The 240,973-nt window shown below is 52.4% G+C and overlaps 3 protein-coding genes across 4 annotated transcripts; 2 read left to right on the forward strand and 1 right to left on the reverse strand.

The window, feature by feature from the left end:
* The first annotated feature begins 5,755 nt into the window (after nucleotides 1-5,755).
* Nucleotides 5,756-113,175, forward strand: NTN1 (netrin 1). Its single transcript, XM_009933505.2, has 6 exons — nucleotides 5,756-6,866; nucleotides 60,996-61,184; nucleotides 78,531-78,680; nucleotides 81,717-81,770; nucleotides 101,899-101,973; nucleotides 112,783-113,175. Exons 1-6 carry the CDS (start codon nucleotides 5,840-5,842, stop codon nucleotides 113,109-113,111), a joined length of 1,824 nt encoding a protein of 607 aa, XP_009931807.2. The 5' UTR covers nucleotides 5,756-5,839; the 3' UTR covers nucleotides 113,112-113,175.
* Nucleotides 113,176-121,323: 8,148 nt separating this feature from the next.
* On the reverse strand, nucleotides 121,324-227,780 carry STX8 (syntaxin 8). Of its 2 annotated transcripts, XM_075441186.1 has the most exons (8): nucleotides 227,725-227,780; nucleotides 227,194-227,293; nucleotides 223,694-223,788; nucleotides 221,854-221,964; nucleotides 213,538-213,662; nucleotides 211,957-212,049; nucleotides 161,577-161,678; nucleotides 121,324-122,338 (listed from the first exon to the last, which is right to left on the reverse strand). In XM_075441186.1, the coding sequence occupies exons 1-8, from the start codon at nucleotides 227,739-227,741 to the stop codon at nucleotides 122,271-122,273; spliced, it is 711 nt and encodes a 236-aa protein (XP_075297301.1). In that variant the 5' UTR covers nucleotides 227,742-227,780; the 3' UTR covers nucleotides 121,324-122,270. The 2 variants fall into 2 exon arrangements, with proteins under 2 accessions (XP_075297301.1, XP_075297302.1); XM_075441187.1 differs by lacking the exons at nucleotides 121,324-122,338; nucleotides 161,577-161,678 and adding an exon at nucleotides 211,801-211,877.
* A 2,342-nt stretch (nucleotides 227,781-230,122) lies between these two features.
* On the forward strand, nucleotides 230,123-239,355 carry LOC104328485 (TBC1 domain family member 24). Its single transcript, XM_009933509.2, has 7 exons — nucleotides 230,123-230,216; nucleotides 231,979-233,014; nucleotides 233,307-233,465; nucleotides 235,047-235,110; nucleotides 237,189-237,284; nucleotides 237,976-238,252; nucleotides 239,210-239,355. The coding sequence occupies exons 1-7, from the start codon at nucleotides 230,123-230,125 to the stop codon at nucleotides 239,353-239,355; spliced, it is 1,872 nt and encodes a 623-aa protein (XP_009931811.2).
* Nucleotides 239,356-240,973: the final 1,618 nt, after the last annotated feature.

Here is a 240,973-nt window from a genome sequence, read left to right on the forward strand (position 1 = left end):
TACGGCAGCATTTTCCAGGCTAAGCTGCATTATTTTTTGCTCTACCACACCTGCATCCATCCAAATTAAACCATTGCTTCTGCAGAGAAGCACACAAGTAAATCACAGGGTTTGTTAACATCAAGGAGTGCCTCTGTTTCCCCGGGTGTGTTTGGTACCCTGGCTGCTGCAGCTCCCTGCGATGGCCGAATCCACCTGCACGTCCCCAGGAGTGCGTGAGCCGTTTGGGTGCCTGTTTGCGACGGCCAGGAGGTCTCCGCGCTGCTGGGGGTCAGGCTGCTCTGCTGAAAATTAATCACATATTACACACCGAGCTTTCTAGTCTGCCTGCCCGAAAGAAAACATTTTGCAAGAGCAAATATAGTATTCCAGAGGCTTATCTCTCTTGGTGGCAATTCTGGGTGTATAATTGAAAACCGAGTTGATCATTAGAGGTTCACAGAGATGCTGAATAGCCCAGTGTTCAGTGGTCTCTGCCAGCCACGGCCAATTTACATTAAAGGCTTGATTCCTTCTAAAGCCCACTTCTCAGTCCCTGGGAAATCTCCTTGTTGCTTATTCCTCGTTTGCAAGGACTGTCTCGTGTAAGGAGAAGTCCTGCCTAGCTCTGCTCTCGCTGCTGCCAGCAGCTCGGCCCGTGGTTTCGGCCGGCTGAACCAGGGTGTCACCACCCATGTGCGATCGCTGCAGAAGATTCAGCATCAGCCACATGCTCAGCTCTCCCCACACCAAAAAATGATTGCCAGGCCCTATCTACCACTCCCTAAACGATATTTTGCATAATATTTGAGCAATTTTTTGCGTGAATGAGAGGGGACAGAGGTGTGCTTTCCCGGGAACTGAAGAGAAAACTGAATTACGGGCCAGAGATCTACAAAGTGATCAGGGGCGCAAATTACACTTGCGTGGGAGCAAAGCGTAAATATTACAGCAACAATAATAACAACAACTGCCTGCCGAGAGCCAAAGAGCTGTAGGGTGGGGGATTAAATGTCATGTGCGAATGTTGTGATCTGTGCTGGCAGAGAGAAATCAGCCCGGCGAGAGCCAGCGCAGCCTTCTTGCCCAATTCCCTTGGGAGATCTTGGAGGACCGGCCAGTCTTTCTCCCCTTTCTCCGCGGTGTTTTTTTAACCCTCCAGGCTGGGCAATGCGAACCATGCCGGGCACACCTGTGCACCGGGAAGCTGTGGAACAGCATCCCTGCCCACACAGGCTCCCTCTCCCTCCTGCTCCTCCTCCCTCGCAGCGCAAACACCACCGGCCCGCAAGAAGCCACCGGTTGATCGCTTTTTTTGCATCCCCGAGCCGGCCCTTTGGAGCTCAGGGAACGGTGAAACCCCCCCGGGCCCCCTCCGCGGCGGCCCCAAGCTGACGGCAAAGCCTTCCCCCCCCCCCCCTCGATGGGGGGAGCAGGGCTGCTCCCTGCTCCGTCCCGGCGACCGGCGGGAGGGCAGCCGCCCCCCCCGACGGGAGCTCCCGGCCGAGCATCCCAGCGAGGACCGGACGGGGGTGGAGGGGGGGGGGGGGCAGCGGCTCACCTCTGCCCGGAGACCGCGGGGACGGGCAGCCCCGGAGCCCCCCCCGGGAGGTGAGAGATGCGGCAGCCCTGGACCGGGAGGGGGGAACCGGAGGGGTCCCCTCTCTCTCTCCGCTGCCCCCCCCCAGCCCCCCCGCACCTGCGGAGAGAGGTGGGGGACCCCGGGCCTCACTCGGTGCTCTGGGATTTAAAAGCTCGCGGAGATATTTTCACACCTCAAACCGCCGCTCCCCCCCCACCCCCCCCCCCCACCCCTCCAGCCCCCATAGCCTTGATTTAGCCCTTGGTAATTAATTTGGCATTTCAGAATAGCCACTGGGCTGGATAATGGGCTCATTCATCTCCCCAGCCTAATCTGAACAGAATCTGGAAGAAAAGCTTTCAGAAAGACAGAAACTGCCATTCGGCAACTGCTCAAAAGAACTGTCACTCCGGGGGAATAAATCGCTCCTGATTATTTCAACCCGGGTCTTCTCTGCTGTTCCAGCCGCTCCCGGTCCCCGCCAGATATTTGAGGAGGGGAAGAGCTGGTTGGGTTCCCCCCCCCCCCCCCTCAAACCCGAGGCCGGGCGGTGGCAGGGGGGAGGTGGGCGAGCTTCGGGACCTGAAGAGATTTGACTTTGAAAACAGGCTCTGAGCGCCGGGGCCGCCTCTCCCGGCTGCCCTCGGTGGGGTTGAAATCCAGCCCCGCTCCTCGTCCCTTCGTCGGGGCTTCTCCCCGGCCAAACGCGCGGGGAAAGGACGGCTCCCGGTCCCGGTGCAGGCACCGGAGATACCGGAGGTGCTCCGCTCCCGCTGCAGGTACCGCAGATGCTCCGCTCCCGGTACCAGAGATGTTCCGCTCCCGCTGCTTTTACCGGCGATGCTCCGCTCCCGGTGCCGGTACCGGCGATGCTCTGCTCCCGGTGCCGCAGATGCTCTGCTCCCGGTGTAGGTACCGGCCGTGCTCCTCTCCCGGTGTAGGTACCGGCGATGCTCTGCTCCCGATGTAGATACCGGCCATGCTCCACACCGCTCCCGGTACCGGAGATGCTCTGCTCCCGGTGCCGGTACCGGCGATGCTCCGGCCCCGGTGGAGCGCAGCGGGGTCGCACCGGGGCTGGAGCCGGCAAGGATCCTTCCCCCCCCCCAGCCAGGGCAGCGCCGGGACTAGCGGGTGCTTAATTATAGGTAAATCAGAGCCCACCTGGGGGGCACGGCCTGGTGCCCCTAGCACACACACCCCCCACACCCCCCCCCCCGCTCCATCCTCCCGGGACAGCCCCAGGCCCCCCTGTCCCGGAGGTGGGGGGGGTAGACTCGGGCCCGGTCCCCGCGGAGCTGCTTACACGTATTTAATAGCTCGGGGGCGAGGTAATTAGAGGAAAGCCTCAGTAAATCACGTTAATGACCGCAAGAGCCAGCACAAACCCCGGGGGTTGTGAAACACCGAGTAAACCGGGCGAGGAGGGCTGGAGGGAGGCGAGAGCCGCAGCACGGTCCCCCCCCCCGCGCTCGGCAGCGCCGGCCGGTTGTTAAATTAACACCCTGCTAATGGGATTAAGCAGCACCTCGGGTTTGCGGGGGGAGTTTGGGGTGGCTCGGGTTTTCTTAGACACCCTACCCGTTTTTTGGGGACGGTAAGGGGTTGGAGGGTCAGGGGGGTGAGCTTTAAAAACCCTCCCGGATCTTTAAAGAAACGCCAAAATTTCAGCCCTGCCCCGCACCCGGCGAGAGGGTCGCGGGGGACCGGGCCCCGCCAGAGCCAAACCCGCATCTTCCCCCGGGGGAAACGCCGGACCCCGCAGCGGCACCTGCTCCGCTCCGAGCCGGGCCCTGAGTGTCCGTCCCCCCCTCCCCGGGCACCGGAGCCCCGCACACGGGCGCGGTGGAGACCCCCGCATGGCCCAGACACGGGTGGACGGAATCCCGCGGGGAAGGGCTGGTCTCGGACACGCGTGGCCGGGGGAGCAGCACCGGGCGGGCAGACACGGCGAGAGGGGGTGGTCTGAGCGGGCCCCCCGAGGGGGGTCGGGGGGGCGCCTCGCGGGTCCGGATTTGGGGTGCCTGGCTGGGCAAAGCCGACCTCGGGGGCCCGGGGTCAGGGTGGTGTCACTGGGGCTGGTTCGGGGGGAGGGGGCACAGCCCGGGTCGACCCCCACCCCGGGCCGACCCCCACCCCGGCCGTGCCGGCACAGCGGGGGCCGAGCCGGGGCGGAGGTGTCCCCGGGGGTCTCCCGCAGCCGGTCCGACGGCCCAGACCTGGACGGTATCACCGGGACACCCCCCCCCCCCCCCCCCCCAATCCTAGAAATCGGGCTGCAGTTCAAGAGCGGAGACAAAAATCCCTCCGGGGGTGGGATGCACCGGGACCGTGAGTGTGTGCCACCCGGGTGTAGCGGGCTGCAGCCCTCTAAAACACCCCCCCCGGGCGTCTCAGGTGGGACCAGCAGGACTGGGGACCCCTCCCCCGTACTGATACACCCCTCTTCCTCTGGCGAAGGAGCAGCGAGGGCGTCGGGGCTGTTTCCCGAGGAAGGGTTAACAAATCCGGGCAGCGGCGGGGCTGGGGGGGGGGTGGGGTCCGGGGGGAGCGGTGGGGGCAGGGAGGAGCCCCGCTGCCCTGCAGGGAAGGCGGTTGCATTGCCAAAGACGCCCCGCTGGGCTAGCAGGCCCGGGAGCAGATTAATCAGGCACTAATTCAATTTACAACAACCACTTTTATTCAGCTCGGTGGCAAAGAATTCAAAGCGGGGAGAGGGGCGGGCGGAGGGGAGGGGGCGGAGGCCGGCAAGGGGCTCGCCGCTTGCCCAGGCAGCCCCCGGCCCCTCGGGCCGCCCCGTCGGGGGTCGTCGGGGAGGGGACCGTGCCACCGTGCCAGGGCCCAGCCGGCGGAGTGACACGGCGTGGGCAAGCGCTCCGAGCGAGGGCACCTCCGTTGGGAAAATAGAAGTGCCCTTTGAATCGGGGAGGGAGGGAGGGAGGGAGGGAAGGGGGACGAGGAGGGCGGCCGGCAGCAGCGGGAGGGAAACCCCTCCGCTCCCTCCCGGGGATCCCAGGACCGTCCCCCGGGGCCGTCGGGTCGGGGCAGCGGGATCCCCCGGGGCCGGGGTCTGCGGAGGGAAGAGCCGGAGGGAGGCGGCCGTCGGGGGGCGGGGGGGAAAGGGAACCAGGGACCGTCCTCCGGGGCCGTCGGGTCGGAGCAGCGGGGTCCCCTGGGGCCGGGGTCTGCGGGGGGGGAAGAGCCGGAGGGAGGCGGCCGTCGGGGGGCGGGGGGGGGGGAAAGGGGACAGCGGGGCTGGGGCACAGCCCGGTGCGGGACAAGTGCCGCTCGTTAACCCCTTGAAGGGGAGCCCCGACGAGCTGCAGACCGAGAGGGAGCGGCGAGAGGCACCGCGCAGCCCCTCGACCCGGGCTGTCCCCCGGGGCCATGCCGGGGAAACCGCCCCTTCACCGGGATCAGCCCCCTAAAACACCCCGCCGGGGGTCGCCTGAGTTCCCGTATCGCGCCCAAGGGCTCCAGATTTCCCCCAGTTAGACTTTCCCGGCTTTCCTGGGTTTTCTTTCCCAGCGGCGAAATCTCCGGGCCGAGACCCGCCGGGAGCCCCCTCGGAGCGGACCGGTGCCCAGGCGGGGTCCGGGCTCCTGCCCCGGAGCCCCCTCCCAACCCAGCTGAGGGGGTCGGGCCCTATCTGGCCCGGTGGAGCAGGGCAGGCCGGCAGCGACCGGCTGGGAGAGGGCCCGATCCTGTCCGTCTCGGAGGGGGGGGGAGGGCGGCTCCCTCCCCGTCCCACGCCCGCGGAGCATCCCCGGCTTCCCCCACCCCCGTCGGGGACACGTCGGGGAGGGGGGACCCGAGAAGCAAAGTCCCTTCCCCGGCTCCTCGGGGCGGCTCGGGACCCCCGCGCCCATCGCCGCGGTGTCGGGGCGGGCTCCGTCCCCCTCCCATCCTCCCCCCCCATACCCCCCCTCCCCTCCCCGAGGCCCTGCTCGGCGTCTCCGTCTGAGCCGCCAGTGGATGTCGTTGTTCCGTTCCTCGAGCCGCGATGTCACTCCTTTTCGGCGTGACCTCAAACGCTGCGGGGGGGGGGGGGGGGGGGGGGGGGCTGGGACCGCCAGTCAATCCTCCGTGCGAGGGCCGGGGCGGGAGGCAGGCGGGGACCCAGCCGCACTTTTGTGGTGCCTCCTCCGCCTCCTCCTCCCCTCTCTCCGCGGGGCTGAGCTGCGGGGCGGGAGGTGCTCCGGGCCCCGCAGCACCGCGTCCGTGGGCCCCCCCCCCTCCCCCCCCCCCGCGCTCCGCTCGCTCCCGTCCCCACGCAGGATGGCGCGGAGGGGCGCGGAGGGGCCGCTGGCCCTGCTGCTGGCTGCGGCGTGGCTGGCTCAGCCCCTGCTCGGGGGGTACCACGGTGGGGGGATGTTCGCCGTGCAGACAGCTCAGCCCGACCCCTGCTACGACGAGCACGGGTCGCCCCGCCGCTGCATCCCCGATTTCGTCAACTCGGCCTTCGGGAAGGAGGTGAAGGTGTCGAGCACCTGCGGGAAGCCGCCGTCGAGGTACTGCGTGGTGACGGAGAAGGGCGAGGAGCGGGTCCGCTCCTGCCACCTCTGCAACGCCTCCGACCCCAAGCGCGCCCACCCTCCCTCCTTCCTCACCGACCTCAACAACCCGCACAACCTGACCTGCTGGCAGTCCGACAGCTACGTCCAGTACCCCCACAACGTCACCCTCACCCTCTCCCTGGGCAAGAAGTTCGAGGTGACCTACGTCAGCCTGCAGTTCTGCTCCCCGCGCCCCGAATCCATGGCCATCCACAAATCCATGGACTACGGCAAGACCTGGGTGCCCTTCCAGTTCTACTCCACGCAGTGCCGCAAGATGTACAACAAGCCCAGCCGGGCCGCCATCACCAAGCAGAACGAGCAGGAGGCGGTCTGCACCGACTCGCACACCGACGTGAGGCCCCTCTCCGGCGGCCTCATCGCCTTCAGCACCCTGGACGGCCGCCCCACCGCCCACGACTTCGACAACTCGCCGGTGCTGCAGGACTGGGTGACGGCCACCGACATCAGGGTGACCTTCAGCCGCCTCCACACCTTCGGGGAAGAAGAAGGCGAGGACGACTCCGAGCTGGCCCGAGACTCCTATTTCTACGCCGTCTCCGACTTGCAGGTCGGCGGGAGGTGCAAGTGCAACGGTCATGCGTCGCGATGCGTCCGAGATCGCGACGACAGCTTGGTGTGCGACTGCAAGCACAACACGGCCGGCCCCGAGTGCGACCGCTGCAAGCCCTTCCACTACGACCGGCCCTGGCAGAGAGCGACGGCCCGGGAGGCCAACGAGTGCGTGGGTGAGTCCCGCGCCGCGGGCACGGACACGGGGGGAAGGACGGGGAGGGGGGGGAGAGCGAGGGACCCGGCTGCGGACGGGAAATGAAAGGCTCGGGGACATCCAGGACCCGGCAAGGGACCGTCAGGGACCGAAAGACTCGGGGACATCCAGGGACGCGGCAAGGGACCTTCAGGGACGGGCAGTGAAAGGCTCGGGGACATCCAGGACCCGGTAAGGGACCGTCAGGGAGAGAAAGGCAAGGCGACATCCAGGACCCGGCAAGGGACCGTCAGGGAGAGAAAGGCAAGGGGACATCCAGGGCACACGGCAAGGGACGTGCAGGGACGGGGAGCAAAAGGCAAGGAGACATCCAGAGACACGGCAAGGGACCTTCAGGGAGGGGGAGCGAAAGGCTCGGGGACATCCAGGACCCGGCAAGGGACCTTCAGGGAGGGGGAGCGAAAGGCTCGGGGACATCCAGGACCCGGCAAGGGACCTTCAGGAATGGGGAACGAAAGGCTTGGGGACATCCAGGGACCCGACAAGGGACCTTCAGGGAGGGGGAGCGAAAGGCTCGGGGACATCAAGGACCCGGCAAGGGACCTCAGGGACCGAAAGGCTCGGGGACATCCACGGACCCAACAAGGGACCTTCAGGAATGGGGAACGAAAGGCTCGAGGACATCCAGGGACCCGGCAAGGGACCTTCAGGGACGGGGAGTGAAAGGCTCGGGGACATGCAGGGACACGGCGAGTAGCGCGGGGACATCCAGCGACACGGAGCGGGACGGGGACACGCAGGGAGAGCAGGACGTGGGGCGGGGGGGGGGAGGACTTGGAGTACCCGGGAGCGCAGGGCAAAGGAGGGGACAGTGAGGGACCCAGCAGCGCGGAGCAGGGGCTGGGAAGGCGCTGGGAAGCGCAGGCGATGGGGACACTGGGGCACCCGGGAGGTCACTGGTGGGGACACCGAGGGACCCGGAGGTGCAGAAGTAGGGGAGCACGGGGAAGTGGGGACCACCGGGGTGGGCACGGTGAGGCAGAGAAACCTGGGGATGCCGAGATGCCGGGGGGGGACACCGGAGGACCCGAGGGAGCTGGGCGAGTGACAGCGGGCGGCTCGGCTGCGCGGGGCAAGGGACATCAAATCGTCCAGAAGAGGGGAGAAGGGACACTGGGGAGACTGGGAAAACGCCGTCCGTGTCGGGGGCAGCGCCGGGGGGTCCCGGCTGGCTGGGAAGGGTCTCTCATCCCGGGCAGCTCCCGGCCGAGGGTCCCGCAGCCTCACGCAGCGGGATGCGGTCCGGGGATCCTGGAGCTCCCTTCCCCGGGCCAGCGGCTCGGAGCCCGGCCGTAAAACCTCCGGCTCTTCCGAGAGGCTCCGTGCCCGGGCTTCGGTCCTGCCCGCGGGGAGAAGGCGGCCGGGTTCTGGGGAGGGGTGCGGGGAGCGGCGGCGGGGACCCGAACGAGCCCCAAGGCCGAACGAGGACCGGGGAGCAGCCGGTTCGCTGCATTTCGGGAGAGAAACCCGCGCCGTCCTGGTGACAAGCGAGCCCCAGCCTCCGGGCTGTCCCCGGGGGGAGACGGGGCGGCCCTCGCCTCTGCCCGGGGGGGCCAAGGGCGGAGGGTTTGGGGTGCCTTTTCCCTTGGGTCCCCGCAGATCCCTCCCTTGGATCCCCGCACATCCCTCCCTTGGGACCCTGCATATCCCTCGAGTCCCCGCACCTCCCTTGAGTCCCCGCAGATCCCTCCCTTGTGTCCCCGCACATCCTTTGTGTCCCCATACATTCCTCGCTTGAGTCCCCGCACATCCCTCCGACGGCTGACCCCCCCCCCCATCTCCCATTCCCACTCCCCAGCGGGATCCCCGTGCGCGGCCGCTGCCCTCCCCGCCGCGGTTTCGGGGGCCGGTGCCAGCCCCCCCCCCCCCCCCGGGACCGGCCGTGTGCCGGTGGGTGGGAGTGACCCAGCCCGGGGTCTGGGCGCTCCCCGGGCTCGGCTCCCCGGCACCCGCCGCCGCCTTGTTTACACGGAAAACACGGCCCCGTCTTCCAAAATATTTGCAGCTCCGACGATAGGAAAAAAAATTAAAACTCGCCAAGCAGCCGGGGTTGGGCTTTTTTTTCTTTTTCTTTTTTTTTTTTTCTTTTTTTTCCCTTCTCCTCTTTTTTTTTCCCCCCAAATCACAATCAGATGTGTCCCTAGCAGGGAGCGCGGTTTCTTCACCGGCGTCTTCAACGCTGAGGCACGGCCGAGCCCGGGTTATATCTGGCAGGGAGTGTGTGTGGGGGGTCCCAGTCCCGCAGCCTGGTGGCACTGGGGCAGGCGCGGGGGTCCCGGCTGCGTTATGTCCCACCGCTGCCCCAGGGAGGGTCTCTCCCTCGGCAGCAGGTCCAGGGGAGCAGGGGGGACTCGGGTCCCCCCAGGCCTCCAACCCATCTCGCAGGCAGAGAGTTACAGCTAGCTATCAGCCATACCGTAAAATTCGGTGCGATCTCGGGGTGCTGTTGGACTCTTGGTCTGCGCTGCGGAGTCCTGAAGTGCTCCTGAAAATGCTTCTGTTCGGTTATTGCGCTGGCGCCGTGCGCTTACCATCCTTCTCGCTTCCAATTTACTTCCAATAAAACGGAAAGAAGTTCCCACTTTCCAGTAAAATGCGTGACTTCTGTGCCAGGCTTTGCATTTCAGGCTGTCCTAGCCGCGCCAGACTTCTGCGAACGAAAATCACTCATTTTTTTCCTTTTCCGCTGACTTTGCCGGGAAGCGAACGCTTTGCAAGGACGAAGCTACCGTGAAATAATTTCCCCCAGCCCGTTTCTGCTGCACGTTCCCTGGGGCCATACCTATCGCTCCGCAAAACCCAACGCGGCCAAACAACCGCCTTGCCCTGCCAAGCCCACACTGCCTGGAATAATCCTCCTAGATAAAGATCACAATAACCCTATTCAGCTCCCACCCGCTCGCTCATGACCGTCGGCCCACCCTGGTTTCTCTCCTAATTCCAGAAAGAAAGTCGGGCTTGGCGGTCACCCGAGGGCTGCGGACCCAGCCCTCGCCGGGCAGAGGCAGGGCACGAGCGGTGAGGTGATGCAGATGTTGCCAGCTGTGCGCCGGATGGATCTGCAGCCGCTTGAGTGGGAAGCAGCAGCGGTGAAGGGGTGGGGGAATCAGCCAAATTAGCTGAATTTGCCCCAGGTAGTGGTGTGGGAACTGATTACAACTTTTTTTCGATGAATTTCCTCCTTTTTCTCTTTTTTCCCCCCAAAAAAATTTGTTTTTTTTTCAACCAGGGAGAAAAATGATAGAATGTCTCTGCTTTGCTCAAAAATTTGGGTGTTTTCTTTGGTGAGCCCTTTCCCCCTGCCAAAACCGAATCTTTGTTCCTATTCATGCTTATTTGGGGCTGAAAAAGAAACGCGCTGGAGTTTCTGACAAAAAGTCAAAATTTCCCACGGGAACTTTTTTCGCCAGCCAGATCTAATTTTTCTTTATCGCTTCTCACTGCCTGCAAGAGCCCAGGCACCGCACGGGGAGAGGACAGGGCCTGGCCCAAGGAGATGCTCTCCAGGGACCTGCTCCTGCAGAAGGAGACCAGCCAGAAGAGCTTTTCATGGATTCAGGTTCCCATCAACTTTACCTGGCAAATAACTCCTCTATGCAGAGCTTGGCCTTGCAGTCTGGCTTTGGCCGGGCGCCTGGGAGCTAACATGCTCCGGGGAGGACACAGCTTGGAGACAAGCTTGGAGGTCTGTTCTCCATCCTCCCTCTCTCCAGTGCCGTCGGGCCAGCTCCATTCGCTCAGCGTTGGTCCAGCCCAAGCCCCGTGTCTCCAACCCGGTTTGTCCTGATGAGGCTTCCAGCTCCCCTGTGAGAGGAGCTTGCAGCTGGAAAAGCCCTGAACGAGAATGTTGTCAGAGCTCAACCGCTGGTGAGCCTGTGTGGACACGTGGAAACGCAGGCAGGGGCTTCGACCAGACTTAGTGACATCAATAAAATGCAGTCGACCCCATTCCACAATTTCTCACGAACCGCAGCATTATTTTGAGTGCTGGAAATGAACACGGACAAGAGCTGCTTTCGAATACTCCCTTTAGTTTGCGTAAAATACCTCTGCGCTTGCCTTGGCCGGGGAAAGCACTACTAGACAAACCCAGGCTGCAGCCCGCTGACAGGCGCTTCGGGAACGACGTCCAGACTCTGTTCCCAGTGCCGGCCCCGGTGCTCCGCAGCCCGTTCCCCGCGGGGCCGGGAGATGCACCCAGCGCCTGCACGTGTGCCTGACGTCAATGGCGGCTGCAGGTGCTGGGCGCGATTGCGGTGAGAGAAAGGAAACATCTTGTGTTTTCAGATACGGGATTTGGCACCGGCCGCGTGCGAAGCCTGGCGTTGGACAGGCTCTGCTCCGCGGTGTGCACTGCGGGAGGGTTCCCAGGCTGGGATGCGTCTGATGTCAGAGCAATTTGGGAGCAAATCTCTCCTCCAGCTAAAAGGAAACTTCATCTCAGACAAGGAGGGGACCAGGAACCACTAAAGAACAGTCTGCCAAACACTCCCAGTGAAAAAACTTCCTTCCAGACAAAGCTGGGGCTTTGTCATCTCAGCGGTGGTCCAGGCAGGTATTTGCAGGGCAGTGCTTACTAACACAGCCGTTGGGTTCCCGTCCGTCCTCATCACAACCAGGGAACTCAAATCCTTCCACAGCAGCGAGCTCTGCTCGCTCTGGTCCTGCAGACAGATGTGAAGACTGCGGGATTTCATCTCAAGGAGCTCCTGGTGTCCCTTATTAAATTTAGGCGATCCCTTTTCTTTAGCCTGCATTCATCATCTCCACTTAAAAAGCCTTTGTGGTTCTCACCCTGTCTGTAACTCTTTTCCCCGGGGTCGGCACAGTGGGGTGTTGGGCAGCCCTATGAGACAATTCCTTCCCACTCCCCTTGGCATCCCAATGGGACAAGGGGTTAAGTTGGTGGTGACTGATGGCTTCGAGTCCACCGGAGCATGTCTGCAGCCGTTGCTCAGCTGGGCGAGCAGCCCCCGGTGCCTGTCCGCAGGGTCGGGGCACCCCAGGAACACGCAGCGGAGCGGGGAGGCTGGACAAGTCCCAGGGCCATCGATGGGTGACAGTGGTTCACAGCGGCTGAGACCCACCAGACCAGGAAGGACTGGATGGGTGGAAGATGTCCTTTCTGTCTTCTGTCCTGTGGTGATTCAGGGCTTTGCAGACGGTCCATCTCCGGGGGACAGAGGAAGAGAAGCTCTGTCTGCAGCAGGGTGGGAGTGGGGTGTGGGTAGGACAGGGAGAGCTGGCAGGGACCTGGTCACGCGTGGACACATCTGTTGCACCCTCTTCCCTTTCGGTTCCGGGCACCGTGGTGGGATGGGCATCAGAGAGAGGACCTCAGTGGCTTTATAAATCCCTCTGTGAGCAGAAGGGGAGTCTGAGTGTCCCCAGCGTTTGCTTATGGTCACGTCTCTTCCAGAGGGACGGGGAAGGATGTAAGCATCCCTTCTCACCTTGTCAAGCAGCAGCATTTCTGATCTGAGCAAAGAGGCTCTGAGGAGGATTTCCGAGGTGTCCCTGTGGGATCCCTGGGGTGCCCATGCAGGATCCCCAGGGTGTAGCATCCTCTGCCCACCCAAGACGGATGCTGCTGCCTAGGGCTGGGCAGCACGGCACGACCATGTCTCTAGATTGAGCCAGCCAGGCAAGGCTGACGGGTGGATTTTGGAGCTGCTGTGTGCTGATATTGCCCATTACCTTCTACTGATGTTAGGGATACTCGTGATTTCTGATATCCAGGCTTGTCTCATGCCTCAGTTTCCCCATTTATAGAGAGTTAAAGGGGGGCTGTGTAAACTGCTTTGGACTTGGGGTAAGAAAGACATGAAGCAGTATTATAGCATCCTTGTGTCTAGTGAAATATTGCAAAGGGGCCAGCTTCACCAGTGGCACGGCACCAGCCAGCAACTGGAACAGACCCTGTGCGGGCTGGACCTCTCCATGTGCCGTCCACGGAGCCGCAGGTCCCTTGCACCCCAGCCCTGGTTCGGCTCCCGGAGGGTTGTTCTGCTCGGGGAGCTGCGCGAGCTGTGGGTAACGCTGTGTTGCTGAGCAGATGGGTGCTGTAGCCATAGAAATATGGGCCCGTAAACTGCCGAGACTCCCATTGTAGCCTCCCAAGCAGGCCTTGCATGGGCAGAGCTTTCTCACAGGCTTTTATTCTCAGGAAGCTTAAAGTTAAACTGATTTCCAACCGAAAGGTTTTTACACCAACAAACAAACAAACAAAAAAGCGCAGTTAAGGCTAAAACAAAACCAGGCTTGGCACTCTGGGTTGGACACTTGCCTTCCCTTGAGCTTGTCCACAGCTAATCTCTGCCCTCCTCTTTCTGGGCCAAAGCATGTCATCCTTATTCAGCCTACGCTGTCCTCGCTTCGGCAAACTCCCCGTGACCGCCCGGGGGGACACGTTGCCGCTCCGAGGACGGAGCGAGAGGCACAGAAGGGCTTTTGAATCTCCGCTGCCTGTAGGGATCCTGCTTGTAAAAACACTCCCGGGGTTCTGGTTTTCCTACCTGGTCGGTGAAGTGGGGGCAGCTGGGACACGTGAGCCTGTCTTTATATTCTTAATATATATCCCCTTCTTCCTCGGGGATGGGGGATGGACTTTGTGACCACGGAGGGTTGCTGTCTTCTTTGGCCCTACGTCTCTCCTGCCTCTCTTTTGGGATGCCCTGCTTTTCGGCACGGTGTTTTTGAAGGCTCTTGTGCTTATTATGGGCTGTTGCATGCCAGGCTTGGGCTGTGCAAGCAGAGTTTTTCTGGGGACCTTCCTGAAGATTTTGGGGTGCTGTGATGAGTTTCTTCCCCAGCCAGTTTTGCCCTGTGGAACATGCAGGATGAAGGAGATCTTGAGTCAGGAGGACTGGAACCAGCTAGTTACCTTCATAGCATTGCAGACGTCGTACACCATTTCGCCCCGTGTTGCTGTCAAACGGCAGAACTAAACCCAAACCAGCCCCAGCACCCACCAAACGCAACACCCAAAGCACTGACACAGCTGCCCTCAATACGCCGGGGGGGCTTCACAGCCCCCCGACTCAACCCCACCCGGATCATTGATTTGCAGCATGTTCATGATACCACCGAACAGGTCCCCCCCGATTTTTCAGGCAGCAGCAGGGGAGGTAGAAGTTTTGCCACCAGGATCAAACCTGCGCAGACGGTTTAGACCCGAGGAAAGGGTTCGGCAGCGGCAGAGCCCAGCGGTCACAGCTGCTTCATCCCCAGGGTATCTCCAGAGCGGTGGCTGCCGCTTGGCCTTTGCTGCTGTCATCAGCGGGGGACATTTCCTTTATGTGACCCGAGCTCCCCTCTCCGAGCATCCCTGCCAGATCCCTGCCGCTTCCCACAAGGCAGCCTGGCAGAGCCGGGGGAGCCCGGCATGGCTGTGGGGCTCATCCTGGTTCTGCAGCCCGGCGTTATGGGGGAGACCTGAGCGCGAACCACTGCACAGCTCGAAAAGGGACGGGTCAGATCCTCACCCGGTTCAAACCCAGCTCTGATCGGCGGCAGCATCTCAGCCCCGCTAACCACCCTCCGAAAAATCAATGCCCCGATGGCTGGGATGGGGCTGCCTGGCTGAAGTGACAGGCAGGCTTTTAAAAAGATATCTGTATAATAGCTTTCATTTATAGGGGGATTAGGATGCCCTGGGGACTGATAAGGAGGCAGGGAGGCTTTTCCTGCTCCGAGCCGGTGCAGCCAAGGAGGCTGTTGGGGGGAGAGGAGCAGGGGGCTCGGCTGCTCTCGCTCCATCCCAGGCGGGAGCAGCCCGTGTTTGCAGCAGAGATCAGCGGCACGAAGGGGCTCAGCCACACACTTGCTGGGAGTTTGCGTTAGGCTCACGAGAAGGCAGGGAATTAACTGGTGGGGAGGATAAAATCTTACCTTTTTCTTTGGTTGATACTAAAGAAGCAGGTTCTGAGCTGGGAGAGCACGCACACCCATGTCGGCAGTGGGTCGGGGATGGAGGAAGCATGCAGATCAGCTGGGAGCTTGATTTATGGATTTATTTTGAACAGCACTGTTTTTAGTGGAGACTGGAGTTTAAAAACTGATGGAGCGATATAGCCAGAGCAACTGCCTCGTCCCAGGGCTCAGCAGGGCTGGTGCTGGGAGCCCGAGGTCTCAGCTGGCTCTGGAGGGACGGCTGCATCGACAGCGCAAGAGCAGCTCGAAATTATTGCTGCTGCTCACGACACGCATCTCCTGTGCAAAGCGACCGCCGCATCGCCAGGGAGTGCAGCAGGCAAAGAAAGCGATAGGGAAGATGTCCCACACACAGCGGTGAAAGCAGGGAGGGTGTGGGCAGAAGCTTTCCTTTCAAACTTTTTCAAAGTGCCTTGTAAATGATGGAGGGTTGAAATTTGTATCTGCATCTCCCTCCTTGACAGCAGATTTGAATTTGGGGAAGGAAAAAACCTCTATTTCACACCCTCCTTGAAGTGCGGGGTTTTTCTGAATTATTTCATGAAGGGTTATGGGCTGGCAGGGACCGCTGGCTTTGCCCACTGGCCGTTGTCACCCAGGTTGTGGTACCACCTGGAGAGGGATCCCTGCTGCCCGATACAAAGGCAGGGAGCCCCGGGGTCCTGCGCGGGGAGCCGCAGCACCCAGCCCCCTCCCGTGATGTGCCCCCTGGTACGGCGGAGCTGGTAGAGGTAAAGGATGAGCCCAGGAGACCTTTGCCATATCTTCTGCCAAAAATGAGCAGCAAGAAAGGGCTCGTGTGGGTGGGTGAGCAGGAACGCCGGCACAGGTGGGGCGAGCAGCCTTGGGGGGGGTCACAGAGACAAATTTTTTCCCTGCCTGAGGGTCAAACCTGCTGCATCTCCCCTGTTTGGGGAGAGGAGGGGATGGAGAGCCAGGAGCCTGCACCCAGCAGCCCCAAATTCACCTGGAGAAGGGCAAAACCAACGTGAGGGGCTGGAGCAGGCAGGGCGCTGACGCAGGCTGTGAGCAGCCAGGCTCTGCGGGCTTGTTTTGCAGCTAATTTGTTCTTTTTGACCTGCTGCGGGGAGCTGCTGGGGTGGGAAACGCTTGCTGATTGTGGAGAAGCAGACACAGATTCCACGCTGACGCGTGGCCAGGGGGGAAGCGCTTTCCCCTGCTCCTCAGGGCGCTGGGGAGCGGGAGGATTTCTTTCCTCCGCCGTCCCAGGTGGGAAATAGAGAAGAAACGCAGGAGGAGAGCTGCTGGCTCGGTAGTCCCCGTTTTGCATGGCTCACTCTCCGGGCTGCTTGCCGTATCCGTGCCGGGTCTGCAAGCTCCCAGTTTGTGTGGGGTGAAGCCCAGCTGTGCTGTCCCCGATCACCATCTTTACACATGCCTCTGTACTCCAGGTTTGCAGTTTTGGGTGGGAAGGCAGATGAGGAGTCCATGTTATCTTCCCCATGGCATTTCGGAGCCGTCCATCACCCTGATCCCTCCCAGGCTGCACTCTGTGGTGCTGCGTGGATCGTTGCGATCCGTGCTTCGTTTTGACCCAGTATGACTATTCTCATGGCAGCTCCATGGGGTAAATGAACACCCCTTAATGTCAGCCATCCGGATATTTAGGGTCCCGTCTTTGGCAGTCAGATTACAGTGGATGCAGAGAGCAAGGACAATGTATCTGATTGGAAAAACAGAATTTTATTTTACACACTGGGGTTTGCCCAGTGCCCAGCAGCCCAGTGCAGCACCTCGGTTTGCCCTCCCAGCCCCAGAAGTACTTTTCTTCAGTGTCCAGTGTATTGCCTCTGGCTGGTCAGCGAAGGGCTGAGCCATGCATGCAGGAAGGTAAGGTGGGATGAGGGAGAGGGAGAGGCAGTGCAAGCAGGCAAGACCTGAATCTCCCTGTTCTCAGCCTCCTCTTCTTCATGCTAGACCCTCCCTAGACCCTGCAGGACCCACGCAGGGAGGCCCTGGCTCTTCCTGGACCACTGGCCACCACAGCATGTAGGAATGCATAACCAGAAGCAGCTTGTTCCGGAGCAAATCCAGTCCTGGGGGGATGTGATAGAGGTATCAGGACACTGTAAATAGAGCAGAGAAGGAGGAAGGTAAATGATGGGTAGAGCTACGGATAGGAGAAAAAGGTCTGGTTTTAAAAATCAGCCATCGTGGTGCACAAGATGAGCAGAGCAGCCCACAGAGCATCCTCGGGATGGCCGAAGCCGGCTGCTCCCTCCCGGCGCTGGCAAGAGGCCGTTGTTTTCCAGCCTCATCTGATAAGCGGCGCAGAACCCGCCAGGCAGCCGTCGTGCATTTTGCCTTCCCCCGGCGTTGCGGGCTGTCCCGAGCCAGGCTGTTTACTCGCTCGTCCGCCCACCCTTTTGCAATAGGGAGTCAGTTCTGGTTAATGTTGGAGATTGTAACGTGATTACCGAAAGTCTCATGAAATTAAATCACTTTGCTTCAAAGCGGCCGGGGAGGGGGAGCGTCTCTCTGGCAGCGGGGATGGCCGAGCGGATATTGAAAGCAGACTGGTAGCCAGTATTGCATCGCACACAATTGAGCTCTGACAGTGTGAAGGCAAATACAAACAGCAGCTTGTGTTTGCACACAAAGGCTCTGTGCACCAGCATCCCCGGCCCTGTACTTTACACCCTCGGCTCTTGGGCAAAAAGTCCTGGGAGGGTAGGAGGGAGGGAAACTCCACTGAATATTTAGAAATGAATTGAACTATGCAAACACGCCATTGGGAAGCTCTCAGTGTAACGCTTTGGATCAGCTACCCGCCGGGGCTGGAACACAACTGCTGGGCTTGAAAGGGCGACTTTCACGCTGAAGCAAAACTGGACAAAAGAAGATAAATGAAACGGGCTCCCGGCGGGGTTTGGTTTGTTTGTTTTTGTAACTCGGCTAATATTCCCGCATTGTTCAGCCCAGCGGCCCAGTGTCTGTCCTTCGCACGCTGCTCGTAAATCGGGGCTAAGCAGGCAGCGCAGGCAGCAGGCGGTGCGGGGTCCGGGGGGGTGAGCCCCTCCGGCTCGGGGCCCTGGGGACCCTGAGGTTGTCCTCTGCGGCGGTTGTGGGACAGGGAGTTGGATGCTCTGTCTCTACGGGGTCGCAGTCACACCGCGCCGCGCCGGGAAGGTCTGAGCCGGAGCGGTGATCCTCAGCCGTGTTGATTCCCAAGCGAACCCGCATTCAGCATCCTTGAGCACGGCACGGAGTCTGGGCTAGAGCGGGAAGATGAACGTGGTCTGTGGACCAGCGCGGCTTTGTGGTGGCTTGTTCTGCAGCTGAGCGTGGCACGTCCTAACAATTTTCATGGAGCTGGCAGCAAATCTGCTGAGATTTGCCCAAGCGGGGACCTCCTAGACGAACTGTGGGTACCAGCAGTGATGAGGCAACTGTCTCCGTCCCATGGCCCAGCAGTAGAGCAAGGAGCAGTGCTCATCCTCCCTGAGCTGGGTGCGTGCCCAGGGGAGCAGTGCTTGTCCTCGCTGCGCCGGGTGCGTGCCCAGGGACGTGTCACTGCCGAGCTCGGAGCCTGCTCGGGACTGCGGGGATGCTGCTTTCGTGGGATGGACCTTGTGCGCAGGATAAGGGCACTGCAGGGTCCCAAAACCGGTCCTGGTGGACACAGCCAGGCTGCTACAGGCACTCATTTGGTTTTAAGAAACCAAATTTTAAAAAACCAAATTTTTTTGGGGAAAAAGATCCCCAAATTAAAGCCTCTTAAAGATTCGCTCGCCCTCAGGATTTTAGGCAAAGAAGTAGCCGGGTCTAATACCACAATATTTCCCTAGTTACCACGGAGTGAGTAAAAGCTTAATAATCAGATGTATAATAGTTTTGATCGAATCAAACAGCAAAATTAGCAATGCCTTTAAAACATCAAATCATGTTTAATATGCTCCGTAGCATTCCCTTCTCACAAGCCTCTGCGAAACCAGCAAATGTTCACAAAAATTTGGCAAACCAGTTTCCCCAGGAATCCAGCCCCCCAAATGAGCTATTTGTGAGTCTCCACAAAGTTTCACCCAATCAAAAAAAAAAAAAACCACAAAAAAAATCCACGAAAAAAACAAAAACCCCAACAAACCCCCAGACGGCACATCACGTGCGTGGGGCAACCAAAGAAACCCCCGGGTTTGGGTGACCAATGAACGTCCCCAGCAATGAAAAGCGAACAATTTGTCGGCAGCCCATGCACTTGAAAACGAATGATCCAAATTATTCAGCAAGTCTCCCTGGATAGTGAATCCATTGAAAGGGGATCGAGACGGAGTCATAAATTATTCATCACCCACAAGAGAATGAAATGCATATAATCATAACAATAATAATAACAACAACAATCGCTACACTAAGAATAGTAACCAGAATTCAGCCAGCTCTGCTGGGAGAACCAGGGAGGCATGAAGACTCGCAGAATTTATCGTCCATTTATTTCAACCCCCCTTTAGAGCAGCTGTGTTAAATAAAGGGATGTAAAGTGAGTCAACATTTGGAATAAATGTATTTATCATCAATAATTTGGCTCGCTTGCCCTGATTAGGGGTGATGCAGTTTTTACTCTGGTCCTTGGCAGCGAGAAGGTCCATGAGCTCACACGCATCACTGTTAATTGCTGAATATAATGAATTTCTCAGAGTCCTGGACTACTTTTAAGGAGTCTGTGGAAGTGGTTGCAGAGGCGTGCACTGTACCACTGTCCCCAGAAAATTTATAGGTGTCCACGAACTGAAAGAGAAGTGGAAAGTGCTGGCCTAACACACATCCCCGGGATTCAACTCTTCCTGGCTTGAATGGGACCTTGATTGCGGAGTCACCCGGGACCCGCTGAGGCAGCGAGAGAGCTAAGGAGAGGCCACAACACTTGTCACACAGCCCGCGAGTTTCCTGTTGTCGCTGGCACGCATGTTTTTGGCTGAGAAAAATCCGCCGCAGATACGCCATGAGCCTGAATTCGGTGTGTTTCAGCTCTCCATCGTTTTGCCTCCCTTGGGATCTGAGCTTTCGTTTGGGCACCTTTTATTTGGGACCCTCTTCCACCGACACCCTCGGAGAGATTTTCTCCAAGGGGAGCGCACTGCTGGGCGATGGCTGGGTGATATTGAAGGTTCAAATACATTTATATGCTCGCACCGTGTTGTAAAGCACCCGACTACAACTTTGGCATGCAAATGAATTCCTGTTCGCGGCAAAGGGGCTCAGCCGTGGCACTCGGCCATCTCCCAACGGTTTCCCACAGGTTGCCCCGTGTTTGCAAGGGGGGGTCGGAAGGGCTCTAGGGTCCCTTTGCTCCCGTCGGGCTTCCTCAGAGCTTTCTCCACCTGCTGCTCTCAGCAAGGAGAGGGGAGGTGTCCTGCTGTTCCATGAACACAGGAATTAAAAAATGGAACTTTCAAGGCTAGGAAGCATCAGGTTGGGCCAGGAAGGAGAAAAGCTCTCAACCCATATGGCTCCATCGGCTTTTGGTGCTGCGGTCAGTGCTCAGCACCCCCATGGCTTGGGTTGAATGGGTCAGTGCTGCAGCAAAGTGGGGCAGGCTCGACACGATGGAGCCAGCCCGTGGGGGCTATTTTGGAGACCAATGTGCCAAAATACTTAGCCTTAGAGCCTGATTTTTACTTGCTTGCTGAAATAATCTGAAATTCAGGCTCAGCCGCACTCTGGTGGGGGAAGGCGCGAGAGGATGGGGGGGGAGGCAGAGGAGGGGCCGGGGCTGGCCGGGGGCTGGCAGGGGGCATGGTGGGGTGCTCATCCACCTACCCTGGTCCTAGCAAGCGTTGGGGTTTCGTGGCATGGTGGTGCCTCTCCCCACGGCCGTGGTAGGACAGCCAAGCTCGTAGATGCTCTGCTGACGGGCAGCTGTAACGCAAGAAGGAGAAGAAAGAGTTCCTGCTGGCATTTTTGTTGGAAGTCAACTGTGTATTAAGCGGAGCACGGTTTTCATTACCAGCTCCATTTTGGTACAATAAATCACAAACTAGAAAACACACTTTTGGCCTAGATCCTGCCCTCAGTTATGAGTGGCAGTAACCAGAGGCAAAATCCAGCTTCGGCTTCAGCGTTGCGGCCCATATGTTCACCTTTTGGAATTAATTTCTTCTGGTAATTTCTGCGTAATTATACAGCATTGAAGGCTGATTATACGCTTCCTCTCACGGGCAATTAATATTGCTGATCTAGTGCCAAGGGTGCACTTTGCAGTGTGCCAACCCAAGAAGAGAGGCGAGCTCAGCCTCCAGCGCCTGCAGCGAGGTGACGGTCTGGACCCTGTTACCTTCAGCGAGGGGACTCCGGACACCCCCTCACCCCCCCTCCAGAGTCCTCAGAGGAGATGGGGTCACCAGCTAGCAATTTAGCACAGATCAAGCACTTGCTGTTCGGCCCTAGAAAAAACACGGAGTGTTTTCCATGCTCCAGCTGCTGCTGAAATATTTGGGAGGTCATTTCTGCCGAGCGGGCTGGAAGAACCTGTAATTGCAACAGATGCTATCCGACGCCGGCAGCCCCGTGGGTGAGCAGAGCAGCTCATCTCCCCAGAGCAGCTCATCTCCCCAGAGCAATCATCTAATTTATATCTCATAAGACAGTTTTATTTTTGTGAATTACCAATGCCTTGTTCTGCCAGTGAACTGGCAGATCTGTGCACACTCCCCGGGGTTTCGGCCACAGCCCTTGCTCCTGCTTGAGACAGGGGGAGTGGAGAGTTGTAAAAGAAACTTCTCGCATCGGGTTATGGTGCCTATAAAATTAGCCCCGTTAGAAGCTAGCTGCCCATTAAAACAACCAATTTAAATAGATAACAAAGGCAGCCCCTCGCCCCCCTCACAGCTTCTGTAAAATAACTGACTTGAAGCGGACGGAAAGAAGAGGAGAACAGCAACGGGTTTGCTTGAGTCAGGCTTCTGCACGGCTCAGACGGATTTGTTTGCTGCTTTCTGTATGCAAACGGCTTCAGTTCGAATGAGAAGGAGAGAGAAAGCAAGTGGGAGGAGGGGAAATCATTTCTAGTTTCACCACTGGTTTCTGTGGGCTTTGGACGAAGCCCCGCTCACCCTCTGTGCAATTTGTTCTCCCCGTCTGGGTTTGGGCAGAAGGTCGGGCTTGGCTGCATGCGGGCTTTGCTCGCATTAATGAATTTGCTCCTCTTCTGCCAGATGCAACAACGGGAGAGTCTGAAACCCGATGGGGAAGGTGCTGCCTCTAGGAGCTTGGCTGTGCTGGGCCGGGGTGCGGGGCTGTCCTTGCAACCCCCCTTTGCAGCAGGGGGGCTCCTCCAAAGGCAGCCCGCAGCACGGGGACCTCACAGATGCCAGCGTCCCCACAGCTCCAGCCGCTTTCTCAGGGTCCTCGCATGGGAAAAGCAGCAATTTCACCTCCCTTGCCAATGCCCGGGGCCAGCTCTGCGTCCCAGGCTGCAGGGAGTCAAAATGCGCTTTGATAGCGGTGCCCTTTCTGCTCATGCCCAGGTATAGTCCCCCAGCTCTGAGATTCACTCTTAGGGGAAAATTAATAGCAAAAATGTGGAACAAGAGGGGAATTTTCCTGCATCTCCCATGCATCCAGCAAAGAGCAGCTCAGAGAGTCAGGTTCACTTGGTCAGGGGAGTGGAGCCTCGTCATATGCCCAGTTCCACCTCTGTGGGAAGCACTTGGTATGTCACCCAGTCACTTCTGCATTTGGGAGCTTAAAATAAATCCTCTGGCTCAGTCCCAGCTTGAGAGCTAACGCAGCAAACTGCTACCCAAGCCACAAGTCATCATTAGGTTTCAGAGTGAACACTCCCTCATAAAGGCAAGAGTAGCTTGTCACACCTGTTAGCTGCGACAGCATCATCCATTCCCAGACAGCGTTCACCCGCCTCCCCAAGCCCCATTTCCCAGGCTCACAGACTCACGTTTTCACAGAATCACAGAATGTTTTGTGTTGGAGGGGACCTTAAGGATCATCTTGTTTCAACCCCCTATCATGGGCAGGGGCACCTTCCGCTAGACCAGGGTGCTCAAAGCCCCATCCAACCTGGCCTTGAACTCTTCCAGGGATAGGGCATGCATTTCCCTCATCCTGTCCTCCCAAGGTGGCAGAGAGAAGCCAGGAAAAGCAGGAGCTGAAACCCATAAAAGACGAAGAGGAAAAACTGCCAAAACAGGAGAGAAAACTTTTCACAAGGGTGTGTAGTGATAGGACAAGGGGGAACGGCTCTAAACTAGAAGAGGGCAGATTTAGATTAGATATTGGGAAGAAATTTTTCCCCATGAGGGTGGTGAAAAACACTGGCCCAGGTTGCCCAGAGAAGCTGTGGCTGCCCGCTCCCTGGCAGGGTTCAAGGCCAGGTTGGATGGAGCTCTGAGCACCCTGGGCTGGTGGAAGATGTCCCTGCTGATGGCAGGGGGTTGGAACCAGATGAGCTTTAAGGTCCCTGCCAACCCTTACCAATCTATGGTTCTATGATGCTAAAACCAGCTGGTTTCACCCCGCACCAAGACCATGCAGCTGGGTGCTAAGGCTGTGCATGGATCTGAGCGCTTCTGGGGGACGAAGGGACAGTCCCAGCCCTGTCTCTGCCCCGGAGCAGATGCTGGGGAAGCAGCCGCAGCCGCTGAGCAGCTCTCCATGCTCCCAGCCTCGGAGGCAGCCTCCTGAGAGTTTAATTTTTGGGAAGCTTTAACATCCCCAGCTTACCAAGCACTGAAAGAAAGGTCAGCTAATCCTTTACAACCTCTGAATGAATTCAGGCGCAGAAGTGAGATTACTAAACAGGGGAGCGGGAGGCCGGGAGCGCTGCATGGATACGGGGACCCTTCCCATAGTCAGGCCCAGCTTTCTAAAGAAATGGACCTTTTATTTCTGTTCTCATCGCCTGGGAGGAGGGGAGGGGGGTGGGCAGACGTGGCCGAAGCACCCAGCTCCCCTCCCCCAGCAGCAGCCCTGCAAATGTCGGTCAGGGCTTGGTGGAGAGGAGGCCCGAAAGAGAGCTGAGCAAGGGTCCCCATCCACGGGATGGGCAGCTGGGGCAGCCGGGGTGTCCTGAGGAGACCAAGCAGCACCCACAGCCCGAGCATCCCCACTGGGTACCCTGCTCTGGGTCGCAGCTCAAGATTTTGGGAAGAACACCCCCAAAAGTAGCATCTCCATGTCCCTCCTGGATGCTTCGGTGGCTTTTGACCCATGCCTCTGAAGTCACCAAGATCCCTTTACCCAGACACCAGGCAGTCATATGCTCTCGTGCACGGGGTGATGCTGCCTGAACCCATGAATTTAAGGCAACTTGGCCATTTCTGTGCCCTCACCACTTGCTGCTGTGCTTCAGGTCCCCTCTGTGGGACACCCAGAGAGGCCACGCAGGGGGCCGAGCTGTGTCGGAGCCTGGCTGAGCAGGGTGAGGTGGGTGCCCAGCCAACCCTCGGCGCAGCACCCCTTCCCGGGGAGCAGAGCGGGCACCGTGCCCACAGGCAGCCGGTGCCAGGGACTGCGGGGCTGCACAGGTGCCCCCTTTCTGGGCTGCACCCACAGTCCCTGGTGACCCCCCGGGGAGATGACATGACAGGACCACTAAGGACTCGCTTTTCTTCTGCAAGTCATCTGTCCTTCTCAATGCTGGAAGAGCGGGAGCCCGTTGAATGCGGGCGAGAAGCAGCCCCCCGGGGTGTGGATGCACTGCGGATGAGCCATGGTAACCTGGCTACAAGTGTGACAACGCAGACACCCAGACCCCAAGCCTCCCTGCCAGGCTCCCGAGGCTCCCCAGATCGGGTATTCAGGCCACAGGGATTTCTCTATTGACCTCGAAACACTGTTCTGCATGGGAGAATTTTTTTTCTTTCTCTCTTGGTAACTGCAGAATCAAGGGACTGCAGTTGGAAACTTTCGCTACCACAACGGCGTGCTGGTAATTCAGCCAGGAGCCGCTTGGCCAGTGGTGGGCCTTCATTCGCATGGTCCAGGGGCAAGCTAGGAGAAATGGAGAGGATGCATATTTTCAGGCACTCTGTGATGACTCCAGCAAGGTGGGATGTTCCACCACCACGAGCAGAGCACCCAGTGCCATCACATCATGCAGGTCCTGCCCCAGTCCTCTGTCCTCCCGCAAAGCACTGAGTGTCCTTCCCCAGCTCGTTGAGGATGTCCCATGGAAAATGCCCATCCAGCCCACAGCGTTCCAGGTGAACAGCCCCAAGGTAAGACCTTCTCCATAGCTTGGTCTTTCTTGCAGGTGACCTGTAAGAGGCTGTAGCAGTGGCTGAAATGCCGTCTGGCCTTGTGACCCCATCTGCGCTGGGTGAGGTCCGTGGGTGCTGCAGGTCTGCAGGTCCCACAGAAAGCTCAGCGCTTCCCAGCTTCTCCAGGAAAAACGGCACTGGGAGGCTGATGGCTCAGCCTCATTCAGCACCCTCTGGGACTGCACGGTGCTCCCTCAGTCCTGGTAGATCCCTCCTGCTGGGAATAAACTCCTGGTTCTGGGGAATAAGGATTTGTGTGGTGAGATGTTTTAATAATAGCTATGGACGCAGCCATACGGATCTGTTCTAGATGCACCTGTGATGCTGTGAAATGCAATATTGAATCACAAGGCGACTCGAATTCTGAGACTCCTGGACAGCAAAAGGCCAAATTACGGCTAGGAAATACTTAAACTCAGCCCCAGAAGGTGGCATTCATGGCAGGATCATGGCAGGGGTGTGAAGGTGCCCTGCAGGGCTCTGGAGTCTGCTGGAGCTGCCTGCCAGGAGCAGCCTTCCCTCGGGCGTGATACCTGTCACAGGCAACAGAGACAGCCTGGTGCCACCAGAAGTATCTTTGAGGATGACCTGCTGGGATTGCATGAGCAGGCAGAAGTCAGGGGCTCACATGGAGGGAGAAAGTTGCAGGGCTGTCACGAGAGTAGGGTTAAAATCAGCCCCGTGTGTCTTTTCAGCAGATGGTTTTCACTCAGTTTGTGGGGAAGTTTCCAACTGCAGCCACGACTGAAAAGCAAACTGATGCTAGGGTATCTGAGCATGACATCTGATGTGACATCACGCTGCACATACAGTACCTGCCCTGGGGAAACTGAGGCGCAGGGCGTGGAACTGACCCATTAGCAATGCAACGGCAACCACAGAGGCTCCCTGGTCCTACTTCTGTCTTCTTTTCCCTGATCATGTAGTGATGTTTCTCGATTCCTTGGTTTACTGGAAGGGAAAAGAGAGGAGACTCATCCTCACTATGCTGGGGAGCATTAACGTGAAGCTTGAGGTGCGTGGCATTTCGGTGGGGTTCACGGTTAGCTCAGCCTGATCTCAGACTGGACTGGTTTCAGGCATATCTGAAAATTTCCACCCGCCTCTTGCTGTGCCTCAACAGCTGTAAACGTTAACCACGGGCGTCTATGGGAGTTGCACAGTGAGTCCCCTGTCCCGCGAGGAGGGCGAGAGGTGGGGAGGGGATTCCTAGGGGAAGAGCTGAAGATGACAGGTCTGTCTTTGGCATGACCAGCAGGTCCAGCCCCAGCCCATGCCCAGGGTAGGCATCCCGTCCTGTCCAAGCTCCGGCAGTGAGCTCATCTCAGCCTCCCCGTCAACCCTCTACGCAGCTACCGCGTCCTCCGCAGACGTTGCCCCCAGCTATTCAACCGCTCTCCGGATCATTAAACATATTGAGCAACACCAGTCCTGTGACTGGTTAATTAGTAAAGAGTTGACTAATTAGTTAATCATGTTTACCAAGTGCTTTGAAAGTGCTCAATGTTATTATTTTTAATTATGACTGCGCCCCAGGCACTGTTCACCTCCCTGCATGCCAAGCCTTGCAGGGTTCAAGCTCTTTGTCTCTGCTACCCGAGGCTGGTTTTAAGATGGGAATTGGCCTCTTATCCTCTGGTTACCAGGTTTCCTTTAACAGCCTCTTGTGTGGGATTTTAGAAAAGCCCCTCACAAAGTCTTCATATACCCTGGCACACTTAACTCACTCTTTCAAAGCCGTCTTATCCATTAAGGAGGCAGGATTGGCTCTCGCAAAGCCATACACAGTAGTGCCTTTGTGCACACCTCATCCCGCATCCCTCTCCTGACCTTAACAGAAGATCAGCCGATAGCCAGACTCAGTCTCCCACCCCAGCCTGGGAAGCTCCAATCTGCAGTGCCATGGACACCTCCGTTTTGGGAGCCTCCCATCCTGTGTGAGAGAAGCCAAAGTTTCTCACCAAAAGGAAAGCAAGGTTATTCCCACATCTGACTTCAGGCTGGTCAGAAGCAGATGACAATTTTGGTGGAGGGCAGGAAGAGAAAGTGTACTGCAAAGATTTCATCTACTGAGAAGAATGCGAACGGGGTTTGTTACTCAGAGAAGAGTCTTGGCGTCTCTGAAGAATCAACAAGTCTAATCGTCTTGGGACTTTCTTCATTCGTAAAAATGTCATCAGCTCATTAAACAATGTCATAAAGAGCCCCAGTCACCTCTTATCACTGTGCAATCTGCAGAGGAGTCTTCTAGCACCAGCTGCAGAAAGAAGACCCACCTCCACATAGCACTGAGAAAGAAGAAAATCTGACGCTCAAGCAGATAATAAGCTTTAAAAGTCACACAGGGCTGCCAGAGGAGCAGGATTTGGGAATAATTCTGTCCCAGTGAGTTGATCAGGGGGGCATACGGCCAGCCAGAGTACATTGTGTGGACACTGCTCCAGGGTGTGGCTGCTGACTACTGCTGGCTTCACCCAGGAACCTGCAATCTCCAGGTTGCAGATGGGACCTCTTAACTTACGCTCTTCTAGCTCACAGTGGTATGTTGTCAGGGATTGCCATCTCCAGGTAACACTCACTTAAATGACTGCTGCCATTCTTGGCATGTGCTTATGATGATGTGCTTGCAGAATCATGGACGTGTTGGTTGGAAATTGGAAACCCCCTTGCACTTCGAATTTCCTTCTTGGAAATCCTTCCTCCCTTCATGGTTGCTAACGAAGGCCAGAACAGCCAGGTGCGTAAAATGGGCATCAGTTAATATGCCAGTGATAAATGGGGATGAATCCCAGCCTCAGGCTCTGTAACTGGCCCTTACACTGGCCGTACTGATGAGAAGAAAGGACCTGTTGGTGCAGGATTCAGTTTCCAACCTGAGCAGCACCAGACTCCCTGGGTAGTGTTTGAGTATGGGGCAACCTTGTGGCAATAGCTGGCTCGTGTATTCCCTGTAAGTTAGGGGTTTCTGAATCAAAGATGGTATCCTTGTAATTAGTTTTAGTAGTGTTTTAGTAGCATATTAGGAGTAATAGTAGTTTAATGGCGTTTGCTTATATCGATCACACATCTGGGACATTTTCAAGTCCTTTATATGAATTAACTGGTATTGGGTAGGGGCTTACAAGTGTTTGGGACCATTTGGAGTCCAAAAACGTGATCCCTAGTTATGCTGCATTTTATCTACCCTGTCATACAGATCAGAAGGCTGTAAGGTCCCTTAGACTTCACTTCTGCTACGGCCCCAGCATGTCATCTCCCTTAAGAGCGACCACCCATAGGGCTGTGCAGTAGAGATGGGGTTAGTGGTTGTATGGAAGTGATGAAGGAAGGACTGAAGTGCTGGAGCTCAGTTTAGTGTTTTGCCACAAGATCAGCTTTCCACCTTGTCTGATCTTCTCGCCGCTATCCTCCTCTCACAACCCGTTTCTCTGCTCCGCAAAGCTCTTCGTGCAGTCAATGAGCACCAGCAGACCTTCCCCATCCTCCTCACAGCCTCAGCGCTGGGATAGGGAAAACTCATTTTCATCTGGAGTCCTCCTGGGGCAAGGCAAGACCTCCAGCCCCGCTCCTCAGCCTGGACAGCTGATGGTGTGGCTGGAGTGCCACAGCTAGCTGTCTTCCCCGGGTGTCAGAGCCGTCCCTCTGGCCCAGCCTGGCCATTGTCTCAACATTTCCATCCAGGAGGAGAGCCTGCTAAACCTCTTTCTCTTCAAAAATAATGAGAAGCCAAGGAAGTCTGGAAGGGAGGGGAGACAAACACATCTGCACCTGGGAAATGTCACGTTTGGTTTTTCAACTCGAAATGGGCAGTGACAGCAGCTCAGTGGGGGTGTAAGTAGGGGGAGCCGTGCAGATTTATAGCCGTGGGTCACGCTCGAGCCGAGCCAAGTATTCTGCCTAGCATCAGTTTTATGAACAAGATGAAGTGCAGAACCTCAAGTGCAGGCGCCCTCTTAGAGGGGAAACACTAGGAGAGCAGGAACAGGGAGTGCGCTGCGAGAGGCCATCCTGCCCTCTCCCTGCTCTGGTCTCAGTCTCTCCTTTCAAGGCTGGATTTGGGCAGGTTGGGGATTGCAATGACCAAGCATGACCAGGCCTCAGCAGGTTCCAGGTTTGGTGCCACAAGCCCATAGAAGTCATGTGCCGTAAGACGTGAGCAAAGCAGCTGGAGGCTGAAGAAAACAGGAGTCAAGAGCTCTTTCAAAACAAAATAAAATTCACAGCAATTCGCAGCCCTGCAGGAGGGAGTAATGATAGATAGAGAACTGAAACCTCTGAGACAACTCCAAATCCAGCACCCTGTTGGGCATTGAAATTACCAGTCCAAGGAGAAGCTGTGGAAATTGTCACACCACTGCAGAACATAAGGACCCAAATGATGCCAGGGTTTCCCTTTCTGGCCAGATACCCAGACTGAATCTCTTGTAAATTCAGAACCTCATATAAAAGATTAAGGAAAATTACCAGAAGCTCCCTGTTCTCACGGAGATAAATGTGGTGCAGACCTTCTTCATAGATGTGGGCGAGATTGTCGCTTCGTCACAGTCTCGTACTGAAAGCTGTGTTTCAGCTGGTATTTGACACACAATTGATGAATGATGCAATGGTGTATTGTGACTGTAATATCCCCAAATGGTTTTCTTTGGCAATGCCTTTTGATGTACCTTTTCAAAAAGTGCGGCAAATCCCACCCTTTCCCATATGAAGCGACGGCCAGGAAAGTCTTTGCAAATATGAAGAAAGTGCCTCTAGTTTTGAGGCTGATCGTCCTTCATCCTTTAGTCCTGAAACTGAGGCAGGTGATATTTTTTGACTCATACTTTTGCTGTGGCTCTGTTAGACCTCGGGGACTTGATGTAGGTGTTGTAGGGGGGGGACTCTGCTTTTTGATTTACTCCTAGAGTTCACTTTGGCGTTTAACAGTCTGTGAATCTATGCAAAAGGCCTCAACAGACAGAAGGGACGAGACTCAGCAAGGTTAGGCCAGCGTGGCACATCCTCTGATTCTGTAGGTTCAGAAGATTTGTCAGAAGAGCTGTATCTTGGTGCTACGACCAGTGACGGAGCTACAGCTCAAGCATTCACCCTTAAACAGCCACAGAAGAAATAAATATGTTTAAAATGGGAAAAATTCTTCATGCTTGAATATCTGTACAAAGCACAGGATATGTGGGGTTCTCGCAGAAAGCTGAAAGCACCCCTTAAATTGTCAACAGCCAAGGCATGGACACTTGTGTACCCCAGCACGGTGTGGTCAGAAAGCTGCCATTGGCGTTTGACAGCTCCCAATGACTTTTGGGGATGTTTGCTTCCTCCAGCCCCTGCTTGGGTGTCTGTTTCTCCACTGTGCTAGCTCTATCCATTCTTGGTTTGGGTTTGGTGAGATTGGTTTTACTGGCACAATTAATCTGTGAGAAATAATGAATGTTTCTATTGGAGTCAGAGGAAAGCGATGGTAGCAAGTGCAGGAGGAGGCAATCTCATCGGCATCATTGCGTTTCGGTCTGTAACAGGGTGACTTGGCTGTGGAATTTTCCCGCCCCTGCCTGGACAGGGCACACCCTTCCAAGGGAAGCAAAACCCAGCCCAGCTGAAAGCACCTCTCAGCGCAGCCTCTGTCAGCTCCATCCGTACTGTAGACGCGGGGCAGAGGCCGGGAGCGACTCTCGTTTGTTAGCTCCTTCCCTCCCGCCCTTCCTTTTGAGGGTCTTTGGTTCCCAGAGGTGTTTCCTCAGCCCTTCTCTTTACTCCTCTACATCTCTTTGTGTGACCTTGACCCAGCAGGACCCCACAGCCCCATATAGAGATATATATTCCTATAGACAGAGGCTTGCCCTATATCTTGGCCTTTCCGATTCCTCCCTATACCACTTCTCCACCTGGCCAGCCTTGGATCCAAGAACTGCCTGGGGCTGTGTCTCCTGAACACCTCAGCACGCAACAGGGGCCAAGCTGGGTGCTGAAGTTGCCTCAGAGAGAATTTTTCTACAGATACCCCATAACCCTCTGCCCTGAGCAGGGCTGATTCTGCCCTGCAAACGGTGGCTCATCACTGAAAGGACAAAGCTGGTCACCGCTCTGCGTGGTCTCATCGCAGGGGTCACCCACAGCTTCCCACGTGCAAAAGTGGTGTCTCACCATGTAAAGTTGTGGGAGGATCAATTTAGTTGTTTATCATGAAGTGCTCGATACCCACGCAAGAAGCTGGGCAAATGAAGGATCAGTTATTAATGAGTTAGAAATCCTACCAGCTTTGATGAAAAAGAGTATGAAAATGCCATTACTTATTTATGGGCTTCTAAGGGCTTGTTCCATGCTGACGGGAGAGCTGATGGCAGCCTTATCTCTGGAGTTAATTGAAGCATCCCCATTGATTGCAGTGGGAGAGGGGCAGAGCCCCGAAGGGAAAATGCCAGCGCTGGGTTACCTGTGCTGCTCCCACCATGCCAAGCACAAACAGAGCGACGCGTCTGAGCAGCGCCTGCTGTACAAACCGCAAAGGGCACAGCTCTCCAGGCGGCCCGTGGGGGTTTCCAACACAGCTGAGAGACTCCACAACATTGTTTTATTTTCCAGGGAAGCCTTAGTCAGAGCTCAGTTCTCTCCAGCTTCACTTTTAGCCTTTACTCTCCGTACTGCCGTGGCGCCTTGGCAGCACCACTGACCTTCTGGCTCGGTGAGGTCGGCAAGGACCTTCATTCAGAGCCTGCCAAGGTGCTCTGGAGCCGGCCAAGGAGGGTGGCAATACTTCGTCAGCCCAGCCATGGCGGGTGGTGGTGCTCCTCCTGCCCAGCCAGGAAGGACAGCAATGCTCCTTTGGCCAAGCCAAGGCGAGTGGCAATGCTCCTCCAGACTGACCAAGACAGGTGGTGATGCTCCAGCCTGACCAAGGCAGGTTGTGATGCTTCTCCAGCTCAAGCCAACACAGGTGATGTTCCTCCAGCTAGTCAAGGCAGGTGATGATGCTCTACCAGCCTGGCCAACACAGGTGGTGATGTTCATCCAATGGCTATGGCAGAGTCTCAGGAGCAGCCACTTGTCCTGCCTCTGTAGCAGGATTTGAATGTGTCTGTGGGTTGGAAGGTTTCACAGCCTGGCCTGTGCAGCAAGTGGGGCAGGCAGAGTCCGTGTGGCTGGGGAGCTCATTTCTGAGCCTTTGAGCCACGTTTCCTACCACCAACTGGAGTAGGACACCGGGATGGATGGATGCTGGTGGGGCACAATGCTCTGTGGGAACGTGCGGGACCCTGCAGGAGAGGACCTATGAAGCCCATGGATCTTGATCCAAGTCAGACAGAAGGAGATCGTCCCTCCAGCACTGTGGGCAAGCTGTGGAGCTCCTCATCCTTGGATGCAGTGTGTGGTAGAGGGGTTTGTGGCCTCAAGGGGAGACTGTGGGGATAAAGGGGTTGGTTTAGATGCTCTATTGACCTCTAAGGCTAGCTTGACTCTCTCATTGTATTTATGCTGTTAGGAGAAAAATTGAGCATTGTTCACACACCTTGGGGTTGGGGAAGGGGCTGGCCAGCTCAGCCTTGTTCCTTGGGAGCAAAACCCAAAGAGGACCATTAAGCACAGGAAAGCCATGTCAAAGGGGGGATATAATGGCAGATTACAGGGAGTTCCTGGGGTGGCATTGAGGTGAGCCCTGGTCAGCTCAGGCATTAGCATACATTGTACTGCCCTTTCGCCCAGCCTCTGCCTGGCAGGAAAACCTGAGCTATCCCTTCCCCATAACCCTGGCGTTTGTGCCGGCATGGAGTCATTGACAGGTTGCCCTTTTATTCACACGATCAGCTCCACAGGAGTCTTTCCATAGGCATTTTGATCCCACAGCATGTCAATGGTGGCCCGGAAAGGGATGGACCCTGCCCCGGGGTGCCCGAGGTCTGGAGGAGTTGAAGGTCTATTCAGCAGAAGAATACCCTGAGCCAGCAGGTGGGACACAGGAACCCTTAATCCCAAATCATTTTTCTTGCTGGTATCCTTTTTTTTTTTTTTTTGAATTATTATTATTACGGCCAGCAGCGAGGCGTGGGCTTGCTGCCTGGGAGAGCGATATTATTCACCTCCTTTTGTGCATGGTACCATGTTTGAATTGAGAAACAAAGCTGAGCAGCTTGTGCCTCCTGTTGGAAGCCTTCCTATCCCGCTGGGGATCCGGGACCTTTTCATCTCAGCCCATATACTCCATAGGCTTCTGCCTCTTCCCATCTTTAAGTCTTTAGTAAATATCATAAAAGAGAAAATAAAAGCAATCCCCAGGGCTCAGGAGTTTTACCTTCCCCACATTAAAAAGAGGAAAAAAAGAGAAAGCAGAGATTTAGCCTCATTTTATCATTCTTCATGCAGAGCTTGCGGAGTGTAAATAGTATTTAGCCCCATTTTGCAGGCTGGAGGCACTATGGAACAGGGTGCCTTTTAATCTCTGTGTATGTATGTACTCACATTTTGGGGGGATGCAGACCCTGAGCCAGGCTCCTGTGCCTGCAGCAGCGGTCATCAGATGCAGCCATGGGAAGCAAAGCAAAGCATTGCCAGGCAAAGAACAGCTTGGGTGCTCCTGACTCAGTGATGTCAAGGCCACAGGCAGGGTGGGCAGGGAAAAGGGGTGCTCAGTCCCTCTGGAAACCAGCTGGAAACAGTTCAGCTTCAAACAGCGTACCCTAAAACTAACCCACCCGTGAGTAGAATGACGGCAGGCGAAGCAGGGGAGGTTGCATCCCGATGCTGGTGGGAAGGAAGTTACACTGCTGCTAGTAAGGGAGCTGTTTCAACATTCAACTTCTTTTAATTTACTGTTTCAAATTGGATGTGAATGTTTGGAGGAAACTCTTCCCCTTCCATGAAGTTTTTAATTATCTGATGGAAGGCAATTTAAAACAGGACAGAAATATTTCCATTTTTTGTTTTAAGTCCAAACTTTTGGCTTGGCTTGGCTTGGCTTTCAAAACCCCAAATTAAACCATTTCAATCTGAAACAAACCCAGAAATGTTTCTACTACATTTAGATGTTTTTCATTGGAAAAATGAAAATGCTTCCTCTGAGAGCCTCCAGCAAAGGGGTCAGCCCTGTGATTTCTGTCTGAAGCACATCTACTGTGTAATCAGTTTTAGGTTTGACACCCAGGCAGGTTGGCAAAAGCCATAACTTCCCAGCTCTGGTCGTATGCTCTGACAACAACCGCAGTTGCACAATTCCTTGTTATTTCCTATGCAGAGGAACTTCATGGCAGTAGGTTCCTTGGCACAGCTTTTGGGGATGGCACTTCTTTGTAGGAATAATGATGTTCACATGTGGTTGTTGTTCATTCTTTCCTCTTCAATACTTCCTTTTCCTTCAAAGATATTTCCAGGCCACGTTTTCGGTTACGTTCATCTGAGATGGAGGAAGAGTCTGTCTGCAGAGCTGTCGTTGCCCCTGGTTCTGCTGTGCCTGGAGAGTGATGGAGGTGCTGGATACCTCTAAGGTGGCTCAAGGGACATTTTGAGGGTCCCTCACCCAAAATACCATGTTCCCTCTGCAGAGAGCTTCCACCTAAGAGATATTGATCTCCTCTCCAGCAACGTCAGCAAGGTGGGGACTGGTCCCCAGCTCAAGGACAGTCTTCTGCAGGAAGAATGGAGGAGGTTAGGGATGGGGTGATAGGCACAGACTGCACTGAGAGCTTCTCCTTCTGGCGTTGGGGCAGGTGAAGAGACACGGCAACTGACAGAGGTCACGGTCCCACACATCACCAATATCCAAGCCTTGAAGCAGGCACAGAAAGCACAACCCAGAAGCCAAAATTTGTCCATGCAAATAGTTGTATAATCAGGATCTCACAGAAAAATAGCCGATTACCAAGAAACCCCTGAGGAGCAGAAGGGCTTTGACTCCCATGACTCTCATTCTCAGATCCTTGTTCACCTGGCATGAGCCCAGGACTCCACTAGTGCAAACGCAACTGGAAAAGAAATGTTCGCTGCCCCTATTGCTTAGAAAAGTTGCAAAAAAAACATGTCCCGATCTGTAACAGCATGGGAGGAAATCAGTGCTCGCTCTCTCCTGTTGCCTGGCTCTTGCTACTGTGGGTGACGGGCACCGTCACCAGCACTGTCCTGCAGGAGATCTGCAATCTGCAGTATCACTAATTGCAGAAGAAGCTGCGGTTGCTTTAAATTAAAAAATTTGCCCGGTATCTTTGGGTTGATTTAAAGCTTTTTGCTCGGGGTGTGTGGGCGAGGTCTCGTGTGTGCGTGTTTACCAGTCTAGCAAGGAATGTAGTTTGAACGGCTTCTCTGAAGGTTTGGATACAGCTCACTAGAGCTCTGCAGGTTTCCCGAGGACTCTAATAATTGGTACATTTGGTTTGCTTTTCCTCATTATTTCTAAGTTTTCCAGCTCTAATGCCAAAGGAGCCTGTATTCTATGTAATTATTACTCAAAACTTTGAAAACATTAAGTAGGAAAAATAGGCCATTAAACAACTAAGAAACAAAGTAACAAGTGTGAATTATGGCTCTGCCCTGTGGTTTGACTGTGATGGGTTTGTTCCACCCGTGGAGAGATCTTGGAGAAGGGTAGGTTGAGTGGGTTGTTTTGCTTAATCTCTCTGCTGTCGGAGTTGCCGTCCCTGGAGAATGTAGATCTATAGAGAAATGTGCCTACCCTTTGAAACCCAGCACACATGCCCAGCTCCCAGCAAAGGACTTTTGTTCTGCTCTGATTTATACAGTTCTCTGGGGCAAAGAGAAGTGGCTGTCATGGTTGCGAGGATTACTCGCTACTGGAGGGAAGGGTGGACTATGCAAGAGTAATTTGTTCTCTTGACTGAGCACGGAAATCCCACTCTCCCTTTCTTGTCTCCATCCCCCTGCCCCCCCGTCCCTCACCCACAAGGGGATGCTGGCTTCCCAGGTCCTGCTCACTACAGCTCTGCCCCGAGGCTGGCCGGGTCCGGCTCCGCTCCTGGATGGCCAGGGGGTCGGGACATGTGTGACACAGGGTGATCCCCTTCTCCTCACACTGCCAGCCCCAGTGAATGATAACCAGAGGACACTCCTGCCCCTTACCCAGGGCTGAAAGAGGGATATGGAGTCCAAGCATCCCAACTCAGAACAGCTACTGCAGACAGCAGCTCATTGCACCCCCTTGGACACCTGCCCGAGGGTGAGGTGCACCTCCTCAGAGGTGGCTGCTGCTCCCTGGTGACTCTGAAAGGGAATTTGCTGTGCCTAGCTCAGACATTAGCCACATGGCTACCGAAACACAGCCTGTAAGGCATGTGGGCTTTCACCGCATCCACAGTTTGCTTCTTCACTTGGTGCACTTTGTGCACGCTCTCCATGATGAGCGTCTTCTAAAGTTACACATAGTGTCTAGCACAGTGTGTCCCAGCTTGGGCTGGGGCTTCTAAGTGCTGCTTCAGTCAGTGCCTGTGTGTCTGCTCCTGGTGTACGGGGATGTTCCGGGGGCTCCCGGAGGAGCTGAGCCCCTGTGGCCATGGTGGTGGACCCGTGCCCACCCACAGAGCAGAGAAGCCTCAGAGGGCTCTGTTTATTCATCCAAGGGTCACTTTCCAACAACGGCAACTCACTCGTTCCAGTGAAGGACGTGACTTCACTTATCTGCTCCCAGGATTTTTCTGCTTGTTTGTTTTGTTTTCATCCTCCGAGGAGGAGGAGGGTGGTGCCTCCACACGCACAAGGCCAGCCACCTCTGAACCCCTGCGCCAGAAGCCCTTTTCATGCTCTATAAATTTTATTGGAAAATCTGTTTCGCTTGGGGTTTTGTTTTTTTTTTTCTCCCCCTGTAATGCACCATGAAAAGGCTCATTAAAAAGTGAGCTCCTCGTTCTGATTAATCCTTCCAAGCAGGCAGAGGTGACACATGCTAATGACATTTGCAGCCGGGCTTGTCCCCCGAGACGCCTGCTGCTATTGCAGGCCGAAGGAGACAGCGTGTTGGACGTCAGAAAGGTTGCTCTTGGCTGCAGCATTCATTTGTAGTGGAGAAATGCCTGCGGGAGCCAGGCAATTGCTGTCTCTCCGGCAGGCCTAGGAGACATTGTTCTCCAGATGGATCTCACGGACTGTCCTCCTGTGGACATAGGCTGTTCCCGGCCTCCGGAAGGGCTTGGGAAGACAAGGAACGGACATCCCTGGCATCTGCACAGATCGCCGCAGCACGTACCGAGCTGCTGACTGAGGACTTCTCCAAGGCACCAGAGCGCCTGTCTACACCAAGTTGTTTTGTTAACCTCAGACTGCTGCTTGGCCCCTGCCAAAGCTCTGATGTTCTTGGAAAACGCCGGGCTAACGAGACGCCTTTCCAAAACAACAGCTGACTTAACAAACCAGCCATCCATTGGCTTAGAAGGCACTGATCCCCAGCAAATGGAAGCGAGTTGGATCTCCTTGGATCTCACGTCATTCCCTCTCCCCATCACTGCCTGGGTTTGGTGCTGGGGAGGTCTGCCTTTACCCCAAACCCTTCTCCACTTCTTTCTTTACAAGCCAAACCTGACTTCTTGTAAAGCTCCTGGGATGCAGGTCCAATTGAAGTGTTGTGAGAACCCAGAGTTGAGATCTTGTTGTGCCCCTTCCTGTTGGAAAACAACATCTCTGTCCAGCTGGAGAAAGGAAGAACCAGGGGTGTTCACAGACAGGGACAATTTCATGCCTGGGGCCACCCAAGGTGTTCTGGATGGAGGGCAGACCCTGCTCAGGAGATACCAAGCAGCCTGAGCTGTGATGACATTTCTCTGCTTGGACCCAGCTGCACAGTGACACAAGGCAGAAAACCATCAGAAGAAAGCTCTCACACCCTGCCAGCTTCCCCTGCCCTTAGCAAACATCCAGTCCTTCATGTGCAGAGTGTTTCATGTAAGCCTTGACATGTACCAGCAAGAGGTACCCAGCACTGACTTCTCAGAGGTTCTTGACCATTGTGGCCAAGAAACATAAGGGTTCTGTAACACTTTGTTGGGCCAGGAACAGAGTGAATTTGTTGAAAGAAGGTTACCATGTTATATAAGTAAGAAAAGGGGAATTTTATTTAAACTGGCACAGGACAGTTGTTTTCACTTAATCAGAGCTGTGCACAGAACACAGCTCATGGCTTCTTCGGTGAGGTCTTGTTCATTTTGGCCCACGCAGCTCCGGGTCAGGGAGGCAAAAGCTGAGGTCTGGGCAAGGAGAGAGATGCAAAGGGCAGGACAGAGCAGCCCACGTTGCTGGAGCCAGGAACTTGCCTGGCGTGAGGAGGCACAGCCCCTTGCTGGCTCCTGAGCCGCCAATGCAGGGTCCAGCCGGGACTGATGCAGGGCAGTCCCAGCCAGTGCTGCTGAGTACAGCAGATGCCCTAGTCTTCTCCCTCCCAATCCCAGTCACTCCTAGGTTGGTAGTTCAAAGGATTCCTTTCAGACAAGCCAAACTGGAGCATTCCCACCACTGTCCTGATATGAGTTTGAGCCGAGTTCAGGCTCCAGCACAAAAAGGATGCTCTGGAGCCAATTTTACTACATCAGGGCTTTCACCCATTGAAGGTGTTGGAAATGAGTAGGAGCTGGACATGGAGGTGGCAGAGCATCCCTGGCTTGGCTGCTCAGCACAGTGAGTCCTCGTAAGCACGGTTGGGTGAGCAAGCATGAGGGCTGCTGCCACAGGCCAGACCGCCCAGCATCGTGGGCAGCAAGAAGGGATTACCCCTAACACAGAGACACGCTAGAAAGGTGCATACAGCTCCTTTTTGGCTGCCGTTGAGGAGTTTCTATACAAGCAGAGCAGCTGAATGCAGCAGGAGCTGGGTTTGTTGGGTGGGTGGCCAACTCCATACTCAGTATCACCTTTCTACGAGGCAGTTGGCGCGCAGCTCTCAGAGCTGGGGCTCAGCTCTGCCTGTTCTGTCTCTGCACCCTCTGCCCACGTCGGGAGCAGTGCAGCCTCAGCCTCGGGGCAGCGGTCTCATCTGCCAAGAGGCCTTCGGTCATGTCGGGGGTCTTGGGAGGGTGTGGAGCCTCAGATCCACAAATGAGATCAACCAGCAAAGGATTATTAAGAGTTTGCTGTCTAAAATCTTTATAGAAAACCTGAACTGAAGAAACAAGGCATAAATGTGATGCTTGGCAAAGGGAATATATTGCACTCACTGCCGAGTGAACTATTTCAGAGGGCTCACCATTTACCTTGAAATTGCAGAGACACGCTGTCTCAACAGGTTGGTCAAGCTCAGAGCCATGCGCCGATGTATTTCAGATGAAGCCTACAAGGTGTCTCCCATTTATAGCCATGGAGATGCACCACTGTCCTAAAGGGAGCTTTTATAGTTGAATGGGGCATGTAACTGAGGAGAAAAAAAATCAGATTGAACTTTGCCAAAAAAAACAGTGAAAGGCACCAGTTCTTGGAAGGGATGGGACTGGAGACTTGTTTTCTTGATGTAGCTGAAAAACGGCGGCAAGCGCACTGGCAGCTTTGCAGACAAACCCCCCAGGGCCCTGACGGGGGTCTGCTGGACCTTTCTTACCTCCTCCTTTGGGGTCCCAGCACAGCGAGCTTGCCTGCTTTATCCTGGGTGGCTGAACCAGCCCGTGTTAAAAGGGGATGAACATAATACAATAGAGTTCGACTTTGTTTCTGTGCTGTGCAGTGCATTCAGAGGGATTACAGACCCTTTTCAGCCTGTTACCACCTGGAGAGGCAAACACAAGGGAGCGCTGGTTCGAATAGACTACCCACCGAGCAGCCTTAGTTCTGCCAGAGCCAAAGTTGCAGAAGGTTAAAAACGATCCGAGCAGGATCCAGGCCGAACAATCGCTCGGAGCAGGGGGACGTGTTGGGCGCGCGGGGATGCTGGCCGGCGCTGCCCGGGTTTGTTAGCAAAGGGTTTGAAGTCGTTGGCTGCAGACAGCCCAGGGAGCAGCTTGCTGGGACGAGACCCTGAGTGGGATGCAGGCATGAAACCAAGCTTAAGACCCCTCTAAAGGAAACCATCTCTTGCATTTTTTAAGGAAAAAAGAGTTGCATAAGGAACATGGTTGAAGGTTGATGGGGCTGAGTTAAGGACCTGTATGGTTGTGGGAAAATAACGCTCCGTCCCTGTTTGCTGATACGGGTATTATTATGGCTGAAGGCATAAATGCTGGAGAGCATTAGGGCATAGGGCCAAGTGTTAGGGACCATGTCTCTTCTAGATGCTGATGTGTCCCCAGCTGCAGTGTCTTTGTGTCCTACAAGGCAGGATGGAGTTGCCCCAAGTGCCTTGGGATAGGGGGAGCAGGAGGTGCTCCTCCATTCCCTGTGCTGCTAAAGCTGATGAAGAGCATCCCAAAGGGCCACCACAGGGTGGAAACTCGGAGCTCGCTCTCTCATGGATCAGCTGAGCATCCCAGACCCATTGTCATTCTTCTCTCCTCCAGCAATTCTGAAAGCAATGGGTTTTCCAACCAGGTGGAGTCCCTGAGTCAGTTTGAAGAATGTTTATTTAGGGCTGTTTTGCCTGAAAGAATAAGTTTTTTGGTTTATTAAAAATGTGAGCTGAGTGTCAGCCAATATAAAGGGTGCTTTTGAGGGTTTGTTGCTGATGAAGCCTCACTAGAATCATGCAGCCTATGTCCTTAGGGCGATATACTTGCAAAGTCCTTGCAGCTCTGCTGACAAGGGCAAACGAGACGGGAAGCAGGGCAAGCAACACCACTCACCTGCCGGGGCTGATGCTCCTTAGTCCTCAATCCTTTCAAAATGCTCCCAAAGAAAATGGCTTGTTTGGGGCAACGCCTATTGCGCGAGTCTCGTGTTGAGCGGGCGATGCGGGAGGGCAGCCATCTGCCCGCTCCGGAGGCAGGTTCGCCCTCCCCTCCCGAGCAGGGGCTGTGCAGGCTGCGGTTTCGCGGTCCCTGGGGCATTTCTCCTGCCCACACGGTGCCAGCCACTGCCACACAGTGAATGGATCCAGGACTGGAACCAGTGATAAATGATCCCCCCAAAATAGAAACCGAAATCATGTTTCTCAGCTGGCACACTCTCCATGCAGGTGTCCAAACAGAGAAAAAAGAACCTGCCTGTGTCCATGCTGCTGCTGAAAAAATACCTTCCAGTGACAGCCTCCAGCACCAAGGGACGAAGACCCCTCCCCATCACCCAGGAAGGCATCAGGGGCATGGACAGGACTTCTGCCCCACCTCAGGCATGCCATGGGGGTGCCCCATCCCCAGGACACTCAGGGTATTCCAGCCCCTCTGCCTACAGTGCTAGCACTGCGCTGCACCCACAGCGGTTTAGTCCTTCCGCAGGAGCAACTCTTGGGATGAGCTCTGTGGCTGGAGAGGTCTGCTGCCTGCCATCAATTTTAATCCTGACAAAATTGTGCCCCAGAGACCAGCAGTTTGGAATCCTGCCCAAGGAACAGCCAGCAGTGAGTAGCTGTTCTGCGGCACTCCCAGCCATCCACTGCTGGTCCCTGGGCAGAAACAGCTCCATCCCATCCTTGGGGAAGGGCTCTTAAGTTGTATTTGAAACATCATCTGAAAACCTCAATTTTTATGTCTCCCTCTTGACAGCAAACACAGCTCAGGACCTCGCGCATGCTGCCAGCTCCAGCGCTGCTCGCCTTGCTGTGCCAGCCCGAGGGAGGGGGGGAGCGTCCTGGGAAGGGCTGAATGGGGTGGAGAGGCTGAGATGTACCCAGAGCCCAGCTGATGGCACCAGTTCAGCTCTCACCCACAGATGTTTCACTACAAGGCTGCAGTAGATACTCCCATTTCAGATTACAAGTGTCAGTTTAGTTTAGCTTGTCAACAAAAGCAGCGAATAAATCCCTCTCACTAGCACTCCCCGAAATGGTGCAGCTGGAACGAATCTGCTTTGCTGCTTTCAAAGGGAGAAGAAGGGTTTTCTACTTCTGGGGGAACTTGCTTGGCCATAGGTGAAGAAGTCTTGAGCTCCTGGGAGTGACATCAGAGAGCGCTTTAGGCTGATTGTCCAAGCCTGGTTTTAAAAGAAGCATTGTTGTTCCTGGTGAAGATAAGTTTGTTTCTCTGCTTGTGATTGGAGGTTCCCAGGTCTTTCAGGTGAAAACACATCTGTCTTCCAAGCGGAGTCAGCAGCCATCCCACTGCAGACCGCCAGGACCTCAGTCCAACAGCCCTCGTGGCAGCCAGAAAATTCTAAGGGCCAAATTCAAGCCCACAAGAATTTAAAAGTGCTTCAACCACTAACTCAGGGCTGAGAGGCAGGTCCTCTTTGCATCTCAGCCTCTCCTTGCTGTACCACCCTTGCTAGGCTGCTATTTGCTCCTGATCTCTCCTGCTCCCATGGGTCTGACGGCAAGGTGGTACTTTGGTGGGTGTCATGGGTTCATTTTCCTCGTCTCAACCCTGGAATCCCTGGATTTGTGGTTACTGAAGACATTGTTTCCTAATGTAGGAACATCCCTTTAGGCCCTGAGCGTTCCCTGACATCAGTGCGAGCGCGGTGCAGCCCGTCGGTTTACAAACATCTGGGTTCCTAGGAAATGCCGCGTATTCCTGCCGGTACTCTGCTGTCTGTTAACGCTTATAAAATTATGTTTATTTCCTGCTTTGGGGATCAGGCTTCAGCTCAGGGTTATTTCCAGGGCTGCGGCAATCTCTGTGCCAGATATACAAACCGTGGCAAACAAGTACTTAAAAGCCTTGTGTTCAGCAATGGGCAAACCACAGACACTTCAGAGGTTTGGCTTGGGAACCGCTTGCCCAAAGGAAGGCAAGAGAACTGATGTGCACAGGAGTGCCCAGAGCTGCTCTAGGGCCGGCTGTGGGTGGGGATGGTCCTCCCACTCGGCTCTGAGGCTGTGGTCGGTGGGATGGTACCTGGGCCAGGCGGGACAGTGTCACCCGTCACCCCTGGGAACATTGTTGGACTTCCCAATGGAGAAGGCTGGTGGTCCGCATAGCAGCTGGCCCAGAAACTCAGCCAAAAATACTTCTGTGGGAGGGATTTTGCACATCAGCCCCTGTTGCAGTCAGGCTTTTTGGAGCTAATATGTGTCTGGGTTTCCCCAAGACCCCCAGGTTTGCTTTGGGGTGAGCAAAGGCAGAGGCAGGGGTTTGCTTCAGGCAGCTCTGGCTCATCTGGCTGCGGTGGGAAGGGTGGGTTTCAGGCAGTCATCTCTGGTCTGGAGGGATCTCCCATCCCAGGGCGTAGCTGCGGCCCTGCACGCCTGGGGAGGGGAACCAAGAGTGGGCGAGTGCCTGTTGCTCGGGCCAAGCTGCAAAAGCTTTTCTGTCCGGAGGTGGGCTTGAGCTCAAGCTTGTTTCCTATTTCTTGCCAAAGCATCTGCTGTCCTGCACACTTCCCTCCCCCCCTTCCCTCCAGGATTTCAGGCCATAGAAATGTTTTATCTGATCCCCCACCCCAAAACTCCCCTTGGTTTGACTGTCTGTGGCTTGATTCCCTCTTCTGGTTGCCTAGAGGTAATCTTGACTTTGCAGTGCCCTTTTGCAGCAGAAAACCAAAATGCTGCATTTCAAAAATGCCCAGATGGGTATTTCCAATGACCTAACAGGAAAATCAGTGTTTCTTTACAGCTCAGTCACCATGACTTTGTGAGCAGCTCCAGCTGGTCCCAAGCTGCTTTAATCAATCGATAATTTGTTTGGTTGGAAAATGCTCCCGGGGTTGGGTTAGGATCCTGCAGTTGGGGCCAGTGGGTCTGGGTCCTGTGACAACCTCTGGGGTCCAGCCGTGCAGGACTGCAAATTCGAAAATTGGGCTGTAAGAGCTGTGACTGCACGATGCTCGGTGAGGAACCTGTTAAGCCGGAGCGCTTGCAAGGCTGCTGGGGCTGAGCAAGTCTGGCTGCTGCAGGGATCTGGCAGTTTTTTTACCTAGCCAAGGGCAGGGCCAGATGTGCTACCGTGGGAGGCGGCTGTGAGATACAACATCTCACCCATCCCCAGCCAGTCGGTGCTGCGATGGCCACATCACAATTACACAGTGCTTTCTGTTGAAGTCAGGAATGGAAATGGAAAATGACCCCAAAATGCCCGCTTCCCAGGTAGTCCCCTTCTCTGGAGATATTCAAGACCCGCCTGGACGCGGTCCTGTGCAGCCTGCTTTGGGTGACCCTGCTTGGGCAGGGGGTTGGGCTCGATGACCCACAGAGGTCCCTTCCAACCCCGAACATTCTGTGATTCTGTGATTCTGTGACCTGGGTTTAAATGCCGGACTGCGTCTGGACTAGTGCATTAAACCTCTGTCATTGTGTAGCCTTGGGCTGTGGCTGGCATAGCTTGCTGCATGGTGGAGGACATGTCCATCCTCGGGGGTGGCATTGGAGGGCTTCGGGCTCCCCTTCTCTTTGTCGTCCCACCATAAACCCTCCTCGATCTGCATGGTTCATCAGCAAGACATCTGGGAGGTCTCTCCTCCTGCTCATGCCACGTACAGCTGGCTCAGACCACAGGGAGCCCATTGCCCACACCAGAAACACTCCAAACTGCAAACAGGGCCTTCGGGACAAAGGACAAACAGGGTCCTCATGGGTGGAGACTTTGGAGGAAAAAGGGGCAGCTGAATTCAGAAACACTGGAAAAATCACTGGCGCAGCAGCACCATGGCCCCAGCGCTGGGGGTCCGCTCCTGAGGTGCTCAGTATCCTCAGCCTCCAGCAAAGCCAAGGCGGTTCCCAACTGCTGGGATCAGGCCCTGCACTAACTGTGGATTGCGATGGAAAGCCTCCTGCCAGGCCCTGTGAAGTCACTCAGACTCATTTTGTGGCCATGCTGGAATGCACTAACCAGGAGTTGTTTTGAGGTCAGAAAGGAATAAGTCTTTTGCAGACAATTGATGTTGTTATTAAAAACATCCACGAGAGAGAGGAGAGGGGGGAGGGAGGTCCTCTTTCCTGTTTGGGAAATAGTTTCGCACTGCATCCATCAAGCAAAAGAATTCTGTATGAAAAATTAATTTAAAAAAAGTTTCTGGGGCACACGCGCCTGAAAATGAACCACAGCAGGATCAGAGGTTTGGCTCAGAGCAGCGTCCAAGACTCAAAAGCGGAGGCCAGACTAAAACACAGGGCTCCTCGCTCCCAGCCGGTTGCTGTAACTGGAGGAAACGGAGCTTCCTTAAGGGAAATGCAATCTCCTCTCTGCAACACTTGGGCAAAATTCATGAACTTCAGCTGAAGCCCGGAGCAGGTCTCCCACTGAGACAGACTCACTCTAAGCCTAGCGCAGCAGCTGGGACTGCAGGAACGTGGGGATCCCTTCAAAAATGGAAGAAAAAAAAAAACAACCCCAAGATAAAGGGATTAGGCCTGTCACCCTGCCCTCCACATCATTAATCTTCCAGCCCAGGCCAAGCGGCTTTTCCAACCCCATCCCGCAGCAGTAAGATGTCACCTGAGGTGCGACTCGAGAAGCAGCCACATCACGTGGCACTGTCACGCCGCGCCTCCCTCTTGCCATGAGAGCTAAGCCCAGCTCGCCGCATCATCAGCACGACGTGGTCCCTGGCACGGGGCTGGCCTGGACCAGCTTTCCCCAGGTTTCCAGCCACAATGCGGGGTCATGCATCCAGAGACACTTCCCACAGGCCACTTGTGATAGACACGAGGGAGGAGGAGGACAGTCTGGGCATGAGCTGAGACATGTCCCTGGCAGGTTAGATTTAAGCTATAGGTATAACTTCAGAGTATTTTGGGAGTATGTTCATGGCTGACTTCAGGATTTGTGGGGACGTGGCTCAATTCCTGCCCATGCCCAGGCTGTCCCAAGTCCTTGTAAGCACCCAGTCACACTCCCTCCTTGCTGTCACTGCACGGATGGTCATGGACCAGGCTCAGATCCAAGACAGAAGGAAGCCTTCTCTCGAGGTGGTGGGATGGGCAGTTTTAGGGCCAAAGTGGCCCATCCCTTGGCTTGAGCAGCACAAGCTCATCTCAGAGCATCCTCTTCTCCACTGCCAGCATTGCCACTCCGCCCTGAGGTTTCCCAGCAATGTCTACACGTCTGCAGCCCTCATTTTGAAACGATCCAGATCTGCAGACTGTGCCAGTGGCAGTCTGAGCCATGGTGCTAATTGCCTATGATAAGCTAATTAAAGGGTTCTGATAAAATCTGCCCGGCGGGAGCGTGTGGTGGCCATCTCCCTGAAGCCAAAGGAGAAGGCAGCTGCTGGGACACCCGGGGCTCCATTAGACCCCTGCACTGACCCCCCCTCCTCCTCCCTTGCCCTCAAGAGCTTGTCAACACCTTTGCTCAGGCCTGGGCTGTCTCACATTGATTGCTCAGCCCCTCCTCTGCCCCGGGGGTGTGTTTTGGCAGTGACCCTGGGGTTACAGATGTAAGCACTGGATGCTGGCTGGGGCTTCATAGCGACAGCCCAGTGGAGAACAGGGAATCTGGAAAGTACAGGTGATGTGGCAGTAGGAATGGGGGGACCCCAGTATCCTCCTCCCACCCCCAGTGAACCCACTGCCAAGCAGATCCATTCCTCAAGTTGTGGCTAAAATGAAAAGCAAAGAGTTTCCACAGCCAAAACCAGCCTTTGCCACCCTGAAGCAGATGTAGCTTTATTTGTTCAGTCTTTCACATCAGAGTGTACTCCAAAGACCTGCCCAATTGCCACGAATGCTGTCACATCTGGGGATTAACCATCCTCTTCAAACAGTTGAGGTCTTTTCTGGCGCCTCCGCCTTGGTGAAAGCAGAAGCAAGGGCCAGGCTGGCCAAATCAGTGTCCCGGGGCCATGACATGTGTTTCCTCAGCAGAAAAGCTGTGAAATCCCTGTGTTTGACTAGCTTTGATCTGGAGTAAATCCCTCAGAAAGAAACAGAGGAACAGTCCCAGGAAGTCTGGAGTTGTGGTGTTTGACTTGATCACAGTTTGCCCTAGGTGACCCTTAAAAGCACGCAGGTAGCCACAGGCTCTGGGCTGGGCAGTGAAGCTGCTGCATTTCCAAGTGCATCGTCCTTGCCCAAGGTGGGGCCGTAGGGGCAGATTTGGTGGCTTTGCTTCAGGTTTGAGTAGATGTCTGCCTGCATCATCCTCTGTGATGCTGGATTAGTGGGATGACTCCCAGTCCCACACCACTTCAGGGCTGTGCTGAGCTGGACAGAACCGGGAGCTGAGCATCCTTTGCGAGGTGTCCTCTGCTGCTGGCAGAGTGTGTCCATACCCACCTATTCCCCTTGTCCTGCACTACCGAGCATTTTTGTCATCCATGCCTTCAGGACTATGCTCAAGCACCGGCTTATGGTAGAGGAGACTTGGCTTGAAAACCCTGCCCTATGTTGCCCAATAGGTCCTATGACTCCAAAGATACTTGTATTTCCAGCTCATCAGTTCTTTCTATAAGGAGCCTAACCCTTCTACAATCCCACACTACAACCTTTCTGTGCCTTGGTTTCACCATTTATAAAAGTGAGTAGTAGCTGCTTGTGAGGATGAGCACATGCCATGAGGCCCCATGAGATGTTGGCATTCATAGATTCATAGAATCATAGCATGCTAAGGTTTGGAAGGGACCTTAAAGATCATCTGGTTCCAACCCCCCTGCCATCAGCAGGGACATCTTCCACCAGCCCAGGTTGCTCAGAGCTCCATCCAACCTGGCCTTGAGCACTGCCAGGGAGCGGGCAGCCACAGCTTCTCTGGGCAAAGGAGCACCAGGGCTGCGGAACTATCAGGTAATAGCCCATCACTTACAGCAGCCCAGACCCATCTCTGGGGTGAGCTTTCAGCCAACACAGGCCATCACCAGTCAGCTGCGAAGCAGGCGAAAGGAAAAATAGCATCTCCCATGGCAGTCGGAGGGAAAGTGAGAAGGTGAAATACCGAGTTCCAGACAGACGTGTGTGTGGGACACCAGAGCTGACAGCTGTTCCCTTGCGGAGGGTGGGATACAGCCTTTTAATGGTCACAGGTGCTGGAGTCTTGATGGTGAACGTTGCAGGACAGTGCATTTCGGTCCCATTCACACACAGGATCACAGTGCTGGCTTCCCCAGAGACCTCTGCAGCGGGCAGAGGATGCTGTGCTCATCTGCGCCAGCCGCCCACCCTCCCCGATCTACTGGAGCCCAGGCGGCAATCAACATTTTTGCCCAGAGCCTGTTACAGAAAACCATTAACAGTAGCACTTCTCTCCTGATAAGGCAGGATAAGCCTGTCAGCTTTTGATAAAACCCCAATCTCCAGGAAAACAAAATACACCAGCGCCTTGCGGAGGAGTCCCAGGACTGCCCAGAAAGGCCAGGGAGCACCGAGCAGAAAGCCACTGTCCCGCAGTGGTGGTGGGGGTAGCAGGGCAGACAAGCTTGTCCCAACACCTCTGTGAAATACTTTCGTGTCCGTGCCGATGATAGCGCTGATCGGCAGGTCAGCCACATAAGCTGGAGTTTTGCTTCTTTCTCAGATCCCCCGATAACATCCCGGCGATAAGATAGCTCTGTTTACCCGGGCTCAGCCACAAAGGAGAGCTCTGTCCTCAGCCCCGAAGGTGCGACTATCGCTGAGCAAACACAGGCTCTCTCAGCTCTTCGCACCTGCGTGGGGTTTCGAAAGCCAGCCCGGAGCCGGTACAGCATGAAGGTTAACGTGGGATGAGCGGTGGATGCTTGCCCCATCAACGGACCCTGTACTTGCAACGTTAGCTCAGGTTTTGAAAGGCTTGGAAGCAGAATTCAAATCCATCTCTGTTGAGCTTTCCCAGCTGGAGCTGAAATTTTGTAATGTATCTAGTATCTTTCTGCAGACCCACAGATAATTCTGGCTCCTGTTGCACAGAGCTCGCAGCCTTTCCTGAAACAAAACCTCTCAGGATCCCTGTGAGGCACATGTCTGCCCTCAGAAAGGGAAACTGAGGCACGGTGCTTTTAGGCAGCTTGGCCAGGACTACACTGGGATCAGTAGCAGAACCATGGTAGGACCTTCGCTGCATCTGGTGGAGTTTGTGAGTGTATCAGAGCACGGGAACAGGGATGGTGCGGCTGTGTTTGTCACCAGCCGTGGTGGCCCTGGGAAGTCTATGCCCACAGACCAGCAGAATGTGGCTTGGGAGAGGCAGTGGTGGGCAGGAGTGGGCTTGGCAGCGGGGAGAGCTGACCACTGTTGGTTGCCTTGGCATCAAGACAGCTACCAAATCTGTTGTGTTCGTAGAGCAGGAACAGGGGCAGAGCAGAGGGAACAAACACGTGTGTCAGTGATCGGCTTCCCACCTTCCTCCAGCTACGCATGGGGGGATGGATGGCACCTGTCTTCATAGTCACTGTCAGACTGATCGAATGGGGATTAATTTTCAGCAATCTAGAGCGTTTTATTAGCATAACAGGGAGGCGATGTGTTGGTGCCTAGCCCCAGGCTCCTGGAATGATGTTTCCCATGTACACACCTGCCTCAGCAGAGCACTTTGCAGATTTCCAGGGGCTCAGGTCCTTTTCGGGGTTGTTTGCTGGTGAACTGAACCAGCCCAAAGTGATTAGGGAACCTCATAGCCAGAAGAACAGAGAGGGACCACCATGCAGGAGGATCAAGGTTTATTTTGGACCAGGGGTGCCTGATCTCTGCTGTTGAAGACACCGGTTCTTCACTGCACAACAGCCAATGCAAGAATCTGGCCCTATGGAGCACTCTTCTATTTTGAAATTCATTAATTAATACAGGAGGCAAAAAGCACTTTTAAAAAAGAGGTGGCTCTCAATCTCAGCCCCGGTAGCTGAGGGTGCCTCAAGGCCTCTTATCTGGACCGACATGTCCTGTTTGGCATAGCGGGGGCTTTGCAGTTGGGGATGGTACAGGCAGAGATGAGTTTTTCTGCACGTCCTTGTCTGACCTCTGGGCTGGGAAGCAGCACCGTGCTGGGGAGCATCTCCTTGCCAGGGAAAGGGCCGCTGAGCAAGAGTGGCCGAGTGCGGGCTGTGTGGCACGGAAGGGGACAGCCCGCGCGGCCATCCTCTCTGCGGCAGCACAGACGCTCGGCTCCGCTTCGCCGGGTGGAAACGAATGCGCTGAGCTGCCAACTGCTCCCCTGAGCCAGCTCGGCCTCGGAGAGAAACCAAAACCCTTCCCAAGAGCCGTCATCTGTCAAGCTTGTGTTACTGTCTGGCACATCGAGCGGCCAAGCTGAGGTTTGTAATTCATGGGGAAGGGGAGGAGGCCATGGCGGGCGCTCCCGAAGCCATCCCATGCTCCATCTCCCAGCGCGAGGCAGGCGCTGGAGCAGCATCTGCAGCCACAGGCAGGACCATCTCCCAAACGGGCCCGCAATGTGGGGCAACACAGAGGGGACCCCCCCTCTCCCTGCGGTTTCTGTCCGTGCTGTGACACAGCAGCTCTGCGGTTCACTCATGAGAGCTGCCTACAGGGCAGCATCCTTTCCCGGCGGTGAGAAGGATGCTGTCTTCTGGGCAGGGGTCACCTTTTCCTTGCTGGCACAGGGGTATGGGGGTCTGAGGGGGTGTAAATAAACAGATTCAACCACTGGCACTGCCTGGGCTGACGAGGTGATGCGATCCTGGCAGGGAGGAGGGAAGGCAACATTGAACCAATGGCCGGGGAAGGGCAGAAGGGTCATTCAGAGGAGAAAGCGGTGCCAACTCTGGCTCCAAAGAGAAATCCTGCAAGAGCTGGTCTTCGGAGAGGGGTTTCTGCTACAGCTTCATGGGGGCCCGGACTCCGTGTCACCTCAGGGGGGGGGGCTGCTGCTGGGTTTGGGGGGAGGCGACTGGCCACGGGTTATGCACAGCTTCGTGACGGGCTCTGGCAGCAGCCCGTATCTCCCAGCCGCAGCGTCCCCTCAGTAGCGGGTCTGGCTGGGGCCGGTTTAACAATTCCCCTGGCCTCGCTCCAGACAAGATTGGGAAATGATCTAGAGTTAGAAAAACACAGTATGTTCCTGAACACACTTTGTTTTTAAACTTGAGCCCGGCACAGCCCGACCTCACAGGCGGTTGAATTAGCACAACCGGAGAGGCAGTGACTGGGCACACGAGTGGCATGATTTGAAGTTGGGTCTGCCCCGGAGGGATCACAGCCTGAGCTGGTTTCAGACAGCTTTGCATTGCTTTCACCCCTTGGCTGTCAGGGAACCATGGCCAAGTGTCCTGGCTCCTTGGGGCAGTGATGGAAGCAGAGCTAAGGCTGTTTGTATCCCTGGTCCTTTTAGGCTGAGTAGTTTTAATACAGATTTTAAAATGTTTTGACTCTTTGTTGAGTTGGTTACATTATCGGGCCTTTTGCATTTCAAGCAACCTCTGCTCTGAATGTGCAAATTCTTTCAATATCTATTTCTGCTGTGACATTAACCCTCAAGTGGCTGATATGCTCCTGCATCAGAAATGTAGGAAAACTTCCAGGAAAATGTCTTGGGCTGGGGCAGTGATGGCTTGTGCACTGGGTGTGCTGGCTCCTGCCCCTTGGCCTGGGCTGGAGCATCGCTTTGAGGTTTGCAGGTCTCGGGTCCCGGTCACCACATGCCCTCCTTTCGAGCTGTGGTGGCTCTGGTTTTGCAGAAACAGGACAGTATGGAGGAGACCAAGAACTTGGGGACTGGGATGCTGATTCTGGCACCTTGAAATGCATCCGCTCAACCTGCAGCTGTTCATAACTGAGTTTAGCAGACTAGACAGGTAGGAGGTAAGCGCCGTGGCATGGGGTAGAGAGCGGAGAAAGGTCCTCTTGCAAAGTACCGCAACCCCTGCAGCGGTCGGTCGGAGGAAAGCTGCCGCTGAGATCTGTACCAGATAAGAGGGAAACCACAAGACCAGAGCCTAAGTGGATAAATTGTTCCCAAGTGGATTCCCCTCTCTCTAAATAAACATCGACACTTAATGAGCACCTCGGAGCTCGGCTGGGGAGGGCAGAGCGGGGACTGGCGGCTGTGTGCTTTCTCTGATAACCCGTAGGCTGTCGGGTGAGCTCTCCCATTAACTCCTGCCTTCGGGTGGCATCTGGGTGAATTACGGGATGCAAACAGTTCTTTTCAATGTATTTACAACCTTAGGAGGCTGGATTTGGATAGTGCAATTAAACAAAGCAAGCTGATGACAGCCTGGTGTCGTCTCCCAGACAGAAATAGAGTTCACTTCTTGACTTTTCCTGTCTTGAACAAAGAAATTCATTAAGCTCTTTCCAGACTGAAGCTTATCTGCCAGCTTCCTGCATAATACATGATTTGCAGAGAAAATCTCCTGGTCAGATCCCACAGCTACTGAAGAAAAGGGAGCTCTCGCTAGAACACCTTGGCCGTGCTGTGACCTGAATGCGAGTGCAATGCGCTGGCAGTTTCAGAGCAGGACAGCAGAGCCTGGCGCACGCTCTGCCCACGTCCTTCCCAGCCACAGGTCATCCCTCGGGTGAGGTCCACCTGGAGCTCTCATTCCACTCCTCAGAGATGGTTCCTCCAGTCTTTGTAGAGGCTGACTCATGATGTAGACTACAAGGCTGAAACCCTCATTTCCAGACAGCTTTCAGAGGTGCTCCAGATGGAAAAAAACTCCACTCCAGTCTCTGAGGAAGAGCAGCTGATGTCCCCTCCCAGCACACTCACTGGAGGAAGCAAGGGCAATTTGCAGCCCATTTCCAGGCACTTTGAGTACAACCACGTGTGCTGCACCAGGGCTAGGCTTGCTTTGTGATTTGCATCCTGTATTGAGTAAGACTGCTTTTGTCTTGGGATAAAATGCCTTGGGTGAGAGACTGCCACAAATCTCAACCTTTCAATGCAACACAACAGGCCCACAGGTTTTTTGGCCATCCTCATCGCTTGTTGATAGACAGTCAGGTGCCTGGTGGCTTTGAAGGAGCCATGGCAGGTCGCTGGAGAAGTCCACAAGGCATCAAGGCAGGAATACACAACTTAGTGGGACCTCGCTGTCTGGGAGCAGCTGTTTGCCACGTGTGCCAGCTAGCAATGGGGAGATCTCCACTGCTCAGAGATTGATAAAATCTGGCTCATAATCTGAATGTCTCAGAGCTGTAAATCTCCCAGGAATAAGTCTTGCTCTTGCTCCTCTGATGCTTCCTGTGGGGCCAGAAATACCATGCGGACAGCCCGGAAATACCTAGTGAGATTTCGGTGCTCCAGTCCAGTCTGGAACTAATAAATGTGGAAGCAGTTATGAAAATCTCTCCCTCCTTGAAATGAATAAAAACATATATCAGACCACAGTCAGACAGGTTCCCATCTCAGGTTAAGTTGTGAGTAGTGTCTGTCGCTGTCGGAACCAGCTCCCATGGCACGGGGGGCTGGAGGGGTGGACAGGCAGACACCGTGCCTGGTTTGCAGCAGCTGCTGGGTGTTCTCCAAAGGGACCTTGTGCTGTTGGGAAGAGCTTTGGTCTTATAGCACTGGAGAAATGTTGGCAACTGTCAGTGTTGATAAAGCAACCCTCAGTAGCTGATCTGAGAGGACTTCTTCTTTCCTCTTTTGGGTTTGATCTATGAGCAGCTCTGGACTTTCTCCATGGACCTCTTCTCAAAGCCACATGCTAGAGACCACATATTGGTTGTTGGCTTAGCCAAGCTGTCTGCTGCACAGTTTTGATGGCCAGTATCTGAGTTGGCTACAGGTGCTGACGGACAACTGGTTTACCATGGACATGCCCGGTTTACCCCCACTGTCTGCTGGGGTGAAGGCAATCCCCAAAACTCATTCTTGGGCTGAATCAGTCAGTCTCTGTTGTTTAACATTTGTTTGTCCTGTCCACTCCCTAGCATCTCCTGAAAGCTCACCCTTCCTGCTGGTGGGCTTGCTGATGACCATCGTTGTTGGGGAGGTCTGATGTATGGAGGTGAATCTCGAACCCAAGGCAGGAGGGAGCAGCACAGGGTGGCACCACCACCCTCAACACCCAAGAGTCCACCGGCTGGACAAACATCTACTGCCCTGTCTCTGCAGGCTTGGTTCTGAGCTTGGTTTGGCCAGTGAAAATAAAGTCTTCAGGGAATTTAGCTGCAAAACTCTGTCAACTTAGACTGAACATGTTCCCCATTTTTCAGTGACTTCGAAACTCCACGAAGCTTGAGCAGTTCTTCTTAGAGACAGCAAAAGACACATCCTTACCAGGGAGCAATGTTTTTCTTTTTAAGCCTTGGCTTCAAATATAAGGGCAATAGATTTTCTTTAAGGAAAGAAATCCCCAAATTTGTTAGCATTGGCACAACACTGTATTTTTCACTAGCCTTCTTTCTCATTAGCAGCTGAATCATTTTAACAGCAACTTTTCCAGAAACATTCAGCCTGAGTCAGACCCGGTCTCAAATATTTCGGCCCAAACAGCGAGTTTGACATTTTTTGGCGTAAAAGAAAACAAAGGTTTTATCATTGGAAGTCTTAGGCAAGCATCAATGTTGCTGTTACCAACTTGAGCTTCAATATTGCAGAGCGTTACTATACTTTGCAGAACCAGCGTTGACAAGGGGCACATCTCCAGGGCCTCCTGGTCCCTGGGGCACGTAGGGGTTTGCGAACTGGTTGAAGTGGGAAGTGAATGGAACCTGGGGTGTGCAGTGTCCCCAGGGAGGTCCTGGGTCACTCTGATTCTGTCGTGCCTAGAACTTTTCCGCAAAATTACCATTCCTCAGGTTTTTCATGCATGGAAAAATCTTCTGTTCCACAACACCTTCTTGTGCCACCGGGAAGATTTTCTCAGCATGTTTCTCCCTAGGATCCCTCTCTCTTGCTTCATCTACATTTGCAGTTTGGCCTTTCCTTGCTCTCAGGGGTGTTTCTGATGTAGGCAAGAGGCATTTGGCTCCCCAAAAAGCCTTCTGCCCCAGCAGTGAGGGGTCTGTGGGACACGTCAGCAAGGATGGGGCTTCCCTTCCCCCACCAGCAGTGCATGCTTGCTTTTGCTGCAAGTCAGGTTTGTGGCTCCGGTTTCGTGGGTGATGCCAGCCATAGCTGCATATTTTGTGGTGCATCCACACACTTTCCTCTGTCTTTTTGCTCTGACTGTCAGGAAAACCTGGGGCGTGGCGCAGACCCTGCGTCTCTCCCTTGCAGCCACAACACCCCGGCGGATTTCCCCTTCGGTGAATTAGCTCCAGCAAACCAAACCGATTTCCGATCCTCCTCCTTACTCAAACTGAACAGCTCACGCAAATGAATTTTCCCAAGTGAACATTTCTGTTTAGTGTTGGCCAACTGGGTCTGCGGCGGGCGGCATCGAGCCACACGGCAGGGCACGGGGCTCCCTGCCCTGCAAGAAGAGCTGGATCCGGCCGCTCAGTCACAACGGCTCCAAGCTCCCAGGGCCACGTGTGGTGGCTGCACGGTGCAGGACTTCACTGCCGCCATGGCTGGTGTTCATCCACGCTTTGCCATTTTGCTGCAGCAAGCATGGACAGAAACACCCTCCTCAGTTCCAGCAGTGTCCACGTCCCCCAGGGGACATCTCCGCAGGGTCACACCACCCGGGATCACTCACCGGACACAGCCCCGGCAGCCCAACGCACCGCAGCTCGTGCGGGACCAGAGGGGCCTGGCAGCGTGCAGCGGTGCAGGAGCTCATCCAGCAGCTCCAGGTTCATGCCCAGCTCCTACAAATCCTCAAACCGGCCAGCAGCAGGCTTGAAGGGACACGGTGCTGTAGTGGACCAGGGACAATCTTGTGCTGTCTCCACAGGGGCTTTCTCTTTACCTCCCAGTCCAGCAAGCAGACAGGTCTCCACTGGCTCTCGCTGCTCCATCTCCGTTGTCCCCTCTCTTTGATTTAAGTGTGGCTGTTCCCTTGACTAATATGGCTCTCAAAAATAATATCCCTGAAGATATCTCCAGGGGTCCCCTGGGAGCAAAGTCCCTCCCCAGCTGGGCATGGGCAGGGTGCCCCTCTCAGCAGCCGGGACGATGCGCACAAGGCTTGCTCCTGCAGGAGAGATATAACGGCTCAGGCTGAACTAGCAATTTTCTGGCAAAAAATCTTCTTATCTGGGAAAAGGACAATTTCAAGGAGACTGAGACTATTCATAAATTTAAGTCAAATTTAGAGATTACTTTCAGGCCCTGGCTTCTTCCATCCTCCCCTTTCCCTTCCCCCCTCCCCTGAATTATTGTTTGCAAAAAATTAAAACAAAATGGTTTGGGGTTTTCGTTTGTTTAAAAAGCAATTTGTACTCTGAAAATTGCCAAAATATAAGTTTTGGAAGGGTGGGGTCTTTTGAAAGGGCAGCATTGTCATTGCTGAATGAAAACCGCGGGGAGGAATGTGTCCTGGGAGACACAGGGCGCTGGGATGCAGGGCCTGGGGGACACAGCGGCAGCACAAAAGACCAGAACCACAGCTCCCACCGCACAGCTCCAGCCCGCGCCTCCCATTCACGTATCTCCTTTCTTTCTCCCAAACAGAAAATCCTGCCCGCCTTGACATTCTTCAACAGATTCTTTTGACCAAGTCAGTGTTTTTAATACGGAGATGCTTCTGCTGTAGTTTTTTTCACTAGGCTCCAAACCACAGCTTTCTTCTTTTCCGCTCCGGCCTTCTCCAGGTTTCTGAACATCTGCATTTAAGTGATATCTGGTTATTCATATTGGAGCTTGGCAGCCCAGGTAGACACTCTTTGATGAAGGTCTGTACATCTGTGTGCAATAAAGTCAGCGAACAAAAGGCTTGTGAGGTCTTTGGCAAAATAAAAGAAAGAGGAGAGCAGGAGACAGCAGCACTGAGCTCAGTCAAGCAACTGGAGCCAGAACCTTTCATCAGAGAGGTCTCAGCACCTAGCCCATGTTTTGCCCAAAGCTGGGTTTGCACTGGGCCTGCAGACCATGCAGGGTTGTCTTCTCCACCAGGTGAAAGGTAAAGCGTAGGGAGCGTGGGTGATGCCAGTACTGGGAAGTGATTCTTATTACAGCCGGCGAAGGCGTTCATAGAAAGAAAAGATGAGTTGCTAAAGAGCCACTTACTGTGGCGGAGAAATTCAAACCAAGAAGCACTGGCTGGAAATTAAAGCCAGGCCAATTCATGTTAGGAACAAGGCAAAAGGCTTTAGCACAGCAGGGGATTAACCGTTGGGCCAAGGGAGAGGTTGGGCGGGAGCTGAGCTTCCTGAGCGCCTCCGTCCAGGAAAAATCTGGCCGGGCAAGCTGCATGCCTTGCCCGCGGCACCCAGAGACCAAGCACAGATTCAGAGCTGGGGTCCAAAAGCATCATAACCTGCTGCTGTGTCCCTATCGGTCCTACCAGCAATAGCGATGTGCCCAGGCACTGCCCACGCTCAGCGTCTCTGGGTCTCTACCACCGGTTTTCTCCGAGGCTGTGATGGATCCCATCATGACTTGTCCCAGCCTCATCCCCAGAAAGGACTTACTGATGCCTAGATGGGTCAATTATTGCATTGCTCTAATTCTTCTGTCCCTATGTGCTATTGTCAGGAAAAAATAGGATGGCCATTTTCCTTCAGTCAGACCAAGCCTCTCCCACTGGGCATCTGCAAACACATCAGGCTGCAAATGGAGCTGCCAGCTAGCCCTGGCTGGTGGCCAGCAGTGCACAGCAATGGCCACTCAGGACCCAGGCACTCAGGGTGTGCACAGGAGACAGTAAATTCAGTTAAATCTGCTCTCCTTGGCTTAGTTTGGCCCCTTCTGTCTGCTCAAACAGGTGGATTGGGAGGGAGTGGGTGAGGGAAAAGCATCCATGCGTATGGGGTTAGGAGGCAATAGGTGCCCAGTGGATGCCCTCAGTGCCCTGGGAGTGCAGGTGGAAGGAGGGAACAGAGCCAAGCCTGAGGTGATGGAGCCAAAAAAAGCTGAGACGTCATGGTGGAGGGGAGGCCGTCACTCCCTGGATACTTGTGGTGTTTGCAGGGGGGTTGCAGGGAGGTGAAGCGCAGGGATGCTGGGCACGGAGAAGGGCTCCACCAGCCCAAGCCTTCTCCCAGCTCGTTCACTCCCTCCCGAGAGAGTTTATACCCCGTCACACACAATCTTCAGGCCATTTGCTCTGGATGAGGACAGAGTTCCCCTTTTGGGGGAGCTCCTTGCAGCTTCTTGTGGGGTTCAGCTTCTTCCCTTCTCCAGACACTGGATTTTCCCATTCCTGGAAAATCAATGTAAAATTGATCCTGGCAGCAGGGCTGGAAGCAGCTCTGCACACTCCGCTTCTTCCTCCACATTCCCATGCAGCTGGTGGGACCAGCTGAAATATTTGCAAAGATCTTGAGAAAATCCCAGGAGTTCTGCTTTCCTGGCTTTGCAAAAACATTTCTGCTTATCAAGCAACCCAAAGAAATGCAAAGATTTTCACTCACTCTTCGGGTGGGCTCTGCTTTGAATTTTAAAAAGGGATTTGCCAATGCAATCTTGCAAAATGCTGGAGTATCAAATCCAGCTCTCCTAAGATAGAAGTTTTAGGAGGAGGTGAGCTTTCATGCTCATTGGAAGACATGCATTTGTGCTAGCTTCAAGGAAGAATGAGGTCTTCTGTGAGGCCGTGCCATGCCACCCCCTGGAGAAATGTCTCCTCATGTCAGTCAACAGGGACTAAATCCCGTGGTTTGTAGCACCAGAGGCAGAGCTGCTAGTGAGTCTCCAGGCTTTGATCGGTGGAGATGTGTCTGCACAGCCACAGGCTGCAGCAAGGAGGACAGACCCTCAGACTGAGGGACTTCAACCTTTTTTTTCTCTCCTTGAGCTGAGTCCTGAGGCCGTGCCATTGCTGGAGTTGTTGCCTTGGTGGTCAGCTACAGCCAAGAGGATGTCTTTCGTGTTGCAGACTGGTGTGCCTCTCAGACAGCCCGTGTCTGGGAGAAGGCTCTGCCCTGAGTGGAGGAACCAGCCCTCAGCCCTGTGCCTCCTGCACGCCCGCAAAGAGGGTTTGATCTCAGCATCTCGGCCACCTCTCTGTAAAACAAGGATTGGGACTTCAAAAAGGTCACATCCTTCCCGAAAGCTTAGCTGGTGCCTTCTGCAGGGCAAGAATCACCTCTAATCCCGTTTGTGGAGCCCTGGCTGCAGCAGGGCCACCGTGCTGGCAGGGGCTACTCGGCACGCCGCGAGCAAAGGAGCATCCCGTAGCCGAGCGGCTGCTGGGACGCTCCTGGGAAAGCACAAAGTGGTCTGCCCGAGATTCGGATGGAAGGGGAAGAACCTACGAGGAGGGACGCAGCAAGCGCCCGGTGCGTGCTCCCGCGCCTTTTAGATGCAAACAGGCTGTTAAAGCGCGTTTGCAGCATCAGCAAATCTGTCCGTGGGACCTGCCAGATCTAAAAAGCAGCGATTCCCTCTGCACGCAGGAGCGGTGTCTCCGGTCTCCTTGATGGTCGTCTCCTGTTTTGGGAAACAACAAATGCAGGCTGGTGGGCTGATCTAAGGAGAGGCAAACCGCAGTTCAAAGTCGTGGCCCCGCTCGGTGTCAGGAATCTCACTTCCTCACGGCTGGCAAACCGCTCTCGGGCCACTCTTCTCGCCGTTAGCACGTCGGTAGCTGCTTCTCCTGCTCTGCCAGCGTTTGGTGGGGACGTTAGGTTGGGCCTCACCACATCAGCGAGAGGAATTCAGATCTCCAAGCACGGAGAGAGCAGTCTCCATCCCGCTGGCTGGACGTGTCCGGAGGAGTTTGCTCTCCCCTTTGCTTTCGCGTTGCGAGTTAGCTGGGGATTGTTCCTGAGAAATAATCCGGAACTGCACTGTAATTTTCTGGGTTGAAATTTGATAATTAAGCAAATATAGCATGTCTTTGTCTTGGGCAAGCACCATAAGGTAAACAGGAAGGAATGAGGGATTAAGATGTCTCTGCTCTAAAGGAAGGTGACAAGCCCAGAGCCGTGACACCTCCGTGCCGAGCCGAGAGGCCCAGCTGTGGGTTGGCATTGCACAGATGCATTGTTCAGGGGCGAAGAGCAAATAAAAGCAAAGGGAAAAGAAAACAAGCTATAAAATTCTCAGCAAAGCACAGAGCCCCAGCAACTGCCTCTTGATGTTCCCATGACAGCTCTGGGGAGAGGCAGGCGAGGGGTCGAGCTTTTGAAGTCCTGAAGTTGTCCCTCGCGAAGGCCCCCTGGTAAAATAGTCCCCGTGTTGACATTAGGCTGCATATGGGGGAGAAATTGGACATCTCCCGGCAGGTTCGGCCATGGCACACGCAATCAAAGCAGAGGGGGACTTCTCGGCATTTGACGAACCGGGCGTCAGGCTGGCCCCGTCCCAGCAGCGGGATGAGAGATGCGGAGGCAGAACTGAGGTTTTATCGGCACGTTGAGGGCTGCAGACACGTAACAGAGCCTTGGGCCACAGGTACCAAGCACAGGAAGGAAAGCTGGGGAAGAAGCTACCTAGGCAGGTCTTGAAATTATATACAGAGCTCAAACACGCATGTGTCAGGACTGGTGAGAGTGGGAACACTGGGAAGGTCAGGCAGATGATGCTGGAAACCCCTTTCCCTCTGGAGTAGACAGAACAGGCTCCCAGGGTGGTGGGAAATGGGGGGTTTTGCAGCAGTTTGGAGGGGCTTTGTACGGAGCGGTAGCGCGATGCGAAGCACCGCAGTGCGAGAGCAGCTGAGGAGGGAGATGAGCAGTGCTCGCACGGGGAAAACGCTTGCGAGAAGGCTGGAGGACCGGCCGGCGGGTTGTGCGTTGTCATTTCCTAACCACGGATGGGCTCCCTGCCCTCACAGCCCTGCCTGCACTCAGCTTTTAACTCACATTAAGAGCACAGAGAGGCAAAAGGCATATTTGTTGCAAGTCACGATGGTGAAACGAGGTCTCGGTGACCTCAGCTTCCCCTCCAAAAAGCTGGACTCACCAAGTAGCACTGATCAAGGAGGGATGTGGGTTAGCAGTTGGCTTCCTATAGCCAGAGATGCCAACAGAGCATCCCCTTCTGTGACGCCCCTGGTGTGGGGGGTACCCCAGGCAGGACCTCGAGGGTGCCCAGCCCCATGCGCTGGGGGTCTCCTGGGGCTGGCACCTCCGTGGCTGGGCACAGATGCTGACGGTCTCCACTCTCTGCCTCTTGCAGCCTGCAACTGCAACCTCCACGCCCGGCGGTGCCGCTTCAACATGGAGCTCTACAAGCTGTCGGGACGCAAGAGCGGCGGTGTCTGCCTCAACTGCCGGCACAACACGGCCGGCCGGCACTGCCACTACTGCAAGGAGGGCTTCTACCGCGACCTCAGCAAGCCCATCTCCCACCGCAAGGCCTGCAAAGGTACCAGGTCATGGGTGGGAGGGCTGGGACCCCACGGCTCCTTCTTCTCCGACCCCTTCCTGCCACCCCTGCTTCCAGAGCTCTTGCTCTCACCAGCTTCCTACTCCTCCTCCCTCTCCCGAACCAAGCCCTTGAAATGACTTCTCTTGCTCCCACGTTCCTGGCCATCCCCTCTCCCTGGTCTCCTCAGACCCCTGGTGAGGACAAGGCCACCGAAATACAGAAAGTCCTCACTGCTGAGCATGACTTGAAATCATTTCAGGTTTTATCACTTATAAATCATGCTTCATCTGCTCTGATAGCCACAGCTAACGTGGTCATCACGTTGTAAGGGCAGAGTTGCACAAATCCCAGGCACAGAGTTAGATGTAGTGCCTGTAAAGCAGCCTCCTCCTAACGCCCGTCTCCTGCTCCCGCACCGCTGCGGTGCTGGGGCCACAGGCAGTGCTTAACCCACGCATGAAACGTCACCCATGCACGAAACCTTGCACTCCCCTGGACAAGGCGAGAGCAGCAGAATGGGAAACAGTATCAGTCTGAGCTCAGCAAACGGAGCTCTGGGAGGTTTCCTCTTCTCCTGCGGCAGACGTGAAGGCAAGCGGGGCTGCAGCTGGGACGGGAGCAGCAATCAGAGAAAATCCTGCAATTAAGTTTTTTTAACTCTCAGCTGTCTGCTGGAAGAGATAGAAATCCTGAACCCGAGACACAGCTAGAGGAATCAAGCAAACATTCAAAAGCCAGATTAGAAGATGCTGGGGTTCCCTGCAGAAAGCTTCAGCTCTTCTCACTCTAAAGACTCGTTTCAACAAGAAACAGAAAGTGTTTTGGCCCGACCTAGGAATTTTTGTCTGGAAAGCTTTGGGTCTTTAGCATTTTTGATTTTTTAGTGAAAACGCTTCTTCACGTTTGGGTAGTTTTTTCATCCACTGAAAGCTGACACTTTTTGCCAAAGCAGAAGAAGAAATTGCTTTTTTAGACGGCCCTACTCCCCCTTTTTTCACCTTGTAAAAACTCTTTCAATGAGACATTTTCGACCCACCCTGCGCTGAGGCTGCTAACAAGCTACAGCTTCAGCCCAAGCCCAGGCTGGTGGGACGTGAACCGAGCCCGTGGCTCTTGTGGGGAGAGGAGCTGCTGTTTCGGGGTCCGAGGAGCCATCAGGAAGGGGTGCAGGGGGGCTGACTCCCTTCCACGCCAGCCCCAACACCCGGCATCCCAGCCGGACCCCCGCTTCCGCAGCGAGCTGCCTGCCGCCGCCGCGCCTTGCCCCCCGGTCCCGAGCGGATATGTGTCGTAATAAAGTTCATATTTCTGCTTTTGCGGCCGGGTCGCAGCCGAAGTAACAGCGCGTTCGGTTGAGGCAAACAAAGAGAAATTGTGAACTCATGGGCTCTCCCGGAGCGGGGACAGGCAGCGATGCAGGCGGGCGTCCACCACCCCTGGGCAGCAGCGTCCTCGCAGAGGCATTTGCTGGTGTCCAGAGCCCGATTCTCATTTACCTTCCCGGTGTCCAGAAAGAGTTCTGGGATGCTGGCGTGATGGGGGGAATTTCCACCCCTCCCCAAGCACAGCTACCTCCTTCCTAGGGCTCTGGTTTATCCCGGCTGCCCCCCAGCATGGGGGCTCCTGGGGACACGGTGGGATTTGGGGGTGAGGAGTGCTCTTTCCCAGCCACGGTGTCACCGGACATCCTTAGGGATTCCAGTTCTCTTGGATCAGCACGGGGATCACGGAGCAGGGAGGGGATGCTCGTTGGAGGGTAGGGCACATCCCATCCCCTGTCCATCCCCAGCTTTTCTATCCTGGGAAAAGGCAGCCCCTGCCCTGCGTTGGCAGCGACGTGGAGGCTTGACCCCCTCTGTCTCGTTGACCCCGGCGTTTCCCAGGACCTTCCTCACTCCTGCTTTTCCCAGCTCTCCTCCCCGGGGCCAGGCAGCCTGCTCGCCCCTCCTGCCAATTTCTCCTCGCAGTCCCGCGGCCCCTCGCTCTTGCTGACCTCTCCGTGGCTGATCGCTTACTGTTCTCCCCCAAAAAGCACAGCCATGTGGCGGGTGGCACCTGTGGGTGGGAAACCACCGAGCTGTGCCTCAGTTTCCCCAAGCAAGCACGCAGGAAGCTGCGTGCTGGCCTTTGCGAAGCACTCTGCAGCGTTTTAAGGCTGAATTTCCCAGCCGCTGGGGCATTCACTCTATGAAATGCTCTTTGCAATTTGTCCTTTCCTCATCCCCCCCGCCTTCTCGAACCGCTCCCTGCTCTTGAAATTTGAGATCGCCAAATTTAAATACTTCTTCAGCCCCCCGCGGTTCATAACAAAAATGGGGCTATTGGAGCTAACAGATACAAAGGTATGTAATAAATATGCTGGTGCATGAACAGCTCCCCGACTCGCAGGCTATTAGCACAATTTCACAGTCGTCGGGATGGTTTATTGTTGGTGTAATCCATCGTCCTATACAAAAGCGGGCGAAATGAAGTTTCCTACAGCAAAGGCATTCCTTTGAAACCTCGTTTTCCTGAGCTCTGTTTATGACACAGGGGATTTTCTGTTCCCCCTCTTTTACTTCCCTGATTCAGGGACTGAAACAATTGTTGAAAACAGGCATTTTGATAAAACAAACCCCACCATCTAACAACTTTGGCCATTTCTCCATTGATAACAATATTAATTTACCATCTCACCAAGCCATCTGCTGACGGGCAAAGCTTTCCCAGAGTCTCATCTCAACCGAATGTGTTTAGAATTAAGGAATTAAGCATCCCGTAGCATCTGCCATCTCCCCCACAACTGCCTGGCGTCTCATCTCACCCAGCAGATTGTGTTTTCTCTGTAAGACCGGATTCTTTCAACCATCGCATTGCTCCCTTCACGTCCAACACCTCACGCATTTAAACAAATCCATAGAATAGAGCCCCGCTGCCTCGCCAGCCGGCAGAGAGCTGCCAAGGAGGCGTGCGGCACGCCGAGCCGCCCTGGCAAGCTCGCGCGAGCTCGGGCGAGCTCACGGCAAATGTTCCGTGAAAGAGCTGCTGAAGACATTTTTTGTATTAATCCAACTTCATTAATTCAGCCTAACCGACACACCCGGCTAACCCACCTTTCCTCTCGCTTGTGTTTCTCATCTCTCGCTCCATCCTACGCGCTAGGTTATGTCCTGCAATTCATCGTGCATCTAACGTCAGAAACATATAGACACATGAGCTGCACGATTTTAAATGGTTGGGTTTGGTATTTATGCAAAAATATCACATTGTAAAAAAGTTTGCACGCTCATACTTTTTTTTAACTTGGAGAAAAAGCAAATGCCTCAAACTTCCGCACCTGTTGCAGGGCAGGGTGAGTAGAAAGTGGGGCTGGGCAGTGCCCTCCTGCCCAGGAGGAGGGCTGGCTGATTTTCTCATAACCAAACCCATAATAATTTTTGATAAAAAGATTTTCTGAGGGATCTGAAGATGTCTTTGCGGCACAGGTGAAGACGTAAGAAGTTGGGCTTTCCGGATGACTTTCACCCCGATGGTTTCAAAGTGACACAGTCATGCCACGCTCCTTGCCTTCCAGTCATTTTCTTGCAAAAATGATCAAAGCAAAAAAGTTGTCAGCGATCAGAGTCGCCCTGTTGCAGAGCCACGCAACAGGCAGAGCATGGCACGCAGGCTGCAAACCACATGCGAAGGAATTGATGACAGATGGAGCAGGGATATTGCACGAAGTGGCAACGCTGGGTGCACACCAGAGCCTGCCAGGCTGGAGCTGGGAGCTGAAGGAGGGCTGAGGCTGCTGCGGGTGGGTGGTCAGGAGAACCTAGGGACACTCATTACTTGTAGAATGGTTTGGGTTGGAAGAGACCTTAAAGATCATCTGGTTCCAACCCCTCTGCCATGAGCAGGGACATCTTCCACCACACCAGGTTTCTCAGAACTCCATCCAACCTGGCCTTGAGCACTGCCAGGGAGGGGGCAGCCACAGCTTCTCTGGGCAACCTGGGCCAGTGTTTCACCACCCTCATGGGGAAGAATTTCTTCCTAATCTCTAATCTCAATCTGCCCTCTTTTAGTTTACAGCCGTTCCCCCTTGTCCTATCACTACACCCCCTTGGGAAAAGCCCCTCTCCATGCTTCCTGTTGGCCCGTCCAGGCACAGGCAGCTGCTCTGAGGTCACCCCGGAGCCTTCTCTTCTCCAGGCTGAACAGCCCCAACTCCCTCAGCCTGTCCTCGAAGGAGAGGTGCTCCAGCCCCTCGGATCATCTTCATGGCCCTCCTCTGGCCCTGCTCCAACACATCCCTGTCCTCCTGATGTTGGGGGCTCCAGCGCTGGACGCAGGACTCCAGGTGGGGTCTGACGAGAGCGGAGTAAAGGGGCAGAACCCCCTCCCTCGCCCTGCTGCCCACGCTGCTCTGGATGTAGCCCAGGGTATGGTTGGCTCTCTGGGCTGCCAGCGCACATTGCCAGCTCACGTTGAGCTGCTCATCCACCAGTACCCCCAAGTCCTTCTCCTCAGGGCTGCTCTCCAGCCACTCTGCCCAGCCTGTACTTGTGTTTGGGATTACCCCGAGCCACGTCAGACCACACAACTGATCTCTGCGTGGCCCCAGACAGGGACTCTGGGGCTGGAGGAGGCTGATGGTAGTAGTGGTCCTCTGCCAAGGGGGATGTATGGGCTCATCCCAACGGGCGCTGGAGTAGGATGCACTTTGCTCTGGCAGATGCCTCCAGACCCTGGTCCTGCACACACCCATTAGGTGTGTGGGCTGTCCCGAGAAACAACAAAAACCCAGGCATGAGAAATTTCACACGCTCGTCTTGTAAAACTCAAACCAAGGACAAATTGTGCCTCTTCCTCACCGATTTTTGTGAAAGCGTGAAGAGCTCCCCAAACGCTGAAGCCCTGCTTCCCATTCCTTCTGCTTTCCCTCTGCTCCAAATGATGTTGCAAGTGAAATTCCACATCTGGGTCCTGCAAACCTCCGTCCGCTCCGCCCTGTCATGGGCCGCTGTAAATCAGGGCCCCGGTGTTAGTTCTTTTGATTAAATTCACTCCTGATATTTGCCAGATTATTGGCACTAATGTAATTCTATTGGAACAGAGACTCTGCAGGATTTTATAGCCTGGCAGTGAACCAGCTCCGCGCTTCAGGGAAAGGATTTACACACTTTCTGATGAAAAGATGACAAATGATACAGGTTATGAATGCACTTGCGCTGAGGCTGCCAGCGTAAACCCCTTGTGCAGGGGCAGGACTTGGCACCTGGAGAGGTCACATTCGTTCGGACTCAGTGTTTTGGTAAAAAAATGGGATCACCTGCCTCCCCTGCGCTGTTGCAGCCCTGTGCCCGTGTCGAGCCTGGCAGAATTTCCATCTGCACTTACTGGCTTGGGCAAACAAAAAACCCACTCCCAGCCTGCCTGCCCGTCGCGGCTTGGACCCGCAAAGGCTCAAGATTTTGACATTTGCTTTTTGGAGACAGCTTGGGTTCAAGCAGAGGGTGAGCACACGTCCCCATGGGCTCAGTCTCCGCTCCTTGATTTCATGGGTGCAGAAGCAGGTTTCCTCCCCACCCAGCTGCAGGCACTGGGGCGACTGGGGAGGGGGTTGGCACAGCTGAACCCTTCGGCTCCTTGTGCTGCCTGGAGAGGAGAGCAGGGGCCCTGGTGACAGGGACAGTGGGACCAGTCCCCCGTCTCTCTCCACTGACTATAGAGGGAGCTGCATGACCAGCTTAGAGCATGGAGCTCATTTCCATCAGGCTGAAGCCAGGGGAGGTGAAGCCTCTTCCAGCTGCCTGGAGCCCCACCGAGAAGTTGGGGTGCAGGAGGCAGATGGGGTGAACCCCATGGTAGACAGTAGAGGCTAAGGACGGGCTGGCTGCCACCAGCATACTGGTGTCCCACGGGCCATGTCCCAGTCGTAGGACAGGAAGATCAGCCCATGGTGCATCTCTGCAGGTTCCAGTTGTGGTCAGCATCCCTCCAGCCTCAGAGATGTCCCCTGCCACCCCAGTTCCCCATCCATAGCGAAGTGGGGTCAGGCGAGCTCACAGCTAACACATCCCAAAGACCTAAGCAGGACCTGGCTGAAACCCCTTAAATCAGGGCTCCCTGGGGCAGGACAGCCACCAGTGGTGGCTCCTGGCAGGGCTCCTGTCCCCAGCCTTGCCTTGTCCATAGCGAGTATCCCACATGGTTGGGTCACACACCCTCCGTCCCATTTCTGCAGGCAGCCCATCACTGTAGAGCATCAGTGCAGGAGATCTACCCTTGGTGTCCACCTCAGGAGGAGGTGAAGTGCATCCTAAGAGAGATGTTCCTCTCCCAGAGCAACTTCACTTTGACGCCCATCACTAGTTCAGCTCATTTGTGGTTTCAGAAGTCAAAGTCCAAGGCAATGCTTTCTATGATATCCCCCCAGGGAGTTGCCCTTAATTATCAAGCCTCCATCCCTTCCTTTTCTCCTTTTCTTCCTCTTTGAAGACGAGCTGGAGCTACTGTTTAGTGAGAGATGAGCCAACTTGTGGTGCTGGCAGGGCTTGGATCGAGTTCTTGTAGCAAGGCTTGGTTACCTCTGAGAAATCACATCTCTCGAAAAAGTCCAGACTTTCAAGGCATTGATCCGCTAAACACAGACTTTATTTTCTCCTTAAGGGCATGCTCTTCCACTGCTGCAGGAACAATTTCCTAGCTGTATTTCTACACTGCATTTGTTAGTGGCTGTGCCTCAGTCACCCCTTTCCCTAAGGCCCATAATTCTTTGTATTGATATTATTCTAAGTGCTGAGCACTGATTTATGGTCTCTGCATCTAAAACTTGTCATCAGCAAGCCCCAGGCACACAAAAACCAGTCGGAGAACGTTTCTAGAAATGCAGCTTTAAGCTGTCCCATGCACACGGGTCGCTGCGGGGAAGTGTCCTGGGGCAGTGCAGGAGGCTGGAGTCCCACTGCCACCAAGTGTCACCACCTCCACAGCACCTCTGTGGCCCAGGGCAGAGCTGCACCGTTCACCTCCTTGGGCTGGAGGGCTCCCAAAGCAAAGAAGGGACTTGATTATTACAGAAACTCTTGAACCGTTTTGAGTTTGTAGTGTGAAAACGTGGAAAAGGAGTGATTTCTTTTTTAAAATGAAGACTTGAGCTCAACACAACACATCTACCTGGCCATGCCAGCTTTTAAACATCCATGATTTTAATGATATGTGAGCAGCGACGTCAAATTAAGCAGCCACTTCTGCACGAGCCGGTGCAGGAAGAGTTGGCTGCATCGCATCGGTGGAATATTCCTGTGGCAAACCCAGCGACGGGGACACTTTCTGATTGCTTCAAGCCAGATGGGGCTCCATGTGCCAGCCTTCGTCCTGCTCTCCTTTCCATGCATGCCTGCCAGTTCCAAAGACTTTCTAATTAAGTCTGATCTACATGAGCCATCAGCAAAGAACAAACCAAACATCGGAGCTATGCACAGCCCTTTGCCCCAGCCCAGGGCAGCTCCACCATCTCCACGTGGTGCACGGGGATGGTGCCACGCACTGGGGCACACATTTAGGGACCACAAACATCAGGTTCTAGTTAAATGCTTGTAGCCACCAGGGATCTGAAGTGGCTGTACTTCTTGCTCCTCTGCATATCTCCCTCCGAAAGTGCTCCAGCATTGGTGTTAGTTCTCCTTTGCAAAATAACTGGAATGAGGGTAAAATCCTGCTGTCTGGTCTTCTCAGAAACTCCCCAGTGACCTTCTTCTCTCTCTGACTTGGGATCAGAGCCACCTCCCAGCATACAGCAGCATTTAAACAGATATTTTCTTTCAGTGGAGTGTATTTTAGGCAGTCCGCAATTGAAACCTGGATGCCTGGAGCAAGCACAGGAGACTGGTAGGTGCCCCGGGCGCTGGCAGAGCACCAAGGGGCATCGTGGTGGGCAAGGAGGCTCTGCCTTCCGCATCCCAGATGAATTGCATATGCCGGGGGTCTCTGGTAGCTACAGTCTTCAGACATTGGCTTAGAAGGTCTCTAAAGAAGTAAAAAAAAAAAAAGAAAACAGAGGAAAAAAGCAGAGAGAGAGGTTTGTTTGTGCCTGATGATAAGATCGGAGCAAAGTCACCTCCATGCCAAAAATTTCCTTAAGATGCAGCTGTCTTCAAGCTGCAGGGAAGTCAATAATTTCACGTATCGCTCCCACCCAGGCGTGTTTTACTGCACGATTTGACTCCCCTGCAAGCCCGGACTCCTGGGGCCGCTGGGCTGGGCAGGCGCCGTGCACCCCAGCTCCACGGCAGTGCTGAGGGACGGGGGCTGCTTCTTAGCCTGGGCCCCCCATTCTCCTCCACGAAGGCATGCTGGCACTTCCAGAGCCCTTTTGGGCAAAGCTCCCGTCTCTTCTAGCAGCATCTTTTGGACTTTGCCGAATCCATAGGGGACTAACTTGCGCTTAAAGGGTGCACTCCCACAGATGCTTTCCAACAAAAGCCCTCACCGGTTGCTTCTTCCACCCAGATGAGTAAAACCAGGACCCAAATCACATCCTTTCTGGAGAAGGGTGGCACCAAGTGAGCTTGGTGTTTGCTAGAAATGCAACTCTGCTGCAATGGGACACCTTCATCATTTTTAACGTAGGAGGGAGGAACAGCCCCACAGAAGGATGAGCTGAAAAACCACACAAAGAGCCCCCAGAAAGGGTAAAAGCCATGACAGAAACTGCCAGCACGATGTGGGGCTCACAGAGGTCAGGGCGAGATGCTCTGCTGACTCCAGGGAGTGAAGAGGTGCCATGGAGGCGGCTCAACAAGGGAGCCTCTGAAGGACCTTGAGCTTTTCATTGCAGCCTGGAAACCTTCCTCTCAACACCTTCAGAGGGGAGATAAAGCTCACGGCAGAATCCCAAATCCATGTCAGATGTTGGATGATCTAGCTTATTAGGAAAATTTGATTCCCAGACGGAAGCTCTGCATTTGTGTAAAATCCCATCCTTGCAATGACGGTGCCCGAGAGGAGTTTTGCTGGCTACATTTGGGGCCGACAACCTTCAAAACTGTTTGGGTTTGTGTTTTCAGCAGAAATACATCCATAAGCAATCCCTAAAGTGCCGGTTTGGACCGTGGTTTTTCAGAAGCGTCAGGGTGCGGCACAGTAGAGGGGAATTTGCACCCTATTAAAAAAAAAGCAAACTAAAATCCAGCTCTCTGTCACAGGTCTCAGACTAAGAACAAAAGTTGCTGAATTCATTTGTGTAGCCAAATGTTCACATATCTCTGAGACAGAGGAAAGAAAAGGAATAATTCGCCTTTCCCGTAAATATTTGCACACTGTTGAGAAAATTTCCTGTTCCAGATCAGTTCTCAAGAGTGAAAAGTCCTCCAGGCTCTCAGGTCCTGAATCACAGAATCACAGAATCACAGAATAATGGGGGTTGGCAGGGACCTCTTCGGGTCACCCAGTCCAACCCCCTGCCCAAGCAGGGTCACCCAGAGCAGGCTGCACAGCACCGCGTCCAGGCGGGGCTGGAATATCTCCAGAGAAGGAGACTCCACAGCCTCCCTGGGCAGCCTGGGCCAGGGCTCCGTCACCCTCAGAGGGAAGAAGTTCTTCCTCGGGTTCAGCTGGAGCTTCCTCGGCTTCAGTTTGTGCCCGTTGCCCCTTGTCCTGTCGCTGGGCACCACTGGAAAGAGTCTGGCCCCGTCCTCCTGACCCCCACCCTGCAGATATTTAGAGGCATTTCTAAGGTCCCCTCTCAGCCTTCTCTTCTTCAGGCTGAACAAGCCCAGCTTCCTCAGCCTTTCCTCATAGGAGAGATGCTCCAATCCCCTCATCATCCTTGCAGCCCTCCGCTGGGCTCTCTCTGTATTAGAACACAGAATATCAGAACAAAATTCCGCCCATGTGCCCTGTTCTGATTTTAAGCACACTACAACGAAAAAACTTTTTTCTCAGAAAGACATTTTCCAGTTAGACGTACACTTCTCAGAGAATCACAAATCAGTGGCCTGGATTTGCGCCCTGGGAACTCTCAATTTTTAGGGGCACTTGGGATGTTAGGGGGGTTCTCTCCACTGTGGATGCTTTAGTGTCTGATAAGGGCTGTGCGCACCAAAGGGATGCCCCTCTGCTGAGTTTTTCTAAGGTTTCTATCTCATCCACCCAACTGCCTCATTTTGTGAGGCTTGTGGCAACCTCATTAGCTCTAAGACTTTTGCTCCTCTGCCAGATTTGATTGAAATATTATTAGTGGGAAAATAAACTTGCAGGAATCTCCTTTCCTCAGAGGCCAGGCTAAAAAATGCATCCCTGCGTATCTCAGCATCCCCATCACGCTCCCTGGAGCCTTCTCCGGCTCCACTGCAATCACCCCAAAGACGGAGGGCCAAAATGATGGGGGGATTTGTAACAATTTTTTAACGAGAGGATTTTCAAGCATTTTGGAAAGTGCTGCCATAATTGTCTTCTTGTCTGTGTCACTAATGCCTGCCCATAGCACGCCTGCCCAAAAAGTGGCTTTATTACCGTGGTTCAAAGCCACCTCCGGATTAGCGGCAACTCCTGCTCAGTGGAGGCATTGTGGGCCCCGTCTGTTACTCGTTGTGGAGAAGACAAAGACAAGGTCTAATCTGTGAAATTTGGCCCAAACCACAGGGCGTCAGAGCCCTTGGCTTCCCTGAGTGCCAGTTCAGGAGGAAGAAATGGGAGAGCCCTGAGAAACGGCGCAGAAGGAGGGACACTGTGAAACACCAAGAGATTATTTGGCTTTGCCTGATAAAAGAGGGAATTCATTTTCTGCTGGCAAGAAACCTTTAAATCTCCAGGAGAATGTGCTGAGGGACATTGTGTGTGAACATGATCCTTTGGAGAACTAAATCCAGTTCACAATATCACAGACAAGCTGACGATCTCATTGCAAAGCAGTTAACAGTTAATATTTAAAGCCATTATTAGTATTCAGAGTTAACACAGAGACATTTCAACCTCTGCTTCTGATTAGCAAACTAGCTAGGGCCAGACTGGGTGGTTACACATTGAATACCATAGTTTCTCTTCCCCGTGCTGTAAATCTGTGGGATTTGCAGGACAAGCCACCCATGGCGGAGACGCTCTGCCATCAAAAGCGGTCTCGCTCATCCCTGCGGGATCCTGTCCCCATAGCCAGCATAAACCTCTCTGCACCACTCAAGTGAACAGATATCAGGTCAGGACTCTCCTTGCCTACAGACAAATAACCAGAGTAGGTCTCCAAAGGAAGGAGCACCGCTTGTTTTGAATGGTTTCCCCAAACACAGGAGCCGAAAAAAACCTGTGGAAAAAAGCCTGCCCAGGTCAGGTCTTTGGGACGGCTTCAAGGCTGGGGTCACCACTGAGATGGATTGCAGCAACAGGGGGACAACTGGACCGACCCCAGGAGTTTCTCACACTTTACTTTCCCTGGGTAGACGTTTTCACTTCAATCGGGACTTTAGTAACCCAAGTTACTAAAGACAGTGGAGCAGGAAAAACATGACTCTGCAACTACAAAAGAGCTTGCTTAAATAATGGTATCCGAACTGTGACTCTAAATGCTAAAACACAAGACCATGTGAAATCTGGTTGTCGCAGCAGGATGACATGGGCTGCACTGCTGAAGCAACAGGCAAATTTACACTGTTTTGACATTTCTCTGTTGAAAGTATGGTTGGAATCGAAGCGTCCACACACAAAGCTGGAATTTGGTGATTTTTTTTTCCATAAGAAAACTTCTGTAGCTACATTTTTTACTCCAGTTGGAGTCTTGGGAGGAAAGAAGGAAAGCAACCAAAGGGAGGTAATTTTGGCCATGATTCTGGAAAAGCATTAAAAACATGGTTAAATATAAATGTGTAGCAAGCGCAGATTGGCTACTTGGGACTTGAATTCGTACCTCAAACCGAGCATTATTTCCTGGAGAAGGTTCTTTCTCAGAAACCTTCATCAATGACTATTACAAATGAAGGTGTTTTTTTCCAGTTTATCACATAACTGTTTTGCTGCTTAGTTGGACGGCGTAAGGTAAAGCCGTCACGCTTTGGGCTTTTAAATCTGGAAGCCCTGCGACGTGTGTTCTCACTGCAGATACAGTGTGACGAGAGGAAATCTGGGCACCCCATGAAATCAAGCCTTTTTCTGTTGTTCAGTCAACTGGCTTTTTCATCGTCCTGAAAACGTCCCAAGGAAACAGCTTCCCCGACAACAGGAAGATGTTAATTCTCAAAAAATGCAGGTCTTTTCAGGTGCCTGCTGAAAAGACGTCACACTTGAAGAGAGCTAAGCCTGGAGATTCATCCTTCTGTTTACCTTTCAGCACACACGTGTGGGGGAAGATTAGCAGCCGGGAATACCTCCGACTGAAATTCAGGGGTGGAAAAATATTTGCGTTTTTGTCATGCTATTTACCGACCTGCAGTGGGCCAGAGACATCCCAGCACGTTCAACCACTTTTCCAGGGCATTTTGAATCCTTTCATGCACAGTCCTAAGATTTGCTTTCAGGTGTTTTTCGTCCCAAACCAGCCCAATCTCAGCTGAAGCACAGAAATGCGTTGTTGCTTGTGCTCGAGCGGATGATGCTCTGCCTCAGCAGATTTGTGCATATAATAGTGGCTTGTCTTGGAAGCTTCAGACAGAGATATAAAACTCTACGACAGACAGTTTTGCAATAGCGTGCCCCCAGGGGAAATCTTTTCCTAACTACAGGCAGTTAGTAGCTGGCTTGGAGTGCTTATATCCGTATATATATTAATCCCAGCTAATGTAACTACAGATGTTCTCATTCATAGGCCCATCTAATCCTGTTGGGCCTTTGCCATGGTGTCTCGTAGCATGAGTTCTACGAGTTAATTACGTGCGGTGCAAAGAAGCATTTCCTTTTATCACTGAAAAAGGTTGCCTTTTAAATGCATTGAATGTCCCTTTGTTCCTGTATTTTAAGGACCAGTGAAGAGGAGCACCTGTCTGACCTTCTGGGCGCTGCGCATTACTTGGCAGCCCTCCACCGTCTCTTGGCAAGGCATTTCTAATCTTTTCCACCGCCCTCGGATGGGTGTCTCTCCATGCCTTTCACTCCGGTTTCCCAGCTGAGGACGTACTATTGATTTCTATAGTGTCATGATATTATATTCAGTGTTACTCTCTACCCCTTTCATAATACAACCCACTATCTTGTTGCTCTTCTGAGCTCCGTTGCAATCAGCCAGATGTTTCATTGACTCCTAGATCTTTTCCTGGAGTGGTTGCAGTTAATTGGGACCCTTCAGCATGTATGAGCCATCCTGTTCCCTCCTTCCAATTACGCCTCCTTCTGCGCACTGGTTTTTGCCTGCTATCCCCTCACCCATTCGGCCAGTTTGGGTCAGTCTTGCAGAAGACCTATGTTGTCTCCTCACGTCTGGACTAGTCAAGCTGAAGGTGGTCACTTAGAAATGCTGTTAGCTCCCTGCTTTCCAGGTCGTGGTTACTATACAAGAAAAAACGATTTTGTGGGCAGAGGCACCCCCGTTGCTTCCCTCATTCCCCATTACAACCTCACCATGTACTCCTGCTCTTTGTTTTCTCCTCCATGGCCAGGTTTCTAAGCACAAAAGAACTTCATTTTTCACCAGCAATTCCTGGTCATCTCTGCCAGATATTCATGAAAGATTTCTCTTAAAGACTTTCTGAAAGAATTAAATCGCAACAGTTATTTTCCTTCCTCCTGATGCTGCGGGAACTAACACAGACTACAGACACCATTTTCTTGCACCAAAGTCATTCCTGTTTGCCCCTCTCCCAGCCACACCATTGCATCCACCTCTATGGAGTGATTCTTTCAAGCAAGACGTGAAGATACAGAGGAGAAATCAGCTGTTCTCCCCTTTATTCTCTGCCGTGGTGGCCATGGCACCCTCCTTTCATGCTCAGTGAGGTTTTCTCAGCTCTGGTGCCTCGTGGTCTCCGCTCTGCTCAGCGCAGGGGACTGCTGGTGCTCTGCACCGTGCTGGGTGACGGACAAGCGCTTGCACCTGAGGAAATCTGGACGTGAAAACAGGTTTTGTGAATCAAACCGACCCTATCAACAAGGCAGTGAGGATGCCAAAGGGGTGTTCGCACCAGTCACACCCCCACTGCGATTCTCGTGCAATCTTTCCTCAGTTTGGGGTTACAACCCAAAGGAATTTGAACTGTACTGGGAAAATCAGCATTAACCGCCAGCAGCTCAGCTACTCTGTGGCTGGGGAAGGAGAAGGGCCTGTAATTGCTGGCTGCAAGTGCTTGCACTGGCCAGGGAACTGCAAATTGCCTTTAATTGCTCCTAATTGTTGGCACTAGTTCAGTTCCTCTGGGACAGGGACGGCAAATGTACATCTGCAGACGCTGCTTAGACCCCCTCCTGCCTCCCCACGCCAGGAGGGTTGAGCTGCTGCTGATTTGGAGAGTTTTCTGGAAGATAGAAAAGTCAAAATGGGGTCAGGTGTTCACGGAGTCGGAGTGCTGCTGCCCAAGGCAGTCGTCCTGGGTTCGCAGTGTCCTGTGCTGCAGGAAATCGTTGGGGACCAGTGGCAGAAAACACATCCCTACACCCAGCGAGGATTTATCCCGCGGCGTGTCGGAGGGAGCTATCAGCCATCAGCCAGGGGTTTATCCCGGTGATGCCCTGGACCAAGGGCTGGTGACTCCAAGCTCCTCCGACACTTGTCTACTCTGTAACCTTGGGCACATCACGCATGTCCATGGGGACACAGCTAACATCCGTGCTGCAGAGCCCTCGCAGCAGCCCGGCCTGGGGAGAGTAGACAACCCCAGACAGATACGGCTGTAAAAATAACCACGGCAGCTTTGGACAAGCTGTGCCGAGGCATTACCTCATGAGGGAAGGAAGCAGCAGCATCGCTATTTATTTATGTGGTGTCCAAAAGAGAGCTCTGTGCTCTGCAGCCCGCCCTCCAAGAGCCTGATTCTGTAAATCTTACTCATCATGAAGGCTTTTTTTCTCTTTTTTTCCCTCTTCTTTTTTTTCCCTCTCTCATCCAAGTGGTCCCACTGAAATCAGTGCAATCCATTCACATGGGGGAGGATTACTCACAGGATGGGGGTTTGCAGGCAATGCCTGAAACCAGCACAGAGCGGACGCCTGAAACATGAGGCATGTTCCTCCCCATCCTCCTGCCCTTTGCCTCTTCTTGTGTAACCCTTCGCTGAGTTGCTTATTTTTGTGTTAACTCCTGCCTCTCCGCTCTTCCTTAACTCTTTTCTGACCTGTTCCTTCTTCAGGCGCTTGCTCCATGTATTTTTATTTCCTCTCCCCCAGCAATATTGAAGCCATCCCCTGGGGCTGCCGTGTGCTGCTTTTCCTACCTAAATGTCGCTCTGGTCTCTGTGCCCATCACCATCCACACTGATTTATTGTTAAAACTTTTCCAATCAAAACAGGGTTTGACAGAAAAGCAGATTTTCCGCTACAGGCAGAGGTTTGCAAGTGGCTGGTTCCCAGAGAGAACTGGAGGCAGAGTAGGGGGCAAGAGCAGGACGTCTAACCAAAAACCTCGAATCAGAAGTGTTAGAGAAGGAGGAGAAAAGAAGGAAAAGCTTTGTTGTTGGGTTTTTTTTCCCCTCTCATGAAAAATCAGCAGGTTTTGGCAAGGTTCCGTCTCTTCCCATCCAGTGCTGGTGGAGCCAGGGGACAGCAGCAGTTTGCTCGTGCTCCAGGGTGGGCTGTGTGGGGATGGGATGCCCCGTGCTGGGAGAAGGGGACATTCCCAGTGCAGGGGGGCTCCAGGCACTGTCCAAACCCTACTGGGGAGGCGGACGAGCCCGGGAGCTGCTGCCCAGTAAAGGTCAAACTGGGGGCGGCTGGTGCAGGGAGCAGGAGCAGGATGGTGCTGGGGCGGGTTGGGGACAGGTTTCAGCCAAACACCAAAACTTGGACACCCAATACAAATCAACGCAAGAAGTGAGCTGCCACCCCCAAATGAGGCAGATTTAGAGTGTCTCAGAGCCAGGGGTTTGCAAGACAAACCAAGAAGCATTGTAGGGTCCATGGGAGCGATATACTAAATTTGGGGGATTTGGGGATATCTGAAAACCAAGCCCAGCCACTGGAGCCCATGGAAACACTTGCACTGGTCCTGACCCACAGACAAACCCCCTCCAGGTTTTGGGCCATGGGGCAGGTTTTGCCCCAAACCCCCTTTCTGGCAGGCAGCTCGCCCGAGGGGCACAAGGAGAGTGGGATCAGTGCTCCCCGGGGAGGGTTTTGGCTGGCTGCTTCCCGAGGATGCTGCACAAGAAAAGGAAAGCGTTCCTGCCTTTCCCTGCCACCGCTCAGCAGGGGCAGACCGCAGTCTGGCACGGCACTTGCAGCTCTTAGAAATCAGGGCTGTTAACAAATGTGCGAGGCCATAATCCTTTTGGAGCAGTGATGATAACAAGCCTCAATGCTTTTTTTTTTTTCTTTTGCTTAGTTGTTTTTTTTTTTTAACAAACAGCTGCGCCGGTAAGTCCCACTGTGGGAAATGAGATGGTGAATGATTTCAAGTGCAGTACTTACATCCCCTGCCAAACCCTTCACATCTGCCCAGCTCTGCCGTCGAGCCTCCATCCATCTGGCCGGGAACAGCAGGTCCTCCAGCCTGCCTGCATCCCACAAGGGCATTTCCTTCCTGCGCCCGCGGTGCCAGCTGCCAGCGATGCTGCTCAGCGGGGAAGGGCTCGAGCGAAAGCTCTGAAAGGAGGGTGTTGGGTTTTTTTTTTTCTGTAGCGCACGTGAAATGAATTCCCAAAGTCTCTGAAAGCAATTGCTTCCTGCCTGGTATCTCGTGTGCTGAAGGAGTGATGAAATGCTCCTTGATTTTCTGCCTCATCCCTACAGACCTGCCACTGCTCCAAGGAGCCCCGGGAGGGTTGAAGCCGGCTGGGGTGGGGCAGCGGGTGCTCAGCTCCCGGAGCCTCTCCAGCTGTGCTGCCCTCCCTGCTCCTCTCCTATTCAAGTCCTTGAAACTCTTGACCACAGCACCCGTGGGATGAGGTAGTTGCAGTGCCCCTGGGCGGGTATCCTTGAGCAGCGACACCCCACACTGCCTCCCCACATCTGCAGAGGGCTCATGGCCCTGGGCAAGACGTCCTGGCCGCAACTCCATCTCCACAGCAGGACGAGCTGTGGCTGGGCCACCCCTCTCTGGTGCTACCCCCTCTGCACCCAAGCGATGGCCGTGTGCACCCCCTCTGCCAAATGCCACCTCTGTTTCAGGTCAGTGCGGTCTCTGGCTGGACGGGATGTTGGCCGGAGGTCCAGCGCCGGCTGCGGAGAACGTGGAGCCATGCTGCAAGAGCCTCCTGAACCCGCTCTCCTCTCCTCCTGACCCTCTTGTTGTGTGTTCCCCCACAGAGTGCGATTGCCATCCCGTGGGCGCTGCCGGCCAAACCTGTAACCAAACCACGGGCCAATGTCCCTGTAAAGACGGTGTCACCGGCATCACGTGCAATCGATGCGCCAAAGGCTACCAGCAGAGCCGGTCTCCCATTGCCCCCTGCATAAGTAGGTGGATCGCTCTTTTGATGTCTGTAGATTAGAGATATTAACCTTTCTAGATCCACAGGAGCCACTGTTCGGTCTGGGTGGCTACTAACCCCACTGCGTACGTGCCGACAGGCAGTGCTCCGGGGTTGGAGCTGCCTCGGTACCCCCGCCAGCCGCACCGCCCGCAGTAGAACATATACCCAAAATTCACACCTAGCTTCTAAGTAGCTTATCTACCTTGCTGCGTGGGTTGTGTGAGTGCATCTGCAGTCCAATTTGCCTGTAATTTGATTTTGCTTCACAGAACAAAGTTGCCCGGAGAGCATATTTTCTTTGGAGTATCACATCAGGTCTGGATGCTAAGGCAGATCACTGCAAACTGTTTTTTCTTTCCAAAATCAGGCTGTGCTGCACTGTCACAGAGCTCAAATCAGAGGATCTGCTGGTTTGATGGAGCTGCCATCACAGTAACACAGCCGATAGCACCTGGATTGCTAAAGGCGATCTTACACTCACACAAACCACCCAGAAACATGGACTGGTTTACTGTTTGCTTCCTTGGGTTTGCTTTTTAGTTTGTCTTCCCTAGGCTGCTCTCATTCTTTGCTCTTCAAACAACAGCAGCAAGCACCAGGTACAGCTCCCAAAGCCTCTCGATCGCAGCGTTTGCTCTGCAAACATCCACATCCCCACTCAGTCCCTGTCAAGCGCTGGCTGCCTGGGCAAGGTGTGCTTTAGCCCAGTGCTTCTCTCTGCTGCCTGTTGGGTTTGCTGCTGTTGGATCATTCAGCAGCCCCTGCACCTTGCGAGAGACATCTCCACCTGCCCTAATGAAATTAAGCATCAAAGTTATGGTGCCTGGGACGGGCTGGGAAGGAGGGACAGTTCCCCTTGAGGTTGACTCCCTGCTGCTAAAAGGGGAAAAAAGGCCCAACGGTAAAAGAAAAGTGAAGGCTGAAAGAGTCAAGTCTTTGCTGGGAACCCACAGTCTGCTCCCACAATGTGCCCTCGCAGCATCTGCCTCTCAGGATGGCCACTGCCAAATTATGAGGCAGATACCCTTTCTCCACCTTCTCCTGCTGAAGAAAAAAATACATTCCAGGGTGGTTTTTGGTCACTTGAGATTCATTCTTCCCCCTGTCGCAATGGGACGGCAAGAGCTCAAACCAGATGCTTGTTTCCCCAGGATGCTACAGTCATGGCTCCGGTATGCTTTGCAGCAAGTATGCGCAAAGGTTTATCATTAATCATTCCCCAGGGCCATGGTAAATCAGAGGGTAAATTGTTCCTTGCATCATCTCCCTTGGGATTCACTGCGCTAAATAAAGGCAGACACAGAATTTCAACATGGTCCAAGCAGGCGTTTGGAGCCGGGCTGTGCTCACGCCAGCTGCCGACCCGGCGTGCTCCAGGCTGCCCGCTGCCGTGAGCCTGGCAGGGCTGCCCTGCCCTGGCCCTGCCACCCAGCCACTGCTCCGGCACCCATGAGAGCCCCTTACTTACGTGTCACCACAAAACATCCTTTCCAAGGGGCCAAAAATTTTGTCCAAAATGTGTTTGAAGCAAGGCTGTGGCCTGGCCATCAAGCTGCTGTGCAGTTGTTGGGAGTTTGATCTGCACATACGATGCTAAAGCAATTCAAGCGAGGATGTGAGCAACTCATGGTTCTCTCATCCTAGAAAAACCCAAACCAGCACATTTTCATCCCTGAAAATGTTAGTCAGCATATTTTGCTTGTGTGGGGGGGACGTAGTTCACATATTTTATACATGCGCAGTGGGGGGCACTTGATCTCCATCCCTTCCCACACTGCTCTCCTGCCTGGCACTGGGAGGGCACAGACACACTGCAGCTGGCAAGGGGCTGCCCACCCTGTCTGCAAGAGCTCAGTCACTCTCTGATTTACCACTGCTTATATTTCCCTTGTCCCAAAGACTTACAGTAATGAAAAAATCACCTCGTGGGCAACAAAGACAGCAGTGGGGTCTGTCTGCACTGCAGCCCACGCCGGCAGGCACAAGCACCCAGCCAGGCACCAGCTTCAGGACAGCTGGGCTGGCTGTTCATCTGCTGCTTCACTACGCGCCACGCGTCTCACATGGGCTTGGGCTTGTGTTTTATTGCATGAGGGTGAATGACACAAAAGGTCATCTAATGATAATTGGGCTGCACCCTTATGAGCTGTCGTCACTGCAGTGCAGACACAACCCAGCAAATCCTGCCTCTGCAGCCGGGCAGGTTCCCGAGAGCAAAAGCAGAAGGAGGCAGATGCCAACCCCCAGCTCATGCCTAAATTCCACTTTCAAAATGATCTGGTAGGGTGTTCCCTGCCAGGATTCCCAGGGAGGCACACAAATTGCAGCACTGTGCCCTAAATATTCAAAAGATGTCAGTAATGAGAGTTGTGTATGTGCACTGGGGAAAAGAGGTCATCTTGCCAAAGCTGGGACCATACAACGCGCTCCATCTGCAGTCAGTCCTTTTCAACATCAACAAACACAGTCAGACTTGGGCATGAAGATCCAGAACATTATGTGGTTTCAGCTGTGCAAAGCTAGCCCCAAAGCGAAAGCAGGGACCATTGCACTGGCACCAGATACGTTTGTGTTTCCTTTAAACATGTGAGATGAGGCTTGCACCCCAGCAGATAGATGCAATACTTCACCTGCAGCCTATGTCACACGAGAGGAGTGGTAGCACTGCCTCAGACATGGGTGGAAAAAGCAGCTGGAAGGGACAACCCAGGGATAGGGAGAGGCAGCCATGCTCCCTGTGGCTGCTGGGGCTTATAATTTTTAGCCACAAGCCAAAATTTCTGGTTTAAAAACCCTTTCCCACACCCTTATGGGAGGCCCAGTTCCCCAGTGGGTAAGGTCCTGGTGTGCTGGTTCCCGGAGCTCTTGCAAGGAACGTAGTTGGGAAAGACTCCTTGCTGGTAGACATGGTTGGGAAGGGCAAACACGGTGCATGCAGGGGCCAGGCTCTTTGGGATCTGGAATAATGCCTGCTTTTATCTCCTCTCCTTTCCTTCCTGCTTCTCGCTGTCCTGCACAGAGATCCCCGCCGCTCCCCCCACCACCGCCGCCAGCAGCACCGAGGAGCCTGCAGGTACGTTGGCTCTTCTTTGAAAGCATCTTGACAGTAAATGTCTTTCAACCAATCGTCTGCCTGACATGAAATTACGTTAAATTAATACATAAATTCTGTTGTTTGTACTGGGACAAGTGGTTTCCTTTTAAGCCCAAAATGTCCGAGTGTTTGAAACAAGTGTGCAGCATCCCAAGAGATGGGTGTTTCTAGGAGAACATGGGAGTGTAGACAAGATACAGAAAGATTTTCCCAGCAGTGCTAAATGTATAAGCATAAGGGGGTTACCCAATGGGGAACCAACACTTGATGGAAAAGAGGTAGGGACTGAAGTCTACCACTGGTTGATTATTGAACTTTAGTGGTTGCCTTCTGAAGAGGCTAAGAGAACAGTTCCACCAAGTTTTACTGGTGGAGAAGGACTGGAGAACTGAAAACCTCTAAAAGGGAACAAAAACCCTAAGTGTTGCTTACTGCTGCATATGAGCATTTGGGTATATCCATGTATTTTTCATGCTAAGCAATCTTAGGTGCTGAAGGGACCTGTGTATGTTACGGCAATGTGTCTACTGTCCGGCTCTTCAGGTCCTCAGGGTGGGACACGGCTGTGGTTAGTGGCTTTGCTGGGGACAGATGTGCTCGGACGTGTCTCAAGGCTGGTGACTGTAAGAGCCAGGGGAAGCATCTTCGCTTGGAGAGGGAGGTCCTGTGGTTGCGGGTCCTGCAGTAGGGGCTGCTGTGTGGGGACAGCAGCACAGCCCTGATGGACTTGGATGACCATATTAATACAAGCTGTGGTACAGAGGGTCGTCCTGGCCTCAGCTTGCGTCAGGGCAGGTTTAGATTGGAGATTAGGAAAAATTTTTTTACTGAAAGAGTGGTCAGGCATTGGAACAGGCTGCCCAGGGCAATGGTGGGTTCCCCATCCCTGGAGGGGTTCAAAAACCGTGTAGAAGTGGCACCTGGGGACACGGTTTAGCAGGCATGGTGGTGTTGGGTTGACGGTGATCTTAGAGGTCTTTTCCCACCTTAATGATTCTGTGATTCTCTGAAAGCTTTGGCACATCACGGTGTATGTATCCTCCCATTTCCCTTCCCTTTGTCTTTGCACCAAATACGACTCATGCAATGCTGACCCGGGGCTCAGCGCTTCTCTTCGTACACCCCATTTCCACCATCACAACTGCACCGACACCCCATCATCCTCCCCTCATGATTTACACCCTCAGAGGGGCCGACACCTGCCCCCACCACACCACCGAGGGACTTTCTGTCCCCAGCTCCCTCGGGGTCAGATGGGTCTGAGCAGAGGATGTCAGCAGGAGCTGGAGTGTCCTGGGAAACGGTGACTTCTTCCGTCCCGCTCTCTGCAGATTCCCAGGGTATTTGAACAGCACCGCGGCTGTGAAGGAGACAGGGTGTAAAGGCTGTTTACTTTTGTCTCACCGGGGTAGGAGGGTTCATAAATCAAAGATTTTGTACTAAAAGTGATGGGCGTCACCTCGAACTGAACTCTGAGCCAAGGCTCGCCCCGTGGCAGGGCTTATCGCGCAGGCTCTGAGTGTTGCTGTATGCTCAGGAGCTCTTCCCGGGATGGGAAACTCGGGGAGCAAAGGGACAAGGTCTTCAGTCCCCAGTGTCAGAGGAAGGTGAAGCCCAGGGGTTTGGGTAGGACTGATTTAAACGACAAGTTCTGCCACCTGTAAACACAGTAGCGACAGCTCTGTGTTTCAGTGTCATTTCTTTGGCTGGTATGAGCCAGAAACACCTTGCAGCCTCACGTTCGTGCCTATTGCCTTGTGTGTTCTTCTTAAAGTGTCTCCACAGACCTGGGGAGCTGAGGAGCATAAGGACACATAAAAAACCTGCCCCAGCCAGCATGCTTCCAGCACAGCTGCTGGTGATCAGCCCTTTTGCTGCTTCACCTTACAAATCAGGTGCCAGCACGAGATGAGTGGTTTGGTGAGTCCATCACAATGAAGTTTTGGGCTGTTAGGAACAGAGACCATCCCACCTACCCTGAAGCCAAGCAGGGCCAGGTCTTCTCTTCCTTACAACACCGTTCCCTGACAATACCAGCCTCTGTTACTCGCTTCCATCAGGAGAAATCTTCTTCCTCAACTCCTCAGAGAAGTTAATTAGATGCAGTAGTGCATCTCACCATCTTCTTTCAGCTGCTCCCCAAAGCTCCCGTTAAACCTCCCATCTTGTCCTGGCTGCAAGGGGACTCAGCATGGGGATGTGCCCACCTTGGCCAAGTCCCTGGGACTGGCAGGCACACCCCGAGTCTTCTCACATGCTCCTGCAGCCTCTGCAACTCTTTCTTTTACCCCAACACCGCAGGTCGGTGCGATGTTGTAAGTAGAGTAGAGAGGGCTTTCCTCTCCCCATCTCATTCTGTAGGAGGTAAATTTGTGTCTGCAACTCCCTGTTTCCCCCCTTGCTATAAAAGAAGCCCACAGTCTAGCCGAGACTCTCAGATGTTTGAGGGCAGGTTTTTCCTATCCACAGGGACTGTGCTGCTGAAATATGGAAAATTTATAGGCAGATAGAGTAGATCAGCTGGCGGTTTAGGGATTGGTGAGACCTCCAGAAAAAGGTGCCCGCTGCCCTGCTGAGTGTGCACCAAAGGAGAGGCTCAATCCCAGCTGGTCCCCTCTGTGGCAGAAGGTGGGTGGCAGCAGAATAGGATCTGAAGGGCTTACTTGGATCCTGCTAGGGCAAGCTCTGCTCCACGGTGTCATCACGTTCAATTGAGCATCTTCATCTGCCTGATTTACTGACCCATCTTTGGGGACAGGGCCTTTGGCCCTTGGCATCACGATTTCCAAACTGAGCGTGTTGAGGGGGGAATTGAGCACTGCTTGGCCCTTGCAACCCTGCGGGGCCGTGCTTTCACCCTCCATCGGGTAATAATAAACCCAAGCAATGCTTAAATACAAAAAACTCAACAGATGAAATACCAGATTTCTCATGGGCTCCTGCTATTTCGCAGGGGCTTGCAGACTAAATGTTCTGTCTCATAGCCTGGGAACACTGAGATTTTGTGCTCTGCACCGGGACCCATCTGCTCATTCCCCCACAGCCTCCCAAACCTGCTCTGTTCCCAGCTTGCCGTAGCCATGGCAGAGCAGCCCTCTTGCACCTCACTGTCACCAGGATTATCACAGGTTCTGCCAATGAATGTGGATGGTTGGCAGCCAAGGAGATGCAGAGATGGCTTCTCAAAGCCCATTCTGCAAGGTGCTTGGCTTCAGAGATGAAGCCCTGTGTGGAGCTACAGTGTCTCCATGCTGGGATCTCCTCACACCATCACTGACCTAGCGAGCAGAAGCAGACCCGGTACTCACGTCGGGGACCTCCCAGCCAGAATCTCATCCTTGGTGGAGTCTCCTTTCCTTGGGCTCCTTCCTTCCAGGGGTCAGGGCACGTCCCACCCAGTGCAGCTGCCCCAGTGCTTTCCCAAGGCAGGACTTGGTTCATGCCATCCCCTCCCCTGCTCAAGATCAGGTTGCAGGGCACGGGGTGCATTTCTGAGTGAGTAAACAATTGTTTGCCCATCACCGTGGTGGGAAGCATCCCTCAGGACAGCTTTACATGAAGTTTGCCCTGTTAAGCCACCCACCAGCCTTGGAGCCAGTGGCAAGAGGTGACACTTGAGCAGTGTCCCTGAGTTTGAACTGGCCACAGGGATCTCTCATTATCTTTTTGCTGCTGTGAGGAGCTCAATTATCTGGGCACATTCCTATTCATGAGTCCAAAGTGGCCTTTTGGAGGACATTCTCTAGTCTTTTCCCTGCCAGTCCCCATGTCCTCTTGCATCTTTCCAAAGCGTGACCAGAGAGGGGTTGAATACAGGCAGGGGCTTGGAGGAAGCAGCATTTATCCACATCCATCAGCTAACATCCCGGCTTGAAAGCAAAGAGCTGCTGAAGCCCCAGCCTTGCTTTCCCCCACCAGTGAGGACTGGTTTGGGAGTGACACATCTCCCACCTGTGTGCCCCACACAAAGACCAACACCGCCGGGGAAACAGCTTCTTTCCATGAACTCCACGCTCTGTCCTGGGCAAATGCCAACTGGGGCAGCTGCATTTGGCCATCCCAAATTTCATGCGCCGCCTCGATTAGCCACAGCCCTCGTCAGCGCCTGCTCGGAGCTGATGCGCTGTGGCAGTGTGACCCACCACAGCCCCGGGCTGCGAGTCACGGCCACCAGCCCCAAGCCAGGCACTGTGCCTGTGGGCTGGGGCCGGTGCTGGGCTGCTTGCCCCCGTGGCCGCTCAGCTGGCCAGCAAGGAGCACGGTGAGCAAAGCAAAAGCATAGAGCCTGCAGCGATAGAACCCTTGCACAGAATAATGGCGTGCACGGTTTATTTTAGGCACCAAACATGGACACTTTGGTGAAGAGTAGCCTGGTGCTCCCTAGCACCCGTGCATCTGCCTAGGGGAGTGCCTATAGGGACGGCTGTGGCGATCAGAGCCACGTTGGTCAGGACATGCCCCTCACCTTTGACCAAGGCTTTGGGTAGGTGTCTGAAACTCCTTCCAGCCTTGCTCCAAAGTGACCATTTCTAGCTGGTGCTACTGACAGCGATGCAGCCTTCAGTCCCGAGCTCCCACTGATCCTGGCAGCAAACAGCCCCATCAGGGAAGGAGCGATTCCTGTAACTCTGCATCCTTGTCCTGGAGAGAAGAGTTAGTTACGGATTTGCCCTACTCTGTACAAAGCCTGCAACTGAGATGTTCCCATCTCAGCAGGGCTGGAGACCTCCCTTCAGCACAGGGACCCCTTGCTGGAGGCTGGGAGAGGGTTATCCGTGGGCCGGGAGTGAGCTGGGTGTCCTGACAGCCTGCGAGCTGTGAGCAATGACTCGGCAGCGTCGCTTGGATCCCCACGTCGCTGGAGGGATGGATCTCCCCGCTTCTGCCCGGAGCAGCGACCAGGGACCAATCCATCTCTCCAGGAGCCATTCCCGCCGCCTCTCCGTGAAAGCCCAGGGGAGGCTGAGCCAAGCTGAGCAATCTGATGGGCCCAGCGTCTGACCATAATTCTTCTCACAGTGATTTTTATTGGACTTTTTAAGCACTGTTTTGTCCAGGGAGCTTGAACCCTCCATATTTCATTCCTTTCCCTCGGCGGGGAGCGCCAGGTCATCCCGGGTCTCAGCACCACTCATCTCCCACCACCACCCTGAAGTATCTTCTGGATTTCATGGTGTTTTCTTGGCAAACCCTTCAATCCATGTGTTTGCATGTCAGAGGTCCCATGAGATGGGAGTAAAAGGGTTATCAAGATGGAGAAAGAAATTAGTGGGAGGCTTTGGGTGCAGCCAGTCCTGGGAGAGATGCTGCTTTATTTCCTTTTCTCGTAGCTACGTAGGACAGAAAGTGCCTTCCTCACCAAGAGCGGAGTTAGCGTCACTGCTGCTCTGAGTCAACGAGGGGTAAATATCAAAAAAGCATGGGCCAAAGCTGGCCTTGGTACAAGGGTTGGAACAATGTCGGCTTTGGCATGGGGGGGGTCCTGCCTGGCTCCGCTTAGCTCTCAGAGGTCTGAATCAATTTGGGGAAACAGCTCAAAACCGAATTGTTTAGATGAAATGCATTCATGCTCTCCCATGCCGGGAGATTGGAGGATGAGGAGGGATTGCTTCTAATTTTCGTGTCCAGGCAAGGAAAGATCTTACTACCACCCAGTCCTTTTCTGGTCCCGTTCAGAGATGCAGAAGGGGCCACAGTGAAAGGGCAAAATAAAAATAGATCAACAGTGGGGGGGAGAAGGTTTACAAACCTGCCAGTCAGTTGCTGTCTTATCGGAATCAAATCCAGATTGGCTTGGAAGTTATTATCTTAGGTGGATGATTTCAGCTAGTGGACTTAAACAAAAACAGGTGATTGGACTGATGCAACTTTGCATGCTTTTCCCCTGGAAATCGGCCTCCGCAGTTTCACAACCAGATCTGGACTTTCCAAAAGCCTTTTGGGCTCAAGGTGTTGCCTGGGCCCTTTTGTTCCTGGCTGGTGAGGAAGAGACTGAATGTAAGTGCATAAATGGGAAAAAAAAACCCCACTCTTAGCAATCCCTGAGGCTCCCTCGGGTGTGCACGGACCTGAAGCAGCTTGGCTGCAGGTTGCGGCTTTCCCAGCGCACACACACAACCCAGTGCAGAGGTGGATGAGTGCCGTGGTGTGCGAGGATGATTAATACCTTCCGGAAGAAGCTCGGAGTAGGGACATGGGCAGTCAGGTCTCTGCTCTGGAACAATCTGGAACAGTCTCAAGGAAAAACAAGAAAAAACACAAAAAATAAAAAAAACCACCACAAATCCCATGAGCTGTCTGAGCCTTTCAAGACTTTTCCTGCTTCCGTGTCTCACTTGGAAAAAAACATACGCAAATGTTATGGCTTCAGTCCGGGAAAATAGAAACTGTAGGAAATAGAAAATATTCGTTTGAAAACATTCATTCCCCCGGAAAAGAGCCCTCCATCCGCCCTGCACGGCTGGGCGGCCCCCATTGCCGTCGCGGTGCAGAGCCCCCACCGCTGTGCCACACAGCACTGGGAGCACTTGGGACAAGCCACCATCTCCAAGCCGCCCACTCCTTCCCTGCGCTCCACACGTGCACCTGCACACGCGTGCCCCACGCAGACCTCCCCCTGCAACCTCCATGGTGCTCCCCAGCTCCTCGGACACCCCGTAGCCATGTCCCAGCTTCGGGAACCCCCTGATTTCTTCCCATGCCATCCCACGGCAGAGCTGGAAGCTGTGCATCCTTCCAGGGCTGCAGCTGGCTTTTCACTACTTACGGGTTTGGGCTTTGGGGTGAAATTTCTAAATTTTAGCCAGAAGTCTCCAACAAGAGCCAGCAATGGGGAAAATTGGCCCCTCTGATGAGTTGGTGCTCCTGTCTCAGCATCATTTGCAGGTAATCAGAGTAGCCCTGACCTAAAAAGGGGTTGGTTTTCGTTTGTCTGAGGGTCGAAAGCTTTAATTTTTGCCTTCCCATGCCTAGATGAAATGGGGCAATGCAAGGCCATCCTCAGAGTCCCCCGCTCCCAGGTACACACCACGACACCTGGGGCAATCGCAGGGGAGTGTAGCAAGAATGGGGCTCATCCATCCGGCAGCAGAAGGACAAAATACAGTTTCAGAGGGTGGCTGTGGGCTCACAGCCATCCTCGTAGATGGACACGGAGGAAAACGGACCCACTGGGTCCCTCAGGGCTGCTGCCACCAGCACTCGTGTCATCCCAGCAAAACTTCACCAGGCGCCGTTAGAAGATGAGTTAAATCCCTTGTTCCCTCCGTGGGCACAGGGGCTGCGCTTGGATTTCATGGCTTGGCCAGCTGGGAACCACCTCCTTATTTCCAGCCACCTGGCCAGCCTGTACCCATGCATCTCTATGGGAACATGGTCTTCTTGGCTCATCACCTCCACTGCCAAGCAGAGGCTGCAGACCACTGTCCCCTCTGCTCGTGGTCACATAAACACTGTGATAACCACTGCAGCAACAGCTCCAAGGGAAAAGTGACATTAGGAAAGGATTGAATGTACCACAGCTCCTTTTAATGAGCTGGAAAGAAGGAGTCAAGGCCATGTGAGCCACCAGCTGCCTCCACAACATCTGTGAGGGGTGCGAGGCTTGCTCGGAAAATGACAGCGTGGGGCATTGCACAGTGCCTCCAGTCAGGATGGGACGTGGGGCCAAATCACTGCTCCCCGGCCCCTTCCCGAATGTTTATCTAAATCACCGGACCAGCTCCATCCCCGGGTGAAGTCAGTGGCAAATCTCTCACTGGTGTTGGAGCCACAGGGACAAACGCAATGGGTGCTGTCAGCTTGGCCGGGGAGGACCTGGCACATCATTCTGTGCTTGGGCATGGGCGTGTGAGCATGGCTCTTGGGTGGGCTCTCAGAGGGCTGGAGGAAGCAAGTCCACACTATGCTGAAATTCACATCTTCCCTCCTTCCAAGAGCACTGAGCAAGCAGGGAAGAAAGGGGGTAGCTCTGCACCTGGGATGTGTCACTGTTGTGGTTTGGATGGTGGCACTTGGCCATGGCATCTTGCCGATGTAGACTGAAGGCTGTCAGAGGAGCCAGGCAGATGTCTCTTAGAAGTCCATCTGCCCCTGCCTCCCATGGTCCGTGGGGTAATGGTTGGGTTGGGGTCTCCCCCCTTGCCATGATTTTGTCTCAGAGGTGGCCCCAAACCAACCCTGCCAACGCGTATTGAACATTGCAGCCCTCCCAAATCTCAAATGGATGGCCCAGAGGTCCAGGTCTCTGCTCAGCTGGGCTGACTGGATGGCTACAAGCCTCAGCTGCTGGGCACGGCACAGCCACCCAGCCTCCTCCAGCCTCTGGCCAGGTCTGGGGCGACTGGCTCAGCCGGGTGCTGGGCTCCCCCAGCCCTGCCCTGCCACGGGCCCCCTGCCCGCAGGAGGGAGGGACGCTCTCCACCAAGCAGAGGGAGCACAGGCTACCGTGGGAGGCTGACCCTTGGGCAGATCTCCTTTATCAGAGGCAAACCGAAAAAATTACACCAAAACCCCCAAATTATGTAGCACCTTCCAAATTTAATGCAAATTTAACTATCAAAAGACAGAAGAGGGGGGCAATGGGGCACAAACTGAAGCACAGGAAGTTCCGTCTGAACATGAGGAAGAACTTCTTCCCTCTGAGGGTGACAGAGCCCTGGCCCAGGCTGCCCAGGGAGGCTGTGGAGTCTCCTTCTCTGGAGATATTCCAGCCCCGCCTGGACGTGGTGCTGTGCAGCCTGCTCTGGGTGACCCTGCTTGGGCAGGGGGTTGGACTGGGTGACCCACAGAGGTCCCTGCCAACCCCCACCATTCTGTGATTCTGTGATTCTGTGATTCTGTGATAAGAGAGAGTTTAGCTGTTCCCAGTTGACACGTATTGAAAGGGAAAAGCCTGAGGAGGTGTCTGATCTCAAACTAGATTTTTTCCAAGACCAACAAAGGAAGTCACAAAGTCTTAACTCCGCAGAACTGCAAGCAGAGTACCGGCTAGCCTTAGTTTTTTTCAGGTTTGAAGTAGCGACATGTCTTGGTCGTCACCTGGCACTGATATTCAATGAAAAGGAGTGTGTGCACGCATGTGTGCACTCGAGACAGTGATGGTGCTTCTGGAGGGTCCCAGCAGGCGCGGGGCTCGGCAGCACCCACCTCCTGCCCCAACGGCTCCCGGCTGCCGGCCGGGCTGCGGAGGAGCTGCCAGGCTGCAGGCACAGCCCGCGCCTGCTCTGTCTTGGTGAGAATGCTCCCAGAGCTGCGGATGGGACATGGCCAGGGGGGAATTTGCACCAATGGAGAGAAAAATCACAGCTCTTCGCTCCGAGGAAGCGCTAACAGTGAGCCTGAGCTCTGCAGAGAGCCGGGAGCATCTCACAGACCAGGAATACAGGTTTCCACAGCTGCCTGTGGTATGATCGGGAGGTCATATTCTCATTTAGGCCACTCTGGTGTAAATCTGGGCTCAGTCTGGAGGTCTCCAGCTTTGTACCCATCCAAATGAGTAATTAATTCAGCCCTGCATGGGTATTCTCTCACTTGTCTCAGGCTGTAAGCAAGGTGATGGATTGACTGCGTGATTGATTGATTGATCGGCTGCAGCATCCAGCTCCCTCCTCAAAAGAGGTTTCTCGTGGTGACCTGCAGTGAATGGCTGTGAGCACAATAGGGGTGAGGGGCTTCCGGCGAGGAAACTTCTGGTCCCTTCAAAATATTTCAGAAAGTCTGTGGAAAAAAAAGCAAACCAAACCACCACAAAACTTCCACTGAAATGCAGATAAGCTTCATGTACAACTGCATCATGCTCCTGTAATGCCATCGCAGGGCTTTCTGCACCCCCACATCCTTTCATCCCTCCATCCCCAAATCCCTCCATTCATCCATCCCCACATCCCCACATCCCCACATCCCTCGATATCTGCTTCCCTCCATCCCCTCATCCCCAAATCCCTCCATTCCTGCATCCCTCCATCCCTGCTTCCCTCCACCCCCACATCCCTCCATCCCTCCATCTTTGCATCCTTCCATCCCCTCATCCCCATATCCCCCCATCCCTGCACTCCTCCATCCCCACATCCCCAGCTCTGGCATGCTGCCACCTCAGGGACCATCTCTCTGACACTGGGGGGACCTGGATGCCCACATCCCTGGGCACCATTGCCAAGCCATGAGCTTCAGAGCAAGGACTTGCAAGCCCAGCATCTCTGTCAGACCCATCTAAAAAAAACCAAAAAAGATGATTATGAAGTGAAATTAACTGATTGTCTCCCCTTCCTGGGATGTTTCCAGATGCTGATTCCCCTTGGCAAACAAAGCGCTTGTCCCCAGCACCGTCTCTCCATTGCCGTGCTTCCCCCCGGGCGGAAAGTCTGATTTGCCCCGGCTCTTGTTCCATCCTGCCCCTGCGTCCCACACATCGCCCGCTCGGCCGGGGAGCTGCTGTCAGGCTGGGAATTTATGGGGTGGCCAACGCTCCTGAAGACAGATGGTTTCCTATTAACGTATTTAATCATGTCGACTGCGGCTCTCGGCAGGGCTGCGTCCCCGTGGGCGCCCGGAGCGGCAACCCTGGAGCTGGTCAGCGGGGAAGCGTCGGGTGCGGATGAGCACTGTCGGGGCTGGCACCCCGTGTCCCCCATGTCTGCCGGGGCTCAGCGCTGGGTATGCTGCTGTGGGGAGCGGGTTGAAATGTGCTGCCAGCCCCTGCTGCTGGGAGAGGGGCAAGAGGGTGCAGAGACGGGGGAGGATGCACACTAAAGCTCCCATGTTCGTGTGGTGTTTCCCAGTGCTTTAGTGTCTGGCACAGCTGGGCTGTCCCTGTTGTGTCACTGGTGGCCGTAGCCTGCTCACTCCCCTTATACTGGGACAAATTGGGACACTGATGAGGCCACGGCTACTATGGGCACCCATGTCCCGAAACACCAAAAATTGCTCAGGCCTGTTCCCTCCCATCCCAAAACCGGCAGCAGGCAGCTGAAGAAGCAGGGAGCAAACGCCCCTGGCCCGCAGCGGGACTCGGGTGGTGCCTGGGGGTGCTCCCCCCTCCCAGCGCAGCAGCCGGGGGTCCCAGGGCCGGACCGAAGGGGCAGTGGCATCCGAACCGTGCCCAGCCCCGGCTGTCGGGCGGCTGCAGCGTGGGACCCCCGGCCGCATCCTGCACAATGTGGGTGCTCCTGCTGGAGGGGCCGGAGCCGGCCACCCCCCGAGCCGTGCTGGGGGCTGCCGAGGTGGGGAGGGGGCTGCAGGCTCCCGTGGATGGCGGCTTTCCACCCGCTCCAGCTGAGAGGCTTTAATCTAATTACATGCTTTATTTGCGCCAATTTGTTTTTCAATCAATCTTGTCCAGCCAGAAGAAAGGAGGCTGCTGGGGGCTCAGTTGCACCTTCTTGTTCCAAGGGAGAGGTTAATGGCAGTTGTCCTCACCGGAGATGCCTGCGGCCCCGGCTCCCCCGTCGCAGGGGGCTGGGGCAGGGGTAGGTTTCAGGCACCTCTTCCCCCAGCACCATGTAACATGTCCCCAGGTCAGGCAGGGCGCAGCCTGGCCGCTGCCGGACGATGGCTTTGGAGCACACTGTCCTGGGAGCCGGGTCCCGGTGACCCGGGACACGGCGTGCAGCACGGGGCAGGCAGGGCTGCAGGCAGGGGTTTCGATAGTCCGGCCGGGCGGTCCCAGGGAGAGATTTTGCAGAAAAGGTTTTGTATATCTATCGCCAGGGGTTTCAGTAGGGTCCCAGGGGAATGTTAGGGTTTACAGAGCACCAAAAAGAAAAAAAAAAGTTAAAATAACTGAGCACGCTTTTGCTGTCCAGACAGGGCTGGCGCAGCTTGCTGCTGCAGCGGCTGTGCTCGTCACGGGGCAGGGCTGGCCCCAGTGCCCCATGCACATTTGTGATGGTGCAAGGGGGTCCTGAGACTGCTTTGGAGACCAGAAGATGCTCCGGTGCCTGAGCAGGCACCTCTGCCTTTACCCAGAGAGCAGACTGGTCACAGACCCGCTCCGGGGCTGCCCCAGGAGGTGAGGGTCTCAGCTGATGGGACAAATACCTGCCAGCTCCTTTTCCCAGGACACACCGTGGGGACCACTGCTCCTAGGCCAGCTGCCCCGGGCCACCTTAGGAGGTGACCAAGGACAGATAACAAAGTCTCACAGCTGCATGGTTAAATGCAAGCCCATGCCAGAGGCTCGCTTTGCACCAGGACTTTGCACAGACCCTCTGGGAGCAGATCCAGGCCCTTGGGATCCCCATCCTCAGGCTGTGAAGGGGACCGTTTCAAGCCTGGGGACCATTTTGCAGATCACACAACATGCATGACTCAAGCAGCCCAGTCCCAGCTCAGCCCAGGTCCGAGGCTTGGAAATAACTCACCTCCCCGCACCAGCTCCCAGCCGTGCTGGGGAGATGGCTGAGGCCACTCAGCCAGAGGCATCAGCTGTCTTGCAGGCAGCCCCAAAATGAAGAGCACTAATTTGCACGTTATATTCGCAGAGGGCATCATGCAAAATAGCTGGGTCATTGCCAGGTGGGGGAAGAAAAGCCAACTTCGTCGTAACAGACTCCTCTGCTCTGTTCAGCCACCGGAGTGGGGAAGGGGGGGCTGCAAGGCGTGCAGGAGAGTACAAGAGGAGTGATCCTACTGCTAAAGTGAACAACCTGGGAGGGATTCTCTGCCTTAAGTTTGCTTTTATATTAAAGAAGCCTGCTCTGAGACAAAGACTCCCACTGGAGTCCAGCCCAAATTCAATTACAGCACCGTTCCCTCGCAGCCAACACGCGCTGTGCAAGCCAGAGACTTTGCAGCCCCTGCTGCTCATCCCGCAGGGAGAAGCCCATCCGTGCTCCCTGTGCAAGGAGAGGGCGACTCCAGATCATCCCCTCCCTCACGACATGTGGTCAGCAAAGACCAGGAGCTAGGAGCTTGGAGCAAGCACATTTGGCCAGCAGAGCTGGCACTCCCCAAAAATCACTCTAACAGTCATTCGCTGAGACTGCTGGAGAAGACGTTAAAATAATTCTTCGGGATGGAAGCAAGCGGCAGCTTCAGTGCTGTGGGAAGCAAAACAGGATTTCATGGTCACCTGGGGAAATGTCCAGAAATCCAAGAGCCAAAGGCATCCCTGTTGTAGCTGCTGCGGGCCAGCCCTGGCACGGGGTCATCATCTCCGGTCCTGGTGCTGGGTAGTGGAGGATTGCATTTTATTTATTATTTTATTTATTTGATGAGGCAGCATGAAGCTCTGCAGACTCGTGAAGCTGTGGGCTATTGTACACGTTGTCCTGCACATCCCACAGGACTACAGGCTGTAGCAGTTCTTTAGAGCACCCGGAGTAGTTTTGCGGTCACTGGATGAGCTCGGGAGACATCTCGATGCAGACAGCACCCACACTGGGCTTGAGAGCACTGTCGGTTCAGCTGCAAGGTCTGGGCATGGACCCCAGCTGAGAGCTGGGGTTCCTCGGCTCCCATTGAAGGGAGGGTTTGCCAGGGTTCATCTTCAGCATCGCTGTGATACCAGAGCTCACAAAAATGCAGCAGAGAGACATTCACCTTCTCTGTGGGCCCTCGTGTGGGTTTTGCAGCACCGAGCCAACAGTCACATCCCTCCGTTGGGGCAGAGCTTCCCCTGCAGCTTCAGGAGCTGTGAGAAAGCCAGCAGAAATGCAAATCATAGAACCATAGAATGGTAAGGGCTGGAAGGGACCTGAAAGATCATTCGGTTCCAACCCCTCTGCCATGAGCAGGGACATCTTCCACCAGCCCAAGTTGCTCAGAGCTCCATCCAACCTGGCCTTGAACACTGCCAGGGAGGGGGCAGCCACAGCTTCTCTGGGTAACCTGGGCCACGGCCTCACCCCCTCATGGGGAAGAATTTCTTCCTAATATCTAATCTAAATCTGCCCTCTTTTAGTTTACAGCCGTTTTCCCTTGTCCTATCACTGCACCCCCTTGGGAAAAGCCCCTCTCCATCCTTCCTGTCGGCCCCTCCAGGCACTGGCAGCTGCTCTAAGGTCACCCTGGAGCCTTCTCTTCTCCAGGCTGAACAGCCCCAGCTCCCTCAGCCTGTCCTTGTATTAGAGGTGCTCTATGCTAGAGCACGGGTTCGGGGATGCCTGCAGATGAGAAGTTTAGCTGTTCTGCACCAGAGCCAGCACAGATTTGCCCGGAGCTGGTGGGTGCCTGGACGCTGCCGTGTTCCCCAGCCCACAAGCAGCACCTGACAGAGGACTTCTGATCAGTAATGCTGGGGAGGAAGGATAAAAGGAAAGCAGGTGAAATATGCTCATTGCCACGGTCTCCTCCTTGCGTGAGAGGAAACCAAAGCAGTCCCTTTGAGCTGAACTGGGGGTACCTGGGACCCCAAGCAGACCCCCACTCCCATTTTCTCAGTCCCACTCTCTCCAGTGATGGGCTCACAGATTCAGGATTCGACAGCTGGACCTGTACCCTCATTTTGCAGCTCAGCCTGGTTGCACATCCCACCCAGTGCAAGCAGGAGATGGGGACACCCAGACCCCCACCCGCAGAGCCCCAGCAAGAAGTGCAGCCCCTTGGGAGCAGGCAGAGAGAAGTGGGCAAGCACCCTTCACCCGCTGAAATGTCGAGGCCAAACTGTCGAGGCTGGGTCTCCCCTTCTAAACCACAACACCTCCACTTTGGATCTCAGCCCGCAAAGGTATTTAGGGCCTTACCTGGGGGAAATCAATAGGAATTTAGCTGCATAAATTGGGATTAGAAATCTGAATCCCCATGGGGATCTAAGCCTTATATCTGCATTTCGAGTTAGGTACCCAGGCCAAGAAATGTGGCTTTAATCGTTCTATCATGTCAGAATCAAGGGGCCTTTAATTTCCGTTACCGACATGTGGCTTTCGCAGAGGCTTAAAGCTCATTTCAGAACTGCAAGCACAGCAAGACATATTCTTGCACAGCGTCTTCTCGGGAACGCCGCTCAGCACCCGAGCTCCAGATGCCGGCACCTCCATCCTGCCCAACTCCAAAAAGCATCAGCACTCCGGCACAATTGGGGTGCGTTAGCAAAGCATGGGGTGACCAGGGCCCCAGCTCTGCTCCAAAAACCCCGCAAAATGAAGAAATTAAAAAAAAAAAGCAAATTTTGCGAAAAGAAAAAAAAAAATTAGCAAAACAAAGAAGGTGTTTAGCTGTGAAAACTCTTTGCTCAGCCAGAGAATTAGTTATATCAAGGGGATGGGCTGAGCTGCAAAGCTGCTGAATGCTACGCTGACACATTTTACTGAGCTGCGATGGACACGAAACAGCCGCCCACCACCTGCTCCCAGCCCTCTGCGAACAAGTAGCACCAAACACCCCTTCCCAGATCCCTCCCGCTCGTTTATCCGGGAAACGCAGAACGCTTGCGCTCTCCCGCAGGGAAGCGGCCGGTCGCTCCCAGCCCTGGGGACCAGGGCGTCCCCGCTGTGGGTCACGGCGTGTTAGGATGCGGTGGTGGGGAAAAAAAAAAAAAAAAAAGCCCTAGGGTCTGGCTGTGCTTTGGGTTTGTGTCTCTGAAGTGAGGATTTGCGCTGAAGTGTTTGTGCAGCTGAGCAAACTCGGGGAGGAGAGCGCTGGGAGAGGGGGAGGAGGGCGTTCGGGTGTCACCACCCGATTCCTCCCGCAGCACAGTGCTGAGGATGAGCAGGACAGGACAGCACTGGGGTGAAGACCAGCCCATGCTCTGCTTCTCTGCGTCCTGGGGACATCTGTGCACACCGTGATGGGGCAGAGCGCCGGGGCTGCCCCCATCCACCAGTCCCGTAGAGCAGAGCCAAGCGGCGCCCACCCCATCATGCCTGCAGAGCCTGGGTGGACCTGGACACTTCCCACCCAAAGCTTCAGGTACCAGGTTGTTCGCCGTCTCAAAGACAGCTTCACTTCTTCCAGCAGCCTCCTTTTCTTCTCAGCCTGACCTTTTGGTCGCACTCTGGCAATCCCTTCCAAGGGCAGGTTACCCCAGGCTGGAGCTCTGCAACCTCACGGAGATGGGCAAGAGGGACCTGCGGGACAGGGAGCCTCTCATGCAGCCAGGACAAGCAACATGTGCCTTGGGACTCTGTAGGACTGTAACAAAAGAATTTGGGGCCAAATCCTGCAAGAGTCTCACATCTCATGTGTATCTCCTGTGTGCGTGCAAGAGTCACTGCGACAGCGTTCGGAGCACCCCAGGCTCTCCTTCCTCCTGCTGCCCCTTCCTCCCACCCCCTGCCCAACCTTTGGGCTTGGCCCTGCTGTCACCTTCCATCAGGGAACCAGCAGCCCAGCAAACATTCCCCCAGAGCCCAAACTGCTGAAATGCCACTTGATGGACGACGGCAGGGTCTTTTCCAGGCAGCACTGAAATAATACCCTGCAGTGTCCCCTCCACGCGCTTTCCCTCTCCCCGAGCAAGCAGTGGTCTTGCAGCATCACCCCCCACACACGTAGCACTGCTTACAAGCAAGCCCAAACTCCATGCTTTGCTCCGAGAAGTTCTGCTTGCCCGCCCAAAGAGCCCCAGCGGACCCCCGAGTCCCCCGGGAGGCGGAAGGGCTCTCCAACGCCGGAGACAAAGGAAACGAAGCGGGGCAAATCCCCCGCCCATGTAAATCAGGCCCGGCGTCTGGTGATTTACACTGATTTACACCAGCTGGCTCTGGCCACAGCAAGTTCAATTTAAACCAGCTGAGGCTCTGGCACAGCCCCTGGGTTGGGAGAGGGAGAAAGGGAAGGCAGAAAGAAGGGGTGTGTTAGCAAACGCAGGGTCAGACCTTGGGCTGCGGCCGGGTGTCTTCAGCTGCAAACCTGGCTCCCAGTTTGCACCCAGGGAGCAAGGCGAGGCTGGGGGATGGGTTTCTAGCAGGTCTGTGATCTCAGGCAGGGTGGAAATATCCCGGCAGTGGTGTAAGGACTGGGAAGCTCAGATGTGGTTAGGGATGTTTCTGTGGGGAGAGGCTGCTGACGAGACGTGGGGTTGTTCTTGTGAGTGGTCTGGCCTGAAGTCCAAAGCGAAGGTTGCTGCCTGATTGCTGTTTCTCGGGGCTGGATCCCAGTGCTGTGGGGCTGGAGGAGGATCTGCTCCCGGTGGGCTCTGCCAGCCTGCTTGGTGGAGACCTGCTTGCAGATCCCAGAGCCGAGCCATGGGACTTGCGGTGGGGAGCTGCAGTCCACCCCTGCCCATCACCCGTGCTCAGAGCCAGCTGCTCACCAGCATCTCTCTGTCCGACTTGGATCTGGCCAGGGGAAGAGAGATCTGCCACCAGAGCTCCCAAGTGTTGTCTCTGCCTGCCCCTGCCTCAGCCTTTTCTGCAGATCAGCTGCTGCACAGGGGCTGAGATGTAACAGCAGAGATAGATATATAGAGAGCTCCAGGATATTTGTGCCAGAGGAAAACCATCATCGTGTTCATCATAACCACATTAGTGTCTGGAAGACATCAGGAATCTGCGGCTTAGCAGAGTCGTGCCCGCTGCCGGGGACGCAGCCCGACAGCCTGTCTCCTGTCAGTCCCCTGCTCCACCGAGGTGAGGGAAAGCATCCCTGGGCTGTTAGGTCGCTGCATGCACACTTCTTTCCCTTATAGACTTTTCCTTCAATGTTTATGGCCAGGAACATCTTACCAGTCAGTTGGCTCAGGAATATTTCTGTTGACTGGGCTCGGTGACAGCAGACAGCGACGTCCCACTGCATGGTGGTATCCTGCCACTTAGGCATGGCTGGGTCTCTGCTAGCAAAGCACCATCATCTGAACTACAGTTTTTATAGAGTATCCATTATTTTCTCACTGCATTTCAGGTTTTACTTGATGTTCAGGGTCATGTTAGATGAGAAAAGCAAAGGGGAGGTATCAGCCCCTGGAACCCCTCAGCCATCAGCTCAGCTCCTGGGTTTCTAAGGGCTTTGGCTGAGTTGTAGCTGGGCAGAGATCTCACCTGGGACTTTTGGAGGAGGAAGATGCCCCACTTCATATCACAGCTTTCACTTTTAGCCCTGGCTAGGTCACACCGAAAGAGCATGAAGCCATGTATTACGATGGGCGCTCTCCTGAGGAACGGGAGTGGCAGGCAGCAATGGGGCAGGAGGATGGTGCTGAGATGAGGTCACTCTCTGCCTGGCCATGTTGAGAGGAGCTAGGACACGCATGCATCAGAGGTGTTGGTATGGAGGTGATACCTGATGACCTTGGGACATGTGGGTGTTCAGCTCTCTCCTTCTCTTGTTAGTTCCTCCACTCAAGCTGAAAAAGGAGCTGCTGCTTGGCTCAGGCTGGGTTTGGCTCTGTTGCTCATGAGCGGGGTTGGATTTGGGGCCCATGAGACCTCCTGGATGGATTTTTCTCCACCTGAGGAAGCTCCCCATGTTTCTGAGCTCACCTCCCACTCCAGGGACACCTCCTGTACTGAGGCTGGTGAGCTGAGAGGGTGCAGAGCATCCAGTGCACCATGTTTTCAGACTTCAGTGCCCTCCTTGCTTGGGCTGGCTCTGAGCATCCCCCCCTGGAGACCACCTCCTCCTCTGTCCCAAATCTGACTTCACACCATGGACCCTGTGCGTGCAGCAGAGCTTCAGACAGAGCTATCGCCAGGCAATGCTGCAGCTGCTATAGCTGTGCAGCCACTTCCCAACTCCGTGCCTCAGTTTCCCCTCCCAGCCTGGGACTGTCAGCTTCTCAAGGAAGGAAATGCTTCTTGCAAGGGCTCTTGCAGTACATAAGAAATGGGGCTATGGTCCTGCTGAGGCTGTGGCATGTGCCACCCTGGTGTGTGACACAGCCACGCTAAAGGGTGACAAAGAGGGACACTGCGCAGCTTCTCCTCCGGGGCTTCAGGTCGTGGCCCACTGGAGGGTGTGGGGTGCTGCATGGGCAAGCGTGGTTCTGGTCTGGCACAGCCAACATGGCCTGGGGCAGGATACGGGCACCCCGTGTCCGCTGGCCATGGGGTGCCAGCAGCATCCCCACCTTCCCAGCATCGCACCCTGCCCCGCTGCAGCACCCCAGCAGGTTTTCACAGCGGGTCTTCAATGGTGGCTGTGGAGGAACGATGGGCAGCTGGGAGAGGTGGAGGTGTCCAAGGACTGTCACTGTACCAAGGCCTCCCACTGCAGCCAGATGTGTCCCATTTTCCCCCAGATATGGGGTTTCTGTGGTGCTGGGGGTCCTCTCTCTAGCACCCATGGGTGCTGAGGAGACATGGAATGTGCACGGGCAGCAGGTCCATGACCCAGCCCCGACTCTGGGAGCTGGCATGGGGCGGCACATCTCCACCCACTGTGGCACTGCCTGGCCGTGGTGGCACTGAGATGCTCCCAGCAGTGGCTGGAGGGCACCAACAGCGCGATGCCATCCGGCAGCGCGACGCCCTCCAGCTGCATCCCGCGCCGGAGCAGCAGCTACCGGAGCAGGGCTCAGCATCCCCGCAGCCGCCCGGGACCGTGGCCCGGCTCCAGCCCCGCCGGCGCTGCCAGGCTGCCGTGCCAGCTCTCCCGCCTGCCCGCCGCACCGGCCGCCCGGGCGAAGCCGCCGTGTCCCCAGCCATGGGGGCCCATTAGAAATGAAATGTTCCTACTGGGGTATTTTATTTGCACACTTCAGTAGAGTGGACACCAAAAGGCTTTGCTAATGCTTCATGGGCTGCTAATTTCCTCTCTGACCCGCATTGTCGGAGGGTGACCCCGGCCCGAATCTCTCGGCAATGAATGCCAAAGGCTGACACCGGCCCGGGTTAGGGGTGACAAAGGGGCCTCTGTGGGCTCCGGGCAGGCTCCAGTTGGGAGCTGGAGAACAGGGGGAATTTGTGTGGCTCTCAAAAGCTCTGGGTGGCACAATAAGGGAGGCCCCGGGGTCTCCCAGGAAGACAGAGGCGGCCCAGGGAAGCCGGGCTGGGGGAGGCGGGCGGGAGGACGGTTTCCTTTGTGAGCAGCTTTCTTTAGAAAGGAAGGGTTTTCTGAATGCCCCCTTCGCCGACCCAGTCGGGGCCTGGCAGATGGATATCACAGGCACGCTGCTTATTCATGGCAGGCTGCAGCTTTGAGCCGTCCCCCCCCCTTCCCCCGGCCTTTTATTCATTTTAAGGCTAATTTGTTTTGTTAATGTTTTCTTGCCCTCCCCCTCTCTCCTGGGCAGATTGTGACTCGTACTGCAAGGCCTCCAAGGGGAAACTGAAGATCAACATGAAGAAGTACTGTAAGAAAGACTACGGTGAGTCGCCCTCTCGGCCGCCGCTTCCCAGGGACCAGCGGTTGCGAAGGGATGTGGAACCGGAGCATCTCCCTCCCGGGGTGTCCCCAAGACCTCCCAGCCCAGGGACAGGCTCCCATGGATGAGCAGTTGCGAAGGGATGCAGAGCAGGAGCATCTCCCTCCTGGGGTGTCCCCGAGCCCCCCCAGCCCGGGGACAGGTCACCAGCGGGGTCCCAACTGCAGCCGGGGCCAGGCAGCCCAGCTCTGCTCTGCGGCAGCCGCCCGCGCCGGGGTGCGTGCGATGTGGGGAATGGTTTTTGTCAGGTTTGGAGAGGAAGCCCTGCATAGCGACGCTCGATGAAGGAGCGATTGCAACGTGTGGCTTGGGAAAGATGAGTCCCACCACAGGTGCTGAGACAACCTCCAAGTCAGGGTTGGCAGTGTCCTCGTCCCAAGGTGTCTTCCAGGCTACGATGACGCCGTGTGCTGTCTTCTCTCACTGTGCTGTTGCGTGCAGCAGCGTTTGAAAATTCTGCTTTGCTGTGGGGACAAGCGGCAGGTGGTTCCTCAGCGTCGGGATGCATCACCCTTTTAATCCCCAGGCAATTTCAGGGGTGGTGCAGCCCTGGGACAAGCCAGGGAAGCTGTGGGATCCCCATCCATGCTGGTACTTGAGGATCTGAGCACCCTCCCATACACCAGATTTTTAACGCGGGTCCGTTCCCGTTGGAGTCACCAAAGAGCTCATGGTGGAGGTGGCCTGGGGTGCATTAAGCAGAGTGTGGCCAGCAGGTCGAGGGAGGTTCTCCTTCCCCTCTGCTCTGCCCTAGTGAGGCCCCATCTGCAGTGCTGTGTCCAGTGCTGGGATCCCCGGTTTAAGAAAGATGAGGAGCTACTGGAAAGAGTCCAGCGGAGGGCTACGAGGATGAGGAGGGGACTGGAGCATCTCTCCTACGAGGAGAGGCTGAGGGAGCTGGGCTTGTTCAGCCTGGAGAAGAGAAGGCTGAGAGGGGACATTAGAAATGCCTCTAAATATCTTCAGGGTGGGGGTCAGGAGGACGGGGCCAGACTCTTTCCAGTGGTGCCCAGCGACAGGACAAGTTCAGCGGGCACAAACTGAAGCCGAGGAAGTTCCAACTGAAGATGAGGTAGAACTTCTTCCCTCTGAGGGTGACGGAGCCCTGGCCCAGGCTGCCCAGGGAGGCTGTGGAGTCTCCTTCTCTGGAGATATTCCAGACCCACCTGGCCGTGGTGCTGTGCAGCCTGCTCTGGGTGACCCTGCTTGGGCAGGGGGTTGGGCTGGGTGACCCACAGAGGTCCCTGCCAACCCCGACCATTCTCTCATTCTGTGATTCTGTGATTATCTCTTCTCCCCCCCCCAGACTGTAGTGGGGGGAGCAGTCCGCAGGAGGGACCAGACATGAGCCTTCGGGTTTGACCCCGGGATGGGGAGCGGGCTGTGCATGGGTGAGCCTGGCTTTGAGCTGAGCCTTCAAACTTTTGAACAACCAGGGAATTACGAGGTGCTGCAGGACAGGGTTTAGCATCCGCCAGGGCAGCGGTTACCCCAGTGTCTGCCAGCCCTTCCCCTCCACAGTAGAGGAATGCATAAAATATACGTATGTATGCATGCATATATATGCATGTGTGTGTGTGTATATGTGTGTGTTTATATATATTTTTGCCAAATTACCAAGAAAAAACAAAACCACCCCATCTGCATCAAAGCATCCAGAGGTGAAGATACCTCCTCCCTCTTTCTAACACACTGCCAGCAGCAACTCCACGTGTCTGGGAAGTGTTTGCCAGAGCAGAACAAATTCCCATTTAACAGCACTTCCCAGGACAAGGCGCTTCCCGGCAGGGCCGGCCGAGGGATGCTCCGCGCTGGCTCTGTGCTCTGGCACCTCCCCGTGAGGCCGAGGGAAGGAAGAGGGCTCGGAGGCAAATGTTTTATTTGCATTCCCATTTATTCTTCCATTACCCATGTGGCAAAACGGTTGCAGAGAGCATCGCTAGGCAAGGAGGAGCTGCCAAGTCTGGGGCCATGCTCGTGGTCCCCATCCAGCGAGGCCGCGCCGAGGTCTGGCCATGCTCCTAGGAGCTGCCAGAGGTTCATCAGATGTTGGAAAGGTCCAGAAAAATCCCTTTTCCCTTAGAGGAAAGGGTTTAATCGCACATGAGAAACTCACTGCTAGAACATGAGGTTATTAAAGACAGCAGTGGGACTGAGCACCAGGCTATTAAAGCCACTGGGCTACTCGCAGGTGGATTCTCTGCTGGCTAATAAGGTACAAATGCGCTTCCCGCACGTGGCACGTACATCCCTTCGTTTTCCCACCTGGCTTCTGCAGCACCTCCTAAGGGCTGAGCTCATTTGCTCTCTGAAGAGGGGAGAAAGCAGCCATTTGATGGCAGGAAACTTGGACCTGTCGGGATCCAGCTGGCCCCAGGGGTTCAGAGGATGGCAGGGAGGAAAAAAAAGGCCCGTGCAGCCCCCTCGAAGCACGCTTCCAGCCAAGCAGCGTCGTCTTTCCCTGCGGCTCTCGGGGTGAGGGCTGCAATGTCTTGGTGGCGGCAGCGCTCGGGCTTTGCTCGAGGGACAGCCCCAGCGTGGTTTGGCTGCTTGGCTTGTCCGACCTCCCCCAGGGAGATGTTCCTTGGGGGTTTGGGTAAAAGCTTGCTCTTAGTTCTGTTTGAGGCTGTAGAGTGGTCTCAGGGGCTTCAACAGACCCTGGGGGAGATGAGGGCAGCTCAAGAGCCCTCTCGCGCAGGAGATACCCCCAGAGTGATGAGTAGGGGTGCTGGAAAGAGCTTTTCTTTTGTGCAAAAGCACAAGTGAGCCAAAGCTGTTTGCCGGGGTGAGTGAGTGCAGGCTTTCCCAGCACGGGAACTGGGGTGCTCCCACCCAAGCCCTGCTGGCCCTTGGGGGGGGGGTCCCCAACCAGCCCCACAGCCCCAACCAGCCCCGCAGCCATGGCCAATTTGCTTTTTCAAGAGCAAAACCAGCCCGGCGAGGCAGCAGGGCAGGCGATGCCACAGCACAGGCCGGCCGTGCCGGGGCAGCCCACGCTTTTGGCAGGGCCAGGGAGGGAAGAAAGGGTTGAAAAGGTGCAGGAAAGGATAATAAAGACTTTGGGACTGACACCCCAGCAGGAAGCCAATTAGGAGGCTCTTTTCCTCACCGTTACGCCAGCATCGCTGGGCTGAATGTCCTAAAGGGCCCTAATTAGCTTGAGCAGAGTTCCTTCTCCCGCCGGCTCAATCGGGAAGCTATCATCCGCCCCACGCTCCTCAATGGGGCTTTTTAGCTCCCCGCTTCATTCAGCGATTCAAAAGGGATATTTTCCCTTATTTATTTTTCTTATCTGTTTGTTTTTGTTGGGTTTGTGGGGTTTTTTTCTTTTTATTTTAAATTGGGCTCTTTCCCGCGAGATGGGTTTTGGTGCAAATATTTGGAGTGAAACAGGGCGCGGGGAGGGCAGGCTGGCAGATTTGGGGGGGGGAGGCACGTAAGAACAGAAGCAGAAAAGATTTTTCGGGGTTTATTTTGACTGCCTTGGTGGAGTGCAACGGTCGCTCGGCTCCCAGAAAACCAGGGGTACAGGAGGGGGTGGGTTTGGGGCAGTTAAAATTAGCCCAGGGAAGCAGGAGGGGGATCTGCGCTGAGCCCCGGGGAGGATGGAGGTCCTCCCATGGCCCGAAAGGAGAGGGGATTATTTTATCAGGGCAGGTGATGCTGCTCCAGGTGATGCGGGATCATCCCTCGCTCGCTCGGGTGCCGCCGTTTGAGCCCCATCTTTGGGGCTTTTCCCGCTGTCTGTGTGGTGAGGTTCATCCGACTGGGATGGGCAGCTGCGGTAAAGGAATCGTGGAGCTTTTTAATCCCAGTTTTCCCCCGACCCTGAGTTCTCTGCACTGCGGTGGGGCCCGATCCTGCGCAGGTGATGCCGGAGCGTGTTGCTGGGTATCGGCAGTGTGGTCCCAGCCATTGCCCCCGTGCCCTGCCCGGGTCCCTGGTGCAGCACTGGGGAGGGGATGGGGGTGAGGAGTGGGATCCTCGTCCGAAAGGTGAGATCATCTGCTCACTCTGCCCTTTCTTGGAAAAAAAAAAAGTAAAAAAAAAAATCCTTCCTTTCGCGGAGCCTTCACTTAGTCACCCCCTTTGTCGAGAGGAGCTTGGCAGGGGCTGGTGGAAAAAAGCAAAACCTGTTTTCAAAAGGCAGCTTGAAAAGAGGGAGGGGGGGAGAAAAAACCCTGAATCCACAGAAAAAACCCTGAATCCACAGAAAAACCCAAGACATGGGGGGAAGCACCGTCCCTGGCTCGCAGCCCCTTCCACCACCCTGGAAGGTGAGAAATCCCGTTCCCGGAGCAGGGAAGCGCTGAGCAATTCCTCTCCTTGACTGCATCCCGAGGGAGTGAGCTGGGACAGCGAGGGGTCCCCGGCACTGCGGGGAGGGACCGTGCCCGGCTAGGGCGCACCTAGACCGGCTGGGATTAGGGGCCATAAATCTCCAATATTAAACCAGTAGGAAATTGGCAACCGGAGGCAGGCAAAGCCATCACCAAATATATTAAAAATAAAAAAAAAAGAAGGGGGGGAAATCCCATTTTAACCCTTTGCTCCAGTGAGGATTCAGCCTTTCCCACTCCTGGGGTGCATTAGGAGGAGTGTGGGCAGCAGATTGAGGGACGTTCTCCTCCCCCTCTACACTTCCCTAGTGAGGCCCCATCTGCAGTGCTGTGTCCAGTTCTGGGCTCCCCAGTTCAGGAAAGATGAGGAGCTACTGGAGAGAGTCCAGCGGAGGGCTGTGAGGATGGTGAGGGGACTGGAGCATCTCTCCTACGAGGAGAGGCTGAGGGAGCTGGGCTTGTTCAGCCTGGAGAAGAGAAGGCTGAGAGGGGACCTTAGAAATGCCTCTAAATATCTGCAGGGTGGGGGTCAGGAGGATGGGGCCAGACTCTTTTCAGTGGTGCCCAGAGACAGGACAAGGGGCAACGGGCACAAACTGAAGCCGAGGAAGTTCCAGCTGAAGACGAGGAAGAACTTCTTCCCTCTGAGGGTGACGGAGCCCTGGCCCAGGCTGCCCAGGGAGGCTGTGGAGTCTCCTTCTCTGGAGATATTCCAGCCCCGCCTGGACACGGTGCTGTGCAGCCTGCTGTGGGTGACCCTGCTTGGGCAGGGGGTTGGGCTGGGTGACCCACAGAGGTCCCTTCTGACCCCGAACATTCTGTGATTCTCTCATTCTGTCCCTGGGCTGCGAGAGGGGACGGAAGGTCCCCGGTCCCCTCCTGCATCTCCCGGCACAGGGTGCTGGGCAATGCTACCCCCAGGGCCGTGATGCTGCCCAGCGCCTTGAGCCTTGGCCGGGAGCCTCCAGCCATAAGAAAGACCAAAAGGCTTGAAGTTACAGATGAAAGCGGAGGGGGGAGGGATGACTTGATGTTAATAAAAACAAAAAACAACCCCAAAACCCTCAAAACAACATGTTTGAGGGCAGCAGTGTAAAGGCTGAAGTAAAAGTAGCGCCTCACAACATTCAGAGACCATGAGTCAGGGGCCCCAAAATCATGAGACTGCCGTGAAAAGAGCGAGGCTGGGGAAAAAAAAAAAATTATTTTTTTGTCTTTTTTATTTGCTTTTGCGGTTTGTGATCAATCTTCTGGTTTCCATGTTTCCCGTGCCAAAGCTGACCTAGGACTGGGTGAAAAACCCCAAATGGGGAGCAGCGCTGCTCTGGCCCCGGGAAAGGATCCCAGGGGACCGCGGGGGTGGCAACGGGAGCAGAGCTGTTTGCTGGGAGAGACAAGAGGGGCTTTAAGAAGGGCAGATGGAAACGGGTGCCCGGGACAGCGGCTGCGGAGTCCCAGCCTGAGCCGGGGCTTTCCAAAGGCTCGGGTCCCTTCGCGCCGCAGAAGCAGAGCAAAACCCATCTGGATTTTACTCCAACCAGCAGCAAAAGGTGATCCCGACACCATTCGGGTTTCACAGAATCACAGAATGATGGGGGTTGGCAGGGACCTCTGTGGGTCACCCAGCCCAACCCCCTGCCCAAGCAGAGTCACCCACAGCAGGCTGCACAGCACCGCGTCCAGGCGGGGCTGGAATATCTCCAGAGAAGGAGACTCCACAGCCTCCCTGGGCAGCCTGGGCCAGGGCTCCGTCACCCTCAGAGGGAAGAAGTTCTTCCTCGTCTTCAGCTGGAACTTCCTCGGCTTCAGTTTGTGCCCGTTGCCCCTTGTCCTGTCTCTGGGCACCACTGAAAAGAGTCTGGCCCCATCCTCCTGACCCCCACCCTGCAGATATTTATCAGCATTTCTAAGGTCCCCTCTCAGCCTTCTCTTCTCCAGGCTGAACAAGCCCAGCTCCCTCAGCCTCTCCTCGTAGGAGAGATGCTCCAGTCCCCTCACCATCCTCACAGCCCTCCGCTGGACTCTCTCCAGTAGCTCCTCATCTTTCCTGAACTGGGGAGCCCAGAACTGGACACAGCACTGCAGATGGGGCCTCACTAGGGCAGAGTAGAGGGGGAGGAGAACCTCCCTCGACCTGCTGCCCACACTCCTCCTAATGCACCCCAGGATCCCATTGGCCTTCTTGGCAGACAGGGCACACTGCTGGCTCATGGTCAATTTGTCACCCATCAGCACACCAGGACCCCTCAGCCACCTTTTTCTCAGAAAGAAGCATAACGTGGGGAGATCCTCAAACACGCCGCCTGGGCTGTTGCGGCTTGTAAGGCAGCATCCAGGCGGGATCTGCGGTTCGGCAGCTCCGGTGTCCGGTGGGATGAGGTCAGTGGGGCAGCCTCATGCACTCACCAGCACCGAGCGTCTCCCCTTCGCCCCTCAAGCCCCCCATCCCCCAGCCCTGCGTGCCCATTTGGCTGACCGGGGGCTGCCTGGGGATGGATGGGGAGCAGAGCAGGGCACAGAACAGCCAGGCTGGAGTAAAACCCCCGGTGTTACGGGGGTACCCGGGGGGTGCGGCCGCCCCAGATTACCCTCCGGGCTCAGCTGCCCGCTGTTTGCAGAGCACGGGGAGGAGCGGGCACCAGGCAGAGGCAGCCGTGAGGCATCGCCGGGCTCGGGACCTGGACCAGAAGCCATCGGTGCTGGAAACCGGTGTCCCCAGCCCTGACTGGAGCGTCAGCACTGTGAAAGCTGCTGCTCCTTTGGTTTTGTTCTCCCCCTCTGGGTCACCGTCCGCTCCTGGGGGACCACAGGCCAGGGGAGCATCACCTCCGCCGCTTGCTTGTCCAGACGCCATCCCCTTCTGCATCCCTTCACCTGGCTGCCCCGTAGACACTTCCAGGGATGTTTTTCTGGGGATGCAGGGACAGGGACAGTGCTGAGCGCGGCTCGGCCTCGGTACAGGGCTTCAGCGGGCTCCTCAGCAAAGTGTGAGCAATTCACTGTGGCACAGGCAACGCCTTGGGAAACGGCAGGTGAAAGGCAGCACCAAGAACCAACGGCAGCTTTGGAGTGGTGGGACACATCTGAGCCCCCCTCCGTAAATCACGAAGGGACTGAAACCTCCCCTTTCACTAGAAACAAGGGCCTGATTCACCCAGGGCAGACAGCGTAGGTGCTTCCAAAAATTCCTCTTGGCACCTTGCTGCACCTCCACCCATCTCCTGTCCCCTGGGAGATGCCGGAGACCCCACCACAAAACACCCAGGCGAGTCACCGCTCAACTTGAGCTCCGAAACCAGGCTCAGGGGAAACCGCGTGTCCGGGATGCGACGTTACGGGCAGAAAAACTCGCTGTCAGCGCAGGCAGCTGTGGCCGTGCCAGCCAAGCCTTCACCAGAGCTTTCACTCCTTCCACTTCATTAATAAAAGGGGAAAAAAAATAAGAGACGGGGGCCTTGACACCAAAAAAATACAGACTGTGTATTTTAGAGCAGAGTTTCCTGTACCCACCTCTCTCCGGTTCCTTTTCATTCATTCTCTCCATTTTGTCAGTGTGGACCCAGGCAGGTCAAAGGTTTAAGCCTTTTTGGAAAGATTTGTTTCCAAAAAAAAAAAAAAAAAATTGGCTAATCTTCACATTTTGTTACCTTCACACCAGACTGGGAAATACACGGTCAGAGCTTGGGGTTGTTGTTTTTCTTTTTTTTTTTTTTAATGAAAGCATCTGGTGTCCATGACATACTCTGAAAGTTAAAAAAAAAAAAGAAAAAACAAAAAAACCCAACATATAATTTGCAACGTGTTAAAAAGCCTCGCTGGGCTGCGGAGCTCCGCTTCCTTACAGAGCTTGACATCAGTTTGCACGTCGCGGTCTGCAGCGAGGGCGAAGCTCCCCCATCGCTGATCCGGGGGGGCAAAGCTGAGTTGTTACACGGCAAAAGGGAGAGTTCGGCCTGAGTTTTTTTGAGGTCTTTTTTTTTCTCTCTGCTAATTTATGCAACCGAGATTGGACCCGCTGGGGCCTGGCCAGATGGCTGCGACCGGCAGGTGGACGGGCAGGAGGTTGTAGCTCACCGGGCATGGAGGGGAAGGGGGGAGGAAAAGGGAAAAGCCCAAAGATTTGGTCAAAAAGCACTTTGTGGTCGGACTGCGCCAGCCTGCACGGAGCCGCAGGCTCTCGCCCACTCGCCCGGCCGGCGCTGCCGTCACCACCCAGTTTTTCCCTCGGTCTCTGCTGGTGGGGACTCCTCATCCCGCACTCAGCCATCAAACCCAGGAGGGCTGCGTAGTCACCTCCCGCTGAAGATGTTTTCCTGGGAGATGGCTTTTAGTAAGGAGGAACAGGTTCATCCTCACTGGAGGATGAGATCTCGGCCAACTGCTGCTCTTGTCCTCCTCTGCTGTCTTTGCCATGGTGGACCACTGTTGGAAGAAGCCCACCAGTGCGGCAGGAGCTGCCTCCAGGCTCGTGTCTCCTCTTCCTCGCTGTGCTGTGGGGCCAAACTCTCCCCTTCCCACGTGGGTCTCCATCCTTCCCCACGGTTTGAACCCAAGGCCACGGATGTCACCCGGAAAGGCACAACAGCACCTGCTGTAGAGACTGAGGAAGAGGAGGAGGAGGGCTGGCAGAGGTCACCGCAGCCTGCTCAGGGCCACCTGGGCTGCAGCCTGGAGCTGTTCCATGGCACAAAACCCCAGGGGCTCCAGGGGCTTCTGAAATCAGCCATGAGCAGACACCCTTGAGCAGATGGGAAGCAAACCAGTGTCCATCACCATCCTCAGACCTGTGTGGGCAACCCCGCTGAGAGTCCTCTCCTGCCCAGATCGTGATGCCAAGTCGCCCTCGCACCGTCTCTGCAGGACCATGGGCCACCACTCCCGCACAGATGCTGGTGGGTGCAGGGATAACGGAACATGTGAACCCCACTTCAGGAAGGAGCATGGGGTGGAGCGGTGGAGGGCTGAGTCCTCACCAGGTTTTCTCAGGAGCTTTTCTCAGTCCATATGGCTAGAGATGAGCTACACAACATCAGCCACAGGCTTGGAAAACACCATCCTCTTGCTATTCGTGTGCTTACGGATCACAGTTGTCCTCCCATCTCAGTCTGGCTTTGGGAGCTTGTGACCTCCCAGTTATCTGCCAGGACTCCCCGCTTGCCAGGCTGCTGGACGCTGAGATATTCCCTTCAAGCTCGATGTTGCTGTTCCATATTTACAGAGCTGCTCAAGCGAGTCCGCCAGAACCAGAAGCCAGGTTGGACGCTGCCACTGACATGTCCTTATGATCACTGAGCCCTCCCCTCAGTCCTTCACCCATGCCTTTTACCAGCAATGTCGTCTTCCACAGCAAGCACTGAACAGCATTGACTCAGGAACATCTCTTAGAAACACACAACAGTGAAACTCCCCATTTCCAAATCCTTTCATGGGTAGGAACCCATTCAGCGTCCTGCTCCGAGGTGGGGGGCTCATGGAGACCTGTCTCCTTCTGCTGGCCCGAAGCAGACATGCTGCAGGCCCTGATGGGTCTTTCCTACATCCAGATGCCAAATGCTTGGAGATATGGACCAGTCCCAGCGGTTTGCTCCAGATTTTGGTTCATCTTCTCTTGAAACCTGGGGCTGCTTTGAGTTCTGGTGCAGATGTGCTGAGCGGCCCATCCGGTGAGGAAGGGAGGGCAGCGGGGCTGGAGAAACAGCCTGTGCAGAAACCCACCCTCTGGGCTGGGAGAAGGGAGAAGGTAGGGTCCAGTGTACATGAATCCACTTGATTTTTAAAGATTTTTTAAATCCATTTAAGAGTTGACAGCTGCTGGGGCAGATGTTGCTGTACCAACAGCCCTGGGGAATGGCTCCTTCTGTGCTGGCTTCACACCCACGTCCTGGGAGACGATGGTCCTCCCTAGGACACAGATAGGAGAACAAAGCCACCCACTCCCCACCAGTTCTCCAGGTCACCCTGTGTCATTCCCAGGGCTCCCAGTGCAAGGAGTGCTATGGTTCCTGCAGTACAGCTGCTCCCAACCCCTGCTCCCCTCCTGGGGGTCCTGCAGCCCCCATGGGCCTGGGGTAACCATGCCAATGCTCACTGAGGACCCAGAGGGCCACCTTTGTGGCAGTAGAGCTGGAGAGCATCTTCCAAGCTTATGGTGGTCTTAAGACCTTTGCTGAGACCCTCTGCCACCAGCACTGGCTACTCGTGCTCATGGCAGACGGCCTGGGGACAGAGGTAATTCTTGTGTGACCACTGCCCTTGGTCACTCTCCCCCAGCCTGGGCTCAGGAGCCAAGATCCCTTTTCCTCACACAGCCTGTTAGGTAAGACCTAAAAGTCATTTTCTTCTTGCCAGCTCAAAATGTAACATCTTTTCCTCTCTTGCCTCGTTTGTTTTTTTGTTTTTTTTTTTTTTCCAGCTGTCCAGATCCACATCCTGAAAGCGGAAAAAAATGCCGACTGGTGGAAGTTCACGGTCAACATCATCTCCGTCTACAAACAAGGCAGCAGCCGGATACGGCGCGGAGACCAGACCCTGTGGATCCACTCCAAGGACGTAGCGTGCAAGTGCCCCAAAATCAAGCCCATGAAGAAATATTTGCTCCTGGGCAACAACGAGGACTCTCCCGACCAGAGCGGCATCATTGCGGACAAAACCAGCCTGGTGATACAGTGGCGGGATACGTGGGCTCGGCGGCTGCGGAAGTTCCAGCAGCGGGAGAAGAAGGGGAAGTGTAAGAAAGCCTAAAGGAGGAGAAGGCAACGGAGCACGAGAGAGGGGGAGACTGACTGTGCATGCTGCTTTGTGTAGAGCTGGGGCGGGCAGGGGCCGGCGACGGGGACGGCGGGAGGACGGTCGTGCTGCCGGGGCGGGCTGGGGGGGACGGGGCGAGATGGCAGGCACGGCTGTGGGGCTGTCAGGTTTGCACCTCGTATTCCGGGAGAAAACAAAACAAAACAAAAAAAACACAACGAAAAAAAATCACAGACGTGGATGTAAAACAAGAGGAGGGTGGGTGAGGGCGGGCGGCACCCGGTGCTCCCCAGCTTCTTTCTGCCTCGTCGGCTGAAGAAATCAGAGACATCAAACTGCCTTCACAGAATCACAGAATCACAGAATCACAGAATCACAGAATGGTCAGGGTTGGATGGGACCTCTGTGGGTCACCCAGCCCAAACCCCTGCCCAAGCAGGGTCACCCAGAGCAGGCTGCACAGCACCGCGTCCAGGCGGGGCTGGAATATCTCCAGAGAAGGAGACTCCACAGCCTCCCTGGGCAGCCTGGGCCAGGGCTCCGTCACCCTCAGAGGGAAGATCTTCCTCATGTTCTTCCAGCTGCTAACATCTGTTGCTTCCAAAGCAGAGCATGGGAACATCAAACCTGTAAGGAACTCATCAACGTCAACGCTGGACATTAAACCCCCATCTCCAAAACTACGTATTCTCCAATTAGGTCGAACAAGACAGTGATCGTAGAGGAAACTAGAGACTTCTCGCTGAGGACGGATCCGAGGATTGACTAATATGGGTTGTTTGAAGACTCTTTGGTCTCTGATAGCTGTAACCATCACCCGGGAGTGGCCAAGGTCTCCAGCGTGGCGATGTGCTGACCCCAGGTTAGGCACAGCAGACAGGAGACCATGTTCGTGGGCAGCTTCCATGCGGGCACAACTCGGGGAGCTACTCCTTGCCCCAGCCCCCACGCCCCGAGGAGCGCTGCCCCCTCCCACTCCGAGCCCACGGGACGCCCTGGCCCCCTCCCAGCCCCCGATTCACAGTCGAGGAGTTCACAACCAGGATCCCCAAGGAAACACCCAGACTTTGCAAAGATATAAACTGGCGTCCAGTCCCTGTGGGTGGCCTGGAAGATGTCACCCCTCATGGTCCCTGAGCCTCCACGGCGGCCACCCCAAGTCCTCCATCATGGGTTTGGGCCTCCCTGCTGCCATCAGTAGACTGATCAACCCTCAGATGGCAGAAAAACCTTGCAGAGGACACCGAGGTCCCCGCTGGCAGCGGTCTCACTCCCAAACTCCACCAGCTCTCCCAGTGCCACACCAGCTCTGCCCTCGCTCCCTCTGGCACTGTAGCTCCCCGGCATCCCTGCATGGGGTGGCCAGCCCCCTTGGGAGACACAGGAGATGGGACAGCGGGTGCCGAGGGACTGTCCCCATGGGCAGCGGAGCCAGCGCCGAGGTCTAAGGCTTGGCCAAGTGGCAGCAGGAGACCTGCCCCAAGGGAAGGGGTCTCGGCTGGGGCTGGCTGGAGCTCCCCAGATTGCTCTCCTCCTGCTGTGGGTGAAAACCAGCAAATCTAAAATTCCCAATCTCTAATTGCTAATGAGCTAAGCAGGGCAGCAGCTGCCTCTCCTCCACCTCGCACCCTGTGCCCCAGCCCAAGGGCTGGAGCATCTTTCCCCGGGGCACCGTACGGGCAGGACTGGCTGCTGAGTTGTTTGTCACCCAGACCCTGCGTCCCCATGCCCGGCTGCTCCCCTGCCACACCGGCCCGCGAGGAACCGGGGTCTCTGGGCTCACCTAACTGATGGAGACAGGCGATAGCCGGGGCGGAAAGGCAGGGAGGGCAGGACGGGTACCTGGTAGAGAAGCAAACACTAGTCACTACGAAAAGCAAAACCTCCCTGATATTTTTCCTTTTAGGAAACTTGGAAACATCTATTTTATGACATTTTCCAGTGGTTTTGCCTTGTTTTATAGCAATTGACAATATTTATATAATGACATAAACCACCATAAAGCAAGGCAGCCATGTAAATAGGTGTAAAGCGGAGGGCTCCCAGTGAAGCACCCGGGCTGCTGGAGACATCACCGGGGGGAGCGAGCCCTGCTGAGCCTCCCCCTGCAGCCACAAGGCCCCTCCGAAATTAATCTGGGTATTAGCAGAGAAATCCTGCCCTGGACATCAAGCAAGCCCCCCCCCAGATCCATGTTTTTTCTCCCCTTACCCGGAGCAGATCTAGTTTTCCTTATTTCAGAGCTCAAGGAGAGCCAACAGTTTTGTAGTCAAGGGAACCCAAGCTACCAAGTTTCGAAAGATAAAATCTGATCTCAAGTGTCTAAACAGGGGCTTAGAGCCCCAAAGCTGGGCTTGGGATGCTCTCCTGCAGCTCTCATCAGCTGGTGGCAGGGACACCCCGCACCGGCTGGGGACGGCTCATCCTTGGTTAGCTGGGATGCCCTTGAACCGTGGGAGACCTTCGAATGGCCTAAAAGCCACCGGATCCAACCCAAACCCAGAGCACGAAGGCAAGGCCAGGGGATGTGGGGCCTTGGGAACTGCCCCCGAGCACTCCTGGACCCCCACCACTCACTCCCGATTTCCCAAGCTTGGCAAGTGCACCCGTCCTCCCTCACACAGCCTTGACACCCCCCAAACCTCCCCTGGGACAAGCCTCGTCCCCTTCCCCAACCCCACCAGGTCGGGAGGCTGCAGAAGAAACGCCACCCACCGCGTCCCACGGCCGGACCCCTCCAGGCCCCAACACAACCTGGGAAATCAGAAAGAAACGGGAGTTTGCACAAGACATGAAACAACTCGGAGCCCACCACAGCCAGAGCAACCCACAGAAGCAAAGTCCCCATTCCCGTCCCACCAGGACCCCATCCTGTGATCCCTGTTGGAGTTTTCACAGAATCACAGAATGGTAGGGGTTGGAAGGAACCTCTGTGGGTCTCCAGTCCAACCCCCTGCCCAAGCAGGGTCACCCACAGCAGGCTGCACAGCACCGCGTCCAGGCGGGGCTGGAATATCTCCAGAGAAGGAGACTCCACAGCCTCCCTGGGCAGCCTGGGCCAGGGCTCCGTCACCCTCAGAGGGAAGAAGTTCTTCCTCGGGTTCAGATGGAACTTCCTCGGCTTCAGTTTGTGCCCGTTGCCCCTTGTCCTGTCGCTGGGCACCACTGGAAAGAGTCTGGCCCCGTCCTCCTGACCCCCACCCTGCAGATATTTAGAGGCATTTCTAAGGTCCCCTCTCAGCCTTCTCTTCTCCAGGCTGAACAAGCCCAGCTCCCTCAGCCTCTCCTCGTAGGAGAGATGCTCCAGTCCCCTCATCATACTCGTAGCCCTCCACTGGACTGTCTCCAGTAGCTCCTCATCTTTCTTGAACTGGGGAGCCCAGAACTGGACACAGTACTCCAGATGGGGCTTTCCAACCAGACTGGAGAAGCCCCTTCACTCCGTCCATGGTCTCCCAGGGCCCCTCGCACGCTCCCAGTACCCTCGACCTGCAGGAGCGGCTGGTGTAACTGGTACACAGCTCTCCTCCTCTGCAGCCCCGTTTTTGGGGTGTCGGGGGATGCAACTCATCCCTGCAGCCCCCCCTGCTCTGGGACATCTCCTGGGGGAAGACCTCTGGCTCGTCACACAGCGAAGGACAAGATGTCACCCCCAAACATCCACCTCCGGGGTGGGGGGGGCAGCTCTGTTTGGGTACCAACCATCGAGGAACCCGAGCGCCCACCCATCGCCCCGGGGACAGGACCGAGGTCCTGGGGGGGTTTGGGGGGGGTTGGGGAAGGGGCTGTGGTGCCTTCAGCACGGAGGGCAGCCGAAACGCCGAAACAATCACCCCTCGACGGCAGCACCCCACAAAAGTCGTTTCGTCTCGTTTCTGTTCGTGTCGCCGTCTCCGTGCCCTCTCCCCGCACCCCGTCTCCTCTCCCCTCACCAAACCTCTGTTCGTTCGGGGCTTGGTTTTGTTTTTTGTTTTGTTTTTTTTTATTATTATTTCTGTTAATATCTTGAACTGTAAATGTTGTTTAGTTCTGACCATTGCGTACTGCTTTGGGCGATGTTTCTTTACAATGCATACTAATATATTATGGTTATTATATATGAATATATTTAATGACACGTGAAAAAGTTGTGGATTTTCTTCTTGTTTTTCCAAGTTGTTTCTTTGTTTTTTTCTTTTTTTTTTTTGTTTTTCCTCTTCGTCTGTTTGTTTCGTTAGATTGGTTGTAATTGAACCCAAAACCCGAAGGAGCTTGTAACTGTTCAGCACCCACTCAGTAGAACTAAAGTCAGAAACCAGTTGAATAAACTCTTGTAAACTGTAAAAACCTCCACGGATCTCTGCTTCCTCCCAGCAAGCCCAAGGGACCGGGACTGGGCAGGGATGGGACAGTGTCCCCTCCGCCTCCCCCGGTCTCTGCCCGAGGTGGGCACAGCTCCTTCGGACCCTCAGCCCCAGCCACGTGTCCCACCAGCACCCTCCTGGCACCCCGTGGGGACCAGTGGGTGGGATGGGGGGTCCCCGGGGCACGTCCAGGCTCTCTGGGACCACTGCAGGGACCGGGGTACTTCCCGCCAGGCTCCCCGTCCTTCCTCCGCTGCCGGAGGAGACCGTGCCCCGTCATGGGACAGAGCTGGGGCTCACCACAACTGGGGACCCCGCACCGAGGGGGTGGGCACCGCCATCCCTTCCTGCGCACCCATTGTGGGGTGCCGGGCTCCGTCACCCACCTCCCACGGGGACCGGTGGCGATGACCAGGCGAGGGCTGGGGGCACAGACAAGCTACAGAGCCGGAGGCGAGGGGGAACTGAGGCACCAAAACACTTCCAGAGAGGAAAAACCCGGCAAAAGGCCCTGCAAACCGCCTGACCCCTGCCCTTAGTGTCGTCGGTAATTTATGAATTTGCAGACATCTCAGGGGTCCAAAATCTCAGATCTTTATTGCGGGGACAAATGGGTCGGGAGTGCCACCACCTCCGCTCCGGGGCCGCTGCCTGTGGCTCCACGGGGAAGCAAATGGGTTTCCCAGCTCGCCCGGGCTCCGCGTCCTCCTGGCAGGCAGCCGGCTGTCGGAAGGAGACATGGCGGCTCGGAAGAGGGGGGAAAGGGTCTGTTCCCACCGAGGGCCGGGCCCGGGGCGTGTGCTCTGAGCCTGGTCCCAGCGGGCAGCGCGGGAGGGCAGCCCTCCACTGCGCCCGGCTCAGCACCCAGCTCGCACCCCGCTGCAGGAAGGAGAGTGTGTGAAAATCACCGAATCATTAAGGTTGGAAAAGACCTCGAAGACCATCAAGTCCAACCATCAACCCATCACCCCCACGCCTGCTAAGCCATGTCCCCAAGTGCCACATCTACATGGTTTTTGAACCCCTCCAGCGACGGGGACTCCCCCACTGCCCTGGGCAGCCTTTCAAGATCATCTTTATCCTCACGTAGGAGCTGGGGACTTCTCACCCAGGGCTTCTGGACACGTAAGCGCCTCTACCACGTCCCAGATCTTCCCCCGGCACTTGTACTTTTGACGAAACAACAGCTGGAAGCAGCTAAACTCCCGAGCACGTCGTCATTTGAGGATGCAAGGGACGGCAAAGTCTGGGATGCTTCTCTGTGTGGGTACCAGGGAAAGAAACAGGGAAGGCTCCACTGGGAGCAGCCACCGCGGGTGCGTGACTCCAGCAGCCCTGCACTGCGGGTTCAACGGGCAGTGTCACAGAATCACAGAGCTGTAGGGGTTGGCAGGGACCTCTGTGGGTCACCCAGCCCAACCCCCTGCCCAAGCAGGGTCACCCAGAGCAGGCTGCACAGCACCGCGTCCAGGCGGGGCTGGAATATCTCCAGAGAAGGAGACTCCACAGCCTCCCTGGGCAGCCTGGGCCAGGGCTCCGTCCGTCCTTTGCCCGTGCCTGGAGATCAGAGCAGCGAGCAGCACGGCGAGCTGGGCTCCGCATCCCAGCCAGCAGCCGGCAGCTCCGGTATCTGAACCTTCCTTTTCCTTTGGTGGACCAGGGAGACGGAAAAACTTTCCACAGCGCAGCCAAACGATGCCAAAGCCGCTTGTTTTAAATTAAACTCCTCACCCACGCGACGCATTAAATGTTACCCAAAGGGCAAGCCTGAGAGCCCCTTTGTCAGGCGTTTCAGCAGAGCGAAGCCTCGCGCTTCTGCCTTTCCCGGGCGCTAAGAGAAAAAATGTGTCTGAGCACCCAACAGGTCAGAAAACCTCTTTGTAAAGTCTCTGTCGGAACAAAGTCACCGTGTCACGCCGATCAGGATGAATTACACATCCATCCCGCGCGGCCTGGGAATTCAAACAAGACCTTCCTTCCCTCGGCAGTGTTCATCCCAGCCCCAAGCCCGTCGCCTCACCTCAGCAAACCGCGTGTCCCCCTCCCGCCGTCGCCGCGGACCCGCGGGGCTGCATCGGAGCCGTCCGTGCCATCCCGCCGCGGGGCTCGGGCACCGGCCACGGCTGCTGCCCAGAAACTGCTCCAGGGGAGCTGCCAGAGCCGCAGGAACGCGCCGGCTGCCACCACAGCTCCGCAGCCGCCCGTCCTCTGCTTCCAGCTGGAGCAGCCGTGCTTAAAGCTCTGTCTCCAATCGGAGATCAAGCAATAAACTAATCAAAAACTTCTTGTGTCCTTCTGAAAACTATCAGAATATAAAGCGATCTTTTTTATTCCTCCCCTCCTCTGAAGGCTGCATCTCTCCAAGGAAAAGCAAGCAAGCAGGCACGACCTGGCCTGGACTTTAAATCCTTTCAGCAGGATTTTCTCTAGCAAAGCACACGGAGATGTGTGGAAGCCTCTGCTCCCTCCCGGCCGCGGTCATTGCTCCGTTGGCTTCGCAGGCAGAACGTGGTAGCTCGTTACCTACCACCAGGTCCAAGCCCGGATCTGTAAATGCCAGAGGAGGATGCTGAAGCTGGCAGAGCACAGGCCTCCTTGCCGCAAGGTTTCAAACCCCTCCAGAGGAGCTGGTCTCCCCTCCAGCTCCGACCTTCGGCGCTGAGCACCAGCAGATGGGTTGGGCGCCAGCACAGAGCCCCGTCTGCAGCCCACGGCCCTGCGCCACAAGGCACAGCTGTGTCTGCCCAGCTTTTTCTCCACCAAGCTCCTCTCCCCACCTACCCTCTGCCCGGAGCACACCGACGGGGCGATGCTGCTCTTCAGCTCCAGGGAACGGTTCCTGTCCATCGATGCCAGGCATGTGCCCGGCACGGGGCTCAGCGGCTCCCTGTTTCCTGCAAAGGCCCACCTGCTCCCGTCACAGCCAGCTTGGTCGTTCCCACCTCAGGTCTTGGAGCGACCGGGTCAGAACCTCAGCTCCAGCCAACACTTGCATGCTGCAAGGAGAAGAGCAAATTTGCAACCGCAATCTGCACAGCACCAAGCATTTAATGCAGGGGCCAGCACCTGAGTCCCACCTGGGGAAACTGAGCCCAGAAGAGCAAAACGGCTTCGTGTCACTCAAGAGGAGCTGCAGCACCAGGACCCTACGAGGAGAGGCTGAGGGAGCTGGGCTTGATTAGCCTGGAGAAGAGAAGGCTGAGAGGGGACCTTAGAAATGCTGATAAATATCTGCAGGGTGGGGGTCAGGAGGACGGGGCCAGACTCTTTCCAGTTGTGCCCAGTGACAGGACAAGGGGCAACGGGCACAAACTGAAGCCGAGGAAGCTCCAGCTGAACCCGAGGAAGAACCTCTTCCCTCTGAGGGTGACGGAGCCCTGGCCCAGGCTGCCCAGGGAGGCTGTGGAGTCTCCTTCTCTGGAGATATTCCAGCCCCGCCTGGACGCGGTGCTGTGCAGCCTGCTGTGGGTGACCCTGCTTGGGCAGGGGGTTGGGCTGGGTGACCCACAGAGGTCCCTTCCAACCCCCACCATTCTGTGATTCTGTGACCCCCTGGCTTCCCACCTCCCAGACCAGCGCCAGACGTGCCACCACCCCAGCAGGGAGAGGGAAATGAGCCCTGAGAGCTCGGTGAGGGCTGTGAAAGGAGATGCTCCACCACCGCAGGTGAGGACCAGCCCAGGGCTGGCAAGTCTGACGGGTCCACCAGGAAACTTCTATCATGACACACATGAAATCTGGCAGGAGTTGCTTTTTTCCTTTTCCAAATCAGCTCTCAGGAAACGGAAGTGTTGGAGAATCATTCGAGTGGAATGGTAGGAAGCAGTAAAACACCAGGCAGAGGAGTTGTATATAAATGGATCGGCTTTTATTCAGTATTTATTGCTGGCCCTATCAATGCTGAAATCAAATTGGCACATATAACAAAATAATGATTTTCTTGGCCCGAAGCGAACACTCGATACTTCTTTTACATTAGTTTTCAAACAGGTAATCCTTCCTCTCAGTTTTAACAGCGTGTGAAAAGTTATAAAAGAAAGAGGCAGACCTTGATCGGGGAGATGAGCTCGTTAACATCTCCCGCGGCCAGCCCGGCAGAGCGGGCAGGGCAGGGCAGAGCGCGCTTCCTCGGGAGCACACGCCGGGCAAGGCTTTCCATGGTTTGGGAGCCGCTGCTGTTCAGGTTTCTGTCCGTGGAGCTCAACACCGACAACTGTCCCCCGCGGGCCCAGGGCCGACTCGCTCGCTGGCGTTTCTGCGAGCTCGGGGGGGTCCTGCGTCTCCTGGCAGGGCTCCGCGCGCTCTCGCTTCCCAGCCTGCGAGCATCCAGATGCAGCCATTCCCCAAAACATCTATTCCTTGAAAAAAAAGGTCAGCATTTTCTTTCTGAAGGAAGGTATCGGGAAGCAGAGGAGTGCCACCGCTGCGCTCCCAAAGCACGCTGCTGCTGTAGCTATTTCACAGCCCTCGGGACGACCGACGGCTCGGCAGCCGCGGCGGCGGGCCGGGCCGGCAGCACCCCGACACCAGCTGCGGAGACACCGAGAGGTGCATCCCTCGGACGGCCAGCTGCAGCCTCCCGAGCGCCGGACCAAGGTGGAGGTGAGTCCTCTGCCAGGTGAAACCCTCCGCATCACGCAGCGCTGCTCAGCCGCGCACCGAAGGAAGAACGCGCGTCTGCCGGACACGGCTTCATTCTGACACCGCGGAGTTCATTTAAAACAGAGCAGGGCTTTGCAGAAAGTCGGTCTCTCCGGAGTCCTCCGCGCTCAGCTGCCTGGCAGCAGCTCCGACGGGCCCCGCCGCCGCGTCAGTGGGTCGGCCAGACGGCAACCACCGCGATCGCGATCAGCAGCAGCACAATCACCACCAGCATCCCTGGAAGAGACGAAACGACGTTAAGGTTGCTGCCTTCACCTTTAACAACGGGTTTTTGCAATGAAGTTCTTCCCCCGAGTCCCGCTGCTCCTCTCAGCTGAGACCGATCTCCCCCCTGCTCACCCCATGCCAGCTCCTCACCAGACCCCTGCACGCCATGACCTGAGCAGCAACCTGGGCTCAACCCTCACGGTGGTAGAGCATTGGAGAGGGGCTTTTCACAAGGGGGTGGAGTGATAGGACAAGGGGGAATGGCTCTAAACTAGAAGAGGGCAGATTTAGATTAGAGATTAGGAAGAAATTCTTCCCCATGAGGGTGGTGAAACACTGGCCCAGGCTGCCCAGAGAAGCTGTGGCTGCCCCCTCCCTGTCAGGGTTCAAGGCCAGGTTGGATGGAGCTCTGAGCACCCTGGACTGGTGGAAGACGTCCCTGCTGATGGCAGGGGAGATGGAGCCAGATGAGCTTTAAGGTCCCTTCCAACCCAAACCATTCTATGATTCTATGATTTCTTTCTCTTCCTGACCCTTCAAATTGATTTTTTTTTTTAACAGTGCCTGCAGGGTATCTTCCTACTTCAACCCCCGCCTTGTGAAGATTAAGGGACATGTTTAACTCCTGGCAAGGCCAGTTAAGCTTCTCTAGAATCCCTCTGTACCGTCCCACTGGGGCGAAGGATTATTCAACAGGAAATCCAGATTGCATCAGGAAATTGTTTCCAAAAGAAAGTACTCCTGCTTTCAGACAAAACGGTGTGCAGAGCAAAAGCAAGGCTTTCGGGTACATTGGTGACTCGGGAAAATGAAGATCATCCAGCATTACAGAGTCTCAGCGCGCTCTGGCCCCCGTGGGGCACGCGGGCTCTGGGTGCTGCGCCCTGCCCCGCAGCCCAGCCGCCCGAGGCGCCGAGCCAAGGACGGATCGGGCCTGACCCAACCTCACGATGGCTTTCTAGCCCGGGTGCACCGCGCTGCTCTGCAGCAGGACAGCGTCAAACACCTCTAAGACACGGAGCATTTCCAAGGCTGACCCAGAAAACCAGCACAGCAGATTTTCTCTCTGAACTAAACGATAGCAATAAGGTAACAGGACTGGCAGATGCCTGCTAGAGGGAACTGCTGCTCCTTGCTTTCCCCTTTCTTAGGGAGAGCTCTCCCCTGTCTTAGAGGAGAGGAAGATGCGGTTTACTGAAAATGGACTGGATCCCTGCATCCCTGGATCCCATCCCATCCCCTCCTCCCACAGCCAGCTGGACCACTGCGTGTCGGGCACCAGCATCCTGCACACGGGCATCCCCTGGGGCTAAATGAGCTTTTAATTAGGAGGCTTTTGTTTTGGTTTAGTATCTGCTCCATGCTATCCCCCTGTCAGAGCAGTGGGAATATGTTAGGGCTCCGAGAGCGGAAAAAATGTCCCTTCATTTGGTCTGCTCACAGATTACTCAACCACTTACAGTATTTACAAGTCCTGCTCACAGCAATTAAAAAAGGATGTATTAAAACAAACTCCTCTTTCCAAGCTGGAAAAGGATATTAGACATCACTTTTTGTAAATAGTGTCATGTTTTCTGTGCAGAAACTGTTTCTCTGCCAGGGGTCCAGGATTTTTTTCCAGGGAAATAAGAGTTGCCACCAACAGTATTTTTTTCTTTTACGCTCAGCAGAAACTGTTTGTTCCCTGGAGCGAGCCCGAGCAGCGCTCCCCTGCGCCGGCTCACGCAGGTCTCGGCTTTCCCTTCCTCGCAGGAGCAGCTCCGCACGCTCGGCCCGGGATGCCCGAGGACCGCGGCAGGGCTCGGCCCCGCGGCGTGGGGACAGGCGCTGAATGGTGCACAGTTACCGTGTCCTTTGGGGTAGGATGATTCCGGAGTGATTTTTTAGCATTTCAAGTTAAACCTGGATGAAACTGCTTTACTAATCACGTTAAAAGAAATAAACTAGTAAAAACGCATCTGTCTGTTCCTGCCGCTCTCTTTCCACCCCTGGCAAGGGCTTGGGTCTGGCTCTGGTGCCAGCAGCCACCAGGGCCACGCCGCACCACGCTGCCCTTCCAGCCAGCAACCGCCGCGCTGGCGGCCAGGGGCCGTGCCGGCGCAGCCGGGAAGCCGGGTTTGTCCCGGCAGCGCTCACCAGCTTCCCTTGCTGGTGAAGTCCTTCGGGAAGCATCCCTGAGGATGCTCCCACCGCTGGGAACACCAACTGCGCTTTTACCAGCTTTCTGATCCCATGCTTTTTATAATCTTAATATACATCTTGTGTTCTTCAGCAGAGCCAGAAGCAAATAATTTGCTTAAATCCGGAAGAAATCAGATCTGATAAAGCTGCCGCGTTCAGCTTCTCTGTTCTGTTTCGCACTGGAGGGAAAAGTTTTAGAAGGTGCAAATCCTTAGCACAGTCTCAGTGTAACAGAGTTTATGGACTTCAGCAATTAAGAGACAACCGAGATCAGTTGCTTGGAAAATACTCTACAGGTGTGAATTAGTAATGATACAAAGTGGAGTTAATGGGGCGTAATTATTCTTTGACAACTCCCAAGAAAAACTGCACATAAAACCAGAACTATTGCACAGCAGGAACAGGGGAAGGTGGGGGACTAATAAAGCATTGCTAATGGGGGACTAATAAAGTATTGCTAATGGGCAACAGAATGAGTAAGAAACTTCAGCGAACGTTCAGGGCAACAAGAGCGGGACAGCAGAATGAAATAAATTTCCTTTTATTCCTGGAAAGAGACTGGTATTAAAAACCTGGAGCCACTTTTCAGTTTCCAAAAGCAGCGGTCAAGCGCTTGCTCCCGATGCGAGCGCCGGAGCAGCAGAGACGGCACGTGTCGGTGCAACATAAATCAGCGACCTGCCAGCACGGAAGGCTTCTCCGACCCGTGCGACAGGCTCAAGGAGAACAGGACGGCATAAATGGGCAATAGCACACAACTTTCAAAGTACCTCTTGCGTGGTAGAGACCAGATGCTACGCGCATTTCCCCCGCCACGCTACGGAACAGCACGTTAGAAGGATCTGCAGCTTTCCGGGTGTTTCACGGAGTACAAGATGCTTTCCTACCTAAAACTGCGGATGGGGTCTGACGGCAATTACGCTTTCTAGCTTTCCTGCCTGCTTTGCCTTTTTTTGCTCAAGTCCTGTGAAATATAAATATTCCCCTCGAGAAGAACTCCTCAAAGAGAAGTGCAGGAATCAAAGCCACCAACAAAGTCAACAGGAGTCAGGGAAGAAAAAAAGCAAAGCTTCCTGCGCAAAAGAAAACCGTGACAAGAGTAGAAATTTGAATTGCATTTCTCAGGGAAAGGTAGGAAGTGCAAGCAGAAGTCTGTGTGCAATTACAGAGCAATTAATTAAGCCAGGCTGGAGAAAGTGCAATGCTCTTGAAGCTCCATCTGCTAAGGAGCCCGGGATGGTGCTGCTGTCCCAGCCTGGAAGAGCAGGGCAGAAATGCGGAGGGCACGGTCTCTTCAGGGCACGCGTGCTGGCAGGACACGGGGTCACCCCGCCGTCCCCGGCACTCACGCTGCTTCGCTGGGTTTTAATCCCACTGCCCAGATCAGCTGCACCTCTGCTCGTCACCCCGCTCCCGACACCCCATCCCTGGGCAGCCGGGGGGGTCGATGCTCCAGCCTAGCAAAGCCTTTTCCAAGAAAAAAGTTGAGATGGAAGTTTCAGATCCAAGCTGGAAAGCAGAGGTTACAGCAGATGTAATTCACCTCTCAGTGAAGACAGCTCGTTAGCCTCTCTCAGCTGCTATCTGCCCAGCCGCGGGCCCGGAGGATCTGGGGTTCAGGCCATACCCCCCTCCCTGGGGTCACCCGGGGCAGCCCTTCTCCGAGTCCCAAATCCACTCCTTCTCCCCAGGATTTATCAGCTTTGAGGGTCACTGGTTTGGGTTCCTCGTGGACACCGTTCCCACCGTACCCGATTTACTCCTCTGCCAACTTCCCAGCTGGGGCTCACATGGAAAAGCAACCACAGCCTGCATCTGCCTGGAGGGGTTTGGGCATCCAGGAGATGCTTTTCCACCCCAAGTCTGCACCTCAGTTTCCCAGGGGTTGCTGATCTGCGTGGATACAGGTGATGGCTCAGGACTGTATCCCCTCGGGTCCAGCCGGCCAGGCAGTAACTACGCCTGCCCGGTCAGGGCTGTGTAACTCCAGGGTGTAAGCTCTCGTTAGAAACAAGGCCCTGCTTCAAGTCCAAGCTCTCCAGTGCACTCCCAGCTGCCCTCAGCGATGACAAATACCAGTCACACTGACGACAAGTCCAATTAATCATTTCATTACCCTCTCTTCATCCCAGCCTTTGCCTTTTCCCCATCGCAGAGACCCCAGACGTGGCCTGGAGCCGCACCACGCTGAGCACCGCGCAGACCGAGGACACGGCGCACCCCTGCCCTCCAGAGCATCCCTCTCCTCTCGGGCATCCCTCCGCTCTCGGTACGCAGCCCACGCCGCAGGCGCTGGATGTGTGTCCCAGCCTACGCCGCGCCGCGGAGCTGCAAGAGGACAGAGAATCATTAACGATTCTGGTTTGTAGCCTCATGCAAGCGCAGGGTGCCGTGTCCTCCGTAAGTCTATTTGCCTCAGATAACTGTTATGAATCCCAAATAACGCTGATGAATTGGTTTCCTTGGAGAAGGGCGGATACCTTCTGCCAGCCAGCAGCCAGCTTTTGTGTTTGTGATTAACCATCGAGACTTTCCAACTCCTTCAGATGGAGGCAGCTGAGACTCCACGATCTGCTGTTCTCTTTAGAGCATTTTTTAATTCCTAACGCTAACGACGGCTGGAGCCCGGCTGAAATTTCTGCTCGCGAGCCCCGCCGCCGCCGGAGAGACCAGCCCTCGCAGCACCCACACAAAGCGGCCAATTGTTGCTTGTCAACCGGGTGCTCATGCCAGCTTTCTGACAAGGCAATATTTACTGTGAAATATCCACTCATTGTGCGGAATATAACTCCTGGGAATCTGAGCGTGTTTCGGACCTGGCAGCGGTTCAAGCGCCTTTGAACAGGCAGGCAGGAACTTGGTCATAAATACATCGTGTTTTGACAAGTCCCTCTTGAATAAGTGTCAAAAGATTTCTGGTCTGCTTCTATCGGACTATTGATTTACCATTAAAACCGCTCCGTAGCCACGGAGCGCCGGCCACGGAGATTTAACGTGTTATCAATTAGAGCACGCAGGTCTCTACAAGGTGTCTTGAGTTACAACTTCAGACGGGGCAGCCCCGGCAGAGGAGACAGTTGCACCTTCCTCCTTGGCATCACCTGCACCAGTAACGAGATACTGGTTTCATTTTGATAAATGCAGACTGGCCAGGTACGCTCCAGGGACTGAGGACACCCTTGTTTAAGGGCACAAGTAATGTCAGCAACGCTTCAGCTCTCATCTTTCAGCCAGGCGCTCCTGCGCCCAAGGAGCAGGCGCTTGCCTACGGCTGCCCAGCACCCCAGGTGAGTGCAGCAGGTGGGTCACCACCAACACGCCCCAGCCACCACCCCGACATCCAAGGGCGATGTCTACACTCACCCCAGCAGCCCCATCCAGCTCCTGGTAGGGATGTGAGAGGAGCAGGAAGTGGCTGATGCACCCAGGGCTTTGCAGGTCACATCAGAGCTCTCCGGTGGCAATGCCGATCTGTCCTTCTGCCTTGGACGTGTCTTCCAGCTGAACACCAGGTTCACTCTGCTACTCTTCGTTCAACCCCAAGCCCATCAGTAATGGACATATGATAACCACATCAAGATATCCAGCCACTGCTGTCTCTCTGAGCATCATCCCAGCTTGGGCTGCCAACACCCAGTCACCAGGGAGAACACCCCAAATGCTCTCAAAGCATACTAGGAGGGGTTATGAAAGCAAGCGCAGAGGGAATTTGCCTGTGACAGCTCAGGTCTGGACTCAACGAGCAAGGAAATCTCTTCCAGCCCCTGCTGCTGTAACTTTTGCACAGAGTACTGGATGGTCCTTACAAACAGGACAAGTAAATATGAGCACTTGCTAAGGGGTGATGGCTCCTTTCCATGGGGCTGCATAGCCACAGGTTCTCTCTCCAGTTGGAAGCAGACTGGGGAGCAGCAATGGTCTTTCGGACACAGACTTGACCAACGCGATCCCTGTCCGTCCCCCCCAAACCCATGCTCGCTGGAAACCTGGAGATTCGGGAAGCGGCTGTCCTGTGGGTGAGCCCTCGGTGCCCCTCCCAAACATTGAGCATCTTCAGAAAGCAAACCCAGCCACGTGTTGGCTGCTTGCTGGTTCCTGGGTATTGAAGCAAATACCGATTTCAGCCCATGAAAAAAACATCAAAGGCCTGTGTCTATGTGTCCAAGTCACCTGCCCCAACTTCCAAAGCTGCAATGTTCCATCCAAGTCTGCTTCAAGAACTTCTAACCCACAGCTGGCCAATCCCACCCAAAACCCGAGAGGGGCCCATCTGGGATCTCCCCCGGCGGTCGCCGCCTGCAGAGGGGGGGCCGGGGCAGCAGCCCTGCGCCCAGCCCCGAGCATCCCCCAGCACCCGGCTGGCGACGATTTCTGGGAACGGGAGTTCTGCTTGGGGTTTTCCCTCTCTTTTCGGCTGATTTGGGTATGGTGTCATTCTCAGTAACGCTGAAGGGTCAGCACTGGTGTCTTTTATAGATTATAAAATAATAATAAATAGCGTGCTATGACTTTAAAAACCTGGTATAGCATTACATTATCTGGAAAAAGTGGCTTGTTTTATGCCAAGAAAGTTCTATTCCCACAGAACTGCCTATCCAGAAGTTTATGAATAAGTCTTCTTTTACAAGTGACACGGAGCGCTAACTTATAAACACGTAATAGCTGGTTTATAGGGTAGGAGAGCAGCAGGGAAAAGACGGGAGTTTCAGCAAGAGGCTGTAGAGGCACGACTGCTTTCTTTACGGACTTCTATTGAATGTCACAGATTAAAAACAAACAAACAAACTTTATCTGCTTTTTCAGTAAGTTAATTTTAAGTCTGTGTTGCCAGCTATCTGGCAGAAACCCTGCCCAAAGCGGTTCAAACCCCTGATTTTCAAGGCAGCTGAGAACCAGCTTGGCGGGCTGGCTCCGAGTCCGACGCGCATACCTAAAGCGCAAGTTTAACATGGCAAGCGCCTGAAGAAATCCATCTTGCAGTCCTTTACGCTACCTTAAAAATGCCAAACACTTTCTCCCCCAAAAGCTATTAAAAAAAAAAAAAAATCTTTCCTTCTAACCTTTTCCTCATTTTGAGCAAGACGGGGTATTCAATTTGTATCGCATTAAGAACCACTTTCGCATAAATCCCACGCGATGAAGCTGGCTTGTATGTAAATACACTCCCCGCTTCCTACACCTGCATCATTGAAACCATCTCTCCCGAGGCTTTGCTCTTTATTAGTTTTGTGACAGCCAAACTCTTTCTGGGGCGATACGTCTGTGTGAAACGCTGCGACCGCGCGTTATCCCCCGCCCCCGCCCGCCCAGCGGAACCCGGCCCTTATTGCTTTTGACCTTCCTTTTCAACTGGTCTGACTCGAGAAATCGAACGCTGCAGTTGTACCTCTCACCCGCGACATCAAAATCATCGGCAGTTCTCAGAGAAATCAAGACCAGGTTCTGCGACCAGTTATTAAAGGCTCCAAACGCCCATGTGTTTCCCTGGGTCTAGAGGAGGGCAAAAAAAAACAAACCCCACTTCTCAAAAAAGCCGAGCTCTTTGGAAACAACAACTATCGCGTTATTAATTCCTTATTTGGAAGAAAGACAGACCTAGGTCATTCCTATGTAAGATGCAAAAACTCTCATTTTATGAGTTATTCCACATTTGGAGCTATTGATGCAACACTAGATTAACCTGAAGAAACAAGTTATCCGAGTCAAAGGTAGAGGCTTTGTTTATACACATTAACTCCTCAGTCAACATTATTTCACATACTAAAAAAATGGCATTTTTGTGTTTTTTGGTCACGTCAGGTCGGAGCTACGCTTCCCTCTTGGGCACCCAGACGAGTTTGTTAATACAAGACTTTCATCAGGACACGGAGATTCCTGACGTTACTGACAGCAAGACCCGCTGGCAAACAAGCTGTGGCTAAATAACAGCAAGATAAAAAGCACCACTGTCGGAAAACAAATGTCAGAGTCAGTCCCAGAAGCAGCGTGGAGCGAGTTTACATCCAAAACGTTTATTGCTTCAGCGGTCGAGTAATCCCGAGCGCCGGGGTCCCAAACCACATGCACGGCCCGGCTGAATGCAAGGAAGTGAGATAAGTGTTTCTCTTAATCCATTATTGTTGTACCTCAATTTGCTTCTTTTTTAATCTATTTTTCAAATTACAAATGCTCGCCAGATAGCATAGTGAACTACTTCCAAGCACAACTGCAGAGAAATCCCAAATTCTTTCGAAGAGCGATACAGGCTGCACAAACCCAACCTCACGTGAACCGCAACAGTCGGAGGAACAGCTCAGATGAATCTGGTCACAGCCTTCAACCGCCGCTCACGTTTCGACATCTCCTGTGCTCAGCTGGGCTGCGCGAGGGTAACCTCCTACCTTTGGCAGCGGTGGGAAGGTTGCGATCCAACAGTTTAAGATGCCTCATAAATATACATTTGACTGTAGGTCTCAGCCTACACAATTCATTAACCTCTCGCGCTGATCCGAGAAGCAGTCTAGAAGCAGGGCCGTTAAAAGACCGGAAGGTTTCCTAAGGAAATTAAGCAATATAAATACATTTTACCTTCTAAGCCACCAGAAGCGAAGCTTAGAGACAGGCAAGACATTTGCCTGGATCTGAAGACAAGTTGAGAGCACAGCAAGAACTAAACTGTCACAAGCTTTAACTTTCAGAGAAGCCTGCAGGAAAGGGAACACTTGGAGCTAAATTTGTATCCACTTTAAATAGCAGAAGGTAGCTCACAGAAGACAAACTGGGAGAAATGGTTCAATGTACCTTTGAGACAGAATTACTGAGCCAAGGAGCTTTAAAGCCATTTCTACACATACCTGAATAATATCTTTCTGCAAAAATACTTGATAATAAAATTGTTTACTTGACTCGCCATCGCACAAAGAATAGATTGAGAGGCAACAGCTTACCCAGGCTACTCCCCACCCAAACCCCCCAGCGCTAACTGGACCCTTTGTGCTGGCTGCCGTACCGAAAGAAGAGATCAGCTGTATTTACCGAGCAGTATTAACCTGGCAGCAGCTTCTCTCCAACTCGCTGACAACGCCAGAGGCAGGCTGAAAGGAAGCCCTGCTGGAGCACCCGCTGTCTTCGGGGGTAAATTCGTGCATGCCCAGCCAAAGCCGACAATTTAAGACCTGGAGCCTCCCAGAGAGTCCCTCGCGGTGCTTTCCCACATACCGGCCCTTTCACTTCATCTCCAACCTGGCAACCTCTGCTCCTCTCGGGCTGATGCCCTTTTCCGACGGGTGTGCTGGGGCAGCACCAGGCACGGAGGTCCAGAGCTGGGCAGGAGGGCACCCAGCTCCCAGCAAGCCAGAAACTGGAAACACTCTCCTGTTTTTTTCCTTTTGTTCTTGCTAAAGTGACTTCACAGAGTTTCCTTCTCATCCCTACACTGCTATTATCAAACTATTTCCAACCCCAAAGGTCATCGGCAGACATGGTTACTGGATTTTTTTTGCATGTGGCTTATTTTTCTTCCCTTTCTTTTATTATTAAATAAGCAGGCACACTTTCCAATTTTTCCTTCTCCAAACTCTCTAGCATCCTCTCCCTTACCCAGGCGACGCCAAGAAACAGGAACAGTCCAGAAATGTGCTGCATTTCTGAAAAACCATATTACACCTTGGAATGGGACTTGTGAAAGTTTCAAAAACCTCAACGTGCACTAAAGGTTTCCCAGAAGAAAAGAAAGAAAACAAGTCCATACAGGATCACAAAGGTTCTACAAATCTCTGTCTTTCAGCCAAGGTTCACCCAAGTGAGGCTAACCAAGCCATAGGTGTCACCTGAACCCTTTTGTTCTGGCATAAGCCCAGCAAACATCAGCAGCGAAGGGTGAGAAAGCGCAGATTTAACGGGGACATTCCCGTCTCTAGGCTCACCAGAAGTTGCCCTCCCCATGCCGTGGAGGGCGATGAGCAATGAGGAACTGCAGAAGCGTCTGGCATGGGCTATAGCTTCATGAACCATGGTGGAGAGAACAGCCAGGAGCTACAGGGTGTGAAGGACAGCCAGGGGAAGCTTTCTTTGCAAGAAGGCAATGATCTAGCTCTGCAGGGAGGGACATGGGAGTGCTGGTGGACAACAAGTTGACCATGAGCCAGCAGCATGCCCTGGGTGCCAAGAAGGCCAGTGGGATCCTGGGGTGCATCAAGAGGAGTGTGGCCAGCAGGTCAAGGAAGGTTCTTCTCCCCCTAGTGAGGCCCCATCTGGAGTACTGCATCCAGTTCTGGGCTCCCCAGTTCAAGAAAGATGAGGAGCTACTGGAGAGAGTCCAGCGCAGGGCTACAAGGATGATGAGGGGACTGGAGCATCTCTCCTACAAGGAAAGGCTGAGGGAGCTGGGCTTGTTCAGCCTGGAGAAGAGAAGGCTGAGAAGGGACCTTAGAAATGCTTATAAATATCTGAAGGGTGGGTGTCAGGAGGATGGGGCCAGACTCTTTCCAGTGGTGCCCAGCGACAGGACAAGGGGCAACGGGCACAAACTGAAGCTGAGGAAGTTCCAGCTGAACAGGAGGAAGAACTTCTTCCCTCTGAGGGTGACATAGCCCTGGCCCAGGCTGCCCAGGGAGGTTGTGGAGTCTCCTCTGGAGATATTCAAAACTAGCCTGGACATGTTCTTGTGCAACTTGCTCTGGGTGACCTTGCATTGGCAGGGGCTTGGACTGGATGATCCCTAGAGGTCCCTTCCAATCCCCGCCATTCTGTGACTCTGTGATATTAGAAAATCCAATGGCTGGAAGGTGGTCCTTCAGCAGAACAGGCCACAGGTCGCTAAAGAGACTTCTCACTGCATTAGAAGCTTCAGAGATTCACCAGCCAGACACAGCACCGGCTGCAAGGAGAGGCACCAACCCGGGGCCAAGGCGAGTTAACCCCGGCGCCGCGGCGTTCGCTGCCTGCCGCAGTGCCCCGACGGCTGGTGTTCCTCCTCCACCCGTACAGCCGCGCACCTTCTCCGGCGCAGCTTCGCCCACCAGCCCCTGCCCCAGCGAGGGACGCAGGAGCCCCAGCCCAGCTGGCAAACTCCGAACGGTTTCCCCGACAGCAAAGGGTCTGCCGGGCAGCAGCGTGCTCCAGAGCCACGACCTGCAGCAAGCAGGGAAAAGGCAGAAGACACGACAGATGATCTCAGTGGGGGACTGTTGTTCCTCCACCACTTTCTCCAGTAAAAACAAACGGGAGAAAAAAAAATAAATTAATAAAATGAAAGGACGGTTCTGCTGGCCTGGCGCAGAAGGGGACATCTGCCCGCGTCCATCTGCCAGCAGCCCGACACCCCGGTCTTTGTTTTTGGTAGGGTCAGTCTTCTACCATTATTGCTCCCTGAACTGCCTCACCAGGACACCAGTGCCAGTACAAGGAACAAGATGGGCACATGCAGAGAGGGAGAAGGTAACCAGTAGCTCTGCTCGGATCCATCAGTAAATTCTCCCATTAAGCTCTTAAATCACTCGAGAAAGTATTATCTTTTGCCTCTTCCTTTGTTTTTCACTCGAACAAATGCTGGGATTACTCCCTCCCTAGTTAGATGGATATATCACAGCACCAGAACACTTCCCAAATATTTCCAGCATCAACAACTAAGGTACATGTGAAAACAAAAAGAAATAAAACCAATCGCAGCTCAGTCAAACGACTGGAAGAACCCGCAGCACCAAAACTACAGTTTCACTGGTCTGTCTGAACCCGCCAGAGGAACTTCACTCGCAAGACATCGCGCAAGGAGAAAAAGTTATAGCAGAAAAAAATCATATAGTGTTCATACCAAGTCATTTAAGGTCAGATTAAGTGTTCTTGAAGTCTGGTCCATGTGTCTTCTATTTAAAAAAGTGCCCTGCTTGCAGAGGAATTGTAAGAACTTTTGAAAATGGGATGCTGGCTCCTAAGTCCCTTGGATACTTGACCGCGTGGTCAGGAGGGTTGAGATTTACATACAAATTGCAAAGCTTCTAAATGGCTTCCTCAGAGCAAGAAACGGGGGTGGAAACGAGAGAGTATTTAATGATTAGTTCCTTATGGCTCCGACATTCTTGAAGCATATTTCTTGCAGTCCTTGGAACACTCCTGCATTCTTGATTGCAAAATGGCAATAAGCGATTTCCTTTAAAAGCCTTGTCTTTTATTGGAATACTAAAAATACCCCACTAGCCCCACTCCACTCCACTCTCTCTCTTTCCTGGACAGGCACCATCAACCCTGATGTATTCTATTTTGAAGACGGCAATAAACATTTCAGCATGGGCTGTTCAATCCACTTCAGAATAGAACTTGCATTTCCAGTGGAGCCCCTACTAGCACCATAAATCATCTTTACACAGACTTAAGTATGAGAAACCCCAACTCAAAAGCAGCACGGATTTTTTTCTTCTTTATAAAAATCAAAACCAGGTACAAAACAGTCAAGAGTTAAATGACTGGCAACTTTAAACATGAAACTGCTGGGCTGACCCTGTCAAGCAGGGCTGTCGCGATGGTTAGAGCCACACTTTGCAGCGCTGCTCCAGTCAATCCACTTGACACAAACCTACCTGGAAGATGATGCTTGGTGGGGTGAAGTACCGAAAAAACTGTCTACACGTTCACTACATCTGAACAAACACGGGTTTCAAATCTGGGATACTCTGGCTGCTGCTGATTTTAAAAGCCACAGATGAAGATTCATTACATCTTATGTCTGAACCGGTTATACACATCTAACACTCCTTTTTGTTTTTTCCAGTCTACATGGACTTCCAGTCTGAACCGTTCTCTCAACTGCTTCGCTCATTATGTCTCTCTCCATCTGCTGCAGACCTTGGAGAATAGCTCAGAGAGATAATTTCAGGTACACGACGAGGAGGTTACCGCACAAACCACAATTTTATCATTAATGTCCTTGGCTGAGTCGAGGAGCTTCTCCAGTAAAAGCAGTTGCGCAATCATGCCCAAGCACCAAGACCAGCCAAGTGCGGGATGCAACCACCCTTCCTCAGCCTTCAACATCAAAGTCTTCACGCAGTCAAGAGCCAGAAGGGACATCATTCAGAGCCCCAGCGCAGGCTCCACGCACAGTCCAGCAGCGGACGAGCAGAAGGGCTTCCCGAGCATCGATCCGTCTGTTCAGAGGTTTGGCTGGACAAGGTGACCAAGCGGCTCCCACACCAGCCCAGTGGTGTCGGCCCTGGCACGATTACTTCTTTCCACATCAAGGGAGCCTGCTGGGAAACCTGACCTCACTGAACACATCTGCTGGACACATCATCACTCGCTTACAGCAGCTGCCCTCGAGTCCCTCCACAACCTACCCTCAGCTCAGCAGCCACAGGCTGATGCCCCGTCTATTGGGTGAAACACGGGGTGTAGCTCTCGCTTGAACACAAGCCTAATTAAGGTGGGAGATGCTTATTTTTCTACTTTCTGAAGTTCCAGGGGGAAGTGAACCTACCTTTCCCTGCTGGCAAACTAGTTCTTGATCCTGCCTACTGCTGGCACACGGATGGTAAGCTCTCTGCTCCACAGGATGCAGTCAGCAACAGGCTTTGCTTCTCTTTCTTGGATAAATCCATCACACTTCACTGAGCCCTTCCCCACCTGCAGAGGGTCTCAAACAGGAGGGTCTGCATAAGGAAACTGCACTTATTGTTGGTTGACCCATTCCAGGAATTTGATCTGGGTGAATCTAGCACTCCAACAGCAAGATCTGGTGCCCACAGCATGGAGATGCTCCTCTGACTCTGAAGAGAAGACACAAATCATAAAACCATCAGGTGGAAAGGGACCCCGGCAGGTTCTAGTGCAACCTGCTGCTCCAATTAGGGTCAAGTTAGGGAGCTGGACTCGGTGATCCTTACGGGTACCTTCCAACCTGAGATATTCTGTGATTCTTAGACCAGACGCAGACCACGTTACGCTGGGCTTCTGCCAACCCAAGTGTCGAAAACCTTTGAGGACGCACCACTGTTCAGGGAGCGTAGACACTGGATTGTCCGCAGATGAGACCACACCAGAAGGTCCGCTCATTTTCACAAACAGGCTGTGCTGCTCGGAGAAAGCTATTCACTAATTCATTAAATCTACTTCAGGAGAGCAGCACAGTATGGACAACCCAAAGAGGTAACGCTGAAGTGGGCCAGGGCTTCTCATCTCAAACACAATGCTCAGCAAAAGGACAAAACCATCGCCATCTTTTCAGATTGGCTCCTTTAACATTTAAGAAGATTCTTAGATGGGGCTTCGTTGGTTTTAAAGTCGACACCAATTCAGGCAAATAAAGCGGTTTGTCCTACTTTCTGCAGAGGTGAATCAGTGTGCACATGAAATTCTTCACACAGACAGAGCTGGTTTTCTGTGGAGAACAGTGTTTTCAGAATTCAAAGCACAATCCTTCTTTTAGAAACTTGCTCAGCCTTTGGAATCCAACCTAATCAGCACACAAAACAGCCGAAACCAGCAACCAAATGCTTCTTATTAATACCATTTACAGCTGCTAACAACTCTAAGAACCTTCTAAAAATGCCAAGGGAAACAGGGCGGCTGAAATGATCCCTCACAAACAACTGAGCCAATAAATACAGAACTGTGATAAGAAATCGGGTTTGACTTGCGTAATCACTTTTAAAAGTTTATGGTAAATGGAGGCTGAAGAGCAGGAGGCTGATAAAATAGCACAGTTCAGTAGCAACACGAAAGTTTCATGCCCATGAAGCAGAGAATTCAATCCTTGCTGAATTCTTGAAATCATTTAGATGTTAACAGAAGTTTCTTCTCCAAAAAAAGGCGGCAAGGCATCTCTTCAAGCCCACACACACAGATCTTTGACTCCTATATGCTGGTGCACTACACAAAGCTATTTTGGTTTTGGAAGACTGCATTGTCTCATGTGTCAGGACGGCTATTTTATTTCATTTTTTAACATCTGACTTGAGCAGAGCCAAACCTGCACAATTTATGCACGTGCAGTACAAGAGGTCTCCTTTCATTTTGTACTTAGGAAAAAAAAAATAGAGAGAGAGAAAGGAGGAGGAAAAACCACAATATCATTTCATCTCGGTACCTTCCTAAAACTTGAGAAGTTTATAAGCTCTTTACTCCAGTTCTCTTCCTTTTCCTTCCCACATGACAGCCACAAGCTGCCACAGCAGCTGCACAGTAAACATCTTCAAAGGAAATGCAGCAAGAATTGGTCTCGGACCAAAGCGCGGGGGGACAAACCGGCCCGGGTGCCAGCAGCAACGCAGGGCTGAGCCAGCAGCAGCCTCCCCGCATCCCCACTCGCCAGCGGAGACCTCCGTTCCTCCCAGAGAACGGCAGCAAAACCAGCAGAGCGCTGGGAGAACCCGCAGCAGGAGGGAAGTTTCCGAAACTCATCTTCATATATTTTGCATCATATTCTCCTGCTGGAGAACGTTTCCCTGTTTGAGCTCCTCAAGGTTATTGCTAGACATGTGCAGGGGGTGACACAGAGGAAAAAAAATAATAAAAAAATAAGAAAATAAAAAGTCTGTGTAAGGAATGTAGCCCCTGACCAAACAATCAACAAGGACACAAACACCTGGGAGCAAAAAGAAGCTGTCTGATTTACTAAATCATTTTTTTTCCTGAAGTCTAATCCCACGGTTACATCTCCAGAGCTTATTCCCCTCACACTTTGAAGGGGGAGAAAAAACCCACACTGCAAAGAGGCCCATAAATCGCCCTGGATCATTTGTCTGAATCCTGCTCCTGCCGCGGAAGAAGGATGCTCCATATGCTTTTGCCATAGCTCTGTTTTGATAGTATTACCAGGAGTGTCCCTTATTAATCATGTTGCCACTAAAAGTCTCCCTGGAGTATTTGCTTATTCTATACTTTTCCAAGCTGTTTCAGTTTCCTCTTCATTTATTAAAAGCTCGCTGTAGATGACCAGAGTTAAAGCTAACCTCTGCTACTACAAAACTGGAAGAATAAAATAAAAGGGTGGTAAGAAATCACTTTTAATGATGAGTTTTCCTCCATTTACTCCTGCCCCAGCAGCAGCTCTCCCCGCCAACACGCCATTTCAGTATCTGTCACGTTTCTCCGACCGGTTCCGTCGTGAAGCCCGAGATGCTGCTATTTAAGGTAGCATTAACATTCAAACAACACTTTCCTGGACGGTACTATTTGAGTTGGAATCATTGGAAGAAATTTGGTATTGGCTCAACCCTTCAGTACCCTGAAATCAATGAGCTTATTTCAGCCCGTAAAGTGTTCTTAAAGACACGCTTAAGTGCTTTGCTGGATGAAGAACAAAGCACTTGGCACCCCGCAGAACTGAACCCTGCTGAGGTGCGAGGCGTTTCCAAACACTTCTAATTAACTAAAAGAATCCACAATTAAGAAAGTCGCAGGCACTTGGTTGGCAGAATAAAGGCAACGTTTTGCAAAGCATCCCGCGTTCCCCGCTCCGGCAGCACGCACCTCTTCACAATACCAGACACGGAAACAGAAACGTGTCCAAGAGTAGGTGGGCTGTAAAACGCAAAAGAGTATCTGGGTGTCCTTTGGCAATCTGGGAGTAGTGCTGAAATCAAGATCCACGCCTGGGCTTCACGAAATCCCAGCCGTGAGGCTGCTGGGGAGCAGAGCGTGGCTGCTGACGCGCAAGTGAAGCTCTCTGAGAAGTTCTCACCTCCCGACCAACGAGGGGAAAAACTGCACCGCATCTCCTGCATAGTGGCACCAGGTAGAGCCATGCATGAACAACTCTACCATAATGTTAAGAGAATTACTTTTTTTTTTTTAAAGTTTTATCAAATCCTGCCTCAGTCTCTCCAAAAGCTTCTGACTGCACATGCAGTGTTGTAACAGGAATAGGATCACCTGCAAACGGTTAACGCAAGGCGTATTAGGTGCAAACCACTGGGACTGCAGTAAGATACTTGGCAGTGTTTGATTTCAAGCAAGCCCCAGAACATGACAGTAATTTAAATAAAAGCCATACAGTTTATCCGGAGCTTCCCACCCCTTTGCTCCCAGCGCGGCCTCCCTCTCTCTCCTCTGTTCCGGCTGCACGCTAGCAAAAGCTGATCGCGTATCATGGAGCCTATCTCGAAGCAGGAATTTTATTCACAACGTTGGGCTTTAGGAGGAGGCAAATGAAAAAGAGAGATGAAGGGATGCTTATTCTTTTAGTTTTAGCACAATGAAGGTTTGGTTTGAGGGGATCCTAGTAAAATTTTAAAGTCAACACTTGTGGTGGGGCATCCTTAGTTTCTTTTAAAATGAAGATGTAGATGCAATCATTAGTTTTTGCTTGCTAGCAACTTTTTTTTTTTTATTTAAACATTGTTCACTGTAGTTTTAATGGCTTTGAGGGGAGATATTTAGCATGATCAACTGCCAAGAAACATCTCCCCGTTAGCTGCTTTGGTCATCAGTCAGTAGCTGCCGTTAGCACAGCAGTTTCTATCTGCAAATCCAGTTAATCCTAGAACTACCAAACATCATTTTCCCCCGAGATTAGTTTCGGTGAAGAAAAACATCCTTTGGACGGCAAAACTTTTTTTTTTTTTCTCTTTTTTTAGCATTATAGCTATCAAAACACATGGTGCAGCCTCGAATAAAACCGCTCTCCAGCTTGGCTCCTCACCCAGCCTGCCAGGGAACATGGGAAACCATTAACTCGAGCTGCCACAATTAACCGCCAGCATCTTCTTCCAGTCGGACAATCCCGAGCTACTTGTCATGCAAACAACCTGTGAGATCCATTCTCCTGGCAAGGCAAGAGGAGGGGTAAATTACTGAGTTAAGCAGATTACCGGGGAAGGAGTCACACTCCGCAGCCTTATGAGACGATTAGACCCTGGGAAATTCATACGCCAAATCCCCAGGCCCTGATAGCGCACATTCATCACCAGTTGTAGGATCAACCGCAACCAAGAACCTTCTCCAGAAGCATTAAATATTCTTTTCCCCATGAACCGTCACTCAGCTTCCACTCCCCAAAAAAGGAAGATTATGTTTAAAATTTTACAGGGGAAGAAGCTGCAGCAGCGTTTAGCAACTCCGCAGCTCACCACTGAGATGACTTTTGTTTTTTTTTCATTTCTGAAGCAGCGATGCTACCAGCACTGCCACCAACACCAGTGCCGCGGGCCTCCATGCCATCGCTCTGCGGGTGCACGGGCGCAGCCCTACCGACACAGCACCCAGGGACCGCAGAGGGGTCTCCGCAGCGGCGAGAGAGCAGCAGTTCTCCGTCACGTGCATTTAATAAATCCAACGCAGCAAAGCAGCTTTTGCAATGCAAAAGAGGAAAAGAAAAAAAAAAAAAAAATCAGATTTATGGTAAGCGAGGCAGCTGCTGTAGGAGCGGCAGGGAACGGCCTGTGCCTTCTGCGGGGAGCTGCTGCCGAGCTCCCCAGTCAGGGTCCCTTTGCTCTTGAAGGCAATGCCCATCTGCGTACGGCACCCTGATCTGCCAGAGTAGACGGACTGAGGCTGGGAAATTAATTGCCTGGAGTACTGGGTCAGCAATCGTTATTTTTTCCCCGCTAACGACGTTTTGCGCGGAGCACTGCTGGTAGCGGCAGGTTCTGGGAGAGGCTGCTCCACAGAGGCTTCAAACACAGCTTTGTAACCTTTTCTCTGTAGAAGACTCCTCGCTTCACAGGAGCCTTTACAGCCTTCTTCAGCAACCCTCCATTATCGAAAGAATTACAAATGCCCTATTTTCTTGATCTATATAAAGTAAAGGGCGTAACCCCATCACGCTCGAGAAGGTGAGAGTGTGCTGAGAGTTCTCCCTCCCACCTGAGGTATTTTTATCAAAGAAATGTCTTTAAAAATATCTCCAAGAGAAAGTCTCTTATGCAAGAAGTCAGGCAGTTGAAGACTACTGAAGTGCAGACTAGTTTGATCAAAGGAAACTCCACCACAAGAGACTATTTCATGCTCTGGTATCTCAAAGGAGGCCATGATAAACTGCAGGGAACCAGATGCTCAACGCGATGAGAAGGGCTAGTCGTCTCAGAAAGCTCTGAGAGGTGTGATAGCTGTGAAGAAGGCAGGTATAAGGACCTACCATTGGTGATGGGGGCACCTGGGAACCACCTGGAAGAACACTGGGTTTACCAAGCCACCGGATGAAGCGACTACGACGTATTCCATCACTGCAAAGGGCTGTTCAAGTCATCTTGGCAAAGCCACACAGAAAGAAGCCCACCAGCAGGCCCTGCTAAACAGGGAAGCCCCAATCTCCTGAGCATCAGCCATGTCCACACATCTGTGGATCAACTCCAACTGTTAATGCATCACCTTCCAACCCCAAAGTCATGCCTGCCGACCTGCAGCAGCAGAGGGTTCCCCACGGAACGGCCTCTCCGGCCATTCTCAGCCCACCTGCCTCCCCTTCAAGCTGCCAGCCTCCCCCTGTCCAGACCTGCTGCCACTCTGTGCAGAAGACTACAAGCCATAGCCGAAGAGATTTTCCGAGTCCCAGACTCTGCACATGACAAGCGCAGCAGAGACAAGGGACTGTCCTTGCTCACTGCATCCACGCCTTGACCTCAGGTGGCATCAAGAGAACGTGCCTTCATCTGTGTCAGCGAACCAAGAAGAAGGAAGGACAGACAGGTTACCTTGCAGGGCGCCGTGAAGCAAACCACAGCTCATCTGACCAAAGCACGACAAATTCTGGATCATGTGCCCAAAATCCAATGGCTTAACTCCAGTTCCTCTAGCAGCTCAAAGTCAGAGCTGCACTGAGATGGTCCAAGAGCAGGCTGAGGACACAGAGGACCTGGACGCAGCCAGGCCACAGGCACTCAGATGTGGACAACAGCACTGCCCCATTCCACGCAGGACAATGTATATGTTAAGGAGCTACTAGGACAGCTCAATCACCGCAGGACGGAGCCAGCGCTGGCCTGGCAGCAAGTGAGAGCAATTCCTCACAGCAATCGCTCCACTGTTACTCGCAGTTGCTCCCTCCATCCCTTATGCCCACGAGGTCTTTTTTAGCACTCACCTTCCAAGAGCCTTGGCACAAGAGCACAAACCCTACAGGGACGGCAGAACCAGCCACACGAGGCCCCAAAGATGGGAAGCCTGCCTAGAAAAAACACATTTCTCGCCTTTCTGACACCCCATTTCTTTCTTGACTAATGCTGAATGAAGCCTTTAACAGGAGACAGGGGTCTTCCCCTCTATCTTGGAGCTACGGAGCTAACTTGGTGTCTCAGGTGAGCTAGACCACCACTAAAACCAGTCACTGAGCAGACCGGAGCCAAAACTACCCCTTACCTCACGCCCGGCTCTCCTGCGAACCGTGCCAAATTAAGCAAGGAAGCAGACGACTGGAGCTTATACGTTGTAAAACTTGTTCAGTCATAACCCATAAAAATACCTGAATGCCCACCTACGGGCACGCTGAGCCTGCCTTTTGGGCGCTACCACATCAGTCCGGCTACAACCAGCTCACCTGATTAAGCCATTTAACACCTAAATACTCCCCAATTCCAAGCTCTTTGATGACTTAACCATCTACTTCTTGCCAGAATTAGCAGGACAAGACGACCACCAAAAAGCCATCAGCACCCCTTGACCTTCTCACTTCCACAGTAGCAAACAAAACTCAGTTCTACCCTTCATCCTTGGAAGATGACCTCTAGCTTTTGGCTCCTCCAGCAGCCAAAATAAAGCATACACCTTCACAACGGGCACAAGTCACCTGGACATCCCAAGAGAAAATTCAATACTTCATGCAATTCCCAAGTACCAGCAACCAACCTTCCTTATCTCAACCGCGCTTACGCAGCATCCACCAGAGCAAGCCTCCAAATTCACCAATTCGTTATTTCAAGCACAATTTGAAGGCCTAAAGCATGACTCTCCTTCCACCTGGACCACGCCACAGCCTTCAGAGCAGCTCCACGTCACAGCAGCTCGGCCGACACAGTCCGGGCTGGAGCAAACCCAGCGGCAGAGCAGTCTCAGCGGGATCCCAGCACAGGAACAGCTTTTCATCGGTGGGCAAGGCTGACTGATCTAAACCCAAGATACTCCTTCTCAAGAAAATTTCCCTCACAGACCATTAACTGCTAATTTGCATGCATAAATATGATATGAATGCTTAAATGCAGACAGCTAAGTACACAAGAGAACAAGGCTTACTCTGCGTTCCTCTACATAATTGCGTTCAGCTACCAAAGCACTGAGCATCTCTGAAATTCCATAGGTGACAGTCAACAAGCACAAAACACTTCCGTACGTAGGAAGCAGTGTACAGGGCAGAGCAAAGCAGCCACGCATCTGACAGAAATATTAATAATGTTATTACCAAAGCAAACAGTTAGCAGAAGCAGCAACACTGGGGAAGATGTGCAGAAATCACAGCACTTTCCTTTCAGCCAAGGGCTGAGGTGCAACGTGAAGTTTGAAAATCCCCTTCTCCACCTCGTCTCCCACTCAAACCTCAAGCTCTAACAGAACCTGGAGGAGAACTTTCAACCAACTTTCACCCAGCTCCCAAGCCGTCTGAGCCTCTTGTCAAAACGCGCACCCCAAATAAAGCGCTTCTGAATCAGAAAGCACCGAATGCAAAATTCACGAGAAGAGATCAAATCCTCTCATCCCTGCAAACTGGAACTGTCGCTGTTTATAACGCTGTGCTCCCCCCAAAGCACGCTGTAAAATACTCAGTATGAATCATTTGGCACTGCTACTGTTTTTGCAGAAGGCCTAAACGTTGGGCTTTCCCCCCCCCTCACTTCTGAGTCTTTAATTCAATATCAAGGTGGGAAATCAATATTTTTGCGTTTTGTTTAAATGCCAGAAAAACATTTGCCGCTTCTCTAGCGGGAATGAGTCACTTCAGCTCTAACAAGGTGCTTTTCCGAAACTTTTCAGCAGTACTGTCGCCTTGCTAAAGCTGCAGAGCTAAATACCAAACGTTTTCTGCTGGGATCTCTGACGACATTATAAACACTGCAGTACTAAAAAACCACCCAACCCAGCAGGAGCTGGAAATCTTACAGTGCTAAATAAAATCAGCAAGCACAGGGGGAAGCAATAAACTTGGGCATCTCTTTGGTTCTGGAGAGACTTTCCAAATTCCTTGAACTTGAGAGATTTGGGAGAGTTATGCAAATATGCATATTATGTTAAAAATCTAACCCGCAAGTTATGGCACTGTACTGTGTAAAATGCTCATCTTTACTCATGGGCAACCAGAGGCAAGTGACAAAGCAAAGCGGCAAAGGTACGAGTAACAGATAAGCTACAACAGTGTAAACCATGACGGAGTGCAGCGGAGGAGGGCAAGAGAAAGCCGATATCACCCACACGTAGGGAGCCACCTCACGCAACGCAGATCCCATCTGAATTACAGCCACGATACGGGAATTGCTCAGCTGAGAAACTAAAACAAGTTTACGGAAATTACCCATAGGTGAACGCTAACCCCATCCTACTCTACCTCCTATACCACCCCCAAATCACGGCTGGGAAGTCGTCATCTTCAGCTACCTCTGCCAAGCCCTGACAGCCTACATTGGGTGCTCTCCAACGTGTGTAGAAACCTCCTTAGTCTCAACTTCCATCACAGACTACTGTCTGGGCTCTACATCTCCAGGTAACCCGACGATCTTCCCCCTCTCCCCTCCCAAACTGGCACCAAGGCTTCTCTTTGGGTTCATGTGCAGTCTCCCAGAAGAGTAACAGAGCAGCACGATGAAGGCAAAGTGTTTCAGTCCAGACCCACGAGACACGAGGCTTCTCCAGATGCACACCAATGGCCACCTTCAGCCGCTGCACCGAGAGGACTTTGCCACCGGGCTGGGACCAAAGGCCAGGTCACGTCCTTGGGAGCTGACGGCTGTAGAGCCTGCAGCCGCCATCACCCAGGGGGCTGGAGACACACCTTGAGCCAGTGTGGAAGAAACTCCTCACTAGACACTTGTTAAGCTCTGCAAAAATGCAAAGACTATAAAAATCTTGCTCCTACCAGCGCCAGCATTGAAGTCTTTTCTCTGGCTGCCAGCTAACAGGAGATCAAATCAGCATTGATCATCATGATTAAGAGATCTGAAGATGAAGAACGCAAAGGACTGTGGCAGTTATTTGCAACCACCCTGGGCAAACAGCGCGCTGACGGCAACGGCAGGCACGTTTGCTACGCCAGAGACTTGAAAACAAGCCCGTTACTTCGGGGAGTTTCGATTCTTTCAGGTGATTTCCGGGGCCATCAGCATCACCCACCGACAGCGAACCGTCCGGCCAACCCACGCAGCTCCAAAGCTGATCCTCGTCCCCGTGTAAACACACACGCAGGCACCGGCTGCCTACGAAGCAGTGCTTGCCCTCCTCTGGCGTAACCTCCGACCCCCCGTTAGGGCTGGCGAAGGGTGCCGCGGGACACGCACAAACCCCCGCCACCCCCCAGGGATTTGTTTCCCCCCACGGGTGCGTGCAGGCAGGTTGGTGGGCTCGGGGTCTCTCGGCAAGGCTTTCTGCAGCGGGAGGCATGGCGGCAGACAAGCGCTGACCTCCGGCGATGCCCGGCTCGCGCTCGCTACTGTCTGCAGTTTGGCAACACGGCACAAAAGCGGCGCGCAGGGGGGTACCCCCTCCCCAGCCCGCTGCCCGGGGGGCCCGAGCTTCACACGTTAACGGGCCCCCTCCAGACAAAGCCCGCCAGTTTCTTAATTAAGTCGAAGTGAAAGGCGGCCTAAAAGCATCCCACTTACATCCTCGGAGTACCTTCAGTCTGGACTTCAAACGCGGGCGGTGCGCTGCCCGTCAAACCGCGGCCCTAATAGCCGGGCGAGGGTTTTTCTCCCGTAAATGGGGAATGCCGTGCCTTCAGCCCGGCCTCTTCAGCCTCCTCTCATCTTCCCTCCAATTTTAGACATGTCTCTGGGTTATAGAGGAGGAAACAAAGGGACCGCTTGTGTGTCAGCAGCCCTCCAGAGGGTCTGCGTTTCAGTCCACCCTTCTCCAAAGCAGGGCAGTGTCTGGAGAGCTCTTTAGCAGTTTCTGTCTCATTAACATTTCCATGAGAGATCAAAGAATATATTAAAAAAAAGAAATATCTAAATACAATTCCTGCTATGGAACGAGACTACATAAAAAACCTGCTCAGACGCCTTTCCCTGATCCATCGCATTGCTGGTAGATAACCGTCTCCTCATGAAACCAGCTTTTATTCCCACTGAACCCCCCGAAAGTCTCCACAGCTTCGTCCCACCAAGCCCCGGCTCCCCTGCACTTTTTCCATCGCTGGGGCCGGGTTTCTCCATGTTCCTCCCGAACAGCACCCAATTATTCCCCAGCAGTAAGTCACCGGGAGCAGGATTTGCTTTAATTTCGTCCCTTTGAGCGGCTGCTGGGGGTGGGCTGGAGATGGCTGCGGCCGCGGCGCTGGGATGAATACTAAAGAAGCACCGAGGCATCGCGTCCCGCGCGGGGGGTGACGGGGTAGGATTTTCCTCCTTGGAGGAAGCAAATCGGTGAGCTTCACGTGTCCAAAACGAGCCTTTCTCTTCCCCCTCCGTGGCTATCTGCGTGCCCGAGCCCTGCCAGCCTGAGAGCTCCACGCACCTGAGCTCCCCGGAGCAGCTTCACGGAGGGTGCCACACGCGGGGAACCGTGCCCACCGCCCCGGCCCCCCCCCCCCCAATTCCTCCCCTCCTCATTAGAAATGCCCAGCAACACCCTGCAGACAAAGCCACCGCAAACAAAGTGCGGGCAGAAAGGGGGAAGGGGAAGAGAAGAGGATTTTTGGGCTTTTTTTTTTCTTTTTTTATTTAAAGAAAGGAGCGCGGAGGAATTCTTCCTTCACTGATCTGCAGAATGCATTAATATCCCGAAGTGTTGGCACAGCCTCCAGCGCTCGGGGGACCAACAATGCGAGCAATGACTCCGAGTCTGGGATCTTCAAATAAACCACCCCTGCTGTCATGGCCACCGGGAAAGAGAATAACAGCAATATTAGCTGACCTTCATTTCGTTGTTTCTCCAGACCTGACTGCTAGACCTCTCTTTGCCTGTTACTAGGATTTCTTGGCTGAAAAATGTGAGCATTTCCTAGACGATAGAAGAGGCAGTTTATTAGGTAAATAAACCAGACCCTAAGCAGTCGCTTCTGCTTGATAATGAGGAGGGAAGGAAAGAGCAGGCCTCCCCACACCACCTGAACCAACCCCAAATCAAGGCTCTGTAACCACCACCGCATGCATATTTCTCACCAGACAGTTAATGAACAAGAGAAGGTCATTTTCGCCAAGCCAACTCGTGAGCAAAACCATTTGCTCAGAGAACTACAGGCCGTAAAAATCACACCAGGCACCGTCTGTGTGGTATAAAACTGCCCATCTATGGAAGTGGAAAGAAGTTTAAAATACGTGTGTTCTTTCCGGCTTCTGACAAAAGAAAGCATCAAGGGCAAAATGTCTACAGAGGAGTCTCGCAAGGAGAGCGCGTGGGACACCTCGCGTGGCTCCCTTCTTAGTGACCTCCAGGAACCACAGTGATAAATATAATTAAATTATCGGGCAGACAGCGACGCAGGGACAATTATGAAGAGTGATTTGCAAACCTACAGCACCTCCTGCAAAAGGCTACCGCAGTCAATCAGAGGCAAGTTTTACAACACTTCCCAACCCATCTTGAAGATAAATGTAATAACCACAGAGCGTGGCTTGGAAAATGAAGTTTCCACTGAAACAGAGCTAGTGGCACCGTTTTCCTTGCCAGAAAGGCAATGTTCTCGTGCTTTTTTTTTTTTTTATATAGAAGGTAAGTATTACACAGTAGCTACTCTGCTACAATCCAAGTGGGGATGTGGTACAAGACAACTCCAACGCATCAAAAGCCGCCCCGGGCACAACCTCACACCTGGACTCCTGCAGATCCCAGCACTCACTAGAATTTCACAGCAAAGTCACCAGCACGAGCTGATCACCCTGCAGCAGAAACACCCCCTTCCCTCTTTCCACCCCCCAAGCAAAAAATCCTTTCTGAAGCAGGCAGTTGTACACTGAAGCAGTGAATCACAGCTTGCTGCTGCGGATCTGTGAGCAGGGAAGCGTTCCTGCCACCTATGTCCAGCCTGGTTTGCGGACAAGCGTGATGCTCAAGTGACACATCTCTGCCTTCACCGCAAAGTTCAGAAGTCACTGCAAACCCCAGATCCAACACCAGTACGGCAGCGTCAGCAGGAGCCCTGTGCAAACCACCTCTGCGTGACGTCTGGCACCGCGACGCTGAGCGAAGGATGCAAAACCACCCTGAAGCCTTGGGCACGCAGACAGCCAAGCCCACGCTGAAGCTCCCTTAAAGGCTACGTTCATACCTTCAAGCTGTCTCAGAGTGATGCCAAAGTCCTGGACTGTAAAAAAACTGCAAAATCTGCAAAAACTACATTTAAACACAGTGTTCAAACTGGGGCTGGTTTATTAAGCTCATGACTTCAAACCCCACTTCACAGGCTGCTGAGCTCGGAGAAGCAAATCAGGCTGCGCCCGCACGTTCCACCAAAGGGAGCGTGGTCAAGCTCCTTCCACAGAATCACAGAATCATTAAGGTTGGGAAAGACCTCTAAGATCACCGAGTCCAACTGTAACCCCAACACCCCCATGCCTGCTAAACCATGTCCCCAAGTGCCACATCTACATGGTTTTCAAACCCCTCCAGGGACGGGGACTCCACCGCTGCCCTGGGCAGCCTTTCCAAGGCCTGACCACTCTTTCAGGAAAGACATTTTTCCCAATATCCAATCTGAACCTCTCCTGATGCAACTTGAGGCCACTGCCTCTAGTCCTATTGCTGGTTACTTGGGAGAAGAGACCAACCCCCCCTCACTACACCCTCCTGTCAGGCAGTTGTAGAGAGCAGTAAGGTCTCCCCTCAGCCTCCTCTTCTCCAGACTGAACAACCCCAGTTCCCTCACCCACTTCCCACAAGACTTGTTCTCCAGACCCTTCACCAGCTTCGCTGCCCTTCTCTAGACACGCTCCAGCATCTCATTGTCCACTCTTGGACCAGCTCAAGGCAAGCGAGTCCAACCCAACTCATCGTTGCCAGGCATGAAACTGCCCTTTCCGTGGCTGCACAACCGCTTACGAGCTTCAGGCAGTTGAGGAGCTTTCCCCCAGCGCCCTAGCACAAGGTCAGGCAGCTCTGGGTGCTCCTTCCAACTGCCCCTCGCGCTCTGCCAGGAGGTACCCGAGGGGATGGTCCCACCTACCCATGCCTCTCTCTGTCCTGCAATAGCAGGCGCTGCTCCTGAGTACGGACGGCGGTAGAAACCTCCCTCTGCTCGGCAGTCACCCTGGGGACACCAGTGTGGGGTCCCACTCGGGGCAGGCAGCAAGCAGCACCCTCCGGCACCCGCATGCAGCCCCAGCCCGGCTCCCGGCCGGTGCTCCGGCAAACCGAGCCCCGCAGCACGAGGCCGAGCCGCTCTCAGCAGCACCAGCCACGGCGCCGGGGCACAAACGCTCTCCGCTCACGCTGCTCTTGCAGACGCAGCTCCCGGGCACGACCGAACGCGCGGCTCCCACACGCCTTCCCCGTACGAAACGGCCGATCCCAGATGCGCGACGTGGTTTAATTAACACTCCTGCTGGAAGCGTAACTCCTCCATTTGCAGGCCTCAAGATGATTGCTGCCCGAATATATTTGATTTTCACCTGAAGTAAATTCGGACTTGATGATCTTAGAGGTCCTCTCCAACCTTAATGATTCTAAATACTTATTTTTTTTTTTAAAAAGTAAGACCAGAGATGTTGGCCATTGCCATCAGACCTGAAAAGCCACCCCCTCAAGGGCAGGGCTTTCTTCTTGCTCTTCCCATTTGCCTGAGGACAGTTTTCCTCCAGCCAGAGACAGCACATTGCAAGCATCCTGCTGTATATTTGCAAAACAAGAAAGATGTCACAGCACAGTCCCTGTTGTTTATACCCCTGATTTCTGGTGGGATCAACATCCTCGGAGCATCCCAGAAAGCCCCGAAGAGACAGCGGAACCACTCGGGCCCTAGCAAACTCACTTCTCCACTGACCACATCCTCCGTGTACCGTCGTGTCCCTCAAACCCCCCTGGGGCCTGCGAAGCAGGATTCCAGATGCCGGACCCTCTCCCTGCCCGGGCACGGTGCGTCAGTGACAGCGTCCACGGCTGGGCTGGATTCAGGGTAGCGAGAGAGGTTAGAAACGGCTGGCTTGGGTATTGGGGAGATGAAGGCAGAATTTCAACCTCGTAAGACTTCATACAAACAGTTAACCCACACAGTTTCCCTCCCTCGTTTAGTTTGAACGTGGCACGAAATGCCCAAGCCAGAGCACCGCTGTATTTCAGCTCCAGATCGGGCAGAGCAATTATTTTGTCACTGAGCATGTTAGGAAAGAAAAGGCAGAAGGAGGCAAGTTGGAGCCTCTTTGGTAATGTACAAATTAACACATTTCAGCACCATTTTCAGAAATATAAATTAATGATTTAATTCTGCAACATGTATCCTTGGAAACCAAGCTGTAAGCAGTCGCCCTTGGATATTTCACACAATTCCAATTTCTTTCAATATTCAAATACAACTAATTGCTTGCCCTTTCGGAGTGATGGACAGCTCGGGTGAGCAGGGTGCCCAGGGGCTTATTTCACCACCAGACTCGTACAGTCCCACTACAACAGCTGCTCTAAATCTCCTGATAGGTATGAACAAGCATTGATGAAGTTCAGTCTGTTTGAACAGCTGCATATGCAAATGTAATTAAGAAGATGTCTACCGCCTTTCGCTCTCCTATCCATGCCCCCCCCTCCTCCCTCTCCCCCTACTCTGTCTCCTGATGGGGAGGTTGTCATTCCGTAGCTTCAGACTCCAACCCGTGCCTGGTTTACGTCTCACAACCGAGTCCCAAAGATGTCACTCTCCAGCTTTCTCTACCAACCTTTTTTTACTTAAGGAATTATTTGAGGAAACAAATTTCCTTAAAGGACACCTTAAATTTAGGGCTCATCTACTGAACAGCCGATTATTTTGCAACCCTGATGCTCGTGCTGCGACGCTGCCCCTTGAAAAGCAAACCCCTTGTCAGTATATCGCAGCAGAGTCACTTTTCCCCACCTCACTTTACGCTGATCAGTTTGTGACTGCCCTTCACCCCTTATTTACACCACACTTGCTGTGCAGCCCTAAGTGAACCATTTCACTCGTGTCCCTATCTGTAGAGATACTCTGGGGGTCACCGCAGCCTGAAGAACGCACATGGGAAGAGGGGGCACAGGTTTAGCAGACCCAGACAAGCATCCACTGCATCCAGTTCTGGGCACCCCAGTTCAAGAAAGATGAGGAGCTACTGGAGAGAGTCCAGCGCAGGCCTACGAGGATGAGGAGGGGACTGGAGCATCTCTCCTAGGAGGAGAGGCTGAGGGAGCTGGGCTTGTTCAGCCTGGAGAAGACAAGGCTGAGAGGGGACCTTAGAAATGCCTCTAAATATCTGCAGGGTGGGGGTCAGGAGGACGGGGCCAGACTCTTTCCAGTGGTGCCCAGCGACAGGACAAGGGGCAACGGGCACAAACTGAAGCACAGGAAGTTCCACCTGAACAGGAGGAAGAACTTCTTCACTCTGAGGGTGACGGAGCCCTGGCCCAGGCTGCCCAGGGAGGTTGTGGAGTCTCCTCTGGAGATATTCCAGCCCCGCCTGGACGCGGTGCTGTGCAGCCTGCTCTGGGTGACCCTGCTTGGGCAGGGGGTTGGACTGGGTGACCCACAGAGGGCCCTTCCAACCCCCACCGTTCTGTGTTTCTGTGACCACTGGCAGAACCTGCCGGCCCAGGGCTCGGTGGGCAGACAGAGAAGCTGCAGTGGTTCCGGACGGTCTCCGTGCCACGGGACGAACTGTCACTGAACGAAGCAGGCTGGTCAATGACGCCAGGAGGACTGATGCACACAGAGCTCCAGGTCCTTCCTTCAAACCGAAGGGTATCTAGGATACGTCTCCCAAAAGCAGGCAGACGGAGCTGCGGCTACCAGTCCAGCAACAGAGAGGGACCGCAGCACCTGCACGACCGAGCAAGCGATGTGAGCAACCCCAGGTCTGCCCGAGGAACCCCAGCAGGACGGAGCCTCTAGAGCCAAATGAAGGAAGACTAATTAGAACATGGAACTAAACGGTAAACAGGGTAGAAAACTATGGGAGTGTACTGAAGGGAAATCAGATCAAACAGAGCTAATCAGCTTAGCCTGATAAGATAATGAATTTTCCAGACAAAGAAAGCGTGATAGATCCCATCCACGCAGACTTCAGCAAAGCATGTGATACAGTGCCATGTGAGAAATTATTAAACGAAAAAGATGGGGATTAGCAGAACTGTAAGGCCAGGAAACTGGTGAAAAGTGAAGCAGCGTTGAAAGAAGGATCCGAATGGATAGAGGTCACCGGCAGAGCTCCTCAAGGAACGGTCAGGAGGCTGATCTTATTAAGTATTTTTATTAATGACCTTGGCACAAAAAGTAAGAGCGCTAATGAAATTTGCTGATGACACAAAGTTGGAAAGCAGCACCAGCACGGCAGAAAGCTGGGACAGCATACAGGAAAAAAAATGGGTAACGCTGAAGACGAATGGAGGAAGGTTGAAATTCAGCGGGATGAAAGCGGAAGCCACGCACTTGGGACAAACCATCGCTTTTGCTACGAGTTGGAAAGAAAATGAACTCAGGTGGAAAACGTTCAAGAGTGAGAAAGGCCCAAGTAAAAAGCTCAAAACAAATCTGAGGCACCAACACGCTGTAATCAAAGTATTTCCAGCAGCCAGAGACGTGTTAGAGCCAGTGGGCAAGGCATCGTGAGAACACACCAGGGATGATGCCGGCGGTCCTCACTGTTAAAAAACCAAAAAGTTTAAGGAGGAAGAAGTGTAAAAAAGGGCTTATCAGAAAATTGAGAGATTAATTCAGGAGATTAAAATGTAAAGACGCTTGTTCAGCCCCACGAAACAAAAGCTGGGAAGGAACACTGAGTGATCCCTTGGGCACACGCAGCCGGAGAAGTAAAATAAAAAAGGGGAAAGAACTATTCAAGACACCAGAACAAGGGTTGCACGTGGGCAACATGAAGTATCCCTGACAAGTCTAGGCTGGAAATAAGTTTATGACCATTGCAGCCTTCCAATAGGAGTAATGGGGGGGAAAAAACAAGCTTGTTCTCAGAAATTTATCTTGAAGGGATCCCATGACCCAGAAGGCTCTTCCCGTCCTTGCCTGCTAAACACACACAGAGCTGACACCACCAGCAACGCCACGCTCCTCACCTGGAAAGAAATTCATCAAGCAGCTCCAAACCACCTTTGTTTTAAACAAAAACCTGTTTATGACTGCTTAGGTCCATCCTCTTTCATCAGCTGAATCCATTTCAACAACCCAGCATGAGCAGTTTTAAGCCAAATACATGAGTTGTGAATACAGTATGTGTGAGGAGGAGGAGGAGGAGGCACCGAGACGCCCCGAGCTGGCCAGAGGGTACGAAGGCACCAGGAGAGCGAGGACCAGGCTGCTGGGCACACGCCACCAGCAAAGGCATCGTCTCAGCACCACGACTGACCTTGTTTCAACATCTTTGCTTGGGGATGTTCCTCCTCACTGTCAGCCAGCCCGTGGGCTCCCCACCCGCTCCTCGGGGGTCAGAGCTAACGAAGCCAAGGAAAAGTGTTTCATATTATGGAGAAACAAGAGGGCAAGCCAATAAATGAACCACAAGTCTTAGATTAGCAACGTGCTGAAATTACTGGACCAGTTTGTTTAAAATTTGTTCTATTAACATAATTAATGAAGCCACATTTCCTGCTATATCCCTAAGCTAACCTGCTTCGATGCTTCTCTGCTGTCTAACGAGACTTGAGCCTTCCCCTCCCCAACGGAGCCCTTAATTGGGTCTCCCTAATGAGGACAGATGCCCAAATAAGCTTGTAGTAACTCCTTATCTTTGTGACCTCTATCTCCAATTAATTCCAGCTCCAGCCAGCCAGCGGGCTCAGAAGTTGGTGGGCAAGGTGGGAGGAAGAGCACGGCCACACACACGCAGCGGGCTGCAAACCCCACGGTTCCTCCTGAAACCGGGCTCACCTCCAGCAGACTCTGCTTTCCCCAGGCACAGCGAACCTGTGCTCCCACAGTGAAGGAAAAGGAGCTCAGATGAGAACAACAGCGCAAGGGAGGATGACGCACAAGGTAGCAAGGCAAGCGGAAAGCTGAATTCTGCAGCGAGATCTGTCGGACTCCCGGTATGGCCCGGCAGGCTGGCTGGCAGCAAGCGAGGGCTGCAGAAGAAGGGAACGAGGAGACAGAGAAGCCCAGATGAAACTCCATCTTCTGTTGCACCACCGGCAGCTGCCCCTCGGCTGCCTCCCCGGGCTGGAAGCATCGGTGCACCTGAGACACCGGCAACCAGTGAAGGCAGCAGCCACGAGCCCAATTTAACCAACAGACTCCACCTGCTTCTGACAAAAAGCTTCTTTTAATCACAGAATCACAGAATGTTTGGGGTTGGCAGGGACCTCTGTGGGTCACCCAGCCCAACCCCCTGCCCAAGCAGGGTCACCCAGAGCAGGCTGCACAGCACCGCGGCCAGGCGGGGCTGGAATATCTCCAGAGAAGGAGACTCCACAGCCTCCCTGGGCAGCCTGGGCCAGGGCTCCATCACCCTCAGAGGGAAGAAGTTCTTCCTCATGTTCAGCTGGAGCTTCCTCGGCTTCAGTTTGTGCCCATCGCCCCTTGTCCTGTCGCTGGGCACCACTGAAAAGAGTTTGGCCCCATCCTCCTGACACCCACCCTTGAGATTTTTGTAAGCATATATTCAAAGCTTTCTCACAGGGGTAACAGCTCACAACAAACTTTTCAACATATCATTGCTTAAAATGGAAGGAACTGAAGGAGGGGAAAAAAAATATTAAAAAATCAGGAAAATACATGACTTGCCAGGCCAAGACGACTCCTCCCGTCGAGGCACAGACAGGTGACTGGGAGCCAGCGCAGCCGTCGGAGCAGCACTGGGGAGGAATATCGGTGTAACTGCTCCGAGAGTCAGATTGCAGGAAAGGTTGATTTAATGGCACGCTACACCAGCTCCTCCACTCCACGGAGAAAACAGTAAATGGACGGGGACTTGCTCATCTAAACACGCAGCGTACGTCAGAGGAACAAACCTGAGCAACTGCCATCCATAATTTATAAAAAAAATTAAATCCATGGCAAAAATAACCCTAACTTCGAACAGAGCGATCGCAGAATCTGGCAGGAAACGGCCCCAGCCTGCATGAATCATTATTTTTTAGAGGAAACCTTATATAATTCAAGCTACTCTGTTTTAAAACAAATTAAACCTTCCCAAAACTCCAATTAATAGCTTTGGCAAAGCTTTGTCTTTAATTCAAGTATTTTGGCGATTTGCTAAGATGAAACACCCCACCTGGTACCACCAAGCCTTACGGCAGCCCGCACCCCGCTCTCGGCATCCCCAAAACCCTCCCTGAGCAGGCGACGGGGTGAGGAGAGCACCCACCTGGGGCGGGAGGAAGGCCATTAGATTGCAATGCCATCTTGTGGAACAGGAGAAAATGAAAGCTGGGGAAAAAACTTCCTCCGCCGCCGCTCTGCAATCGTACGTGGTTTCACGGGACACAGCTACCGGCCCAGCAGGGCACATGCGGTGGTCGCTTCTCGTTCTCCTGCTTCATCTGAAGGGTCAGAGGGAGGCCTGGGGTGCCACCTGCAGAGACATGCTCTGCCCCCCTCCCGCTGCTTGGAAGGGGACGGGGACGCCTCTCGGAAATCACAGTTTGCTCCTTTTTTGCTCGTTTTTAGGCTCTGTTATGACAAAGTCACAATCTTGGGGAGAAGTGGCTGGAAAGCGGCCCAGCGGAAAAGGAGCTTGGGGTGCTGGTCAACAGCCGGCTGAACAGGAGCCAGCAGTGTGCCCGGGTGGCCAAGGAGGCCAGCGGCATCCTGGCTTGGACCAGGAATGGTGTCGCCAGCAGGAGCAGGGAGGGGATCGGGCCCCTGTGCTCGGCACTGGTGAGGCTGCACCTCGAGTGCTGTGTTCAGCGTTGGGTCCCTCACTCCCAGAAGGACATGGAGGGGCTGGAGCATGTCCAGAGAAGGGCAACGAGGCTGGGGAGGGGTCTGGAGAACAAGTCCGATGAGGAGCAGCTGAAGGAACTGGAGTTGTTCAGTCTGGAGAAGAGGAGGCTGAGGGGGAACCTTATCGCACTCTACAGCTACCTGAAAGGAGGGTGTAGTGAGGCGGGGGTTGCTCTCTTCTCCCAGGACAAGAGGCAATGGCCTCTAGATGTGTCAGGGGAGATTTAGATCGGATATTAGGAAAAATTTCTTTCCTGGAAGAGTGGTCAGACATTGGACCAGGCTGCCCCAGGCAGTGGGGGAGTGACCATCCCTGGAGGGGTTTAAAAACCGTGTAGATGTGGCACCTGGGGACATGGTTTAGCAGGCATGGTGGGGTTGGGTGGATGGTTGGACTCGATGATCTTAGAGGTCTTTTCCAACCTATGATTCTATGATTCTTCTGTGCTGCTGCCCCACAAAACCAGCCTTTCTCCTCGGCTACAGGAGAGCCTCCAGGACGAGCAACAGGGGCAGGAGCAGGAACCCTTCGGTGCCCCAGATCCCCTCCCCAGTCCCTGGTACAGCTTAGCAGGACCCGCAGCACATTTCTGACTCCGTGCACCACACAGCTTGCCTGCAACCGCCTCGTGTATGTCACGCCTGCTACTCACCCTCCCAGCTCTGTCTTGTGCTGCTAAACTCCCCGTACATCGTTTTTATCACAAACAAAGCCTGGCTTCACAGAATCACAGAATGGTTGGGGTTGGAAGGGACCTCTGTGGGTCACCCAGTCCAACCCCCTGCCCAAGCAGGGTCACCCACAGCAGGCTGCACAGCACCGCGGCCAGGTGGGTCTGGAATATCTCCAGAGAAGGAGACTCCACAGCCTCCCTGGGCAGCCTGGGCCAGGGCTCCGTCACCCTCAGAGGGAAGAAGTTCTTCCTCGGGTTCAGCTGGAGCTTCCTCGGCTTCAGTTTGTGCCCGTTGCCCCTTGTCCTGTCGCTGGGCACCACTGGAAAGAGTCTGGCCCCGTCCTCCTGACACCCACCCTGCAGATATTTATAAGCATTTATTAGGTCCCCTCTCAGCCTTCTCTTCTTCAGGCTTAATCATCCTCTCTGCAGAGTTGCCTACTTGTAGGTCTTTAGGTACCAAAAAAACCCAAACCAAAACAGAAAAAAAACAAGAACCAAAAATTAAGGATGGGGGAAGTTCCCAAAAAGCACCATCCAGGTCAGCCAGGACGTGGCTGTGGACAGCGACAGAATTTCTCCTCCCTGTATCAAGGCCAAACGCAACCCACGGCCAGGGAAAGAGAACCATGGACTCTTTGCAGACCCCTGACTACTGCTAAATGCTCGAGCGTGATGATGAGCAGAAATCAAACCAACGCACGCGGACGCGTGTTGCGCTGAGCGGTCGCGTGTTGGGAGCCCCGCAAAACCTGCACCCGCTGACTCGACCCGGGCTGCAGCCCCGGCCCTCGGGGAGCCGACGTGGTGGGACAGCCCGTGCTGGAGCTGCGAGGCCTGGGGACCGCAGGGTTTGGCGCTGGCGGGCTGTTCTCGGGCGGTGCCAAGGACCCCCAGAGATGTGCTGGGGCTGGAGCCCACGCAGGTCAAGAAATTTTGAAAATTTTTGGAAAATGTGGAGATTTTTCCAGTTGGAATTGGAATGGCTGGGACCGCAGTCAGGCTATCTCCATCCAGCCAAACCAAAATTAGTGACGGGGTCAGTCATGAAGGTATCGTGGCATTTCCCGTATCATCAGGCTGTTCCAGCTCAAGGGTCTGCTCGGGGCAAATTTGGCGTGCCACCCCCGCTCCCCCCCCCCCCCTGCATCTCAACCTTTCATTTCACTGCTTATTTTTAAATGCAGTTCTCAAGAGGATATTCTAAGAGTTAAAATTTCTAACAAAAAACGTTTGTGAGAAATGATTACTGAGTGTTACTCTGCACAGAATAAACCCCTAAAGGTACGGAAACTGGGGACAAAGCAACCCAAGGGAACCAGTGGCAAAACTGAAAAGTCAGGATTGTGCACGCGGGCATTCCTGTAGCAAATGTGGTAAAGGCAGCCTAACATTTGATTAATGATTTGTATGTACATTTTGGTGAAAGCTCAAGGCGAATGTCTGAAATTTAAGAAATACGTATGTTTTAACCCCCCCTAAATGCCCTGCATACGCTGAAAACAAGACAATGCCAAGCAGCATGCAAGCATTTGCCTGCAGATGACTGATGGATGACCTTCAACAATATTTCATAAATGCAGAAGATTTAAGTATATCCCATGATAATTCTTCCACTCCAGTCCCTGGGAGTTCCCACTGCCACCAGTGTGGGGCTGCCCGGGGCCACCAAGGGAGGCGGACAGGCTCCGACCGGGACAGCCTTCATCGGGCAGAAGCAAGGGGTGGGATTGTCAACAGCTCTTGAGTCAGCAAGAGAAACGGCATTGCAAGTGATCTGTGAAGGAAACAACCCACCCGAAACAACCTGAAGGTTTCTGCTGGGACTGTGTACGGCCAGAGGCGCAGACGCTGCTCTCTGCGACGCTTCCGCACCCAGCGATGCCCGTGCCGAGCAGGTAGCACCGAGGGAACGACGGCCGCGGCATAAACCACGCCGGTCGCTGGAAACAACCTCCGGAGCTCGAAACAATGTTTGCATGAGACCAAGACGTTGAAATATTGATTAAAGTTGGATTTCATCAGCAATACTTTGATTTTCTTATTATACGGGCTGCTAACAAAGACACACCCATTAATGCGTTGCATTCGTGCTCGTAAAAGGGTGATTATTCCACTACTCGCGCCAGGCTGCTCTGCTTGTATCCACAGCCAGCGGCTCCAGAAAAGGCACTCATCAGAAAAATAAAATGACATTATGATTTCAAAAATGAGGCAAAACCACGGAAACAGGCACATGCTGGAACAGCGCGGAGACTGGGTCCAAGCAAACATCTGCATCCGGGGAAGGAAGGGGTGGGCACCGAGCACTTCTCTCCAGATTAAATCCAGAGTAACATGCCAAAACTAAAGAGTTACTGAAGATTTTACCAATTTACATGAAATATTGGGGGGCGGGAGCTCTTTGAAAAAATTACCTAGCAGGTGCCAGCTTTCCCACTGCTTGGCTTTGTGCAAGGAATAATTGTACGTATGCAAAGGGTTTTTCTGATCTTATTCTGCTCGTTAATTTTCAGCGCCAGGGATAAGGGTGGAAAAGGGATGGGAAGAATGCCCGTGAAAGTCTGTGTCTTCCAGCATTATTGTTCTAAACCTCCTGCTCAGGCAGAGTGAAGCAGCTATCTGAGGCAATATCGTGTTTACTTATGCCCAAATTGTTATGCAAACACAGGCAGCCCCGTTCGAGCAGAGGGAACCGGCACCGAGAGGCAGCGCTTCTCACCACCCCTGGCAGAAAAATGTTTTTCAATGTGGAAAGGGTGAGAGAGGTCACCCCCAAGGAATCCAGCCCTGAATCCTCCCAGCCTTTGCCTCTCCCATCCTCCTCCTCCTCTCAAATTCCCCAGCGCAGCCAGCATGGGCTTCCCAATTAAAGAGACAGGCTCATTATCCAGCAACACTGTCTGGGGGCTGCTTTCGCAAGAGGAACCTAAAAAGGTGGAGAAATAGCTCAGGAGGGAGAAGCCATCCTGTATGAGATGAGCTGAGCTGCCCTGCCTGCCCCGTGCAGGCATTTTGTGTCGCGCTTCCCTGTGATCATGCAGAAAATGAAACCATAGAAATTATGGGGAAAACCCAAAGGCACACAGGGGCACTCAGCATCATTCAAGTGCTATTAATTTTAGATTAAACCTATCTTCCACCAACATTTAAAGACCTAAAATAAAAGTCAGTCATGAACTCTGCAGTCACACCTTTAATTCTACCCGTAGTTGGTATGAGACAAATCATAGACAAATGCCTCTGACAAGTCCACTTCTAACATCCAGAAAAGGCCACAGATTTTCACCAACGTACATCAACCAAGCCTTAAAGAAATTATCGCTAATGGAGAACTAAAGAAATCCTTGAAACATATCCGCAGTGCGTGAAAACCGTCTCAGTGCCACCTGAGCTTAGTCGCTTTTGCCGCTCATCACTCTACAGCAGTTCCCTACCAGCCAGAAACAGATACGTGACCAAGCCAGCTCTCAACTTTCTCTTTACTAAACCACCAAATCTCATTAACTTCTGACTATAAGTCAAATTTCTACAGAGCATAAATTATTCTTTTAGCATTCCGCGTTCTTGTAGTATGGCAATAATGAAGCACGGACACCAGACCTGGACATGCCACTTCCAGAAGTGTCTCGCTACCACCACCTCCCCACGGACTTCATCCCTCAGCCACTCCTCCTCCCAAGACACATGTTCTGCCACTACCCACAGCATCCTCCCCCAGGCATCGCTACCCAACCCCCAGCTCCTCATCCTACAGAGGCAACCTGGATTCCCTCCCTCGAGATGTACAGCCTTGCTTTGGCTGCGTGGAACGGGAGTCCACTGCAGCTTTACCAGCCTGTACGTAGCTCGAAGAGTCACCGGCACGGATTCCATGTCTGGCAGGCTGCGAATGCTGCTCGGTGGAGAACTCATTCCTGGAGGACACCACCAGAAACGTCCCTGCAGCATCACTCCCTACCGTGACCGGCTTGTGAGAGCGAGTAGCTAGCCAGTTTTTTAAACCTAATTAACACATACCACACTCCTTTCGTACAATTCTACAATACCAGCCAGAACACTGCGCAATGCTGGAGTCAAATGGCTTAAGGAAGTTCACTGTATAAACACGCAGCAAGCGCAGCGAGTCAAACCTGCAACAGCAGCGGAAGGCACATTCGAGTTTGGAGAGATGGGTTTTCAGATTTTTAAAAGAAGCTGTCCTTGAGGGAAGCACATTGCGAGCAGCCTCTGAGCGCTAGACTGGTTTCTCATCATTTAACGACAAGGCGGGATTTGTGCTCAAGCCATTTCCTACCACAGGACGTTGATTTCTTGTCCACCATCTTCACATGCCGCGTCTGGTTGCGAAGCTTGTCGTCTGTGTTTTCAACCAGGTTAGTGAGGTCGTCGATGATCTCTGGGGAAAGAGAAACACGAGCATTAACCTCCGAGCCCGGCAGCATCACTGCTCAGCAAGCACGCTCCTGCCGGAGGCTCCCAAATGGAAACCAGCTGCATCCAGTATGACAGACCAGTGATCCACATGCACTGCAAGGTCCAAAACCTGGGAAATGCCACACAAGGGATTTTGCCTTCACGTTCAGCGACTCCTCCACTGCAAGAGCGGAGGAACAAAATACAGCCTGGAACAGCAGGATCAGTCTAGGTAGCCAGAGTATAAGATGACGACAGCCACAAAACTCTAGCCAAAGCAAGAGAATTGGTGCATATGCTATAGGAAATCTGAAATTTCAGGCCCTGGGACAGAGCATCTTGATGCTTGGCTGTTCAACAGTCATTAAGACACATCCAGAATCACCACCTTTGTAAACGCTTTTGAGAGCATTCGCTGCGGTCCCAACCAAGCGACCACAGCAGACACAAAGTCCCGCCCGGGTTCTGTTACTGAGATGTATGGGCGGGAGCTTTGCAGCCCAAATGATCCTCCGGGAAAAGGAAAGTGAAGAAAACTTCTCCTACATCTATTTCTAATAGAAAGGAGTGGAAAATTTCAAGCCGAACCATGCTCAGCCTCCTGCAACTGCTGACTTCAATTTTACACCACGAGTGGTTGATGGGTTGGGGATTTTTTAACACTGAAAATTAAAAGCCACATTCAAGCACCAAACTTCCTTCTTGCTGACTGTTACGCTCCGATTTTCTGGAAATAGACAGCCAGTGCTTCTTGCTGGGTGTATGAATACACCACGTTTGAGTTGCTTTCTACTCTGCAGGTAGGAATGGCTTCTTTTGTGCACAATAAAGCAGGAGGAGGACAGCAGCCAAACCCTGATTGCTACCACAACACATCTTGCTCTGGCTACACTTCTAGCACTTTCCCACTACTGACCGCTGCCTTAACAAACCCAGCCTGCCCTCTGCCATCAGGCCGGGGACAGCAGCCGTGCCAGCCGGCCAGTGCTGTGCCCTCAGCCCCACTGTGCAGTTAGTACGATATACTAATATTCTGTTCATTTTTATGCCAATATACTAATATTCTGTTCATTTTTATGCATCATAACCCTGTATGCATGCTGATTGAGGGCTGAAGGAAATGAGTCCCACCAACAGGACAGGGCTCTTCTTAACTGGCCTTCAATGATTTGACTGTATTCCTTCACACACGAGATATCCCAAATGCCACTACTAGCAAAAAGGGGATGACACTAAAGAGGGCGTTCCTTGTACTTCCAAAACTTCCCTGTGACACTAGAAGCAAAGTGTCTTGTGCTTGCAAGGGTAGTGTCAATATGTGACATTAGTTCTTGCAGCTGCTCGAGAACACCTGCACACCGCTGCCGGCCACCACTTCTACACCAGCACCTGGAAGGAAACAGCTTCCTCCACAATCCACCTTCCGACAGCAAAAGATGTCCGTTATGCACAGTGTTTGCGTCCTCAACTCTTACCAAGTAACAAGCATTGTATCTAGATACAGGGATAAAACCAGTTTGATCGTATATATGGATAACAAAAAAACAAATATAAAATAACCAAAGTTCTGAAGAAATAAAGGAAATTTTCAAAGCCATATGTAGCATGGGAGGTTCTACTCTCCTGTAGAGCTGGAAGATTTAAGCATCACCCTTCTAATGCATGCTTGTTAAGTCTGCCCCACAAGCACCTGATCACCTCCAGCAAATCCCTACGTAAAATGATCCCAGCACCTACAAAATCTTCTACTTCAAAAATCTGTATCTTTCTTAAAACAGGAGCTCCCGATTCATGTCTCGCAGCCTAAACCTTCGAAGTATTCACACGAAGGGAGGGCAGAGGGCGAACACCGACTGCTGCTCTTCTCCTACAGACGCAAACCGTCCACCAGCCCTGTGGTGAGGAGCACCACCCCAGCACCACCACCCCCTGCCAGACACACTCACATATTTGCGACGTTGTTTATAATACTGAAGATTTTCTTGTTCATCCTACACCAAAGCGCATTTTCCCAAGTGACAGCAGGTTATTTTATTTGAACTGCGAGATCTCCTCAGTTCATCCTTCAGACACTAACCCTCCTCCGCCTCCCAGCCAGCTTTCCCAGGTCAAACATCTGCAAAGCCAACAGCGTTTTGGGGAAACTTTATCTGTCTCAGCACACAGGAAAACCAGCACAATGCTGCCTGCGAAGGGAGGCTTTCTCACGTTTGCTTCTAAATGCAAAAAAAAGTGCCAAAAGTTCCCATCGTTGTCAAGGACAAAGAGATAAGCGTGCTTGGGAAACAAGAGCCTTCCCTTTGCCAACACCGACCAGACCCTCCTTGAAAAACATCCTGGTGAACAAGCTGTAGCTGAACGAGAACAAATGCAAGCAGGAAAATTTTCTGTCACCTTTTCAAGGCCCAAGGCACTGCAACTGGGATTATGCCTAGAGCTTCTCCTTTCCACCCCCCCGCACAAGCCCTCCCCTGCCAGGGCAACCAGCAGGAGCCGTTTCTGAACCAGAGAACTGGACCGTACCGCTTGGGAGAGGTCCTTCTCCGCGTCTGTCTGTCCCTCGGTGTGGCCAGGTTTCAGGGGAGCAGGCCACTTCACCAAGCACAGAGCCCGATGCTCACCAAGCGACCGGTCCTGGGACGCAGCGTGCAGTTCCGACCAGGAGAAGGGCTGGGGTGGCCATGGCACAGCCAGGAGGTCTGAGCAGGGCCTTCTCCCTGCAGTGGTGCTAGGCTGTCCCAGGGACAAAGCACAGGGAGGCTCTTACCCCATCACCCGCTGGGTCAGAAGCCCGGACCAACACGTTGCCCAAGGCCAGGGTGCCCTCGCAACCACCAGCACCCTGAGCAGACACGTCCACCCCACCAACACACCGTTGTGGTGACACGCAGGTTCAGAGCGGGTCATGACCTTCATGTGAATTAAAGACTTTCTCGCCACTCTAAAGCAAACACAATGGAAACACGTGCTGTATAGGGCAGAGTTGAAAACTAGTAATGAATTTCGAAGGTAGGCAGAGCCGCTGCCAGAGAATCATAGAAAAGTCTGGGTTGGAATGGACCTGAAAGATCATCTGCTTCCAACCCCTCTGCCATGAGCAGGGACATCTTCCACCAGACCAGGTTGCTCAGAGCTCCATCCAACCTGGCCTTGAACACTGCCAGGGAGGGGGCAGCCACAGCTTCTCTGGGCAACCTGGCCCAGGGTTTCACCACCCTCAGGGGGAAGAATTTCTTCCTAATCTCTAATCTAAATCTGCCCTCTTTTAGTTTAGAGCCATTCCCCCTTGTCCTATCACTCCACACCCCTTGGGAAAAGCCCCTCTCCATCCTTCCTGTCGGCCCCTCCAGGCACTGGCAGCTGCTCTAAGGCCACCCCGGAGCCTTCTCTTCTCCAGGCTGAGCAGCCCCAACTCCCTCAGCCTGTCCTCGGAGGAGAGGGGCTCCAGCCCTCGGATCAGCTCCGTGTCCCTCCTCTGGGCCCACTCCAACACATCCATGTCCTTCTGATGTTGGAGGCTCCAGAGCTGGACGCAGGACTCCAGGTGGGGTCTGACGAGAGCGGAGTAAAGGGGCAGAACCCTCTCCCTCGCCCTGCTGGCCACGCTGCTCTGGATGCAGCCCAGGGTACGGTTGGCTCTCTGGGCTGAGCCCTGACAGCCCTACCTTAGCTGTCAGCAAGGGCCCAGGACCACCTCTTCTGACAGAGGACCCACCTGCAACCACCATCGCCCTTCAAACTGGCAATTACATTTGGGCTGAAGAATTTTCTATTGCCTCCCATTTACCTGACTATGCAAGGAGCAAATTAAAAAAAAAAAAAAAAAAATAGAGAGAAACCTGAAAAAGGGGAAAGAGCGAGGTTCTTCCACTGCGAGGGAGCAGACGGGAAAAGCAGGCTGACTGCCGAAGGGCTGCCAGCGACCTTACAAAGGACATTTCTGTAACACTGCACTGCAAACCACATTTAAACCAGCAATGCAAATTCAGCCAAGGTCTTCTTCCCGTGAAGCGGGATCTTGAAGCAGAAGATAAAACCCACCGCACAACCCTGGTATTAAAATCTGAGTAATTTCAGCTTGGCGAAAGTGGGAGAAGTTTGAAGGTTACTCATCTGCTGGAGGTGAGTTCAGACCTCCTGTATCAGCGAGGACTTTTGAAAACCCGTGTCGCCTTGCTCGTCTCTGCATGCTCGTCCCTTTGCTCGGGTCACAGCCATCGCCCAGGCAGTTACAGTGGCTGTTGAGCTCACCAGCAGCCAAGGCAGCCAGGAAGTTCCAGCTGAAGATGAGGAAGAACTTCTTCCCTCTGAGGGTGACAGAGCCCTGGCCCAGGCTGCCCAGGGAGGCTGTGGAGTCTCCTTCTCTGGAGATATTCCAGACCCGCCTGGACACGGTGCTGTGCAGCCTGCTCTGGGTGACCCTGCTTCGGCAGGGGGTTGGGGCTGGGTGACCCACAGAGGTCCCTGCCAACCCCCACCATCCTGTGGTTCTGTGAAAGCAGCAGGTTTCTCGAAGCAGGCAGAGGTAGGTGCGCAGGCACAGTCATTTCTTCTCACCTCATTCCTGCAAGGCTGCAGCAGCAAAACACAAACCCGTCTCTACAAATCTCGATGCTTTTCCTCATGATCAAAGCCATAAAATTTGGGCTGGAGCCCTCCAAAGGGCAGGATTTCTTCAGAAACCTGGGATGTATCAGACAGCATAAATAACGGTGGGCTTTACAGATTTGAGATCAACACGTGCAGACCTTAAACCAGGACAAAAGTTATGGAAGGTCTTGATTTTGTGGGTAGAATCGTGTCTGCAGTCCTGCCCTTGCTCCTCCCGCTCCGGGACCAGCGACGGAGAGGGCACGTGCAGCCCTTTGGGCAATCGCGATGAATTCCATGCAGGGGATTTACAAGCAAAGAAAACACACCATGAGGAAACAGCGAAGCAAGCGGATGATAGGAAAAAATGTAGGCTGATACATTCTGAAATATTTGACTTTTTCCTGTTAAAGAACCCACAGCAGCGGTTCCTGATCTTGGGCAAACGTGTTTTGGTGCAACACCGAGCAGCCAGGCTGAGCGTGGGTCCAGGCTGGCAGAGGCGGCAGAAGCATCACTGTGGAAGAGGTGGGAGGGCTGGGAACAGCGGCCGTACGGTCGGCCAGACCTCTCCAGTTCCAGCGTTAACTTTGCCTGCTGGGGAGGAGAGAGGTGTTTACTGGAGAAAGCCTGAGCAAAGTGAAGAAAAGCTCCTTCTGTTTATTTTTTCAAAAAACAAATGCCAAATAAATTTTGGTTTTGTTTAATACCTTGCATTAAACTTCAAACATATTTTTGCCCATAAAAACAAATACAAAAATCATTTAATCAGATCTGAACTTGTCACTGCACTAGCTATCACAGCCAGAAAACTGAAAGCTTCTAAGCTGCAGCTGAACAAAAAGAATTTTAAAAAAAAAAAAAAATTGCTCATTGCATTGCTTCACTGGCCCCAGCAAGCTGAAGCACTCTCAATGCCTACAGTCAGCTTTTAAAGCACCAAGAATCCAGTTTATACTGAGGGTGGTGAAACCCTGGCCCAGGTTGCCCAGAGAGGTGGTGGATGCCCCATCCCTGGAAACATCCAAGGCCAGGTTGGACGGGGCTCTGAGCATCCTGATCCAGCTGGAGATGTCCCTGCTCATGGCAGGGGGCCGGGCTGGATGGCCTCTAAAGATGCCTTCCAACCCAAACTATTCTATGGTGCTACCAGCGATTGATCCAGATCAGCACAAGACTATTCAGAGATGGGACTGCATCAGATGATACATTACAGGTTTAGAACGATGGCCTTTATAATTCCTTCGAAGTAAACAGTTGCGTTATAAGTCTCACTAGCATGACATTTTGCTGCTCCCTTTTCTGGGGTCCATCCGTGTGCAGGTGTGTGTCTCCAGGAGGACTATGCTAAAAGTGACTCCCAGAACGTAAAAACCTTTCCCGAAACTACAGTGGAACAACCACCTGGTTGCAACGGTCAGGGTGTATTTATCTACATCTTTAAAATCACATTTGCTAACAGCTAGAAAACAAAGTTTAGTGCAAAGGACACCAATAGAAGACAGACGAAATGGAAGGCAGGAGAAATTACACATAGTCCTGGGAATTTCTCAGGAAAAACATCATTCTTCATATCCCTTTTCCTTCGAAGACTTTGCCGCTGCAATGAAAATCAGAAACGTTCTGGTTTAACTCCTAAAAACACTGATGCCTTCCGTAAAAAGTTGGTTCTGCTTCTCTCCAGCCACAGCACGGATAATCTCAGAGCCCCCCGCGAGACGGGAATCCCACCCGTTAGAGCCATAAGTCACCTCGCCGGGAGCCGGCCATACATCAGGCTACAGCTGGTCGCTCGCGCTGAGGGCTCGCGCAGGATGGGAAAACAAACCCTGAGCTGAACCCCGGCCAGGTGCCGCAGCGGTCTGCCGTGGCCAAACGCCTCCTTCGGCTTCTCTCCTCTGTTCCTCCCCAAAAAGGCTGCAAGCTTCAGGCTCTGGATTTGCCCGCAGACCCGTCGAGCAGCACGACACAGAGCCCACGGGTCCTCCAGCACAACCCCCGTCTGCCTTTCCCATCTCCCCAGCTGCTCCATTGACATTTCTAGGAACCCATCCTACGGGTTTGAAATCGGACCGCTCTGGCAGCCCCATCTTCTGGGTCAACTTAGCCATCAAGTCTTTCTACAGCTGGCCAGAAGTTTTCCAAGGGAAGAGTTTCCACTGGAAAACAGTTTGACAGATGATAAAAACAGCACATCCCAGAGCGCTCGGTACGCCCAGACCTTCAGCGTTTTCCCTCCTTGATGATGCCCTTCATGCTGAAACACATCCCCGATCAGCTCGAAGCGAATAACCAGCCTTCAGCTTGCAAATGAAATTCTCAGTTTTGACAACAAAACGAGAAGCCCAAATGTTTCCAGAGAGCAAAAGCCCCCTTTTCCAGCCCATTCAGCCACTCCATCTTTCCTCCCTTTCCAACCCTGGTGCCAAGACCCCACCAGTGCCCAGCCACAGAATCACAGAATGGTGGGGGTCGGAAGGGACCTCTGTGGGTCACCCAGTCCAAACCCCTGCCCAAGCAGGGTCACCCAGAGCAGGCTGCACAACACCGCGTCCAGGCGGGGCTGGAATATCTCCAGAGAAGGAGACTCCACAGCCTCCCTAGGCAGCCTGGGCCAGGGCTCCATCACTCTCAGAGGGAAGAAGTTCTTCCTCATGTTCAGCTGGAACCTCCTCTGCATCAGTTTATGCCCATTGCCCCTTCTCCTGTTGCCAGCCCGACTCTACTCCAGCAACGCTGAAGACAGCAGAGCAAGTCAACTGCTAGGTCACAAGATCATACTAGAGACACCAAATTAATATTGCATCTTTCTCTGCAGAGACTACGCAGCAGCAAGCTACGCCAGAGTCACGGGGCATGCATCAACACCACATGTTTTAATCCAAAAAGGCGGAACTTATGAGATTACAAATCGCAACCCGAAGCGCGGCACATGGACACAGAGGAGATGCTCCTACCCAACGGCCACAGACGCTGTCCTGCTCTCATTACCAGGGCACCACGAACCAAGCCACCAAATGCCAGAGCCCTCCCTGCTGCTTCTGCCACATTAAGGAGCTCAGGAGGGAGAAAGGCAACTCGTTACGGTGAAACACGAGGCAGTTCATTACGGGAGTGAAAGGCGGGCAGCGGTGGAGCTGGAGAGCTGGGCCATTTCGAGGAACACCACGTTTTGTTTTGCAGGAAACCATGTGGGTTTTTTCCTACTCTTTCTCCACCCAAGAGCAGGAAAATGATCTGGTTGCCTTTCCACCCCATATCTCCCTCCTTCCACCCATGCCACACACAGCTGCACCATCTTCGTGATGGCATGGGAATGTTTTTCCAATCACTCTCCTTAACTCATGGAGTCCCTAGGCAGGACGAACATCTCTTCCCATGAAGTAGAACAGGCTCTTGTGCAGCCAGAGACCTGCTTTCGTACATGACTACACTAATTGATTTTGTTTTATTTATAACACATAAGCCTCATTTCATTTTGGCAACTCTGTCTTTGAGTCTCCCTCTTTCTGGCTATGGAGTAAGAAACCCAAAAGCCAACTGAAAATGGTCACAATGCAATACAGCACAGGCAGAGAGAAACAAATCTGGGGTTTGGTCACAGTTGAGCAGAACGATGCTGCTGACCAAACATTTCCTTGGAATTGTCTGGATTTTCCGTGGATTTAAATTTACAGATCACTCGATAGTATTTATCGATGAGTAATGCATCTCCACGGTGTACCCCACTGTGAGTCACGGAAGACTGCAGTCAGCCTTAAGAAAAATATACAGAGAACTAAAATCCATAATGTTTTATGCTAGGTAAAAAAAATACAATACAGCTGGAGATTAGTGGAGAAGTCAAGCAGGCTTTCCCTCCCTCCTTCAGGTCTCTGGTGCCTCAGGAGAAGAGCTAGATACCAAAGAAATGAATCATATATTGAATGCCAACCTCTGTATGTCCAAACCCCATAATTACATGTTAATAAGAAAGCAAGCATTGTTCAAAATGCCAGTGGTATGAAATGAAGATTGCAACTAATGTAAATACATCAGAAACCTAAAGAACCTTAGCATGATGTGCCAGCTGTAATGTCAAGGCAGAGTGAAAAGAGAAAAACACAGTAAAAAATACAAAGTCAGGAATCTTTAACTTCTCTCCATCGCTGCCAGCCGTGCCTGGTTTTCGCAGCCTCTGATGTTCACAGCTCTCCACGTCACGGGCAACGCGTCAGCGCAGTCATGGGCTTCTGCTCACTGTTCAACTCCAAGGTAACACTCAAAATCCCACTGGTGTTCATGTTGATCCAAGCTCTGCCCTGCTCAGGACACTGGAATATCGATGCTTTCTGCCACAATGAGTTTTGCATTTCAAGCAAAGACCGAGATTCTCCTCCCCACCTTCCCAAATTTAACTGACGACATTTAATCTCTCCTTTGGCAGAACTTCATATAAGTATTAAAAAAAACCCAAAATATTAATTTCAAGGGAGCAAACCAACTTGCTCCTCTGTGTTTCAGATGTCTCACTCTAGCTCCTCTAACTCATGGGGGCTTGATGGTCCTTGGAGACAATGAAGTCAAGGGGTCAGAAGACCTCTTTTGGCTTGCTGCTGGGAATGTGTTTTGCCACATGCACGTAGCAGCACTCCCGTCCCAAGGGAGGCAAGAGGGGATCTCATCTCCCGCTGCCTCCCCTGCAGCTCCGCAGGGTCCCGGTGCCACAAAGACATCACTCACCCTTCCCTGCTGCCGCATGGCTGGGTGTTGGCTCTGCTGACGAAGAGGAGGACAGCTTGGCTGCAGGGTCTCTAGGCATGGTGGGCAAGAGCTGGCAGACCTGATTTGTGCCCAGGAGAGCAGGCAGGACAGCTCTTCTCCCTGCCATGCAGCTGCTGACTCTCCACGCTCAGGCAACAAGTCCGAGGCACTCAATTCACCGGCCACCACAGCAGAAGGTTCTCCTTCCCCCAATATACCTGTGGACTCCATGTCATGCCAGCTCTCCGCCCAGAGCACTCCTTGCAGAGGAACAACTCCTTCAGGACAAGGATTGCTCCTGGTTCCCCAAGCTCTTGACAAGTGAAAAATGCAGACTGGAAAGAACACGCTGCTCTAGAGTCCTACGACCTCTGCCTGGCATTTGGGAAGTGAAAAGCAGCCTGAGGGCCCAGCTCCGAAGGCTAAGGACCAGTCCATGCCTCCAGCATAAACCTTTCCCACCGGTTCACCAAACCTTCAGAATCCTTAAGGCTAACAGCTGCTGAAACAAGAGGAAGCTGGCTGTTCTGCTACAGAAAACCCCGCCATCTGCTCCAAGGACTAAGAGGACATGTCCAGGACCACCGTTTCCACTCCACACCACCCTTCACACAGCAGCCAAGTGGCCTCACTCCTCCACCCCAAAACATGTAAGATTATATCTGGGTCAAACTTTGATACCCCTGAGCAACACAGAACACCTCAGCCTCTCGAAAGCAGATCTGGAGGCAGCAGATGGTGGTTTGAAACGCACGGCAGTGACAAAGAGCCGTCCCAGGCCATCAGCTGTGGTAGCGCTCATCAGATCATTCCCAGCTAAAGAGCAACACTGAGAAAACAAACAGTGGTATCAATTCCAGCAAACACAGTTATTAGTTAGAGTTGTTATTTTAAAAGCACACACTGAGAAGTTTTCCCTTTTCCAGCTGCTTACTTTGTTTTATTCGAACAAAACCCATGGACATTAATTTTAGCTGTACTTAATTGAATAATTTCTCTGGGGAATAGTTCAGGGAGAGTTTTGAAGCAGCCTGTTTCCAAGAGCCATTACTAATTGGCATATACCACAGCATCAGTGTGCCAACCAAAATAGTACGTTTTAATGTTACTGGAACTACTCTCAGTCCAGATGTGTTGAGAACTCGCAGTGATATAAGGCAGGCAATAACTATATTCACATGATATAGTATTTTGAGTATCCTTTCCCAGTTATCTGGAAGGAGATAATGGTCTCCTTCACAAGAAGTACTCAAGTGTAAAGCCAGGTCATTTGTTCCTCCCCTTTAACCCCAACCAGTGACCTTTCCTTTTATTTAGCATGTTTAAAGCAGACCAGCAGAGTTACCTAGTTATCAAATGGACATTAATATAAAAAAACCCCAACAAACCCTCTTGTAAGAGCTATAAAAGGTTGCCTCCAATTCACAGCATTCACTGAAGCCAGTGCCGTGCCCCCAGCGCACCCAGTACGCTGCCACCCCAAGCCCAGAGCATGCACCAGCTCCTTGCACTTGTAATTATCGCTTATTTTTATTCAAAGCCAAAATTCAAGGGCTCTTGCTACAGAAACGTAGAGATTTTTAGGCCAGACTATCAAAACTGGCAGCAAAATCTTCAAATTATGGGGACAATGTCATTAAACTATTTTTCTACGGACGGGACTTTGAGACAAAGCAAAGAAATACTGGCAATAGATAAAAGAATCATAAATTCTGCTTCTCTAGAAAAACCTGGAGCACTAAGAGACTGGAAGCCTACTTATATTCGTATAACAAACCCCTGCCAATCAAAACACTTTTCCTGTTATGCTATGTTTGTTTTCTGCAAACGTGCAGTAGAACATGAAAGGACAGAAGCTAATTCGGACTCCACATTTGTTTGTTTTCCTTTTATCCAAAATCAAAGCAGGATTTTTAAAATACTGCCTTGAGAATTTCCTCGTCATGTTCACCCCTGCTTGCTTTTGGTAACTCTAATTTTTCCCAAGTTTGTACACCATTGCAATACTTTTCCATAGATATCAATAGCTTTAATTACAAATACACACCAGTTGCCATAATTACACTAGGGTAGAAGGCATAGCAATTTCGCATAAAACCACTTGGCTACTAAACACTGTTTTTTACTTTAGGATTCCGGTCCATTCCTCAAAAAAAAAAAAAATCTCTTAAGTTATACCCCATGCAGCTGGTGTCACCAAGATCTACTCGACAATTACTACTTCACAGTTCAAGAAGTACAAAAGTAGTAATTGTTGAGTAGATCTGTGGGACCCATCACAGTAATGTGATGCGATTCTTGTGGATACCAAAGAACCAGGCCTTAGTCCCACTGAAAAAAAAAGCTATGACAGCATCTCGTCTACTTGGGTCACAGCCACCTCAACCCAGCTACACACCTTTCTTCCGTCAGATAAAAATCAATTCTGCTCCATTTTCACAACCTTGAAAGTAACTGTAGTGAATGCATCTATGGGAGGACTCTCAACGGCCAGCATGTTGCCTACCAGTGGTTTACTCACAAGAGGGGCTCCCCATAAATCCCCCCTCGGCTTGCATGCCATCCGTCAGCCCAACCATACATCACAACAGCCCGACCTCGGGCTGGCCAGCGAGACGGGGCCGTGAGCGCCTCTTTGATGAGCTGGGGCTGTGAAGGACGCGGCAGCACGCTGATGGATAACCCTCCGAGGCCAACTCCTTCCTCCCGGACAAAGGCCCCGTCACTTGGGACTCCCAGCAGAAGGTTCCCAAGCACCTTCGAAAGGAAAAAAAAAACAAAAAAAACAACCTCATTTCTCAAAACCTGCCTGCAAGACAGCCCCAGCTCCAAGGCGATCTGAAGCGATGGTTATAAATGGCTAATGTCATTTTGTCCCCAGAAGAAAAATCACTGAATTGTTCAGCTTTGCTGGGAGCGAGGCCGAGCAGCATCGCCTCGCCCGTGGCGAGAGCCTTCAGAGAAAGAAATACTGAAATTCCTGAGCTGTCTAGCAGGCTGTGCGGGATGGACAAACTCATTCCTACTCCAGTTGAAGAAAATTCCATCCATAAAGCAGCACCAAACCATCCCCGAAGTGTTAACTGTAACACCATTTCCAACCCACGAGAACGTCCCACATTTTTCACATTAAACGGCTTAAAAGTTAGTGAAACACTTCATTCCTGCCACGGTCCCTACAACTGAGAATTATTCAGCAACGGGAGATGAAGTGCTCTCGGTTTCAAAGCAGATTAAGGAAGACTGGAAAAAATGACCAGCAGTGTTCTTGCATAGCTGGAGACCGAAAATACATTGCATGGACTGAAGTTTGAGGAGCAAAAAGGGACTACAGCTCAACGTGCTGATGTGACGCCGACTTTTGTGATTCAAGCTGAAATGGAGCACTCCTTCCAGTGTCAGTCATCATATGAAGGGGCAGTGCCACTCTCAGGGGGCAGAGACTCACAGAGCAGTGACCTGCCACGCTCCGGAGGGCTTCTCAGGGTGACCAGCACAGTACAGAGCTCACCCCCCGTCATCAGCCTTCACCCTTCAAAGGAAGATGGGTTTTGGTGTTTCCTTTTTTTTTTTAAATGAAAATGCACTGCAGAAATTTGATGAGCACCCTTCGCCCAGGCAGGGCCAACCTAACTATCTTCAGTCTCTGAAGGAGCAGCTCTAACACCACGAGCTCCTTCTCATCAATAACTTCTGCAGAACCCCAACATCATGTAGCAGCACGGGCAAAACTTAGTTTAAAAAAATTCCATTGGTCAAGTCCTGGCTCCTAACTCTGGGAGGCTTCCACTAGCCTCTAGCCTTCCACTAGACCCCTCCTCAGAGGGGGTCTAGGAGCTCACATCATCTTTTGAACGATCTGCACAGCCCTAAGAAAGATGCCCTTTGGCATGCCCATGCCAAAGTGATGACAATCAGTGACAGCATGCTGGGGTCACTCCAGAAGGGGTGATGAGGCCAGGTAGATGGATTTTCTCCATCAGTCCTTACAGCCATAGGAGCTGACAAGAACTTCAGGAAAGTTCACCAAAACCACACTCAAAATGACCAACCACATCTGCCAACTGCTAAAAGCTTATTCCTACCAGCCCACAGGCACTGCCAGTCTCCTCTGCTCTACACATCTGCAGTTAAAACTCTTCTAAAATAACTCAGTCTCATCCGAGCATTAGGAGACTTGCTCAATTCTGTTCAAGATTATTTAGAGAAGAGGAAAATGCAGAGCCATGTCGGAGCGAGTTGTCAAGCCTGCAAAACACAACTGCCATTCTAACACACATTGAGGCTGGTAATAAGCCAACAGAACATCACAGTATTCACCACAAGAGCATCATGCTGTGGACAGCTGCATGGCATTATCCTCTTGGATCACAAAGGAGGAGGAAAGCCACTTTAGAATTGGTCTATCAATCATGGGAGGAACCAGAAAACTTGCAAGTGCTTCATGGTTACAGTATTGAAAGCAGCTGATAAAGCTAAGGTCAACCCAGGCACCTGGGACTAATCTCCAGCTGACATACTTCATCAAGCTCTACTGGAATCAATGGTAAATTGACTAAATTAGCAAGAGGAATACATCATCTAACAACATGCTCAGAGCTGAGCAAGTACCAGGAATCGGATGCACTGCAGAGCAGGCACTCCTCTGATATTGCTGGAATTATCTGCGTCCTACCTGCCCAGAAGCCTGAAACAGACCCAAAGCAGAGAAAAACATCTCAAGCTGATGGCTCAAAAATATTCCATTCCAAGCCTGCAGTCATGGAAAAGTTCAGATTACTCAGAGAAGTGGTTAAAATAACAGAAAGGGTGGAAGAAGAACTTCCACAGATAAGACGACCTCAAGTCTACGAATCCCGGTTAGCCTTAGCTAATGATTTTCTTTCTTCCCACTTCCTTCCACCAAAAGTTGTGCCAACTTTCCACATGCCCTCCCATGGATTTTCTGCAGATGTGGCTGAACGCTTACTGTTTAGCGTGGCTCCGTGCCCGCGGATTTCTGCAGAGCAAGGGAAGGCTGTTGTACAGAGGGAGCCCTTACACAGCTGCTCCGCTCCTCTATGATTTTCTCCTTTCTACAGTTCATTTGTCAGAAGGACCAAAAGTGATTAATTGGCAAAAGCTGCACAAGGCTGAGGGTTTAGTGCCACTAAGCAATGTGTCTGTAAGACACTTCAGAAGACCGTGGCTAAATACCGGTTTGATCTCAACGCACGAGTTCTGAATTCCAGCGTGATGAACTCCAGCGCAGGAAGGAAACCTTAAGCCTCCACTTTATCAAGCCACACAAATACCGGGTTTATCAACCCGAAGAGATTGCTCGAGCTTGTTGTGCTTCTCCTGCAACTGTTAGCAGAAGCTGCTTGATCGCTCTCACATGTATGGAAACCAGTCAGCACACTACCTTAATGCAGCAGCAAGAGTTCATACATCAAACAACATTTTCCCTAGCCAAACTACTTTGTTTCCAAACAAAAAAAACAAAAAAAAAAAAAAAAAAAAAGAAAGAATGTGAATACACACAGGGCAAAAAATTAACTCCTAGCTCTGTGTGCGTATTCTCAAAGTCATTATTTCTAATTATGCGACTTACAACATCCCACTTTAAAAAAAAAAAAAAATACACTGATACTACAAAAGGCACTTTTAGCATAGGGTTTTTATTTTTTCCTAGTTTTGAACTAGGAAAAATAGAAGCCATTTTTTATCATTTGTTGAACCCATCGCTTAGCATACTTGTAGTAATTTGTTGTTCCACAACACAATAAAATGGCAGAGATCTTTCTGACAAGAACAAACATCAACCAAATATACAAAACGTGCCTCTTCTACTTGCAAGATCGTCGGTCTACAGAGGCTTCCGAAGTCTGGTCAGAAGAGAACACCAATCGTACCATTAGTCCCAAATTATAAGCCACAAGCTTTTTACTTTACAGCCCCAGTTTTAATCAACTGCAGTGCAAAGCTCTGCCATCCCCCCCCCGTGACACTTCTCAAGGCAGAAAGACCTGCCCTGTAAGATCTGCCCTTCCTAACTCGTGAGGCTAGCAGCTCCGTCTGAAGACATCTGGTAGCACAGGCCCCTCACGTCTGCTCTGTCCATATGGGCTGGGAGAAAGTTACAGATGCTTTCACCTTTTCTTTGAAAGTCCAATGAACTCTCGCTGCTGCATCATTTCCAAGCCAAACAATCCTGAAACCCAAACAGATATTAATTGATGGAGGCATTGTACGAATCTTCACGAGCACAAAGGATCAGATTCAGTGGCTTGGCTGAGGCCGTTATGTTTCTCTCAAAAAAAAAAGGGGGTTGGACATTAAACACCACTGTGACACCCTTCTCCAATTCAGCCATGCTTTAGAGAATCCCCGTACTCTGGTCAGAGTCTGCATCCTGCGACGGGGATGATGGTGAGCAGCAACTGCAGCAGACCCGCATCACCCGGGCCTTCCTCCACGCACCCTGAAAACAAGGATAATGCTATTTCTAGGCCGCCCTCCTGAAACTGGGGGGATCAGTTTGTCAAATCAGAAAGCATGAGCTACTTTCTTCACCAACGAATATCAGGGAAACACTGTCATTTCCAAGTGAGCACCAACAGTCATCCCTCCATCGCCACACATTTTAGCAGAAGCTAAATCATTCTTTAACCCGCATTAATTGCGAAGATGCACAAGTTGATTATTTAACATTTTGTAAAACCTTACGAACCATTGGATATGGGCAGTAACCGGTGCACCGAGAGCCAAACGGTTCCTGCAGCCCACGTCTCCAGATTTTGCAGTTTCCCCATCACCAGCTAACAGCCGTATTTCAAGACTTCAGACGTTAGGTTCTGGGCCTCAATCTTAAATAATTTTTTTCAAACCCTCTTAAAACACATCTAATCCTTTGTTTTCTTTCTGAGGAGAAAGGTTTCACATCTGGACTGTCAACCTGCATTCCAAAGCATTAGCCTGGCAAATTAAAGCAGCTGAGCTGTAAATCTCCAAGCAGAGGACTTGTCATGAAATCGCAACTCAGCATTAACTGCGAGCCCAGTTCAGCAAGAAAGCCGACAGAAAAAGCCCAAACAACGCAGGCAGCCCCAAGACAACTTTGAAAACGAATCCTGCTGTCTGACAGAGCAAGCTGGCGTAACCTAACCAACCCAGACTTGCAGGAGCATCTCTGTGCCCGGCTTTAATCTGAAACAGTCGCAGAAGAGCCCACTGCGAGCAACCACCAGTTACACAGCTGAATTTTGCAGACTGTTTTCCACAGTTGGCACCCCAGTTTGATGAGCAGACTGCAGTTTTCAAATCTGCCTTGTGAGAGTTGATTGCTCCATGCCCATGAACCCCAAGAGAGCCGAGGTCCTCGCTCCCGCCGCCTGCTGCCTCCCAGTCACAAAAGCAGCAAGATCGAAAGCAGCAAGATAAGCTCCAAAGAATTCAACCCTTCCAGCCAGACTTCAGCGGCAATCCAAATGCCAGCAACGCAGATGCAAAGAGGAACCAGGGCAAAAGGGTGTAGAATGGTACAACTGATAAAAATAGAAAAATCCTCATCTCCCCAGCGCCCAGGACAACGGCATGTTACCGAAGTGTCTCAGCTAATGTAATAAAAAAGGGTTAATGTAACATTTTTTAATCATTGCACCACTTGTTTATTCAGATTTTTAGATTTATAAGTTAGCTGCTAAAAAGAATTCCATTTTTGCTATTGATTTTTTTTTTCTTTTAGAGGGAAAGCAGTTTTGGAAAAAAAACAACTTCAGTCTTCACTGGGATCTGGAGCAGCTTGGAAGAAAGGACTGGCTGATCCACAGAAGACATCTCAGCAACAATGGTCTGGTTGGTTAACTCTTCTGTCAGCACTCACTTCATCAACACTCTGCAGCCTAACTCAATTACTTCTTATACTTTATACTAAAGTACTTTATTAAATCTCTCTTCCTACCAAACATACAATGCAGAGCTTTGTGCGTCGGGCTCTTAAGAGCGTTTCCTTCGTCCAGCTCTGGTTCCCCGAGTGTGTCTCTGCTGATCTAAGCCCCACCAAGCATGAGTTCATCTCTTCTCCTTCACTGCTGAACACCACGGCCAAGTCCTCTTACTGTTTCCAAAAACTGGGCAAACACTCTTCACGATCAACTCAAAGCAGTTCTTCTGTTGAACTAACAGCATTACTGCAACGCTCTCCTGTGTGAAGTCTGCCAAAAAATACCCTTCTCCTGTAACAACCGTAACGTGGCCAGCGTGGTAAAATTCACAGTTACTAGAACCATGTGGAGTCTTTCCTGCCTGGTTCCTAAACGAACAGGAAAACATACAGAAGTTTTGCTCCAAACTCAGACAAGTCCTATGATACAAGTACTGTGATACCTGCACCTTGGTACCCAAAGGAAAACATCGCGTAGAGGGACGTTGTTACCCCCCCACATTACTGCTACCAGCACCCTGGCCCACCAGAACGGCTTCCCCTGCTATTTTTGTGATGTTACCTATCAACTTCACTCACTCCGCTCCCCATCTCGCACCCTCCACCTCCTGTGTGCTGGCTGGGTAAGCTCCAGGGTAAACCTGCGCACGTATCCATGTCCGACTGCTCCCACGGGCATCGGAAGCAGGAGACAGCGCACACCGCACCTGACCCTCGCCTTCCCCGGCGGTGATCCTGCCGCGACAACGCCGTGCGCATCCCTTCTCCAGGAGGTGTGGCAGGATTACCCGGAGCCTTCTCTCTGCAGACCTTTCAACAAAAGACACTATTATAAGATTAAAACCTAGCTGAAGTAATTGTGTGTGGAAATGCCTTTTATTAGGGCTGTGGATCGAGTCTTATCAGGTTTCACGGCTCAGAGCAGACTGCAGCAGCCAGGCATGCTTGCTAATCGCTGTTCCAGCTGCGGCCAACTATTTCTGCTCACCTGTTTTTTGTCATGGTGAAACAAGCCACACCGCCACGTTGTGTGACAGGTATTTTTGTTAGAGTAACACGTGTCCTTCATCACCTAATATCAAGTGCGCAGCATAATTAGAGTGGTGAACACAGCACCTCTGCCATCAGCGCACACAGACACCCCATTCACCGCTCGCGACACCGCAGAGCTGCAGCTCACTCCTGGCGCGGGTCTCAAAATGGAAAAAAGGCCAGATAAGCCACCAGAAGAGTGTCCGCTCCAGTCTACAGCCCAGAAGCAACTATCCAAAAGGTCAAGTCCACGCTTGAAGCAGGGAAAAAAGCATTACAACAGGCAAAGGACAACAAACACCAGGCAAGAATTTGACCACACAGTGCCAGTGTCATCATGGGGCTATGTTCCTATAGCCACTGCACCACTGCAACCGAGAGTCAAAGCAGCTTCGAGGAAGCCCTCCGGGTCGGGAGCTTCGGGCAGGCTAGGGCGTTTACACCAGCAACGACCACCTTCGTGGTGCTATTCAGTGCCCAGTGTAAAAACTCATCATTGCCAAGGTCTAACTCTTGCTGCACTATATAGGTGAGCCAGCGGGTACCACCTGGTAGGAATACATACCATGCCACAAGACAGAACGCAAAGGGATAGGAAACAGCGATAGACACATGGAGGAAAAACAGAGAAGAGAGGGTTGAGGAGAGCAAAAACGCTGGCAGGAAGGAAAGGGCTGGCCTGGCAAGCTGGCAGTTCCCTGACCTCAAACCTGAGCGCCCAGATTGGTTCGGACGTTCTGATTTTCTCCCTCACGCTGTGATCACCAGGCATCAGTTCCTTCTCAAGGAGGCTTAAACAGAGCACTGCAAACCCACCTGTCAAAGCCCGACGGCCTTCTCCTCCCAGCACCCGAACGCAGGGCTGGCCTGAAACGCATTCCTCCTAGGTAACACCCCATGCATTCTGAAATCTCGGCTGAACAAACCCCTCAGCTCACCAGCTTCCCTTTCCTCTCCCACCATCTCCTATTTCCCAAACTCGGAATGTCCTGGAGATCCTACTTGCAAGAGAACGCGCAGAGCAAACCTGCCGTCTGCTGAACTGCTCTGCTGTCAGGGTCGCAACGTGCAACACGAACGTCGAAGAGAGCACAGCCCAAGCCAGAAAGGAGATGCTGCTTTTCTCAGGCTGCTTCAGCAGCCTCCAAGAGAACACTTCTTTGAGAATAATTTCACAGAAGCACAGGAACTTCTCTTATTTCTTTGCCTGTCCTCAGCACACTTAATAAACACACCTCTAAAGTCCAGCCTGGCTTCTTCAATGCCATTGTAACTGTCACACGGGGGGTTCAGCTACTTTCAACGCCTTTTAAAGTTGGTTGCTCTTACTTTCAGCACGTTCCTCACCCTCTTCTGCAGCTGAAATGTTAAGAAGTTGGGAAGAACAGCACATATAGAATCATAGATATAGCCTCATACAACCCCGCGGGACTTCGCATTTAACACCCTTGCAGAAGAGGAAGGCAGCGCCAGGCCACGCAGCAACCCCAGAGCTCATCCCGCAGAAGCTCCTTCAGCCAAAGCGAACCTGCTGGTCCCAGGCTCATACCGCAGCAGGATGAAATCCACGGTTCCAGCTCCAACTGCCGTCAGCATCGCCTCAGAGGGTGGCGATCACCGACGCACGCTGTGCATCACCACCCAGAGAGCCGGCCCTGGAGCACCGCACCCACACCCGCAGGGAGCTGCGGCCACCCCAAGCAGTGCTGCTGGAGCTGGATGCACCAAGCTGCCACGTTTCAAGCTCACTAAAACAAGCTTGGGCATCTCCACTCCAGCCCCGAATGACCAGATATCTGCCCTCAGAGGACTTTGAAACTTTATTTCGATAGGTTTAGGGCTGTAGGTGTTAAAACAATTAGCAAATTGTTCTGAGCATCCTTCCTGATTCCAGTTTTCTCCCTTCTCTCAGCCAAAGGAGACCGATGCGTGGCCCTGTGGGCACAGCGAGCAGATTACAGCCCCGAATCCGCAACCGAGTCAGCTCAGCACAGCAGCCATCGCCCGGGCATCTCCTCCCGCACGGACTGACAGCGCTACTCACACCCGCCTGTCATAGCTCCGCAGTAAATGAGAACCAAACGCCAAAACGAGCGCTCATGTTCTGATGTTTACTGGCTGAGGTAATGGCTCCAAGCAAAAAACGCCGCTTTCACAGGGCAGAGCGCACTGTTTATAATGAAAGCTTTTGAAGTCCAGCAAGAAAAAAAAAATAAAATAAAAAGGGTTTTGTTGTTTTGTGTGTGGGGTTTCCACCCCCTTCCCCCCTTCTTTTTTGAAGGATGTGATACAAACCAGCTTGATACACAAATTAGAGGTGATCTCATCAGTCCATTAGCCCAACTAAAGCAAGCCCATCGCTCGCGAGGGGATGTGCTGGCGAGATACTACTGAGTGGCCTGTGAGCAGCATTAATACGGGGGCACAAATGCCGCCTTCATTACACAGGCGAGGCATGGCTCCCAGCTTTCAATCTGCTGCGAAACGGTTTGGCTGTACTGAAGTGTGGGATTTCAGAGCAGCGCCTCGCACTTACCGCTCTCCTATTTAGGCGGAGGCTACAGCTAGTCCTGCCACCCTCCCGACAGAAGGCACTGACCCACAGACATCCTTCGCATCGCTGATTCACACGGAGCAGACGCCTCGCACCGAGTGTCAGCCCCTGAATGAGGGGAGGAAAAGCACTCGAAAATTCAGTAAGAATAGTAAAACGCCGTTTAGAAGCTTTCGCCTTTCATTTCTCATAAACTAGAACTCCATCACATCTTTCCACCAAGTTTCTTTTGATTTCTTTGTTGTAGAACGAACAATGCTTGAAAGCTAAGAAAGACTCATTGCTCAGATGTTTCTGTTTTCAATCGAGCAGCAGAACTATTTATTTTCCTAGCCCGTGATGGAATTAAACAATTTGTCTTTGAAAACTCTATAAGCCTTCACCCTGACAACCCCCCCATCTGCTTTTCAGATTAAGGTACTTTGATTTTTACCAGCTAAAGGTTTATGAACTGCTGTATAAACCCAATTACTCTCACAGTAAATTATTTAAAGCTTACATGTTATTTTTTAAATTTTTCCCCAAGGAGTACTCTGGAAATTCGGAAGAGGAAAGGCTCACTAGGGCATTCTGAATTAAAAACGTGTAACAGGGAAAACCATGGAGCTTCCAGAAACTCGGAATAAAAAAAAAAAACACCTCGCAACAGAGTTAAGTGAGGATGAGACACACCCCAGGAGAGACTTTTCAGGGTAGGACTGTTCAAAAAAAGAAGAAAGCTCCACTTCAGTGGGAAGGAGTTCTTTAAAAACAGATTAAGTTTCATCCGAGGTAGTATTTATTCCTTAGCTGGTCTCTGCCTCACTTCTGGCAGAAAACAGGGATAGGAGAGATCTTCGTGTCCTCGCTTCGGATGTCGTTAGCAGAAAAGACGCAGTGGACAGTGTTCCATCTAACAGGAAAGCTGCCCTTTGTGCTCGCCATCGCCGTTTTAGCTGCGTCCACAAAGGGACAGAGCATCCCGGGAGCAAACAGGGCAGACGGGGTGGGATAGCGCGGGAGGCCACACGGAGCACGGGACGAGAAGAGCTGAGGCCACTCCTGCTTCTCCAAACAGGGACTGATCTCCAACGAAGAACACAAGAGTCCCTGGCAAGAATCACACTGTAACGCTGGCAGGAGCTGATCCATTTTCTGGTCACCGGTTCTGGGAGAACTTGCATTGCCCGGAGAAAGGGGCAGGGTGGGCAGTGATGCCGCCCCAACGGCGGCTCTCCTTACGGACCAACTCCCGACCCCACATCCTCCATCGTCTGGAGCAACACTTCTCCACTGCAGCACAGAAACAAGCGCAAAATCTCTCATTTGCAGTCACCGTGCTTTAGCAAGGCTACTGCAGAGACGGTATTTGCTTGGCTACGGCTATCACACGGTATTATTTGGAAACCATTAGCAACGCACCTTTATCTTCTGCTATATATCAAAAGCTACGGAAAGACCTCAAACTGAATTATTGCATTCTCAATTTTAGGACCGTAACTGTTCCCATAAATTAGTATTTGTCACATGCAAACTGTTAAGGAAAGTTACAGCCCTGGGCAGGTTAACCGGAGCGACCGGCAGCCTCCACGACGCGTCCCTTCCGGACGTACCCGAACCGGGCGCACAAAGGGGAGGCAGGGGAACACCCCCCTGTTCAAGAGCTGGCATTCACAGCGATTTGTTCTGCGCAGTTCTCCTCCTTCTACGTTTTGTCACTTATGCACTCCAGCACAAAAAAAAGTGTGTTATAACAGCATTGCAGCAACACCGAGCGATTCACTCGAGATGTCTGCTCTGCGTGTGCCTGTAGTGCAAAAGACGGACTTACGTGACCAGCAGCGCTGATTCCCAGCGTCCCAGTCACTCTCCCTTCTGCCACCGGCACAGCACGGCTAAGCAGCAGCCAGGTGAAATGACTTAGTTATTTAGATTAATTAATATAGGGAAGAGCAGACAACAGCACCACCTCCCAGAAGCGTAACACAGCTAAATCAAACCGATGCTTTCCTTCAGAGCTGGTGCCTTCCCCGCAGCTTAGCGGGGCCGACTCCCGAGGCTCTGCGCCGTGTCCCACGCGGTGTTAGAGGAATGCCGGGGAAAGCACGCAGCCCGGACAGCGCAGGCACTAGACCTCCACCACAGAATGATAAACAGCTTCTCAAGAGCTCCTTGCCGCGAGACTGGCCCCTGCTGTCAGAGCAGCATTAGCAGACTGCAGCTGGGGGCGGTCACCCACCAAACAGCCCCCAGACAAGGAGGACCACGGTGCTGAGCTGGAGAGCCGCAGCGCGTCCAGGGAAAGGCAGCCCTGCCTGCCAAGCCCTGCAGAGCTGCTTCTGCGGGGACGAGGGCCGCTGTCTCCGACGATGCATCCCTGGTGCCCATCTGCAAGCCAAAACCAGAAGGAATTTTCAAAGCTGTCAGTTTTTGAACCTAAAGTGCTGGCATCTGGGTATGAAGAGGAGAGTTACAGCTGAGAGGGAGGGCTGAACAGCGGCTGGAAGACAGCAAGGGGCTGTAAGGCACAGAGACGCACGCCATCGCATCGAGATGGCATCAAAGGCAGCTTCCACCCCTCTACAGCTCCCCGGGAGAAAGGTGCAGAGTGAGAGCAGAGCTCGCTTCGCATCTTCTCTGCACGGTAACCAAGACATGCTACACAGCACCTCGCTCTTCAGGGTAGTGTCTAGAGAATAATAAAAAAAAAAAATAGGAGAATAGTTTCAAAGACCTCGAGAGCCCAAGAAACCCCAGAGCACAACCAGAGCGTGCTGCACGCCGGCTGCACTGCGCCTTCCTGCATCTTCTCCCCGTCGGGGTCCCAACCCGGCTGCTTCCAGACGCACCAACCCTCCGAGCTGCTGCTGCGAGGACACAGCCCCAGCCACTTTTACCTCCCACATTCGGGGGTTCATCCGAATGGAACTGAGCCCGTCACTCCAAACTGACAAACCTTTCTTCCTCTCTTCACAAGCCTTTTTTATTTTTGAAAAATGGAGCATTTTGGTATACTTGGTACGCTTTCTCCTTCAATTCACCCGCACCTACCACACATCTCTGTTTCAGATTTCCCATCACCAGTGGGAGTCAGGCCCCACGAATTTAGGACACTAACAGAATCAAGCATGTGTCCAGACCAGGAAAGGAGCTGATGGCACTTTATCCTCTGGCCACAGCATAGATGCACTCAAGATAAAATCAGTTTTCTTGCCTGGATTACCTTCCGATTCCTAGTCTTATGAGGCCAAGGACATTGATGCTGGTCTGTAATATTGGGTCATGTACTTTTAGGACTGATGTATCCATGTCAGCTTTCAAAATTTCTGCACAACACTGTGCATGCTTATCACACTTATAACAAAAACCATGATGTAATACAGTTCCCAGAACAGTTGCAGGCCTCCTGCCAGAGCCCTGCAGAAAACCAGTGCTCTGCCTATGCCTGTGCCACTTAAATTCCATTAATCTCGTATTTTCAGCAATAGTAAGTTCACAAGAGATCACATCATCAGGTTCTTCCCCAGCTATGATTATCAGTGGAGTCCTTGAAACTCTGAACAAATAGAAGCCCATCCCCTGATCTGGTTCATTAGTATTTCTTCTATGTAAAAAGCTGACAGTCTGCACGGTATAAGGGTTTTGTTTATTTATTTCTAATTCAAGACTGCAACGGCCATTGGTTACACTTCCATCAGCCCCCCCAGACTGGAGGGACTGACCAGTCTCCCCAGCCCTCTGCAAGCTGGGCAGCGTGCCAGAGCAGGTCAGGAGCCAGCCCTGCAGCTCCCGGGCCGGACAGAGCCCTCGCCTGCCCTCGTGCACCCAACCAGCACCAAATATTGCTCTACCTTCAACCACTTTGAGGTTTCTTTTCATTTCAAGATCTACTGCTACAGCTCCCATCTTTTTTATGGCTCCTCCTTATGGTCCCAGTATTCTCTCCTCTCTTCCAGTAAGATTCCTCAGTCTTGCACGATAGTTCACTATACTAAAAAAGTATACCAAGCACACAAATGTATATTTTACAATATATAATATATATTATATAGGACCTCTATTACACAAGCATCATGATCTTGATGGCAAATATGTGTCGCTAGCTTCCAGCATCTGCAGCCACCACATTTGGCCCCCCTTGATCAGCTGAAGCTCCTCTCAAAACGCCAATTAGTTACGGGAGGTCCTGCCCATGCCTCCCTTTTGTCTGCTCTGCTCACGGGAGCGTTCTAGGAAGTCTGAACAAATCACTGCCACGGCAGCGTCAAGCTGTCAACATAACCACAAGCCTACTCCATTTATGAAAGGGATACGCTGTAAAACTGCCCCTGGAGCGAGGCGTCACGCCGCAGAGCACGGCTCTCGGCACAGCCCAGGACACGGCACTGCTCAGGAGCTTACTGGGATGACTGAAAATAGCAGCTCTTGGTTATAAAGTCAAGTCCATCTATCAGCAGTAAGTATTTAAAAAACTAACTGATATAGACTATGAGGAAGAAAAAACACTCCAAAGTATTATGAAAAAATGAAATTAAAAGCTTTTGAGCTCATAATTTAGGAGAGATTTGAGAACTGGAATATATACAACAGTTTGGTTTAGCCACCTAATAACCTTAACATTGTAAACCAGCTCTATTTTAGCTAGGAAGGGTATGACCACCATAGTGAACATGCAGCTACTGTGGGCTAAAGGGGCCTTACAAAGAAGCCGGCTGTCCTGTGATGCAGCTGGAAGCTGGGGAGCGGTCGCAGCACCTCCAGAGCTCCCTGCCCCCGGGCAAGACGGGGCAGCGGCACGGGGAAGGACCACGCAGACGCTCCGCTCCAGGCACAGCATAAGCCCACTGAAGAGACACGCTTGGAAAAAATAAAATATTAAGAATAAGGCAAGAGGAAACACGTAACAAAAGTACTGAACTAAGAGAGAAGTCGCCCTCTAATTTTTTTCCCTCTTTTGAAAAGAGCATGAAAGTCACTCTCTTATGCAAGATGTTTTAATTCACATTATTGTTCTGACATCTCATTCACAGGCCCACCAAAACAACCCGGGGAAAAGGTCAGACACTGTGTAATAGCTATACATTAAGCAGCAATAAAAAACAAGAAACATCCCACATGGAGGACACGCTAATGGCTCTTTTGAGTCAACACATCCCTAACTTACTTTTAAAGACTTTAAGTTGCAAATTTTTATTCAGCTTTCACAGCACAAATAGCCACAAGAAAGCTACCCAAAACCCCAATTTGCCAAGTCAGGATTATTTGATACGAAGGTCACTTCCTCCAGCCCCAGGCAAACTGCTTTAAACCCTTTAACAGACAGAAGTAAAAACAGAAGGAATACTTTTATCGATTTTAGGACACAAGACACAGGTCAAAGACTGAGCGCACAAAAATAATTCACACTTCTAGAGGAACATAAAAACACTAAATACTCAGAAATGCCCTGTGCTGGCATCAGTGGGGTGCAGCAGTTAATTTATTAAGGCAGATTAACGCACCCACAAAACCTACAGTGTTAAGGCAATTTTGACCTCTCTAGATTGGCTGCCAATATGATATAGGTCCAAAAGAAATTAACCTTTTCTGCTGCGACAGAACAATAAATTGGCTTCCTCGAATACAGTGGTTAAAGAATCCAAGTTCCTGACCTTGAATGTTTTACTAGTAGTATGCTGTGCTGTAGGGAACAATCAGGATGACATTTGCTGAAATGTGTGGGATTTATGATATAATAGGTTGCACATATGTGCCAAAAGAGAAAAAAACCCTCTTAAATCCAAGCAAATCAAGATTAATTAGCTATTAAAATGGCTAAGAGAACACAGTGCAGTACAGGTGGTACAACAAACCATCTTACTTTCTGTACACGGTGACTAAAGTTATTTTTGAGGTCACACCGTACGTGTATCTTCGATCGCACTCTCAGTGGGAAAAGCAAAAATTGCTGCTCCTTTGTAAACTCCTGCTTTGTAATTCTGTAGGTTTGCGCTTTCATAAACAAACCTTATGCAGTTCTTTTATAGGAAGTCCCCCTAAGCCCACAGGAAAACCCCGTACTGTCTGGCTTTGATCATCAAGACAGGCTGAAAATTAACTCTGGTATTTTTACAACGATCCTCATATTAAGGGAGAGGACACGCTGCCCACGCTGCCCTATCAGTCAGATTCACTCTAACTTTCCCCCTCCTTTCATCCAAGCCCGGTGACTTTTCGTTTTACTGCTGCTAATTGCAATTACAGGTGTTTGGAAATCAGCAGCTTGACAGATGCCTCCTGCCTTCAACGCCATCCCCGCACCCAGCGCTTCGCCGCGGGCCGCGTCTCTCCAGCAGCACCGAGCAGGCTTCGGGACCACAAAGCAAACATTCTGCTGAAATCATAGCAGCCCGCCGTCTTTTTTTTTTTTTTTTCTTCCTACTGCCCCAGGAATGCGAACAAGTTGTTAATACCCTGCAATCTGCTCGGTTTCCCTCTTAATCCCCAGTTTAACCAAGCCTCTCCTTGCAGGAGATCATATCAATATGTCCCTCGCAGTCAAACAATGCGGGAAAGAGCCAATGTTATTGTGAGCCTGAGGTGGAACGCCTCGATTCCCAGCAGGAGATCAATTTGTACAAGGAACCAGCGAGTTCTTCTCTAAGCAGGGGTAACCACTTCAAATGAGCCAGACTCTCTGCAACAACAAATATCCTCGCTGGGATATGGTCAGCTAGCAAAAGCTCACGTACAAAGGCTGCCGCTCGCTTTCTGCAGGTCAGGAGAGCGAGGCACGCACATCTCCCCTCCTCTCGCGCGCATCTTCACCCAAGACACCTTTACGCTGCTTTTCACGCCCCTTGGACAACAGCAGCGTCCAAGGACACCAACGGAGACCAGCTTACTGATGCGCCTGTTACGCACCGACGCCTGCCGCAGCACCCTTCTGTTACGCTACCCCATCCTGGCAAAACTTCAGTTACTGACAAATACAATAGTTAACATTAAAATAATTATAGAGCAGATTGCCTTGTTGAGAGGCAGAGAGGACCAGCTGATGCACGGCCACTTGGGTACCAAACCAGTAAAACCTGAGCAAGGGCAGGTCCCTCCTGTCCAGGCTTTCAAAGTCTCCTTTAATACTTCCTTAGCACTTTTCTTTCAGCTGTTTATGGGATATTTGTTAAAGACTCAACATCTTCAGCCACTTGACCAGAGAGTGGAAAAACTCCTTTACCCTCTCTCATAGGTACCAAAATACCACCCCGAGCAAACTAGGAGTTGATTTACACAGGAAAATAGCTGCTCAGCAAAAGCATCCCACCACCCTGGTCCCAGCTAAGAATACCGACGGACAAAATTAGCATGGAAGAGCTTTAAATCCTCACCAACACTGATCTCTGTAAAGGCTTCCCTGGTTAGGGAAACGTGAAAGGGATGCAGTCAAACCAACTACTGCTCCATCACCTGGATATTGTCAGAACACACTCTCATCGCTTTTCATTTTACAAAAATACAACGAAAAAAGCAACAGAGAATTCCTCATTCCTCAGTGCGGCTGCTGCAGAGACTGACGGAGAACAGCGATACGGCGGTACCTATACACTGGGATTACGACGTCATTACTCTCCGAACTGACGGACGTATTAATTGGAGACAGCTGCAAGGAAAAATATCCTAACAACATGATTCATTAGTTTTCATAGATAATTACATCTGCTCATGGCCTGACAGTGAATCATTCATTTAGGGAATTTTTGGGGTATTAAATTTAAATGCAGTAATCAGATTTGTTAATCTGTGGGACAAGGCAAACCAAACAAAATTTTATTCAGGGAACTGTTTATACTTTCAACATCGACATTGATCCAGCAGCAGGAAAAAATTAGCAGCATAATGCATGTTCATGTAAGTTAAAAATTATTACCGGTAACCTCCTTCACTCCCCCCCCGTGCTTGTAATGAGACTGTACAGATTTCTTCAAGGCTGCCTGGACTGCAGGTTTTTTTCCCTGGATGCTTCTTTATGCATTACACAATCCAGTGGCCTTTCTAAAATATATAGATTTTTCGACAGGATGAAAGAATTAGAATGACTGATACTTGGTTTTACCACTCTGTAAACTCAAAATGTAGCTGCTTTTTTTCATTATTGTTGTATTAAACAGTTAAAAAGTAAGATTAAAATATGATTTCGCTTTTTTGGTTACTTTGAAGTAGCAGCACATATTCTCAGATAGAAATCCTAGAAAAACTTGCAGATCCAGGTCAGTTCCCTTCCTATCAAGTCACATAAACTCTTTAGTAAACTGAACTCCACCTTAAAAACAGATAATTTTTTGCCCATTTCTTCTCCTGGAAGCTACTCTGGAATTTCCTATCTCAGTTTAAAAAAAAAAAAAAAAAAAAAAGGTAATTTTCTTGTCTGTACTGCTTACACTCAATTCATTCCCACTTCCTCTTGAACAAATATTCCTCTTCAGCTTCAGTAGTTGTTTTCCCTCCCCGATATTTACTACCATAACACGAACAGGAAGCAAACCGTATCTCCTGCCCATCCACATCAGGCCAGACTACACAACTGAAAGATCAAAGCCTCTCTGTGCTATTCCCACTGCCCTCCATCACCTTCACTTCTTCTCTGGGCATATTTCTCCTCAAATTCATTCCTCTGGAACAAGAACCTGAATATTCAGAGGAATTTTTTCACAAGGCTGTATCCAGGTGCAGTGACTCCAAGTGCCGTGGTAGTCCCAAGCACACTCGCCACCTGCTCCACATTACGCTGATTCGCTCCCCATCAAACCAGCAAATCTTTGGTTGGGTTTGGGACAAGCTCAGGACACAGCTAGTCAACTGCTGGAGCTCACTGGATCAAAGCTAAACTCCAGGCTTTACCCTCACAACCACATTTTAGGAACTTCACAATCGTCAGACGACGATCTGAACCACGCTGAGGAAAATCCAAAGGATCAGGCAGGAGGTATCTCATGGCAGACCAAAGAATCCCACAGGCCTCCAGCAACCTAACTCCACGTAGCTTTCCGAGAAGAGCAGCCAACATTCACAAGCGCCGTAACAGGGGAAATTGTTTCTTGACCCCCCCAAAAAAGTAAGAGAAAGGTAGAGCGCCCAGCTCAAAGACACAGAGTGAGTCCTTGGGCAAGCCAAGAGTGAAAGTCCCAAGCTCCAACCACCAGACCACAACTATTCCACAGCAGCCGCAAACAGAGCTGTTCCTAGGTGTACAGGAGAGAGCACCTTTGATACCACAGCTTGAGTTTGTCTAAATCCACGTGCTACTGCTTAGAAACAGAAATTAATGTGCAACTTGATAGCTGCTGCTTTGGTGAAGCTGCACCTACGCAGTCGTATTTTTCCTCGTTGAGGTTTGGGGGACAGGAGGTTGCTCCGTGGAAGCTGGAACAAATTAATATTTCCCTGAGAATTATTATTTTAAGAGAAAGAACCAGCAGAAGTTAAAAGGTAAGCCAACATCTTCTATTTTCTTTTAGTTAAGTGTCTGACAACACACAGTATATTTTATTCAAGATCTAGGCCCAAACACTCTACGGTGATAAGCTCCTCGTTAGGCACAAGCTGTTACTGGAAAGTGTCCCAGGCACCACAATAAGGTCTGAATTTTTACCATACCTAGAAGCTTAACGCCCATGTCACAGCTGTGACTCGGAGAAAGACCTTCCCAGAGGCCGGCATTTGAGGTCTCCACTCACCTCTCCCAAAAACATGCAGTTCAGCTCCAGCTAGTGCAGCGCGACTTGTTTGTGTAACTGGAGAAGCGACAAGCCCTCTCTTCCAGTGATTTAAACTCCTCCAGCGTTAGAAGGAAAACAAAGAACAAAGATGCTGAAATATCCATCATCCCGCCCAGCGCCCACTGGGAGCAGCTGGAGGAACGCAGCGCCCTGATCCGCCGGCCTCGCCTGCCCGGGGCTCGCAGATCCCCTTCCTCGGCGTACGGAGACGACTCGGTGAAGGATTCACCTCGGCGGCTCTTCCAGACCTTCCAGGGCTCAGCGTCCCCAGAAGAACACACCTGACCTGGAGGCACCAGGGACCGCTCGGTGCTGGCACCACAAATGGCACAGGCACCCTGTGCCTCGGCTGAGAGGGCAGCGCCGTGCCTGCGTTCTTCTCGTAACGAATTCAACAACTCGAAAACAGCGAACCCAAGAGCCAGAGCTGTTTGCTAAACGGGGCTTCGGTTACTCAATGTGGAAACCCACAGAAGACATTTTTCTCTCTGAATTTGGAGATCCTATACTCATATTTTATTTATACCACCAACTACACAAATGCCAAGAAGGGAACTCATCTCTAATGAAAATTAAGATACTAACGCGCCGCTCACTTACTGAGAAAAGGAACTACAAGCAGGGAGATAACTAAAACAAACGAGATAAGTTCAAGAGAAACAGGCTAGTAAGCACACAACGCGGAGCAAAGCGGTCCCACATTGTCCGTAGTAACCTCAGTACTTTAGTCCTTTAGGACCCTGCCAAGCACAGGACCAGTTTCAGTACAGCTGCGTCAAGAAAAGGCCGGCACGACCAGGCGGTGCTCAATGTCCCTGCCCGACAGCAGCAGGGAATGACCACCCATCTCTTGGTCAAGGTCTCTTCTTCCCCAGCAGCAGGGTGACACTGAGCTGAGGACAGTTTAAACGAGAAGACAAGGATGCAGAACATTAGTCCTTCCCTTAGGTACTTTACTGAATCTTCTCATTAGAGAAGTCACAAGTCAACTTCAGGAAAAAAATAAACCACGGAGGGCCATCTTCAGGAGCAAGAGAACCAAATGAGCAGTGTCAAACTTCTGGAGGAGCTGAGCCCCAGCACTAGAGACAGACACCAGCGTCACAGCAATGCCGAAACGTGGGCTCAGCGCCTTGCAAAAGGCATCCGACGTGCATGAAGCGCACCTCACTGCTGGCATGGAGACGGAGAGCCAGGAGGCAGGCACCCCGCTCCCAGGGAAGGCCGGAGGGCAGAGACTCTCCACCGCTGAGCAGCTGGATGGGCTTGACCTGCTGAGGCTTCTCTGCCGGGCTGCACTGCGGTTGGGAAGGAACACTTTCATGTCCTCCTCCTCCTCCTCTCCAGACAGCATGGGGTTTTTTAAACTGTTGGGAAATTGTTTTCAGGAGAAGTCTAGGAGGGGAAAAACACATTCCTCTGGAACAGCATCACTGCCAGGCACAGCACTGCAGGATGACCAAACCTGTAGCCACTTGCTGATCCCACACTTACAAAGCACCTCAGAAATTGCACATAGGCACTGCTTCAGGCAATAGTAAAAGCAAGAAGAAAAGGGGTGCCTTCTTTTTATGAGGGATAAAATACACCTTTTGATTTCTAGCTCTCCTCTTTAAACGGTTTATTCTGTGCTTCTCTCCCACGTGGAAAGGATGAAGAATTACTGGGGAGGGTACCGGTTCAGGACAGTTTAAGTGTGCATGAAACGGCTGTTCACCCTCAGCACGCCACTTGTGCTCTAGCGAGGTTGCCACAAACCCATGACACCGCTTATTTGTTCAACAAAGTTTCATGAATTCCAGCTGGAGACTCCTTTTTTCTTCTCTCAGGGCCAAAGGGAAACTTACTGGTATTTTTCATGTTTAGGATGTGGGGAAAGGCACACAGAACATGGAAACGTATTAAATAGCATGATTTCTCTTCCCCCACTCCTCCCCTTTTTTCCCCCGAAGAAGGGAGTCGTCCAATCCCTACAACAGATCAAAAACGCAGACTGCATGTGCACAGCATCAGTGAGCACTGAATTGATTTACCCCTCTGAACCCCCGTTCACCGTGCAGAAGTTATCGCACACTCACAGCAGCGATCACCAGCTCGACTCCCAACTCCTTCCGCTGGCGTTAAAAACAGAGTCTAGTTCGGGAGTACAAGAGCGTCTACCGCTCTGTGGGAAGAAACACGAAAGCAGACTGATGCACGAGGGATCGCTGCAGCCCTCCGAACAGCTTCGGGCTGTCTGTATCAGCAGCTGATCGGTTCTCAGCTTCGGGCAGAAAGAAGAGAAGCAGCGTCCGACAGCCACTGCCAGCAATGATACGCCTTCTTCACTTACCCAGGATCTTCTGAGCAAAGCTACAACTGGAAATTTTGGTGGTTACCACCACTGCTTTGACTCGAAAACCCCAGAAGATCCGATGGGAACTTCAGCAGAGCAGCGATCGACAGCGCGAGTTATCAAGGACGGCTGGGCAGGGCTACAACTGCACAGTGCGTCTTCACGTAATAACTTAGCGAGAACTACTGGATAGCTTCCCCCCTGCCAAAAAACAAACCTCTTGCTAAAGTCAGTAGTGCCAGTCAGTTTATGAAATGGTTTTATCCCACAACTGAAGAATGGCTTTGCTGCTGTGTTTGTGTTTTGGTGATGTCGGTATGTTCGGATGACTTTAGGCAGACAATATCTGCTGCTTTTAATGCCCAGCTGCTCTATTTAATCCCCGTTAAGAAAGAATCACAGAATGTTCGGGGTTGGAAGGAACCTCTGTGGGTCATCCAGTCCAACTGTTCTTCCCTTTCAAATTTATTTAAATATTTTATTGGGAGACTTGTTTAAAACATATTCCTCATACAGGCTCCTGACAACTCTGAGAGTGTTTTTCTTAATCTTCCTACTAACTTCAGAGGATGAACTGTTCTGCTGTCACAATTTAGCAGCGTGGACAATGTTAACGGGTTGGATGAGAAACCAGGGTACCAGACTCCCAAGGTCCCACACCACTTCCCTCCATCTTTGTTCAAACAAGGTCTCCTGCCAGGCTGCGATAGATCAGCCGTCCCCAAGTCCTGCAGAGCAGCCAAGCATCTGCAGTCCAACAGCCAGCCAGCGAATCTTTACTAATTCATATCTACGAATAGAGGTCCTCTCAACCAGGTAGATGATGTTGGCAAGCATCCACTGGGACTTGTAGAGTAGAACAGAAAACAGTTCCCAGGCATCTTGTGCATGAAACTTCATCCTCCTATAGAGACGCCTCCTGTAGCCATCTGACAGGGTCAGTTCACGCCTGCATTTTTTCTTTGTAGATAAGAATGTTGATCATCTGTCAGTTCAGCTTCACATCAAATACATGAAGATTTTTATGACAAAAATAAACACAAACACCTTTAAAAAATATCAAACAGGTAAAAAGCCACACACATCCTACGTGATCTAATTCAGCTTGTTATCAAGCTGAGAACAGCGTGAAGCAGAGCACGTCTGGCATACGCTGTCTTTAAAACGCTTTTCCCACCCTGATATTAACTTTTTTTCTCCGCTACTCACAAAAACCCAAAAGCTTCTCTTTCAGCAGGGACGGAGGAACACTTCTTACCTTCAGAATGAAAACCATATACAGAAAGACAGATACCCAGCATAGCTGCTGGCTGCTGCTGATCTGCAGCCTGAGCACTACGCCGAGAGCAACAGGAGACCGGAAAGCTGAGCAACCCTCAGCAGAGGCTGGGCGACGACGCGCGTCCTGCTGAAGAGAGGGAATCGGCACAGCCGTCCTGGGAAGGGATAATGCGAGTTTCTAACGGGCTAGCACATCGCCTTTCCTGCGAGGGCTGCCTGTTATAAGGAGATCCCTCAGCCTTGAAAATTTTGTTTGAAATGCCATCACAGTTGCACTGCGAGTACTCAACAGAAAGTAGAGTGAGAACTTTGCCTTATGCTTATAACAAAGCTCTAAGATTTCTTTTATCACAGCTTTGATTATTATGTTTCTGATTTACGCTTGCTTCTGAGGGGTGCAACCTTCCACCACTTAACAAAACCTCTCTTGCCATGCTCTTCCAACATCATTCCAGTCTGATACAGAGCCAGTTAGGAAGCATACAGCAGATTTGGGTTTTATTTCCATTTTAAAGAGTTCCCTTACGCTAGGAAGTGAAACAGAAACGTGCCTCTTCAACATCTAACTGCAGTGCAGGGGGACAGACCACCAGGTATTCCGCCCTGAACGGTGCCACGGGTCAATGCACACGTCGGCTAAACACTCTGGTTTCCTTTCTCCAGGACCTTGCCTGGAAGATAAAATCTGTTTCAAGTGTTAAGGGAAGGTGGAATCCGTCCCCAACTCAGACATTTGGCTTTTAAAACAGCCTTCCAGGTGAGAAGGTGATGCAGCATTACAAAAACTGACCCCCATATTCTCCAAGACTGTTCACAGCCCTGCCAAGGAGCAAGGCCGTAGCTGGCAGGATTCAAAGGTCTCTTGCTGCTCAGCAGCCAGGAGCAGCAATGGCACACTTGCGACTCATGCTTTAACTATTACTACCACTGCTGAAAAGCCATACTAGGACTGGTAAAAACATTCACAAAATGAGATGAGCAAGGGTAAGAGAAGCCCAAACTGCCGTCACTCCCTCCACCTCCAACATTCCCAATCACACTTTTTGGAAAACACACAGGAGGAAGGTACAGCCTCCAGCAGCCCCTTCCCCCGAGAAGGCTGGAGACCCCAGCGGCGCACACCAAAGGCAGCGCCTGCAAACAAGAGCATCCTTGCACTCCTTCAGCTCCGCTTTCCTGCGGGTGGTTAAGGGTTCGTTGTGCCCCATCACGCGAGTGGCTCCGCAGCGAGAAGAAGGAGGTGGTTTTCTGCCAGCAGCACCCCAGCAGCACAGCAAGCCCAACACGCTGTCAAGGGCTGCGCTGGTAGTCCCAGCAAGCTCCTCCTTGTCACCAGCCAAGATTCAACAAGCAGCACCAGATCACCTCTCCTAACAGACGTTCCCACGCACCTTACAGCCACCCACCCCACCCTTGGTCCTTCCACATCTACACATCGACAGACTCAGATTTCAACAAATGGATGCGGAGTAAAGACCCTACAATCGCCCAGCTTGCCCTTGAGGGAAGCAATACAGAGCTCAGTATGGAAAATTAATTATTAGGTTAAATCTGTCATCTCTAGCTCTGGTCCAGCACAAGAAGACTTTGAAAACAAGTTTCAGAAAGTGGAGAACAGAACTGGAGGGGAGGGATTAGACAAGTCTCCAGCATGACAATGACATGACAAAAGAACAGGAGGTTACTGAGAGTCATTTACTAACAGTAATTCTCAGTTAACCCAACACCCAGATGTGAAGAACCTCTCCTATCAGTGCTTCTCTACCTCCTTCATGCTCAACATCCCTGGAATATTCAACCTCTCTACTTTAAGAGTAAGCACAAACCGTTGCGGATGAAGGTGCAGCCCTGTAACAAAAAGGAGGAATACATCGATTTTACATGCAAACCTCCAGACCTTCCCTTACAAAAGTCCTGTGGTCTCCAGCTATGGAAGTAATTTTCCTTTCATTGAAAACACACCACCCACATTACCCATAAGCAAAACTATTATAGTTCCTATTGTAACAAAGCATCAAATGGAGTATTTCCGTAAGAAGTGAAGTCACAACAGCTTAACTAGTGGAAAGTACCACACTTAAGCTAAACAGGCTCTATTGAAGTTTAAGCACCACTACCATTACCTATCATTAGTGAAGTGCCATAACACAGTGGGAAAAACCCGACTGGTCAACACCGACCCCAGCTGCCACACAGATGCACCAGTACCAGCAAACACATGATCCAGTTCAAATTCTCACAAGCTCTCTGACCATTAGCACATGAATGTGCGCCACACTACAATCTCTTCTAGCCACAGGCTGGTGCCCTGAGGCTGCTTGGTCCCAATAATAATTTCCAAGTGAAAATACTTATTTATAATGGGAACTATTACATAAAAACTAGTCTGTGTCCTAAGCTCAACCAGAAGGAAGCTTTCCTCCCAGCTTATCTGATTTTCTATTCATTGAACATATCATGTTTCCGAAGGCCACTTTAGAGTTCAATTCACACTGCTAATTTTCTTTGGCAAAACCCCAAGTTATCTACAAAGGTTGGCTGAAAACCCAATTACAGTAACGTAATACCCACACCCTGTTGCGTAGCAACTGGATAACACAGGGATACAGAAAATGCTGATATTCCAAAATCCCAGCAGGTAACTGAGATACTTCCTACCTGCAAGCAGAGCTACACCGCTGAGATGCCCAGCTGGGACGCAGGAGTTCCAGGGGCAAGGAACACCAAAACCCAGAGGTGCCACCCCAGTCCCCCAGCTTGCTCGGGGCACTGTCCCCGAGTCCCCCAGCCTGGAACGATCCCTCCCCGAGAGTCCCAGCTCGCAGCTCCTTCCCACCTGACGCCGACGGCATCTCCTGCTTTCTCTCCGCCTGCCCCGCGCTACCCCAGCCTCTGAACCCAGGAGAAAGGTAAAGTCCTGCTTACCCCTGCAAGCCCAAGGCAAAGCTCGCTCAGGTGAATGTTAGGTAGAGACAACGAAGCAGACAAATGAACAGGTCTCTATCAGAGAGCCTTCAAGGAGACTTCAGAGCCCAGCCAAGTTGTGATGGGTTTTTCCTCGAAGCAAGGACCATCTCAGAGGCTAGCACCAGTCTCCTCCAGCATTACACACCTATGTTACAGCAAAGATGCTAGACCTCTGGAACATAGAAGCAATTAGAAGAGTTTCAACACAGTAAAATAAATAATTCCCACGTTTCTTTCTCAGATCACCATTTTTTCCACTGTAATTATCTCACATACAAAAAAAAAAAAAAGCCAAGCCCATGATAAACAGCCAGTAAGAAACAAAAGCCTTCTCTCCAGCCCCAAAAGCAAGACTTTCCTCTGCAGTCTTGGCAAAGGGAGGAACTGGACGCCGACTGCCTCTCCCCAGTGCTGTCGCAGGGCATCACAAGCACCTACATTTGCCATCAGGTACCAACACAAAGATCTGGCTGCCTTGATCGGCAGTAGTTGGTTGTTTTACATCACTGTTCTCTCTTGTTTTAACATGGCACTATAAACACCAAGGCCAGCATTACAGAGAAAAAACATTTTGAGAGTTTATGCCATATGTTATCTTATCTTTACGCAGGGTCTGCCCAAACCAGACTAAAACCAACCTCCTGAAATCTCTGGCAGTGCTTGAAACCAATGTTCCTTCCAGCGTTTCTGCTAACGCCAAGAGGAGATTGACGCAGCAGGCTCAGCTGAGCGGCCACGGGGATGCCTGGAGTCTCTGGTCCCCAGGTCAATCCAGTGGGCATCCTGCTCCAGAACTGGGAAGCCCCTGGCCTCGCTGTCCCAGGGCCGGATTCATCACTATCGCAGCCAAAGGTATCCCTTGAATTCCTATCACAAGCCTGGAAAAAGGCCATCAGGCCCAGATGTTTCAGACTAAAGATTCTGGACTCAAACCAGCATTTTTCAACAAAACTTGGTTCTATGAGAAAATTTCCAACAAAATTTTAAGATCAAACACCACTGGAGTTATTTCAGAACAATGCAATCAACGTAGCCAAAAGACATATTTAATGGTGCCCCTGCACTTGGACACCAGCCGGTCTCTATTACCATATCTTTTTTCAAGTAGGTGATCTACTCCCTTCATGCTAAAGTGTTGCTCACAAAACTGTTGGGAGAGAGTGAAGAGGAATCTTGTCTGCTTCCATGTCCAAGACCTGTACTCCTGTCATACTGGAGGATTATTCCAGTTCTTGGAGTCCAACAACAAAAGCAATTCACCAGGGGGCAACAAGCACATCCCATCCACACCCAGAGGCCACTGCAGCAATAAAAAAGGACTCGAGTCAGGCAGTGAGGCAGAATATTTTTCACAATACATGGCACAAATAGGATAATACCCATAGTATCTTATTTATTTTGGGATGCATAGGGACAAAACACATTTTCACACACCATCAATTAAAAAAAAAAAGGTTATGCTCATAACCAAGCTTACAAGACAGTTACTTTATTATATTATTATTATAAATACAAAGTAAAATAATTAAGTAACTGCCTTGCAAGCTTGGTACAATTATTTTATTGGTTTTAAAGTGCTCTCAGGATGCTTTAAGATACCAACTTCAGCATTTTAAAACACCCTATGTTGATGTCACATTAATTACGTTTGTGCCTGAAATGCAGCGTTGAGCAAGCAGCTGTGCCCAGCAGCGATTTCTGCTTCCATCTAGTTGCGATGAACTGTGGACACACATCCTGCCAACGGGTAGCTGCAGGGCCGACCGCAATGTCTGAGCGTAGCTAAGTGTTACCTGGCATTTCCAGACTGGCTCTAACAGCAGATTTTACAACTATCCAAGCAGTATTTAAACAAGCAAGAAAGCCACGTTTCCCATTCAAACACTGCACAATAGCGATCCATCCGCACGCAGGCACTTGAGCAACCAGCTTCATCCTGCTTTCTGCTCTTGCTATGGTCAGAGCATTGCAAGATGTTGCATTTCATTTTCTGCTGCTGAGAGGTGCCGATTACCAAAGCGATTCCATATGTTATCTCTACTTATTGCAGAACAGATCAGCGGAGAACTGAAACTGCCTGGCAACCGATAAATGTGCTAGGGTCTATCAATTTTCAATATAGATCCCACAAGTGGATCTGTGTTTCAGGACTGCTCGGTAAGCGAGCGGGGCTGGAGCAGCCTCAGCACCAGTCTGGAAGGGATCTGCCCCAGCACGGCTGGGAGCGGAGGGTCTCGGCCTCCTCGCCGCCTCCACCCAGGCTCTCGCCTGCGGCTGCGCACACCTCCATCGTTTCACTGCACCCCCAGCGCAGTCCCTCCAGGCTGCAGGAGGAGTTGCCCTGATCTCAGCCCACTTCCAACTCAAAACCTCAGCTCTGGTAATAAACCGCATATCCTGCGCTGCCACTTCACCTCAACTCCACACCACCGTGTTCGAACTCCTTTCCACACTGTATCTACCTGGCATTAAAGAAAAAGGTCTAGCACAGAAGAGACTAAAATCCCTCTGTGAGAACACAGCTCCCACCAACCCTCTAGGTAAAATTCTGGCACTTCAACTTTCTTAAAAAACCCAACATCCAACACTTAAAAACCACAAGGCAAACCTGCCCAGAGTGCCACACCTCTGAGCTGTGCCCCAGCTCTCCGGGAGCAACAGACACTGCTTGGTACTTCGAGCTGTGGTGGCACCAGCCGAGCGCTGAACAAGTCAGCACCAGCGACTCCGGGCACAAGCAGCCATCCTCAGAGGACTCCACAACACGACCACCGGAAAAGCGGTATCACAGAATCACAGAATGGTCGGGGTTGGAAGGGACCTCTGTGGGTCACCCAGCCCAACCCCCTGCCCAAGCAGGGTCACCCAGAGCAGGCTGCACAGCACCGCGTCCAGGCGGGGCTGGAATATCTCCAGAGAAGGAGACTCCACAGCCTCCCTGGGCAGCTTGGGCCAGGGCTCCGTCACCCTCAGAGGGAAGAAGTTCTTCCTCATGTTCAGATGAAACTGCCCAGGCTTCAGTTTGTGCCCGTGGCCCCTTGTCCTGTTGCTGGGCACCACTGGAAAGAGTCTGGCCCCATCCTCCTGACACCCACCCTGCAGATATTTATAAGCATATTTTAGGTGTCTAGGAGAACAGGAGAGATAGGGTGGTTTCTCCGTGCAAAGGCAGGAGGAGAGATGAGCTGGAAGCACGCTCGGAGGTAATGGGAAAAGCAGGAGAATCTGCGAGCGAGGGCTGACCAACCCGCTCGGTGGTGAGTAAATCCAGTTCAAAGCACTCCTCGGATTCCAGCAATACCTCACGATAATAACGTGCCCAGAAACATGGGTTTCTTATTCTCTCTTGTGTTGTAACCGTTCAGGTTTCGACCCTGCGAGTTTTCTGGGAAATCTATTAAAAGCCTGTGAAGCATCCAGCAGCCCACTCGCCGAAATCACCATGACGCAAGAGCATATGGTTCCTCCCAAGCATGACCGCCTCCTAAGCCCAAGTAGCACTTTCTTTCCAACAATGCCTAGGCAAGCAAGTTACTAAGTGATGCGGGACTGAGCAGGCACCTATTTTTCTCCCCTCCCATAAATCCTCAAAAAATCATCTGAACGGGGAAGGGACAGAGGAAGCACTAAAGTTAAGAGTCTTTTAAAGTGTAAGCTGAAGTATAAACTCTCAAGCTGCATTTCCCTGCCACAAATAGCAAATATTTAAAAATGAAACGTTATTTTTAGCCTAAGTGGTGCTTAACGATTCGAGAATAAAATCTTGCCCAGAGACAGCGATATGTCATCATTCGAAAACGCTGAAGCAGGCGCATCCCGCTCCCGCCGAACACCAGCTTATGGGGAGCAAGTGAGAAAGCGGTTGGGACCCTGCCTCAAACACGCAATTCAAACCTTCCCTGACTCAGCCAAAAAACAGAGGGATGATGCTCAAGGACAACTCACCAGATATAACACCTTGGTATCATCTATGAGGGCAAAATAAATAAAATTGTCCAGAAACTCCCATAACAGTTTCCTAGCTCTTCTAGCAAAGGCTGTTCTGCACCAGACAATTTCTTTCCTTCCTTTCTTTCCTGCAAGCAGCAACCGTAAGGTCAGGATATACCATTTCAGCTGCTCGCAGACAGGTATGTGATTTACCAAACAGGGGCTGTAAAGGAGAACAGACGGGATTTGTGCCTTTCTGCTTCTTTATGATGCATGACAGACAGCCACCCTAAGAAAGTAGGAAAGCAGGCTAGGAAAATAAATCCCCTCTCTATGGTCCCAATTTGAGATTTTCTGAACAGGGAAAAAGCCAAATTAACACGGAAAAAAAATCATCAGTGTTGAAATATCTACAATTACAGCTCGGTTTTGTTTTCTTTTTAAACAGCTTAAATCAAACGACTGAAGAAGCAGATGGGGGAAAAACCCCCTCTTTTGCTAAAAGTTGAGGCTTATATCCCTGCTAGAGCTCTCCATAAGCCGTGCTAGAAAACTAAAGAAGAGACTTCACAAAGAAGATGTTTAAGATCATAATTCTTATCGAGAAACCCCGTAAGGCTTAAAAAAAAGTCAGAAAACTCATTTTTCCTCAGCGGTAATTTCTCCAGCATTTCGGATCGCCGTGAAGACAGATGAAGGAAGACAGCTTCCCCCCCTCCCCACCGCAGTGTGGGTGAGGTAGGGATTGACTAACTGTGGAAAAATCCACATAATTGAGAAGACAAATGTTGAACAGTTATTTTACGGCTTGAACTATTCAAGGAAAAACGCTAGCCGTGCCAAGAGGCCAGACAGCCTCATCGTGTGCGAGTAGGTAGGAGCCCAGTCGCATTTCAGAAGTGCAACGCTTTTATCCTCGTCCAGGTTGTGCCTCGCTGGTTTATCTGTTTCTGTAAGCGCTGCATCAAGCTGTAAAAAAGTACTGAAAGAAAAAGTATCATCTCCCAGTATTCTGTGTACAGAGAGCCTAACACAACTACACACACAGGCTCAGTAGCATGGCCCGCTGCTCAGGCCATTTGTTGCTTCCCATGAGAAGGCCCTATTTTCAGTTGCTTAAAACGACGAAAAATGGTAACGACTCAGGCTCAAGATTCCCAACTTGGATGTCTGCTTCCAGATGAATATTTAAAAAAAAAAAAAAAAACACTAAGTTGCAGCCCAAATATCTCAGCCACTTCAGAACAACACTGGTTTTTCCATGTTAAGACTCTCCAGTGGCCTCAGGAGCTGCGGTACCCCAGTGCTTTCACATGAAGACACGCAGAAGTTCAAGGGTGATGGAAAAGGACCCAGAAGGGGAACTAGTTGATCAAGAACGCTGGAATACTGACGGGCAGCTTCAAAAGTGAGGATCAGAGATTCAGAAGGGGAGATTAAAGATCAACTCAATAAAAGCAGCAGAATGAGAAGTCTGAAGTAAGCCAAGTTGTAGAAGAGATAGGAAAGAAAGGGCTAGAGAAGGTCACAACAGAAAATAAGTTGTCTAGTCCATCTCCTGCTCTGACTCAGCTCAAGCTGTCAGGAACAGTACAAATTCCTAAAGACATCCCACGACGGCAACTTCCCAGTCTCCTGACACAGGCCACTTCACTGCTTGTGGAAGTATCTTCTTGCTCCTTTTGACCTCGACCCAATCCCACTACCAAAAGCCTTCTCCCTCCCCTCTCAGATCAGCTTGTTTCATTCTTCAAGAACCTTGTGTTCCCATCTCAGCCTTCTCTTCTTTAAACTCAGGTACCCCAGCAGCTTGTCTTTCCCGGTGGGTCACACCTCCCTGTTTCAAACTACACTTTTGCCTACCCTCTGGGCCCTCTCCCCAGGTCCACGTTACCTTGGAAAAGTTCTGGCCCAACCTCCACGCCGTCCCCTCCTCGGTGCCAAGCCTAATGAAGGATCACATATTCTCCATCAACACTGGCTCGTACAGAGCCTTTTCCACAATACCATACTATTCCATCATGTTTAACAGTTGACCCTATACCCCGTACTCATCTTTAATCTGATTAAACCTTACAGAGGAGGCATCCTTTGCAGGTAGCCCAACTGAACTTCACTCTACCTTCTCCAGATCATTTGGAGAAGTTCTAGCATTGCTCCCAATGTAGCTGCAGTGTTTCCCACCTTTGTGTCACACAGGAGTGGAGTGAGCACACTGTGTACTTCATCATCCATGACCTTGACAACAATGCTGAACAGAATCAGACTGACCTATGCAGCCCATCAAGACATCCTTCTGTTCCATCTATGAATGGCCAGTTCCTAATTTGAGTATAATTATCCAATCAATGTCAATCTATTGAAAATTATTCATTTGAACCCATGCTTCCACAGACTACTTACAAGAAAGTCTCACGCGACAGCATCAAAGCCATTCTTAAGTCACAAGGACACCTAATTCTTTTCCCCTACTCATAAGGCTCTTCCACAAAGTCCAGCTTCATTTGACACAGCTGACTCTTCCACAAAGTCCAGCTTCATTTGACACAGCTGACTCTTAACAAGGCCTTATGTGAGAGCCACTGCAGACTTGTCATCTCATCAGTACTTACAAATAGCTTGTTTTGTTGCACCAGAGTTCTCCCAGCAGAGTCTGACTGCTAGAAACCCATCCCACCAGAGCCTGAAAGGAAGCACAAAGATGCTTATGCCTTATTCTTGCCTCTGCTTGTCAGCAACCATCCGTAAAGCCCACAGGCAAGATGTCTCACACCTCTCTCAGGCTGCTCCACATCATCCAACACCGGTAAAATTACCCTGTCAGCCTACGTTGCAGAGGTCCCTGTGTAGGTGTTCTGATCTGGCTTGGAGACAGTTCCATACCGCAGTGGTTTCCCCAGGTTTTTTTTGTTTTCTTTTTAAGAATACAAGGAAATTTTAGAGATAAGTAAACACTGAAGCAGCAAAGTCATATGCTTAAAAGGTTAGAAAATGCTATAAACAATACTATTTTGTGTAGATACATTTTTTTCAATCCAATGCAAACTCACTGTAACCTCGGTTTTCATTGCACAGCTCCTTCAGCAGGCAGCGCAGGCAGGGCTTGCTTCCTTGACAGATAAAGAGTATTTTGGTTTACCCTCACCATCCAGCACAAGGCTGCATTCCTTACAGACTGCACACAAGTCCAACTCTGCTCTGCAGAGTTAAAAGTGTCCTCCCAGACCTTCCACCAATGGCCCTCCTGACAGCACGTATGAGTGTATTTTGATTTTGACAGCTTCCTTGGGAGATGAAACACTCTCATCCCCAAGTCAGAAGGAGAAATAAGAACATTCACAGTTAAGGTCTATTTTGGATATTCCGCAAAAGAGTTTGAACCTCTTTTTTTAAAAAGCCATATCTAAACCAAACCTTATCTATCCTTCCAAACAGTATTTCAGGTGTTTTCATATATTTCAGGGACTTGGTTTAGCGGTGGACTTGGCAGCATTAGGTTTACAGTCAGACACGATGATCTAAAGGTCTTTTCCAACCTACATGATTCTACGATTCTGTATTCCCCAGCACTTCATGGGGGACGGACGAGACGATCCTCAGAGGTCCCTTCCAACCCAAACCAGCCCATGACCCATTACACCCAGAGTGCAGCCCACACCCATCTCTGATAAGCACCAGTGCTCAAAACCTCTGCAAACCAGACCCTGCGATGCCAAATCAGGCACACGGAAGGGAATCACATCCAAAAAAGCCTGGCCAAAACAAGTTAACCACCATCCACACAGAGCTCCTGGGCAAGAGCAGCGAGAGTTTTATGCTCTCAGGCAACATTTATCTGCTGCTGCTGCCACACAAACCTCTTGCAACCCTTGCCTTACTCACTAAACGTTTTCCCACGCCTGGAAGAAACTAGGCAGAGATCTTACAAACAGTTTTTGCCACCATCTATGCTCAAGTCAGCCCCAGAAGAGATTGAGCCCTACGCACAAACGAGGAAGAACGTGCAGAAAATTGCATGCAATTCTTTTAAGCCTAGACATACACGCCAGAAGTGCCATCCAACCTCTGTTTTGGCATTTCTCAACTTCTGAGTGTTCATACTGAGACTAAGCATCCCACTACTTAGACGGCTCATGACAAAAAGCAGTGTTTTAACATTGGTGTTAATTTTTCCCCTAAGAAGGGTTAACTCCAACTAAACACTATGCAATAAAGACAAAACATTTTCCCAATAAAACTGAAGTCATTTCTACTCCGTACAATAAGCTCAGGAAGCAAAATAAAAATCTATCTGCTTCGTATGAGGTCAGTCAGGCTACGGATGGTTATTTTACATCTGAATATTAAAAACATATGCTTCTCTGTAGAAGTTTTTAGAAAACCTGAGCCTGGTGGGGCTCGGCCTTCCTCAAGGAAGGCTGAACACCTTCAAACCCCAGAGACCAGAGGACACGAGTCACCTCAGGAGGGGGTCGAAGCAGTGCACGACTGGAACTCTGTACGATGAAAACTTATACTGTTTAGACAAAACGATGAACTTCATTTAGAATTTAAAATTTAATCTTTAATCATTTCTTATTTACAAACTAATCCTAACAATGAGGTAATCTATCCACAGCCCCATTGGTTTTTGTCTCATAACTCATACATATTCCATACACAATGCTAATTAGTTTGTATTATAGCAAAAATGTTCTTAATAAACAGAAATGTGAAACAACTTCAGGGTTCCTTTTTGATTATGCAATAGCCCTGTAAAATAATCTTTAGGAGGGGCATTTTACCGCACATACACCAACTGGGCTACGTGCACCAGAAGCGATAGGCCTGTGCCTCAACGCTGCCTTAGGAGAGGCGAATCACATCCCTGCTGCACTACAATTCCTGATGCTGTTTTCAACCAGCCTCTGCATCATTGGGAATACTTTCACTCACTTTCTCTGATTTTACAAGAATACTTCTCCATGTATAAAGAGAGCAACAGCTACAACAGGGCTCTGGTCTCAGGTGGAGCCTCTAAATTGCATTTTGGTGGCAGCGTATCAGGTTAACAAGCACTGGGTACTAGGCAAGTCACAGGCGTTGACGACCGAACTGGCACCAACTGTGACCAGAGGTGACACAGAAACCTTTATTTCACAAAGCTATTAAAAAAAAAAAAAAAAAAAATAGATAATGTTTCAATTTTTGGTTGGTTTTAGAAATTTGACTTTGACAAGAAATTTAAAGTGTTACATAGTGATGTAATTAAAGCATCCTTATGACAGATCGTTTACTTAAAATGTTCCATTTTGGTTATGAACATCCTGGATATTCACTCTGATACAGTATTCATTTGACCAGTAAAAGGATGTAAACAGTAGTCTGGTTTTGCAGATTATCTATTTATGAACATATTTATGCTCCAACATAGATTTTAAAGGAGCCGAAAGCAAAAGAATCCATCCTTGACGGTGTATACCAAATGGAGAGCAACACGGTAAAAATGCCAAACGCTACATATTTTGCAAGCTACCAATATTTACCATCGGTCACAGAGTACTATCTTCTCATGCAAGCACGCCACAATGAAGAAACATCTCTATAAGGGTAAAACAAACAGCATTCAGAATTTCCGAAAGCATTCTTCCAAAATTATTGCACTAGATTAGATTGCCTCATCAACAGGGCCAGAGGCCATTTACACTATTTTCCTTTTTTTTTTTTTTTACATAACAGATGAAAGGATTACAGAAAGTTTTCTGGGGCCAAATTTGGAATTAATGATGGGAAAATTCTTTTGCTAATCCCCCATCTCTCCCACTGCTAGCAGACTCCTGAGGCTGGAAAAAAACAATGTCTCCTGGTACCCCGCTTCTACTTTGCTCATCCATGCAAAATACAACGCTCAGAAGGTGTGAGAAGGACCCTCAGCTTTGCACAGTGCCACAAAATCTCAAGCACAGAGCTATACCGAAAATCGGAGTAAAGAACGACATGAGACTCCAATTAAAACTTGGATGCATCGCAACAAAATCAAAGGATGCGGCTCATCTGCTCAGGGCAGATGTCTGCCAAGCAGCCACCTCCACCCCAGCCCAGGCTCGCTTTACCATCGAGCGGTGGGGGAAAAGGGCTTTTCGGGGACCCCCGGGCCCTGCCCCAGTGCGGCCGCGTCGGGCAGGCTGGAGGGATCCCGGCTGCGCAGTCCCCGCCGGTGTCTGCCAACCACGGAGGCAGCTCGGAGAGGTCGGCCGAACGCCGGCCGCGCTGCAGCGACGTGGAGCGAAGCCAGGCTGGCGTCACCCGGCCCGCGGCTCTCCCGCAGAGCACAGCGGGCACCGCAGCAGGGCCCGGCTGCGGGATGCCCTCTTACAAACCTCGAACATCTCTCCTAGGCACTGCCTGTCAGGCCACCAGCGAAGCAAAAATAGATACTGCCAAGTAACTACCCTTCCAAAACCAAAGTTTAATCATTTTTCAGTCATTTAACAAACACAAAAGAGTTTACACTTACCAACTCTACTGGAGAAGTAAACTTTGCATAATTAATCGGGATGCCTCCCATACCGGTGCATCTGCAGTTGCACAGCTACACCAACTGGCACTCAAGGGAAAATGCCTCGGGCCACCTCGAAGAGCTCGAAAGTGCAAATATCTCAACCCAACAGCGAGCCTGAGCTGCCAGAGGAGGAAAAAAGCAGGCCTGAATAACAGGTTGTCTGGAAAATCAGTACAGCTACCCAGCTCCCGAAAGTCTGTTTCATTAACTATCAGGCATTATCAGCTACTTCTGAATTCAGCTGTATTTTATTGCAACATCAGCCCAAGCGAAGGGCACCTCATTAGCTGCAGAAGGTGGGAATGTCCATAGCAGTCCAGGAAGTGGGAGTCGAGCTTCCCACAGAAACAGGCAATTTGATGGAAAATCTGACTCAAATAAAAAAGATATACTGATGCAGCATTTAATGAAGATGAACTTCCCCTGCCTCCCCACAATACAGATGATGCCATTATCACTCAGCACTAGGAGAGAAAGAGATTCCAAGTAAGGGGAAATTACCGAGCAGTTATCCTCATCAACCTGACCGTGTAAGTGACACGAGATTGGCAGGGCGCCTGAGAAAAGTCTGTAGATAGTTAAGCACAGGGGATGAAAGAAGATGTGCAAAGGGAAAGCAGCCCCTGGAAAATACTGCTAGGGATTTCAGCTTTTCCAGTGTGACAGCGGCAACGGAACACCCAACCATATCCCACCGTATCCACAAAAAAAAATAAAAAGGAGGAATTGCATAAAGTCAGAGAAAACGTGGAAGTTCCACTTGCTCGGTGGTGATGAAGCCGAGTGCTGAGGGATCTGGCTCCCCGTCTGTCAGAATCAGACTATTTCCCACCTTTTTCAGACTGCTCCAAGATCTACAAACAACGCACTCTACACGGCTGGCAGGTTTTACTCTCGTGATTGTAGGACAGTGAGAAGCAGAGGCAACCCGGCATCTTCTCTTCCCCCAGGATCTGGCCACAACAGGCAATCCTCACCACTTTTTACTCTAAGCACTTGGGAAAGTTTCCATCTTTTGAGAAACAGTTGCCTATAGCTCAAAGCAGAGCTCACATGAAAACACTTAGAATTTTGCTCTAGGTTTTGTAACTATCTGTTAGACAAGCACATCAAACACAACTGGCATTATTTGCATTATTTGTAAAAAGGAGGGTTAAACACATTCCTAATTTCACAGATGTTTCAAGGCTTTATTGCTGGAAACAGTCCGGCATGGTCATGCAGAAATGCAATGGTACCTTCAGGGTTCCAAAAACATAAGGATTTGGGGAACCCTCCCCGACTCCCAACGGAGGGAAATGGGACACAGACCATATATTTTCCTGATGAGAAACCAAAGTTTCACAGAGAATTAGTAAACATGCTCATGCTTCCCACCTGCTTCCTATTTAGAGCAAAAAAAGGAATTAATATGACTTTTTAAACAATGGTTAATAGAAGAAACCTAGGAGACTGAGATGTCTAATTGAAAATGTCTTTACTCACACGAGGCAGAGGATCAAAATACGACAAGACCACTAAGCATAGTTTCTCCCAGCTGTGCAAACCATTTCTTAACAATCTTAAGATGAATAAACAAAGACATATTCTAGACATTTCATATCCCTCCTGGATTTAGGCACGTATGCAAGGCGAACATGAGAAAGCCATCCTCTTCCTTCCCTCTCAGCCGGAACAGAGCTCCCATAGAACTTCATGCTACGTGACTGTTAATACAGGAACCCCGCCACTCTGAGCGGACACACAGAGAAACACAAGGGGAGAAAAAGATAGGTCCAGGAAGAAGGCGATTTAAGGGTATCATTTATTAGCAAGTAAAAGGACATTTACCTTCTCAGTGGTTAAGTACAACACAACCCAAGGATAAACCATATGGCTCAAGCCTTTGTGCAAGGGAGAAAGCTGGCAGGGTTCCACGGCTCTAATTGAACTATTACCATATTGTAAGGAATGAAAAAGTCAGAGAGACTGGAGGATCTGCTCTCCTAGGGACAGTTTCTGTCATGCGAACAATTAAGTGAGTAACAAAGCATATTCAACAGGAGAGCAATTGCACCATTAGGATCCTGGCTCATTTTAAAGAAAATAGGTACTCTTCTACTTCAATATCGCACTTAATTTGATCCTACATTCAATGCCATGAAACCTTCAAAACCCAAGTCATTTGCGGCAAACAGTACGACGCTTCTTTAGTCACAGGCTCGGGACTTTTCCATGTGGTTAATAAAGACAGACACAGAACAATCACGCTCAAGTGAAACCCAGCAACACTGAAAAGCTTACCACAAAAACTGTCATACAACTGAAAAACACAACACATCGCATACAAAATTAATTTTGTCCTTTGTACAAACAATCACCAATCTTTTCTTTCAAAAGGCAGGGTTGATAAATATATACCAAGTGTTATGTATTGTACACGCACAACAGGGTATGCAGTGAAACACAAGAAAGCCACCAGGTCATGAACAGAGAGAATCTGTAGTGGTTGTTCACACCTAAACCTTTACAGTATTGTCTTCTTACTCTGCGGGCAGAAAGCAGTGCAGTTCTACGAGGAGTGGAAAAAAAGAAATTGCAATCGTACGTAAAAATGAAGCAAAATGAGTCTCTATGAATCTTGTTCTTACCATTCTGTTCATCCAGCTCATTCCCAATTTCCTGCCCCATTTGCTTTTGCCGGGATATGATTGAAGAAAGAGCATCGAGTCCAGCATCTTGCTCTGTACCAGAAAAATATATAAAATTTTTGAAAAAAATTGCTGATACGCCAGGCTATGTATCAGAAAAGATGCAGAAGTGAAGAAAAATATCTATTCTGTGCTTAAAGAGTTAAAACATGTTAAGAAAAATACATCAACAGAACACGAAAATGAATCCTTAGGGCAACAGCACTCTTAAAATAATGTGAATGATGGGTAATTAATTTGTCTGCTCTGGCTGGGACATTTAGCTGAGGGTCCCAAAAAAAAAAAAAACCCCATCCAAGAATTCAACACTCAGCTGTTACTCAATCATAAATGCAGGAGATTTTCTGGCACGCCCACAGAGATCCCTGATTAGCCTTTTTAAATTTTCCAAGAAACTTTTTAACATGAATACAAACAGGTGATGCAAATACCGAAGAATTCAAACAGATTTTTAAAGCTGCAAGAGAATACAGAGCGCTTGGAAGAGCCTAAGGCAGAGGGGACATGGAGGGGGGGGGGGGCAACTAAAGGTTGATGTGCTCCAACCAGCTCTGCAGACACTCCTTTGTTAAGGGCCACGTCACCTCCGCTGTTCCAGGTCCCAGGCACCACGCAGCCCTTCAGAAGGGTCATGACCAAAGCATGCAGCTCTCCTCGCCCAAGGTTGTCAAGAAGCAGAACAAGAAGAGATGCTGGAGGCTGGACTGTCACCGCTCTGACAAACTGCAAAGCAGCGATGCCGCACACAGCAAGACTGCAGCCGGCTGCCGGCCAGGAGCCAAAAATTGTACAGGATGGGCAGAACCCCCTTCTCTTCACCAGGATGAAGGTCTGCCACCCAACCCCTCGTTCAGCCTCCCAGGGGACACCCATGGTGTAATCAAAAAATGGAGCTTGAGGTTTCTGCTGGACCATCCAAACAGAGCTCATGCCATTCTCCTGAACTGTAGCTATAAATGTTGTTCCACATGCAGACTGAAGCGGGCCTTATCTGGAGACAGATTTCTTTGGATCAGTTCCAATACTTTTAATTGCACAGAAACACAATTGCCACATGAAACACCTGATGCCCTGAGACTGAGGTTCTTCAACACTTCCAAAGTCAGAGATTCCTTACAGATGCTGAGGGCCAAAATCTAAAGACCCTTTTCAGATTACTTAATTCTCACTTCCTTCCAATTCAACCACATTTCTAATGCACCCTGGCCTGAAGAACAGCAGTAATCTCATTAATTGCACTGAGGGTAATGGTATCTCCACTGCAAACCAAATCCATGATTATCAGCAAAATCAGGGATGCCCCATAAGGTCTTTGACAGTTTGATATAAGAAGATGCTTCCAATTAAGAATATTGCAAACACAATACTGCTCCTGCAAATACATAAAACAACCACCTGAACTATTACATTTGACATCTCCAGATAATCGAAGCTTCAGCACAGGTTACTGTATCAACTTTCTCATGAGAGCTCCTCTCAGAGCCCTAGCGATGCTCATAAGAAACAGAATCACTCTTGTACCTTCTATGATCCTGCGCTGCTGCTGCCTGAGATCATCAAAGCCAAGCCCTCTGGTTTCCTCAGCTTCTTCCAAGAGCCACGGGTTGGTCACACCTCGCTTGACCCCTCCCGTCATTAGGCTAGATCTGAAAATAACTTCAGTAAATTATTTTCAACACAAAACCCACGCATCGTATAATTTGCACTTGCAAGACTGGCTGACAGAGACAGAGGCGTATGTATGTGTGGCACTCCACGCGATTCTCTGCAACCACAGAAGAAACCAGCCCAAAAGAATCTGACGATCTCCAACAACAAACACATCTTACAGGCTCCGTAACACCTCCTAGAACTGGTAAAGCAGGGAGAGAATTAGTTTTGCAGTGAACAATTAAGCTGCATGGTGAAATGCATACCACATATTGTGTAACATATTCATGTTAAATATTGTTTGCATGTAGAAGACACAGCATTCAAAACTGCTACAAAAAGAACAGGGTTACTGGGAATACACATATTATTCATGTATTTGCTATGTGATCAAAACACAAACTCACAAAAACACTGAGGTACAACCTGAAAGCTTCGAAGAGCAAAAGGATCAACACATGAATACAGATGCAAATCAGATGAGACTAGTAATTTTCTGCAATCCTGACCAAACCTCACAGGGAACATTTCTGCATTGCAAAGACTGCAGCTGGAAGGTACAGTTACTCTGCTGCATTTCCCAGTCTGGCCTCGACATGAAAAAGAAGCCAGGCACACACGCTCTCAAATGAAAGAGTAATCAAATTCTGGGTTTTCTTTCAAAAGAATTATGACTCAAGGTTGTTCGCATTATAGACACTTCCCTGGTTACAACGGAAAACAAGTTTTTCATGTCCAGAGCACATAAATTCAAGTACTAAAATGAAATGCCACTTAAGTATTTTTTTCTCAATACCAGATTTCTGCTTTCCGCCTTTCAGCTTTTCATTGGTTTCTCCTACAAGAAAAACAGTCTGAGACAGGCTGTGAGACCCCTGAACTCCAAACTGCAGCTCAGATTTGGGGTAAGAGTCATCATAACATCGGTTCCTTGATACCAGTGCAGAAGTAAGAGGTTTTGCTTTCTGCTTTGCTTTTTTTAAACTCCATATTTTATTCTCATTTTACCTTTGCCCTGTTCTTTCCCAAAGCACCCCCACAAACAAAACAAGAACAGAGAGCACTTTTAGGATCTTGCAAATTCTCAAAACTTTTTAATTACATTAAGACTTAGTTTTTGTTTTTTTTTTAATTGAGTCCAGGTCACTTCTCAATGAGATACACTGAGACACACATATGCTGGAAATAATTTTGTGGTCAAAACCCTGTATCAAAAGAAGTGAACTCTGCACAAGCATCAGTGGAGCTGGGAGTTCACGCACCCCGCCGACACGGGGCTCGGCTCCAGCTCCGCCGAGGGACGACGGAAGTTTTACAGCAAGGGCATTCAAGCAAAACCCAGAACTTGTGTCTAAGAGTTCCTCGCGGAATTACGGTGAACTGGAGACATCTCCTGGCCGTGAGATGAATCAACACTGCCGAAAAATAATTCCTCTCCACCTTGTGAGTTCTGGGGCATCCACAAGTTACAGGCACGTACGCCCTCGTCTGCATGCAGGGCACTGCACACTTCATATCGCATCCACAGCAGTTACATTCTAGAACACTTAACTTCTCACTTCAAATTTTAACATATCCATTCAACTTCATCTCAAGGCAAAGAATTTGTCAGAATAAAAAAAAAAGTTGGGTGTTTTTTTTTTTTTGCTGCAGGACTAAAAAGCACTTACTGTAAATCACAACCTCTCACTTCACCACCCTGACGAAACTGGAACATGGCTCCAGGGCAGAACCAGACTGCCCCGCCGTGCCCACGACCAGTGGCCGTCACGGGCAGCGTCTGAAACAGAGGAGCTGGGATCCTTCTGTACCCCAGCCCGCTGCACCTCCATTAAAACTTACCTGTATTCCCCAAGGTAGGGAATCGGGCTTGGTTAGACAAAGATACAGACCCCTGAAATACAGTTTTACACATTACCTAGCTTTCTGCATTGCTCTGGGGGATTAAACACGCTCTTACATTTTCTAGTCTCACAACTGGTACCAGTTTCACAAAGCTAAATGCAATGGAGGTATTACACTTCTGAAGACGCAAAGATCATCACAGCCCGCTCAGTTCAGCGGTTCAATTAGCAAGCACACAAAATCTAGCGTTAACAACACCTGACAAAATTACTTAAATAAAGCAAATGGAACACAAAGTTTTTTGCTTGCTAAAAAGAGCACAACTATTTCTGCCTGTTAAAAAAAAAAGCCAAGGCAAGCAAATCTGAAATAATTTGCACCGCTCCCTCTCTCCCTCACCCCTTCATAATCTGCCCTGTTCGTGTAGGTTGGGTCATGACAACTGGTCTGCTCGTTACAATAATCTTTTTGACATGTTTGGTAACTACCTTCCCACAGAACACAGCATAACTTCCTCCTTCCTCTGATCTTACCACGTTTCGCTTTGGTGGTGTGAAGATTAAAGCTTATCCAATTAGCCACCCACTGCCTCCGCCGAGTTAATCACGTAAATCTTTGAAACCGTCACAGAGCAGTGGAGTGTGCAGATAGCTTTTGATTACAGGAGCAGATTTAACTAATTACGAGGCTTAGCAATGCACCCAAGTATAAAAGATGATGGGGTTTAAAATCAGGGAACTATGTCACTACTTGACAAGGGAGGGCTTATCTTCCAGCAGGCATTGTTTCACTGATAATTCTCATAAAACTTCCCAAGTAACTTAGATTAGTCAACCAGCACTTACTTTAGACCAAGGCCACACATCAAGGCTTAGGGCTTTAGCAGACTGATCAGCGAGACTGAATTTTAAACAAAACCTGGGTCATATGACAACTGGTTGCACGATCACTTGAACATTCCCTTAACGATACAGTTGTACAGAGGGGCTCTTTGAAGAGCCCAAGGCACCTCAGCTTGGCTCCACAGGTCAATCTCCAAGGCAATGGTGAAGAAGTAGGGGTATTCTCTCACTTACGATTCAATTGCTCACACTGGCAGGCAGTATATTCTAGGAAGGTCCAAGTTAGCAAATACAACAAGTATAATTTTAACATACACAGCAAAAGCCCTCTCTCCCTCCAAAAAAAATGGGAGAAGCCACATGAGCACAAGCACTTCCAAATCCCCTCCAGGTACCTTCCCAGGAGGAGACGTTCCCCCAGGCACCGCTCCCGACGGGAAGCCTACAGAAGGAGCAGCATTCCCCACAGCTGGCAGAGGATTTCCCTGGTTCCACCAGCACTAGGCCCGAGAGCAGCACATCTCACGGTTGAGGAAATGCCGTGCTGCTCTTGACACCATTCACCTGCGATTCAGTTAACTGGTCCCACTGGCTTCAATGACTGGAAGGTGCACAAGCCACCTGCCGCACGGGACGCCGGCCAGCCGATTTGCAGAACACAGGTCCTCTGCGGCCCCTCTGGAACCACCAGTTCCTGTCCACAACCCAGGGACGGCAGCTTCTGCACTCGCGCGGCAGAACGAGCGGCTCCCAAGCACCTCGTGCCCACGGAGGAGCAGCACGAAGCAAGCCACCAGCTGGAAGTGTGCCTGTACGGCTGTGCCAACACGCTGCTCTCGGAATAACACCTCCACTCCAAACGCTGAGTGACAGGGTGGTGGGGCTGTGGAAAGAAACTACACAGAGGAGATACTCCTACACCAGGGCAAGCGACCCCAGCGAAGGCTGTAACTTTATAACAAGGTTTACACTCACATTTTCTTTCGCAGTCATCTCACTTTCCTACATAAACTCTCAAAACATAGACTGCAATAAACATTTCCTTGAGAGATCAACCTTGTTATCAAATATTACTATCTCCTTTCTACACCTTCCCTTATTTTCTATGCAAGATTGTACATAGCACAATACTAAATATATTATAAAACCATTTATATAGTCCTCATTGAAACAGCCTCACCTCTACAGCCCACTTGCACTCCTCAGGAACAAGGGAATTATAAGAAAGGAGAATTTTTTCCAGATACATCCAGAGAAGAGGCACAGGGACAAATCTAATCCTGTAAGACTATCTGTCCCATCCACAAAATGCTCAACCACCCCATCAGTTGCATCCTGCACCCAAGGTGATGGACTCCCCCCTCGGTCCCACACTTTTGGGGCAAGACACAGCACAAAGTTTATGCTGACATTTGCCTGACCTCAAGCAACAAGAGCATGAGCCTCCCAGCAGGTCTCAGCCTGGCGTGTGTTCTCACTACAGACCCAGCACGCCCGGGCCAGAACACCACCGTGACACTCCTGCTATGGAAACAACCTCGGGCAGGAAACTCCATGTAGTTTTGAGCAAACTCAGGAGGCGAAACACAAGGCATGGAGCTCAGCCTTGAAAGCTGCCCTCCTACCAGCCTGTTCTCCTGAGGCAAATGAGCGTTAAGCATTAATAGCAGGCATGCAGGCACAACCTAAGCATAAGGCCTAAAATTATGGGGTTTGACTTACTTTCCTCTGTTGTGTTTAAGTATCTTTTCTTTGCTATTCCCTACAGATGCATGTGTATACAGCTGTCCCATAACCACAGTCCTGTCTTCAGCAAGGTCCTTAAGGAACCTCTGGTATGCTGTGAAGGAAGAGATGCAAACAGATCCTTGAACACAGGCCAAACCGAGGAGACTTCACTGTCTTACTGGAACCTCCCTTCAGCCTGGGGTGGGTACGACCCTCGGGCTCTGAGGCGAGCAGAACAAGAGCTGCACCCCACACTCATGTCCACACACGCTGCAACCACAGAGTGCTTCCAGGTGACGAGCGGTGTGATGGGAGACACAGTTTAGTACATGAGAAGGGTGTTGAGACAATTACGACCATGCTGGCTCATGATTACAGGGCCAAAGACATGTTAATGCCGGAAAAACCCTGCCCCAGCCCCTAGATTTGATCTCATGGCTCAAGCCTCAGAGGTTCTCAAGTGTGCGTTTCTGGGTGGAGAATTCACCTGCTCTACCCTTTCCCTCCATCTCCTAGATACAAGGCTAATCGCATCCAACATCAGAACACCACAGCAGCAGCCAGGAGGGCTTCCAACAGTAACTGGTAGTGAGGAAGGAAAGAAAGAAGGAGTTTAAAAGGCACCTAAACAACTGACTATTTTAATCTTATTTTCCAAAGAGCCTTTGCTCCTCCATAAACAACAGCCAGATTCACGAATGCACTTAAGCATCTAATGGCTTATTGATTAAAGGCAGGCACTCGATACTTATTTGGTATCAGGCAAAACGCCTGTTTGGATTAAGACCTAAGTACCTTACAACTCACAGAAAAGGTTTTAAACAGAAAAAACAGTAACCTGCATTAAAAAAAAAATATATATATATATATAGACTCTTCTAAAAGTTACCTAGGGTAGCTATTACTTCAGGTGTTTTGTGTCCCACAGCTGTCAAAAGTTCTCTATATTTCTGAGAAATTCAAAGAGAAAGCAAGAAAGGCATGTTAAAGTACACACAATTTACTTATTCGCCAGTGATCAACATAGACTTCTACATACTGACCACCTGGTCAGACAGGAGGAGGAATACTCTTGATTCCTTTGGCTCTGCAAATGTTTAAAGACTCACAAAATTTTCATATTGTCATTTCCAGAAAGTCAGTGTTTCTAGTTGCTTTTTCCATTTCTCCCTTTCAAATGGTGTGAAACCACGGGGATCTCTGCTCCATTAAAGTCTCCGTTGTAATAACCTGCACAGATCTCTTTCCAAGGAGAAAAGAGCGGAGAAGATGCCGAAATTGCCTATTGAAAACCAGTTAAAGAAAATTTAACTGACTCTGCTCAGGCGGAGTCGTGTAAACAGCACAACCTTTCCCCTGGAAAATTCCAGTTGCATCTTAATTAGGGCCGACAACGCCGGAAGGTAAACTAAAGCTATACCAAAGTAATGTAGTGTCCTGCCTGTGTTCTGGCCCAAGTTGTCAGTTAGGATAAATACTAAGAGCATTAAGGCCACCGTATTTCACAATCAGAAATACCTTTATAGCAGTTTTCAAAGGATGTAAAACTCACTGAATGGTGACCAAATATAAACGAAGATTAATTCTAGTAAAACCTTCACAGTTACAGGCCATGGGGACAATAAATATGTGATCAGTGGTGCAAGAAGGTTAATGAAAGGAATGACTGCTGGAAAGAAAAAGACTTCTGAAAATGTGTGCTGTCACATCAGAGATGGATTAGATATGGAAAGCCACTACAAAACCAGAGAAAAGTGTCACTGCTAGAACTTAATCAAACAACACGTGCTGATTTTTCTAATGCAGTGGGAAAAGCTGACTTTCAGACTTCAGACACACTAAGCAGAGGCCTTTGCCACCCACTGAAATCCAAAGCAGGCTGTTCCAGACGTCTGCAACAATTTGAGAGAAACCCAGTCCTGTAAACAGCAGCTGAACCCTACAGAAGCCGTCATCTTCTGTCCCTACCAGCAGTATGGCAGGCAGGGGAGACAAGCTCCTTCGCCAGCGACCCACATGCAGGCCAGGCTCGGGCAAGAGAGAAAGGTTTGACTTACTGGCACAGGATTCGGCTGCATCTCTGCCCGCAACACTGAACACAAGACCCACAAGGGAGAACATGGAAGGGGTGTGAATTCAGCAGGCAGCAAATACTTGGCATAGTTATATCCATTTTTAATTAAAGAAGTTAAAAGAGAACTATAAAACTTCAAGACTTGCAACACTAGCTAATAAATACTGTCTCTGATGTTATCTTGTGCTAGAAAATACTGGTTTCCCTCATCATTTCTAACTGAATTTGAAATTACCATGGCATTTTGATATTTTCCTCCCATCTGCCTCAACACCTTCACACCAGGTCAGCTCTAGGTTGAATCGTCGCCCTCTGCCACTCCAGAGAAGCAACCCGCCAACGCTGCCCTGCCACAGCAGGGATGGCCACACTTCAGAAAGCCGGATCAGCTCATGGACTGCCCAGAGCAGGCAACACACTAGAGACTTCTCACATCTCCAGTCACAGAATCATCGAATAATTAAAGCAGAAGAGACAGAGCCTTGTCAGCAGAGCCTTTTGGCCATCTGTAACATGTGTAGAGCTCCAGGCTGAACCCAGGATATTCGCTCTTGACCAGCATGGATGTCACCAAAAACACAGGAGAAAAGAGGAGGAATAAGGAGAAAAGGGAAGGTTGGCTATGCTATTTGAACTGGGAAAGGAAAGAGAAGTGTAACAAATTCAAAAGAATCTCTGAATTCTTCTGCTTAGCAAGCACTTTTAACTCGGTATTTCAGTGATATGTAAAAGCTCCTGGATGTGAAGCAGCTGCAAGGAGCTCATCAGCAAGACACACGCATGCTCATGCAGAAACCAAAGCTACCAAAAACTCTGAAGTACAGTCAATGGGACCAAATACTCAAGAGTGGGAATTCCACAGGGAAAAGCTGCTGCTGACCTAACTGGAAACGCATAAGATTCAAACAGCCACTAACAAAGCACTATGAACAACCCATCCTTCCTTATCCCTCTGCACATTGAGTGTACAGAACGGCAGCATCTGCAGTAAAAGATATATTTTTATATAATTATATACCAAGTCTATGCCTAACATGGTTTGTATGTTGTGGACACAGCACCTGAGTGCCTCCCACCAAACCCAACTTGCACACTGCTAGTAATTTCTTAACTCAGGCAAGAGGCCCGAATTTCACACTCCAAGAAAAGGCTCTGCCTTTCGTCCCCATCTGACAGAGACCACCAGGGTTGGATTCTTTCTAACAGCCTGATAGAGATGACAGATGCAACTTCTTCCACGAGAAAGGGACTATATGAGAACTGCATAAGGAAAGGACAACTTGAAGGCTATTAACCATAATTATTTTTCCCAGCTGAAAAGGACACAGCAAAATAGAAATTAAAATGTAATCCATTTGAAGGCCCCCCCGCTGACTGCTACGCAATACAAACACTGGGGACTGCCTGAAGCTTAAGCCTCACCCGCACAGCGTCCTTTCCAACAATTCACGTAGCCCTTGTGTGCTGGCACCCATCAGTCCAACCCAGAGACCGACTCTGCTAGAACACCAAGTCAGCTACTGCCTCTTCCAAGCAATTCCCCATGCCCTCGCCCCCCTCACTTGAAAACACACATGATTTCTAAGCAAGTGAAACCACAGTTTGCTACACGTAGAGGTCAACGGATGCATTTAACACTACTTTCAGACATACTCAAAGCACAAATCACACTGTTCATTTGAGGTGACGATGCCATACCTTATCACATCTGGTTCTGTGCCTTCGTTCTTATAAGATGCCTGAAGTTGTCTCTGTCGTGTGAGAAGGTCATCCACCAAATTCTGCCTCCTGTCTCCCTCCAGCTGTGTGCTGATGATACTCGGTTAAGGACCAAACGTCAAAACGCTGAAAAACTTCAATGTTATTGCATAAAAAAATACTTGTTATACATTCTTAAAATAAATCAGATCTCCTGATCATCAAAATTAACTCCAGTAACTATTTTAACTCAAAAAAAAGGCTATAACTTCAGAAGAGAAGGACAGGTCACATTATTCTGAATGAAATCTGCTGTTATTCTAAATGTGTTTCTGAAGTTTACAGATCTCAAAGAGAAAGTCTCCTACAGTGACCACAGAGCAATCTTCAGGTCATCATCTCAAAGCAGTAAGAGAACTAGAAGGCTACTGACTGCCAAATTAGTGTAAGTATTAAGAACAGTACTTCCCCCTCCAAAACCCAACATAACCCTTCTTTCATGTATTACTAAGAAGTCCTAGGCAGTTGACCTCTTCTGTAACACTGATAATGTATAAGAGTACTGCATGGGTTAAGTTCAGGGAAGGATGAGTCGTCTTAAAAGAGCTCCAGTTTATACTGTTATGATATAAAAGTGGCAGGCCCAAACAGAGCAGAGTTTTTGAAATCAGCAGGGTATGTCACATCTTCTTTCACTGGAGGCTCGTAACACAGAGCAGGTGAGCAGCTCCCAGCCAGGTGGTCAGCAAACAATCAAAAGTGTATTTTGAGCATCTGTTTCCACTTGCAGTTCATCAGTAGAACTCCCCGACAGCCACTGACGCAGCAGAAAAATGATTCATGCAATATCTCTGAAAGGTGCCCTGAAGTGCTGCAGCTTCGATGGGCGACATATGTTTGCTTTTTTTAATTAATCTTTGTGACATTTTGAAGTACTACTAACTCTCTTCCAAGTACTGCTCAGTAGGTTATGCAACAGCTGAACTGATATGCATCTGTGTTGTGCCACAGCAGTAGCATTTGTCTGCTCTCAGGCACTCACTGGAGGAAAGTTTTACCCCTGGCCATCAGCACAGCACTCAGGGGGTCTGTGCTTAGAAGAGATTTCTGCTGTAATAAGCTTGAAATATGAAACATTCATTCATTAAATCAGACTGCTGCTGGCTGTCTTCAGGGAGACGGACATGCTTCTCTGACTCCTTAAGCCTGACTGTCCCAGCATCTGGAAAGAGCAGCAAACCCAGGCCAGGCCACGGGGTAACGCTCCTAGGAGACAGCCTGTGATTCCTTTCTAAGGCGTATTTTACAGCGCTTTCACATCATTCTGAAGACGCTGTTCCATTGCTCCCTAAGTCAGTCCAAGTCAGGGCTGCCCAGTCCCCGCCCGCACCCTGAACAAGGCTCCGTCCTCCCTCTTTCCGAGCACCGGCTCTCCTGCAGCCAGTGGCTGAGCCACCAGACAGTAACAGACCGGCGGGTTTTCTGCTCGACGAGTGATCTCAGCTCACAGAGCAGCCTCTCCGTCAGCCGTGTTGGCACAGTGCACAGCCAAGACAAGGGCAGCTCTGAGATTTTTCAGATCATCTTGTTAAGCTCCGACACAAACATAACCAACGCCAGCCTCACGCCCACCACACCAGAGGTGCCCAGGCTCTCAAATCTTCCTATGCTTACAGCTGCAATGAAAATATTAAACAGCAGCATGGAAAAAGTTCTAGTGACAAAGCCTTCTAAAACTGGAATGAGGGAAAAACCCTAACTGCATGGCAGAGCAATTATAGCACATCTTTCCACCCTCTCCCACAACACAGAAAGGTCAGTGAGCTGTTTACACAGATACATCTGGTGTGTTGACACAGCCCGAAGCAGTAAGTCCTTCAGCTGATCGATCTTCTCTCCGAGATTCTGCAGCGACGATCTGATAATCACGTTGAGCTGAAGGGGAAGAAAGAGATTTTTTTTTTTTTCTCCGGTCTGACTCATATTTGCACAAAATTTCATACTACTACATGCAGGTAACAATGTATTTAACTTCAGCTATACCAGTGTGAAGGACTCCATTCTAGACCTAGACAGCCTGCCTCAGAGCAGCCAAGGGAACGACACAGTGAGTGGGTCTGGACTGCTTACAAAATAACGCGATAAACAGGACTAGTTTTGCAAACACAATTCTAAGGCACTAACACTGTTTTATATGGAGAGCTTTCTTTCAAGTCTTTATAAACACACTCCTTTACACGGGCAAAATATTTCAGCACATTTTAATATTTTCCAGTTAGTTTTCCAGTTCTTTCTTCTGATCTCTAACACAAACACATGCGCCAGCTGCTTCTGCCACCAGGTTTCCTGCCCAGCTCCCAGGATTAGGGGGAAGGTTGCTACAGGTTCAGACATTCCCTCCACTGAACTCTTCCAGACTTTACGCTAAAGATCCCAAAGAAATTCAGATTTCCTCCATTTCCCTTCAGAGCAGCACCTATGACTCCCAGCCATTTCTCACAACTGACCTGCCCAAGATTCAGAAGCGTCTGTTCCCACTAAAGAAGTCATTCACATTCTCCCTGCTGCAAACAAGCTGGGGTGCGGGAATCTTCCTCCTCCCTCCCCGCCCATTCCCAAGTTCAGCTGACATTATTATCCCCTCGGTTTTTCCTCCTTAAATATTATTCCTTTTCACTCCAGTTATGCAGAACACACTAGGAAAAAACACTGTAACAGCAAATAACTATGCAAGTCATCCTAATTCAGACCTTATGTGCTCTTGTTTACAAGATATTAGCCCCACTGTGGGCTGTAATAGTTAGCGACCTCAGATGCTCGGCGTGATGAACTAGTAACAGAGCAGGAGTATTTGCTCCGACTCTCTTTCCTGCGTTCTTGAAGCCACAGAGGCAGCAGCCAGACACCAAAGCCTCACGAATGGTCGCTGTGCCGCAAGGATCCCGCCTCGAGCTAAACCGCACTTGGTATCTGCGCAGGAACGGAGCGGGAGTTCCCACAAAAATCACCTGATAGCATCAGAAGTTTAAATCTGCTCTACTCAGTAAGCTTTCCCAAACACTACCAAACATGATCACAGAAAGCAGATGCAACCACGCTGAGGCAGTCTTGAGAGTACGCGGCTGAGCCCAGAGCTGCACAATCCACCCTCAGACCCAAAGGCACCGAGCACTGCGGCAACGTCTCCGAAGCCGGGATGGGGTACAAATGCTCTCAGCAGAGCTCAACCCGCGGCACAGCCTCTAGCTCTGCCATCAGGTAACAGAAGGTCTTTTCATTTCACACGTGCATCTCCTGCACTCGTGTCCAGATGGAGAATGCTGCATTTAATCGGCTCAGAACAGCAAAGTACCCTAAAGGTACACACGCCCAAGGAGTCATCTGACAGACTCCCTCTGCTACTCTGGCCAGGAACTGCAGCGCTGTAAGAAAAGATTTCACTTCCCCTAAAGAAAAAAAGAAGTCAATGGAAGTTTTAAGATCAGCTGAATAGAGCAGAGTTCACAGATGGTAACTGCTGGCTTGAAACCTTTCCCTACAGGTTGGTTGGTGGTTTTTTTTCCATTTTAAATTTTATGCTCTATTTTTTGCTCAGCGATAAGCAGTAAGTGTTTTTAGCCTTGCTAATGGCAAAATACTATAATAATAAAAGCTTGTTTAAATTCTCCCTACCAGGCAAATATCGTACAAAGACTTTTTCTCCATTAAAACATTCAGGAGTCATAGAATATATCACTGCTCAGCCATGGATTTCTCAACATGCATTTGTTATGAAAATAACTCGCTCACTGTTGGAAACTTGTTTATAGTAGAACCAAGCACTGCCAAATATTCATCTTCAACTGTTAATGGATTAAAGGGAAACTGCACTCGGAAAACACAGGGCATGGAACAAATGATGTTATGAAGAAATAAGCCAGATGAGTAATGTTTCCATAAAACAGAAGCCAGGAGAGTTACGGTACAAGAAAGGCTTCAAACAACACGAATACGACGTTTTGTTGGGGTTTTCTGGAACACGTCACAGATTGCTATGATGCAAACAGAGAACTTTGTCCTCTATAAATATGGATGGATTAAACTGCAACCTTTTTATGAGCCTTCCATTGCTTAGGCATATATCTGTACGATTTCTAATACTTCATCCTCCTGAAAGCAGGGAGTTTGATCGCCACCTCTAAACACTCCTCTCAGTTCTACAGCTAGAGAAAATATTTCTCTCCAATCCCACTCATCGGGGCCTTCTGAAACCTCTGTACAATTCATGCCAAATTTGAGTCATTCATTAACAAGCACTGATTACGTACAAAGCCTACACTGTTTTCTTCAACCCTTCTTCAAAGGAAACATTCCAAAAATGACATTTTATTTAAGAAGCTACCAGCAAAGAGAGATACGGCGATTGCGCAGCACACGCCAACCCTGCCATAAAGAGAAGCAGTCTACAAAACAAACCATTCAGTGGGTTTTTCTTGATTATGCAAATTATCACAAAAGACACACTCAGGGCTTGCATGCACTGCACTGAACGCAGTCAAGGGGGAAGTTAATGGCACGATCCCTAGGGTGTGCAATCAAGCAGGCTCCTACACTTTCTGAAGGAAAGGACAAGGCTTTTAGTCCGAAAGCAAGCAGCCCTCTAAGAACATTTTTCACCTGGCTTTTAGTCCTAAAGACAGCAGGCCTCTGAGCACCTTTATTTTAATTTTTTAAACAGGAAGCGTGAAAAGGTGGAGAACATAATATTCCCAGGTAAGCTCTAACTTCCACTTCTCATTCCTATTTAACTCTGGGCTTCTATTTTGTTAGAAATGTAGCTAAAAAAGGCCATAAGATTCGAGTTTCACCTGATCTACAGCCATGACAGAGAGGCAGTAAGCCAGCCTGGGGGGGGGGGGGTAAAATACCTATTCAGTATTTACACAGAAAGGAGTACACAGAAACTGATGTGCATCCCAACATCTCCAAGATTCAGGATCTCCAAAACCAGTCCCGCTGCCGGCAGCGCTGGCCCTGCGCAGTTGGACGCTTGTGCCCAGCGCTGCCGCCACTCCTCCCGCTCTCCTCCCGTAAAACCAGCATCACCGCACGCCTCAGAGATCCATTCCTGTCAAACCCACGGCTCTGCGCGACACCGAAACGCCATTCTTCATTTACAAACCGCATCTTGCTTTCTCGACGGAGACGCTAATGAGGACGCCATCTGCGTGGGGGTCCTGCCCCGCCGTGACTCGGGCTCCGGAATCCGGCCTCGCCCCCCCCCAAGCCCCGCCGTGACCCGCAGCCGGCGCTGGGAAGGGCCGCCAGCCGGACCCAGCCCCGCCGCCCGCGGCCCGGTACCTTGGCCGGGCTCTCCCCGTTCCTCTGGCACCGGTTCCGCTCCTGGATTTTCTCCGCGATCTCCTGGGCGACCCGGCAAGCGGCATCATGCAGCGGCAGCCTGCGGGGGAGAGGCCGCGGATCAGCCCCGGTGACCGCTCGGCCCCGGCCCGGTCCCGGCCCGGCCCCAGCCCAGCCCCGTCCCCGCTCTGCCGGGAAGCCGCGTGTGCTTTTGGCACCGCACACGGAATTACTTTTAAATTTACCGAAAAGCAGCTTTTTTAAGGGGAAAAATCGCTCTGCAGGGAAAGGGAAAGGGAAAGGGAAAGGGAAAGGGAAAGGGAAAGGGTACCCCCCCACCCAGCTCCCCTCACGGGGCTCCCTAGGCCGCCCACCAGCGCTGGTACCCAGGCCCCGCACGCCACCGGGGACGGGGAGCCTCGGGCCCAGCTCGCAGCGCCCGCGGGCGGCCGAGAGACCCCGGGAGCCCCGAGGCCGGGGGTTGGGGGTCGGGGGGAGCAGCACCCAGAGCCGCCCCGGCCCGGCGCTCACCAGGGGTCCGGAGCCATCACCGCCACCGCCGCCGCCGCCACCCGGAAGAGCCCCGCGCTTCCTGCTCGGGTCAGCTGACGACGGCGCCCGGCGAGGCCCAAACCCCGACGCGCAGTGCCTGGGCGCGGAGTTCTCGCTGTCCCCAGCTCTGCCCTGGCCCCATGGCGGCACAGCGAGGGGCTCGCACTAGCATCCGTGTGGGTGTGGCGCTTGGGGACATGGTTTAGCAGGCGTGGTGGGGTTGGACAGGGGCTTTTCACAAGGGGGTGTAGTGATAGGACAAGGGGGAACGGCTCTAAACTAAAAGAGGGCAGATTGAGATTAGAGATTAGGAAGAAATTCTTCCCCATGAGGGTGGTGAGGCCCTGGCCCAGGCTGCCCGGAGAAGCTGTGGCTGCCCCCTCCCTGGCAGTGCTCAAGGCCAGGTTGGATGGAGCTCTGAGCACCCTGGGCTGGTGGAAGATGTCCCTGCTGATGGCAGGGGGCTTGGAACCAGATGATCTTTAAGGTCCCTTCCAACCCTGACCATTCTGTGATTCTGTGATTCTATGATTTATGGATTTATGGCCTTCGGCTTGTCTGGAGCTGGCACAATCTCTACATATTTAATTTTTTCACCATTAAAAACACATAAGGTGATGATCCATTTTGCGCCATCCCTAACTCACTTCCATCTCCTCTCTCGGTGCGGAGCCGGGCGTCTGCTGGGGAGCAGACAGGCAGATGGGGGCTGCGGGGGGATTCAGACCCGCTTCGGTCTGGCGGGGAGAGGCTGTCCTAGAACAGACTCTTTCCAGTGGTGCCCAGCGACAGGACAAGGGGCAACGGGCACAAACTGAAGCCGAGGAAGTTCCAGCTGAACATGAGGAAGAACTTCTTCCCTCTGAGGGTGACGGAGCCCTGGCCCAGGCTGCCCAGGGAGGCTGTGGAGTCTCCTTCTCTGGAGATATTCCAGACCCGCCTGGACGCAGTGCTGTGCAGCCTGCTCTGGGTGACCCTGCTTGGGCAGGGGATTGGGCTGGGTGACCCACAGAGGTCCCTTCCAACCCCCACCATTCTGTGATTCTGTGAGGAGACGGCACCCAGCAAGGTCCTGGGGAAAGGCAGCCCCCTCTTCCTCGAGCTCCCAGCTTGCCAGGAGCGAAGGGAGGGGAGGGACGCCAGGACAGCCGTGCTCCTGCCAGATTTTGGCACATCACGGAGGAGGTGCTTCACCCAGAAAGGAGAGGGCTGCTGCGGGACCGCTCTTGCTTGGCGGCCGATGGCCCAAGACCGCTGGTGCTGGCAGATGCTCAGGGACGCACTGCAGGTGCAGGCAAAGCCTGCAGGCAGGGAGGTAAGGCAGGAAAGACTCATGGTTGCTGTTATCACAGGAGAAAAAAATCAGATTTTTTAAGGGGAAAAAAAAAAACCTTAAAAAATTTTAAGATGCCTATAAAAACACCCACTTTCACACGCAGCCTGAACTGTGAGTTCTCCAGGTAGCAATGTCAGATCGGTGATGTTGCTGGGAGCATCTCTCGGCTGTCGGAGGGTGCTTTGCCTCCAGCTCAGCTCTTTTGTCTGTGAATACAACGTACAGTTGGTAATTCTGCGAAGCATTTTGACGCTAAAAGTCGATCAGCAACCACTGTTTCAAAGGGAGGACAGGCTGGAAACGCTGCAGCACCAGAACTGTGCCTGCAACGATCACATTTTGTGCCACCGCCGAGCAACCGTGTCCATCGGAGGCACGGGGTGCTGCGGGGTGCGTGAATGCGTCACCCCAAATTTCCCCTGGTGATTTTGCTGGCCGGTGCCACAGAAGTGCCGCAAACACGGCCGGCACAGCCCCGGCGCACCCGTCCCCGAAAAGCACCCCAAAGGGTGCAGAAGGGCGGCGTTTGCTCCTGGTGGCCCCAGTCTCTCCCTCGTCACCCGGTTCCCGGCGCTCGCTGCTCACGTGCTGCTCTTCCCGACTGCCCAGGAACGATCCAGCGGGAAGCGGCTGCAAACCCCCTGGCTGTGTTGCTGTTTCCTTCCTTCAAGGACGGGCGGTTGCCCCGGCCCTCCCTCACCCCCGCAGCACCCTCCCTGCCCTGTGACGCTGGCGACGGGAGTGAACCCCAGAGTGGGAGAATGAAGGTTATCCTTGGGAAAAAAGAAATTACTAAGTTTAACGGTGGTGTTGCTGCTCTGATGGCTATCTCACCCCTCGGGGTGTTTACGTCCCCCTCCCCAGCCCCGGCGCAGCACTGGGGTGGGAAGGGGCGATGCGGGCACGGGAGCTGCTCCACCCCTCGCCCTGTTTACACCAAATAAACCTCCTGCGCTGGCAGGCTGGCACTCGCCTTAAAAGACAGGGAGGGTGATGGGGACAGAGGGGACCTGGCAGCGGGATGCACTGGGGCCTGGGCACATGCTGCAGGTCGGGGTCAGCCTGCCCCGCTCCCCCAGGGGGACGGCCGGTGGCTTCCCCATGGCGGAGGGTGACAGCGTGGGCGCCGGGCAAGGTGAGTGAGCTGCAGCCGGGGACAGACGCACGTCTCACGCCAGGGAAGATGGCAGCAGGCTCTTGCTTGTGCCAGGGGCACATCCAGCGCAGGAGAGGGACCGCGGCAGACCCATGTCCCCTTCCCCAATGCCCAGCACGTCCCGGGGTGGGCAGGGCTGGAGCCACCAGCCAGCACCCTGGGCTGGGTCACGGGTGGCCGGGTGGGCTCGGGTCGGTGCCCCTCAGCACTTTGGGCAGGGCGGCTGCCTGCGAGGATGAGGTGAATTTGGGGACCACCTCCATGCAAACAGCCCCGCTTCGCCCCCGATGTTCGTTATAGCCGGGTTTCTAGGGCTAGAAGCCTGCACGGCCGCACCCAGGGTCTGTCTGTCTCCGGAGCAGGGAGTCGGGCTGAGCAGTGACCGGTTAAAACTGCTGCCCCTTCCCTGAACCAGAACTGAACCTGATCTGCTGGTTTTGCTGGACTTGAGCAGGGGCCAAACCAAACCGGAGAGCAGGAGGCAGAGACGGACCCAGCCTGGGAGCAGCTCGGGTGCCCGGAGCCCCTCGACGTGCCACCACGTGCCACCACGCATGCAGCACACGGGGCCAGGGCTGTGGTGTCCCTGTGTCCCCTTGGGGACAGAGCAGAGAGGTTTGGCTCAGTTCAGATCTATCCTAGACTCCCCAACCCAACTGAACACATCCAAGATAAATAGATCAGGGAATTAGTGTGTGAGCTAATCGACTTCATGCTTGCCAATTAATCACCACCCAGCAGAACTCACCCACATGGAGACAACTCCCACCTCCTCGCACAGGGTCTGGAGCTGAGCCCAGGGGAAACGCGGCTCTCTTCTCTCTAGGAGGAGCTCAAACTCTGCTCTTCCCGGCACAGGGCTGGCGGCTGGCACAGCCCTGCCATGGTGCTGTGTGCGGGAGCCTCTCCCGAGGGTCCCTGGGGGACGAGGGGCTTCCCCGATGCTCGCCAGCCCCTGCCAGCCCCTGCGTGCATGGGGGCATACGGGAAACGGGGACCCTTTGGGACCCCACAGACCATCCCGTGGCAAGCCCCTCTCACTGCAGCACCTTCTCCTTGCACCTTCTCTCTGGCACCGGAGGGGTTGGGAGTCTTTTGCAGGAGACGTTGGCAGGAGGCAGCAAGAGGCTGCCCACCTTGTCTGGGCTCGTCGCAGCCTGGTCCTGGGCTGCCAGACCCAGACAGGACATTTTCTCCTGCTCTGTCCTTGGGAGAGGACATGATGCAGATGGTGCCTCTCGGCCTCAGCATTGCTTGGGTCCCCACTGCCCGGTGAGGGCCTCCCTCACCCCTGCAGAGGTGGGCTGGGACCGAGCTGCTCGTTCTCCTCGGTGGTGTAACACCACTGTCCCGTGGTCATCCCGGGGGACAGAGACTGTGTCCCTGCTCTCCACACCTCCCTCTCGGCGGGTCACAGGCTGGGAAGGGAAATCAGGAGCTTTCTGAGGGGTGCAAAGCCCCTCACGGTGTGGAGAAGCAGCCCTGGCACCCAGCTGGTACCTGGCCCCATGCTTCCCCGAGCCCCTGCACAGCAGCTGCCCCGAGCTGACGTGAAGAGGCAAGGGCAAAGCGAGCAGCTCCAGCCGGGCAAAGCCTTTTGCAACCCTTCCCTTTGCGGAAGGGTAGAGTAACTGCTGAAACACAAGACACTGCTGTAAGACTTCAAAGCACCATCAACCAGGGTGAGACGCTGTCAACCGGGGCGGTGAAGCGTGTTGAATAAAAGGTCTTTGTCCTACAGAGACGTTTGGCTCATCTCCAGTCACCGTTGTGATCACGTCGGAGGCCGACACCTGGGACATCGATGCCTCCTCTTGTCTGAGCTGTGGACAGTTCGTGGACTGGGACAAGATGCCAGAACCGGAGCAAGAGGTGCACATTCCCCAAGACATCCTTGGCAAGCCCCTGAAGGAGCTGAAGAAGCTGGCAAGAGAAGGCTACTGGGCGGCGAGCCACACTCTGAGAGCTCAGGTCTACCACCGGCTCATCCAGCAGGTCGCCTGCCGGCTCATCACCCCAGATGCTCTCGTCTACAGGGACGTGGCGAGCCGGCTCTTCGGGAAGCTGAGTGTGAGCTCCCACCCTTTGCCTGAGTTTCTGGAGGGATGTTCCATGCCCACATACTGCCTCAACCTGGAAGGGGTCACCGCCTTGAAGAAGATCCTCATCTGTGTCGCCAACCTTTTCCCCGACATAACCTACAGTCCAATCCTCCCCTCGCTGGTGGCTCTGCTGCTGCACTACAGCGAAGATGAAGCTCAGTGCTTCGAGAACATCTCTCGCCTCATTGCCAGCAACACTCCCCACACCAGCTACATTGACCAGTCCTTCCTGGCCCACCGGGCCTCCTCTATGACTTTTGGGGATCTGGCCAACAAGCACTGCCCAGCAGCTCACAAACTCATAGCCAGCACCTCTGAGAACGTCTTTGAGGTCTACTCTGAATGGTTATCGTGGCTCTTTCACGACCTCCCCTTCAATTACGCCATCCGTGTTTTTGATGTCTACCTGCTGGAGGGGCAGAAGGTCCTCTACCGCATTGCTCTGGCCTTGCTGAAGCAGTACAGGCTCTCGGTGACCTCCACCGAGCTGGAGAGGACTGACACCAAGGCAGACCTGCAGGCTTTCGTGCAGAACATTGCAGAGCACATGACTGTTGACAAACTCCTGGAGAGAGCCTTTGGCATCCGGCTGTTCTCCCGCAAGGAAATCTGGCTTCTCCAGATGGCCAACAGGAAGGCGTTAATGGAGAGGGGCATAACCATGGTGCAGAGCAGGTAAGGAGACCTCTGTTTGCCAGCTCTTAGGGCTAAGCAGACAAAATATGAGTTACAGCCGAGATAAAACACGAGGGGATCTTCAGGTATCTCCCGTAGCTTTGGCTGTGCTGGGTGCCTCACAGCCCCTCGCGGGGCACCCTGTTAGGAGGCACTGCACGGCTGCAGCTAGCAATGTTAACAGAAAGCTCACGATGCGAAAAGCGTGACAAAACCCGATGCACGGGGGCTGCACCCCTAAAAGCAGTGGGGCACCCCGGCTTGGCAGCAATGGGCGTCCTCCCTCATGCAGGCAGTCCTTCCACCTGGCCGTGGACATGCAGAACTTCAGCTCCAGCATTGTAACGGCTCAGGAGATGCGTGTCGTCTGGTCCTGGATCCCTGAGCGCTTCTCTCTCTTCCCCCCACTGCTGCTCTTCTCCACCTCAGAAGATGGGTGCAGCCTGCAGAGGTAACGTGACGTCTGCCCGTTGGGTCGGGTTGGGTCGGACAGGCCAGGCATAGAACTGGGCAGAGGTTGGTGGTGTAGAAAGGAGCGGCATATAGTGTCCACGGGGTACATCCGAGGTCTCCTGGGGACTCTCCTGGGCTCAATTCAAGATCTTGAGCATGGTCCAGGCCAGGACTGGCTGTAGGGGAGAGGGCTGAGGCTGGGTCAGATGGCAATCAGCAGCTTGGCACTGCGGAGGGGACACAAGCCCTGCGGATGTGCCGTGCGGGGGGATGTCCCCAGGTGCCCCGCCGTCCTCAGGGCCCTGGCTCCCTCTCAGTGGCACGGAGCACAGGGCAGCTGCTGGAGGCTGCAGTCAGTGCTGCGGCTCAAAACTGAGATGGAAAACAAGTTTGCCATTGACTTTGCAAGCCATGAAGTAGCAAAAGCCTTCCAGTGGGCTGAGGCTGCCTTCGCATGAATGTTTTCAGGCAGGAAACCCAAACCTGCTCCCCCGTAGGAACATGTTGAGCTGCAGGGTTGCACTTCAGAGCAGGCATAGCTCAGGGCAGGGGCAGACAGCATGTGGGTGCATCCTGCAATGGGGAAGACATCAAACCCTCCAAACACAGGTTAAAAGAGCCCAAGGGTCATGGCCAATGCCCAAAATTGTGATCAAAAGACCAGCGCTGGTGGTGGAGGCAACCCAAGGCCCAGTGACACCCACTGCCATGGCCATGGAGCAAAGGGTGCCTGGGGTGCGGCATCCCCGGGCGTTTCTCTACCGAGATGCGTCTCACAGCCGACAGGGAAGGGACGCCGGGCTGTCCGGGGGCTGGGTGCTGGCCCTGCTGCCCTGGTTCTCCAGGCGGTGTTTAAAGGTGGGGTTGCGATGGCACCTCCATCAGCACCACAAGCGAGCGGGCACCCCATGGCACAGCGGGGCAGCCCCGTCCGGGGAAGCACAGCCCGGCGCCTTCCCAAGAATCCCAGAATCACAGAATGGTGGGGGTTGGCAGGGACCTCTGTGGGTCACCCAGCCCAACCCCCTGCCCAAGCAGGGTCACCCACAGCAGGCTGCACAGCACCGCGTCCAGGCGGGTCTGGAGTATCTCCAGAGAAGGAGGCTCCACAGCCTCCCTGGGCAGCCTGGGCCAGGGCTCCGTCACCCTCAGAGGGAAGAAGTTCTTCCTCATGTTCAGAAGGCAGCAACAGGGTGCAGAGCCCGGATTACGAAACACACCCAGATTAAAAGCAAGCTCGTTTGGTAAACTGCCCCCCACGAAGCATCCTCCCCAGCCTGATGCCTGAGGATTGGGTGGGAGGATCGAGTGTTTGCATTTATCTGAGCTATTACCTGCTTCACCAAGCAAGGAGTCCCATAAGCCAGCTCCCTCCGTTTCTGCACAAACACTGAAGCTGCTCGAGCTAAGTGATTATGAGTTTCTGCTTCTGTCCTTCCCCGAGCTCCCTCGGGCCGCTGCCGGCATGGCAATAGGCTCAGAAGAGCCGCCACCGCTCTCCGCTCTCCTTTACAGCCTTGTAACGCTGCTCCTGGGTCTCAGACCCGCTCCGACCCAGCCTCCTTGTTCATCTCTACAGGTTTTACACATGCTGTGAAGGCTACGAACCGACGGTGCTGCTCCTAAAAACAACGGAGGGGGAGGTAAGTATTTCCCAAGCAGAGAAGTGGGCTGCGCTGGTGCCGGTGTGGAGAAGGGGACGGGGTGGTTGACCCCGCTGTCACTTCTTGAAACAGCCTTGGGGGGCTGCGTGGTCCCTCTCCTGCCCTGCTCTGGGGTCTGTCCCAGCTCCCAGGAGAGACCAAATTGCACACCCCAGCACCAAGAGCCACCTTCGACACCTTTGATGGTCTGGAGGGTGCTGCTGGGGGAAAGAGGAGGAGTCAGGGAGGTGGAGAGAGGCCACGAGTTGTACTCTTTTATTGCAAATACAGCCTAAATCGTGTCGTCTTTGCTACGCAGGAAAGCAAAGGAAAGCAGTCTTTGCTTTCCTGAAGTCAGCAGATGCTTCACCTGAGCCAGGATTTGCTTTCAGTGCATTAAATGCCAGGATCTCCCCCTGACTGTAAGAGCAGCCCCACGAGGGAAATGGAGGAGAAATAAGGACAGCTTCTACAATATTTGAAAGTCGTGAAATAACTGCAGAAAACCTCTGAGCCAGGCCTCTTCCCGGGGCCTCTGAGAGTGGCTCATAAACCCGTACTTTATCTCATCGAACAGCGGAGGCGAGTTCTGTAAGTGGTTCAGGCATCCCAAAGATTTATTGACCTACCAGTCCTGATTTCCCAAGCCTGACACTTCAGCGTGGTGCGGAGATAAACACCCTGCCACCACCCAGGGCCTGGCGCAGACAGGAGAAGGTGACTTACAAAACCTCATTTCCTACACATTTTAGCTCATTTTATTCCTTAGCTAGCAGCAAGTACAGGCACGAGTTCCCACCTCTTGGTAGTTCCCCTCCAGCCGCGGTCAAGTCAAGGACATCCATACCAGGATCAGATTCACCACGGGTGGAAGCACTGGCCAAAACACCTGGAGAGCAGTGTCTGATCCTCCCCTGGGACTGGTTCAAACCTTGTCGGTAACAAAAAATGCGTTACCTTGAGTCTTTGCCATTTTAAAGCGCATTTTCTCTAAAGGCTCATGAAACAGGTGATCACCTCGCTGCAGTCTAGGGGCCAGTGGAGGATGAGGGACTCCTAGACACCCATCCACAGTGTCTTCCAACACTGTTCGTACGGCCCTGTGAGCCACACAGTTATTCCCTTCCATCTCCGGGAGCCGGCTGAGTGGACTCATGTCCAGAGCACCAGCGAGTTGTCGGTGTGGGAAGGAACAACCCCATGCACCAGTACAGGCTGGGATGGACCTGCTGGAGAGCAGCTTTGCAGACAGGGACCTGGGTGTGCTGGTGGACGACAAACTGGCCATGAGCCAGCAGTGTGCCCTGGCTGCCAAGAAGGCCAATGGGATCCTGGGATGCATTAGGAGGAGTGTGGCCAGCAGGTCGAGGGAGGTTCTCCTGCCCCTCTGCTCTGCCCTGGTGAGGCCCCATCTGCAGTGCTGTGTCCAGTGCTGGGCTCCCCAGTTCAAGAAAGATGAGGAGCTACTGGAGAGAGTCCAGCGCAGGCCTACAAGGATGAGGAGGGGACTGGAGCATCTCTCCTACGAGTAGAGGCTGAGGGAGCTGGGCTTGTTCAGCCTGGAGAAGAGAAGGCTGCGAGGGAACCTTAGAAATGCCTCTAAATATCTGCAGGGTGCGGGTCAGGAGGACAGGGCCAGACTCTTTCCAGTGGTGCCCAGTGACAGGACAAGGGGCAACGGGCACAAACTGAAGCCGAGGAAGTTCCAGCTGAACCCGAGGAAGAACTTCTTCCCTCTGAGGGTGACGGAGCCCTGGCCCAGGCTGCCCAGGGAGGCTGTGGAGTCTCCTTCTCTGGAGATATTCCAGACCCACCTGGACGCGGTGCTGTGCAGCCTGCTGTGGGTGACCCTGCTTGGGCAGGAGGTTGGGCTGGGTGACCCACAGAGGTCCCTTCCAACCCCCACCATTCTGTGATCCTGTGATTTAGCCGGCGCAGCAGAATTTGTCTCTCTGGCCCCCCCAGGCACCTCGCAGAGCCCTTGCCCCCCTGAACACATGCACGATGGCCCCGTTCTGGGGCTGGCTCCAGTCCCAGCTGCCTTCCCCGGTGACGGCTCCCTGTGCTCTCTCCCGAAGGTGTGCGGGGCATTTCTCTCCTCTGACTGGAGCGAAAGGAAAAAGAGCGGGGCGACATCAGGCTTTTTTGGGACAGGGGAGTGCTTTGTGTTCACTGTAAGTCACGTTTTATTTCTGGGTTAACGCTTATGGGTTTGTCTGTTAATGGCTTTCTCCTTTACCCCTCTGACAACTCAGGGCCTGGTGGCACCGAGTTGCTTCCCCGCCACGGTCCCACTGCTGCCCTTTCACTCTGGCAGGGCTCAGCAGCACCGAAATTGCTGTGCTGGATCAGAGTAAATGGAGAACGAGCTCCCGCCTGGGGTGAGCCGGCTCGCCCCGAGCCCCCGAGGCGAGGAGCAATAACCCCGGTGGGTCTCGGAGCAGTGGGGACGGCAGTGGGGCAGCACCCACGGCAGGGGGGGGGTTCTGCGCAGTTTGCTTGCGGCAGATCCTGTGTGGAGCATTCCCAAACCAGCCCCGGCGTCCTTGCAGAGGGACCAGGTCCAAGAGATCACGGGGGCAAAGTCCAGCAGACATCCGGTATCCCGCCGGCGCCCACCCGGTGCCCACCCAGCAATGTGGGCACTGTGGGTTTGCCCATCTCCAGCAGCGCCTGTCAAAGGCAAAACCAACTTCTCAGCCACAGCCACCTCCGGAGCAGCCCTGGTGCTGCCAGCACACCTCGTCCCTTCCCTGCCCCAGGTCCGCGGCCTTTGGCCCTGCCTGGCCAGGCAGCGCAGTCTTCCCCCAGCAACGGAGAGATGCCCCAAAAGACAGGGCTCACCATGTTCCTCTTCCTTTCCAGGTCCGTCCCGAGACAGAGAGGTATGAGTGGGTGTTCATCAAGAAGCCGGAGCTGGCCAAAGCCGTGCCGCGCTCACGGCAGCGGTCGCCATCCCCTTCTCCCGCATCCCTCCTCGGCTCCTCCCCGGATGGCCGCAGCACCAGCTCCAACCATCTCACCGTGCCCACGCCACAGAGGAAAGGCCGTCTCTCCCCGTTTCTGGCCATCAGGCATTTCCTCCTGCCTTCCAAAACAGCCTCCATGTTCATGTCTGGGTCACGGGAAGGGATCATTATTGGTAATTACCGAATGGTGGGCACCCGACACATCGCTGCGTCAGCTGAGAAGGGCTCTACTTCTGAGTAAAACCTGAGCTGCCTGTAGAGGCAAAGACCTCCTGGGTTAGGATATAGAATCATAGAATCATTAAGGTTGGAGAAGACCTCTAAGATCATCAAGTCCAACCATCAACCCAACACCACCATGCCTGCTGAACCATGTCCCGAAGTTCCACATCTACATGGTTTTTGAACCCCTCCAGGGACGGTGACTCCACCAATTCCCTGGGCAGCCTGGTCCAATGTCTGACCACTCTCTCAGTAAAGAAATTTCTCCTAATTTCCAATCTAAACCTCCCCTGATGCAACTTGAGGCCACTGAACTCAAAGTCAGGGGAGATGAAGCCAGCCCCCTCTTCCTCAAATGAGCAGGAGAGTGCAAAGCTGCACAAGGGCCAGGATGCTCCTTCTGAGAGAGGGGCTCTGCCAGCCGAGGGGGAGCACCACCACCCAAACCTCCCAGCAAGGTTTGCACCCCTGGGGGTGCATATCCTCTCCCAGCCCTTCCCACCGCTTTGTGAGGGATGGAGAGGAGATGCAGGTGGGGATCACCCTGAGGAAGAGCCGGGCACGGCCAACCAGAACAGATAAGCACAAGCCTGGCTGCGGGGATGCAAGGAGCTTTCCTTGTTCTCCAGCTCTCCAAGCAGTTCCATAATTCAGCTTGTGCTACTGGGGCAACCCCTCGCACCGGCTGCCCTGCAGATTGCTCTCCGGAAGCTCTGCCTCCACGCCGACCTCCTGGTTAGCAGAGCAGGCAGCCCAGGGCATCCCCAGCCCAGCTCTGCGCCGTGGCCAGAGGACAGAAAGCTGAGAGATGGGTGCAATCCTGAGAGACCCCGTCGGCAGGGATGGTGCCCTGGCTCGGGTGACGAGGTGGGGGGAGCAGGTCCGACCATCTTGCTTTGCTTTTGCAGGTGGAGGGGGAGGCCAAGCTCTGTCCCTTGACGCCAACCTGCTCTGGGGGCACACGGAGCACTGCGAGACCTTCGACAACCCTCCGCTCTGCCAGGAGAACTTCAAGGTGCAGCTCTTGGAAGTGTGGGGCTTTCAGAACGTCTAGGTCCCGTGGGGAACAGCCCCCCCCGCCGCGGAGATGGGGACCCCTCGCCGCGCCGCCCGCCAGCCCGGCCTGCCCACTGCGGTCTCTGCCGGCAGCGCCGTGGGCACCTCCGCTTGCTGTCCTCCCCACCACGGACAGCCGTGAGGGCAACGCGCTGCTGGGAACGCGGCGGCAGCTGCTGCCTATGGAGTCATTTGAGGTCCTCTCCCAGCCAGCTCCACCCAGTCTGTCCCAGTTTAGGTTGCTGGAGGGGAGGTGAGACAGTCTGGCGTTTCTCACACCTCCCTGGCCTGTCTGTGGCTCAAGAGCAAACCAGTGGTACTGCAGCACAGATTTTACAGGAATTTTGAGCCCAGGCGGAACCCAATGCCGAGGTGCAAAGCTCACCAAAACACTCTCAGACCCCTCCGCGGCCCCAAGCCTGGTGCCACCCTCCAAGCCGCACGCAGAATTCTGTACGCTCTGCGGGTTACCAGGACTCCCCCGGGATCACACACCGATCACCGTCCCGCACAGTGCGAGAGACTCTTCCTGTCCATGGCTGAAACTGTGGATCAGGGACTGGCGAAGCCTGACCTGGGGTCTGTACGCCGGCAGCCAGCAAGGGCCCCCCAGCCCCGTGCCTCGGCATTTTGTTACGGAGCCGAAGGTCTCTTTTCACCGCGAAGCGCTGACGTCAGACCACGAGCAGTGACTACGCGGGAGCCAACGTGCCCCGACTGCCTGGGGTCAGGACAACGCGAGACGCGCCGTTTTAAAACGCGCAGCGTGAACGCGGACGCGCAGCTGGGTCAGCCAGGGCAACCCTCGCAGGAGGGCTGCGGACCACAGAGACATCGTCCCGGCTGCGGGATGGGAACGTCTCCCACGTCCAAACACACTGTCCACTTGCGGTTTATGATCCCGGCTGTGGGATGGGAACATCTCCCATGTCCAAATACACTTTCCATGCACAGTTTATCATCCTGGCTGTGGGATGAGAACATCTCCCACGTCCAAACACACTGTCCACTCGCGGTTTATGATCCCGGCTGTGGGATGGGAACATCTCTCACATCCAAACACACTGCCCATTCACGGTTTATCATCCTGGCTGTGGGATGAGAACATCTCCCACGTCCAAACACACTGTCCACTCATGGTTTATGATCCCGGCTGCGGGATGAGAACGTCTCCCGTATCTGAACACACTGTCCACTCGCGGTTTTATCTTTCCTGTATTCCGCTTCCCAAGCTATCCAGAGCAGGAGCCGTCGCTGCCTCGGGGCCTGCTCCCGGCAACGGCAGGAGGACGGTGGCGAGCGCGCACTGCGCCAGCCGTGCGGCAGGAATCGCTCGCAGCCTTGGCAGGCATCCCGGTCAGACGAGGCGCAGCCCTCCGCGCCCCCGGGCCCGGCCGTCGCCCACAGAGCTCTGACCGAAGAACACGGCAGAATCACTCTGTCCCTTCAATTAAACAGCTCTGCTAGGGTGTCCTCGCTATTTCTTTTTTCCGTGGTCGTGCGCTGGACTTTCTGTCCAAGAATTGGACAGGATTTCTGTCGCGCCGCTTTGCCTCTCTGCCCAGAGATGCACGGGATGCCTGGGAACACAAAGCCATCCATCAGCAATGCGCCCT

Source organism: Opisthocomus hoazin, chromosome 21 (assembly GCF_030867145.1).
Source record: "Opisthocomus hoazin isolate bOpiHoa1 chromosome 21, bOpiHoa1.hap1, whole genome shotgun sequence".
NCBI classification, from domain to species: domain Eukaryota; kingdom Metazoa; phylum Chordata; class Aves; order Opisthocomiformes; family Opisthocomidae; genus Opisthocomus; species Opisthocomus hoazin.

Excerpts from the sequence above, each read along its gene's own strand:
- NTN1 (XM_009933505.2), top strand. The coding sequence starts at position 5,840 with ATGGCGCGGAGGGGCGCGGAGGGGCCGCTGGCCCTGCTGCTGGCTGCG. Across the intron at positions 81,771-101,898 it reads CAGCACCGAGGAGCCTGCAG|ATTGTGACTCGTACTGCAAG; the intron begins GTACGTTGGCTC and ends TCTCCTGGGCAG. Across the intron at positions 101,974-112,782 it reads GTACTGTAAGAAAGACTACG|CTGTCCAGATCCACATCCTG; the intron begins GTGAGTCGCCCT and ends TTTTTTTTCCAG.
- STX8 (XM_075441186.1), bottom strand. Across the intron at positions 223,789-227,193 it reads ACGGGGAGAGCCCGGCCAAG|CTCAACGTGATTATCAGATC; the intron begins GTACCGGGCCGC and ends CTTCCCCTTCAG. Across the intron at positions 212,050-213,537 it reads GCAGCGCAGGATCATAGAAG|AGCAAGATGCTGGACTCGAT; the intron begins GTACAAGAGTGA and ends TTTCTGGTACAG.
- LOC104328485 (XM_009933509.2), top strand. The coding sequence starts at position 230,123 with ATGCTGCAGGTCGGGGTCAGCCTGCCCCGCTCCCCCAGGGGGACGGCC. Across the intron at positions 233,466-235,046 it reads GATGGGTGCAGCCTGCAGAG|GTTTTACACATGCTGTGAAG; the intron begins GTAACGTGACGT and ends TCATCTCTACAG. Across the intron at positions 235,111-237,188 it reads TAAAAACAACGGAGGGGGAG|GTGTGCGGGGCATTTCTCTC; the intron begins GTAAGTATTTCC and ends TCTCTCCCGAAG.